General features: G+C 41.6%; 1 protein-coding gene, 1 long non-coding RNA gene, 1 other non-coding gene and 1 pseudogene across 5 annotated transcripts in view; 1 reads left to right on the plus strand and 3 right to left on the minus strand.

Moving 5' to 3' along the window:
- The first annotated feature begins 5923 nt into the window (after positions 1-5923).
- REPS2 (RALBP1 associated Eps domain containing 2) lies at positions 5924-227660 on the plus strand. 3 transcript variants are annotated; one of them, XM_030304954.1, is made up of 19 exons: positions 5924-6178; positions 62491-62614; positions 74300-74448; positions 76879-77005; positions 83574-83671; positions 107450-107588; positions 114351-114414; positions 117305-117447; positions 122753-122847; positions 129342-129411; positions 130784-130837; positions 135990-136035; positions 140114-140250; positions 165379-165440; positions 167151-167243; positions 190211-190294; positions 191511-191656; positions 202209-202314; positions 222129-227660. In XM_030304954.1, the coding sequence occupies exons 1-19, from the start codon at positions 5939-5941 to the stop codon at positions 222195-222197; spliced, it is 2046 nt and encodes a 681-aa protein (XP_030160814.1). In that variant the 5' UTR covers positions 5924-5938; the 3' UTR covers positions 222198-227660. The 3 variants fall into 3 exon arrangements, with proteins under 3 accessions (XP_030160814.1, XP_030160815.1, XP_030160816.1); XM_030304955.1 differs by lacking the exon at positions 167151-167243; XM_030304956.1 differs by lacking the exon at positions 167151-167243 and having other exon boundaries at positions 76882-77005.
- LOC115506969 lies at positions 86036-86319 on the minus strand (annotated as a pseudogene).
- TRNAK-CUU lies at positions 145811-145883 on the minus strand. Its single transcript has one exon. It is a non-coding gene; the product is annotated as a tRNA-Lys (tRNA).
- A 40742-nt stretch (positions 227661-268402) lies between the features above and the next one.
- LOC115507635 overlaps positions 268403-288358 on the minus strand; it is a 55840-nt gene continuing 35884 nt past the window's right edge. The window contains exons 2-3 of the long non-coding RNA XR_004343241.1: positions 271283-271354; positions 268403-268535 (exon numbers count right to left, since the gene is read on the minus strand). This is a non-coding gene — a long non-coding RNA (uncharacterized LOC115507635). The remainder of the gene's footprint in view (positions 268536-271282; positions 271355-288358) is intronic.

Below are 288358 nucleotides of genomic sequence, written 5' to 3' on the forward strand. Positions count from 1 at the left end.
ACAGCTTGCTATTGTTAACAAGTAGTCAGAACTGTTGGCTGCAGTTTGTCTGACATAATTATTGGACTTGCTCAGCGCACAGCAAGCTTTTTAATGTTTCTGTTCAGCCATTCTCAGGGCTACCATGGAGAGAGGCAGACTGCTTACCTAAGAGGCTAACAGGGCTACTAAGAACAGGCTGTTTGTTGCTTGAGGACATCCACCTTCTCAATTTGTCAAGCTTTTCTTCAGAGGATCGAGTTGGTATAGGAAGGAAGAGGGCACATTTCAACCCCCCTGCCCCCCGCCACATACACAATAAGGGTGGATATCGGATATAATTTCATCAATGTTCAAAACTGGTTTGTGGGAGACAATAAGTTGCAAGATTTCATTGTCATTAGTAGATGGCAAAGCATACAGGGGGCTGAGTACCCCCAACTGCTCTCTTTTTCTAGGAGTGTAGAATGAATTGGGTGAGGTCCATGTGGCCCACATCAGCTTTACTGTTGCTGGAATTGGATTGGAAATTCAGACTGTTTTGTGGTGACAATCAGGCTTCTTACTTGCCCTGTCTCCATCCTTCTCCACCTTTGAGAGAGTCTACAAAACAGACCTATACCTGGGAAGCCGCAAGGACACTGCTGTCTTAAGCCCATCAGGTCCTGCAGGTGGGAAAAGAGAGTGGCCCCAAAATAGGGGCCATGTGAAATCAGGGGTAGAGTGGAGTCCTCTCTGAGGGCCACAGAATTCAAGGGTGTTGGTGGAGGGGAGAGAGGTTGAAAGAGAGAGAGGGGGTGGGGGAAGAGAGAAACAGAGAGATAGAGGGAGATAAAGACAGAGAGACAGGAACAGAGAGAGACATTGTTACAAATCAGGAATGATCAATTTCTTCTCCCTTCCATCACTTCTTCCTTAGAGAAGAGTAAATGAGAGGAGCTGGGAAAAGCGCCAAGGTTACTTCATCATACTCCCTCCTGGGGAGTAGAGAGGAAACTTTCTCAGGAAAAAATGCGGCCAGGGGAATAGGATTCCCTCTCACACTGTCAAAGACCTTTCTTCACTTCCAGCGGGGGGGGGGGGGGAATCCAAGTGATTATTTAGAGTTTACATTGGTCATTCTCTCACTAAGCAATTTTTAAAGCTCACAATCTTTGAAATACAATCTCAAGAAGCTCAGTATCATTCATGAAAGTTCTGAAGTTCAGAGAAGCCAATTAGAAGTCTATATTCTCCCCTGCAACCTGTAAATTGGCTGTAGGTATAAGAAAATATCAGGTCTCAAAAATCAAAAAACAAAGGAAAAGAGAAGAAAATATTACATTTCCATATTTTAAAACAGGAATCAGCAATTTTTTCCTGTAAAGGTCCGGAGACCTTAGGCAATGACTCAACTCTGCCATTTTAGTTTGAAAACAGCCATAGACAACACGTAAATGAATGGGCCTGGCTGTGTTCCAGTAAAACTTTGCTTATGAATACCGAAATGTGAACTTCATATAATTTTCACATGTCCTGAAATATTCAGTATACAGAAAGCACTATTTTTCTTTTTCTTTTTTTTTCAATATATGAAATTTATTGTCAAATTGGTTTCCATACAACACCCAGTGCTCATCCCAAAAGGTGCCCTCTTCAATACCCATCACCCACCCTCGCCTCCCTCCCACCCCCCCATCAACCCTCAGTTTGTTCTCAGTTTTTAACAGTCTCCTATGAAAGCACTATTTTTCAACCATTAAAAAATGTACAACATGGGGTTCCTGGCTGGCTCAGTCGGTAGAGCAGGCAACTCTTTTTTTTTTTTTTGTAATTTTTTTAATGTTTATTTATTTTTGAGAGACAGCACACGAGTTGGGGAGGGGCAGAGAGAGAGAGGGAGACACAGAATCCGAAGCAGTCCTCAGGCTCCTAGCTGTCAGCACAGAGCCCGACTCGGGGCTTGAACTCACAGACCGTGAGATCATGACCTGAGCCAAAGTCAGACGTTTAACTGACTGAGCCACCCAGGCGCCCAGAGCAAGCAACTCTTGATCATGGGGTCGTGGGTTCGAGCCCCATGTGTAGCATAGAGTTTACTTAAGATAAAAAAAAAAAAAAAAGTACAACCCATTCTTAGCTTGTGAAACATCCAAAACCAAGTAACTGGTCCTAGTTTTCCAACCCCTGCTTTAGAAAACTCTTCCCTACAGTGGTACCTGGCTGGCTCAGTCAGTAAATCATGTGACTCACCATCTCAGGGTCCTGGGTTCAAGCCCCAGGTTGGGCTGGAGCCTACTTAAAAACACACACACAAACCTCTTCCCTACAGGTAACCAGTACCTCGTTCTGAGTTTGTTCAGTTGCCATCTACATGCATGGCACCGATGCTGGATTTAAAAGGAAAAAACCAAAACTTAAAGACTATCTCTTGGCTATTCCTGAATATAGAGTTGACCCCTTGAACAACACAGGTTTGAACTGCAAGGGTCCACTTGTATGTGGATTTTTTTCCCCATAAATACAGTGCAGTATTGTAAATGTATTCTCATCATTTTCTTAATAACACTTTCTTTTCTCTAGGTTATTGTAAGAATATGGTATGTAATTCATATACATATGTGAAATATACATATACATGTATACAAATATACAATACATATACGTATAGGAAATATATGTTTATCAACTGTGTTTGCTCTCAGTCAGGCTTCTGGTCCACGGTAGGTTATTAGTTAAGTTTCTGGAGAGTCAAAAGTTATACATGGATTTTCAACAGCGCAGGGGTGGCCACCCCTAGCGCCTGCCTTTTTTAAGGGTCAACTATATTATCACTCTGGCTTTTCTAGCCGGGATGGACCCCAAACAAGTAAGTTTAGAACTGAACAAACTGTAAAGAAATTCTCTTCTAAAACGTCCTTGTTTACAGTCGGCCTTTAAGGGATATGAGTGTTTCTTATCTGTGTTTACTCTGAAGTTTGATAACTATTTCTTTTATTCAAAAATCTGTTGCAGATATAAAGTACAGTACTTGGCATTCCTTAGATATTAAAACATTTAAAAAATGCCATTTCCCCCCCCTCCCGCGTCCTGGGTTTAAACGTTACTGCTGTCGGGTCACTTCTGGCTGTGCCTCTGGTCCTCTGTGGAGCAGCTTTCCGCGGGCATCCCGGAGCCCCAGAGCGGCTGCCCCCCGCTGGCCGACCCAGCCGTGGGCCCAGACACCCGTCCCTTTCCGGGCGCCAATCCTCTGGGGCTCCTCCCTCTCCTGCGAGCCTCCCTCTTGGTCCGTCGTTTCGCCTTCCCCAGTCCCACCGATTCGTCAACATCCCTCTGGGCGCCCTCTTCATCAAACCTTCCTTGGCTGGGCTCTGGCTCCTCTATTTTCTCTCTTCTGTAAACTCTCACGGCACTTAGCACGGGGTGCACGATTTAGCACTTAATTATATATTGTCTTTTATTGTTTTTATTTGTTGTGTTAGTTTTCTCTTTTCCAGGGAAGCAGCAGACTCCTTGAAAGGAACACATGTTGTATTTTTTTTTTTTAATCACTCACAATACTCCAGCAGGGATACAGTTAATACTTCCTGTTTTACCAGTAAGTGTTGTTTGATGGATAGGCACAGATGTAAGACTTTCCAGGCATTTCTGCAGGATCTGTGGTGCTGATGAATATCTGTCAAATTTATTCAACTGAGTTGAGTAATGAAGAGCAGCTCTGAATCTAGTATTCAGTGGTAAATCACACCATCTCTGTATCCATTTTCTCACCTGCAAAATGAAGATGAAAATGTTTTCCCAACCTACCTCAGAGAGTTACCGTGAGGCTTAAAGGAGATAATGTAGCTTTGCACTATATGAATGTCAGGTATTATTATACCTCACATTACGGTTGTGGAAAATATAGTGGTGGTGAGATTTTGAAATGGAAATTCCCCATGTAAATTATTAGTCTTTGCTGCTTCTTACTTACCTACCCTTTCTATACCCTTGTCCACAAGTTTGCTGCTCTCTTAATTATCTCCCGGCAGGTCTAAAGCAAAATGTGGTATAAGGAAATCTTAGTGAAGAGATAAGAACTTCCTCCTTTTGGAGTGGATCCTCTTCTCTATTTCATTTCTTTAGATTCCAAAAGGGAAATCTTACTTTGGCAATCACTTATGAATTGATGTAATTTTTCTTCTCATTTAAAAAACCCATTTATTTAAGTAAGCTCTACTCCCAACGTGGGGCTTGGACTCATGACACCAAGATCAACAAAAGTTCTGTTCTACCAACTGAGCCAGCCAGGTGCCCCCCATGATTTTTCTTATGTATTCTCCCCCCTTTGCCATCTGCTGATTTTTTCCCATCTTCCTGTCCTTTCTCCTTATGTTAGTTGACCAAAATATCAAAGTATATTTGTTATCATGAGTACTATTTCTTGAGATCGGTATTTTTTAAAGTTTATTTATTTATTTTGAGAGAGAGAGAGAAAGAGAGAGAGAGAGAAAATCAGCTAGGGGAGGGGCAGAGAGAAGAGTGGGGGACAGAGGATCCAAAGTGGGCTCTGTGCTGACAGCAGAGGGCCCAGTGCGGCTTGAACTCGGACCGGTGAGATCATTACCTGAGTGGAAGTCAGAGGCTTAACTGACGGAGTCACTCAGGCACCCCTCTTGAGATCGTTTTTTGTTTTGTTTTGTTTTGTTTTTTAACGTTTATTTATTTTTGAGACAGAGAGAGACAGAGCACTAACGGGGGAGGGGCAGAGAGAGAGGGAGACGCAGAATCTGAAACAGGCTCCAGGCTCTGAGCGGTCAGCACAGAGCCTGACGCGGGGCTTGAACTCACAGACCGCGAGATCATGACCTGAGCCGAAGTCGGACGCTTAACCCACTGAGCCACCCAGGCGCCCCTCGTTTTTTGTTTTTAATTAAAATTATTTGGGGTGAAAGTTTTATATACCTCTTTAGTAAATTCTAAAATATATTTTTTATTAGTGCTTAACCCTGGACTCATTTTTTTTCTTTGGGTTAGTGTTTCCCAGTGTGGCTTTATATGTGTATATATATATACACACACACACACACACACACACATATACATATATATGTCTCCATATGTATAAAAAAATATATGCATATAGTATATGCATATTATGTATATGTATATATATACATTTGTGTGTGTATATATATATATATACATATATACAATTCTTCCCAAGACCCTTTTTACTCTTATTGCTCTAGTATTTAACACTAACTGATGCTATTCCTTTTTAAGACTCAACTCCAGGTTTGAGCCATGCCTGAGAAAGTGGCCTAACCTCATCACCGTGAACACCATGGGGAGTCACTGGGATCCAGTTCGGATGGAGATCTCTGTCCTCCAGCTTTTCAGGACTCAAGCACCGCTGCTATGAAAAAAGGGAAGCTTAATTTCTAATGCCTTCTCCCTTTTCTGCGAAGGGCGCCGCACCTGCTCCAGCATTCTAGGGAGAAATCACAGTTTTCTCCGCCCCCTGACAAGCGCCATACTCCAGGTGGGTCTAGATGTCTCCCTTCCCAGCCGGGGCGGAGAGCCAAAGGCACCTCTCCCAGGCTGGGTGGGCGCGCCAGGGACTGGCCCCCGCCCTCCGGGCCTGGGGAGTGCGGGCTGGGCAGGTGACCCGCCGCGAGCAGGGCGGCCCGCGGAGTTAGTTACCTGGCGGGGCGCGGGGCGGGGCGGACGGCGGGGGCGGGGCCGGGGTGCGATCCCAGGCTACGATTGGTCCGTCCCGCGCCTGTCTCCATGTGCCGCGCGGCGGAGGCACAACATTCAAGTCCGGGGGCGGGGCCGGCGCGCGCCGGGAGGAAACGGCAGCGCGGCAGCTGCGGGGCGTGGGGGCGGTGGCGGCGGCGGCTGCGGCCAAGGCCGAGACCGAGGCGGCGGAGACTGAGGCGAAGGCGGCGGTTGCCTAGCCGGTGACGGTGCTCCCCCGGACCCCCTTCCAGGCCCCATGGAGGCGGCGGCGGGCGGGGGCTGCGGCTCTGGGCCGCCTCTGCTGCTGAGCGAGGGCGAGCAGCAGTGCTACTCCGAGCTCTTCGCGCGTTGCGCCGCCGCCGGCGCCGCAGGCGGGGGCCCCGGGTCCGGGCCCCCCGAGGCCGCCAGAGCCGTCCCCAGCGCGGCCACCGCAGCCGCGGGCCCTGTGGCCGACCTGTTCCGGGCGTCACAGCTGCCCGCCGAGACGTTGCACCAGGTAAGTCCCCGCTCCTCTTGCCACTCACGGTCTGTGGGGACCATTTCTGTGGGGACAAGGGGGCGGGGTGGGGCGATGGGGCTGCCCAGGGACCTGGACGCCTCGGCCAGGTCGAAGTCGGGCATGGTGGCGACGCCCTTGTCCCCCGGGGAACACACCAGCCTCCTCCTCAGCTCAGGAGTGCTGGGTGCGCTCCCCGTCTTCTCCTGAGACAGACTGACACTCCTTCCCCTCCCCCGGCCATTGCTGGGGCTCGGCAGCCGCCCAGACCCAAAGTTTGCCTTGTTCTGGAAGTGGTGTTTGTTTTGGCTGGTGTTTGGTTTAACCTCTGCTCGCTGCTCCTGCTTTTCCCTCTGCTGGGTGAGTGGAAAGGGGTAGGCGCCCGGGGTGCCTTGCTGGGATTTGAACTTGAAGTGTGTGTGTGTGTGTGTGTATGTATGTATGTATGTATGTATGTACGTAGAGCAGGGGGCCCAGAACTGAATGTTGTTCGCCCTCTATACATGTAAACGTATACCCATCTATATGTATTTGCTTACTAACGTATTTCTGAGTTTTGGTATTAAACTGGAAAGCCTTAATAAGTTGCAGAGCAGGGACAAAGGGCTGCAAGAGGACGTTTGTCAAGGCAAAGCCAAGCTTACTGTTTAGGGCTAGAGATGGACCCCAGATGTTCACCATGGGGGACAGCTGTAGTTTCCCATCTTACTACTTGGACTTGAAATAGAACTGGAAAGTAATGTGTATCATAGCTACCTCCTTTTGACTGCTCTATACCTGGAAAAGGAGGAGGGGATAGTCCACAGCAGATGCTTTATTTTGTGCTTTGCTTGGAGAAGGACTACTTGGTAAGCATTATCTTTTGATGTCACCAGGTTTTCACAGTAAGATTCTTAATATCAAGCCTCAAACGTGAATTGAAGCTTTTCAAAATTATTTTTTTAAAGTTTTTAATTCCAGTAGTTAACATACAGCGTTAAATTAGTTTCATGTGTACAATATAGTAATTCAACACTTCCATACATCACCCTGTGCTCATCAGGACAAGTGCACTCCTTAATCCCCGTCACCTATTTCACCCCATCCCCCAACCCCCTCCCCTCTGTTTGTTTTCTATAATTTAGAGTCTGTTTCTTGATTTCTCTCTCCTTTTCCCCTTTGCTCATTTGTTTTGTTTCTTAAATTCCACATATGAGTGAAATCATATGGCATTTTTCTTTCACTTATTTCACTTAGCATTATACTCTCAAATGGAAAGATTTCATTCCTTTTTATGACAGTACGTTATATCTGTATCTCACATCTTCTTTATCCATTCATCAATTGAGGGACACTTGGGCTGCTTCCATATCTTGGCTGTTGTAAAGAATGCTGCTATAAACATTAGGGTGCATGGAAACGAAGCTTTTCTTAAAAGCAGTAGTTAGTATGAAAGTTAACATCGATTGAATATTTAGAGTGGGGAGTGGTATTTTAGAATCTAGTTCCACAGGATTAGTGAGGGTTTTATGGTTCACTTGCAATATCACTGTGTTTGTAAGGTTTGTTTTGTGCTTTATACTACTGGAGCATACATATGCCTATATGTTTGTGAGCATAACTTTAGCCATTCTGTAATCTTTGACCTTTTAGAGGGGATTTCTGAAAATGTAATTAGAATTCATAGAACTTAGCATGGCTGTTTATGCCTTAAAGAAGTTCTTGATTAGGGGCACCTGGGTGGTTCAGTTGGTTAAGTATTGGACCCTTGGTTTCGGCTCAGGTCATGATCTTACTGTCAGTTCGAGCCTCGTGTCAGGCTCCGGACTGACAGCATGGAGTCTGCTTTGGATTCTCTCTCTCCCTCTCTCTGTCTCAAAAAAACAAACCAAAAAACCTTAAAAAAAGTCATTGATATGCAGAAAGTTTTGCAGTTACCATTCCATGGTTGAGCTGAACTAGGTAGACAAAAAGTGTATTAAAACACAAACCATGGCCATTACTTGTGGCCCTCAGAATATTCCCAAGCATATAAATATATTAAATGCTGTTACAGCTTCTTAACTGAAAAAGGAATAAGTGATTGAGTCCATACAGCAAATAAATGACAGCAGGGCATCTGTTAAGGCTTATTTTGTAGTCAGTAATACATGGAATGTGGTAAAAGAAGGTGGGCATGTTAAATGTGAATGCGTTGGTTTACCGCTCCTAAGGAATTGGGGAGGAGGATTTCCTGGTGTTAGAATCCATGTTCCCTTGAGGTATATATGATTTAGAAAGAACCCAAGGCACAGTGCATTTGCATGAACGAGGTTATATTCTTTTTTTAAAAAAAAATTTTAATGTTTATTTATTCTTGAGAGAGAGATCTAATGAATGCCAAACGGGCAAGGGACAGAGAGAGAGAGAGAGGGAGGGAGGCGCAGAATCCCAAGCAGTCTCCAGGCTCTGAAGTGTCAGCACAGAGCCCGATGCGGGGCTTGAACCCACGAACCGTGAGATCATGACCCGAGCTGAAGTCAGATATTTATCTGACTGAGCCACCCAGGCGCCCCATGAGGTTATATTCTTGATGTCTTCTGCTTGCAGAAGACTGTTTCAGATATTGGCAAAGGGGGAGAGGCCTAGAAGTTTTCTTGCAGTAAATTTCTCAGAGCTTTAAGCTCTCTTATTCAGCTCAGCAAAACAAAATACATCTTCCCCATTTACCTAACAATTGCAATTATCCAGTATTCTTCATACAGGTGAAAATTAACATCAAAGGCATCCTGGACAGGGAAATGTAATCAGAGAGATTCAAACAAAGCTAGCAGCCAGTAGCCACCTAATTTTTACCAACCATTTTGGTGGGGTGGGGTGTGGTGTGGCATGGCATGTCATATCTTGATGTGTGTGTGTGCGCGTGTGTGCTCCATTTAACTCAATTTGCATTTCCCCATGAGTGTATTAGCCATTCTTTAAAACAAATGTGGACGTTTTTAGCCTTTCCCTTAAACAGGAACTTGTAAGTTCAGAATTAAGTGGACCAACAGGTATAACTGCTCAAATCATGGCGCTACCATCCCTGGTAGTTTCTATGGTAACAGCCAGATTATTATTTTTTTAATAAGCATACAATTAAGATTACCATAATGAGGGGCGCCTGGGTGGCTCAGTTGGATAAGCGGTTAAGCATCTGACTCTTGATTTCATCTCAGGTCATGATCTCATGGGTTCCTGAGTTCAAGCCCCATGTCAGTTTCTGCACTGATGGCTCGAAGCCTGCTTGGGATTCTGTCTCTCCCTCTCTGTGCCCCTCCCTGCCTAGTGTTTTTTTTTTTTTTCCTTCTTTCTCTCAAAATAAATAAACTTAAAAAAATTGCCATAATGTTTCAGGCAGGGCGTAAGTCTTACCCGGAGTAAGTGTTTTTCAGAAATACTTAATTTTTTACTGGGCGCCTGGGTGGCTTAGTCGGTTAATTGTCCAACTTCAGCTCAGGTCACGATCTCACAGTTCATGAGTTTGAGCCCCACGTTGGGCTCTGTGCTGATAGCTCAGAGCCTGGAGCCTGTTTCCTATTCTGTGTCTCCCCCTCTCTTTGCCCCTCCCATGCTCACACTCTGTCTCTCTCTGTGTCTCAAAAATAAGTGTTAAATTTTTTTTTAAATACTTAATTTTGTAAAGTAAAAATAAACTATACCTGTTACTTGTCATGGAAGTGAGTTATCTTAGGGATTTTTTTTCTGTTGAAATATATATATATATATATATATATATATATATATATATATAAATTAATTTTTTTCAGAGCAGTTTTAGGTTCACAGCAAAATTGTGGGGAAGGCACAGAGAATTCCCATGTATCACCTTCTAGCACACGTGCACAGCCTCCCCCATTATCAACATCCCTCACCAGGTTGGTATGTTTGTTACAATTGACATTGAGATACCATTATTGCCCAAAGTCCATCGTTTGCATTAAGGTTTGCTCTGGGTGTTGTACATTCTGTGTTAAAAAAAAAATATATATATATATATATTTATTGGGGTGCCTGGGTGACTCAGTCGGTTGAGCATCTGACTTCAGCTCAGGTCATGATCTCATGGTTTGCAGGTTCGAGCCCCATGTTGGATTTTGTGCTGGCAGCATGGGGGCCTGCTTTGGATTCTCTGTCTTCCTCTCTCTCTGCCCCTACCCCACTTGTATTCTCTATCTCTCAAAAATAAATAAACATAAAAAAATTACTAAAAATATATATTTATTAAGACTTAATTTTTTAGAACAGTTTTAGTTTCATAGCAAAATTGAGGGAAAGGTACATAGTGTTTCCATATACACCCTGGCCACACACACATACTGCCTCCCCCATTAGGAATACTCCCCTCCAGAGTAGTACATTTGTTACAGTTGGTGAGCCTACATTGACATATCAATAATCAACTAGAGTCCATAGTTTACATTATGGTTCACTCGTGGTGTTGAACATAGTATGGGTTTGGACAAATGTATAATGACATGAGTGTGTACAGAATAGTTTCACTGCCCTAAAAATCCTCTTTGCTCTGCCTAGTCATCCCTTCCTTTTATGCCCAACCCCAGGCAGCCACTGGTACTTTTACTGTCTCCATAGTTTTACATTTTTCAGAATGTCATATAGTTGGAAAAACACAGTATGTAATTTTTTCAGATTGGACTCTTTCATTAATAATATGCATTTAAGATTCCTCCATGTCTTTTCATAGCTTGATGGCTCATTTCTTTTTAGTACTGAATAAATACTCCATTGTCTGGATGTACCACAGTTTATCCATTCATCAACTGGAAGATGTCTTAGTTGCTTTCAAGTTTTGGCAGTTATGGATCAACTTGCTATAAATATTTGTGTGCAGGTTTTTGTGTGGACTTCAAGTTTTGAATTCCTTTGGGTAATTACCAAGGAGTGTGATTGCTGGATCATACAGTAAGAGTATCTTTAGTTTTTTGGGAACCTGCCAAACCATCTTCTGAAATGGCTGTACCATTTTGCAATTCCTCCCAGCAATGAATGAGAGTTCATGTTGCTCCACATTCTCACCAGCATTTAATGATATCAATGGTTTTGATTTTGACCGTAGGAATGCCGTGATATCTCATTGTTGTTTTAATTTGCAATTCCCTAATGACCTGATGTTGAGCATCATGTCATATGCTTATTTGCCATCTTGAATTATATTTTAATGCATTATAGTAGCCTATTTTAAAAAAGGCCTTTTGGTCTTTACTTTTAGAGTATTATTAAATTTTTAAAAAATGTTTATTTATTTTTGAAGGAGAGACAAAGACCGAGCATGAGTGGGGGAGGGGCAGAGAGAGATACACAGAATCTGAAGCAGGCTCCAGGCTCTGAGCTGTCAGCACAGAGCCCGATGCAGGGCTCCAACTCACAAATGGCGAGATCATGACCTGAGATGAAGTCGGATGCTTAACCGACTGAGCCACCCAGGTGCCCTTAGAGTATTTGTATTCATGTGCTGATTTATTTTAGAAGCCAGATTCCAGTACTAGTTGAAAAATGTTAGAACAAAACCCTTTAAAATTAGAAAAAGAAAATATGGCTATCTGAGTTTTTAAGACAAAGAACTACAAATGTTAGAGTGATTGGTTTCTCACTTGGGAAGTATTTTATTGGTATTCAAAGGCCAGCATTTTACTAGAAGGTATAGGGTAGTGTGGTGGGAATCAGGTTTAGGTTTGACATGTATTTGAGTATTGATTGCACATAACTTCACAGTTCTCGGTTCTGAGGTTACAGCAATGAATCAAACACAAATCCCTGTCTTCATGGAATTTACATTCCAACGTAAATGTTTTTTATTCTTCAGTTTATTTGATTATGAGACATTTTAAAATATAACCTTTAGAGGGCACTTGGCTGGCTCAGTTGGTAGAGCATGTGACTTGATCTAGGGGTGATGAGTTCAAGCCCCACTTTGGGTGTAGAGTTGACCTAAAAAAAAAAAAAGAGGGGCATCCGGGTGGTTTAGTCAGTTAAGTGTCCATCTCTTGATTTCAGCTCAGGTTGTGATCTTGGGGTCCTGAGATCAAGCCCTGCCTTGGGCTCTGTGCATTGGACTCTGCACTGGGCATGGAGCCTGCTTGTGATTCTCTCTCCCCCTGTTCTTCTGCCCCTCTCCTCCACTCGTACATGTTCTCTCTTTCAAAAAAAAAAAAAAAAAGAAAGAAAAAAGGAAATATAACCTCTAGAAATAAAATATCTACCTTAACTAGCAAGTATTGTATTTGATGAATTTAAACTATATAGACTTATATAAACTATATAGACTTACATAAACTTATATAAACTATATATAGACTTCAATAAACTATACAGACTTATTTATAACAATTTTTAAATGTTTACTGTATTTTTGAGAGGGGGAGAGACAGAGACAGAGTATGAGCAGGGGAGGGGCAGAGAGGGAGACACAGAACCCAAAGCAGGGTCCAGGCTCTGAGCTGTCAACACAGAGCCTGATGAGGGGCTTGAACCCATGAACCGTGAGATCATGACCTGGGCTGGAAGTCAGACACTCAACTGACTGAGCCACCCAGGCACCCCTATATAGGCTTATATCTTTCTGTTAGTATAATGTGTTAGTCTCAGGGAATGCTATGCATATTTGAAGTAGTCATAATTTGTTTTCATTTTAATGATAGTTAACTCTTTTGTTTTGAAATAGTCTGTTTTTTAAATTGGGATATAATGAACATGTAACATTATATATTAAATATCTATTATATAAAAATGCAAGTTTCAGGTATACAATATGATTCGATATTTTTATATTTTGTGAAATGATCACCACAGTAAATCTAGATCTGTCACCACACATAGTTATAAATTTTTTTTCGTGTGATCAGAATTTTTATGACATGCTCTCTTAGCAACTTTCAAATATACAATATCATATTATTTATAGTCACCATTTTGTACATTACATCCCTATGACTTATTTTATAACTGGAAGTTTGTACCTTTTGATCACTTTCACCACCCCCTCCCCCCATCTTCTGTATTTATGAATTCAGGTTTGTTTGCTTGGTTTTAGATTCCACATGTAAATGAGATTATATGGTATTTATCTTTCTCTGACTTGATAGTTAACTCTTAGACATAAAACACTGCTGATTCTGTAATACCAGGGGAAATCATTGCATTGGAAAAAAAAGCCAATAAATAATGTCTGGTTATTTAAGCAGCTTTGATTGAGGTAAAGAAGTAAAACAAAGCTGTTAGAGGTAGGGGATTTTTAAAAAATTCCTGGGCATGGACTCAGCTTTGGGAAGAAGTCGTATTTAAAGGTTGTCTTGTAATTCATTGAAGCAACTGTTTAATCATTAAGGAAAACTGTAGGGTAAAAGACAAATTCTTGTGAACTTTTCCCCATTGTTAGACTATTAGCTAGAACTATTTTTTAAAAATGCTAATAAAGCAGTTTTCTATTTTTGCATCTTTATATCATATCCCTTTGTAACATACACTGGAAGGGGATAGAGGCCAGAATACTAAAACAGTAACTAAGAATGTATGCTGTTTGAGATAGTAATTCTTTTTTTGTAAAAAAGAAAGAATGCCAGCAGATATAGGAAGTTCCAGAGCCAAACCATTGTTTCGTTAAAAGAGGGACATTTGCATTATAGTTGCTTGTTGACTCTTTTCTAAAAAAATACTTGAAGAGTGCAAAATTTAGAGGATTACCCAACAAATCAGTAAAACCGTTCATTTAGTGTGAAGGTTTCCTGTGACCTCCTTCTCTGGTCCCATCCTCCTCCCTCCCAGCCCCAGAGGTTACTGTTGTCCTGAATTTGGTGTGCATGAATTGAAAAAAATGTTAATACTTTTATTATATGTGTATATATCGTGTGTGTGTATAGTGTGTGTGTATGTATGTCACTAAAACAATATATTGTTTTGTATGGCTTTTCAACGTAAAATTAGGAGCATCGTACTCTGTAACCTTCTGCAACTCGCTTTTCCTCTCATTGTTAGGTTTTTGGAATTCATCTTTGTTGACACATATAGCTCTAGTTCGTTTATGTGTCCTTTTTAAAAATCTTCATTACTTATTCTTGCAATGACTCATCATTATGGTGCTGTAGAGGCCTTTATGCCTAAGGAAAATAGGTGGCATTTTTATTTCTATAGAATGGCACATGACTTGGGGACTGTACTAAATGCATACAAATATTAAAAGCTTCTTTATAGGCAGTGAAATACACACTGATATTCTTTTTAAAAAAATTTTTAAAAATGTTTTTATTTATTTTTGAGACAGAGACAGAGCATGAGCAGGGGAGGGGCAGAGAGAGAGGGAGACACAGAATCTGAAGCAGGATTCAGGCTCTGAGCTGTCAGCACAGAGCCCAATGAGGGGCTTGAACTCACAGACTGTGAGATCATGACCTGAGCTGAAGTTGGACGCTTAACCGACTGAGCCACCCAGGTCCCAATACACACTGATATTCTTAAATTTTTTAATGTTTGTTTGTTTTTGAGAGAGACAGAGCGTGACTGGGGGAGGGACAGAGAGAGAAAGGGAGACACAGAATCCGAAGCAGGCTCCAGGCTCTGAGCTGTCAGCACAGAACCGGACGCGGGGCTTGAACTCAGGAGCCATGAGATCATGACCTGAGCCAAAGTCAGACGCTTAACCGACTGAGCCACCCAGGCTCCATTGTTTTTAATGTTTATTTTTGAGAGAGAGAGAGAATGCGAGCGAGTAGGGAAGGGACCAAGAGAGAGGGAGACACAGAATCTGAAGCGGGCTCCAGGGTGTGAGCTGTCAGCACAGGGCCAGACGTGGGCCTCGAACTCATGAACGGTGAGATCATGATCTGAGCTGAGTTGGTCACCCAACTGACTGAGCCATCTAGGCACCCAGGTGCCTCATTTTTTATTTTATTTTTAAAAAAGTTTGTTTATTTTGAGTGTGTGCGTGCGCGTGCGTGAGTGGGGGAGGGGCAGAGAGAGAGAGAGAGAGAGAGAGAGAGAGAGAATCCCAAGCAGGCTCTGTGCTGTTTGCACAGAGCCTGACTCGGGGCTTGAACTCATAAACTGTGAGATCATGACCTGAGCTGAAATCAAGATTTGGACGGATGTTCAGCCAACTGAGCCACCCAGGTACCCCTCATAGTGTTTATCTTTAAAGTAGGAACCTGGGAGTGGTCAGGCGAAGGGAACATGGAGAGGTTTAATATGGGCAGAAAAGGTATATGTGGTCTTTGGTCAAATGGCAAGACTGAATAATGGTTCCATACAATCGAGCTAGTGGCAGAGAACGTGTTTGAGACTGATTTAGAATAATTGGACAAACCAACAGGGAGATTGGAAAGGCAGCAAAGTGAAGACTAGAAATACAAGATGGGGGTGCCTGGGCTGGTTCTGTTGGTGGAGCGTGAGATTCTTGATGGTGAGGTTGTGAGTTCAAGCCCCGCATTGGGTTAGAGATTACTTAAAAAATAATGTAAGATGGATTTGAATATTGGCCTAGTTTCACATGCATAACTGGGGACTGTCCTACTTTAAGGGTATAGAAAATTGGTTGTCAGGAAATGTTGAGTTGTTTCGTTAACTGTTAGTAACTTTTTAAAGAGGGTTTGGCTCCTTTCCAGATTATTTTCAAAATTTCTCATTGTTTTGTAAAGGCAAGTATCTAGGGTTTTATATTTATATCATTCTGTTCTTTTTTTCCTTTTTTTTCAAGATTTGATTTTAAGTTTTTTTTTAAATGTTTGTTTATTTTTGAGAGAGAAAGAGAGCACTAGCTGGGAAGGGGCAGAGAGGGGGTGGGGGCGGAAAATCTGAAGCAGGCTCTGTGCTGACAGCAGAGAGCCCAATCCAGGGCTCTAACTCATGAACTGATCATGACCTGAGCTGAAGTTGGACGCTTAACCAACTGAGCCCCCCAGGGGCCCCTACATCATTCTCTTCTTGAGTACATGGTCTTTTGGTGGACAACTAAGTCCATTTAGGCTGCTATAACAAGTATCACACAAACTATAGAACTATGAAAAATCTGTAACTGAAGATGGAATTGCTTACATAGCATGATCCAAGACCTTGTTCACTTAAAGCTCTGTTACCAGTTGATCAGTTTTGTTTTCTCTGCCTGCTATATAACAAAACTGCTAGAAGGGAAATAACATCTAACATGTATGATTGCAATATGTCATGCACTATTATAATAAATATGACTTTATCTTAAAAAAGCAAAAAACAAAACAAATACTACGGATTGGGTGGTTTATAAACCACAGAAATTTGTTGCCCAAAGTTCTGGAGGCTGGTAGTCCAAGATCAAGGTGCCAGCATGTTTGCTTTCTGGTGAGGGGTCCCTTTCCTGGTTCATGGCTGGCACCTTCTTGCAGTGTCCTCGCATGGTGGAAAGGGGTAGGGATCTCTCTGGAGCCTCTTTCACAAGTCATTAAATCCTATTCATGAGGGCTCTACCCTTATGAGCTAAGCACCTCCCAAAGGCCCTACCTCCTAATACCATCACAGTGGGCATTAGGATTTCAATATATGTATTTTGTGGGGGACACACATTCAGATCGTAGCAGCAACTAACCAGCTTGGGTTGCTCAGGACTGAAGGGTTTCCTGGGGCATGGGACTCTCTGTTTTCAAAGCTGGACTGTCGCAGCCAAATTGGGATGGTTGGTCATCCTCTCTATTGGTTACTGCATTAATTATCTATTGCTCTATAATGACTTTGCATAAATTTAAATTGCACCTTAAAACAACACATATTTATTATCTCATTGTTTCTTTTGGTCAGGAGTCCTGACATGGCTTAATTGGGTCCTCAGCTCAGGATTTCACATGCTGAAATGAAGGCATTGACTGGGTGGCATTCCTTTGTGGAGCTCGGGGACATCTTCCAAGCTCATGTAGTTGTTAGTAGAATTCAGTTCCTTGTGATTTTAGGACTGAAGCTTTCAACTACCAGAGGCCGCCTGCAGTTCCCTGCCACATGACTCTTTCCACAGGCAATTCATAATATGGCTGTTGGCTTCTTTAAGGAGAGTCTCTTTCTCCGGTTGGCTTAGAGGAGTGTGATCCCTCATCGCCTTTTGGTGGACAACTTTTGTTTCTTGTTTAGAAGCAAGTCACAGGTTTTGTCTACACTGAAGGGGAGAGGATAATTCAAAAGCATAGATACCAGGAAGTGAGAATTATTGGGGGTATGTGTCACCTTAGGAATTTTGTACCTCACTTGCCTTCCAGAGTTTTCTGAAGCAGAAAATTACTCTGTTCAGCTTTTGGGGGCCTGAAAATATGGATGTTTTTGCCCAACCAGTCATTTAAAATTTCTTTATCTTTTTAAAAAACATGCATAATTCATTTTCTTATGCCAAGTAGAACGGGCAAATATATTACCTTGTCATGTATTGTCAGTTTTAGTCTTTAGGCAATTTGTTTTTCCTCTAAACTAGTAGGAGGCAGGAAAAAAAGCCGAAAAGCACATATGAATGCCCTGCATGCCCACTCCTTCCTGTAATACACGAAAGCAGGACTGGGCCCATTTCAGGGGTCTTTGGATTTAGATGTGGAAAGGTATACATTTTTATTTGTACCAACCCCTAACTGAAACCAGGCATTTCCTTCTATTGTGTGCGCAGGCAACAAACCACAGTCGTAGCCGTACCTGTGATTTCATCACCTGTAGAAATAGGCTTTTTTTTTTTTTTATCATACTACAGTTATCACAGGTAGTAATGCATATCTAAACCCATGCATTACTACCACAAGCTTGCTTTTTAATATTTTGATAGCTAAATTTCGGGATATTTCTTTTATATCCTATCTATTTTAAGTGTTTAATTTTATGCATTTAAAAACATTCTGAGAAGAGGTCCATGCAGACCACCCAAGGGTAGGGGCATAAAAAACGATTAAGAAGCCTTGCTCAGAAGAGTTGCGAGGTGTCTGCACTAGGAATTTCAGTTCTTCATAGTTCATTGTTTCCAGAGTCAGAATGGCAGCAGCACTGCTGGCAAGTTTGGGTCTGGAATGAGATTCCATAAGGCTGCGGTGGTCCCTCCCCCTCCAGGCAGCCCTGCCAGGGGGAAGGAAGCCCAGAGAGAATGAATGCTCAGCTGCTTCCTCTAGGACCTCACCCCGCAGTCCCTGCTCCGCTCTCTCTGCTCCTGACCTTTCTATCTGGCCCACTCAACTCCACTTCATTCCAGGGAGCCCCTGTGAAGCACATGGCAGCTGGCTTTTGGGTCTGTGTTATTTACCACTATTACCTCTACTTCAGAGACTGGCTAGAACATGAACCTGAGAGGAAAAGTGATTTTAACAGACTGGAGAAACTCGGCTTTCCTCATAATTTAATTCGGGACCAGGAGAGGCTGTTAATATTAGGTTAGTAGTAAACATTTGCTTTGACTTAATTCATTTGTAACACTTTGCTCTTGGTTTACAGAAAAATAACTTTGTTCAGCCTCCGGGGGGGGGGGGGTAATTAAATGTTTCACCTGTGTTAATTTCTTGACTAATTGAAGAAAATCCCATAAATGCCAGCAATTAAGAATTGTTTTTTTTTTTAAAGCAGGCTTTCTTTAAATGTGTAATGTTTGCCCTGATGCCTTCAGAAGAACATATGTAATGCAAAAATTTCTTTTTTTTATCCCTTAGTTCAAGGTCAGCCTTATGAAAAATAGATGATGTTGTACATGAACAGGTTTTTGCCCCTGCAGATGTTTGGTGTGCTTGCTTTTTGAGTTTTTTTGTTTTGTTTTGTTTTTGTTTTTGTTTTTTTTTTTTTTTTTTTAGGATTCCTTTAGAATTGTCTTAAAATGTTTTAATTCTTTTCCTTTGCTATGCACTGTGGTAAATTCAGAGTCCTATTACTGAGAGATGACACTGGAAGCAAAATGCATGAAATTTAACATGTGGATGTCTTAGATTCTTTTACTTTATTCTTTGTTCTATATCAAGGTTTCTCCACTTTGGCACTGTTGACACTTTGGGCCAGATTATTCTTTGCTGTGGGGGCTGTCCTGTGCATTATAGAATGTCCAGCAACATCCCTGGTCTCTACCCAGTAGATGCCAGTATCTGCCCTTCCCCTAGTTGTTACAACCAAACATGTTCCCAGATAGTGACAAATGTCCCTTGGGGCAAAATTTACTCTGGTTGTAGATACGTGATAATAATTATAGTAGGCACTACCATTTATTTACTGATTACCATGTAATTCACTTTGTTCTATAACTTGTAGAATGCTCATCTTGTTTCTCACAAGCAAGCCACAAGATAGGTATTATCAGCCCCCAGTTTGAAGAAAACAAAATAGAGGCGCAGAGATTCAGTAACTTGCCCATGATCACAAAGATAAGTGACTTCTGGTAATACTTTTCATAATTATTTGTGTTGAAATTCAGTCTTTATTGAAGAGACAAACTAAAAAAGAAAGGGAGGGGGGCCTGGGTGGCTCAGTCGCTTAAGCGTCCGACTCTTGATTTCAGCTCAGGTCATGATCTCATGGTTTGAGAAATTGAGTCGGGCTCTGTGCTGACAGTGAGGAGCCTGCTTAGGATTTTCTCTCTCCCTCTCTCTCTGTTCCTCCCCCATGTGCATGCACGTTCTCTCTAAAGAAACATTAAAGAAGGGAGGTTTCCTGATGATGTCTCAATGGAGAGGCTATGGCTTTCACAGCAATTCTGTGTAAATGTTGGAATTCTTGTTTAAAGGGGTGAGTCTATGGATGTGAATAGGGGATTTGGACTTACTTCTAAGGAGCTTCAGTATTGTAAAGCAGAGCATGGCACAGTCTAGGGTCAAGTCCGATTAAACTTTGAAGCCAAGGAAGCCAACAGAAATTGGGGTAAGGCTATGTATTGTTCAGGGCCCTGAAGGAAATGGGATGCTCAGAGGGTTTTACTGAATATAGGAACGTGGAGGCATGGAGAGGTTAGCAGCAGCAGGAACCATGGCTGTCTCTAGATCAGAAGGGGCCAAGGAATGGAATGTTGTTGCTGGAGCTGTGAAAGGTGTGGTTCCTCTAAAGGAACAGTAGTCCAGAAGAATGCAACCATTGCCAGAACTATGGCCCCGGGCGGGAGGGGGCGTGCAGCTGGTGGGCTGAGGGACAAGTAACTAACTCTGTCTCCAGCTGTCTGATGTGCTACAGTGCCCAAGTGGGAGCCAGAGGCAGGGAAGCCTTGGTGTTGAAGCTTATAGAGACCAGCCTCCTGGTCTGGTGGATGAAGAAGGGTTGTGGCTCTGGGGGATAAATGGAGGAAAAGCCGGCACGGGCTACAAGCTGGACTGGGAATGACTGCCCTAGATCCTAGGGAGAATGGGGCATGGCTGGTGTGGGGGAGGTGAGGGAAGTCCATTTGTGCCAAGCTGGGCTTGGTTGTGCATACTTCCAGCGGGGACAAGAGGGGACTGGACAGGAGCGACCGGTCCGTCTGAGCTGCTGCTTTCCACTTCTTTAGGGAAGCCTTGAAGACTGTAGGGTTGTCTCTTTGCATTTGGATATCGGATGTGGGCATGTGTGTGCTTTTTTGATCAGAGTGAGACATTTCCATGGGTTGCTGTGTTTGTTCTTGTTCAGGGCACCGGGAAAAAATACAGAAACAGAGTGACCCTCTTGGAGATTCTGCTAAGAGGTAGCTGCACATGGTGGGAAAGGTTGCCCTAGGACCAGAGATGAATTCAGGGAAGTAGAAAGTATATTACAACATTTGGAGATGTGACCTGGCATTAGTTTGGCATTTTTCTTTCCCTGAAGGATAAGATTCCTGTAGGGATTTAGCTATGTGTGTATATGTGTCCACTCAGAATTTCTTTGTACATTGCTCAGACTTACTAAGGCCCTATTGAGCAAACCAAGGCCTTAAAAAAAAACTTAGAATCTTCCTCATATATGCAAAGTAAAGGCAAGTGCAAAGAAATAGCTTTGTTCTCTTTTGCATTCTTCATGGGCTAGCATATCTTCTGGAAAACTTGTTGCCATGGCAATGGGATATTATCTATCTCTGTAGTGTACTACATAAAAATAGCCCTTTGTATTTCAGGGTGATGTTGGTGACAGGTGGTTGTGTGAATGTATAGCAGGGTGCTTTGTCAGCATTCCATTGTTTAAGGTTGTGAAATCAAAATGAGTATCGATTTGCTTTTCTGTCTCAAAATGCAGTTTTATCTGGAAAAGGCAGGTAGTGGTGCTCTGTTTGTGACTTAGAAGCTTTCCTTTGCAGGTCAGGTAAATACAGTGTTTGCAGGTACTTCTCATGGTAATCAGTAAATGGCTTCTCTTTCTGTTGGTGCTGCAGGGTGTGTGACAGAGGATTGGGTTGGGGGCAAGTAGTAGAATTCTCCAGTTCCTGAACACATGGTTCTGCTAAAGTGCCTTGTACTTAGAAACTGAGAAGTAGCAAGTGGTCAGGTGCAATAGATGAGCCCTGAGCTGTTTATCGAATACTGACTTTTTTTGTGGGTTCTAAGATGGAACATATCCTTGGTAAAGGTCATTTCATGGTGCTGGCTTTAGCATTGGCCTCACACGTGTAGCCAAGGATGGAATCTTGACCCTAGTCTTAATTTTTCCTTTGAGGAATCCTTTGGTTAATTTTTTTTTGAAATTTTTTAATGTTTATTTGTTTCTGAGAGAGAGAGAGAGAGCAAGCGAGCATGAGCGGGGAGGGGCAGAGAGAGAGAGGGAGACACAGAATCCGAAGCAGGCTCTGGTCTCCGAGCTGTCAGCACAGAGCCCGACGTTGGGCTCAAACTCGTGAACTGTGAGATCATGACCTGAGCCAAAGTTGGATGTTCAGCCGACTGAGCCACCCAGGCGCCCCTTCTTTGGGTAGTTTTTTAGAGCAGTAAGTCTCAAATATTTTGTCGTTCTCACTTCTCTTCTAGAAACTTGTCATATGTAAATAACAGCTTCCTGGTGCTGAAATAAAATTCAGTCTTAAGAATTTTTGATTTTCTTGAGAAAATACCATGGCAGGGAATTTTAGACCTAAATGTAATCACTGTTAATTCTGGTCTGTGTTGTACTACTGCAGAAATGGAATCATTGCCTTTGTCTTCTCTCTCTGAGTCAGCATGAGTATCTTTTTGCTAATAATATTGGAAATAGTTTTTGAGTGCTTTCTGGGCATCCAATGCTATATTCTTAGAAATTTTTGTGTGTAATTAACTTAATTACCATAGATATTCTTAATGGTTTTTGTCACTCTTTTCCAGATGAGGCATACTTATTAGTGTGCCTTTTTGTTTCTGGTAGGTATTGTTGTGCAGTGTAAGACTTGGTTGCTCCTTTTTTGTCAGTTTGTTGTACAATGTTTCTGATACTGAAAAGCATTCTTCTATCAGGGGATGGCAAAATAGTCTGTGGGCCAAATCTGTCCTGTCATCTATTTTTTTTTTTTCATTTTGTTTTTTGGTATGGCCAATGAGCTAAGAATGGTTTTTACATTTTTAAATGGTTTGGACAAAAATAAAAAATATTTCATGACATGTGAAAATTATTTGAAACTCAAATTTCAGCTTCCATAAACAAAGTTTTATTGGCACACAGCCACACTTGTGTGTTTCTGTATTATATTGGGGTGCTTTTGCTCTAGAGTGGCCAAGGTGAATAGCTGAAACGGAGACTGTTTATAGCCCATAGAACCTAAAGTGTTTACAAAGTTTGCCAACCCCTACTGTATATTATTCTACATCTAGAATGGGAGATTGTACTGAGTAATAAAAGCAGATTGAATTTATGTATTTGAATTCTCTTTGGGTATTATAGTTTCCTCCTTTCTACTAAATGTTACAGTGTTTACAAGCCGAGTTTCATGTACTATAGAATATCTCACATATGTTCGATTTCAGCTCTTTTTATACCCATATTGGTTTTTTATTATAACAAATACTCCTAACCCTTCCCAAATGAGATTAATGGATTTTATCACTTTACTAGTTCATGTGTTTTCTTTGCTAGGTCAGTAATTATAGTCCCCCATTTCTATTTACTTTTAACTATATTGCTTTCTACTATTGGGCTTTTCAGCCACCATATAAACATTGATACATTAATAATCCTAACTAAGCCACCTGAACTGATTGCACTAGTTTAATAAATCCTACATACGATAAAGATTTCATTTTCTACATACATCCTGTTGGATTTTGATATACTTAACATAATCAGCTTTGGAACACTCATGCAGTTATATTTTTTAAAATTTGTTTTCTCTTTTGTCTCTTGTTTTCTCACTTTTAAAATTAATGGCTTTATTGAGATATAATTCACATACTATACAACTTACCAGTTAACGTATACAATTCAGTTTTTAGTGTATTCACTGTAAATTTCCAGAATATTTTCATCACCCCAAAAAGAAACCCCAGACAGGGTACCCAATAGTAGTCAGCTACAGTCCTCCTATCCCTAGGCAACCACAACTCCACTTTCTATCTGTATGGTTTTGTCTGTTCTGAACATTTCACATAAATGGAATGGTACAATATGTGGTCATCTGTGACTAGCTTTTTTTTTTTTAATTTTTTTTAACATTTATTTATTTTTGAGACAGAGAGAGACAGAGCATGAATGGGGGAGGGTCAGAGAGAGGGAGACACAGAATCCGAAACAGGCTCACAGGTTTTGGGCTGTCAGCACAGAGCCCGACGCGGGGCTCGAACTCACGGACCGTGAAATCATGACCTGAGCCGAAGTCGGCCGCTTAACCGACTGAGCCACCCAGGCGCCCCCTGTGACTAGCTTTTTTAGCATAATGTTTTCAGTGTTCATGTTGTAGCATGTATCAGTACTTTTAATGGCTCAATAATATTTGGTTGTGTGTATATACCACATTTCATTAATCCATTCATTAGTTGGTGGACATATGGGTTGTTTCTACATTTTGTTTATTACGAATAATGCTGCTGTGAACATTTGTGTACAAGTTTTTATGTGGATGTATGCTTTTATTTCTCTTGGTTCCTTTGAGGAACTACCAGACTCTTCCAAAGCTACTTCATCGTTCTACATTCCCACCAGCAATATATGAGAATTCCAATTTCTCCACATCCTCACCAACATTTGTTAGTGTCTGTCTTTTTGATTATAGCCATCCTAGTGGGTAAGAAATGGTATCTTATGGTGGTTTTAATTTGTATTCCCCTGGTGACTAATGATGTTGATGCTATCATGTACTTATTTGCCCTTTATAATTCTTTAGGGAAATGTCGATTTAGATCCTTTGCCCATTTTTAAATTAGGTTATTTGGCTTTATAAAATATTGAATTGTAGTAGTTCTTTCTATACAAGTCCCCTATCACATAAATGACTTTGCAAAATTTTTCTCTCATTCTGTGGGTTGTCTTTTCACTTTCTTGATGGTGTCCTTTGAAGCATAGATTTTTTTTTTGTTTGTTTTGATGAGGTAATCTATTTACTTTTTGCTTTCATCATTTATGTTTTTGGGGTCATATTTAAGAAACCATTGCCTAATCTAAGATCACAAAGATTTACTCCTATGTTCTAAGAGTTTTATAGTTAACCTTTTATATTTAGGTCTTTGATCCACTTTGAGTTAATTCTTGTATTTGGTGTGAGGTAGGGGTTCAGCTCCATTCTTTTGTATATGGATATCCAGTTGTCTTTGTATCATTTGTTGCAAAGTTGTTGTAACATCATTTCCCCCCCCCCCATTGAATGGTTTTGGAACCCTTGTCCAAAATCAGTTGAACATAAATATAAGGGATTGTGTTTGGACTACTCATTCTATTCCATTGATCTGCATTTCTGTCATTGTGTTAGTACAACACTGTCTTGATTTGTTTTATTTATTTTTGAGGCACATATTCCCCCCTCCTGTACTTAGGACATCTCACAATTAATGGTGTCTTACATTGCATCAAAGCTGTCAGACTGGGTGTTAGTGGCTAGGGAAAAAATACCGGAGTGCAGAGTGACACACTCTTAACTCTTCGGATCCAAATGGATGGAAGGTGGAGGTCGTGAGAGAGTTGGTAATTGGATGCTCCCTCAGTGTTTAGCAGCAAATTGAAAATAGTAGTCAAAAATAGTCTAGCTTTACAAAATTCAAAGCTGAGTACTAATGGTTCCAGTTTCTTTTTGTGTATTTTTTAAAAGAAATGCTCCATCACCAAATGGCGTTGATAGCACAGAGGACAGCATTATGGAAGAATATGGACAGTGACCACTCTTAGTCAAAATGATTGACAGAAGTTCAATTCTGAATATGAAGTTTTAGGAAAACCTTGAACAACTAGTTTTGCTTATTTACCTTTCTATGTATATGTGAGTGATAAATGAAAATCTAAGTGTAAAAGAGCTCTAAGATAAACACTAAGTGGTAATACTATTGTGTCCTATCTTATTTGGCTGTGTTTTCTTAGTACTACCTAAATAATGGTGTCTTAGGTTTGAAATGCTGTTATCTTCCTGCTTCTAGCTTTATTTACATCTCAGAGGGAGTTGGGTCCTTTCCCAGAGTCTGTTGTATGAAATGACCTCCTTTGTTTCCACTTCCTTCTATCACTATATGTCCATCTGTTTTCTAGCCACTGTAATTTTGTTTTTTCCCTTTCTCTCATTTTTGTAGGTTTAAGACTTAAAAAACAACAACCCCGTATTATTGTTCTAGTGGAATTTTGAGTAGGAATGGAATTTAACATGTATGTTCAATCTAGTAGGAATATTCATTCAATCACTCAAGAGATAAGCTTACAGAAAATGACTTTTAGAAAGTTGCAAAAATAGAAGAGTTCCCTTATATTCCTTACCTTGCTACCTAAATGTTAACATCTTACATAATCAGTACAATGATCAAGAGCAGGAAATTAACATCGTTACATTATTATTAACTGCACTACAGACCTTATTGAAATTTCATCATTTTTCCACTGGTCTATTTCTGTTCTAGGACACTATTCAGTATCCTATATTGCATTTAATTATTTCTCCTTAGCCTTGTCTAATCTTTTTAATCTTTCATGACACTTTTGAAGAGTATTGATCAGCTATTTTGTAGAATAGTTTTTAATTTGGGTTTGTTTGATGTTTTCTTGTGATTGGAATAAAGTTGTGCATTTTTGGCAGGATTGCTAGAAAAACAATAATTCATCCTTTTCATTGCATTCTATCATGGAGTTCATAATGTTGATAGATCTTTTTTTATTATTTTTTAAAACTTACATCCAAGTTAGTTAGCATATAGTGCAACAATGATTTCAGGAGTAGATTCCTTAATGCCCCTTACCCGTTTAGCCCATCCCCCCTCCCACAACCCTTCCAGAAACCCTCTGTTTGTTCTCTATATTTAAGAGTCTTTTATGTTTTGTCCCCGTCCCTGTTTTTACATTATTTTTGCTTCTCTTCCCTTGTGTTCATCTGTTCTATTTCTTAAAGTCCTCATGTGAGTGAAGTCATATGATATTTGTCTTTCTCTGACTAATTTTGCTTAACATAATACCCTTTAGTTCCATCCACGTAGTTGCAAATGGCAAGATTTCATTCCTTTTGATTGCTTAGTAATACTGCATCATATATATACACACACACACACACACACACATATATATATACATACATATATATACTACATCTTCTTTATCCATTCATCCATTGATGGACCTTTGGGCTCTTTCCATCCTTTGGTTATTGTTGATAGTGCTGCTATAAACATTGGGGTGCATGTGCCCCTTCGAAACAGCACACCTGTATCCCTTGGATAAATACCTAGTAATGCAATTGCTGGGTCATACGGTAGTTCTATTTTTAATTTTTTGAGGAACCTCCATACTGTTTTTTTATTTTGTTTTTTTTTTAATTTTTTTAAACATTTTATTTATTTTTGAGACAGGGAGAGACAGAACATGAACAGGGAGGGTCAGAGAGAGGGAGACACAGAATCTGAAACAGGCTCCAGGCTCTGAGCTGTCAGCACAGAGCCCGACGCGGGGCTTGAACTCACGGACTGAGAGATCATGACCCGAGCCGAAGTCGGCCACTTAACCGACTGAGCCACCCAGGTGCCCCATCCATACTGTTTTCTAGAGTGGCTCACCAGTTTGCCTTCCCACCAGCAGTGCAAAAGAGATCCTCTTTCTTTGCATCTTTGCCAACATCTGTTGTTGCCTGAGTTGTTAATGTTAGCCATTCTGACAGGTATGAGGTGGTATCTCATTGTGGTTTTGATTTGTATTTCCCTGATGATGAGTGATGTTGAGCCTTTTTTCATGTGTCGGTTGGCCATCTGGATGTCTTCTTTGGAGAAGTGTCTATTCATGTCTTTTGCCTATTTCTTCACTGGATTATTTGTTTTTTGGGTGTTGAGTTTGATAAATTCTTTATAGATTTTGGATATTAACCCTTTATCTGATATGTTGTTTGCAAATATCTTCTCCCATTCCGTCAGTTGCCTTTTAGTTTTGCTGATGGTTTCCTTCGTTGTGCAGAAGCTTTTTATTTTGATGAGGTCCCAGTAGTTCATTTTTGCTTTTGTTTCCCTTGCCTCCAGAGACGTGTTGAGTTAAGAAGTTGCTGTGGCCACGATTAAAGAGGTTTTTGTCTGCTTTCTCCTAGAGGATTTTGATGGCTTCCTGTCTTACATTTAGGTCTTTCAAACATTTTGAGTTTATTTTTGTGTATGGTGTAAGAAAGTGGTCCAGGTTCATTCTTCTGCATGTCGCTGTTCAGTTTTCCCAGCACCACTTGCTGAAGTGACTGTCTTTATTCCATTGGATATTCTTTCCTGCTTTGTCAAAGATTAGTTGCCATTCATTTGTGGGTCCATTTCTGCGTTCTCTATTCTGTTCCATTGATCTGAGTGTCTGTTTTTGTGCCAGATAGGTCTTATTAATAATGGTGATATTTACTTTGGTCCCTTATGTTACTGTCTGCCAGGTATCCCTCATAGCTAAAGTATCTTGGGGGAGATGGTTTGAGACTATATGAATATCCTATTTCTCCTCAAATTTTTGCCTGTTAATTTTTAGTATTCATTGGTGGATCCATATCCATTTCATATCATTTCCTAGAATATTTGTGATAAACATTTGATTAAGTAAAATATAGCTGAGCCCTCAAAGAAACAAAGATCAGTTAACATTAAAGCCCTGTTGTATTAGTGTAACACCAGCAGTTGTGTACCCCAACTTTCAGAGGCTTAACACAACAGAAGTTTTCCTTCCCAGTGTGGGCATTTCTGGTTGTGTAGGTGGTTTTCTGTCATGTAATAATTCAAGGACCCACGTTAAACTTTTTATTTTGAAGTAATTTCAAACTGATAGACAAGTTGTGAGACTAGTACCAAGAAATCCTATAAAACCTTTACCTGGATTTACTTAACATTTGCCACATTTGCCTTATTTTCTTTCTCTCCCTCCATGTATGTTTATGTATTTTATATCCATCCATTCATGCATTTATTTATCATCTACCTGTATAAAGTCATTTGAGATGAAGTTTCATATATCATGCTCTTATATGCTTTCATAGTTTAAACTTGAATATTTACCTGTTTAATTCTAGTATACATATAAAGTAGTTGCAGAATTGCTATCTCATACTCCTGTGAGAAACACTTTCGGTAACTAGATTACAGCATTTATGAACAGTTCTCTCTTTTTAGACTTACAGTATCTAGTGAAGATAATGTTACTAATAGTTTTCCACTGATGTGTCAAATTTATTTATTAAAATTTTTTTGTAGCATTTATTTTTGAGAGAGAGAAAAAGTGAGCAGGTGAGGGGCAGAGAGAGGGAGACAAAGAATCCGAAGCAGGCTCCAGGCTCTGAGCTGTCAGCACAGAGCCCAACGTGGGGCTCGAACTCACGAACTGTGAGACCACAACCTGAGTGAAGTGGGCACTTAACTGACTGAGCCACCCAGGTGCCCCATCCACTGGTGTATAAAATTTAAAAACTGAACATAAGCACATACAATTTTTCAAATTCAGTAAGTTTAATATCAGTATAGCACTTTATTCTGCAGTCTGTATTCCAATGTCCTCACTTGTCCCCAGTAAGTTCTTCATGGAATCTTTTTGTCTTTTCCTGAATCAGGATCCCCCCCAGTATCATGTATTGAATTTATTTGTCATGACTCTTTGGTCTCCTTTGATCTGGAATAGTTCCTGCAAGCCTTTTCTTTGTCTTCTGTGACGTTCACATTTTGTAAAATGACATTTCATGACACTATTTTGTAGAATGCACCAAATTTGGGTTTAGCTGGTAGCCACTAACCAACTCATGTTTAGATTAAGGTTATGTATATTTGTTGGGATCCTGCATAAACAGTGGGTCCTTCTCAGGTAATGAAGGCATTAGGAGGCATGTGATGTCTCATTGTCCCTCATTGGTAATTTAAATTTTTATCATTTGGTTAAGTATTGTCTAAGTTTGAAGTGTTTTTTAGATATGAAATACCAGAGTGATCAATACCAGGAAGCCTCTTACAACAGTGTTTAGATTGAAATGTTATGACTGAAAAGGCTTTCGAAACCATTCAGATTGATGTGTACATAACATGAAACCAAGTTTTTAACTTCTTTTTCTTGAGTCATCTTCTACCATTGAAATGTTAATGCATGATTTACCCATTCATGACTGTTTAGTCTCCTTTGATCCAGAATAGTTCCTCATGCAGGCAATTTTTTTTCCTTAAAATTTTTTTTATTGTAGTGAAACACATAAAATTTACCATTTTAACCATTTAAAAAATTTTTTTAAATTTTTAATTTTTTATTTTTTTAACGTTTATTTATTTTTGAGACAGAGAGAGACAGAGCATGAATGGAGAAGGGTCAGAGAGAGGGAGTCACAGAATCTGAAACAGGCTCCAGGCTCTGAGCTGTCAGCACAGAGCCCGATGCGGGGCTCGAACTCACGGACTGCGAGATCATGACCTGAGCCAAAGTCGGCCGCTTAACCGACTGAGCCACCCAGGCGCCCCCCATTTTAACCATTTTTAAATGTACTATTCATTGGCATTAAGTACATTTGCAATGTTGTACAACCATCACCACTCTCCATTTCCAGAACTTTTTCATCATCCCAAACAGAAACTCTGTATCTGCTAAACAATAATTATCCATTTCCACCCTCCCTTAGCTCCTGGTAACCTCATTTTATATGTCATCACAATATTTAGTATAAACAGCAGCTTTCTGTTATATCTGGAATAAGATCACTCAACTTTTGCTCCCATATCAAGACTATGATAAAAATATTATTTGCCATGTAATATAGGGCAATTTCTGTGTTTTGGCATGAGTTAATATATAGTAACTCTAAATCCTGATAAGGGGAGCAGTTTTATTCTGAAAGTTGACAAATAATTATTTGTTTGGTAATTTTTACCTCCGGGGTTGAAGTATTTTGGATTGGATAAGGGCAAGGAGAGGTGAGATTATTTCTGTAGTATAGCAGACCAGAGTTTAAATCGCATCCTATGTTTTCTATCTTGGCCATCTACCGGTTGATCATCTATGCTTTTGTACATGGTTTGATAGGTATAGATCCATAGAGTTTGGGATACATTCTAGCAGTGTTAGAGGCCCAGGGTTCATAAAGGCACTTTTTCTCACTGCAGTCTTCATGCGTCTTTTTTTCTGGTCTGTAAAGTGAACATAAAAAAACTAACTTCACTCCAAAGGCTGCTTTGGGACGAAACTGTAAAATGCTTTGCAGAATAAAGGGGGCTCCTTATTCTTAGTAACATTCGTCAGTGTTCTTTGAGGAGTCATTCTCAGTCATTATTCTGTGTTGGGAATATTTATTATCACTAACTAAAAAAATTTTGTTTAATGTTTATTTTTGAGAGAGACAGAGCATGAGTGGGGGAGGGGCAGAGAGAAGGAGACACAAAATCTGAATCAGGCTCCGGGCACTGAGCTGTCAGCACAGAGCCCGATGTGGGGCTTGAACCCATGAACTGTGAGATCATGACCTGAGCTGAAGTCAGACACTTAACCGACTGAGCCACCCAGGCACCCCTATAACTAATTTTTTTTTAGTGTTTGTTTATTTTTGAGAGAGACAGAGACACAGACATGGGGCAGAGCATGAGTGGGGGAGGGGCAGAGAGAGAGGGATACAGAGAACCTGAAGTGGACTCCAAGCTCTGGGCTGGTAGCACAGAGCCGGACATGGGACTTGAACTCACCATCTGTGAGATCATGACCTGAGCCAAAGTCAGACACTTAACCAACTGAGCCACCCAGGCTCCCCTTATTATAACTAATTTTAATAGCACTGTAGAATATAGATAGCATGGCCACATGTCCTAGTTTGCTGGAACTGAAGAAACAGCTATAGATTTAAAAATACTCATTTAATAATATTGCCCAAATGACCCACCTATTCTTTTGCTGTATGGTGTTGGGTGTCTGTTTCATTTCCTTGACAAATTTGACAAGGCCTTGAGACTGTTAGATTCCTGGGATTGTGTGGGCTGTAGATGTAAGAGAGACTCCAGGACTAGCCTGTGTCTTGATCTTGAGAGATTAGCATATTGATAAATTCCATAACTCATTATTAGGTACCTGCAAACGTTTACTGGATTTCTCTGTGGTTCACACAGTTGGGGAGGATTCCTAGAGGCAAGTGGTCATTTTTCTGAAGAGTCAGCACTTCCTCTAGAGTCCTGCCTCAGCTTCCTGCTCATGGGAGATCTTAAATTGAATGAGGTATCCCCTCACCATTAGAGCCCCTATGGCCTTAATGATTCCTATTGGGATGAATTGGGCAGAAGTCAGGCAGTCCCATTCTTGCTGTAGATGACTTTTTTTTTAAGTTTATTTATTTTGAGAGAGAGATAAGGGGAGGGGTAGAGAGAGGGAGAGAGAAAATCCCAATCAGGCTCTGCACTGTCAACGCAGAATCTGATGCAGGGCTCATTCTCACAAACCCATGAGATTATGACCTGAGCTGAGATCAGGAGTCAGACGCTTAGTGGACTGTGCCACCCAGGCGCCCCTCTTGGTGTAGATAACTTAAAAAAAATTTTTTTTAAAGTTTATTTATTTATTTTGAGAGAGAGACAGTGTGAATAAGGGAGGGGCAGAGGGTGGTGGAGAGAATCCCAGGCAGGCTCCGCACCATCAGCGCACAGCCTGATGTGGGCCTAGAACCCATGAAACCACGAGATCATGACCTGAGCCGAAACGGAGAGTCGGGCGCTTAACCAACTGAGCCACCCAGGTGCCCTGCTGTAGATACTTCTGCCTGAGGATTAAGGATGAGTGCCTCTGAGGTCTGCGCCAGCTGGAAGGACCGTCACTCATTTTCTACTCCTGTGTGAAGAATGGTCAGGCCACCTCACTGTTACTTGTCTGGCAGTACCAAAGCTCATTCCAAGAGGGGATTGATGGACTGTCTGGTTCTATATTGCTGCCTGAAAACCAACCCCAGAACTTGGTGGCTTACAGAAACCATTCTCAGAGTTTTGTTGGTCAGGGATTTCAGAAGGTCTCAACTGGGCTGTAGATGCCATTGGTTGGGTGGCTGGTACTGCAGGTTTCACTTCCAAGATTGCCTCTTTACTCCTCGGAAAGGTTCCTCCATGTCTGTGGCCCTATCTCTCCATGTGGTATCTCATCCTCCAGGCCCTCTCCACATGATTTAGGCTTCTCACATCATGGTGGTCTCTGGGTAGTTGCACTTCTTACAGGCTGGTGATAAAATGAAAGCCTCTGTTTTATTTTATGTAAAAAATTTTTTTAAATGTTTGTTTATTTTTGAGACGATGCAAGAGACAGAGTGCAGGCAGTGGAGTGGCAGACAGAGGGAGACACAGAATCCGAAGCGGGGCCCAGACTCTGAGCTGTCAGCCCAGAGCCCGACGCGGGGCTTGAACCCACGAACCGTGAGATCATGACCTGAGCCAAAGTCGGAGGCTTAACCGACTGAGCCACCCAGGCGCCCCGAAAGCCTCCGTTTTAAATTCAGTTAGATATTGGCAAACATGGGGCACCTGGGTGGCTCTTGATTGAGCTCAGGTCGTGATCTCACAGTTCATGAGATTGAGCCCTGCCCGAGTTGGGCTCTGTGCTGACAACATGGAGCCTGCTTGGGATTTTCTGTCTCCCCCTCTCTCTGTGCCTCCCCTGCTTGCATTTGTGCGCGCGCGCTCTCTCTCTCTCAATAAATAAATACACTTAAAGAGAAAAAAAAAGATACTGGCAAACATACTTGGGATTGTGATATTATTTTATTTTGTCATATTTATAACCCAATCAAGGTAGAAACTTGAATGAAAGAAGGAACACTTTATTTCCTCTGCTCTTTGTGTGGATGTTGGATTGTCCAAATAGCAGGAGGTTCAACTTTTGGCTTGTTTTGGATTACTGAGCACATCCTTTGGAAATGATTTCCTAACATTCTCCTGGCCATCTGGTGTGAGCACAGAAGACCTTTTACTCCATAAAAGTAAGCTGATAATAATAACAAGTTGAAACATCTTGATAATAAATATATTTGTACAGCTTTTCTAATCCCAGGTTATTGAAACTCTGTCAGCCTTGGCTGGTATCCATGCTTTCTCTGTGCCTTTGTGTTTTCTTTTTTTTCTTGAGCCACTCATGCTGAGTGAGCACCAGAGCATTAGAAGGAGCAGTGTCACTGGGATGTAGAATTGGTGAGGGTAAGTAAGGCTTGCGTTCAATTGCAGGAATCCTCCTAAGCTTTTGGTACAAGAGGGGCACGACCTCCTCACCTCCATTTTACACATAAGGAGGAAGAGGTATGAAAAGATAAAATAGCTTTTCTTAATGGCAGCATTGGATTCTCTACCCTCTTTACCCTAGTACTGATTTTAACACAAAACAGATGTGCCTTGGGCAAGAGCATAATCGAGCTGGATCTTTTTATGATCCTGTACTACTTATTTGTAGCACTGGACCTTTAAAATAGGAAAAACGATGTTGATTCTAACTCGAAATTGTGGGCCACTTAGTAAGATGTGAGACTGAATTATGAGGAAAGGTGAGAATCCAAGTGGCCTCCCAGCTTCTACCACTTTATCTTCTATTGCTTAAGTTAATAAAAGGTCAGTTTTTTGGGGTACCTGGGTGGCTCAGTTGGTTAAGCATCTGACTCTCAATTTTGTCTCAGGTCATGATCGCACAGTTTGTGGGTTCCAGCCCCACATCGGGCTCTGCACTGACGGTGTGGAGCCTGCTTGGAATTCTATCTCCCTTTCTCTCTGCCACTGCCCTGCTTGCTTGCTCGCTGTCTCTTAAAGTAAATTAAAAAAAAAAAAAGTTCAGTTTTTTCTTCAGTAATCTCTACACCCAACGTGGGGCTTAAACTCATGACCTGGAGATCAGGAGTTGGTGCTCTACCAACTGAGCCAGCTGGGCGCCCCTAAATGATCAGTTTTTAAAGCGATAAAAAAGGAAATTTCTGATAATCTTTGCCTAACTTCAGAGTGCTGTTTATATTACAGACAAAATGCTAAATTTGCTAATACAAACACATCCTAGTCAGAGTTTTGAGTGCCCCTAAGCAAGTCCCTAGAATTATTTTGTATGCTCAGATTACAGGTTTCCCCCCTTATCATACGTGTATTACCTAGCACTGTAAGACTCTTTATGGGGTGTCAAATATGTGGGAGGATTTAAATTCTCTTAAATGCTTCATGGGATGAGATGATCCAATGGGAACTGAATGTTTTCAATTAGGACGTTTCCATGGATACCATTAAGCGTGCCAAAATTCATAGCCACAGGAGATTTTACTTGCTTCAATATTGATTAAGAAATCTGAGAACAGTCTCAAAAAGTGTAGGAGGTAGGCGGAGGATAAATCTGAGGGAAGTATAAAATTTGCTTTCTCTCTCATGGTGAAGGGCTAGTCCAAGTAAAATTCTAGGCAGTCAGCCAAGTCTAACAACAGGATTTCTGTCAAGAGAATGTCCAGGATAAAAGTGAACATGGGTTACTTCTTTTATTCCAGATGTAGATGTTATTTATCTATTAATATTTGCTTTTTATGTGCTGCGTACAAGGTATTGGCAGCATAAAAAAATCACAAAAATTACAACCCTTTGTGTCTATGTAGTTCATAAAGAAAACATTCTAAATGGTGTCTGCATACATCTTAAAATTTGCTTCCCTCTGGGAATGATTCACATCTTAGGTTATTACTCATTTTTAAACACGGATTCTTAGATCTCCGAGGGAACTGTGAATAGAATTCAAAGGGACCTTGACCTTGAATGAAGAAAAGTGCATCTTTATTTTGACTAATATATAATGGATATTTAGCATTTTCATCAATTAATGTGGGCAACAAATCATGGTGCTATCAGGCCCATCTGTGACTGTGTCGTCAGTCAGCCTCATGATGCATCACAGCTGTTGCAAATACCTTGCAATATCATTTATGCTAATCACTCCTTCAAAATTTTGCCAGTTACTAGAATTTCGGCTCATTCTTGATACTTAATGCCATAATAAAGGAGCATATGTATTTTTATATCACAAATTAGTGCAGTATTTTAATAACTACTTCAATATAATTGGCTTCCCTTGTAATCCTGTGTTTTTTGCATTTAAAATATCATTCCTAAAAGGGATCCATAAGGCTTCACCAGTCTGCCAAAGAGTCCGTGGCATAAAAAATACAGAACCTCTTTGCTAATAGAGTGCAGATTAGAAGAGTTATCATACCTTAATATTCTGACCACAATTTGATAAAGTAGTTTCCTAGTTAAGTTCTTCGAAAATCTTTAAAAAAAAAAAATTAAAGGTCAAAAGGGAATTCTTTTCTGTTGGCTCTTGTTTGTGTCCTGCAAAGTACTTTGCAGGCGACTTTGACTTTTATTTGAGAATTTGTCTTCAGGGGATAAGATATTACCATGACAAAAGTTTAAGAAGAAAAGGTTTTCCGGTCTATGATGGGCTGCATTCAGTAGATAGTCGTGGTTAAATCCCTGGGATTTGACCCAGATACTTATGCCTGCAGAGCCCTGTCCCTTACACAATCCTATACCACCTCTGTAGCATTGGTTTCGATGGAAAGAAAGGCAATGCCTGATAACAATTTGTGTCGTATGAGCTTTCTATTGCTGTGTAATAAATCACCTACAAATTTAGCACTTTAAAACAACAAACATTTATTATCTCAGTTTGTGAGATTCAGGAATCCGGAAGTTAAGCTGGTGATTCTGGCTCATGATCCACTTCTGAGGTTGCAGTCAAGTTGTCATCCAGACCTCCATCATCCGAAGGCCTGATTAGAGATGGAAGATCTTCTGTGATGGCTATTGGCAGAGGGCCTCAGTTTCTCACCTGTGCCTCTCCTTGGGGCTGCTTGAGTGTCTTCATGACCTAGAAGATGGCCTCCCCAGAGTGAGGAATTGGAGAGAAACAGCAAGACAGAAATCGCAGTATCTTTTTTATTTTTATTTTTTTTTTTAAGTAAGCTCTATGCCCAACGTGGGACTTGAACTTACAATTCTCAGATCAGGAGTCACATGCTCTACTGATGGAGCCAGCCAGGTGCCCTGCCACCGCCTTTGTTTTAAGAAGTCACGGTATCTTTTTTGTCCTTGACTCAGAGGTCCCATATCATCACTTCCGCCACATTCAGTGGCATCTGTCTGTCACACAGAGAGGCCTGAAATAATGTGGGAGAGGGCTACACAAGGGAATCATGAATACTAGGGCATGGTGGTCACTGGAAGGCCATCTGGGAGGCTGGTTACTACATGTGTAGGATCCTTATTTCCCATAGTCTCAAAATTATGAGTTGTATTTCCTTTTCGTATTTTAAAATTCCAAACCAGAATTTCAAACTTTAAAAGACCCAAATTAAGTGGAGATATAAATTTTACTTTTATAAATATTTAGTGAATGGGCAAAATCAAATATTTACTATAAAAGCTATGCTGCAAATACTTCATTTGTGGAATTTTTTAAAGTTTTTATTGTAATTCCAGTTAACATATGGTGTACAGTTAGTTTCAGGTGTACAGGATAGTGATTCAGCAATTCTATACATCACTTGGTGCTCATCATGACAAGTGCACTCCTCTGGGGGATTCTTTTTTTAATGGGCTAAACTAGCAGTGGCCTCTTGAGTCCTGAGATGTTCAGACTGCTGGTGCTTTCTTTTTTCCCTGGAAAATCTCCCTGTACCAAACACTGAATTCTTCATTTCCAAAGCCTTTCCAACTTCCTTATGTTTTTATTGCTGATTTGGTGTGCTTGAATGACAGCCAAAATATCAGCTAGACTGTAGATGCAAGGACTGGGTGGTTTCCATGGAGACTTCTCACAGGAACCTTTCCTCCTTCATGTATCTAACCCCTTCCAGTTAACGTTTGGTGTCCATCAATTCTAGTAGCTCTTGGAAAGGGGATTTGTTGAAAAAAGTTCAGAACTGAGTTTTTCTATCATCTCTAAGGTTGAAATAGGTTTTCCTGAAACTTGAGGATATTAATGAGTCCTCAAGCAGTTTAACTATTGTTTATTTCATTTGGTTTGAGCTTTGGGGAATAAAAGATCAGCTTTGACTGGGAGCAGAGGTATATGGATTTACTGTGTCTAATCGTGCAACCATGAAATCAAAAACGTTTCCACCTCAGGAATCAGCCCATCACTTTTAACCACTGTTGATTGCATTGGTTTAGAGCTTTTCGCTTCCTTTAAGTATTTTCCTTTTTCTTTCGAAATTGTGTTCAGTTGGATGTGACCAATTCTGCACGGAGGCTGGCTCGCTCCCTTTTGATCTTGATGCCTACTGTCCCGATGTCATGCTTCATTTACACAGCGATAGCTTTCCTCGACTTTATCTATTGACTTGACATCCTATGTGTCACATTTTCTTTCTTAGACATAGGAAGATTGAAAAAAATTAAGGATTTGAAGAAAATTTGCAAAAGTGAAGAGCACTGTGAAAGGCAGCTTTAATTTTAATTTTCACTGTAACCAGAATAGGTGGTCACCTGATGGGCAGAACTGCCATCTTGTGTTACACTGCCCAGTGCAGGTAGGTGCTCAGGTCAATCAAGGTCAAGCTGGTCACCAGCACTACTCTTGGTTCTAAGTGTAGCTGTGTAGGGGAGATCTTCCCATTACTTATACAGGTTATAATAGAAATGAGGCATCGCGTCAAGTCTGCATGTGTACTGCATGCAGGTGGAGTTGTCTAATATTTGAAAGGTGGGAAGCTAGAGGTTTTTGTAATTTTAAGATACCTATTATCAATTTAAAAAATTTTTTGATTATCATAAATGCATGGCTGGTGCTGTTTTTCGATCCTGAAATTTTGTGGGCAATCATTTTGGAAAGCGGCCAAGATGAGAATAAAAACTAATTATGGAAATTCAGGGACACCCGGGTGGCTCAGTCAGTTCAGCATCCGACCTCTGCTCAGGTCATGATCTCACGGTTTGGTTTGTAAGTTTGAGCCCCTCATCAGGCTCTCCGTTAACAGTGCAGAGCCTGCTTGGGATCCTCTCTCTTCCTCTCTCTCTGGTCCTCCCCTGCTTGCGCATATGCGCGTCCCCCCAAAAATAAACATTAAAAAACCCCAAGTAATTATGAAAATTCATTTGAAAGACTATGTTACGGTTCATCAGAAGATTTTATGCAACTTCTATAGTGTGTGTTTTTACCTTTGGGATTCGCATCTTAAGAGCTGACTTCTACTTTGGACTTTGTGATGTGTGTTAGCTGTGTCAGCTCATGAGCATATTTTCATCTGTGCATCATGTTATAGTGGGACTTGGAAGGAATGTAAATCTTTTATTGGCCTAAATCTGAGTCTAATCCTCTGCATGGCTTTGGTAGAAAATCGATTTCCTCTGCTGTGTCAAGATTTTTCAGGTCAGTGCTCTTTGGAAGTTTCCCAATTCTCTTAGATTAAAATAGATTTTGTTTCTCTGCTGCATACTGGTATTCTTTAGTAGGACACTGGGGTCTAGAAAGTGAGAAAACAGAAACAGAACCTGATAAAATATCCATGAGTTCTGTTTCAGCTAACTTCTTGATATGCTGTACCTTTGAGGAGCCAAGGAGTTTATGTGCTTTCAAAAACCTCATCTGAAGAGCATTTAAAAGATGGCATCTGTAGGTGAGCCTGTGTGCTTGATTTTAATGAGTTTCACTTGGTGACCTGTTCGCTAAAAGTGAATGGAAAAGAGAAGAGCTACTCATGCCCCACTCAGTCCGTTTCATGAGTATGGGCCATTGGAGCTGGAAGTAGGGTGACCGGCCTGGACTTTCTCAGTTTTAGCACTGGAAGTCCCACATCCTGGGAACCCCCTCAGCCTGAGGCACACCAGGATGGTTGTCATCCTGGCAGTGAAAGCATGGAGATGGATGGTTTGGCACTGGCGAGTACTCTTAGAGATATTTTAAGGAGGGATTTATTATAGACATGTAGCATCTTGCTGCCCAGTGATACTAGTGGGTAAGTGATTTTACTTTGATTTGATTGAAAAGCAATGAAATGAAGGGAGATGGAGGTTTTTCTACTTCCTCAGTCTGAGAGGAGGTGCTTAGGGGATGCTTTGATAAAAATTACCATTAATCTTTATCTTTCTTCTGGACAATGGAAGGACCTTTAACTCCACTCATCCCTTTTCTCATCATACGTGTGTGTGTGTGTACACACACACATACACACACAAAATGGATCACAAACTTAAGTATAAAGCATAAAAGTATAAATAAAAACCCATAGAAAGTGTTCAAGACGTAGGGCTAGACAAAGAGTTTTTAGACTTGACACCAAAGGTATGATCCATGAAAGGAAAAAAATGATGAATTAGATTTCATCAAAATTAACAATTTTTACTATGCGAAAGACTTTGTTAAGAGACAAGCTACAGAGTGGAGAAAATATTTGCATATCACATATCTGACAAAGGACTATCTATAATATATAAAGAACTCTCAAAACTCAAACAGTAAGAAACCAAACAGTCCAGTTAGAAAATGGGCAGAAGACATGAAGGGACATTTCACTGAAAAGGATAGATATACAGATGACAAACACATGAAAAGATGTTCAAGGGGCGCCTGGGTGGCGCAGTCGGTTAAGCGTCCGACTTCAGCCAGGTCACGATCTCACGGTCCGTGAGTTCGAGCCCTGCGTCAGGCTCTGGGCTGATGGCTCAGAGCCTGGAGCCTGTTTCCGATTCTGTGTCTCCCTCTCTCTCTGCCCCTCCCCCGTTCATGCTCTGTCTCTCTCTGTCCCAAAAATAAAAATAAACGTTGAAAAAAAAAAAAAGAAAAGAAAAGATGTTCAACATCATTAGCTGTTAAGGAAATGCAAATGAAAGCCACTATAAGCTATCACTGCATACCTAGCAAAATGGCTAAAATAAAAAATAGTGACATCACCAAATGCTGATGAGGCTGTTGAGAAACGAGATCATTCATAGCTTGCTGATGAGAATGTACAGTGATATAGCCCCTCTGGAAAACAGTTTGGCAGTTTCTTAAAAACACTCTACCAGATGACCCAGTAATTGCATTCGTGGGCATTTATCCCAGAGAAATGAAGATTTATGTTTACCCCAAAAGCTGTTCACAAATGTTTATAGCAGCTTTATTCTTAATAGCCCATAACTGGAAATGACACAGGTGTCCTTCAATGAGGAAATGGTTAAACATACTGCTACACCCATACTGTGGAATACTGAGCAATAAAAGAGAATGAACTGTGCATGCAACAACTTGGATGTCTAGAGAATTAGGCTGAGTGAAAAAAAGCCAATTCCAAATGGCTACATACTATGCGATTCTATTTATTTTTTATTTTTATCTTTTAAGTTTATTTATTTAGAGAGACTGCGAGCAGGGAAGGGGCAGAGAGAGAGAGGATCCCAAGCAGGCTCCATGCTGTCAGCACAGAGACTGATACGGGGCTCGAACCCGCGAACCGGGAGATCATCACCTGAGCTGGAGTCAGATGCTTAACGGACTGAGCCACCCAGGCACCCCTCTCTGTATCATTTCTTACAACTGCGTGTGAATCTACAATTATCTCAAAATAGTTTAATTTTTAAAAAAGCATTGAAGAAAAAAATACAGTAGGATCTACAAAGATCAGAGTCAGAAGAATCAGAAATAATAAATAATGTAGCACTTTTGTATTTGGTGGTGTTCTACAGTTCTGACCCAATTTTGTTCTGAAATAGGTCCATGTGAGTCCCTGTATGTAGGTGTATGATTGACTTTTCTCCTCAAGTGCTTCTAATTTAGGAATCTATTTTCTGTATGCCCTTTGTGTGCCTTTTGTCTCTGGTTTTCTTTTAGACACATACTAGTTTCTCCATTTCAGTTTCAAGGTCATTTCCAAGCACCGTTAACTTTTATGATCTCATTTTTGCAGTGTGTTCTTACCTAAGGGCCAGAATATCTGGACACTAGATTAGTTTTTCCTGAATGATTTTTTTTTGCTCTTTCTCTATGTGATGGAGAGTTCTGTTTGTCCACTGATAGTCATTCCCTTCTTCTCTTCTGCAGTAGAAACTCCAGTTTTGAGCTGGGCACATGACTGTTCAGAGTAAAGGTTGCGTTTGCTCAGATTTCAGTAGCTAGGTGCGGCAGTGTGACCAAGTATGAACCATCTATTTTGATTGAGCCATAAATTAAATGGAACTGTTAGTTTGCTTTAACAAGCACTTGTTAATAAAATCAAATACTTTATACAAAAGCTATATGTTATGGGTTGATTTGTGTCCCTGCAAAAAGATAGGTTGAGGTCCTAACCCCCCGTACCTTGGAATGTGGCCTTATTTGGAAATAGGTCTTTGCAGATGCAGTCAAGTTAAGACGAAATCATACTGGAACAGGGTGGGCTCCTAAGCCACACAAGGAGAACGCCATGGGAAGATGAAGACTGGAGTGATGCATTTACAGGCCAAGGAACTCTTGGGGCTACCAGGTGTTAGGAGAGAGGCACGGAACGGATCTTCCCTTAGAGCTCTCCGAAGGAAGTAACCTTGTCGATACCTTAATTTTGGACTTCTGGCCCCCAGAACTGTGAGATGATGACTTTTTGTTGTTTTAAGCTATGTAGCTTGTGGTACTGTGTCACGGCAGCCCTAGGGAAACCAGTACACTGTGTTTCAAAACTTCTTAGAGTATTTAAAAAAATGGGTTGGGCATGCAGAGGCTTCTTAATCTGAGTCCTGAGACATTTGGACTGATGCTTTCATTTTCCTGGAAAATCTCACTGTACCAAACATAGGCAGTCTTCATTGCTCCAGGCCCTTCCAACTTCCTTACGTTTTTATTGCTAATTTGATGTGCTTGAATGCCAGCCAAAGAATAAGGTAAATGGTAGATGCAAGGACTGGGTGGTTTCCATGGAGACTTCTCATAGGAGCCTTTCCTGTCTCAGTTCAACAGTTGTCAGGGAGACATCGAGTTTCCATTTGTGGGGTCTGCCAATTTAAGTGGCTCTTGCCAACTTAAGAGGATATGGTTAAACCTCTTCAAAATCCTAATAAATTCAGAGCAGAGCTTTTTTAGATTCTCTTGAAGTTACAGTAAGTTTTTCTGTAATATAGGGGTATTTTAACTCATCTGCTTGAAGTGATCAAACTACCCATTTGTTCATACGCAGAAAATGCTAATTTTGAGCTTTGGGGGAGGAAAGCCAGGTTCGTAGAAGGAAAGGTCCAAAGCCAGAGAGCTGGTGTCTGATGCCACAGGACTTCAGTTCATGATCTTAAGCATGCCCTACAGTATGAGAGACCCAAGAGGACTGCCCTCTACACAACTGTTTACAGGCTGTGGAGTTGGCAGACTCAGCACTATGTGTTTATTGCTTCTAGTTAGCTATTGTTGGTTCAGTGGCTGGCATTGGTGGTGGGTTGATGGAAATGGTAGTGAGAGCACAGATTCTGGATATAAGCAGTTGTAATAAATGGAAACCCCTAGAGTTATCACTGTTGTGACAGCTTCCCCATTGTGCTGTTTATCAGTCAGGTATGGTAGATTGTAAAGTCCCCCAGGACTGTGCATTTTTTTAAAAATCAAGATGTGGAGTCTGTGTCTCCATCCTTAGAGTCTTGGTTGGCCTTGTGACTTGCTTTAACCATAGAATGCAGAAGGGACCTTGTGCAAATTTGGAGCCTTGCTCTGAAGAAGCATTTCACCTTCAGTTCTTGCTGCTTGGGAGTTCTTTCTGCCACCTTGTGGAAGAGCCCAGGCATACCTGCTGGAGGATGAGAGGCTCTGGGGAGGAGAGCGGAGGCACCCACTCAACCTGATAGCTGACTGTGGAAGCCTGAGTGAGCCCCACCTGACATCAGCAGAGTCTGGTCCACATCAATATAATTGCCTAGCTGAGCTCAGCCCAAATTGTTGGCCCCCAAATTATGAACTTAGAAATAAATGTTTTAAGGACTAAAATTTTGGGGTGGTTTGTTATGCAGATATAGATAATAGATAGAGCTGAGTTCGGGTGCTCTGGGCCAATCAAGGCTCACCTTTGATCTGTTCTCTATGACACCCAGGACTCGTAGTAACATACTCGTGTTAGTAACAGAAATTACCTGTGGGTAACTTACACATTAAAGGGTTTATTAGGTAGCTTAGTATTTTCCTAAGAAAAGATGGGGGAAAGGCTTGAAAAGCGCACAGGGGGCAGCACTGGCAGAACTACAGCCGCATCATGCCACAGATTTGGTCTGGTGAAGATGCTGGAACTGTAGCTACTGAGTATTGGATGCCTCCAGGTACACTTCACATTGCCTGGACTGGACCCGAGGTGTGGAGCTTGCCACCTCTGTCGCCCCTGGAAACTGGCGTTGCTGCTGTTTTCAGAAAACAAGTGATCTACTCTTTCTGCCCCTCTGCATACTCGTTACTGATTCAAATGCCCTGTGGTGTGTCTAGCCAAGCTTAGGTCTTGTGCCCATTCCCTGATTGAGAAGAAATCAGGAAAGTGAGTATCTGACATTTTTAACTTATTTAGCTGAAGGCAGGTAGAAAATTTTATAAACGTTGGCAAGGTGTTGTGATGTTGGGCAGCGGAAAGAAAAATGGCAAAATGTGCATTGGTTTCTATTCTGTCCTCTGGTTAACTCAATTATAGCCCAGTTATGATGAAATCAGCTTTGTGATCTGTTCCTTTGTGGAAAACAGGTTTTGTGGAAAACAATAATCTGAGCCTTTACCCTTTACACCTGGTCCCTTTCTCACAGATGTGTGCCCATGGCCATTTGGAAGGCCACAAGATAAGTGGGCCCTAATTTGCATGTATCTCTGGTTGTCAAGGTACAGTGTGTGTCTTTCAGTTGGTAGGCCCAGAGAGACTGCATTGACTGCCACAGAGTGCCACCTAACAGGATGAATGAATGAACGGTATCTTAGTGGTATCTTAGTGAACATAAAGGGGTTGCCTGTTTGTGCAGTGAATTCAATTATGTGACATTTGTAATATGAGTTGTTGGGCAGCAAGATCTTTCAATTTGGGTTATTTCTCATTTTTCAGAATTTCTCTAATAACCATTGTGAATCTTGAAGTGCCTATCTGCAAAACCATTTATGTAGGATTAGTTTAAGTATTAAAAATAATACGTAGAAAAATGTCATGCTTGGAGACTATGTAGTAGGTGCTTGAGAAATGTGGATCCTTTTTTTCAAACTTCTTGTATACACACACCCCAATCAGATCATATCTTAGCTCAGGCTGCTGTAACAAAATACCATAAACTGAGTGGCTTATAAATGACAGAAATTTATTTCTGGCAGTTTTAAAGGCTGGAAGTCCAATATCAGGGTGCCAGCATGGTCAGGTTCTGGTGAAGGCCCTCTTCTGGGTTGCAGTCAGCTGGCTTCTTACTGTGTCCTCACATGGCAGAGAGTGAAGCAAGCTGTCTTGTGATTCTATAAGGGTACAAATCCCATTCGTGGGGTCTCCACCCTCATGATTTCATCTAATCCTAATAACCCCCCAAAGGCCCTATCTCCTAATACCATCCCTTTGATGGGTAGGGTTTCACCTTGGGAGGGGGCACAAACTTTCAGTCCATAACAGAGTATAAACCTTTTGAGTGTAGGGACTGTTCTGTGTCAGATATGTCTAAGTTGTCAGATCTCTAGGCATGGCTTGTGAGAGTGAACTGTTCTTGGGGTAGATTGTCTTGGAAGAAATCAGGACCTAGACCTCAGCTCATCTGTTGTGCTGGGGGTGCCAGTTTAGGGGGGATGGTGGTTTGTATAAGATCAGGCAATGCAAAGTCTATTCGGGCTGATGGAACAGTGTCTACAGGTGATTCAAGGTACAAGATAGGAGATACACCTGGGTCCTAGGGATGTCCCTCCTGGGGGGCACAGCTCAGTGACCAAAGACCTAAAATCAGGGAAAGTTTGGGGATTTGGGTATCAGGGAACTGTCAGGGGGTACCTGAGCGTAAGGTGCAGGACAAGGACAGACAGTTGAGAGCAAGGCCAGCCCTTAAATGATGGGTGTTTGCTAAGCTAGAGGGGAAAGAGGATGGATGTTTATTGCTGGGGCAAAAAAAGGGATTTGGTCATGGAAAGAGGTTAGTCTCGTCAATATAATGTGTCCATTAGGTCACGGTAGGACCAGTAGCAGAGTGGATTTGGGGCTGGGTTCTGACTCGTTGGGCCGAAGAATCCACTTGCATTTGCTGTGATGAAGCTGTGGGACTTAGTGTGCTGGTTGTCATGAGGCCTTGCTCTGGGGAGAACGGTCATGAACAGGGAGGACGCCAGCCTCAGTTTCAGTGCCCTGTAGTATAGGCTGATTTGAGAGGGGCCGGCTTTCTCACAGGGAGGCTGCCAGAATGTCAGGGAGGGGAGAGGAGCATTTGTTGTGCTGTTGGATAGGGTCTTTACTAGGAGTTTGACAAAGAAACCCAACTAATGAAGTCAGATTGATTACCCCATCAAAAAGTGCTATTTCTTTCTTATTTTCTTTTTTTTTAAGTAGGCTCTATGCCCAGCATGGAGCCCAACGTGGGGCTTGTACTCATGATCCTGAGATTAAGACCTGAGCTGAGATCAAGAGTCAGATGCTTAACTGACTGAGGCACCCAGGTGCCCCCAGAAAGTGCTATTTCTGGTATGAGTTTAACTCTGTGCTGGAGGGTTCCGACCTGTCTGGGTTTAGGTTGGAGAGCAAGAACTCTAATGTGATCTGAGACTGAACTTCCATTCGTTCATTCCCTCCCAAAGCATTTCAAGGATTTGTGTATAATACACGGATGCTCCACTTACATGAGGTGTCCTGGCTTGCTCTGTTTCTCTCATTAAGGCACTAGTTTCTTTGGAAAGGAAATGTGTGTATGAGTGAGTATATGTGTGCCTGTGCATGCATGAGTGGTATAAAATAAAAGATCTATCGAATGAACTAAAATGAACAAACTTACAAAAATACCAGCTAACCCCAACCTGTAATTTTATGTTTGAAAAGCACTAAAAATGTCAATAAACAAATTGAAAAGCGAATCCTTTGGCTGCTGAGGTAAGTCAGAATTGCCAGAACCAGTAAAAGCTTTATATAATCTTGGCGTTGCATGTGTGTTCACCTGAGATTTTGCTGCCCGTAGCTGTACAAAATTCTGTGATATGCAGAGCCTAGAAACTGGGGCCAGAATCCTAAAATGAATTTTCTTTTCTTTTTTTAAATTTTTTTTTTTCCAACGTTTATTTATTTTTGGGACAGAGAGAGACAGAGCATGAACGGGGGAGGGGCAGAGAGAGGGAGACACAGAATCGGAAACAGGCTCCAGGCTCTGAGCCATCAGCCCAGAGCCTGACGCGGGGCTCGAACTCCCGGACCGCGAGATCGTGACCTGGCTGAAGTCGGACGCTTAACCGACTGCGCCACCCAGGCGCCCCTGAATTTTCTTTTCTAATGTGAGCCACTTTTTCGTTTTAGTTTGGTTCTAATGTCAAGAGCACGCGTGCACGCGTGTTTCCTTCATTTCATTGATTCCTGGCATTTAAGTCAATGCCTGGCACACAGTCAGCCCTCAGTAAGTGTTCTTACTGTCGATTCTATCGTTCTTTTTCCCTATACTTTTCTCCTACATCCTAGTGACTGTCTTCTTGGGGTTGACAGGATGCTTCCTTTGTACCTGGGTGGTTCACTCTCCTGGTGCTCCTCCCTTCTGCTTCCCTTGAAGTGTTAGATCCCATTTTGTCCCCGGGCAGGTGTCAACCCTGAGGAATTCCTGACCCTGAGATATGTGCCTGCACATGTGCAGCCAGTTGGACAGCTTGAAAAGCTGTGGCACTGGCTTGCCAAAGAAGGCCTTGTTTACAAAAGTCATGATAAATCATTGTCATCAAATGTCATCACTACCTATAATCTTTGCTCATTCCAAAAGACAGTCTCAGTGCCTGATAAAATCTGTTGAATCACTTTGTTCAACTGATAAATGCCAATCCATTGTGCAAAAGCCAAAGCAGGTAGCTTGAGTGTAGAATTTCTTTAGTTCTTGTCTTTACGAACCATTTTAGTTTCATGTGTGACTCAACATAGTTTTTCGTTTTAATTCAAAAGTGATCCCTTTTCTGCAAAAACAAACAAGAAACTGAGTAAATGCAAAGTTCTGGGAGGATATGTTGTATCTATTTCTCTTTGGCTTTGTTTGCTTGGAATCAGGTGATTACACAATGATTTACCTGAACTCGCCTGAGGTGCTTGCTATCTTGGGATCAGGTGATATATGTGGTCCTTTAAATCTGAAAAAAAAATCTGAATAGGTTGATGTATTCATATAAGGCACAAGTCAGTGGTACAAAACAACATTTGTAGGGGATCTCTCAGTGCAGTGAAGAGTTAAAACTCAGTAGATGTATTTAATTTATTCCATAAGCCTTCTTAGTGGGAAATCAATGGGATGGATGCTGTGGGGAATGCAAGGATGATTTTAAACATTCTGGACTTACCCTTAAGAGACTTGGGCATTGTAGGGGGGATGTAGCAGGTATACTGAGAACTGTAATACAAAGTACAAGTGGTAAACACCAGGGGGGAAGGTTCTAACTATAGTTTTAGCTTTTACCCATAGAGTTCCTTTTTAAAAAAATTTTTTTAAATGTTTATTTATTTTTGAGAGAGACAGAGCCCGAGTAGCTAAGGGGCAGAGAGAGATGGAGACAGAATCTGAAGCAGGCTCCAGGCCCGACGTGGGCCTTGAACTCATGAACCGCGAGATCATGACCTGAGCCGAAGTCAGGCGCTTAACCGACTAAGCCACCCAGGCACCCCTAGAGTTCCTTTTTATAGAATTTTTGCGTCTAGAAAAAGCCTTGTGTCCTATGTAGTCAACTGCTTCATTCCAGTAGATGAGACTTGAGACCATGGGAGGTCAGGTGCCTTCCCCTGCGTCACCCTGTTAGAGCTCCCTTTGGCAAAGATAACTCGTTTCTGTAAAGCAAGCCGCTGCATTGTTCTATATTGGCAACTTAGAGGAGAGAGTACTGTTTTTGGGTGTTAAATCTGGGCTCAGTGAGTGAGGACCATTGCTGCTTTGTCTGGCTGGGTACTTTGGTTTGGAATTACATTTAGAGCAGGTGGGAGGGGAATGGTTTTGGGGTATGTCTATAATCTGCTGACATAGGGTTAGGCTTTGTCTCTTACTCCTCACGACTTTTCTAAATTCATTTTAAGTGGATAATGTACATGATTCAAAATTCAAAAAGTATAATAGGAAATACAGCAAACTCTTCCCTGTCTCTGTGCCTTGGCCAACCCATTCTCTTCCCTTCCCTTGAGGGCAGCTGGCAGCCAAGTTTGTTAGCTTCAACTTCCAGAGGTAGTGTATAAATATGTAAGTAAATGCATCCACAGTCAACCCCTTAAAAAATAATCTACTATACCCACTATTGTGCACCTTGCTTTTTTTGTTTCAACAGTTTAACCTGATGATCTTTCCATGTCAGTATATAAGGAGCTTCCTCATTCTTTTTTTAGTTCGTGTTTTGTGTGTGTGTGGTGGGGGGAGGGGTGGGGGTGGCAGACAGCTGAATCCACTCTAGATAGTTAAGCCAAAGAGGGATTAGGATTTTAGGTAATTTAGAATTGTTTGGAGGGCTGGAGGAACAGGCCAGCATCTGACTTTCCAGAAACAGCCCCAAGACACGCATCTCACTAGTATTAAGTGGAAGCTGCCCGGGCTCCTGCCTGCGAAGCAGCAGAGAGCAGGGACTTGAGTCCACTGCAAGTGCTTCCATTGTTGTCCTGAGCCAGGAACCAGCTTTGCCTTTACCGCACCTCCCCACCTGCAGGGCGGGTGCTCTGAGCAGCCTCTCTTCCCTTACATCTCTCACTTCTAAAGTGTAGTCATGTGTGCATATGTCTGATCAGTGGAGACTTGGTCACATGTTTGCAATCCTCAGCTTTCAAGTTGGGAGGTGAGACTTGTAATAGGAGAAATTTCTCCAAATAGAGAAAAGTTTTCAAAGGATGATGGGTAATCACAGATATGACAGATATCTATTAGAGTTGCCTAGAATTCTATTGTGTGGTTGAACCATAGTTGGTTAATATTTTATTTTTAATTTTTTAAAATGTTTTATTAATTTTTTGAGAGTGAGAGACAGAGTGTGAATGGGGGAGGGGCAGAGTGAGAGGGAGACACAGAATTCGAAGCAGGCTCCAGGCTCTGAGCTGTCAGCACAGAGCCTGATGTGGGGCTCGAACCCACAAACTGTGAGATCATGACCCGAGCTGAAGTTGGACGCTTAGCCGACGAGCCACCCTGGTGTCCCTGATTAATATTTTAGATGAGGGACCTCTAGGTGTGTGTTTTCCAATCTGTATCTTAGACAATATGTATTGAATGACCTTGTACATAAGTCATTTTGCTTGTGTAAAATGGAATATAAATTCAGAAGTAGAATTCCTAGGTGAAAAAGTTGATTATAATTCTTATGCATGTTGCCAAATGGTCTCTGGATGTTATACGAGCCTGTGTTTCCACAAGCAATGTACAAGTTCCTGATTTTTTTGCCCAGAGTCTTTTCCCTGTGCAGATTTCATCTGAGAGTGGCAGGTTGGGTCTTCCCCACTACTGGGGTGAATTTGGGGCCTTGGGCCAAGAATGCTGGCACACCAGGCCTGGGCCATCACCTCTGCCAGTATAGCCTGTTTTTAGCATCTGGGCTGGATTCAGTGTACAGTTTATTATAGATTCTCTAGCCCTAAATCAAATGACATCTTGGGGAATCTGAACAATGATGTAGCTTCCAAAATTGATTTGCAACTTGGGAGGAGCTTCCATGTTAGAGGACTTGGATCATTATGTGTTCACAAATGCAGAAGGACAGTTTTTTAAATGTTTCTTTATTTTTTAGAGAGAGAGTGTGAATGGGGGAGGGGCAGAGAGAGAATCCCAAGCAGGCCCTGTACTGTCAGTGTGGACCCTGGCATGGAGCTTCAACCCACAGACCATGAGATCATGATCTGAGCTGAAGCCGGATGCTCAACCAACCGAGCCACCCAGGTGTCCCTGCATAAAGGACATTTTTAAAGAATGGTTATTAAGATTTATAATACCTTTACCCTTTAAAAATAAAAAGCAAAGAAATGAAATAATCCAGACAGAGAGAGACAAATACTACATGGTATCACTTAAATGTGGAAGCTGGAGTGGGGGGGCGGTGGGGGATGTTGAACTCCTAGAAACAGAATAGAATGGTGGTTGTCAGGGCCTGGGGCAGGTAAGGGGGAGAGGGTGGTAAAATGGTAAACATTTTCAGTTATAAGATGAATGAGGTCTGAGGATCTGATGTAAAACATGGTGACGATAGTTCATAATGCTGTATGGTATAATGGAAATTTGCTGAGAGAGTAGAACATAAGTGTTCTCACGCATAAAAGTAAACACGTGATGAGTGTGTTAATGATCTCTGGGGGAATCTTTGCACAGTGTGTATGTATATTGAAGAATCACATTGTACACTTTAAATATATGACTCTTTTGTTGGTTTTACCTCAAAGCTGAAAAAAAGGGCAGACTCTTAACTTTGGGGTGTTAGTTATTGCATAGGTTTTGTTATAACTGAAAGCTGGTGTCCAGGTGCTCCAGTCAGTTGCTGTGGAAGTATTTAGTGATGTAGGAAGCCCTTATTTAAAAGCTCCTGAAAATTTTAAACAAATGTATATAAATGGGTAGAAAATGGGGTGTAATACATGTGTGTTCTTTTGTAATGGAAGTGTTCAATCTTTAAACTGGCATTTACTTAGTGTAGCTGGTTATTTAAAGAAAATGCCCTTTTTCTGCATGGCTATTGAGGGTTTCTGCAAGGATATAAAGTATGGCTCAGGGAGGCAGTGTGTTGATATGCAGGGGTTGGTAACCCTACTGTAAAGGGCCTAGTAGGAAATATTTTAGGCTTTGTAGGCCAAGGGACAAAATTGAGGACATTATTTAGGTACTTATTTATATAACAAGAGACAAAACAAACTTCCACAAACTTTTTATTGACAAAATTAAAAATACAATAACCCACCACAAAATTTCTTTGGTAATACAGGTCTCCTAGTAAGAGGCATGGGATTCTTGTTTTGGGGATAACCTTTTACCTGATGAGATTCAAAGTTAGTGTTTCCTTTTTTTTTTTTTAATGTTTGTTTATTTTTGAGAGAGAGCAAGCAGGGGAGGGGCAGAGAGGGAGGCAGAGTATCCGAAGCGGGCTCTGCGCCGACAGCAGAAAGCCTGATGCAGGGCTTGAACTCAAACTGTGAGATCATGGCCTGAGCTGAACATCCAACTGAGCAACCCAGGCACCCCCAAAGTTAGTGTTTTCTGATCATCAAATTGATTGCAAATGTTCATCTGTAAAAACCATTCTCAGCTCATGAGCCATACAAAACCAGGCAATGGTCCAGATTTGGCTTGTGCACATTAGTTTTCCAACCCCTGATGTAATGGGAAGACCATGAGCTTTGGATGCATGTATGTGTAGGTTTGAGTATTGGCTCTGAACTTGTGACCTTGAACATCTCACTTAAGTTGTGGTGTTTATTTGTGCATAAACTGGAGGTAATGACACAAACCACATGGACTACATATCCTCCCCATGTTGTGTTGGGATTTTGAATTAGGATTCCAGTTCTGTAGACGTTGATGTAAGTTAGCTAGACTTACTTAGACTTAGTATTTAATGGATTCAGAAGCGTTTGTCAAGGGATAGAATATTCACTTATTCTGAAAGTATTATGTGAAAGCATGTTTTTGCAATGGAGAGATCTGGTTGTCACCACCTTAACCAAATGGCCAAGCTTGGCCATCATTGGTGGGATGTTCTGACATGACGTGCTCCTCACTGATGTGTACCTCTTACTGTATCACAGTATCACCTATGTGGTGGTCTTGCCAGGAATGTTTGATGTGAATATTATCACAAGGAAACAGACAAATATACAATGTGGAACGTTCTGCAGGAACATTGTGAACTCTTGAAAGGATTCAGTATCATGAGTAACCAAGGGGGATTGTGCTAGATTAGGGAAAGATTAAGGAGAGATAATATAAAAACGTGATGCAAGAACAGTAAGTCTTGGCTATAAAAGAGAAAGTTCAGTTCTATAGGCCATTTATAGGACAGCTGAGGGAATGTGAGTACGGTCCACATGCTGTGGGATAATGTTGATTTCCTGAGGTATGGTGATGATGGTGGGATGGTGTAGGAGAATATCTCTGTTTTGGGGAGGTGAATAATAAAGTAGGGGTGGGGGAGGGAGGGAATGAGAGAGAGAGAGAAAAGAATAAGTTATTTTTGTTCAGTGCTGCTTGCTTCCTAGCATGGCACTGAGCACAGTGCTTTTAATGGGGAGATGCCCAGGACATTTTAAACTATTAGCTACTTTCAGGTATTAGTGCGCTCTTCTGTCTGAAATTATGCCTAAGCACTGAATGTCCTCTCTTTAACAGTGTGGTAGTTTGCCTTAGCATGTACTATGGTACCGATGTTGAGTAATTAAATATGGGGGTTCATATTTTCTTGGGCAGCTCACCCAGGTCCCTCTGCACTGAAAGTCCCTCTTGATTTTTCCAATGTGTAAATGGACAGGAAAGGAAAACTCAGGATAATTGACCTGCCTCTTCAGCTGGAACAACTTGAAAGCATGTCCTTCAAATAGTCCTCTATATTTCTTTAAAAATGTTTATTTTTTTATTTTGAGAGAGGGAGGGAGAGAGAGAGAAAGCACACGCATGCAAACGGGGAAGGATCCGAGACAGAGGGAGAGAGAATCCCAAACAGGCTCCCCACTGTCAGCACAGAGCCCGATGAGGGCTCGATCGCATGAGCCATGAGATCATGACCTGAGCTGAAATTAAGAGTGGAGGCCTAACCAACTGAGCCACCCAGGCACCCCTAGTTGTCAGTATTTCTGTTTTTGAGGGTGACATGGGGGCTGACATCCCCTGGGCACATGCTGAGTAGCAGGAGGCTTGGAGGAAGAAGCCTGCAGTGTGGTTCAATGGAGCACCTAGTGGCTGGAACATTACTGACATGTTCTGGGCTCTGAGGGCCAGGATAAAGCCTGGTGGAGGCCTTTCCTTGTGCTTTAATCCTAACCAGTCCTTCCTACCTGAGCACAGACAAGTTAATATCCTCTTATATTCCTGCAGGAACTCTTATGGCTATATGGTGTGAGATGACTAAAGCCAATTTAGCAGCCACTTGTAAAAGTAATTATGAGATGAGAAAAAGAAGAGCAATTCTGCTACTATAGGCTGTGAAAATGAATGAATTTAGCAAACATTCATTGAGCAAGTGAGAAATAGCAAGCATTGTAAAGTATGAGTCTGGGGGTACAAATGATAAAGATACACTGTTGCCTTGTGTTGGGCAGTTGGGAGGCAGGGGAAGGAATTGGGGTACAGTGGACACAGTGACCAAAATACAGATTTTGGTATATTGCAAGACTAGTGATGTGGTAGAAGCTAGTGAAAAGGGTTATGGGAATGCAGAAAACATGCCATATGGAATTAAGGTTGCAAACATACGGTTGGTCCTGAGGTGCTCTGAAGAATGAGCCTTGTGGGTAATGAAGTGGGGGAGACCTCCAGCGTCCAGGCAGGGGGCACAGCAGGTGCCCAGAGGCCTGAATGGCTCTTATGTGTTGAGAGACTGGTTGGTGTCTGGAGTGGCTGAAGCTTTAGATGCAGGGTGGGGAGGAGAAAGACATGGGGTTGTTGGAAAGGTAGTTTGGGTCAGATGGGAAGGCCTCAAAAGCCATGCTCAGCAGTATGGTTTTACAGGAAAAGAAGCGGGGAACCCTGGAAGTCCCTTTGAGAAGGGGGGTGATCTTGTTTTGATAAGATGATAGAGGGAGTGTGGAGGATGGTGTGTGAAATTGCACTAGTCTAGGGGAAGGACTTGAAGCAGTTGATGTGTGAGCAAAGAATTTGAACTTGGCAGCTACAGCAGAGAAAGAATAGAAAATAAGGGTCCACTGGTACTTTTGCAGAATTCTTTCAACCCCTCCCAACAAGGCTTTTTACAATTCTAAATCTTTCTAAGGTTTTTAAGTCTTTAAAAATACTTGAAAGAGAGAAGCTTATTCCAACCTTTGAACAGTTCTGAAAATTTATTACATTTCAACTAGGAAAGAAAGTATTATTTCAGGCAAACTGGAACATGTGTGGACTGATTACTCAGCACAGTCACTTAATCTTTCAGAATTAGGTAGGAGGTAAGCTATTTTAGTGGCCTTCAATCTTCTTCCAGAACTTTGTCCAGGTTCCTCCCAAATGGTGTATTTCTCTGATTCGTATCCAGCACCCCCACAGTTTAGTGTACATCTGTAAGCTGTAAGGAAGTTGATTTCATCCGTTCCTTCCCCCCCTCCCCCCCCCATCTTTGGCCTTCCACCTGAGAAAACAAATACTAGTCCATAGGTTCTTGTTCTGTGTCACAAACTTGCACAACGTGTAAACTGAGATGGATCCAGCTGAGAGTGTTACGGATTTGGAGTTTAGACTTGAAAAGAAGAGTGGAATCTTTGTATTTTTTCTTTATTTTGAGAAGTGCTTGGCAACTTGGACTGTTTGGAGGAGCAATTATATAAAATATCTCCTGCTAATTGAGTATCAGGGATAAAGCACCGCCTTATTTCCTTCAGTTTGTGTTAAAATGTTTCTACCCACAATTTAGAGCTTTCACGGAGAATTTAATTTAGACTGAGAACATCTTGAACCTTGACAAACAAAACTTACAAAATTAACCTCCTTTTTGAATTGAGAGGTCTCAGGCTTACAAGGGTCTATACATAAGTTTCAAAGGCTTATAATTACTTTATCTTCTTGTGGCTTGAATATTTTAGAAAGTTCTTGACATGAGGGTTGGTGTACAAAGAGCAAGAAAAGTGACCTCGATGGGCTTACCTCACTTATGTCTGTATATTCCACGTTTGTTACAAAGCAGTGATTATAATGGTACATGAGACCAAAGGACACTTTCCAAGGCAAATAAAGCAGTTGACTAATGTCAGATTTTGGGTGTTGGTCTCAAAGGACCATATGGAGGTTTACCAGCAGTTTTATTTACCTTTAGTTAAGAGCTTTTCAATTCTGTGTATTAGTTATGGCAAAGGAATAACTGAAGGTTAACTTGATAATAAATTAATGCTGACAGAAATAGTAGTTGTTAAATTGTTCACCTGTCAGGAATTATAATTTCTTAGGGATTATACTGCAAGGTAGTTATATTGATGCTGGAACCTACATTGATGATGTTGGTGTTTTTTCCCATGTGTAGACAAGCCTGTACCTGAAGATGTGTAATTTATTTATTCACAGTAAGAGATGTACAACTCAGTTACTTTTTATTTGTGACGTTTGGTTCATTCACTTGATTGAGAAATTTTTGACCGAACTTGGATGCCTATCCTTGTGCTAGGAGCTGAATGGAAGTTACCCCTTGCCTTTGGAGAGAAGACATTTTAATGGGAGGCAGAGAGAAACAGATAATTATAATATGATAAGTGCTGAAATGGACATGAAAAAGCTTGAATGTGGAGGATTTCAAACATACACATTAAGTACCGAGTAGGAGAATGAACCCCCATGAACCCATCACCCAACTTCAACAGCTGTCAACTTTGGGGCTTTCTTGTTACACCCATATGCTCTACTTACTCCAATCCCCCCTTTTATTTGGAAGCAAATCCAAGACAGTATATCATGTGATGGGCATTTATAGATGAAGAGTCAGAATACGCAGAGAAAATAAACTATACCTGGGGATTTGGGAAGGAGCTACAGAGAAGTGGCATTTAAGAATGGAGGCAGTGCAGTGGCTGGATGGCTCAGCCAGATAAGTGCTCTTTTTTTTTTTTTTAATTTTTTTAATGTTATTTTTGAGAGAGAGGGAGGCAGGGAGGGCTAGAGCAAGTGAGCTGGGAAGGAGCAGAGAGAGAGGGAGACACAGAATCCTACTCTGAGCTCTCAGCACAGAGCCCAATGCGGGGCGGGGCTCACACTCACAGAGCGTGAGATCATGACCTGAGCCAAAGTCAGATGCTTAACCGACTGAGCCACCCAGGTGCCCAAGGGCTGACTCTTGATTTTGGCTCAGGTCCCCATCTCACGGTTTGTGGGTTTGAACCCTGCATTGGACTCCCTGCGCACTCTCTCTCTTGCTCACGCTCTCACTCGCACGCGCGTGCTCTCTCTCTGAAAAATAAACATTAAAAAAAGTTCCTGTTTCATGTAAAAGGGATGGGACCCAACAGTTATTGAATATGGTTAAGCATTGTATTAGGTTCATTTAGTACACTATTTCATTTTTTTCTTCACAATAGTCCTATGAGGGAGGCAATATCTCTGTTTTACATATGAGGAAATTAGGTTTCAGGATTTTGCCCAAAGTCATAAAACTAATTAGTTTTCTGTGTTGGAAGCCAACTTTGGCTTTAAGGCTGTTTAGTTTACCACCTTCTGCACCGTGTGCATAGATACTGAGACGTAAAAGTACAAGATCTGTCAGTGACAGTGGGAGGAATGGAATGCAGCTACAGAGTGTGTGTGTGTGCGCGTGTGCATGCGCATCCATCCATCCATCCATTCGTTGTGTTCAGAGAGGAAACTAGAGATATGGCTCAGGGCCAGGTTGTGAAGGGACTTTAATGCCCCTGAGGAGATAGAATATTATCCTGACGAGGGTGGAATTCCAGGCTGATGGGTCCTACAGCATGAGAACAGTATTGTCAGCTGGCAGAAGGGGGAATATGCACACACTGTGGAAGACTCGGCAGAATTGGAAGATGAACTGAGGGGGGTATGGGTCAGAAAACTTATTTATTCCACTTCTATTTATTAAGCATAGACAATATGGCAGAGAATGAACTGACGAACAAGACACACATCTTCCTGTTTCATTGATGTTAGTAGAGAGTCACATGCACAGGGCTTGTTGTAATGTTGTGATTTACAGTAACAAATATATATTTGGTGTTCAACCCAGTTCCAGGCAGAGCTCCTAAAACCCTTGGAATTTCCTGTGATTGGAATAGTAAACGTGTCTTTTGATATGTTAATGAGGTGACTTTGGGGAAAGCCCTTAGGCAACCAAGATGGGGGTGGACGCCTAGGGAGCCAGCTTTGTGATTAGAGGTTTGGAACTTTTGATACCTGCCCCCAACAAACCTCCAGGTGGGGAGGGGGCTGGAGGTTGAATCCATCTGCAGTGGTCAGTGATTTAATCACCCATGCTTATATAATGAAGCCTTCATAAAAACTGGAAAAGGACAGGCTTCGGAGACTTTCTGGGTTGGTGAGCACAGGGGGATTTGGGGAAAGTGGAGTGCTCCAAGGGATCATAGGAACTCTGCACCCTCCGCATGCCTTGCCCTATTCATTTCTTCTGTTTGGCTGTTTCTGGGTTATATCCTTTTTATAATAAACTGTTAATCTACTGAGTAAAATGTTTCTTTGAGTTCGGTGAACTGCTTCAGCAAATTAACTGAATCTGAGGAGGGGGTCATGGGAATCTGATTAATAGCCAGTTGGTAACAACCTGGGCTTTTGACTCAGTGTCTGAAGTGGGTGGCGGGGGCGGGGGGGGGGGGGTGGGGAGCAAGGGGTAGTCTTATAGGACTGAGCCCTTAATCTGTGGAATCTGATGCTGACTCTGGGTAATCGTGTCAGAGTTGAGTTGAATTGTAGGACACCCAGGGGGTGTCTGGAGAATTCCTTGGTGCTGTGTGGGATACCTCCCCCTCCACATTTTGAAATTGGTATCTGAACCATAATACCTATGATCCCACAAAAAGGTGATAATAAACTTCCTAGTTCTCAGAAAAAATGCAAAGTAAAACTACAACGAGATACTACTACACTCCCATTAGAATGGTGAAAATGAAAAAGCCTAAAAAGACCACGTGTTGGCTAGGACGTGAAGCAGTGTGGCCATACCTGCTAATGCTGAACATAACACATATCTGGTAAGCCAGCAATTACCACTCTTAGAAACCTATAGAGAAATGTATTTCACAGCAATGTATTCCAGTCTACATGTCTTGACAAGATATGTGCAAGAATATTATAGCAGCACGATTCAGAATACACCCAAAGTGGAAGCCATCCAGATGTCCAGTGGCAGAAGGATCAATAATTTGTGATATAGCCACACAAGTGTTGAATAGCAACTAAAATGACTGAACCGTAATTTCACTCAACCACTTGGAAGACTGTCACAAACAACATTGAACAAAGAAGCCAGACACGAGGGTACATACTCTTTGACTGTTTAGTCTTGCCTTTTTCTGAACTTTATATAATCTGTGGATTTAGAAGTTAGGAAAATGGCATGTGTGTGGCAGTTGAAAGGAGCCGCAAAGGGGGCCTTCTACAAGGCTTGTGATGTTTTATTTCTTGATTCTGGGTGCTAGTTACATAGTTGTGTTCCATTTGTGAAAGCTGCTCTCCCCATACACTATACACTTAGGATTGGTATGCTTTTCTGTGTGTCTGTTATGCTTTTCTATATGAATATTATATTTCAGTAAAAAGCTAAATATACAAAGTAGTACAAAAAAGTTTAAGTTTCAAAGAGCAATATTTCTACAAACAAATTCTGATAATTAGTAATGATGTCTACTTGTTCACTTGAGGAAAACTCAACTTTTTCCTGAAAGTCACACTCAGGTTCTTCACCTCTCTCCGTATTAGTGCCTGCTCCTTTTGTTGCGAGAACACCAACTAATGGGATAAATTTAGAAAAAAGTTAAATCTGTCCCTGTATGGTTAAGTCTGTGAATTCTATTTAAAAAAAATCTGTCACGAGAGCCAGATGGGACACTGGGAAGGGTTAAGGCTGTGGCAGAGGAGAAGATAGCGTTGGTTAGGGACATGGGTTGGTGGTAGGGTCAACTGGATATGGTTACCACTGAATAGAAGTTTCTGAATTAGGATTTGGAATAGCTGACGTCAGCAACTGAGGTGAGGGCTGCCAGAAGATTAGTTAGCAGATGCCAGGATAAGTGGAGAGGGGCAAAGGAGCGCGGCTTATTTATGGTATGTCTGAGATGGCATTGGGTATCCGTGTTAGGGTTTTGGAAAGTGCGAGGGGTGTTAGGTTTGGAGAACGTGATTTGGTGATCGTTTGGATGGTAACTGAAGCGTGGAGAGAGAATGAGAGCACTCAAAGAGCTGTGATTCTCAAACTTGGCTGCACATTAGAATTACCTTGAGAGCTTTGCAAAAATACCCATGCCTGGGCCACACCAATGACCAGGTAAAGCAGAATCTTTGGGGGGCTAGGGCCTAGCTGTCTGTATTTTTCAAAAGCTCCTCAGGTTATTCTAATATGCAGCCGGACTGGGAACAAAATACGACAAGTAGATGCATAAATCAGACAGTTGTGATTGATTGGACACTATTGTCAGCACTGCCAATTTAGTTCTCATGAGGTAAGCACATTATTTCTCTTTACACTTACTACACTTATGGGGATATCGAGGCGTGAGAGTTAAGTAGTTTGCTTTAGGTTATGCAAACAGCTAATTAGGTCCCCGGGCCAGGATTCACAACCAACTCATTTACTCCAAGGGCTGTTCTCCTTACCATAACATCCTATTGCTTTAACATTTAAGAATGAGTGGGGGTGGGGTTGGGGGGGGGATTGAGACTTTTGGAATGGCAGCTGGAGAAGCACAGCAGACCCTCTCTCTAGTGGAACAACCTTTTAGCTGGTAACAAAAAAAATAAAAAAAAAATCATTTGAAGTCTTTGGAAATGGATCTGAGGACATACAGCAAATGGAGAAACATTGAAGAAAATTTGCTAAATCTTGGTAAGAACAGTGAATCTGCAGTATTTGAGCCACGACCCGCTTCCCACCTCTCCTCCGAAAGCTCTGTTCCTGGTGGGTCCAGCCAAGAAGATAGGATTCTGTTCCCCCAACCCCAGTTCCTTAGTCTAGGGCTAGGAGAGGTAGACCACCTGCTGTGAGAAATACTAGAAGTATCAGAAGGAGGGAAGACCAAGAGAGAGAAAGAAAAACACTAATCTGTACCTTCAAGAAGCCCAGCCCTGTCCTGCCCCCTGCTGTGGCTGCTAGGCTGTCTTGCTGTGACTCCAGGCTTGGGATGCCTGCAACCACAGTGCAAATGCCCGCAGTTGGGGCGGGGGCATGGGTGTAAGGCCAGTTAAATACCACAACGCCAGTGTTCTTCCTGAAATCCAGCAGCTTTTCTTGAATAAATGCTCCCTGGCTAACTGCAAGCCTTTGGTTAATTTCCAGAGTTCTGTCCATTTTCTTCGTCGGTTTTCTCACTGCTTTGATGGAAGAAAGAATTTTTGGAAGCCCTCATAACCCCCATTTTTTGCTGACATCCGAGTTGAATTTTCATAGGAATTTTCTTAAGATTAATTAGTGGCTGTTTATAGTTTGGAAATCTAAAAGCTCATCCATAAGGACTAACTAAAAAGAGAAACCACGGTGTATATTTATAGCAGAATATCATGTAGTTGTTAAAAGAAGGATGTGATTTTAACTGTGCTGATAGAAAAGATTTTCAAGGGATAATGCTAAATGAAAAACAAGTTGCTAATAGTATGTGGTATTCTGTTTGTATCAAGTATTGGATACACAAGAGGAAAACACGGGTGTGTGCTATATATACAAACATTTATATACATATGTACATATATATACATACGTATATACACGTATATATGTATACATACGTATATACACGTATATATGTATACATACGTATATACACGTATATATGTATACATACGTATATACACGTATATATGTATACATACGTATATACACGTATATATGTATACATACGTATATACACGTATATATGTATACATACGTATATACACGTATATATGTATACATACGTATATACACGTATATATGTATACATACGTATATACACGTATATATGTATACATACGTATATACACGTATATATGTATACATACGTATATACACGTATATATGTATACATACGTATATACACGTATATATGTATACATACGTATATACACGTATATATGTATACATACGTATATACACGTATATATGTATACATACGTATATACACGTATACGTACATGTATACATATATATATGTACATATGTATACATACATATACATATATGCATAGAACATTTCCAAAAGAGTATAATGGTTTCCTCTGGACCATAGGAAGTGGGGGGTGCTTTTTAGATCTTCACCCCACTTACTATTATTTGAGTTTTTGAGTATCTATTACTTTGAAATAACTTTAAAAAGTTACTGAATATTTGTTATCTTTAAACTACCAAATAGGGTATGTGTTAGTTTAAGGTCTGCAAATTAAAGATTGCAGGATCTTGAAGATATTTGTGCTCATAGCCCCCTCTCTTTTGTTTCTCTGAGCACTCTTGATTGTAATTTTAATGCTTAGGAAATCCTGTTGCCTGAAAACTTTAAGAATAATTAATTCACTTTTAGTTTTGATCAGCTGGGATAATCCACAAGTAGTGGTAATGACTAACGTGTTCTCTTTTCACCCCAGTGCTCTTCTAGACTTTGGACATTAGTACCTGCCCCTGGAAACAAGTCACTCTCTTTTGTAAGAACAGTAACAGCCATCCTTTGTTACCTTTCTTTTTCTCTTTGAAAGAGGAGGAATAATCACTGAGTCCTGAAATATCATGAGTAGGTAGAATTTAATGATCCGAACTGAAAATCTTCCTGTGAACTATAGGAACCCCCCCACCCCCAGCCAGTGTGTACACATAGGTTCTCCAGGGAGTTTTTGGTTAGCTATGCTGTGAAATCCTTGGGATTTCATAATATATCTTGTCTCATTTTCCTGTTATGAAATGGGGTTTTCAGCCTGGTTTTTCTTGTCTGTTTTCAGATCACAGAACTGTGTGGTGCAAAGCGGGTTGGTTATTTTGGTCCAACACAGTTTTACATTGCCTTAAAATTGATTGCTGCAGCACAGTCTGGCCTTCCTGTACGGATAGAGAGTATTAAATGTGGTAAGTATCTCCCATTTTTACGTTTGATTGTCCACAACAGGTGTCTTGTTTATGAGAACCATTTTTAGTGGGCTTAAGGCCTGTTGTATAAGCATTTATGGAATTTCTCCTTGCTTCTAATAAGGTGTCTGTTAAATGAAGTAAGAAAATGTAGTGGGTGTCTTACTTTCTTTTTGTTTCTTTAGGAAAAAAATAAGAGAGTGACCTGAGATTCATTCCTTTTAACTGAATTAAAGCTGAAATAGATTTTGTTCTTTAGCAGAAAGAGATCAGGACAGGAATTCTAGAGCCTGTGGCAAAATAGTAACATTTAGTTTAATTTTCCTCTTGAGGAATATGCAGTGTCATTTGAAGTTCTTTTAGGGACAAGGGCACAAATACCTGGGAGAGTATGAATGGAACTGTCCCTTTTTTCTTTCCTGTCCCTGCCAGTCATATCGTATATGATCATCCTTTAAAAAAATTTTTTTTTAAATGTTTGTTTATTTTTGAGAGCGACAGAGCATGAGCAGGAGAGGGGCAGAGAGAGAGGGAGACACAGAATCCAAAGCAGGCTCCAGTTTCCGAGCTGTCAGCACAGAGCCTGACACAGGGCTGAAACCCATGAACCACAAGATCGTGACCTGAACCGAAGTCAGACGCCCAACAGATTGAGCCGCCTAGGCGCCCCATACATCATCATCCTTTAATCCCCCAATTCCTAAATAACCGTTCTAATCATTATTAAGTACTATGGAGCTACCAAAATTTTGGCAGAATGAACTTAGCTTCTCAAAGTTTTGGTTTAAAATTTTCTTATCTTGCCATCCTTGCCCCCAAACCACTGAGTGTTTGAGTACTCTCCACAACTTAAACAAAAAGCAAAGCCCCAGACTCTTAGCATCATTTATACTGTCTCATTATTGGGTTTACAAGTACCTATGAAGAAGGTGATTATTCCAGGGTTATGCTGATGTCCTCTGATACAAGTTACTTCCATATGCTCACATAGCCATGCAGGAACTTTTGCCTTTTCCTCATTTTCAGATAAAAACCACTCCACTGTCCACATGTGTCCTGTGAAGCCTTGTAAACGTAAAAGTGAGTTCAGGAACCTTGTAGAACAATTCTGAGAAGATTCTGATGGCTTGACTATGGGAAACAAAGTCCTTTTGCGCTAACCATCAGAGAGTCACAATCATCCTGCTAATCTTTCTTAAAGGTTTAGTGCGTTCCAGGTACCATCTCATTTAGTCCTCCCAGCATCCCACTAAATTAGGTGTTTGTGTTAGTTTACATTCTGTACGAGAAACTGTGAAACCAATTCCGCTGGAATCCCCGTGCCTTAACAAAATGAAGGTTCGCTTCCTGCTTTGCAGTGGGTCATGGTGACCCTCTAGGGCAGCTGCCCTCCATGTGGTGCCTCTGTGATCCTGGCTGCTTGATCTTGTGCCCCCGCCCCCGTAAGCAACAGAGAAATAGTTTCTCACCCTAGCAATTAAATGCTTTGTCCTGGATGTGACTCATGTTACTGCTGCTCACAGTGCATTGGCCAGAACTTGTCACGTGGATCCACTGAACTGCAGGGTAGACTGGGGGGGGGGGGGGGGGGGGGGATGCAGTTGTCCCCTGTACCCGCAAGGAGAGAACTTTCTGTGGATGAACACTGGAAGTCTCTACTGCGGCACTCTTTTTACCCTCATCTTACAGATGATTACTGAAGTTGAAGTTTAGGGGGCCTTGAGTAATTTGCCTAAAGACTTCAGGTTAGTAGAGTTTGGAGCCAGAATCTCAGTCTCCAGTTGCCGTGCTCTTCATTACTGTGCATAGTAGCCTCTTCTTGATTATTCTCTTTATTAAGGTGCTGATTATAATCTGGAATCACAGAGTATTTTCTGAGTGGGGAAAAAATCTGACCCCAAAAGGCATCCCTTGGTATTACATAATTTGGTTTCTTAAAATAGATTTAAAAAATTGTTTTATTTATTCATTACTCATTTATTTTTTTTGAGAGAGTGGGGAGAGGGGCAGAGGGAATCTTTAGCAGGCTCTACACAGCATGGAGCCCAGCTTGGACCTCGATCCTACAACCCTGGGATCATGACCTGAGCTGAAATCAAGAGCCACCCAGGCACCCCAAAATAGGTTTTTTGATGGAGTGTTATTTCAGTGGCAAGTTTGGTATTTATGACTACAGGACTGAGCAGTCACTGCTATAAGTCACTTGCTATGATTAGAGCCACATCACATTGTATTTGGACTTGTGTAGACACTGAAAATTTCCATTCCACTGTAAATGGTCATTAAGCTTTATTGTTGTGTCTTCCAACTTTTATCTGCTGGAAAAGCTAAAGCTGCTTTTTGTATACAAGAATAAATTTCTGACACTTTTGTTGTTTAAGTTAGACTGGTCTTTTATGGGATTTGTGCCTACATCTACAGCTTAATTTCCTAGGAGGAGAGAGGGGGAAGGAGTGTCTAAATGATCACATGTGTCAAGGATTAACGCTTTTTCTTAAGTGTAAGGCTTTCTCAGTTGTACCTTATAAATCCTGATGCTGCCTTTTGCCTCTGACAGTTTATACTCAGTTAATTTTGAATTTTCTTCCTTCACTTAAAGATTTATTAAATAAATGTTATTTACAGCCAGCATATGTTAAGTAAGAATGAGGGCAAGATTAGGCCAAACTTTGAGCTGCCACTTAGAATTTTCCAAGTTGTTGCTTGAAATCCATTCGCTTAATGTTTGATGACACAAACCTTGAAGGCCAAAGAGGATGCTCTGTGAGAACCTGATCGGAAAGGCTGTAGTAGCCTCATGACACTCAGGGAGTTGTGAGTCCATTCTTACTTCATGAATTACATGAGTCTGTGTGTATGTGTGTGTTAACCTCTAACCCGTAGCCTTGCCCATTTTGGTCAATGCCACCACCATCTACAGTTGCTCAAGCCAGGAGCCTAGAAGTCATCCTTGATTCCACCCTTTGCCTCGGTCCACAGTGTAATCTGTCAGCAGTCCTGGCAGTGTGGCTCCAGTCTTATTGCCTTCTCCCTCCATCTCTCTATCCTACTAGACTGGGCCACCTTCAGCCACTCACCTGGATACCACAGTGGTTTTGTCATTGATTTCTTGGCCTCCTCTCTTCTCTATTCCAGCCTCTTTGCCTATATGGCAGTAGGCAGTATCACAATATCCATCAGATCGTTTTGTCCTCCTCCTTGAAATCCTCCCCTGGTTGGCTTATTGTACGTACTAAATTCAGTCACTACACTGATCTGTAGGGCCCTGAGTGATCTGGTCTCTGCCTCCTTCTCCGTCCTCATCTTAAACCTGCCCCGCCTTGTGTTCTCCATCTTGCCCCCAGCCTCACTGGCCTTCTAGCCATTTCTGGGCCATCTCTTTCCCGTTGCAAGAAAGACCATGTTATCTCGAGGTTTTGGATTCCCCACAGTCTGTTTCTTTCCCCCTCTCTTTTCCATGGCTCGCTCTTCCTCTTCATCCTTCGGGATTTGTGCACTGTCCCCACCATCCTGTCTAGAGTAGGTTCTGTCAAATTAATTCATTAATGAAGGAACCAGCATAGAGTAAAACTGGCTCAGGAAAATACAGGAGAGTCAGAAGTATTTATAGTCCTGGAAGGAAAGAATGCTGGAATAAGATTGCTAAATTACATATAAAATTGATGAATGCCCTATAGAGCAATAAAACTGTGACTTGGCTATTAGACTCTCTTCTGGGATGAAATTCACCTGCATTGCTATTAGACAAGGTTAGTTAGCTAACAGTTTTCTATGAGTTAATATCGATCCTTTCAGTGTTGTAAGATGCCTAATGAAGAGTAAACAGTAAGTCAAAACAAAAGTACATGTCCCTAGGGAGTTAGGTAATCCTTGGATGGGTTAATCCTGTTAGATGATGCTTCTGTGTGACTGTCCCCTCCCTACTTTACTTTCAGCATCTGCTCCTTTATGGCACTTTCATCAGTTTGTAAATACTCCTTTATAGGTTTGTCTAATTTCTGTCTTCCTCACTAGTCTGCAAGCTTACCTAAAGGGAAGGGAGGAGGATCTGGTAGCCCCTGCTCTGTGTACCACTGTGGACACTCAAGGCATGTTTGTTGAATGAGTGAAGAGATGAATGCTGATGAATGAGGACCGAGTGTTAATCATCTGTCACTTTTTAATCTCAAACATTTGGATTTCAGGTTCACCCAGAACTCCTAAGGGATTTCTTTTTTTAAATTTTTTTTTTAACGTTTATTTATTTTTGAGACAGAGAGAGACAGAGCATGAACGGGGGGAGGGGCAGAGAGAGAGGGAGACACAGAATCAGAAACAGGCTCCAGGCTCTGAGCCATCAGCCCAGAGCCTGACTCGGGGCTCGAACTCACGGACCGCGAGATCGTGACCTGGCTGAAGTCGGACGCTTAACCGACTGCGCCACCCAGGCGCCCCAAGAACTCCTAAGGGATTTCTAAAGAAGTCCTCTTTCTCAGGCCGTGGTTCCCAGCCTTGTTTGCACTTGAGAATTGCTGGAGAGCTTTAAGTGCAAACTAAAAAATACAGGTGCCTGGGGCCACTTCCAGAAATTCTCATTTAATTAGCCCCGGAGTGCAGCCTGAACGTGAGGATTTTTAAGAGCTCCCCCATGTGATTCTTATGTGGAGCTGGGGTTGAGAGCACGTTCTAATGAAAACCGAGTAGAGCATTTTCAAGAGCTTTGCTTAAACTGTGTTTATGGTTTTGGTTATATGGGACCTGAGTTGGAGTGAGGCCAGGGGCACCCAGGGCACATAACTTTAAGGGGAAAGTCACACTCTGGGCCATACAAGTGCTGATTCTGCATTTACATGACCCTGAGAGTGAGCACCTCCTTAAATGTTGGCACTAGGCATCTCTGTAGCCTCACCCTATTTTGCCGGTTAAACAAGTGGTGAAACCTTAGGATAATTTAGGAGGAGAGAAGCAGGGGGTGAAATTGAGGACCATTGGAGAATTCCTGATGAGGAAACCACATGGTGGACACTTGCCCTGGGACTGTCCCTTCCTTCTTTCTGAGGACTGGCCGTGGGGGGTGTGAGGACTGAGAGAAGGTATAGGTAGGGCTTTTTAGAGGAGGTTTTGTAACCTCTTTTGTGTCATGGGCTCCTTTGGCAGCCTGACATTCCTTCTTGGAATAATGTTCTAAATACATACAAAGACGTAGGAGTCCAAAGGAAACCAATTATATTGAAATTAAAACTAAGATACTTAAGAATGTTATATAGCAATATCCATACTACTTCATTAATGTATTAAATAAGAGACCTAAGAGTGACCTAAATAACTACCATACTTTCAAAGTTGTGAGCGGCATAAACAGTACTTGAAGATGTCTACAACAAGTGTAATGTGATATATAAATACCTGATTTCGGTGGGTGGCAAAGTTACAGGTGCTGCTAATGATACTACAGCGCTTTGTTGCCTACATTCATACTTGAAAGAAATGCAAATTTTCGGTTAGGGTAGGGAGAATAAAGATGGAATTTTTTTTCTTAACCAAGATGACAGACCCCGTGATTTCTTTCTACAGCCCCTCTGGGAGTCTCCGAATGCTAATAGTGCAATAATGTGGCTCACATAGCCTCTAGGCTGTGTTCCCCAGACTGGTTATTGATCTAGTGGCAGTCTGGCACAGTCTGTAGGGAAAGGAGAAAGAATTAGGACAAAAGAGTGAGTTACTTATAAAATGAAATGTACTCAATTCTCAACGTTTTTATTTATTTTTGGGACAGAGAGAGACAGAGCATGAATGGGGTAGGGGCAGAGAGAGAGGGAGACACAGAATCGGAAACAGCCTCCAGGCTCTGAGCCATCAGCCCAGAGCCCGACACGGGGCTCGAACTCCCGGACCGCGAGATCGTGACCTGGCTGAAGTCGGACGCTTAACCGACTGCGCCACCCAGGCGCCCCAGAAATGTACTCAATTCTACGATGGTTGTTTTGATTAAATGCCCTTTGATGACATTGATAATGAGTAAATGTAATTGATTCGCCATGACCCCTCCAAAAATTACAAGAGGAGGGAGCCCCTGCAGGCAGGAGTGTTATGCTCATGGTCCTGTCACCATATTGCTGCATGTCTGAGACGTTCCTGGGCTTAGTTCTCCACCTGTGAGATGTGGATTTTCCAGCAGGTTTTCTCTAGACCATTTTCCAGCTCCGAAATGGTGCAGTTTTATGTTGAGTGTTCAAACCTGCAATAGAAAGAACGTTTTGATTTTTAGCATGACAGTAGAGCCTAGTGGCTGAGTGTGGGTCACAGCAATAGACTGCTGGATTTTGAATGGTTGGACCATCACTTTTTCTTTTTGTGCCCTCATACAAAGTGGTGCCCTCCTAACCTCTTTGAGCTTCACGTGGCTCACCTGGGGAAGGGGTGTCCCAATAGTACCTGCCTTACAGGGTTGTTGCGAGCATAAAATCAGGTAATGTTAAAATTTTGGAAAAGCGTCGAAACTGTGTTAATATAGTACTTGTTAGCCACATTTGGCTGGCTGTTGAGGACTTGAAATCTGGTTAGTGTTGACTGAGAAATTAAAATTTTAATTTAAGAGAAATTATTTAAAATTTAAATATGCAAGCAGTGTAAAGTATTTTTCCATTAAATGAAACTTTATTGTTTTAGTAAGACTACATTTTACTTTAACTGTAGGCATTGTGTAAGACTAGGATCAAACTTCTCCTGTAAAGGGCTAGGTGGTGGATATTTTAGACTCTGTGAATCATATGGCCTTTGCTGCAACTTGATTATCTTGATTATATTCACTACAGACTCTGCCCTTGAACTACGAAAGCGGATATGGACACTATGTAAACAAACAAGAATGGCTGTGTTCCTATAAATCTTTATTTATGGACACAAATTTGAATTTCATATAATTTTCACATCACAAGCTATTTTTATTTTCTTTTTTTTTTTTAAGTTTATTTATCTTGAGAGGGAGAGAGAGCACACACACAGAAGGGACACAGACAGGGAGAGGGAGAGAATACCAAGCAGGCTCTGCACCATCAACAGTGAGCCTGATGTAGGGTTTGAACTCACAAACTGTGACATCGTGACCTGAGCCGAAGTTGGACGCTTAACCGACTGCGCCACCCAGGCACCCTATTTTTCTTTTGATGTTTTTCATTAAAAAATGTAAAACCCATTCTTAACTCATGGAATATACAACTCATAGGTTTATCCCCAAGATAAATGAATTCATGTTCATCAAAAGCCATTTATAAGAATGTAACATTTATATTCATAATGGCCCGAAACTGGAAACAGCCTAGATGGATTTTAAAAATTTCAATATGTTCATAAAAATGGATTACTCCATAGCAATGAAAAAGAATAAGCTCTGTCTACATACATTACATTGGATGATTCTTACAAAATGTTGTGAAGGAATCTAAGTCTCAAGGATTATTACTGAATGATTCCATTATGTGGAGTTCTGTAATGGCGAAGGTAGTCTGTGGATTTAGAGATTAGAACAGGGGTTGCAGAGTGGGACAAGGAGAGGGGATTAACTAGAAATGGATGGGAAGGAAAATTCTGTATGATGGAAATGTCCTATCTTAATTTGGGTGTTATGTGCTTAATGTATGTGTTTGTCAGAACTCTTCAAATAGTACACTTAAGATTTATAAAAATTATCCCTCCATACAAATACTCCTTACATAATTTAAAAAGAAATGAATTGGTTGTGTTAACATTTAACATTGCGTGGTATTTCTTAGTAAAATCCAGGTTTCTGGCCACATTCCTTCATGTCACCTGTCAACTGGAACTGAGCTGTTCCAGTAGCATTGCCAGTAGCCACACTAGTGTGGCTTCTGAGCACTTGAAATGTGGTGCGTCTGAATCAAGGTGTGCAGTGCAGGTAAAATACACCTGGGAGTTTGAAAAAAAACTTAGTCTGAAAAAAAAGAATGTAAACTATTTCAGCGATTAGACAACAAAAAGAAAAGGCATACAAATTGGCAAGGAAGAAGTCATTAATATTTTTTATCTTGATTATATATTGTAATGATAATATTGGGTTCAAATAATTATTAAAATTAATTTTACCCATTTCCTTTTTTATTTGAAAAAGTTTTGAAAAATTTTGATAACATATACATGACATAAAGTTTACCATAAAGTTTATTTTTATCTTAACTAGTATTTATTTTTAAAAATTTGTTTAACATTTTTATTTATTTTTGAGAGACAGAGAGAGACAGAGTGCGAGCGGAGGAGGGGCAGAGAGCGAGGAAGACACATAATCCCAAGCAGGCTCCAGGCTCTGAGCTGTCAGCACAGAGCCCTATGCGGGGCTCGAACCCATCAACTGTGAGATCATGACCTGAGCTGAAATCTGACGCTTAACCAATTTAGCCACCCAGGTGCCCCTTAACTATTCTTTTAAAGTAATCTCTGTGCCCATTGTGGGGCTCTCTAACTCCTGGCCCTGAGATCACGAGTTGCGTGTTTTACTGACGGAACCAGCCAAGTGCCATGCCTTAACCATTTTTTAATTGTACGGTTCAGTACATTCATATTATTGTGCAACCATCTCCACCATCCATCTCCAGAACTCTTTTCATTTTAGAAGTATGAAACTCCATGGGGTGCCTGGGTGACCCAGTCAGTTAAACGTCAGACTCTTGATTTTGGCTCAGGTCATGATCTCAAGGTTCGTAAGATTGAGCCCTGCATTGGGCTCTGTGCTGACAGTGCAGAGCCTGCTTGGGATTCTCTCTCTTGGTCTCTTTCTGCCCCTCCCCTGTGTGCTCTTGGTCTAAATAAATAAATACATAAATACATAAACAAACAAAATAATAGAAATATGAAACTTCATACCTGTTAAACAGCTCTGCATTCCCCCTCTCCCCAGTCACAGGCAACCCCCATTCTACTTTCTGTCTCTATACATTTGTCTGCCGATCCCTCAAATAAGTGAAATCATACAGTATTTGTGACTGGTTTCTTCACTTAAAAAATTTTTAGTTACTATACAATTTACAATGATGTGGCTGGCGTTATATCTAGTGGATGGTATTGAAGGAGAGTAAACAGCCGCCACCATTTTAGACAGGACAGAGTTCTATGCTCAGTCCCACCTCTCCCCAGTGCCATTTACCATTTGGTATTGGATTTATGTTTTCTTTTTTATGTTCACATTTCTTCTAATTGAGGAAATGGAAGTATTTCTTACATTCCTGTCTCCATCAGACATGGAAAATGAAAGGATTTTCCCCTACTTTTTAGAGGGTCATATCTTTAGAAGCATAGTTATCTTTGTGGAAGGGAAAGATAGTCATTTAATATACAAAGTGTTTCTGTGTTCAAAGACTACAACCTAAGGTAGCATTATGAAACAAATTACTGCCTTGGATGGCTGCACTCATTGTCTCCTTGGCCCCTATAAACCTTTAATTTGAACTCTTTATTTATTTCCTTGTGTTAATTGAATTCCATTTGGGAGAAAAGATTCTAACCAACTACTACTACAAACGGCTCTTCTCTTGTGATTACTTGACATAAATCACTGGATAGCAGGTACTTTATTGATTAGCTTTCAAATAAAGTTTCACTATTAAATATGGTGTCCATATGACTAGAAAGCATTTAGACTGAATATTTATTTATAGACTACAGTTTTACTTTGCAGTTTTTGAAAGCTTGGAGCAGTGTAAGGGAGATAGCACCTTCATTAAGATTTTCAGTGATATGATGATTATTATGTATGGTGACAATCTGTTAAGTGAGTGTTGTTTAAAACCACATAAGCGAAGAAAGTACAGGAGAAATTCAGCTGTATTTTGTGTTTTGCTGTTTGGTGGCTGTTTGGAGGAGAGAGGATCTTTGCCAGGTGGATAGTTCTGGAGAAATGCCATAGCCAGGGAAGGAGGACAGTGTGTGAAGTGACAGGGTCCTAAAGGGTATCTGGGAGTCCTTGTATAATAGTTGATACTCATCATCTTGTGTTTGTATTCTCTCGTTCCTGGAATTATCTGTTGAACACCAGTGAAACACTGGTCGGGGGATTTACACATGTGGGCTTTTCCTTCTCTTCTCCCTCAAGTAGTGTTTGGAAGTAATTCCTCCTTTCATGGGCAATCAGGGTGCAGATTATTTTATGTGAGCTTGTTCCTTCTTTTTAGATCCCTTTTGCAGACCGAACTGAAAGAAATCCCTTTCTGAGAAGAGAACCATGGGATTAGCTTATATTTGACTTACGTTTTCTCTGCTTTTGCCTTTTTTCTTTTAAAGTCCATTCCTGCCTTGAGTACTGGAGAGCTGCCGAGGTTGGGAAACGTTAAAATGTTAAAAATGGTGGCCATTCTCTTTTTAGAGGAGAGTCCTGGTTTAATTTTCCAGATTGCTTATTCTATTTATGTCTCTTGGGCCTTTTGGCTGATTGATCTTGCAGGGATTTGTCATATTGCCTACTTCTTTGAATCAAATGTGGACATAGCAACTAAAAATAAACACAATGTGGATATTAGAGAACCAGGGGCCTTCTTTGCCTGGGGAGCTGGGATACTTGGTTGTGTTGCTAAGATGTTTTCTGGCTTTAGGATGGCATCAGTCATTGGAAGTGCAGCTGTGTTTGGAATGGAGCGCTGATGGAAGTGCGGAGGCACAGTGATGAGTATTATCCTGAACAATGGATACAGATGCAAATCATTATGCATAATCCATAATATTATCCCCATTTTTGGAGTCCTTTGTGTTGTGTGATTGTGTGTGATTTGCCGCACTGAGAACTAGAAGTGTGCCAAAGCATCATTTCTGTTTCAGAATAGTTTTATCAGATATTTGAAAGATAAGTAAATATTCCAGACTGTTGGGTTTGAACTCTTTGTAGCATTGTGAGTGTGGCTAATGGTTTTGACAGTAGAATCTGGCTGAACGGACTGATCGCTGTAACTTAAAGTATTTTCCTTATTCCATTATGAAAAGACAATTGAAGATCGAGCGTGAAAATTCCTTAAGGAATTACATAGGGTGAAAAACTGTCAGCCAGGGGGTGCCTCAGTGGCTCAGTCAGTTAAGTGTCTGACTTCGGCTCAGGTCATGATCTTGTGGTCCGTGAGTTCGAGCACCGTGTCAGGCTTTGCGCTGACAGCTCAGAGCCTGGAGTCTGCTTCAGATTCTGTGTCTCCCTCTCTCTCTGCCCTGTCCTCATGCACGCTCTGACTCTCTCTTAAAAATAAGCAAACATTAAAAAATTAAAAAAAATAAAAGGAAGGCTAATGATAGTCTTGACTTGTGAGGATTGAATGACGTAATATTTGCAGATGTTAATATAGTATCTGGCATATAATGTGTGTTATATGGGTTTTGCCTGTTTCATTTGCCACATATCGTGTTCATACAGTATCAGAGCCTTTTAGCTGGTGCCGGACTAAAGGCTGAGGTAGGAGATCAGTCCAAAACCTGAATATGTTCCGTGATGATTTGACAGCATTTAAAAACGTTAAGCCAGAATTGCTTGGTAAAACTGAAGCATTTTTCTATCATGACATTATTATAGGAGTCTTCACTGTGTCAAAATAAAAATTTAATCTATATTTAGTGCTCTGGAATTTTTCCTCAAAAGTGATTCATCTTTTGGCCATTGAGTTCCGCTTTTCACAGTTTTAAAAAAGTCTCACTTGAGCTTCTCTGATTCTGGTCCTAAAGAACTGCCGCTGCCTCGCTTTCTGATGTCAAAGACCGATGCTGAGATCCGATTTGGGAACCCGACTGAACTGCATGGAACTAAGGTTCAGATTCCATATTTAATCACAGAAAAAAATACCTTCAAAAGAATGGACGATGAGGATAAACAGGTAAACAGTCTGATCAGGGGTGTCCATTTGATTCTGACAGTGAAACCTCACATAGCCGTGCTTCATATCTACTGTCAGGCTTCTAGCAAATCTCACCATCTGGGATACAATTATAGACTTGGAAGGGAGCCAGTGAAGTTTCCTTGTAGCAAGAAAAAGCTGAAGTATAGCCACCCATTCGCCCTTTAGAGCTTACTTGAATGTAGATTGTGTCCAGAGTGAGGCTACTGATTTTTATTTTTTATTTTTAAGTGTTTGTTTATTTTTGAGAGAGTCAGAGTGTGAGTGGGGGAAGGGCAGAGAGAGAGGGAGACACAGAATCCGAAGCAGGCTCCAGGCTCTGAGCTGTCAGCACAGCCCAGTACGGGGCTCGAACTCTTGAACTGTGAGATCATGACCTGAGCCGAAGTCAGAGGCTTAACTGACTGAGCCACCTGGGTGCCTCAAGGGTATGATTTAATACACTTATTTGATTTCTCTAATCAGTATTTCTAAATGGGTTCTTTGAAATGGAACTTCTAGGATTTTTTTTTTTTTAAAGTAAAGTCTAAGTCCAACGTGGTGGGACTTTAACTCAAGACCCTCAGATCAAGTCACATGCTCTAGTGACTGAGCCAGCCAGGCACCCCTAGGACTTTTTAATAGATCCTCTCTTCACAAAAAAAGTTTGGAGGAAAGGTTTCTGTGGTTAAATATATTTGGAGAGTGCTGCTTCATATCCTTGGGTGAAAGACTACATTCTGAGGCTTGGAGACTCATAAGTGCTCATTAGCAAATTCAAGGCCCTGACAAGTCCCGCTGTGAAGAGACATGGAGATTTGTGTTTACTAAACTTGTTTCACCAGAGAATCCTTCCTTGTGGGGCTTGTTTGGGATGCCAACTTGGGGAATGCTGCCATTTCACATTTAGCAGGTTAGGGGCAAGAGTAGGGAGGAGAGGCTTTAAAAATTAGAGCACTAATTGCAATAGTTAGGTGGTGATTGGTAGAGATGAAAGTATAAAATTTCAGAAAAGTATGCCTATCAAGAAAGAGGTAAATAGTCTTATTTATGCATTAGTGAACCCTGGGGGCACCAAGGTACAGCTCATACTTCTAATAAAGATACTGAATCATGCAGAAAAGTCAAATTACATTGAATATAGTATCTTCTATAAGACCAAGAAATTTGTCATATTTTAGGAAGATGAGTCAAAACGTTTTTTTAAATGCATTGTGTAACAAAGGATTAAGTTGAAAAACTGTATGGCTCACCATGATAATGCTGGATATATGAGGTGTTGCTGCAGAAGTTTTATATTTATAGCCAAGTGAGGTATAGCATGTCTTGTTAAATAACTCAGTGTAATGTTGATGTCATAATTCTGATACATTTTAAATGAGTTCTTTAGGGATATATATGTAAAGGGGTATAGGAAGCTTCAGTCAGTACTCTGGCATGTTTTCCTACCAGCATTTGGAGAGGAATGAGGGTCTGCTGTCCCAAGATGGTTGATACTCTGGGGACTTTCTAGGCCCATCCCTGGCTGCATGATTGAGGACACATCCTTTCACCTGAGGGTAGGTTTGTACTCTGCCCATCCCATCTGTTGGTGTGAGGTCACACTTCAAATATTCTTTTCTTTTTCTTGAAGAAGAGTATTTGATCAGTAACTCAGATTGCCTTTTTTTTAGACTAAGAGTACCTATATAGTCTGCATGTTGATTAAAAGTACTGTTTCCTTGTTACTTGGGTACTCCAAAGTTACCAGTTTATTGGTAGCATTGAAAAGGAGGAAACCCAGTAGCAGAGTAAGGTTGTTTGCTTTGCCAGACTCTTACATAAAATTCACATTTTAACTGAGATTTGAACTGTAGCTTATTAAGCCTCCATCCTCCTGTTTAGGAGTGGTTTGCCCATGATGAATTGTTTCATTATCCCCTAGTGTGAAAAAGAAAAAGCTGGCATTTTACTCTGGTACAGTAAGCCCCAGCAACATTTAGCATTAAGCATTTTAAGTGTGTATTTTTAATACCCACATTTGCTGGAAGACTTGGTAAGTGTAAATCCAGGAAATAGGAGCCTTTATTATAAACACATGAAAATTGAATTTATCCACGAAGAGATCACATTTGGGGAGTGTGAATGCTATTTCATGTGATCATTGTCTTCCATTTTCCAAAGGAAAATACTAGTGGAATAACGGAAAGCATTTCATGCTAGTTTTAGTAATTTAGGCAACTGAGTGCTGGCGAGACTTTGTTCTCTGGGAGACTTGAATCCTCAGACACTGCGTTTTAACCAAGCCGTGTTTTTGAGAAAACATTTCCTCCCGTTTGTGAAATCAGCCGTCTCACCGGCGGTAGAGTTGCATTATACTTCGTAACTGCTGTTCAAAGCACCAGGCTTCTCAAGTGACTGCCTCTGAACTCTGCTCTGGTTCCTTTGAAGCAGGAAACACAGTCTCCCACGATGTCACCCCTCGCCTCCCCTCCTTCTTCCCCGCCTCATTACCAGAGGGTGCCCTTGAGCCATGCCTACGGCAAACTGCGGAGCAACACGGAGCAGATGCATCCAGGTAAGAGGCGATCTTGTCCAGCTGTCCCAGGCAGTGTCCTAGAGACTCCTTAATCTCTCAGGCAGCAACGCCACCAGCTGCTGAATCTCCTGACTTAATTACCTCTGTCTTTGGAAACATGGCTCAATTTAATTTTGTACTCTCAAGCAAGGCTTTTTAAAAAAATAAAATGAAATGTATCCTAGTGGTGCCTTGTGTCCTATCCGAAACAAACCAGTTTCGACTTGTAATTGATTTAGATGATTTAATCCTTCGTATATAGATTTCATTACCTGGGAACATCGCATGTCGAAGGTTTATATTGTCTTGGAATTGTTCCTTTCAGTAGACATTCCAAACATGTTTATATAACAACGGCTTTTCTGAAACTACTTAAAAATATAACTCTGCAAAAGCAAAAGAGTTGATTCAACCTTTAAAGACAGATCACATAAATGAAAATATCTCGCTCTTGCGTTTGAGAAGAATAAGGGAAATGGTAGGGGAAGCATTTTGCTGAGAGCATGTGGCATGCCCAGTTGTGGGGTCGCCTGCTTGCTCACACTTAACGCCGTGCTGGCCGCATTAGCGGTAAGGTACGTTAGTTGTTCCGAGTTGGCTGCCTAGCCTGCAGTGCTTAAGGCTGCGTGCACTCACGGCAGTGCCTTGTCCTCCTGGGGCTCTGGCTCGTACTTTAAGATAGGACCAATTAAAGGTATTCTAGAATCGGTTATTCATCACCCTCCTCTTGTATTTTGTGGGCTGTGTTTGAAAATGACCCAGCTTCTGCAGGGTTTTGCTGTGTTGAAAATAGTGGTGAGTTCTAGAGGGACACAGATAAAAATGTGTGCTAGGCTATAGAGAGGCTGTAATATTGTAGAGAGGAGCCGGTGTGGCATAATGAAAAAATTTTTTGATGGGAATCAGAAGGTGTGTGTTTATGTGACTAGCTATGTGACCTTGGGCAAGACGCTGAACTGCTCTGAACCGTGATTTCTTCTCCTCTTTTATTTTTTTTTTTATTTTATTTTTTTTTATTTTTAAACGTTTATTTATTTTTGAGAGAGAGACAGAACATGAGGGGCAGAGAGAGAAGGAGACACAGAATCTGAAGCAGGCTCCAGGCTCTGAGCCGTCAGCACAGAGCCCGATGCGGGGCTTGAACTCACGGACCGCAAGATCATGACCTGAGCTGAAGTCAGACGCTTGACCCACTGAGCCACCCAGGCGCCCCTCTTCTCCTCTTTTAAAGTGGGGTAACACTATTCTATTGGGGTGTTGTGAGGATTAGCAGAAACACGAAGTCTGATTGGAAATTAAGTCCTATGCAAATGCAAGATGATGCTGTTAAGGGATAGTAACAAAAAATCACTCTCCTTAAACTCAAATGTCCCATTGGAGTCTGAAACAAAATAGGGTTGAGAATTCTTCACTTTGCTTTTAGCCTCTCCTGCCTGATTTCCCTAGTTTTAGAAGCGGAGCTCTTTTTTTGATTCTTAATGTTATTTGGGCTTGGACATTGGAGTTTTATGCCCAGCGTGGTGCCTGTTTTTTGGTTTTTAATTCACACGTGAGTCATTTTTTGTTCTACTGAGTCAGCCTATTACCAGGTTCTTCGCTATATCTATATCTATAATCTATATCTATCTATCTATATATATCTATTTGGCTATTCCTTTAAAAACTTGTCTGTATTCACTGTCTCTACTTCTTGCCCCATTCTTTCCTCATTCCAATTGGGCTTCCATTCCCCCCATTGGCAAGGAAACAACCTGCTTCTCTCCGTCTTCCTTGACTCTTAGCAGCCTATGTCAAGGTTGTCCATGCCTTCATTCTTACGTATTTTTTCTAAATGATAAAATGCACATATTTAAAAATCTCCCAAGTTGAGTTTTGACAAATGGATGCATCCATGTAGCCACCACTTTGATCAAGAATAGAACATTTCCGGGGCGCCTGGGTGGCTCAGTCAGTTGAGCGTCCCGATTCTTGATTTTGGCTCAGGTCATGATCCCAGGGTCTTGGGACTGAGCCCCACATTGGGTCCTGTGCTGAGTGTGGAGGCTGCTTAAGATTTTCTGTCTCCCTCTGACCCTCTCCCTGACTTCTGTGTGCACTTTCTCTAAAAAACAAACAAACAAACAAACAAACAAACATACATTTCAATCACCCTACAGATGCCCCTTTCCAGTCACTCCCTGGCCTCCAATGTGAGGACTGTTTTGATTTTTATCACCTTAGATTAGTTTTGCCTCTTTTAGAACTTAATATAAATGGAATCATATTGAACAACTCCTCTTATGTGTCTGCTGTCTTTCCCTTGGCATTGTGGTTGAGGTTCATCCTTATTGTTGTGTGTCTCAGTAGTTTGCTTCTTTTTATTACTCAGTTGTGTTTCATTGTGTGAATGTACCACAATTTGATGATCCATTCTCCTGTTGATGGACATTTGGTTTGTTTCCAGTGTTTGGCTGTCATGAGTAAGGATCCAGCGAACATTTGTTTGTGAATCTTTTTGTGACATATATTGTCATTTCCCTGGCACCTAGGAGTAGAATTTCTGTACCTTAGGGAAGGGGTGTAAGAAACTGCCAAAGAGTTTTACAGAGTGGCTGTATATACCCACTGGCGATGTATGAGAGTTCAGTGTTCCTTGCCAGCATTTGGTACTCTCAGTGGTTTCCTTTTCTTCAGTGTTTTTTAACTGTAGACATTATATCAGATATGAAGACATTTCCTTGTGGTCACTCTTTTATTCTTGGAACATTGTTTTCTAAGTTACCCCTTGCTGGTTTTTCTCCTATATCATGAACCTTAAACTTGACGAGCTACCATTTCAGAGGGTTCTTCTTTGCACAGCACACCCATAGAGAGGAGTCTGAGTGAACAGTCAGTTGCCTGTTTCTCAAAGAGTTTGAGTTTTTTGGCTCTAGCCATCGATTAGGAGTCTGTTAGGTCCCTGTAGTTGTGAACAAGGTCATTCAGAAATAAAACATTTACAGGTACTACCATTTAGACTTCTCCATCTGTCTAAGTCAAAGGAAGGGAGAGTTTTTCTATCTGCAACTTGGTTCAATCTTGTGATTTTTGCTTCTAATTGATAGTATTCACTTCACAGCTTGTTCACTCCTATTTGTATAATGTCTGTAGATTCTCCCCCAGAGGATTTTCTTGGCCTGTTTGCTTCCTTTTCTGTCCTATATCCTCAGGTCAGGAAGTAAGAGAATCCCACATGTCTTCATTCTCTTTCTTCCCATGTTTTCAGAACTCAGTTTTTCTTAAGGCCTTCATGCTCTTTTCCATGTGTTTTTTTTAACTCTCTGTTGTCTTCACCATGTCATCAACCCATCTGACAAACCCAGGATTCCCTTTTCTGTTTCTGTACTCTGTTTTCCTTTTGTTTTTTTTTATTTTTTTTTATTTTTTTTTTTAAATTTTTTTTTTTCAACGTTTATTTATTTTTGGGACAGAGAGAGGCAGAGCATGAACGGGGGAGGGGCAGAGAGAGAGGGAGACACAGAATCGGAAACAGGCTCCAGGCTCTGAGCCATCAGCCCAGAGCCCGACGCGGGGCTCGAACTCACGGACCGCGAGATCGCGACCTGGCTGAAGTCGGACGCTTAACCGACTGCGCCACCCAGGCGCCCCCTGTTTTCCTTTTGATCTACACAGTGGCATATCTAAAACCTGTTAAATCGCAGTGACTCTGGTGCTCAGCATTCTAGAATTATTCTTAATTTATGCCTTTTCAGAAAGGAGTTTTGCCGGTGGAGTAATTTTCTAGGAATACATTTTTCTGGGGTCATTTCCCTGTCTAAGATTCTGCCATGATTCCTGGCTAGTGGGGAATGTTTGTGAGTGTGTTTTAAATCAGACTGAGTGTCTCCAGACCAGTCTGATTCAGAGCCCCTCTTCAACTTCTCTCCTGGCTCCTGCTATTCTAACCTCTGCTGGATGTAGCTGTAGCTCATGTCCCGTGGGTGAGACTTGTGTGCCAGGTATCGTGCAGAGATCTTGATGTGTGTTATTTTCTTCTTAGCACAACCCTTGGAGGCAGATACTGCTACCCATATTTAAAAACCGTTGAAATCACAGTAATACAACCATATAGTTAAAAAATATTTAAATGCCTGTAGTGAAAACAACTTTTCTCCTTCCCACTCAACTTATTTCTGATCTCCAGAGGCAACTACTGCAAATCTTACCTGTTTCTTCTGATACCTAATGTCTTATCTCTGTATCAAGATATCCGTTCTGCTTTTTCTTACACATCTTATTCTGATGTATCGATTCTAGGAATGTACTCTCTGAAGAGCATGGGCTGTGATGTCCGTCTCCTGGGTCTAAAGGTAGACTTGGTGGGCCTGCATTTCTAGCCCGTGTGACTATGGGTATTTCGCTTTAATGAGTTTCGGTTTTTCTTATCTGTAAAGTGGAAGAACGTCTGCCTCAGAGGTTTGCCCTGTGGATCAAATGAGGAATGTTATATAAACCTCTGTGCCTAACACGGGTCCTGGCACATTGTAGGTGCTCAACTGTTGCCTAGTATTTTCTTTGTATTTTTAGGATCTGGTACCTGTTTGGTTTTTGACGCCCTTAAGTGTTCTTGAAATTCACCTTCTGGATATCATTCATTGGGTTGATGGCAGATGTAGAGTCTTTGCTGTGCATTTGCTAGTGATCCCCGTTCTGGTTTGACACTGAATCTCAGAGTGATGAAATCTTTGGGGTTCTTCCCTTTGGAGAAAGATGATAACTTCTAGTTCCTTATGAAACCTCTTGTAAGGGGATCTGAGAATTATTTCTTTTGCACTGAGTTGCATTTGCCAGGTTTTATTTGGGAGGAAGGAGAGTAGAGGCAGTAAGTAACTCTTTCTGAGTTGAGATCCACCTGAGGATGGGACCAGAGTCAGACTGATGATGGTCTGATGATCAGTTCTGATACTGACAGAGCTGATCGAAGCACATGTTTTAGATTTGTGACCACATGGGCTTCGTACACTCACCTCTCCAGTCACGGGCAGGCACGGCCATCCTAGTCTTCCCATAGGAGTAGGAAGAGAAGATCTGCCGTTGAGGCCAGGCCTTTCCAAAAATGATGCCCCATGTGGCTGAGTCTTTGTTCAAGCCTTACTGATGAGATATGTCCATCTCTTCCAAGGGAAGGCCCTTGTAGGTGAGGGGCTGGAGCCATGGGCCAGGTGTCCTCCTCGCATATGTGCTCCTCCTGTGTAGTAGAAGCTCCCTTCCTCTGAGGGGAGCCAGAGGCACGGAGGGTCAGCTGCCCAGGGGAAGCTCATGACCGCTAGTACCCCAACCATGGTGCAGTTTACTGTGTTCAAACCTTCTGGCATTAATAGTTATATTCAGTGTTCTGTCAAAATGGAGTGATCTTAAAAATCCTTCTTCAAAGGACACCTGCCTACCGGCTGAGACTTCTTTTTTAACATTTGGATTATGTATTCCTGGGTTTGTGTCTTTTGCAGTTTTTTTATATTCTTACTTATTCTTAGCAGGGTCTGAAAATCTACTTAATACTTTGCCAGGTAATGATTTTTGATGTTTTAATGTATTTTAACTGTGTTATAATGTTGTGTTCCAGTCCCTTGGAGGAAATATAAAAAGCAGATGTGAGCCCAAGAGTGGTTTGCTGTTCCTGATGTACTGTTCTTACACCTCCTTTATTTTCAGGAGATCAGAGTCTGCCCTGGGTGGTGCTGTGACAGGCTGCCCCGCACCCTCTACCGGACCTTATTTATAAGGAAGCTAGAGGAAGCGAGCATTTTACTTCTTGATATACTTCCAAAAACTCAAATTGTCAACCAGAAATGTTAATCAAAAATGGCTTCATCTTGGGTGATGAGTTCTCTTTTCTGTTGGAGCTGAATACTACCTGGTTATGTTTAACTGTTTTCCTACCATATTGGCAAAGTCATTATAAAATATTTGGGAAATAAAGTGAAAAAAGGCTTTTGTTTTTGTGGCTTAAAAACTTTTCTTAAAGTCACCAAAATTATTTTTAGTTTGGTTATTGAAAGATAAAATAATAAATATAAAATACATTTATTCCTTTTTGTATTTTTCTCTACTTGATTTTACATCCTTTCCAATAAGGAAAAGAAGACTGTGCCATTTATTTTTGAAAAATAAATAGTAACATTGATTCTTAGTGTTCAAAATGCATACTTATTTTCTTGTTTCTTTGGAAGATGGGTGACGAATGCAAGACTTTTAAACCGGCAGGTATATATAGAATTTACCCGATACTTAGAATTTGAGCATTTATAATATGGCACTTCTCTGACTATTGTTATTGCTTTCTATTCCAATTTATGTTCTTACCATTACACCCTTCAGATTTATTCCTAATCTCAACATGATGCAAATCTTTTCCTGTCTTTTTATGAATCAGTTAAATGGCTTTCGATTGCACCCAGGTTTGTTTGTACAAGGTGGCCCTATGTACATAAACTCTAATTCCTTTGCTGATTCTTCCCTGAAGAACAGACAGTCTCAGTTTGAGTGTGACATCATAATTTTTGGGTGGAATCTTTTTGTGCTGTTCTCACTTTTCCTCCTGCTTTTTCAGCTCCTTATGAAGCTAGACAGCCCCTTGTCCAGCCTGAAGGACCCTCATCGGGGGCCCCAGGAACCAAACCCCCTCGCCATCAGGCTTCCCTTATTCGGGTAAGTGATGTGGGGTTGTGCCAGTGGCAGACTTTGGGGACATGGCTTTTTGATGGGCTGCCTTTTTTTTTTTTTCTACAAGGAAGATATAAAACTGCCCCCTTGGGCAAATATTGGACTTCTTGTTCTGTTGCTTGTGTATTTTCGTTAATCTTTTTTTTTTTAAAGTAAGCTCTACCCGCAACGTGGGGCTTGAGCTCACAACTCCAAGATCAAGAGTCACCTGCTTTACTGACCAGGCCAGCCAGGCACCCCTATTTTCCTAGATCTTTTTTGTAACGTGTGTTTCTACACTTTCTCGGTGTCTCTAGACGAATCCAAGCTGGTTCTTGGTCTTTTGTATGTCAAAATGCCCTTCCACCTGTATCTACTTAGTCTTTAGGCACCTCCCTCAGGAGTGCATTTTTCCCCCCCAAAACAGCCTTTCTTATTTTTGCCTTATTCTTTATTATTATTCATTTGGTGCATACTTAGCTGTTGCCCTTTGTTTTGTGCCTCCAATTACATTGCAGGCTTTTGGAAGGCAGGGGTAGTTCTTAGGCATTCTCTCTCAGTGCCTAGTCCATGCCTTTTGGAGAACAGTTATTTTATGTGTGGCAGCAACTACTGTTTCTTATATGTAATAGATAGCAGTATTCTGACAGAAACACAAGTGATGTCTCAGTTTCTCCTGGCTTAGAAAATTTCAGCTTCCCTTTCTCCAGTGTTTTCTTTTGGATAAAGAACTCATTTGTTTTTTTGTATCTGCAACTGTTATCTTGTGCAGTATCTCTGAGTCCTGTGCTGGGTAGGTCCTTTTCTCAAAAAAAGGGTGTGTGCATGTTGGTGTATGTGTCTGCATGAGAGGAATTACGAAAAAACTGGGTTTACTTTTGGGTGGTTTGTCAGTGTTCAACTTAGGAAGAAGGATTACTAAGGACCTTCGAAGGAAGATCATGGTGTTCACTGAATACCCTCTGGGAATGGGTACTCTGTTAGGCCTAGAACTGTGTTATGGACAAAACTTTATCTTCTAAGGTGGTAGTCTTTGTACAAAGAACTTTCCTAAGGATAATAATTTAGCCATATGCTGTGTATTTATATTTAATGCTTCCTACAACTATAAGATCTAGGTACTGTTATATCTATTAGTGTGGGTGAGTTAACTGTGCCTGAGAGAGGTTAGGTAATGGGTCTAAAGTTTTATTCATAGCCAGTAAGTGGAAGAACCAGAATTTGAAACCAGGCCTTGACCCAATGTCAAAATCTACGCTTAAAATACTTTACATTAGAGTTCCATACTATAGGGAGGCTATGTTCCGAACTTGCTACATAAATAAGCATTGGGTGTAGTAAGAACTATCCTTGAAAATCCCTTACTGGTACCATGTTGGAGGGCTAACATGCCATTCTCTCCTATGTCCAGAAGACCTCACTTTTACCTCCAAGCTGGAACAAAGAGCTGTTTCTTTAGCTGAGCCCAGATGCAGTAGTTGGTTGTGTTTAGAGGTCCTGTGGTACAACAATATGTGTCTTTAAATATAAGAATCACATCTGCTGCGGAATGATGGTTTACAATAAGAAAGGCATTGGAGGGACTGGGATTCATCTAAAAGGTTCTACAGGATGTGCTGTGCATGTCTGTGTGGAGTTTATCCTAGTGCTGTGGAGTCCTAATCCTGAACTGTTAGAATGATGCTCACACAAGCAGGAAATCATGGCCTTTGCAGTGGTTAGATAGGGATCACGAGTTCCTTTCTACCTAGTCGCCTGGCAGGGGGGATGCCATGTGTTCTTATTTGGATTGGTGTCCTGTGACTTCTAATCTCGGGGTCCACGTTTCCTGCTAATAGACATGCTTCTTCGTTCAACTGATGTTTACTATATACCTATGGAGGTGGAACAGTCCCAGTCCCTGCCCTCATAGAGCTTCTAGGCAGTTGGAGGAGGTGGCCAATAATCAAACCATTGCAAAGTAAATAAGTCATTATAATATGTGTTGTGAATGGAAATTACACTGCTTTGAGGCTGAAAAACAGTGTGGGGGTGCAGTTATGTCCTACCCTTAGCAGGTAGGGGGCAATCAAGGAAGGCTTTTAGTGGGAAGCCACATTTGAGTTGAAATGGGAAGGATTTGTAGGTGTTAACCAGGTCAGGGGATGAGAATGGGGGAGTAGGCAAGAATATAGAGGGAACTGCGTGTACAACATTCTTTGCTAGTGCTTAGCATTTTATCCACATCCCCTTCAGTGCTCACAGCTGCCTTATGAGGTGATTCCTGTTATCCCATTTTTTTCCCATGTACCAGTCCTCTTTAATTCTCAATTAGAGTATGAAAGGACTCAAGGGTACCAGGCAAAGGCCATGGTCAGGAATGCAGAATGTGCCTCGACACTGGGCCCTCTTCAGTGGTACTTGCCTAGCTGCTCATGTTGGAGTTCCTTGTAACAGTGACAGTAGTTGAAAAGCACATAAGCTGCCAGCACCATAGGAATCCCAGCGATGGCCCCTTTCTTCACATTGACATACTTGTAACACTGGTAGTAATCTCTTGAAACGCTCCAGCAGTGCCTTCAGGGGGTGAAATCCTGCATCAGTATCCAGCTTGGCAGCTCTCCTAAGTTGACATCCATGAGCTGCTTCTCCTTCACTGGTATGGATGACGCCATCCTGGAGTCCTGGGTGTCTGCTATGTCATCCCATGTTTCCGATGCTAAAACCTGAGATTTAAAGACCTTATGTAATCTGCCCAAAGTCACAGTTAGGAAGTGATAGGGTTGGAGTTCAAACACAGGACGTGATTTCTTAGTCTGGCTCAGGAACCAGATGGATAGTAATATCATCTGGTAAGCTAAGAAGCCCTGGATGAAAAACTGGCCTTGAGAGTTCTGGGGAAAGATCATGAGCTTAGTGTTAGATGCTGGGATTTGAGCTTTTAAGAGAGTCAAGAGGAGGTGTCAAAGAGATGGTAGGAGATAATGGCTCTGGAGCTTTGGGGAGAGCCAGGGCTGAACATCAGTATTTGCCAGTAGTTGGCCATTAGAAGGACTTAAGGTATCGTCTGGAAGAAACCAGATGGGTTCTTGTGCAGGACCGGCCAAACTCTGTGTGACTTTGGGTAAGTTCCTTCTCTTTTCTATAACATGAATGACTTGGAATGGATTTAACAGTCCATTGTAATAATCTGCGACAGTCTGACTCTCTTAATGTTTGTTTGGCATCAGTGGAAGCCCCGCCCCTGCCCCATCCCCTCCTGTTTGAAGCACTGCCTTCTGTTTAAGATGAGAACAAGGGGCCTTCCTCCAGACAGCACAGTTTGTGGTTTTCATGGCTGATGTGTTTTTGTTGCTTTTGTTCCTAGGTTTCTTCCTCATGGCTGTCAACTTAGTTTGGCTAGACTCTACGTCCCAGAAAGAAAATTGCCAACCTGAGTTAGTCTTGTTGATGAGGGGATCTGAAGAGAAGGGTTTTGGTGGTAGGGGATTAATATGGATTGGGCCTGGTGCCAGCTGAGACTGGGATAACTCATTCCCCTCACATTGCCATGTTAATGTGCTGATGGCAACCTTGCTTTCTTCTAGCTTCCTCTGTCGCCTTGTATTCGAATCCTTCCTCATGATAGGATGGGAGGTGGCCTATGGGTACTGGGGGAGGTTTTTAGGGACTCTGGGCCAGTGCTGTTGCAGCTCATGAGCTTGGCATTTTAGAGATGCTTATGCCAAATTCAGCACCCAAATAATGGAATGAATAGTTTTTTTGCTTAGTACTTTATGAATTCGTTTTTTTTTTTTTCTTTTTGTTCAGGGTGAGATGTTTTTCCCCTTGAAATTTCAGACTGAGCTTATTCTATATCTGTGGAGGGTTGACAGCGATTTGTAAAGAAATACTAAGTCTTCTTTCCTGATTCATCTATTATGTGTTTATAGGTCATTTTGTGGTTTACTTTTCACAAAGTTTCCTAAGCAGCTAGACTGTAGTCATTTGTAATTTGCTGGTGTAGGATTTAGAATTGCCACTTTTGCTCCCACTGTACTCCACTGCGTCTGTTTTTGCCGTGGTTGCCAGAAACTGCTTTGGGTTATGTTCTTGCTCCATTGACCCCTTGGCAGCTTTTGACATTAACCACTGTCTTGATATGCTCTCATCGTTTGGTGTCCATGATGCCATCTTCTCCTGGTTTTCTTCCTGCTTCTGTGACTACCTCTTACTAATCTTCTTTTTCCATTCTTCTTCTTCCACCAGCACCTCACATGTTGGTGATGCCTGGGTGCGCTTCTTACTCTGTTCCTCTTTAGCCGTATGGAAGCTTATGACCACATATCTCCATCTGCCAGATGTCTTCACTCAGATGTCCCACTGTCTTTCCCACAGAACCAGCTTTCACCCTTCCATTCCTGTCTCCATCCATCTGTCAGCACAGGCCAGAATGCTGGTCGCTGTCTTTGACTCACTCTTGCCCTCCTGCCCACTTAGTTACCAGGTCCTGGCCATTTCACTTTCTAAATGCCTCTCTTACCTGTCCATTTCCCTGCACCTCCTTGGTTCAGGCCGTCCTCCTCTGTCACTGAATCTGTTCTGTCAGCCTGTAACTCTTTTTCCTTGCTTCCACTCTTGCCTCTTCAAATCCATTATGCTTACTGCATATAAAAATAGTCTTAAAAATACATATCTGATCACCCTACTCCCTTGGTTGAGACCTGCCCACTGCTCTCTGCATACCACCTACTTCCGAACATGGCCCTCAGGGCCCTGCTGTTCACACCTGCTTGTTACCTTTTCAGCCACAGTAGTTCACTTCTCTCCCTCCACACCCTGGCCACAAGGGAGCTACTGTTGTTTCCCTAATAGCCAGTGTCCTTTGTGTGGGAACCTTACTCTTCGTCTTGTCTTTTGTCTTCTTTGTTTTCTCCTTTGCCTTCATTCATGTATACTTTTTTTTTCCATTGATAACATTAAGTTTGAGAATTTTCTAATATTTCTTGTACATGTGAAGTTTCCATTTTTTCATTCTTAAAAAATAGCTCATTACTCATCTCCTTTATCTGTGAAGCTCAGCCAGAGGGATGGGCCTTCAGTCTTTGTTGGTTTCACATTCCAGAGGCAGCTTTTCTTTTGTGTCATTCCAGGAATATTTTATTTTATTTTATTTTATTTTTTTTATTTTTATTTTTTTTTTTATGAAATTTATTGACAAATTGGTTTCCATACAACACCCAGTGCTCATCCCAAAAGGTGCCCTCCTCAATACCCATCACCCACCCTCCCCTCCCTCCCACCCCCCATCAACCCTCAGTTTGTTCTCAGTTTTTAACAGTCTCTTGTGCTTTGGCTCTCTCCCACTCTAACCTCTTTTTTTTTTTTTTTTTCCTTCCCCTCCCCCATGGGTTCCTGTTAAGTTTCTCAGGATCCACATAAGAGTGAAACCATATGGTATCTGTCTTTCTCTGTATGGCTTATTTCACTTAGCATTACACTCTCCAGTTCCATCCACGTTGCTACAAAAGGCCATATTTCATTTTTTCTCATTGCCACATAGTACTCCATTGTGTATATATACCACAATTTCTTTATCCATTCATCAGTTGATGGACATTTAGGCTCTTTCCATAATTTGGCTATTGTTGAGAGTGCTGCTATGAACATTGGGGTACAAGTGCCCCTATGCATCAGTACTCCTGTATCCCTTGGATAAATTCCTAGCAGTGCTATTGCTGGGTCATAGGGTAGGTCTATTTTTAATTTTCTGAGGAACCTCCACACTGCTTTCCAGAGCGGCTGCACCAATTTGCATTCCCACCAACAGTGCAAGAGGGTTCCCGTTTCTCCACATCCTCTCCAGCATCTATAGTCTCCTGATTTGTTCATTTTGGCCACTCTGACTGGCGTGAGGTGATACCTGAGTGTGGTTTTGATTTGTATTTCCCTGATAAGGAGCGACGCTGAACATCTTTTCATGTGCCTGTTGGCCATCTGGATGTCTTCTTTAGAGAAGTGTCTATTCATGTTTTCTGCCCATTTCTTCACTGGGTTATTTGTTTTTTGGGTGTGGAGTTTGGTGAGCTCTTTATAGATTTTAGATACTAGCCCTTTGTCCGATATGTCATTTGCAAATATCTTTTCCCATTCCGTTGGTTGCCTTTTAGTTTTGTTGGTTGTTTCCTTTGCTGTGCAGAAGCTTTTTATCTTCATAAGGTCCCAGTAATTCACTTTTGCTTTTAATTCCCTTGCCTTTGGGGATGTGTCGAGTAAGAGATTGCTACGGCTGAGGTCAGAGAGGTCTTTTCCTGCTTTCTCCTCTAAGGTTCTGATGGTTTCCTGTCTCACATTTAGGTCCTTTATCCATTTTGAGTTTATTTTTGTAAATGGTGTGAGAAAGTGGTCTAGTTTCAACCTTCTGCATGTTGCTGTCCAGTTCTCCCAGCACCATTTGTTAAAGAGGCTGTCTTTTTTCCATTGGATGTTCTTTCCTGCTTTGTCAAAGATGAGTTGGCCATACGTTTGTGGGTCTAGTTCTGGGGTTTCTATTCTATTCCATTGGTCTGTGTGTCTGTTTTTGTGCCAATACCATGCTGTCTTGATGATGACAGCTTTGTAGTAGAGGCTAAAGTCTGGGATTGTGATGCCTCCTGCTTTGGTCTTCTTCTTCAAAATTCCTTTGGCTATTCGGGGCCTTTTGTGGTTCCATATGAATTTTAGGATTGCTTGTTCTAATTTCGAGAAGAATGCTGGTGCAATTTTGATTGGGATTGCATTGAATGTGTAGATAGCTTTGGGTAGTATTGACATTTTGACAATATTTATTTTTCCAATCCATGAGCAGGGAATGTCTTTCCATTTCTTTAAGTCTTCTTCAATTACCTTCATAAGCTTTCTGTAGTTTTCAGCATACAGATCCTTTACATCTTTGGTTAGATTTATTCCTAGGTATTTTATGCTTCTTGGTGCAATTGTGAATGGGATCATTTTCTTTATTTGTCTTTCTGTTGCTTCATTGTTAGTGTATAAGAATGCAACTGATTTCTGGACATTGATTTTGTATCCTGCAACTTTGCTGAATTCATGTATCAGTTCTAGCAGACTTTTGGTGGAGTCTATCGGATTTTCCATGTATAATATCATGTCATCTGCAAAAAGCGAAAGCTTGACTTCATCTTTGCCAATTTTGATGCCTTTGATTTCCTTTTGTTGTCTGATTGCTGATGCTAGAACTTCCAGCACTATGTTAAACAACAGCGGTGAGAGTGGGCATCCCTGTCGTGTTCCTGATCTCAGGGAAAAAGCTCTCAGTTTTTCCCCATTGAGGATGATGTTAGCTGTGGGCTTTTCATAAATGGCTTTTATGATCTTTAAGTATGTTCCTTCTATCCCGACTTTCTCAAGGGTTTTTATTAAGAAAGGGTGCTGGATTTTGTCAAAGGCCTTTTCTGCATCGATTGACAGGATCATATGGTTCTTCTCTTTTTTTTTGTTAATGTGATGTATCACGTTGATTGATTTGCGAATGTTGAACCAGCCCTGCATCCCAGGAATGAATCCCACTTGATCATGGTGAATAATTCTTTTTATATGCTGTTGAATTCGATTTGCTAGTATCTTATTGAGAATTTTTGCATCCATATTCATCAGGGATATTGGCCTGTAGTTCTCTTTTTTCACTGGGTCTCTGTCTGGTTTAGGAATCAAAGTAATACTGGCTTCATAGAAGGAGTCTGGAAGTTTTCCTTCCCTTTCTATTTCTTGGAATAGCTTGAGAAGGATAGGTATTATCTCTGCTTTAAATGTCTGGTAGAACTCCCCTGGGAAGCCATCTGGTTCCAGGAATATTTTAGGCACACATAAATAAATATAGGTATTCATGTATATGTGTATTTGTATGTGTATATATTTACATATATATTAAATATATGCAATATATTTTTACCTGACTTTGGGAATACAGGTTTGGTAGATCAAATATACTTCCAGGCAGATCTCACTAGAAAAAATTTTATCTTTTATTTTAAATCAAAACATATTCACTTTTTGCACCTAAATATGCATGCTGTAATATTTTATTCTCTTTTTGAAGGGGTGAATGTAACAGTCTTCTGGGGTAAATTCTCAATGCTCACTTGTCTTTATTACTTCAAAGACAAAATAGTGATAGAATTTAGAGAACTTTATCACCCTGCCATTTCACTTAGAGGTTTTGGCTTTATTTGTGGTGGAAGTTTTCTAATGAGTAGGCAGACATTGTCAGACCTTGCTAAGCAGCCATCGTTTTAATCTAAAAGTCTGTGAGTTGAAAAACGTTTATTGAACTTAGTTGTCTCCTTTACCCCCCTCATTCTCGCTCAATTTCAGTTTCTTGCCATGCCCTCCCCATCCTGCTATGGACTTAATTGTAGGTACTTATGTCCAGGAGCAGATTCTCTCTGCTCCTCGCATCTATTCGGAATGGTTGTAAGTGAAAAAGAAGTGTGTAAAGGATGCTGAAAGAAATGAACACCCCGAGGCTCTGTTGGAGCAGTGTTGGCAGAAGTCAGAAGACAATTGGTAGCCACTGCGAGTGAGTTGTTCACTGTAGGAGTTTGGATGAGAACAGGCAGAGCTAGACTTTCTGGGAGACTGTCCCTGCAGTGGGAGGACTTTCTGTGGTGTCAAGGGTATTTTATGGGTGGTTGGGACTAGGATGCTGGGGGTGGGGGTGACGAGGAGTAGAGGCTGTGGCTGCAAGATTGGGATGGGATTGAATGAGGTGGCGTAGAGGCAAGTCACGAGCACGTCGGTGCTCTGAGTGTGAGAAGAAAGAAGCAGGTCAGCAAGTGGGCCTCACGCAGTACTGTCTCAGCCGCTCTGGTTTTCTTACCTAGTGCTTGTCCCGGGGAAGTGGCCTACGTGACAGGTCGGGCCGTGGGGGGCTCTTTCAGGGTCACTTGGCCTGGTGGGGCGTTGGTTTTTATGTTGTTTTGCTTTGTTTTAGTGGAGCCTGGGCCATTTTTTTTCCTTCCTTAATTTGGAATCTTCCCCCTCTCCCCTTATCTGAGAGCTGTGACTCTGTCCCCTGCAAAGTGCCCCTGTGCGCGTACTTCAGCATAATGCCACTCCACGTTTAGTTCTTGCCGTTTTTTCTTCTCCACATCTTGCGGTCAAACCAGTGGGCTGACGAGCCACTGAAGAGAGCCACGCGGCTGTTCTCCCAGGTGGCTAGAGCTGAGCAGCCACCGACGATGCCCTCTTCCCTGGGCTGCGGCGAAAGCACGCTACGGTGCTACTTGCTTGTTGCAGGTTATACGGCAAACACCACACTGGTTTTGGTTTTGTTTTGGATCGTGGGTTGTGAGCTTTCAAATACCCTTGTTCTTCAGGGCAATTAAAAGTTAAAAAAAATATATCAAAAATTAAAAAGATACAAAAGGGTGTAGAGTGAAAAGTGTCCCTCCCGTCCCCTCCACTGGCCATCCAGTTCCCTATCCCAGAGGCAGCGAATATGACAAGTTTCTTTTGTATCATTCTAGGATGATTTTATGCATATGCAAGTGAATATAGGTGTTCTTATGTAATTATATATAACAGGTACAAAACATGGAGTTGCACCTTCTTACATGTATGGTAGCATACAATATACATCTGTTATGCACTTGCATGTTTTACTTAGCGATGAGCTTTAGTAGCATTCTATAGCAGTACATAAAGTACTCCTTTTTGGGTTTTTTAAATGCATAGTATTGTATAGTGTGCGTCTTCCATAAATCATTTATGGATCAGCTCCTTATTTTTTTTTTAATTAAAAAAAAATTTTATTCTTGAGAGAGAGAGAGAGTCAGAGCACGAGTGGGGTAGGAGCAGATAGAGAGGGAGACACAGAATCTGAAGCAGGCTCCAGGCTCCGAGCTGTCAGCACAGAGCACGATGTGGTGCTTGAACTCACAAACCATGAGATCATGACTGGAGCCAAAGGTGGACGCTTAACTGACTGAGCCACGATCAGCTCCTTCTGATCAACATCTGGAACTTGCAGTCAGACTTGCAATACATGTTTGCAATACATAGGGCCAGTTCTTAGAAATGGAATAATTGAGTGAAATGTCTACACATTTTTATTTTTTATAGAGATTTTCAAATTGGAGACTACCAATTCACACATTTACCACCAATATACAAAAATGTTTATTTTCCCATACCCATGCTAACACAATGTGCTAAAAATCTGATGCATCTTTGCCAGTCTGGTGAAAAATGGGTGAAAAATGAGATCTCACTGTACTTGTAATTAACATTTCTCTTTATTAGTGAAGTGGAGTATCTTACGTTTATGAGTCATTTGTGTTTCCTTTTCAGTGAATTGCTTCATATCGTATGCCCCTTTTTTGAGTTATCGGTGTGTTCTTTACTGGTTTGTCATTCCTACCAGTCTGAAACCAGAAGCTGGTGTCTTCCTTTGGGCGAGTGAGAGGCTGCAGTGTATGTGGAAAATTGCTTCTTGCGTGGTTGAGGGGAGGTCTGGGCACCGAAGTCCCTCGTAGGAGGTTGGGGACCCCAGCTTCTCTTGGTTCTGGAGCACCTTAGGCCCTCCAGCAACAGGAGTTTCTTGTTTATAATCTTTAGGGCAGAAAGTAGAATTACTTAGTTTATGGGTAAACATTAGGCTAGGAAAATCTTCTGTTGTTCGGGATGTTGAATGGTAATATATTGTGCGTGTGTTGACCTCTTGCCATTGCTAAATTGGCTAAATTCTCTTCCTCTGGCTGAAGTAGAAGGGCTTGAGGGAAGAGAGGGAGGAGGAGGAAGAGGGTGGGAAAGAGTGTATGTGTGTTCGCCTTTCTGTATAACAGGAAGAACTGGTTTGATAAATTTTATAGGAATGTAAGTGCCTTATTCTTGACATCTTGTTTTATCAGACACATTCCACATTTGATTTCAAACCCTAGCTGGAGATTTGCCATGTCCCAAGGGGTGAAAAAGTTTGATGTGTTCTACTTCACTGAGTCTCCCTAGGACCCCCTAGATACCCGATTAGTCACTATTATCACAAAGAGGTCCTGTTTTTCATCTCATCAAGCCTCCTTCTTTCTTATTTCCTTCACCCACTTCTAATTCTTTTTCAGATTTTCTAGGCCTTATTTTTTAAACCTTTAATTTCAATTGATACTGAAATTTACTTTTTTTAGCCTAAATTTTTTTTTAGCTGTCTCTTATTATATCCTTTAGGTGCTCGCCATCTACCTATGCTTCTTAACAATTAAAGTGATAGTAGTTGCTCGGTTTCTTTGCTGGGAGGCACTTCTACATGAAAAATGTTTTGTGTTACAAGATGAGAATAGTAAAGAGATACTGGATCATTGAAAGAGGTGATTCCAGGATATGAGAACAGGGCATGTGACATTGAAACTGAAGGATGTTTATGGGAAAAGGAAAATTCAGTAAATACTAGGATTCATTGGGGTGCTGCCTTAAGGCCTTGCAGAAGCCGTGCTTGGAGACAGGGTGGACAGAGGGTAAAAATGATAGACCTGGTACCCATGAGAATTTTAGCTTCCATATAGTGCTCAACAGGTCAGCTAGACTAGATGAAAGTAAATGAGCACATTTTATTTGTGGGGTCAGCATTGCTTTTCCCCGCAGATATGGGCATCATGGTATCCAGAACTATCCTGGTAGTAGCTAGGGCCCACATTGATTTGGTAGACAGGAGCACCTCTGATTTACCCTCTCAGATATAAACACCCAATTGAACTCCTGGTCCCAGATAGTAGCTTTTAAAGCTGGAAAGGAGAGGGGTGTTTGTTTCTGGCATATTCTCCAGGACCCCTTCATCTCAGTTAGTATATACTAGGGTGTAAATACGGAAGGCTCATTTACAGTGGCACCATTTCCGCCCCTGGGCCCTTTGCTATTCCCCCAATCTCAGGTGAGCAGCTGGTGTCGTCCCCCTAGTTGCCTATCCCAATGAGTGTCTCTACCAAACCGAGTGTTTATTTGGTCCTGAAGACGTGCTGGCCCCTTCCCTTGTGTGTGTCATTCCAGTTCTCCCAACAGTCTTGCAAGGTAGACTACTTGCAAGATTATGTCCTGTACTCGTCCACTCAGTAATACTAAGTGGCTTATGTGGGTCAGGCACCATGCCAGGGGTACCCCGCAGACTACAAACATGGTCCCTGCTCTCAGGGGACTTGCAGTCAAGCAGGGCAGATGGATGTGAATCAAATGGTCCTGCCACTGCAGGTATAATGGGCATTGCCTAGAGGCAAGGGAGGACTTGCTGGCATGTGACGGAGAAATCCCACCTAGGGCTAGGAAGTGAGGGAAGGCTTCCCCAAAGAAGTGCTGCTTGAGCTGAGCTGTGAAGGGTGACAAGGAGGTAACCAGGCTAAGGGAGGATGGTGCCGGGAGGTGTGGAGAGGGGCTCCTGGCTGAGTGGGAAGCCTCTAGGCTAAGGTCGTGCGTTTCTTCCTTGTGGACAGCAGAGTCTACTCTGGCTAGCTTAGGCAAATCGGGGTTTCTAATAAGGGAGTGGAAAGCCTACCAGATCTTTGGAAGGGCTGAAGATTCCGACTCTGTTCTGAGCATGCAGGAACAATTCCTCAAACTGCACAGCAGGACTGGATGGCTGGACGGCTGAGGGAGCTTTGCCTTTCTCACCGTCAGGAAGCTGCAGACCTGGGCAGTTGCTGCCATAGCTTTTAGCTGCAGCTCCACGCTGAGTCTGACCCAGGCCCGCCAAGTGAATGCTTTGTTCCCTGCCTGTTTGACCACGTGACTTGTTTTGAATTAGCCTTCCATGGGCATGTTTAGTGGAACCTAAGTCCCATCTGTAATTCTAACAGCAAAGGTATTTGGATAATGTACTTTTACCTAGCCAGCATCTGCAGTGCATAGCTTTGCTAAGAGGAGATGGTGTGGGCATTGAGTGAGCCAGTCCACCATGTATACAGCCCACCGAGGAGACACAGTCCAAGACCTGGAAGAAAGAAGGCCAGTGTGGCCAGAGCCTGGAGTGGGAGGGAGATGAGGCTGGTGGGTAGGCGGAGCCCTGTGAGCCATGCCACTATCTTTTAGGTGGGGAGCTGATGGTTCAGAAATTAAGTGGCCCACGTCTCATGGTGAGTAAGTGACCATCCCAGATTTGAGCCCAAGTCTTTCTTCCTCCAGAATCTGCACTCTTTTTGCACCTCCAATCTGTAGCCTCATTGTCTAAAGCAGTCCTTGAATTGAGCCCTAGATCTTGGGACATCTGTTTCCCATCTGACCTCAGACTGCCTTGAGTATTAAGGGAGGACATAGTGGAGGAGGTAGGTGTCCTTGACCCAACTGGCAAGGATTGGGCTGGGCACGTTAATGCACTGGTACTGAAGTCCGCAGCCTTGTCAAAGTGTCCTCCTACTGCTGATTTTTTACTTTGTGCTGACCTTCTCCAGAGAGCAAAATCCCAAGGAAAAATGGCCTTCTGGAACAGCAGATCTTGGCTCCTGATGGAAGAATTGGAGACCGTGATTATTCATAAGCATTTCTTAGGTTAATCAAAAATAGTGTTAGTGCCACATACTAAAATCACAGTGAAATAAATGATTGAATACCTGTATTGTATGGCTATCTACAGGATTCTTTCCTGATGTGAAAACATGCCAGATGCTTATAGGCATGTCAGAAATAAGACGGTGCTCTCTCTGTATAATTAATAGCTTATGGGCCAAAATCTACAACTAAACTAGATAATGGGAGGGACATGTAAGTATAGGATATTTATATCCCATGCTCAGATCCTCAGTCTGCAGAATTGCTGCATTGATTTTTGGCATTGCAGTGAGCGTGTTCCTTTATTTTATTTTTTTCCTCATGGTGAGTATACTCTTTAATTCCCATCACCTATTTCACTCACACCTATACCCACCTTCTCTCTGGTAACCATCAGTTAGTTCTCTATAGTTAAGACTCTGTTTCTTGGTTTGTCTTTATTTTTGTTTTCCTTTGCTTGTTTGTTTTGTTTCTTAAATTCCACATGTGAGCACGCCTGGGTGGCTCTGTTGGTCAAGTGTACAACTCTTGGTTTTAGCTCAGGTCATGATCTCACAGTTCATGGGTTCGAGACCTGCATCGGGCTCTACGCTGTGTGGAGCCTGCTTGGGATTCTCTCTGTCCCTCCCCCGCTTGCACTCTCTTAAAATAAATAAACGTTAAAAAAAATCTAGAAATTCCACATATGAGTGAGATTACATGGTATTTGTTTTTCTCTGACTGACTTAATTTGTTTTTCATTATACTCTTCAGCTCTATCCATGTTGTTGTAAATGGCAAGATTTCATTCCTTTAAAAAATTTTTTTTACGTTTATTCATTTTTGAGAGAGTGCAAGCAGGAGAGGGGCAGAGAGAGAGGAAGACAGAGAATCTGAAGCAGGCTCCAGGCTCTCAGCTGTCAGCACAGAGCCCCATGCAGGGCTTGAACCCACGAACCATGAGATCATGACCTGAGCCGAAGTTGGATGCTTAACTGACTGAGCCGCACAGGTGCCCCTCATTCCTTTTTATGGCTGAGCAGTATTCCATTGTTTGCATACAGACATATGTACACACACACACACACACACACACACACACACACACACAAAACACGTCTTTTCCCATTCACGTATCGACGGACACTCAGGCTGCTTTGATAATTTGGCTATTATCAGTAACACTGTGATAAACATAGGGATGCATGTATCATTTTGAATTAGTGTTTTTGTATTTTGGGGGGTAAATACCCAGTAGTGTGATTTCTTGGTTGTAGGGTAGTTCTATTTTTAATTTTTTTGAGGAACCTCCATACTGTTTTCCACAGTGACTGTGCTAGTTTGCATTCTCACCAACAGTGCAGGAGGGTTCCTTTTTTCTCCACATCCTCTCCAACTCTTGTTTTTTGTCTTCTTGATTTTAGTCATTCTGACAGGTGTGAGGTGATATCTCATTGTGGTTTTGATTTGTATTTCCCAGATGATGAGTGATGTTGAGCATCTTATCATGTGTCTGTTGGCCATCTGGATGTCTTCTTTGGAGAAATGTCTTTTCTATTCATGTCTTCTGCCCATTTTTTAATTGGGTTATTTGTTTTTTGGGTTTTGAGTTGTAGAAGTTCTTTATATATTTTGAACATTAACCCCTCATTGGCTATATCATTTGCAAATATCTTCTCCCATTCTGTAGGTTGCCTTTTGGTTTTGTTGATGGTTTCCTTTGCTGTGCAGAAACTTTTTATTTTGATGTAGTCATGGTAGTTTACTTTTGCTTTTATTTCCCTTGCCTCAGGAGACCTGTCTAGAAAAATACTGTGGCTGCTGTCAGAGAAGTTACTGCCTGTGTTCTGTTGTAGGATTTTTGTGGTTTCAGGTCTCACGTTTTAAGTCTTGAATCCATTTTGAGTTTGTTTTTGTGTATGGTGAAAGAAAATGGTTGACTTTCATTCTTTTCCATGTAGCTGTCCGGTTTTTTCAACACCATTTGTTGAGGAGACTGTCTTTTTCCCATTGTATATTCTTTCCTCCTTTGTAAAAGACTAATTGACCATCTAATTATGGGTTTATTTCTGGATTTTCTATTCTATTCCATTGATCATTTGTCTATGTTTATGTTATTACCATACTGTTTTACTTATTCCTGCTTTGTAATATAACTTGAAGTCTGGAATTATGATACCTCCAGTTTTCTTTTTCAAGATTGCTTTGACTAGTCAGGGTCTTTGTGGCTCCATACAAATTTTAGGATTTTTTTTTGTAGCTCTGCAGAAAATGCTGTTGGCATTTCGATAGGGATTGCATTAAATCTGTAGGTTGCTTTGGGTAGTATAGACATTTTAGCAGTATTTGTTCTTCCCATGAGCATGGAATATTTTTCCATTTCTTTGCATCATCTTGAATTTCTTTTGTCAGTGTTTTATAGTTTTCAGAGTAGTGAGGTTGATTTTTAAAATGTTTATTATTTTTGAGAGATAGTGAGTACTAGTGGGGGAGGGGCAGAGAGAGAGGGAGACAGGATCTGAAGCAGGCTCCACACTGACAGCAGGGAGCCCGATGTGGGGCTTGAACTCAGGAACTGTGAGATCTTGACCTGAACTGAGGTTGGATGCTCAACCGACCGAGCCACCCAGCGCCCCCCATAAGGGTGTTTCTTAAAAGGAAATGGTAATGTTACAGGATAGATGGATAAGACAGGGAGAGCCATAGGGCTTGCTGATTAAGAAAGAGTACAGACAACTCTGCTCATGTTCTGGCTTTACCATTTTAATATATATGTGTGATCTTGGTAAGTCACTTCCCTTCCCTAATCCTCAGTTTCCTGTTCTGCAATATGGAAATAACAGAATCCACTTCACAGGGTTTTGTGAAGATGAAAACAGGTCACATGTATTGGATGCTTATAATGCCTGGCACCTAATTAGCAAAGCACTATGTCTATGGTGATTACTTTTAAAATTTACTTTATCTTAATAAGCAGCAACTCTGTGTTGCTCATTAGATTCAGATTCCTACACTTTAGCAATCAACCTCCTAAGCTGTTGAAATTAGATCCCTGAGCGAGTTTTGCATCTTTATGGATTTATTTCCATGAAGAAACTGATAAGGTTAAATTGCTCTGTTAGGATTTAATTTTAACTAACGTCTCTATAGGCAGAACCAGAAGTTATTTATTGCAACTTCCTGTGAATCTATAACTATCTCAAAAGAAAAAGAAAAAAAGAGAATTTTTTCCTTCTCATTTCATAGGTCAGGAAGAGGGCCCAGCCTTTACACTGTTAGGCGACATTGTTTGGTAAATGCATATAAAGTTCGGCTCTCGTCATCATAGGAGAGAGAGCTCAGGTTAACCTTTCTGTCTCTGGATTGGAATTGACCATTTGTCCAGTTACTTGTTCACTCATTGAATAGACATTTATTGAGCATAGGTACTTTTCTAGGTGCTGGCGATATAGCAGTGATCAGAATAGACCAATTTTCCCACCCTCATCGACCTTTTATTATAGTGAGAGCGGGGTGGGAGACAGAATATAAATAGGATTGTAGGGTATCATACAGGGGAACCGGTTGAATGTTCGAAACAAAATTGTTGAGTTCCATCTCCTTTACTTTGTTCCTCATTTAATAGTTTTCCCACAGCTTTACCCTACCTCTCTCTTCTTTTTACTCTGTACATCGTCCCTGGGAGCCTCCTTCAAACCCACAAAAGATAAATTCCTATTAACCAGACATAGAAAGATGGCTGCATCCACACTCTTGCTGTCCCAATAGGTCATCTGCGGGGACAAGTTATAAAGTTGTGTGGGCTCAGAATTGTCTCCTGTCTTTAGGTGGTCAGATTACAAAACAAAGCCTCATCCTTCCATTGTCACTGCAGGAATGGCTGTGCCACTGAGATGGGGCAGGCCTGCCTTTTCTCTGGGCCTTGCTTGAAGGATAGTTCGACTAACAGCTGCTATGCAAATATGCCCCACATTTTAATGATTTCAGTGCGTCGGTGTATTTCTCACTCCTCTAACAGATTGGTAGGCAGCTTTCTTCCCCATGGTGATTCAGGCAGCGGTGCTCCTTCTGTCCTTTTGCTGTGCCATCCCCCATGCAGCGGCCCTTGTGGACTAGCATAGAGTGCCACAGGGTGCTAACCGTATGTGGAAATGGCGCAGGTCACTGGTGCTCACATTGCATTGGCTAGAACTCAGTCATGTGGCTGCAGCTCACTGCAGGGGGTGTGGTAGAACATGTCATTGTGGGGTGGGCAACCACAGCCACTCACTGATACTTCTGCACCAGGCCCCGTGTGGTGTCAATGATCGGAGGACAGCTGCCATGATCCCACCTATCAGCGTGGCTGTCATTTGCCTCTATGACTCTTCTTTTGCCTCAGCCCCGTGGCTGATCAGTGGCCGTGATCTTTCCTTAGGCAGATCAGTATTCACTCGGGCTATCGTCTGGTCTCACCAGCCTGTTAGCCATTGTTTCTCGTTAGGGGTGATTGAGTGATTGAGTCTTCTCACATCTTTGCTCATGAAATCGTGTTTTGATCAGTGGTTGCACTATGGCCATCTTCTTTCCAAAATATTGTCAGTAGGTGAGGTGTTCTCACATATTCACTGTGGGCTTTGTATGAGCTTTTGCTACTCCAGATGGTTTGTTTACCGAGGTACCAGAAGGACACTGGCATGAGATCATTGCATCCTCAGGTGAAAAATGGCTGGACTCTTGGGCAGCACTTACAGGATGCCTCCAGGGTGAGATTATATTCTAAACAGAAATGTTCTGTGGTTGAAACAATATACACGCCCTTTGTAAATTCTCCCTGTAATGCCTCCTTGCAATTCATGTTATTCAACTGTGCTTGATTTTTAAGATACTTCAGGGGTAAATGTCACCTTTTGGGATTTTATTAATAGTATTACTTTTTAATGAGTCTTTTGAAGTCTCTTTCATTATAAACAGCCTGTTTTCCCCGGAGATAATAACTTGTAGTGCCAAATATTTGCATTTCACTTGAAACGAAACTAAGGGTTTGAATGTTTTAAATACAAGCAAATCTAATTCTCCTGTGTCTAGAGAAACTGCATAATGGACCATATGTATGTGGCTTAAGCAGACAGATGTGGAAGGTTTCTCTCTCCTTTTATTTTTTCTTAAAAATGCTGGCAGAGCTCAAAATTGGCACCAACTCGCAAATATCTCCACCCAGCCAACAGAACCGCTGGAGTTGAACTGGGAGAGGCCTCCTACGGTGCGTGCATGAGTGGAGCTTTGCCTGGTTCTGGCTTCTGCTTGGGAGCCCGAGGCTCCTTAGCTTATCCACCCCCATTTCTCCATTCTTCCAGCCTTTGCAGTTCGACATTCTCTCTTAGGTGGCTGACTTCTCAGACCTTTGTCAAGTTGTGCCCATTGTTTCACTTGACTTGTGGGTTCATTTGGAGATGTTGCGTGCAGATATCTGGGTCCTGCAGCAAGATGGCCCTCGAGCCGCTGACAGAGGGGTCCTTAGATGCCATCTCACTGCTGGAGTGGGCCTTCCTCTGGTCATGGCCAAATGGCTTTTTCCTCCCTGACTCCTCTCATCCTCTCCCTAACTCTGGCCCATCTTGACCTCTGGCCAGGGTTGCTCATGTGGCCTTAACTTGTCTTCCTGCCTTTAGTGTTTCCCCTTCCATTCTCCTCACTGAAGTGATCTTTCTGTAACTGACATCTGATTATTTCATTGTCCTGTTTAATACTTACCTGTGGCTTCCTATTGCCTTCTAGATACAGTCTGTACCTCTCAACCTGGGCCTTCATGATCTGGGCCTTGCTTGCTGTCTGGAGCACCTTGAGGCAACTCCACTAACATCCGCTTTGTACCAGCAATCTTTTCTCTCTACATGTAGCCCACTGAGCTAACTTCAGAAGATGGCCATCTTCTCTCATTTTTTGGAGTTTTGACAAATGCTGTTCCTTTTGTTTGTCTTGCCCTGCTTGTTCTATGGCCTGGCTTCTCAAACTTGAGTGTGCTTCATATCATCTAGAGGGCTTGTTACACCACAGATTCCTGGGTCCTACTCTGGAACTTTATGATTCACCAGATGTAGGGTAGAGCCCAAGGTTCTCTGTTTCTAGTAAGTCCTCAGGTGATGTTGATGTGGGTGGTCTGGAGACTGTACTTTGAGTAGAAAAGTTCTAGACTACCCTTCACTGTTTTTGAGATTGCCTGTTTGTCTTTCTCCCTGGTTAAACTCTAGCCTTCCTTGAAAAAAAAGAATCTGTTGGCCCAACAGGGTAGCCAGAATCTCTAGTGTCTGAAATATACTTAATGATCAGCAGGTATCTGTTGAATGAATGAATGAGTAGATCACCTCCTGCAGCAAAGTTCAAATCATTTTGCTTCTTGTAGATCAGCTTTCTTTTAGACTGTTTCAGCCTAAGAATATGTGGAATGTCATCTACCCCTTCCATATACCTTCACCTGTCCCTGAAACACTCACTTAATGGATATGGAACGTGAGAACTCCCCGTAGAGATCAGAGACCACGGACGAACTACAGGAAGATAGACATGGACTTCTTTTGATAGATCTGAAACTTTAAGTATGAAATAGACTCCTAGGTTTTCTTTCATTAAGCACAGCACAGAGTAGTATTTCTGCACCTCTTTTAATATAAGACATACACCTGAGCTTACTAGAGTGCATCAGTCAGTGGATCTCACACTGCTCTTTGGTATCTATGATGTACCTGCTAATGACTGTACATAGAATAAAGGAGTACATGATACGGTTGTGGTCCTCCAGGTTGAAACCCGAGTGATGATATTCAAGAGCACTTGAAATGTTCACACTGTGTGGCACTTACAAGAATTCATATTTTTAAAGATGGCTAATTACTTGGTTTATTAAATCAGTTAAAACCATGCAGTGGGAAGCAAGGGGAAAGAGAATGGGGGTAGGTGAACACATTTAGTGCAAGCCAGGAGGAGGGCCACACTGTGTTCTGCACGGGTTATACAGTGTTCATATGCCCTCTCTCTTTGTTGTGAGGCCTTCTTGGTTTGAGGGAGCAGGAACTCTCCTTGCCAGCTTAAGTTTTCTTGAAATGGAGGAGGGTTGGAGTTCTCACGAATCTAAGAAATGAGGGACAGGGAGTGGCCCACTGGTCCAGAGGAGTGGGAGTTCTTGGTTATTTGTGCTTGTTTTGCCATTAACAGGACTTGCCCTAGTCTCCTTGAGTTTTCTTCACTATCCGCTTATCTTTTGGCTGCCAACCGCCATCCTCCCCTCCTTTTCTTTTTCGTACTTCTCTATCTCACGGGTTCTGCTTCTGCTGGTTCTGGCTGTCACTGTGCCTCATGGCCTATCTGTATCTGCTCAGGGCCTGCTTTCTGTGCTTGTTGATCTTCATATTTCTTATCCACACCCCCAGTAATGAGCATACGGATGAAGTTTTCCTTGCTAGAGTAGAGCTTTCTATGCAACGGCATCCCAGAGGCCAGAAACTGTGTGCCCACCCCTGCTTCCTTGGACTCAGTTGGGCAAGAGCAGGTGTGAGCTGGGTGTCATGGTACACACATAACCGCCAGGCCCGCCTTTGTGTCAGAGCTGGGGGATGGGCAGTGCCGTCTGCAGTAGCTGTGGGCCTGGCAGGTACATTGGCGGGCCCTTGGGGGCACTGGGACTTGAGTAATAGGCTCAGAGGCTGGGGATAATAGGCTGAGATCAGAGAAAGGATGGGCTGGGAAGAAGGTACACATCTGACCTACGAAGAGTGAGCAGATGCCTGCTGAGAGTGAGCAAGGAGGAGGAGGAATTGTAAGGACCCTGAAGGCTGCGTGGAGGAGGTACATTTTTTAAATTAGGCAACAAGTCGTCTCTGTATGCTTTTGAGCAGAGGAATCATCACTTCTCCTGTCTGTTCCTGCTTCCTGCTGGCAGAATAGACTTGACACCTGCTAAGAGGCTACTGATGCCAGTCAGGAGTGAGATAATGTGGGAGAGGAAATAGAGTGAGCAGGTGGTCCTGGGATTGGAGAAAGAACAAACGTGGGCTCACATAACAACAACTGGATACGGCAGCTTCAGTTCCAGGCGGAAAGGAGTGTATGGTAGGGAAATAGTAGCTTCTGTGTCAGAATCAAGGAATGCAGCGGCCAACACGCAGCACAGAGATTTCTGTGCCTTCCTTTGCAGGGTGGCAGTGGGTAGAGCTCTCCAACCGTGTCCTGCCGGGTTCGTGAACCATCTCTGTCCGCTTAATTGTTCACTCGTAAACATCTGTTCTTGTGTCCGGTCCGTGCCCAGCTTTTTAGATAGATACCTTTACTCCAGCTGTTTCTTTCAGTGCTACCCAGAAGGGCAGCATTCCCGGGAGCTCTACACATTGTAATTTGGCCAGGAACCCAATCCGTTGCATGCCAACGCCCTCTACCTTGGGTTTTGCCCCTGGAACCTGGTCATATGGGCATGTTCAGAAAGTGCTAGTGTGGAGCACTTGAATTTGGTGGGAGTGTTTTGGAAAATTGTGTGGTCCACTGGGTGCTTAGACTGAATTGTGGCCTTTCTTGCTTTATTTGTATTATTACCGGGATGTTAGGGGTTTCTGAAAACAATTTGGAAGCAGCCCAATTTAGAAAAGTCCTGATACGGAGTAGGCTGATTTTGAACAATAGATAAAGTGGAGGGCAGTTACTTGCTGACTGCAGTAATGCATTGATGCTGATGGAAAATAATGAAGGATATGCGCTCATCCCTTGAGTTCTTTGAGTCTTCATTCCTTCATCTGGCAAAAGGATAATAATACCTGCTATGTCTGCCTTTCAGAGGTTTTGAGATGCTCAGATGAGATAGGTGTGTATAGTCCTTGGTAAATTCGAAAGCATTCTATGAATTTAAGGTATTAACTAATGATCAGTGGCTTCGGGGGGCATTTAAAAATGGTTTGATTTACATTTAGTGGAAATTCACCTGTTAAATGAAAACTTTAAAGATGACATCTCAAGGTTATATCACAGCTCAACATTTTATAATCTCATTTCCTCTCTCAGAGGCCCCAGAGGAGAGGAGAGCTGGGTGTCCCTGGGAAGAATTACTTGCTGGGGTGGGGGGTGTGTGTGTTGGGGTGGGAGGAAGGGTGCAGAGATGGTTGGATGTCTTTTCTAGGGATAGTGAGTAGAATGCTCTCCTAATGATTAATTTCTTGATAGTGTGTTCAGAAGCAGGCGGCTTTATTAGCAGTAATATCTCTTCTTTCCTAGTCTGCTTTTGTCCTTAAGGCTCACGTTCCTTGTGTTCACCTCTTGGTTCCATGGAGGTGGCCCTTGGCAAGTAGCTCCTTAGCCTTAGGGTGGATGGGAGGGATGGAACCACTTGTGCTTCTTGCCTCATTGCCTCTTATAGTCTTGTGTTCTCCTGAACTACTTTTCCGGTTGTCTGTATCCTTAAATCCTCAAATTTGCCTTGCATGCCCCCTAGTGGCAGGTCGGATGCACCCCTGGTTGTGTCATCCTGTTTGCTGTGGTCAGGAGCGGTTGTTCTCTACCTAGTTCCGTTTCGGAGCATTATTCCCAGTTCACAAATGCAGAACGAGAGGTTCTGTGATCCTCACTTGCCACTCGAGTAGGACCTGCGGAGGTGGCATTGGAATTGGAACTTTGGATTCCCAGATTTATACACCGGGAATGCCTCAGAAAAAAGATGACGTGGTTATAGCTTTTGTAGATTTTTAAAAATGGTTTAAAAGGAATCTAGATTATTTTGCTGTCTACTCAGCTAATCTGAAAGGGTAAAAATGTGGTGAATATTTGAAGGTAAGAATGGTCATCCTTTTGGGGCACCTGGGTGGCTCGTCGGTTAAGCGTCAGACTTCATTCGGCTCAGGTCATGATCTCACAGCTCGTGGGTTCGAGCCCCACATTGGGCTCTGTGCTGACAGCTCAGAGCCTGGAGCCTGCTTCAGATCCTGTGTCTCCCTCTCTCTCTGGCCCTCCCCCACTCACACTCTGTCTCTCGCTGTCAAAAAATAAATAAAACATTAAAAAAAATTGAAAAGAAAAGAATGATCGTCCTTTTTTACTCTCTCTTCATCACATTGGAAAAACTTTTGTCCCTCACCAAGTACTCAGTATTTCATGCTCAGTCCTGTTAACAACTTTGAGGTATACAAAGAAACGTATAAAGCATGCTGTCTGCCCCTCAGAAGTTTATGTTCTCATTACGTCCTAGTTACAAGGTGTTTATTCTCTTGAGGAAAAAATAAGTATAATGCGTAACTTTTACTGACGTTTAATATTTCTACATCTCGCTAAAGACAAATTCTCTGAGCATTTGCATATTTATTTTTTATAAAGTCCTTTTCCGTGGAGAGAGAACCGCAGGATAACAACAGTAATTACCCAGATGAACCCTGGAGGATAACAGAAGAACAGCGCGAGTACTATGTCAATCAGTTCCGATCCCTTCAGCCTGACCCGAGCTCCTTCATTTCAGGTAATGGAGTCTGATGGGTGAAGACCTGGGTCCCAGATCATTGTCTCACACACATAACAGTACACATCTTGAGAAAGAGTCCACACAAAACGAATGTGACAGCCTTTTGTGATTCCAGTTTGTTTTCCTCTAAGATTGAATTTCTTATCAACTATAAGCCATGCAGAAAAATACTTGGCAATGACATTTAGAAAATTACATTTCTGTTTCGAAGAGGTTAAATGGAATTTGGGGGAACCTGGTCTAGACCTGTGCCTTATTAGCTGGGGCACTTCTTGAAATGATAGACTGTGGCACCAAGGTGACACCTTTAATTGCTTCTTCATATTAGAGCCAAGATGTAGCATGGCCTTCTAAAGAGTTAGCGTCACAAGTCTCTTTATGTCATGTACGCTTTAGAAGTCCAAATTCATGCTTGTTTCCTTTGGCTCAAGTCTTTTTCCTCGGGATTTTCTGAGAGAAATTAAAATACAGGAGGGAAATTGGCCAGCAGTTTTATGTCCACATGTCTGTTCTTCTGGGTTGTCTTCAAAATATGTATTCCCATTGATTTCTCCTGTAAAATTCAAACTGAGACAAATTGGTTTAATTCCTGTGTGCCTATGTTTTACTGGGCTGAAGACTAAACAAACAGTGAAATAGTAGAGCCTGGAAGAAAAATTCATAAAACTTTTTTTTTATAGTTCAATTTTGAAGAATAACAGTATGCCCTCCATAATTGTAACCTGACATACTGAATGTGGACTAAGACTAATTTTCTCTCGAGAAATAAGGTGTGTAATTGAAATATACTTGTACAAATTCAGACATCATTTCTGATTGGTTGGTAAAAGCTTTATTGAAAGCACAATATTGTAGGTAGAGCAAATTAATGTTGACAACATGGCTTAAAAAAAAAATAAGCAGAAACCCACATTGACCATTTGCTGACCTTACCCGCTGCTTAAGTGACTTTCTTCACAATGTATGCAAATCATTAGACAAATACAGATGGTAGCTCTTAGGAGTGTTTTTATTTTCTTTTAACCTTTTTATTTTGCAGAATTTCAAGTACGGATACAGCTAGAGTGGCTAGTATAATGAATCCCTATGTACCTATTACACAGCACCAGTGATTTTGTTTTTGTCTATATATACTCTGTCAGCGCAGATGAGTTTGAAGCCATTACCAGATCGTTTCATTTGAAAATGTTTCAGGATGTATCTTGAATGATAAGAAAGACCTCTTTTAAAAACATAACTGCAATTCATGGGCACACATTAAAAAAAATGCGAAACATGTTTCCTTAATGTCCCCAAGTCTTTGTTTCCCTGGTTGTCTCACCAGTGCCTTAAAAATAGTTGAATTTGTTCGAGGTCAGAGGGGTTCATATATTGCAGCTAGGTGATGCCTCTTTTAAAAATCAACTTTATTGAGATTAGCATACCATAAAATTCACTCCTGTAAAGTGTACAGTTCAGTGGTTTTAGTGTTTACAGAATATATTCACAATCTAAATTTAGAACGCTTTCATTACCTCCCAACAAACCACCTGCTTATTAGCAATTATTCCCCACTCCTTCTCTCCCTCCCAGCCCTCCACAATGACTAAACTACTTTTTCTCTCTATAGTTTTGCCTATTTTGGGCTTTTCCTATAAATGAAATCGTATAATGTGTGGTCTTTTGTGTGTGACTTCTTTCACTTAGCGTAATATTTTTAAGGTTTATCCGGGTTGTACTGTGTGCTAGAACGTCATTGAACTTCACTGCTGTTTATGGCTGAATAATTTCCACTGTGTAGATATACTACATTTTATTTATTCATCAGTTGACGGGCATTTGATTTGGGTTGTTTCCACTTCTTGGCAATTAAGAATAATGCTGCTGTGAACAATCGTGTGCACTTTTTTGGTGTGTGCATGTATGTTTTGATTTCTCTTAAATGTATAGCCCGGGGTGGAATTGCTGGACCATATGGTAACTCTGTGTTTAATCATCGGAAGACCAGTCAGACTGTGTTGCATGGTGCCTGCATCGTTTTGCGTTGCCACCAGCAGCATGTGAGGGTTCCGGTTACTCCACATCCTCACAGACACTTGTTTGTCTTTTGATTACAGCCATCCTAGTCATGCCAGATGGGCTGAGACTCCAAGAGGGAGGGCCTCAGGCCCCTTGCCATGAGGGTCTCTTGGCTTTGGGCGAGAAAGAGTTCAGGAGCGGGCTGTTTAGAGAAAGAGACACAAATTTATTAAGTATAGAAGTAAGAAAGGAGCTACTTCACAGACAAAATAGCTGTCTCTTCTCTCAGGTGAGGAAGAGGACCCCCCCCCCCCGCCTTTGCATCTAAGAAAGTGTTTTATGTGTTTTTAAATTAGTTGACTATATAAGAAGGGGCTTACTCTTTAGCTTTGGGTTTATCATTTACACTGAGTGGTTAGTTTTTCCATTGTCTTACGGTTGTGAAATTACCCACAGGGAGCAATTTTAGGAATGTCTGGCCTTTGTGGCTTTTACTGCCAGAGGGAGTAGGGTCTTACGGTCTCCCACCAGTCAGATCTTGTGACTCTCTTTATTACCTGCTGACTTTTAGGTTAAGGGTCAGCCGAAAACCACAATGGCTTTGCTTTGGTCAACTTGTCTTCCTCCCTCCTGTCTCACTAGTGGATGTGAAGTAGTATCTCTTTGTGGTTATGATTAGTATTTCCCAGATGAATAGTGACATTGAACATCTTTTCATGTTCTTATTGGCCCTTTGTAGATCTTGTTTGGGGGAAATGTCTATTCATATCCTTTGCCATTTTAAATAAATACTGAACGGTAAGAGTTCCTCCGTATAGTATACCTCGGAAATATTGAGGGTTTGGTTCCAGACCACTGCCGTAAAGTGGATATTGCAATAAAGCAAGTCAAATAAATTTTTTGGTTTCCCAGTGCATATAAAAGTTATATTTACGCTATACTGTAGTCTGTTAAGTGTGCAATAGCATGTTATCTAAAAAAAAACCAACATACATATTTTAATTAAAAATAATTTATTGCTGTAATATGCTAACCATCTTGTGAGCTTTCTGTGAGTTGTAATCACTGATCACGGATCACTATAACAAATATAGTAATGCAAAAATTTGAAATATTGCAAGAATTACCAAAATGTGATAGAGACCCGAAGCGAGCAAAGGCTTTTGGAAAAATGGTACCAATAGACTTGCTCAACACAAGGATGCCACAAACCTTCAATTTGTAAAAAATGCAGTATTTGCCAAGTGCAGTAAAATGAAGCATAATAAAATGGGTATGCCTGTATTCTTGATACATGTTCCTTATCAGACTTGATTTGGAAATATTTTTTCCCAATCAATGGCTTGGCTTTTTATTTTCCTAGTGGTGTCTTTTGAAGCACATACGTTTTTAATTCTGTTGATGTCCAGCTTATCTATTTTTTGTTGTTGTTGATTGTGCTTTTGGTGCCATAACTAAGAGATCGTTGCCTAATACCAAGGTCATGAAAATTTATATTTCTTCTAAGAAGGTGTATTGTTAGAGTTTTATCTCATATTAGAGAGTTTATATATCTCTGTTATATTAGAGTTTTATCTCTTATCTTTAGGTCTTTGATCCATTTTGAGTTAGTTTTTGTGTTTTTGTGTATGATATGAGGTAGGTATTCAAATTTCAATTCAATTCAAATTCTTTTGCATGTTGATATCCAGTTGTCCCGGCACCATTTTTTTTGGGGGGGGGGGTTGGAAGATTCTTTCCATGATTTAATTATTTTAGAATCCTAGTCAAAATTTAGTTTACCATGAATGTGAGGGTTTGTTTCTGGATGTTAATATTTTTCCACTGATTTCCACTGTCTAGTCTAAAGCCAATACCACACTGTCTTGAGTATTGTAGTAGGTTTGGAAATTAGGAAGTGGGAGTTCTCCAACTTTGTTCTTTTCAGTTTTAATTGTTAAAAAAATGCTTTTTAATGTTTATTTTTGAGAGAGAGAGAGAGAGAGAGAGAGAGAGCAAGCAGGGGAGGGGCAGAGAGAGAGGGAGACACAGAATCTGAAACAGGCTCCAGGCTCTGAGCTGTCAGCACAGAGCCCGCCACGGGGCTCCAACTCAGGAGCCACGAGATCATGACCTGAGCTGAAGTTGGATGCTTAACCAACTGAGCCACCCAGATGCCCCCAGTTTTAATTGTTTTGATTTCAGTTTTTAGGGATTGTGCTTTTTGAAATTTAGTTTTATACTTACATAAAATTTTTACACAGTTCTGAATTTGAATCTACAAAAATGATGAACAAAGTCTAGCTTCTGTTCGTATCCCCTCTCTTCCTTTCTTGCTCCCTTTTTAATGGTTTATCTGTTTTTAAGAGTAAAAGCAAATTCATATATGTATGTGTATGTGTATATTCTTATCTCTCATCTTTTGTTAGATAAATGATAGCATAGTATTTGTACTTCTCTCCACCTTGCTTGTTCCACTTAACCCTATGTCCTGCTGATTATTCCATAGTTGCATGTAGAGATATTTCCCATCCCCTTTTATAGTCGTGTACTATTAGATTGTGTGATATGCAATCATTTATTTAACTGGTCCTCTTTTGGGATTATTTGTAGTCTTTTGCTATGATACATATTTCCATTGTGAATAGCCCTCTGCACATGTCTTTCTTCATTTTTGTTATTTTTGTCAGTGTATCTTTGGGTAGTGTGATTTTACTAGACATTGGAAAACACTCCTTCATTAGGCTTGTGCCATGTTGTCATTGCACCAGCATCGTAAAAGATGCTCGTTTTCCCACAGTCTTGTTATCACAACATGTTTACCTACTTTTGTATTTTCCCTCCATTTGATAGACAAGAAATCCTGTGTTTGGTTCAAATTTATAGAACTCTTATGAAGAATATTGAATTTTTAAAAATATGGTTAAGAGCCAATTGGGATGCTTGGCTGGCTTAGTTGGTAGAGTGTGTGACTTGATCTTGGGGCCATGAGTTCAAGCCCCATCTTGGGGTAGAGTTTACTTTAAAAAAAAAAAAGGCCAATTAGATTCTATTTCTGTGAACTGTCATAGCTCTACCTGTTTTTACATTGTGTTATTGGTCTTTATTTTTTAAAGGTCTATATCTATTCAGTATGTTAACATTTTATCACTGATATATCAATGCTATATATAGCTGTGTGTGTGTGTGTGTGTGTGTGTGTGTGTGTGTGTGTGTGTGTTTTAACTGGGCTTAGAGACTCCTTGCAGTAAAAAGTCTGAATCCACATTTTGATGTTTGGTTGCTGACAGCTTCTTAAAGACTCACCTCTCTCTCTTTTGCGCCATATCAGGCTTCACAGCAGGTCTGAAAATGGCTGGAAAGGGCAAGGAAAGGAAGCTGGCTTGGGGTTTCTAAGTTGGCTGGGAGTGGGGCTGGGGTGAGGGTTCTGGTTCACTGATGGAACTTCTCTTAGCACCAAAAGAAGGGAGCACGTGGGCTCTCATCAGTTTCCTCCTCTGGCAGGCGGCAGCCAGGGTACAACTGAACTTGTTAGCTGTCAGCTTCCCGGTGGGCCCTACCTAATCTCTTCGGGACACCATGGCAGAACACCCTCTGTACTGTCTGAAGACCAGGCCAAGTCTCTTGTTTGGGTTTGGACCTAGTGTGATTTGAAGAAAGGATATTAAGGGGGAAAAAGAAGAATGAGTTGAGGGGAGAATGTCTTTATATCTATAAAATAGCTGGTAAATAGGCTTTCAAGACATTTCTTGCAAATGTTTGACACAAGGTGGCTACGTCGATGGCCAACAATCCTATGTCAGCATTATTTCCAGGATGCTTTTGGGGAGAAAGCTCATTGGTTAGTAGGGCACTTTGCCTTTGATCCATAATAATCTATCAAAGGAAAATAAGTCTGCTTTAGGATACATTATAATCCATTGTTTTAAGGCCAATTAGAAGCCTTGAGATTGCCAAGGACTTTTGACTTTATCGGCTTAGAGCTTGAGGCTTTGATTTAACTGTTCTTTGTGTTAGAATTGAGGCCTTTGAATTTTGAAACTGGTCTGAGAGCTGAAACCATAAAAATTTCTGTCTCAATAAGGGTGGGTCTAGCCATAAAAATTTCTGTCTCAATAAGGATGCGTCTAACATTAAGTGCAGTTGGGACCTGGAGCAGTGTAACATGTAAAATGGAATTACCCGATTTCAACTGATACTGGTAAATTTGTGATGAATAAAGAAAGTAGCAAGAGGTTCCTGGAAGTTTCTCAAAGAGCCACCAAGAGATCTTAAATCTCACCAAAGTCTTTACCAAAATGCCTGTTTAATCTTTGTGTGATGAGATTAATGGTGTTAATTTTCTTCTTTTTGCTCTGTTTTATTTTTTTTAAATTTATTTATTTTGAGAGGGAGGGTGGAGGGGGGAGAGAGAGAAGAGGAGAGGAGAGGAGAGAAAGAGAGAGAGGAAGTATCCCAAGCAGGCTTTGCGCTGTCAGTGCAGAGACCGACACAGGGCTCCATCTCATGAACTGTGAGATTCTGACCTGAGCTGAAATCGAGAGCCGGACACTTAACAAACTGAGCGACCAGGGCGCCCCTAATTTATATGTTCTTTTAAAAGCTGTTAATATGTTGTTTTTAGTCATATGATTTATAGTTGCTTTGATGAATAAGTGTTATGTTTGTTGTTATATGGTAGGAATTGCTGAATGAAACAATGGTGATTCATTTACATGTAACTATAAAAGCTGCTCTAGATGAGTAATTAATGATTTATTTAAACAGTGGCTTTCTTGGCAGGTTCTGTGGCCAAGAACTTCTTCACCAAATCAAAGCTTTCCATTCCAGAACTCTCCTACATATGGTAAGTACAATTAATGCCATATAGTATCATACTGTCATTACATACCCATCCCTTAGTTTCTACTTTTGCATTTGGAAAGTCTTATCTTTTGAATGTTTTTTATTTTTTATTTTTATGTATTTATTTTTTAAATGAATTCATTTTATTTAAAAAAATTTTTTTTAACCTTTATTTATTTTTGAGACAGAGAGAGACAGAGCATGAACGGGGGAGGGGCAGAGAGAGAGGGAGACACAGAATCCGAAGCAGGCTCCAGGCTCCAGGCTCCGAGCTGTCAGCCCAGAGCTCGACGCGGGGCTCGAACTCACGGACCGCGAGATCATGACCTGAGCCGAAGTCGGACGCTCAACCGACTGAGCCACCCAGGCGCCCCTAAATGAATTTATTTTAAAGAGCATCTTCCCTTGGGGTGTTTCTCCAATTCCCATTCCTATTTATTTACTTACTTACTTACTTACTTACTTATTTATTTATTTATTTATTTATTTATTTATTTATTTATTTATTTAAATTTACATCCAAGTTAGTTAGCACATAGTGCAGTAATAATTTCAGGAGTAGAACCCAGTGATTCATCCCCTATGCATAACACCCACTGCTCATCCCAACAGGTACCCTCCCTAATGCATCTTGCCCATTTAGCCCATCCCCCCATCCAGAACCCTTCCAGCAACCCTCAGTTCTCTGTATTTTAGAGTCTCTTCTGTTTTGTCCCCCTCCCTGCTTTTATATTATTTTTGCTTCCTTTTCCTTATGTGCATCTGTTTTGTAACTTAAATTCCACATATGAGTGAAGTCATAGGATATTTGTCTTTCTCTGACTAGTTTCGCTTAGCATAACACACTCTAATTCCATCCACGTTGTTGCAAATGGCAAGATTTCATTCTTTTTGATTGCCGAGTAATATTCCATCACTTATATACCACGTCTTCTTTATCCTTGCATGTTTTTTTTCAACAGACTTAGAGAGTGAATGGAACTTAAGATTTTTGTTGCTGTGAAGATTAACTTGTATGAGAAGCATAATGATCAGTGTCTGGCACATAGTCTGCATTGTAACTATTAGCTGTTATTTAAAAATGAATTTCCCAATTATTATCCTCCTCTAGATGCCTTTCCTGTCTAAACAATTGTGTGGGCCCATGAGCATTTCCGTCTCGTGAATTGTATTTCTGAATGTTTCTGTTCAATATGATGCAAGTAACCAGAGGATCTCGAAAAGCTATTCTTAATGATATCTTATGAGGCCAGGTGAACAGAAGGCCCACAAATGTTTTGGAATTAAGTCAAATTTGGCTCTTCTAGCTGCCTCCGAGCTTCACAAATTTGGCTGGTGTGTATCAGCTGGGCCCCCATTCAGATGTGCGGCTGTGGTGTGCCCTGCACCTTGCTGCCACGCAGGCCGCGGCCGGGCTCCAGAAGGGCCGTGTGGGGACGGTCCAGATGGCCGGTTTGCGTGGACGAAAATGCTTGCTGCCTGTCTAAACTCCCAGCTGTGTGTGGGCTCTTCTTCCTCAAGCCTGGGTGGGAGACCGTGCTGCTGTAGATATATAATTAAAACACTGGAATATTTACGTAAGACTTTTTTCATGAGGATTTATAGAAATCGTGGTAGGGCTTAAAATTGCCTGTCGTGTTTTGTGCGTTTTATTGGAAAACTATTGCAATAACATTTGTGAATGCCAACGTATCTGGGATCCTGAGCTGGATTTAGGTTCTTCAGCGGTATATTCTAGCATAATTTTTCTTTTTTACGACAAGCCTTATATTAGATTTTAAAGCTAGGGGAAAAAAAGAAATTATCATTTTGAAAAGAATACACTCTGTTTGGCAGAATTCCCAGTTTTAACATTATTGGCATGAGGCCTCCTATCTTTTTGTTGAGACATATCTGCAAAAGCTGAATGGTATTCTCTCCACCCAGCGTTTGAAACAGTTCCCTGACTTCTCACCCGGGGTGGGGGGGGGGTGGGGGACTGCTCCTTCAGGGCTGGCTCATTCTAAATATTTGAGGGGAGGAGGCTGTGAATGGTCCAAAGGAAAGTTAGGGAGCTTACCTTCTGTACTTCTTTGGAATAGTGACACCTTGCCAGCGCAGGTTTATATCCTATCTCTTTACTTGTCCCAGCACAAATATGGCATCTCTGTACATCTATGAGACTAGTTGAGCTTATGGTGTCTTACTTTGGCAAATGGGTTTGTTTTGGGCTGAGTAAATAGGTCTGTGCCTTTCAGTGGGAAACAATGAAGCAAAGATAAGCCTTTTCAAGACTCTTCCTTTCTGCCTTGCTGTCTTATCTGCTTCCAGCCTTCCCAAGTTGCTAGTTTTATCTGAAAACCTAATTTAACCAGTGTTTATTGAACTTACTTGTATTTTCCCAGGAGGGAATTCTCAAGCAAATTTTTTGGTACAACATTTATGTGACTTAAAAACTTTAAGGTTTTTCCTTAAAGCTGGAAACCCAAGTGCTTATTTGTGGGCCCGGGTACGTGTATAACGTCTGGGACAACGACACAGGCCAAGGTCAGCCCTTCCTTCGACTACTGTGGGCACCGGGTCTGGAGCTCTTCATGCCGCCCGGTTATCGAACGACTCTCAACCAACTGGCCTTATTTTCCTTTTCGTGTTCTAGTGTCTTGTCTCATGTGCTCGGTGTTGTAAAACAGACCTCCCGCAGAACCCAAGGAGTGTAAAGTGTTTACAAAGGGCCACTGGTGCCAGCGCTCTTGATCAGCATTTGTCTTCCAAGTGCCCCCTGAGATTTCATAGGAGTTTGGGGACTTTGCAGGGCCACCCCCAGCGACCGTGGGAGTTGTGTTTGCATGTACGAGGCTGAGTAACTTTTCCTCTAAGCCCCGTGTTAGGTACTTGTGACATGTTGTATTTAGGGAACTGAGTGATGCTGACTGTGATGGAGCCCTGACCCTGCCTGAGTTCTGTGCTGCATTTCATCTCATCGTGGCCCGGAAAAACGGCTACCCGCTGCCAGAGGGCCTGCCTCCGACTCTGCAGACAGAGTACCTGCAAGCAGGTAAGGCCTCATCATAAATCCTAAACCTTGGGCATTTTCCATCCAGACGTTATAAGAACCTTTTGTGCCTTAAGGTGGTATCCAGGTACTTTGCAGAGTCCTTTGTATCTAAAGTAACTGTCCTTTAACTGATATTAGACTCTCACAACTTATGAGTAATAGGGATGATGTGGGTAAAGTGTGAGTTATCTGTTACTCCTATTCTCGTGCTCTCTGGATGGATTTGAATCAGTCCCTTACCCTTTTGTGAAAATTACCGAGTAGGCAAGTACTAAACCTCTCAGCTGATACAAAATGAACAGGAACATCTTCCTGTAGAGCCAAGTTCTGATTTGGCATCTTTAGGTACACCCCAGTGTCCCCAAGTGGCTTGGGGCAATGGAATAGAACTCTTATACCTAATGAAGAAGTTAAAAATTACATGCCATGAAATGTGCCGAGTGCCGTAATCTCAATGTACTCTTGATGAAGTTTTACATCTGCATATACCCATGTAGCTGCAATCAGATAAAGATAGAAAATCCCAGCACACCACAAGGTTGGAATAGAGCTCTTTGTCTTTCTCCTTAATAAAGCTATTACCCCCAAACCCTTTTGATAAGAAAGAGTCATGGTGAGTCTAACATTTTTATCCATTCTTTTGGAAGACTGGAAAATTAAGTGTCTCTTGCCCTTTTCAAAGGCAGTGGGTAATGATACAATTTCTGTTACTCAGAGAAGTATAGCTTCCATTGAAAGGGTCCAGAAACAACTGGTACTGTCAGTAACCTTTCTTTAGGGAAGGTCTCTTAAAAACATGAGAGCTAGTCATGGATGATTATTGGCAGGAAGGAGCAATGTCTAAAGAAACTGTGATTAGTCATTAATAGAGTGTAAATTTTGTGGTTAGATCTAGTAAAGGCCCTAGATTATCATGTCTTGTCCCCTCATAACAACACTATATTCAAAGTGGCCAATGACTAATCTAAGTCAGTCTTGGGTTCTCTGACTTTTAAATAAAAAGTTTGTCATTTTCTGTATTTGGTAGTGAGGGGGCCAAGGCCCAACCAAACGGAAGAGAGCAAGTATGTGGCTGGTGCCAATGGCAGGTAAACGTGGGGGAAGAGTGACCCATTATTCTGGGATCTTTCCCAAATGCCTCATAAAATGTATGCACGGGAGCGTTCAAAGAGTAGAGACTACTATTCATTTAAGAGCTTAGACTTTGCTAATAGCAGCTGCTTTCTGACCGCAGCAGGCCGTATACCCTTCCTTCCAGGCTGGGGGAAACCCTCATGGGTCCCCAGGAACTGGTTTGCAGTTGGGCACCGTGACACGCTGCTCCATTTCCTCTTCGGTGTCTCTCTCTCTCTCTTTTCCTTTTTCTCTTTGTTTCTTTTGGATTGAGGCAAAGAAGCACTAACAATCTTGGCAACTGCACAGGTTTCATAACCAAGTCAGTACAGGGTCATCCAGGAGCCCCTTCTCCTGGGAGCAGGGCCACATGGGACTTTGTCTCTCTCTAATGTGAACAGCTAACCAGAGGGCCAAGGTCTGCTCCAGGGCTATTTAGTTATATTTAATACATCACTGTTGCCTATTGTCAGCCCTGGGGAGAGTCCTGGGTAGCTTTATCTCCCATGCCCACACTTAGCTTTCTGTTTTTGGGTCTTGATTAATGCTGTTGTATTGTTGTGATGCCCTCTGGCCATGGAACCTATGCCAAGTGTCGGGACTCCTTGTTTGACAAGTCACTTTGTAGATATCCAAGTATTTCACAGACTGTTTCAAAAGTCACTAATAAAAAATTTTTTTTTACCTCGCCCCCCTACCCCCCAGGTACAAAAATATTTTATTTTATTTTATTTTATTTTATTTTATTTTATTTTATTTTATTTTATTTTATTGTTTGGCCCACCTTTAATTAATTAATTAATTAATTAATTGTCAAGTTGGGTAACATACAGTGTATTCAGTGTGCTCTTGGTTTCAGGGGTAGATTCCCGTGACTCATCGCTTACATACCACAGCCAGTGCTCATCCCAACAAGTGCCCTCCTCCATGCCCATCTCCCATTTGCCCCTCTCCCCCGAGTGGCTAAAATTAACAAGTCAGCAAACAACAGGTGCTGGTGAGGATGTGAAAAAACGGGAACCCTCCTGCCCTGTTGGTGGGAATCACTAATAAAAATTAAAAAAATCTGAAAGCCCTGAGCAAAAAGTGTGTTAATGGAAGTCAAGTAGCATTTTGATTCCTTTATTGCTGCAAATGACTGCTTTTGTCTTGCTTATGGAGTGGGGGGGGGGTGGAGTCTGTAAAATAGAGTGCCAGTCAAGAGGCACCTTCCTTTCGTTTGGAATGAAGCCCCTTGTTTGTTCCTGGTCTTTGGTGGAGGCTGTCAACACGTATTTATACAGCAACAACCGAGGAACCCATGACATACCCTTTAATTAAACAAAGACTTCACATCATTTCCAGGGCTTGTGGGATTAATCATAAATAATAATTATATAGTTCTAACAAAAAACCTGAGAGATCTCTTAAAGCCTCATCAGGCTCAGTGATGGTATATTTTAGGCAAACCCTGAGCGTTTTAGCAGTTAACTTTTTAATGCTTTATCACTCATGCTTATCTTTATATACAGCTCAAGAAAGTGGCCAGAACTGTCTAGGTTTTCTCTGTGCTTTTAGACTTTGCAAAATATGAGGGATTCTGTTCATTTTGGGGGTTCATTTTTATGGTATCCCACCTGTTTCTTTTTAATGTTTATTATTTTTGAGAGAGAGAGAGAGAGAGAGAGAGAGAGACAGACAGACAGACAGACAGCAAGCAGGGAAGGGGCAGAGAGAGAGGGAGACACAGAATCTGAAGTAAGCTCCAGGCTCTGAGCTGTCAACACAGAGCTCGACGTGGGGCTCGAACTCACAGACCGCAAGATCATGACCTGAGCTGTAGCTGGCCGCCCAACCGACTGAGCCACCCAGGGGCCCCATCCCACCTGGCTTTTTTAAAAGCTTAGTTCCTGTTCCAACTTTTTTTCTGATTAGCCTACATTCAGTCTTTTACAAAAATGTAATCCAGTTTTCAACAAGGTTGGTGAAGAGTATAAATTTGGTTGATACCATCATGCATTTACAATTACACAAGCTTGTTTTCAGTAAAATAATGAAACAAACTGTTGTGTCTGAGTTTTTCCCTAACAGTGAAAATGAAAGGGCACCGTTGGAAGGAAAAGTTGGTTATTTGATAGCTTACCCGTGGGCCTTTTGATATTTTCCTGTCTGGGTGACTGGGTGGATTCTGGTATAGATTTTTACTATAGAGTTTGTTAAAAATAATTATGTGAGAGGCACTGTGTTATTCTTTGTGGTCAGAATGCTGCGTTCAGAAGAGTGTTTCTACTGTCATGGAACTTGCCGGCAGTTAGAGGATCGATGTTAAATAAACTCACATACTTGTAAATTGGAGGCAGTGGTAGGTGCTGTGAAGGGGAAGTTCAGCTGCAGCAAGAGGGTGCGTCACCTCAGGGAAGGCTCCCTTAAATATTTGAGCTGACATGTGAAGGGTGAGCTAAGGGCTGTGTAGGTGAAGGAGGGGGAAGGGTAGGCTGTGGGCAGAGGGGACAGCAGATCTACTGCAGAGGCCCTGAGAGGCGGCTTGGAGCGTCGGAGGCATGGAGACTTGAGGCCACAGTGGCTGGAGTGCAAGGAGCCGGGCCTGGAGGGGCTGAGGATGAGGGGCTGAAGGGGCAGGTAGGGAACAAATCACTGGCAATGACGTTGATAGGTTTTAAGCAGGGAAGTGCCCCAATCAGATTTGCTGTTGGAAATGATCGTGCTGGTTGCTGACTGGAGAGCAGGTTTTGAGGAGCAAGGGTGCAAACTGAAAGACCAGGTTACTGGAGCAGTCCAGTCAGGACCCCAGGGCCTGTCACTAGGGAGGTGACAAGTGGAGCTGGACAGGCTAGAAAGAGATTTAGTAGTTAATGATGGCATTTGTAGTTTTTGAAAGCGTTACCTTTTTACTTAGCAAGACCCGCTCATGATAAAGCTTTAGTCGTGTAATTCTACTCAGATCACTGATCGGTAAACTAGAAACAGAAATCTCATCTTGGTTAAACCTGCTCTTGTGGCCAGATAGCAGAATGGTACTTGGAAAGTTGTTTTGCTGAGTTTTTACCAAGGAAATAAGACCCCCTAGTTTAGTCAGACAAATCGCCAGGGCCCACGGTTTGCCCTACCTGATATCAGTGAAATTCAAACCAGAGTAAGAAAATGAACGATTTAAGGTGCTTGTACTCAACTGTACAAGTTGAGTAGCTGTTAGTCATGGCCAGTACTTTACTGCAGAGGGAAGTTGGCATTTCAGACGCTGGTGGAGGTGGGAGGGTGAGAAAGGATTAAAAACAATGTCAATCCATTTTGATGTTTGATTCAAAAAATTTTTTAAACACAGCATTAAAATTTTGATTTCTTAACAGCTGGTCTTGACAAATTTGTAGCTTCTGGCCATTGTCTGCCATGATCTTCTTTTCCTCCTTGGGATATTGACCAATTTTCTGGTTGAGACATTTCCTTCCTAATTACTTGGTGACAAAGTGGTGAAACAGAATCTGCTTCCCAGAATTGGTGTGTTAAGTATCAGTTTACCAAGTAGCACGATCCACTCAGCTCTCCAGCTAACCTAACAGCCTCTGTCACTGTTCTGTGTTCGAAGAAGCCCATAATGTGATTCTTCTTTCCTTGTAACTCAGCAAGAACTTGTGCTCTTATTTTTGTTATTCTGCTAAACAAAAGAAATGGATATTCTAGAAAGTCTTCTGGGGCACCTGTCATTGCAAGATCTTGTCTATTTCCAACAACTAGCTAAAATGAAGTATTTCCATAGTTAATGTTTATAGCATTAAGACTCTCCCCATAGTTGGTGCCATTTAAAAATTGTGCTGGTAGCATAGTTAAAACTTCAGTATTGTGATAGCGAGGGTCACTACTATGTTACAACGTAAATGCTAAAAGCATGTACCTTCCAGCAGGACTGCCGGCAGTTCAAGTTCCTGCTCTTCCATTTACCAGCTCTATGACCTCGAGTAAGTTGCTTAGCTTCCCTGCTCCTCAGATGCATCACATGTAAAATGGGGAGGCAGAAATAGTATGTTGTATATGTAAGGAACTTAAAATACTACCTCCTCGTGATTAGTGCCATAACTAGTATGTCAGTGCTGGCTGATTTATTGTAATATTTAACAGGCACGGAAAAGCTGATAAGAAACAATGCCTGCTATGAATATAGTATATGTTCTTATGTATTCTTTTTGTTTTTTCTTAGCTTTTCCTAAGCCCAAGCGGGAGTGTGCATTATTTGATTCTTATTCTGAGTCAATGCCTGCAAACCAACAACCCCGTGACTTGAATCGGATGGAGGTAAAAGGTCCTCATATGTTAATAAATAAGGGTGTGTGTGGAATTAAATCCATAAGCGTATATTCTTTATAAACTCCTGAAAATCCACTTTCATAACATTTTCTCATCATGCTGTGTACTTACGTTGAGGCTCAACCTTTCAAATCTAGACACCAGATATAGCTTATAATTATTTGTTTTCTTTTCTCCCTAGAACTAGATTTAGTGAAATAAGCAAAGTAATCTCTTGACCTTCTAGGGATGAAATTTAGGTATAGAAAAACTAAGCCAGAAGAATGCGAGCCAAGTTGTTTATTTTAACCAAGCTTTAATTTTAATGTTTATTTATTTTTGAGAAAGAGAGCGTGAGTGAGTGGGGGAGGAGCAGAGACAGAGGGAGACACAGAATCCAAAGCAGGGTCCAGGCTCTGAGCTGTCAGCACAGAGCCCGACATGGGGCTCGAACCCACGAACCATGAAATCATGACCTGAGCTGAAGTCGGACGCTTAACTGACTGAGTCACCCAGGCGCCCCCCCCCCCCAAGCTTTAATTTTGAAGTAAACATTGTAAAGTTGTATTTTTAATAGTTGAGTATGAACAAGATCTAACGGACCAGAACAGTTTTGAGAGGAAGTTTGAGAACTGTGTAAAAGGACCCCAAGTCACATTTAAAGCTACCTTCTCCCTCAGAGTTTTTAGCGTTTAGACCAAATGAAGACTGGTTTGGATTATCTCAAGAGAAACCTGTAGAATTCCTACAATGTTGGGCCTTGATGTTGTTGGGGCCTAGCTACATGCATAGTGGTCCTTAGGTATGCATCAATAAGTAGGAGTCATCGTAGTTATTGTTAATATCAGCACAGTCTTCATCATCATCATCGCCATTATGATTGCTGTGATGACAGCTTATGACATCTGTTCCCATCCTAAAAAAAAAAAAACAACTCTGGAAATGTGTAATAAATGGAGGTTTATTCATAGGCTGCTATCGTCCTCAGACCCCGGTTAAAACTGTTGCAAGATGATGGAAGTCAGAGGCAGGATGCAGGACCATTTGTTTAATTTCTTGCAACTGTGTGTGATTATTTCTTCCTTTCCGTGGGGCTCTCAGGCATATAGTCTGTGCTGCATTGGCATCCTCTGCTCCTCTGTGAGGGAACTGGCCTGCTTCTGCAGTGCTTCCTCTGATAACACCTCTCTTGGCCTCTCTGCTACTCTTTATTCAAGTCATGGCCTCTGTTACTTTCCTCAACAGATCTCTACTTGAGGGAAAAAGGTATAAAGTGGTATCAGGAGTGATAGACGTGCATTTGAAGAGTTTTAGCTTTTTACATTTCTTATTTTGCAGAATGCATATGACGGAGAAGCAAGTAGACTAGTTAGCCACTTTTCACGGCCTCTGTGAACTCGGGGGCTGCTGGCAGTGTCCGGAGGCTTGTGTAGTTGCCTTGCTTTTGTTTGTTGGCTATGGGTCCCCCTGCTTGTGTAAACTTATGAGGTCGTTAGGTGTTTTATTAAAAAATGTCATAAGCTCTTATTATTTCTAGAATGCACTCAGGTGGTCTCTGCCCTTCCAACAGAAATAATGCTGTGTTTTAGAGAAATTAATTACTGGCTCGTGTTGCTTTCCCCCACGTAGTCATTTATCATCTTTCTAAAAGGAAAGGAGCAAATATACAGTTAGCTGTGAAGTCTATAAATGCAGATGCTTTCAAACACACACTCTGATGTCCTTGATGACATTTTTGATGTTCAACTTTATGGACGTGATGTGCAGCTAGTTTTATGTTACATACTTTTCTATACTTTAACTGGCTCTTTTGGTGGGGGTGGGGGTGATTAAAAAGTTTTTGCTTTGCCCTGTCCAAACGAGAGCAAAACAACAACAAAAACTCTTTCCCAACAAAATGGTTATATTCCAGAGTGGAGTGCTTTTAGATAATGATGTAATATACAGAATTCATGGCTAAAGTAATGAGGTTAATGGATGCTTTGGCCATTCAAGAAGTATACGTCAAATTTAAGTAGCTAATGATTAAATATTCCAGTTTCTTCTATTTCATTCATTGTTCTTTCTACCAGTTTTTTTTTTAATCTCTCATGAATGCATGCGTGGGATTTAAATAGCTCGTGGGACTAGCCCTGTGAGGAATGGGTCCATACAGGTGTTGGTGCCATGGAGAAAGCTGTAACTGATTCGGGTCGTGAGAAGTTTGTTAGTAGTACAGATCAGATCTCCAGACAGCAGAGCTGTAACCATGTACTCGTTTCCTTCAGGAATTAAAGATAAATTTCAGATAAAGTCCTCTTTAGCATGCTTCTTAAAGTTTTATTTTATTATTATTAATTTTTTTTTATTTTTGAGAGAGAGAAAAAGTGTGAGGGGGAGGGGCAGAGAGAGAGAGAGAGGGAGAGGCAGAATCTCAAGCAGCCTCCAGACTGTCAGCACGGAGCCCGACGTGGGCTTCGAACCCATGGACTGCAAGATGATGACCTGAGTGAAAGTTGGACGCTTAATCGACTGAGCCACCCAGGCACCCCATAGCAGTGCTTCTTAGATTACTGGATTTTTCTCTTCTAAGCAGCTTTACTAAAATACAATTCACATAATGTACTTATCTAAACTGTACAATCCGATGGTTTTTACTGTATTAACAGAGTTGTGCAGCCATCAGTACAGTCTAATTTTAGAACATTTTTCATCACCTCAGAAAAGAAAGCCCATACTCATTAGCAGTCACTCACTATTCCCTCCTCCCCCCAGCCTTTGGTAATGAGTAATCTCTTTTCTGTCTCTGAGTTTGCCTGTTGTGGACATTTCATATAGAGTCATACAATATCTGGTTTTTCTGGGACTGCCTTCTTTCCTGTAGTATGTTTTATTTTTTTATTATTTTTTTTTAAGTTTTTTAAATTTATTTTTGAGACAGAGAGAGAGCATGAACAGGGGAGGGGCAGAGAGAGAGGGAGACACAGAATCTGAAACAGGCTCCAGGCTCTAAGCTGTCAGCACAGAGCCCGACGCGGGGCTCGAACTCACAGACTGTGAGATCATGACCTGAACCGAAGTCGGACGCTTAACCGACCAAGCCACCCAGGCGCCCCTCCTGTAGTATGCTTTAAAGTTCATGTCGTAGCGTGTGTCAGCGCTTCATTCCTTTTCATTGCTGAGTAGTAGTCCATCGTGTGGATCTGCCACGTTTGTCCATTCTTCAGCTCATGGACGTTTGGCTTGTTTCCACCTTGGGGCTGTGAGGAAAAAATGCTACTGTGAACATTCATGGACCGATTTTTGTGTGAACGTGATGTTTGGAGTTCCCTTGGGTGCTTACCTAGGAGTGAAACTGTGTGTCATATTGTAACTTGTGTTCAACTTTTTGAGATACTGCCAAAATGCTTTCCCAAGCACCTACGGCATTTTACATTCATCTACCAGTAATGTGTGAGGCGTCCTATTGCTCTGTGTCCCTGCTAACGCTTTTTATTGCCTTTTTAATTTTTGCCACCTTAGTGGGAGTGAAGTGGTATTGATTTTTCGTGCTTTTGATTTAAATTTCCTGATGACTACTGATGCTGAGCATCTTTTCTTGTGCTTATTAGTTATTTGTATATCTTCCTTGGTGAAATGTCTATTCAGATCCTTTGTCCATTTATAAATTTGGTTATTATTGAGTTGTGTTTGTACATTCTGAATGTAGGTCCCTTATTAGATACATAATTGGCAAGTATTTTCTGTCTTTGGTTGTTCTTTCTTTCTTTTTTTTTTAAATTCAAGTTAGTTAACATATAGTGTAGTATTGGTTTCAGGAGTAGAACCCAGTGATTCATCTCTTACCTACGACACCCAGTGCTCTCATCCCAACAGTGCCTTCATTCATTTAACACACCCCCACCCCTCCAGCAACCTTTAGTTTGTTCTCTGTATTTTAGAGTCTTTTATGGTTTGCCTCTCTCTCTGTTTTTATCTTATTTTTCCTTCCCTTCCCCTATGGTCATCTATTTTGTTTCTCAAATTCCACAGATGAGTGAAGTCCTATGATACTTGTTTTTCTCTGCCTGACTTATTTCACTTAGCATAATACCCTCTAGTTCCATCCACGTTGTTGCAAATGGCAAGATTTCATTCTTTTTCATTGCTGAGTAGTATTCCATTGTATATATAAACCACATCTTCTTTATCCATTCATCTGTCAATGGACATTTGGGCTCTTTCCATACTTTGGCTGTTGAAAGCGCTGCTTTAAACATTGGGGTGCATGTGCCCCTTCGAATCAGCATTTTTGTATCCTTTGGATAAATACTTAGTAGTGCAATTGATGGGTGGTAGGGTAGTTCTATTTATAATTTTTTGAGGAACCTTCATCCTGTTTTCCAGAGTGGTTACACCTACCCGTGTGTCTTCCCACCAGCAGTGCAAAAGGGTTTGCCTTTTTCTGCGTCCTCGCCAACATCGGTTGTTTTCCTGAGTTGTTAATGTTAGCTATTCTGACAGGTGTGAGGTAGTATTTCTTTGTTTTTTTTCCTTTCTTGAGAGTGTCCTCTGCAACACAAGTGTTTTTTATTTTAATGAGGTCCAGTTTGTTTGTTTTTTTCTTTTGTTGCTTGTGCTTTTGGTGTCCTAGCTAAGAAACCACTGCCTAGCAGAAGCTCACAAAGACTTAGTCCTATATGTGGCCTTCCAGGAGTTGTATAGTTCTAGGTCTCACATTCAGGTTCGTGATCCAGTCCGAGTTCGTTATTGCATATGCCGTGAGGAAGAGGTCCACCTTCATTCTTTTGTATATTCTTTTCACATCACTTATTAAAAAGACAACTCCCCCGCCCCCAATTGTTTTGTACCTTTGTTGAAAATCAGTTGACAAATGTGAGGGTTTATTTATGGATTCTCAGTTCTGTTCCATTGATCTACATGGATGTCGTAATGCTAGTACCACACTGTCTTGATGACTGTAACTTTGTGTTAAGTTTGGAAATTGAGAAGTCTCAGTCTTTCAGTTTTCTTCTTTTGTTGTTCTTCCTTTTAAAGAATATTTTTGCTCTTTTGGGTCCCTTGCATTTCTGTATGAAATTTAGGACAAGCTGTTCAAATTCTGCAAAAAAGCGAAGAAGGATTGATGAATTTGGGGAGTATTGCCATCTTAACAATATCGAGTCTTCTGACCTGTGAGCATGGGATGTCTTTCCACTTCTTTAGGCTTTAAAAATTTCTTTCAAAGGTGGTTGTTTTGGAGAACTTTTTATATGTTCTACTCCTAAATCATTTTCTTCTACCTAGGTATCTAGTTTATAATCCAGGTGGGAGAAGAAAATGAAAGAAAGGCACTGTTAAGATACATTCTCTGTTCTGTTGGAGACAGTAGACTTTGAATAGGAAATTCTATCTGGAGGCTTCATGGTAATGCCAAGAATGACCTGCCTGAGGATTGTTAAATCCTAGATCAGGTTACCGCCAAGCAGCACTGAACTGCATTCTTTAAAGCAGTTGAAAAACACAAGTATTGCTTATCTCACTGGGGTTGTTCAGATTCTGAAAGGCAAACAAGTGAACCTTCTGGAGCACCAGATTGCTCCAAGATTTACTCTGCTTCCTATAAGTTTTATTTGATTTTTCTGAATATGTTTAAAATAAAAAGAATATCAAAAGGCAGATAGTGACAAGTCTTCCTCCCATTCTGTTCCCCATCTACTGAGTCACCTTTTGATTTTTATGTATCTTTCCAGAATTTGTTTATATATAGTAAATACTAATAAATATTATTCTGTAATCTTATCTAAGGTCACAGAGTGCATATTTAGACTTTGTAAGAAATAAATTCATACCAAGTAGATTTTAAACAAAAATTTAAAGGAATCAGTACTTGATCAATTTGGGTATTCTATCTCATTAGTATTACTGAAGACTTCCCCTAAGTGAGTTAGGAGAAAATTTTGTTCTGGTCATCAATAAAATTGCCTTATTCCTTGACAAGGAGGCTGTTTGAATCAGGCTATTGAACACTCTCTGCATAACAGATTTTGGCAGATACCCACATTATAGGGCTACTTGTCAGAACTCTGCTTGTGAAACAGTACAGAAAGTGCAGGTTTGTTTTTGGACAGAATGGGCAAATGCTACATAGTTCTCTGGCTGAATCCCAAACCGGGTTCAGATTTAATGTGCAGTCTATACATCTGCCTAAATCTGAATAATTTTTTTCCTCTGCACATGTAAATTTCTTTAAAAAATTAAAAAAAAATCTCTTCACCCAGGGTGGGGCTCAAACTCAAAACCCTGAGATCAAGAGTCATGGGCTCTACTGACTGAGCCAGCCAGGCGCCCCACATGTAAACCTTCAATACAAATTAACTTATACCTCCCTAGGAACCCCCCAAAATAAAAAAGTATTAAATGTCAGGGTTTAATGAAGCCAAAATATTGGCAAGATATGTAGCTTTTAAAGCAATTTCATCATATGTACACATAATGTAATTTCCATTTCAACTTGTATAATGTATTTACTTTTCTTTTCCAAGAAGCTATCTGTTAAAGACATGGCTGACTTTCCTGTCCCAACTCAAGATGTGACTAGTGATGACAAACAAGGTATGAAAAGAATGAGTTTTCTTCCTTCAGGGACATTCTACCTGTGTTTCTTCATCCACTTCTCTTGGAATGGCTGACTTCGGGAGCATGTGGTAACAGGAACTTCCAAAGCCCCTCAACTCATTGGCCCCTTACTCACCTGTCCTGACCCTTTACTTGGAATTTGGTCATACTGATTAGGAAATGACTGGAAGCTGAAATAATTGAGAGCATAACATCTTGGGTTGGCAGAGGTGATCCCAGAACATCAGTACAAATGCACATTTGTATACAGGTCTAATCCTTGAGGAAGTTATCTTTCTGGAGAGAGCTTCTGTCCTTTGGATTTATCTTCTGTTACTTTGTGGATGTGAAGCTGTGTCGGGAAGCCAGCGGTAATTTGTCTGTCTTACCGGGCGAGTGAGAAGCAGCGTGGCTCAGTTTTCCATGTTAGCGCTACCGTTAAGCACAGAGATGAGTTGGCCTGGGAATATTTAGAACAGGAGGACCTCTCCCCACTCCCACCACTCCATATAATGCTTTATAATCTACCAGGTCCTTCCTCATTTACTGCCTTACTCAGTTCTCACAAAGCCGAACAGAGGCTAGTATGTTTTATCACCTAAAATTTAGAGATGAGTAAACCGAAATTCAGGCAGTAGGAGTCATTTGCTTAATAATAAAAAGAGTGGAGGTAAGAATAAAGATTTTCTGAGTCTCAGGCTAGTATTCCTTTTATTAGCTGATACTGATTTACTACCCATGAATGAGAGGCTTATCAGAAGGGACTAAAAATCAGTGAAGCTATTTCAAGTTTTGTTGTCGAGACCTGCCACCGATGCAACCTTGTACAGGAGTCAAACATGAAAAGTAAGTTTTCCATTAGGAAGCAATGATCACTTGCTCTCTATTTAAATCTTTGCTCAGGAGAGGCAGGCAGAACTAGACATTTTTTGGAGCAGTGTGTACTCTGATCACGTTCTTTCCTAGCGGGTCTTAGCCTTGATTGTGCGTTGGAATGACGGGTCTGAAAGTACTAAAGCCTGCATCTCACTCCCGGAGAGATTCTGATGTCATTGGTCTGGATGTCAAGAATGAAAGGAGGAGATTTCTGGCACTTCCTGGTAATACTCCTCCTAGCCACTAGAGGCGCGCTCGGTTGAAAGTTGGTAATTCGGCTATGTTCTTTGTGGGATGAGAACCTATATCCCTACTTCAAGGGGTCTCTATTGTTTGGGTGCTGTAGCAACTTACAGAGGTTTGTTACACCATTTTCATAAGTGATGACTAGGGATTCTTTGCTTTAATATAATGTGCCTAAGAAATAAAATTTTACAGTTTTGTTTTCTTTTCTCCTCCTTTCTCTTGTTCCTTAAAAACAAAACACGTCTAGGTTTGAAAAGTACTGCGGATGAAGCCTTAGCAAAGGACGTGTCTGAGGATCCAGGTAGGAGAAAACAATTTTAATACATTTTTGTGTAATTATTTTCTAATTTAAAAAACCTAACAGTGTCAGTGAGTAGAAAATTGATGGTTGTGTATGTTTCTCTCTAAATATTTGCCTTGGGTTTTATTGTAATGAAACCTTTGGTTGCTTTTTATACCTGAAAAGAGGGTGGTTTTTTATTTTTAAGTTCTGAATTTAGGTTTCACCAATAGGAGCACTCAGTTTGAAGTTAGAGTCTCATTGTTACTTTTACTGTAAAATTGGAAAGACTTGGAGTTGAGAAGATTTCAGTAAGCCATTGTGGTTTCTGTGGAGTAAGGAGCTAATGGGGTAGATCAAGTGGAGGCCCACAGTTGAACTTCTCCATTTCCAAAGCAGAAATCTCCAATGTTTTCATGAAAATTCACCACCAGGAAGGCAAGTAAGTAAATGTGCTTCTACATGGAGGAGATTCCAGGGAGAAAAAGAAAAGGTGTGTTTGCCCACGTTCTTGGAGAGTCAGCACTGTGTCTGTGAACCAGGGAGATGGCCAGGCCTGTGTCCTCAGCTCTCTTGATGGGAGCCATCACTGAACTAAGATGAACCTAGTTAAAAACAAACTGGCTAGGGAGGGCGTTACTATTTGGAGCTCTGGTTACGAGGACATGAAAGAGGTTGCTGCATTCTTATTGTTCTCTCTCATAATATTTAATAAGTAAATCATGTTTGTTTGGGTTAGTTAGCTATCATCCCAAGCTTATTTGTTTAAAGTTGGAACAAAGGAGTCGATAGAACATTGAGGCTTATGCTATAGTACAGTTTTCCCCAGACACCAAGTTCATTTGAGGTTTAAAAGAGAGAGGGATAGGGGCGCCTGGGTGGCTCAGTTGGTTGGGTGTCCAACTTCAGCTCAGGTCATGATCTCACAGTTTGTGAGTTTGAGCCCCACATTGGGCTTTGTGCTGACAGCTCAGAGCCTGGAGCCTGCTTCGGATTCTTTGTCTCCCTCTCTCTCTGCCTCTCCCCCACTTGTACTCTGTCTCTCTCTCAAAAATAATAAATATTTAACAAATTAATAAAAAGAGGAATGGAGGGAGAGAAGGGAGTAGAGGGAGAGAGGAGGAGGAGGGGAGAGAGTGAGAATGAATACAAATGAGAATATATGATTGATTTTAGTGAAGAGGTCTAAGAATCTGTGTTTTTAGATCGTCTGCCAGGCAGTTCCGGTGTGTAGCCTATTTTTGGAACCTTTGCCTCTAGAAGATGATATTAAGAAATAGAAAATTGTTGGGGCGCCTGGGTGGCTAAGTCAGTTAAGCATCTGACTTTGGCTCACGTCATGATCTCACGGTTTGTGGGTTCAAGCCCTGCATCGGGCTCTGTGCTGACAGCTCAGAGCCTGGAGCCTGCTCCGGATTCTGTGTCTCCCTTGCTCTCTGCCCCCCCTCCCACTCACATTCTGTCTCTCTCTCAAAAATAAAATAAAACATCAAAAAAACAAAAAAAAAAAAGAAAAAAAACAAAACAAAAAAAAAAACAAAACAAAAAAAAATAAATAAAACATCAAAAAAAAAAAAAAAGAAATAGAAAACTGAGTTTATAGATCAACCATAACTCCCAAAGTGGTAGGAATTCTCAAGCCTAGTTTGGGCTTTTGAAACTGATTTGGGTTCTTTCATCAGAAAGAGAAATGCTCAGTATGTGTAAAGACAAATGGATGGCTGGCCTGTTAGAGAATTAAACTTTACGCTTGCCCTCTAAACCCATTTTAGGACAAATGCATGAGGTAGGTTCTTTCCAGCTTTAATTTCTGGAGCCAGAGTGGATGTACCTCAGGTTTTGTAAACTTCGTGTTGACGGTATTAATAAAAGCTATTTGATTTTGGAGAGTTAAATTGGTGCTTTTCCAACAGTCTTTGAGGCTCATAACTTCCTATTTTTTCCATGAGCATCATGTGTTCTCTGGAGCCTGAGCTGTAGATGTCATTTTTAAGATTTCTTTATTGAATGGGGCACGGAGTCACCAGACAAATCCTATCAGGGTGTGCGACAGTGCGTGAAGTACATCTGAATTTGTTTCACATTCTGCCTAGGAACATGCTATGTGGTTTCTGATTCATTTTTCCCACTGCTGCCCTATCTGGAGTGGATATGAGGGAATCCCTCATCTGAAACGTATTTAATACCCCCTTTCCTGGGGAATGTTTGAATTTCCAGTGCGAGACGCTGTAGAATTTCAAGGTGGTGGTTGTCCATGCCACACGGGCAGTTCACCTCAGTTGAGTTGCTGCTTTTTAGAGAATTAAACTTTAGGCTTGCCTTTTTATCCTCTTTCAATCTTCTGGAACCATGACATGCCTGCAATGTTCTGGGAAGTTGTCCTTCTTCCCTCTTCCTAGCTAAATGAGAAGCTATGACCTACCTGCTGGCTTTGGCCTGGATTCCAGTACAACACGACCTTGCCATTTTTGCAGATGCTCACATGCCCCAAATGCTCAGTCTGACTTTCAGGAGCTTGGAAGCTGATGGACGACTGAACCGGAATAGTGTTCTCTAGCTTTTTGTGATCTGAAACCTGTGGGGACTCACCAAGCCCTGCCTGTGGTATATTGTTGCAGGTGGCAGGAGAAGTCTCTCCCTGCCCTGTTCTTCCACAGTGGCTGGTAGTGTTGATAATAATGATAATAGTAATGGTGAGGAGGAGGATGTTGTGGTAGGACTGCTGTCAGGGAAGGGGGGGGGGGTATTCCTTGTCACGTGGTTTTTTAATATGCCCTTATCCTTTTCATTGCTGAAAGTAGATTTCTTAGCTAACATACTGCAGCCTCATTCCTCGGAGCAAGCTGCACAATGGTGATCTTTTTCTTGATGTCTCTAGGCTATGCTGAGCGGATTAGGCCTGTTTGTCCCCACACTGTAGTCTTCAGACAGCTGTTAGTGATTCTAGCAGCTTCCCCGTTTACTAGCTCTCACCCCATGGCCTTATGGGGTAGAGCAATTTTCTCCTTTCATTACCTGTTCCCACCTGCACCTCCTTTGCTGTCCTAGAGGGAACTACATTTAGAATCCAGATTTCTCAGCTTGAAAAATTAGCACTCTACAACAGTAATATTTTACAGTTCAAAAATAGATTGTTTTCCAAGTACCTTTGCCTTCTCTATCCCCAGGAGAAAGGGGCTACATTTTTATTTTCTTCATTCTGTAGGTGAGGAGACTGAGGTTCAGAGACGCAACAGTTGGTATTGTGCCCAGGAGGAACACGTAGGCCTTAGGACTCCTGTCCTCGTCCCCACTGCTTATCCATACCCCTCACCCCATCTGTCTGTGTGTCTATCTCTCACCAGCAGGGTTCACTCTTCCACACCCATTCTTACCTAGGAGAAAGAGATAATGGCACTTGACAAAGGAATTTAACGGTCACTACAGTCTGGTTTGGGGAACCAGACTTTTATTTTAAAATGACTAAGACTTTCCCAACCCACGTATTTCTCTTTTTTTAATGTTTATTTGTTTATTTTTGAGAGAGAGAGCTAGCAGACGAGGGGAAGAGAGAGAGGGAGAGAGAGAATCCCGAGCAGGCTCTGCATTGACAGCAGGGCTTGATCATGACCTAGGGTTAAATCAGGAGTCAGATGCTTAAGCGACTGAGCTGCCCAGGTGTCCCCAGGCCCACACTATTTCTGGAAAGTAGTGTAGCCTGAGGGAGAAGAGGGGTCAGAGCCAGCTGTGGGCAGCCTGCCCGGAGGACGGCCCCCGGGTTTGTGGTGAGTCCGGTCGCATTGTCCACTCAGCCCCAAGGCGGCCTGCTTGGCTGCAGGAGCAGCTCCCCTTAGGCCACTTTCCTCTGCTGCCTGGAGTTTGTGGGGTGGGAAGAGGTAGTTTTCCACGTACATGTGGGTGGGGGTGCGTGATAATGGGCAAGACAGGGCTCAGACTCCTCGGGCGTCCAGTGCTTTCCAGAGCTCCGAGAGCATTTTGATGGGTTGAAGTTGAAACATGCCTGTGTTCTCGCTACAACAAGCCACAATGCTTGTTTTGAGAGAAATGTGTCTTTTCTACAGCTGACCATATCTAAGGGAATACATATTGCTTCTTTGCTTTGTGCCTTGTTAACATTTTTAACTCCTCTTTCTCTCCTGCTTATCTAACTCATAGATTTTAACGACCATCATAAATCTAGGCTCCTTCATACCAAGGAGGGTTTTTATCTTTAGAGCAATGTAAAAAAAGGTGGGATGATGCATTGAGACATTTTCTCTCTGGAAGAACTTCTGCAAACAATACACAAATGATATTCTCCTTGTTCCTAGTTAGTAACACTTTTTCTATGAATTTTTATGAGATTTTATGATGAAAGATTTGCAGTGTTTGCAAAACCTTAGCATAACTGGTGGTTTCTAAAGTTGTCTTCCATAGGGTACTGAAAATATAAAAAAGGATCAATGTTTTTGTAAATGTTTCTAATTATTCCCAACAACTTGTGATGGGAAAGTTAGGGTCCATGGGTGTTGATAGTGAGCAAGTTGTTAACGATTTAAATTTGATAAGGAAAAGTCTCATATGGTTGGTAAAATATCTTAATGATTTCATTCCGTACTATCGTCTGTGTGATTTGGTCACAGGGACATAGGACACAAGAATATTTTCTTGTAGGAAAAGCTGTGTTGCTCGTTTCAACTTAGCTTGTGGGAGCTTTGATTTCTTGTGGTCATGCTACTCTGGTAGTGTATCTTAAGAAATTCTTAAAATATGTAACCTGATAGAGTTCTTCCTAGCCTTCAGGGGAGCCTGGTTCAAAATCAGTTACTAAGCTATCATGATAGACCAAGGAAACCACACGTCAGAACCCCTCATATAAGTAGGTAACCCCATGAGAGGGTTGTCTTTTTAGATTGGAATTTATTCATCAGCGTAGATTTGAGAATAGCTCCTTAGTGCTCTGACAGAAGGAAGAAAAATGTTGGATTTTCTTTCCTTTGAACTGTGCCTTTAGCTTTAGAAATGAAATGAGAAAATAATGAAGATGTGGAGGCAGTTAAGTTCTCCACAGGGATGCCTGCACCTCATATTTACCTGTTGAGATATATGTTCTCTACTAGCCCAGGTATTGCTTATAAACCTGTTCAACCGCAGAAATGAAAGCCAAGTAAACAACAACCGGTCTTTGTTTCAGCTACTTCTAAGGATTCCAACAGCCTCAAAGCAAGACCAAGATCCAGGTAGTGTTTGTTTAATTTCTGCTTTAATGCCCTTCGTACCCTTTCTTTGACTAGAAATAAAGTCCCACAACCCAAAGCCCAACCCACGATCTCCTTTTCCTTTAGATTGGCAGCTTAGACAATGGGTGAGTTCCTTTGTCACGAGGGGCCTGATCGGAGCTTGCAGTGCTGCTGGGAGACTCTTAATTTCTGTGTCTCTTAGTGGTAGAAGGTGGTGGCTGCTGCTGGCTGGTCGACTGACAAGAAGTGGCTTGTGTGCCGTGGCCCCCTTGTTGCAGGATGATAAGGAATAGAGGGCAGTGGCTTTGCAGAGAAGGAAAAGTGGTTAAGAGGTGACTAACCCTGAAATTTACTGTCGTGACAAGGTCGACACCAAACAGACACCTGAGGGATAAAATCTAGAGTAGGAAAAACAAATGCTCACAGTCATTTTAAAATGAGGCTTGAAGCTTCGGGTAAGCGGTGCTTATGGTCTGTTTTATCCTATCATAGAACCTCTTTTTGGAGTCACAGTTTTTAGATTGGTAGAAGAGGGAGAGCCAGGAAGGCAGAGTTGCGGTTGGCATTGGACATCAGAATGGCAGATGGAGGAGAAATACATGAACATGAATAGAACATCAGAGAGGGGAGATGGTATTGGGAGCACTTTTCAGTGGTAGGAATACAGTGGAAGATAGAACAGTACGTTTGTGGCTTCCAATGTTTGCTTTGGCTCTTAGTGACTTTTTTCTTCCTTTGGCTACTTAGACACGTCCCTGAAAAAGTGAAATTAAATCTGATAATACTTTATATGCTTGAAATACCGACATTTAAGGAAATCTCGTCTTTGTGTAAATCTGAGAGTTACCCCTTAGTCTAACTTGTATATCTGGATTTTCTATATTGGGGATTTGTTTTCTTGTTTATAGAAGGTACAGATACCTATAGTCATGTTTTTTGAAACAATAGATACAGGAATTCTTTTTGGCCAGAAGAAAAGATACAGTCACCGTTTTTCTCTATGGCTGCCACATTTACTCATCCTTTGTTGTTGTTGTTGTTGTTTTAAGGATGAATGGCTCTTTTGCAAATTAGTCTGTACTGACTTTAGGATGTAGGAATAGTAACATTTATCTGACCTCATAGTAGGAAAAATCTTTGACTTGCAGGAAGCTGCTTAGGTGTGCTATATTAACTATAATTTGAGCCTCACATTTTTCTTCTGTTGACTTCCTCTTTTTCTCAAAGCGAGTGAAAGTACAAAACTTCATAGTCACATATTCTATTATTAATATCTCTGCCAAATTTTATTTTATTTTATTTTATTTTATTTTATTTTATTTTATTTTATTTTTTAATGTTTATCTATTTTCGAGAGAGAGAGAGAGAGAGACAGAGTGAGTGGGGGAGGGCAGAGAGAGAGGGAGACACAGAATCCGAAGCAGGCTCCAGGCTCTGAGCTGTCAGCACAGAGCCCGACACTGGGATTGAACCCACCAACTGTGAGATCATGACCTGAGCCGAAGTCGGATGCTCAACCGACTGAGCCACCCAGGCACCCCTCTATGGCCAAATTTTATATGTTCTTTTAAGGATTGGTCTCCTGATCTAATTTGGACCTTTTTATTTTCACTACAACCCACTGGGTCTTTACTGAGACCGAGAGAGTCAAATTATTTTTATTTTCCTTTTTAGAATAATAAAACTTTGTAGAAATGTGAGGGGAAGAGGGAAAATCCCCATTCTGACATTACTTATATTCATTATTGTGTTGATTCCCTGCACATTTATATTGAAATTGGTTGTGGTCCTAGTTTTCCAGTATCACTTATTTGATACTCAGTTAACTTTCCATATGGAAATACAAGTATATAGGTTACATATGGGAATAAAATGGAATGAGGTATGTGGGACGGGATGGTGTGCCTAACTATATATATGTGTTAGTGTACACACGCACACATATTATTTTTTCTTTCTTGACTGAAAAATGTCACTAAAGCTCTGTCTGGCGTAGAAAGTTCTTTTTTTTTTCTTTAATTTTTTTTTTAATGTTTATTTTTGAAGGAGAAAGACAGAACGTGAGCGGGAGAGGGGCAGAGAGAGAGGGAGACACAGAATCTGATGCAGACTCCAGGCTCTGAGCTGTTAACACAGAGCCGGACATGGGGCTCAAACTCACAATCTGTGAGATAACGACCTGAGTGAAGTCAGTCGCCCAATCGACTGAGCCATCCAGGCGCCCCTAAATCTTTTTATTTTATTTTTTTAACATTTATTCATTTTTTGAGAGACACAGAGTATGAGCAGGGGTGGGGCAGAGAGAGAGGGAGACACAAAAACCGAAGCAGGCTCCAGGCTGTAAGCTATCCGCACAGAGCCTGATGCGGGGCTTGAACTCAAGAACTGTGAGATCATGACCTGAGCCGAAGTCAAATGCTTGAAAGTTCTTTTAATTTCTAGCAGGAGTCTCCCATTTCCTTTTCAAATCAAGAGTTCCCATTTGAAAATGTTCTTTCTTATCAATTTCCTCTGACTCTGGTTGAAAGTACTAGAGCGTTCTTTGTGCTGGTTCCTACATGCCTTTGCCTTGCCCGTCATGCCACTTATTTTACAGGGACCACCCCAGAGCATGTCACATGCCATTATGGTGGCTTTATTAAAGATTGCAATCTTGCTTGACAAACAAAACTCTTCAGCCACCACAAGGAAACCCTTGAGGGAATGATTCAGGAAGGTAAAATCTTGCTATGCCCAAACCAGCTTTACCAAGAATTGAAATTGCTTAATAGTAATAGATAGATCCTGATTTTATAAATGCCTCTCTAGTAGCTAAATACTGATAGCAGTTTCCTGAGGTTAATTTGTCCCTAGAACCTATCTCTGACTCAAAGGTCATTTTCTTCTTTGACATGAACTTAGCCGAGAAGCTGAGCAGAACGGATATACACATCCGCTTTTTAGAAAATCATATTGGGAACTCATCCACAAAGCTATTTCTAAGCAATAGACTGAGTTGAATTAATTTAGAAAATAATTACGTCTCTAAGTAGTTTAGCCACTGCTACCAAAAGATTTCTTTCCTGGCTCATAGGCAGTATCAGAATATTTTAAAAATGGAATTTATTTTTAAAAAAAAAATTTTTTTTTTCAACGTTTATTTATTTTTGGGACAGAGAGAGACAGAGCATGAACGGGCGAGGGGCAGAGAGAGAGGGAGACACAGAATCAGAAACAGGCTCCAGGCTCTGAGCCATCAGCCCAGAGCCCGACGCGGGGCTCGAACTCACAGACCACGAGATCGTGACCTGGCTGAAGTCAGACGCTTAACCGACTGCGCCACCCAGGCGCCCCTAAAAATGGAATTTAGAAAGAGATTGGAGTTTGAATCGAACCTATGTAACTTTCTAGCTATGTGACCTTTGGCAAGTTATTTATTTCCTATTTCTTTAAATGTCATTATTGGAGTTACAGTCTCAGAAGTTGCCTAGTTAGTTAGCTACTGACTTGTTACCGAGGGAGGGAGAAGGTTAAGAGGATGCTTTTGCTTTGAAAATTTTACCCCCAAACTGGTCTTTCTCATGGTGAGACAGCCTCGACCCCTCCATCTGACTGATGTGTGTTTTCCTTTCCTGAATTTCACTTGTGGCATATTCCCCTGAGCATCGGATACTTACTCTCAGGTTATCTGTCCCACTTCCATATGTGCCTGTCATCACGTTTGCATGTAAACAGGAGGAAACTTCTGCAGTCTGTTAACCCATGAAGCCCTTCTGTTACAATATGGAAGTACCTAAGCAGAAGGTTTACATGTTATTCTTATTAACAGTACCAGTAGAAACTGGTTTGAATTTAGCTTTTCCTTTGGGTAAATTTAGGTCTAAGATATAATATGAACAAAGAGGTTAAAAAAGTTTCTGATTCACGGGTTGGGTGTGGGCAGTTACTGCAGATACTGGCACCCAAGGGACAGTAGAATTCATTGTTGCTTCGAGATGGGAACTGGTCAGTCCTTTGTAGTGGGTGTTTCCATTCCAACCCTACTTCAGAGACTAAAGCTTTGCTGTCTCCCTTCCGACCTCTCCTTATTTTGCTGCAGATCTTACTCTAGCACCTCCATAGAAGAGGCCATGAAAAGGGGCGAGGACCCTCCCACCCCTCCACCGCGGCCACAGAAAACCCACTCCAGAGCCTCCTCCTTGGATCTGAATAAAGTCTTCCAGCCCAATGTGCCAGGTGAAGTGCCCCTCTGCACCCCAGTGTTTCCTTTTCCTGTGGGAGTCCGTGGATGTGTGTCTGCCACAGAGGTCTTTGTGAGTTCACGGGACGAGCAGACCTGGCCGTTTCCCATCCTGGGAAGGTCTTCGAGTTGCTATGGTATTCCTGGGAGGGAAAGCAGTTCTAGGCAGATAGATCTCCCATGTGTCTGGAGCCTTGCCCACACTTGCTATGGACCAGGAATTAAGAAATTCTGTACCAAGAGGATTAAAATACTTTAACCCCACATAGCCCACTGAGTGTGCATGGCTGGGGTCTTGTTCTCTGCTGCATTGTGGTAATTTATATATGGGATTACTGTCTGTTATTTCCCCAACGCTTACGCGGTTCTTTTGTGAAAGATCTTGGTGATCAACACCCGGCCAGAATCTTCTCCTGTGTCTTACCCGTGTGGTGAAGATCCTGTGTCCTGGAGGGTTTAATGCAAAGGGGGCTCTGCTTTCTAAATCTGACTGATGGTTAGCTGGTTGTTGGAGGGGATTAAGGCCAGGGCTCCTCTAGGTAGCCTGCTGGGGGCCTTCTGGGGCTGGGACTTCCTTGAGGCAGCCACTGTACAGCTGGGCGGGTGGTGAGGGAGGTTGGAGGGCCCTGTCTGCTTGCCTGGCTCCCTGGGAAGGGGGAGAGGTCCTCCTAGGGAACTTACAGAGCAGCAGATGAGAACCATGCCTTGGCTTTAGTGAAGGTGCTAGGATGCAGCGCCTTCCCAAGTGTTATTTTGGGAGCAGCGAGGGCCGTTCCGCTGACTAATGTAGGCAAGCTATAAATACAGTGATTTCCTGGAACTTTTTCTATATCTGTGTGCATTTTAAATCAAGCCAGCCTCAGATGCTAGTGATTTGCAGATTATTATATTTTCTACTAAAGCAAGAAAAGACTCTCTTTGGCTCACACATTAGCATGACCCCTGTGTCCCAGCAGAGCTCAGCATGTTTTAGTTGTTCTAATAAAGTAGTCTCCTCACAGTAAAGTTACAGATTGTTTTTTAATATACTAGAGTCTGGAACTCTCTATGAAATTTGATTCTCTGCCATGAGTTCATCAGATAAAAATTTGCCTTGCATTTTCCCCCATACTTTGATCCAAATTCTGGCATAATTTCATAGTAACTGGTATTTGAGGTGGGAGTAGCCACGGATGATGATGCTATAAAAATTTCACATGGCTGGTGGATTATGACCTAGAAGGTTTTCCTATGCATGCAAGAAGATTAAAACAATCTGGGCAGCTATCTTAATACGTTTTCCTTGGGAGGAGAGGCTGGAAGCGTGCAAACATCTCTCTGGCTGTGCAAGCCCACGAGTGCCGACCGTGCTGGGGAATGGATGTGCTGTGGCTCTTCCGACATTGCATCATAGAATGGAAGAGACGAGGCTGGCTTTGGAGTCCAGCTCAGCTGCTTATTAACTGTTTAATTTTCAGCAAGTGGCTTAATCTTTCTGCATTTCAGATTTTTAATCTGTAAAATAGGGCCAATTGTCCGCGGAGTTGTAGGGTTTTGGTGAGATGATAAACATGATCCTAATAGCAGCATGTTTGATCCATACGCACTCATTTGCACAGAAGATCATTGAGGAAAGGGAGTCTGAGGATAAAGTCCTCTGACTCCCTTGATCTCCCGTGGGATAGTTCCTTGGTGGGCTCACAGAGGGACCAAGCCCCAGTTGCCTGCTGTGGTAGAAACACAGGATTGTGAAAAACAGGGGAAGTGAGGCTAGGTTGCTGAGTCAGAGTGGCCTACGGTGGACTGACTGTGTGGAGAAGAAACAGGATGGAGAGATGATGCCAAGAAGCAGGAATGAAAGAGGGAAGTGAAGAAAGTGATGAGGTGGTTGTTACATAGGAGGGCTGATGTTTATATAAAGGGAGGAGAAGGATATAGAATAAAAGACTGTAGCTACCAAAGGGAGGAGAGCCCACAGACTCGGTGTCGGATTTGGGTGGGATTTAAGGGAAGAGCGTAGAAAAGGGTGGCATTAATGCCTTCACATTTATGCAGATAGGTAACATGATATGGGGAAGGATAACAAAGGGCTGATTTGAATATTTTATTTTTTTAAAGTAATCTCTACACCCAACATCGGGTTCGCACTCACAACCTGGAGATCAAGAGTCGCATGCTCTACCGACTGAGCCAGCCAGGTGCCCCGCAAAGGGCTGGTATAGAATGTAAATCTATAAAAATGAACGAGGCCACTTGGCAGTCAGGGGCAATTGGCTTTACTTTGATACCTGTGAAACAGTCTAAACTTATATTCACAGGAGTCTAGATTCTCCCAGGGCTCTAGATAGGTAGGTGCTGGTATTAGACCTAAAGGTGTATGCTTTCATAGGCAGGCATTGGTATGACACGAATGCCGTGTGTAAAAGAGAGATCAGATCACCTTTGTAATAGCTGATCCAGGTTGCGGAGCCATCCTCTCAAGGCTTGAACAGCTGCTGTGTTTGAGAGAAAATAAAAACGTGTAAGAAAGTCTCTGTGGTGATGCAAGTGTACAAAACCTAGATGTAGTCAAACCTGGGACTTGCTCAGTGATGTTTAGATTTTATAGTTCTATGCTTATAGCCACAAAACATTTTATTACTGAAATTCCTGTAAGAAAAACCACACTGCGAAGGTAGTACTTTTTAGAACCTAACCTCCTGTTCCTCATCGAAACAGTTGTTTTCATAAAGCAAATATTTTTCATAACAGGGGTATCTTTTGTTCCACTACCCTCATTCCACTCTCAACAGTGACCTGCTCCAAAGCCATGCCTAAAGCTTGCAACCAGAGGACGGTGCTGGTGAACCCCCTTCAGGCCACGGAGAGCCCTCTTCCAGTCATTGGGCGTCAGTCAGCCTGGCAGGAGGGGCAGGGACTGTGTGGAGGAAACACAGCCATCCCTTTAAAGCTGCAGACCAGAAACCTTCATCACTTCCACTCAACTTCTAACTGGGGAAAGCTAGTCCCGTGGAGATAGCTGGCTGCAGGCAGCTGGGCAGTGTAGCTCCTGGTAGGGTAGCCATTTCCCGTTGACATCCCTCTTACTATAAAAGAGGAGAGTGGATGTTGGTGGACAGCTCTTTCCACCACATCCCGTATGGTCAAATACATTGAGATCCACGTGTTCAAACCATTGTGATGGCTGAACAAAACACATCCATGGGTCGATACTACCCATGGGTTGCTAATGTTTTATCTCTGCTTTAGACATCCTGATAATAAGAATCCATTCCGGGGCTAGGAAGTTATAGTACATCCATATTATGAATACTTACGAAGCAGTTAAAAAGAATAAGGTATGTGTACTAAGTGGAGACCTATCTAAGTGAAGAAGGCACAGTGCAGAATATGTATGTTCTTTTTAAATGTGTAGACAGTTTCCGGAAGGATACTTAGAAAAGTGGTACCAGTGGTTGCCTCTGGGGAAGAGAATAGGATGACTGGGAACAGAAGTGAGAGAGAAACTCACTTTTCATTGAATACCCACTTGTATCTTGGTTTTTAAGTGAGAGAGAGAGAGAGAGAGAGAGAGAGAGCAAGCGAGAAGAAGTGGGGGAGGGGCAGAAGGAAGGAGAGACAGAATCCCAACCAGGCTTCATGATATCAGCACAGAGCCTGATGTGGGGCTTGAACTCAAGAACTGTGAGATCGTGACCTGAGCCAAGATCAAGAGTTGGATGCTTAACTGACTGAGCCGCCTACGTGCCCCTCTGCACTTGTGTCTTTTAAATTTTGCCTCATATATAGATATTATTATTTTTAATGTTTTATTTATTTTTGAGAGAGCGTTATGAGTGGAGGAGGCACAGAGAGAGAGGGGGATAGAGGATCCAAAGCAGGCTCTGCACTGACAGCAGCAAGCCCCGATGCAGGGCTTAAACTCATGAACTGAACCGTAAGATCATGATCTGAGCTGAAGTTGGACGCTCAACTAACTGAGCCACCTAGGCACCCCGATATTTTAAAAATTTTACTTTTCACTCCGTAGTCGCAATGACCAGATGGTACCTGAGAGCACCAGAAATGTCCTTCCTGGCTGAGTTTACCTGTCTCAAACTTGCCTACTATTCTCTATCCAGGGTGTTTTTATGACCAATCTGTTGCCACTTCCTAGAATGCACCTGAAATAACAGAAGCATTTTAGGACATTCTTTAAGGTTCTGATAGGTTCTTCAGATTCCTTTTGAGTGCCTTTCCAATAGTGAGGAACAGTTTTAGAGGACTTCCTCTAGCCTCCATTGTGAGATCTACGGATGGGCAAAGTGTGATAACGGCTCTCTCTTACCTTGGAATGGGGGTGTATTTTTTAGTTGGCAATCTGAGAAGAGTCTATCTGGGGTTTCCTACAAACAAATATGTTTTTCTGCAACTTGAGAAATAGGTAAACACCTTGGGAAGAAGAGATACAATATGTCTTACCAACTTAACCGTTCAAGTTCTCCAAAGGATGAATTTGCTCACACAGATGGCTTTGACCTTATAGATTTCCTTATTGTATCATTCATGTGAGTGCTACTTGGTTCTCTTTTAAAATCTAGTAGGATTATGGGATTCCTGCCCCACCCCCAAACTTTTGGGTCTGCAGTACACATCCAGCTTAATGGTTCAGTTTGGCAGTCTGGACAATTTTTTTTAATCAAAGCTTTATTGAGGTAAAATCCACACACTATAAAATTCGCCTTTTTAAAAAAGTTTTTTTTTAATATTTTTTATTTTGAGAGAGAGGCAGAGACAGCGCGTGAGCAGGGGAGGGGCAGAGAAAGAGGAAGACACAGAATCCAAAGCAGGCTCCAGGCTCTGGGCTGTCAGCACAGAGCCCGATGCAGGGCTCAAATTCACGAACAGTGAGATCATGACCTGAGCCAAAGTCCAGTGCTTAACCGACTGAGCCACCCAGGCACCCCTAAGATTCTCCCTTTTTAAAGTATACAATTCAGTGGCTTGTAGTAGATTTACACTGTTGTGCAACCACCAGCATTATCCAGTTTTAGAACATTTTCCTCACTCTGAAAAGAAACCCCATGCTCACTAGCAGCCCCTTTTCATTCCCCTTTCCTCTTCCCCCAGCTTTTGGCATCCTCTAACATACTTTCCGTTTGTATGAATTTGCCTGTTCTGGACATTCCATATTAGTGGCATCACACAATATATGGTCTTTTGTAACTGGCTTCTTTCATTTAATATAATGGTTGCGAGGTTCATCCATGTTGTAGCATGTAGGAGAACTTCATTCCTTTTATGGATGAATAATATTATATTCTATGAATATGGCACATTTTATTCATTTATCAGTTCATGGATATCCATGGGAGTGAACTTTCTGGGTTGTACGGTAACTGTAAGTTGGACATCTCAAGGAACTACCGAAGTAGTTGCACCAGTTTACCATCTCACTAGCAATCTGTGAGGACCGCAGTTTATTCTTGAAGCTCTTGTTATTGCCTGTCGTTTTTATTTTAGCCATCATGAAGTTTTATCTTATCATGGTTTTGATTTCCATTTTTTTTTACTATTATTATTTTAAAGTAATCTCTATACCCAACATGGGGCTTGAACCCATGATCACAAGATCAAGAGTCAGATGCTCTACCGACTGAGCCAGCCAGGCACCCCTTTATTTGCATTTTTCTAATGACTAATGATGAACATCGTTTCATGTGCTTGTTGGCCATATTTGCGCCATTTTTAGGGAAATGTCTCTTCAAAATCTTTGCGCATTTTTAAATTGGGCTGTTTGTCTTCTTATTGTTGAGTTTGTAAGGGTTCTTTATATATTCTGGATACAAGTCCCTTTTCAGATATATGATTTACAAATATTTTCTCAGTTTGTGGGTTGTCCTTTCAACCTTTTGATGGTATCCTTTGAAGTGCAGAAACTTTTAATTTTGATGAAGTCCAGTTTATTTTTTCTTTTGTCATTTGTGCTTTTGGTATCATATCTTAGAAATCATTGCTCAATTCAAGGTCACAAATACTCTTTTCTTCTAAGAGTTTGATATTTTTCACTTTTACATTTAGGTCTCTGATCAATTTTGAGTTGATTTTTTGTATGTGGTGTGAGGCAGGGGTTCAAATTTTGTTTTTTGTTTTTTGTTTTTTTGCATGTGGCTACCCAGTTGTTCCAGTACCATTTGTTGAGAAAACTATTAATTACCTGTTTAATTTTCCTGGCACCCTTGTTGAAAAATCAACTGATCATGACCATAAAGGTTTATTTCTGGATTCTCAATTCTATTCCATTAAGCTAGCACCATACTGTCTTGATTGTTGCAGAATTGTAGTAAGTTTTGCAATTGGGACATGTGAATCTGCCCGCTTTATTCTTTTTCAAGATTGTTTTGGTTATTCTGGGTTCCTTGCATTTCCATATGAAATTTATGATCAGGTTGTCAATTTATATTAAAGGCAGCTGGGCATCTGGTAGGGATTGCATTGACTCTGTAGATCAGTTTGGTTAGTATTGCTGTCTCAACAATATTTTCCCCCAACTTTATAATGAGAGTAATTGACAAAAATTGTACACATTTATGGTCTACAACATGATGTTTTCCATCTTAACGGTATTAAGTCTTACAGTTCATGAGCACAGGATATATTTCCATTTATGTAAGTCTTTAATTTCTTTCAACAGTATTTTGTAGTTTTCACATATAAGTTTCACACTTAAAAAATTTATTGTTAAGTATTTTGTTTATTTTGATGTTAGTTTAAAGGGAATTGTTTTCTTAATTTCATTTTTTCAGTCTTCATTGCTGGTGTATAGAAATATAATTTTTTAAAGTTTATTTATTTTGAGAGAGAGAGAGCATGGTGCAGGTGGTGAAGGGACAGGGAGAGAACAGGAGAGAGTGAGAATCCCAAGCAGACTCCATACTGTCAGCGTGAAGCCCAGTGTGGAGCTCAGTGTGGGGCTTGAACTTACAAACCGTGAGATCATGACCTGAGCCTAAGTCGGATGCTTAACTGACCGAGCCACTTACGTGCCCCAAAATATAATGGGTTTTTATATATTGATCTATCTTGTAACCTTGTTAACTGGTCTCTTAGTTGTCTGGACACATCCTTGACTTAGATGATGAGTTTGGCAGCATACTCATTATTGGACTTTTAACTGCTTAAGCAATCCTGCAGCTACCACAAATCATGGAGAAAATCCCTTTTAGTGTTTGGAAAACATTTAAAGAATCATTAACTGGCTGCTTGCATACAATTGTACTTTTTCTCTGACTGGCTCAGTCAGTGAAGCATCTGACTTTGGCTCAGGTCATTATCTCATGGTCCATGGGTTCGAGCCCCGCGTCAGGCTCTGTGCTGACAGTGCAGAGCCTGGAGCCTGCTTTGTATTCTGTTGCTTCCTCTCTCTCTGCCTCTCCCCCTCCTCCACTCGTGGGTCTCTCTCTCTCTCTCTCTCTCTCTTCTTTCAAAAATGAATAAAACATTAAAAAAAATTAGAAGTAACACTCAGAGTTTGTAGTGACAGGGGCACCTGGGTGGCTCATTTGGTTAAGCATCCAACTCTTGATTTTGGTTCAGGTCATGATCTCCTGGTTCGTGAGTTTGAGCTCTCATGGTTCATGAGTTCGAGCCCTCCATTGGGCTCTGTGCTGGTGGCATGGAGCCTGCTTGGGATTCTCTCCCTGTCTTTCTCTTGCCCCCCCCCCCCCAAATAAGTAAACTTAAAAAGAAAGAATTTGTAGTGACAGCATTAAGGTTTCCTTTTGCACTTCTCAGTAGTTGATAGGTAAAAGGTGTTGGCTGCAGTATAGTGTCACTTGGTCCTTCTTTTTCCTGTTTCCTGTTCCTTCCGCTATGTATAGGTTTTTTTTTTTCTTTTCCAATAGTTATGTGAAAGTTTCTCTACTAGCATAGTGCTGTGATTTGTGCCTGTAGAGGGTTTACAAAGGCTTGCCAAGGTGAGGGGGCCGCTAGTGCTGCAATTAGGCAGGATGCATTCTCTTTTCTATCGACCCTCTGGTTTTACAGCTTTCCCTGGCTGGCTGAGTGCTTGAACAAGGGACTGTGGGAAAGAACAGGACTAGAATACCTGGAGGATGCAGATAAAGGTATGACCTTTATTTTTAAAATGCTTATTGAGGCGCCTGTGTGGCTCAGTCAGTTAAGTGTCCGGCTTCAGCTCAGGTCATGATTTCGTGGTCTGTGGGTTCAAGCTCCACATCGGGCTCTGGGCTGACAGTTCAGAGCCTGGAGCCTGCTTCAGATTTTGTGTCTTCCTCGCTCTCTGCCCCTCCCCTGCCTGCCGTCTGTCTCTCAAAAATAAATATACGTTAAAATGCTAATAAAACTCATTTGAGTAATAGACAAATTTTTTGTTCTGTGTACAGTGCAGACAGATCTGTTCCTTAACCTCATCTCCACCAAGCCCGCTATCCCTCTGACATTTTCTAGTCCACTCATAATATCAATTTAATGTTTTTTGTCATTAAAATAATTGGTATCACATTGTACATGTTTCCCCAACGCTTTTAGGCAAGTCATTATTTCTTGGCGATATATCCCTGTCAGTACTGGTAATTTTGTCATTCTTTTGTATATATTCTGTATACTGGTTACTCTGTTAAAAACTGTATTAAGGAAAACTTCAAATTTATGTAAAAGTAGAAAATCCCCATCCCCAGATCAAGTGCCAGATATTGTATACTTTCATATATACATTATATGTATCTCTAATGGATAAGGCCTTTTTCAAAAAAAATCACTAAATCTTTATCATGTAACAAAATTAACAATAACCCCTTAATATCTAATATCTAGCCAATGTTCAGATTTTCTGAATTGTCTCAAGTATGTGTTTTTGTAGTGACTTGTAAATTAGTATTCAAACAAGGGCTACAATGCACACTGTGTTTGTTTTGACTATTAATCGATAGGAACTTCCTACAATCTGTTCCTCCCCCCCCCCCCCCCGCCAGTTGGTATTTATTCATCCGTAAGAAAATCATCTACCCTGTAGACATTCCACATTCTATATTTGGCTTGTTGTCCTTCTGTCTTTTGTATTTCTTACAAACTGGTAGGTAGATCTAGGCTTGATTAGAATCACATTCTAGTTTTGGCAAGAATCATTACTGGTGATGCTGTGTATTTTCTACTGCATCACAGTAGGAGGCCTCTGATGTCTAATGCCTAGGTTTTTGTGATGTTTGGTTTATCAGTGGGTTCATGAAGTTTTAGCCTGGTTCATCCATTATCATCGAGATCCCCCACAGCCTTTCGTATAATCGTTTTATCAGGTATTGAGCTTCATTGCCTTTATCCAGTGGTGCATTGGTCAATGTTTAACTGGCTGTCTGCCAATTTTTATGGTATAAACACTCCTGCCACAGCCAGTTTCATTCTTGCTGATGTGTCACTAAATGTGGGGTTGGAACAGGTGTACTGAGTTGGCTCTCAGAAGCTGGTATGAGCTGTTTCCAGCAAACTACTGTTTAGATCCATTATTTCTTTGGTAGTTGCAAAATGGTGATACTCTATTTCTTTTACCTTTATTAATTTGGGCCGTATTTACCCATGTACCTGTTGATAGACCTTTTGCTTATGACTGTTACGAAACTTTTGAACTGAAGAATACCATAAACCAACACAGTTCTCAGCGTATCACTAAATTCCTTATATGCATTTTGGTTTCAAGAGTTATATGAAAGCTGAAATAGATTGCAGTAAGGGTGACCAGCAAAAATGTCTTCTCATTTAACCAATGTTCACTGAACACTTACTGTGTACTAGGTACTCTGGAGAATTCTAAGAAGGATATGGAGATGGCCCTACATTCTGCCAATCACTATTAGAGTTGTATGTGAGAAGGGCATTGAGTCTGGGCAGTTTTTTTTTATTTCATTTTTAAAATTTATTCAGTTTTGAGAGAGACAGAGCACGAGTAGGGGAGGGGCAGAGAGAGGGAGACATAGAATCTGAAGCAGGCTCCAGGCTCAGAGCTGCCAGCGCAGAGCCCAACGCGGGGCTCGAACTCATGAAACTGCAAGATCATGACCTGAGCCGAAACAGAGAGCAGGATGCTTTTAACTGACTGAGCCACCCAGGCGCCCCAAGGGTTAATTTTCTTATGCTCAACTCTCTTGTCACCTCCCTGCTCAAAACTTTTCATGTCTTTCTATGTAAACACCAAATTCCTTTGTCTTAACAGCTGGACCTAAAGCCATGACAATACATGAATTCAGTAAGGGTCAAGCACCTTGGCTGGGAATGCTTGGGGGGGAGGGTATTTTAGGAGTAAGTGGAGAACGGAAGTCTAACATTTGCTGACTGACCAGAAAGAATGGAAACTAGGGGAGGAGTTAACCAACTGTGTTTTTAGAAAGTCTTAAAACAGTTCATTGCAGTGGTAGGATTAATCCAGGTTGCAAAAGGTGGAGTGATTGAGAAACTTTGAATAGTTGTCATCACAAACTCATTTTGAAATGTTTCAGACTTAAATGTCATATTTTTTTTTTAAATTTTTTTTTTTCTACGTTTATTTATTTTTGGGACAGAGAGAGACAGAGCATGAACGGGGGAGGGGCAGAGAGAGAGGGAGACACAGAATCGGAAACAGGCTCCAGGCTCTGAGCCATCAGCCCAGAGCCTGACGCGGGGCTCGAACTCACGGACCGCGAGATCGTGACCTGGCTGAAGTCGGACGCTTAACCGACTGCGCCACCCAGGCGCCCCTTAAATGTCATATTTTCAAAAAATTCTTGGTGGAGGGGTGCCTGGGTGGCGCAGTCGGTTAAGCGTCCGACTTCAGCCAGGTCACGGCCTTGCGGTCTGTGAGTTCGAGCCCCGCGTCGGGCTCTGGGCTGATGGCTCAGAGCCTGGAACCTGTTTCCGATTCTGTGTCTCCCTCTCTCTCTCTGCCCCTCCCCCGTTCATGCTCTGTCTCTCTCTGTCCCAAAAATAAATAAACGTTGAAAAAAAAATTAAAAAAAAAAATTCTTGGTGGAAAAGAGACTGTACCAAGGTAATAGAACCTTTTCCTAGGTTGCCTGCCTTCCTTCCAACACAAACATACACATGCACAGCTAGTGTTTTGAACCAACCTAAGGAGTTTCATAGTAACATGATTAGGAGAAACGCATTTATGTAAATGTAGTACAAGAAATGAAACTTGAACTTTACCGCTTAGTTAATTCTCATGCGTTTTTGTTGCGTAACTCTGCCTGTGTTTTCATCTGGGACCTAGTTAACCTGTATCACATATCCCATGGTGTAAGAAGGAGTTACTGGAAAAAACTGGCAAGTAAATTCTGGAATCAGAAAGTGTCAATGCTCAAAGAGAACTTAAATGTTATCTTGGCCAACTCTGACATACTATAGGCAGTGATGCTGAGATCCAGAAATGTAATTGCTTTGTTCTTCATCAGAATTCTCTCTGTTCAGGTCTTTGTTGTAACAGATTTGGTGTCAGAGAAAGCAGTCTATATTAATTTAATTTCGGTAGCACACCTTATTATTTTTCTATAGGTAATAATACACCTAAAGTTAAGAGATACATTGAAGAATAGATATGGTGCCCACTATATGCCAAGAAACTAATAGTATTTTCCTGTGTTTTCTTTTATGTGATTTACAGTGTTGGGCCAATTTCCTGAGGTTCTTTAGCTAGACAGGAAAGAAAAGTTTTGCCCTCATAAATACTTGGAGATCTTATATCTCATATATAGTATCAACAACTTTATTTTTTAAAATTTATTTGAGAGAGAGAGCGTGTGTGTGGTGGTGGGGGTGGGGGTGAAGGGCAGAGAGGGAGAGAGAGAATCCCAAGCAGGCTCTGCACTCTCAGCACAGAATCCAACATGGGGCCCAATGTCACATGATTTCTCAGATCATGACCTAAGCTGAAAGCAAGAGTCTGACCTTAACCAACAGAACCACCCAGGCATCCTAACAACTTTAAATATATATAAAAAAAGAAAGGAAGGGGCGCCTGGGTGGCTCAGTCGGTTAAGTGCCTGACTTCAGCTCAGGTCACGATCTCGTGGTCCATGAGTTCGAGCCCTGCGTCGGGCTCTGGGCTGATGACTCAGAGCCTGGAGCCTGCTTCTGATTCTGTGTCTCCCTCTCTCTCTGCCCCTCCCCCGTTCATGCTCTGTCTCTCTCTGTCTCAAAAATAAATAAAACGTTAAAAAAATTTTTTAAAAAGGAAAGGAATAGTGTACTGAATCCCTGGCCTCAACAGTGGTCAACTATGGCCCATTTTGTTTATGTTCTCTCTCCCATGTAATTAATTATACTTTTTTTCCCCCACCTTTAGCTTTAAAAGAACTATTGAGATGTAATTTTCAGACCATAAAGTTCATCTGTTTTACAGTGTACAGCTCCATGATTTCCAGTAAATTTATCAAATTGTGATGTTACTATACTCCAGTTTTAGAATCTTTTCAGCACCCCAGTAATATTCGTCATGCATGTTTACAGTCAATACCCATGCCCAGCCCCAGATAACCAGTAATCTACCTCCAGTTTCCATAGACTTGCCTTTTCTGGACATTTCATATAAATAAAATCATAACACTATGGGGTCTTTTGTGTCTAGCTTTCTGTATTTTGTATGATGTTTTTGAGGTTCATCGAAGTTGTAGCATGTATCAGTATTTCATTTTTTTTATTGTGGAACAGTTTTCCGTTGTATGGATATACCACATTTTGTCTATCCATTCTTCAGTTTGATGGACATTTGAGTTTATACTTTTTACCTTTTATGAATAAGGCTGCCATGAACACTTGCATGCAAGTCTTTGTGGGAACATATGTTTTCATTTATCTTGGCATAGTACCTACAAGTGGAATTACTTGGTGTATGGTGAAGTTAAGAAACTGCTAAACTATTTTTTTTTAATTTTTTTTTCAACGTTTATTTATTTTTGGGAGAGAGAGAGACAGAGCGTGAACGGGGGAGGGGCAGAGAGAGAGGGAGACACAGAATCGGAAACAGGCTCCAGGCTCTGAGCCATCAGCCCAGAGCCCGACGCGGGGCTCGAACTCCCGGACCGTGAGATCGTGACCTGGCTGAAGTCGGACGCTTAACCGACTGCGCCACCCAGGCGCCCCAAGAAACTGCTAAACTATTTTTTAAAGTGGCCATACCATTTTACATTTCCACCAGCTGGTGTACGAGAGTTATTGTTTCTTCACATTTTCACCAATACCTTACTATTTTTTAAAATTATAGCTATCTCAGTAGATGGGAAGTGGTATTTCATTTTGTGGTTTTGATTTCTTGATTTCTTTTTCCCTGATGACTAATGATGTTGAGCATCTTTCCATGTGCTTACTAATGATTCCTATATCTTGTTTGGTGAAATGTCTGCTAAAATCATTTATCCATTTTTAAATTGGGTGTTTGTCTTCTTCTTGTTGAATTCTGTATTCTGGAGTTCTTTGTATATTCTGCATACAAGCCATTTATTAGATACGTGATTTGCAAATACATTTTCTCATTTTGTGACTTGTCTTTGCATTTTCTTAATGGTATATTTTGAAGCAAAAATGTTGTACATTTCAGTAAAGTGCAGTTTATCAATTTTGTCCTGTTTAGATTATGCTTTTGGTGTCCTATATCTAAGGAATCTTTGCCTCACCTCAGGTCTTGAAGCATTTCTACTCATCCTTCCTAAAAATGTTACAGTGTTAGCGCTTCTATCTCTGATTCATTTTGATTTAATTTTTGTATGTAATATGAGGTAAGGGTAGAAGTTCATTTGTTCGTACGTGGATATCCAGCACTATTTGCTGAAAATCTCTCCCTATTGAATTGCCTTGGCTTGTTTGTTTAAAATCATTTGACTGTAAATATAAGGGTTTGTTTGTGGACTCTGCATTCTCTTTATTGATCTGTATGTCCTTATGACAATACTCCACTGAATATTTTTTATTTTAGAGCATGTGCGTGCATGTGAAAGTGGGGGAAGGGCAAAAGGAGAGGGAGAGAGCATCTCAAGCAGGCTCCAAGCTCAGCCCAGAGCCCAGTGTGGGGATCGATCCCACTAACCGTGCGTTACGACCCGAGCTGAAATCCTGAGTCAGACACTCTACCGACTCACCCACCCAGGTGCCCCTGAATATTTTTTAAAGCAAGGGAGTCATATGTAGTCTTGTGTAGAGGTAATCACATGACTCAGGAGGCTAAATATTTGCTACAGTGACACATTTTTAGATCGTGTCTAACATTTATCTGAGTTTGTGGTATATTGCATATTCAGAAGCATCCTTTTAGTTCCTTGAAGTTGCGGTACTTTTCTTTACAACTTTCTGATGTGCTTATTCCCTGGATATACAGTAACACTTGTCCAGCTGTTTATTCCCTATCCCAGTGACCTTTGTGCTCTTTACCATTACCTATCCTATGGGTTCAAAATGTGATACTGATTACTGCATCATAGTAGCCTTCATGATGTCCTTTTACTTCTCTGTCCTTAATTTTCTCATCTGCAAAGTGGAAGAATTGAATTTGACCTCATTACTTTTTAGCCAACTCAGTCATTAATATTTTCCCTGTTGAACAGTTCCAAGTCATGTGTAAATTCCTGTCTTTGAATTGGTGAAAGATAATTGTGTTGAATAGAGAATTTAATAAGCTTGTGTGTTTAGGGGGAAATGGGGCCTCGTCAGTGGATCGAGGCAGCTATTTTGTTGGAAGAGTACTCCTGGCAAATATTTGGTCATACTCATAGGTGTGTGTGACCTACGAACCCATCACTGTGTGTAACTGGGTGATTAGGAGATAGGCATAGACTCACACGTGCTTTTATGATTAGAAAGGAAAGGAAGTACATTGTCTATTACAAAGAAATAGCCATTTTAATGGATTCCAAGAAGAGGAATGGTCCTTCCTGATGAAATCCTTGAAGCTTTGCTTATGGCTAACTCTACTTGATTGATACTTAAAAGTGTTGGTCCCACTGGTAGACTCCTTTCAACATTTTCCATCCTTTAAGTGTTTTCTTTTCCTTTGGCATTTGAATGCTTTTATTTTCTTCATGAACTATTCCTAGTTTGGGGGGATGGGAGGCCTTTTCACAGCTGAAGTTATTCCAAGTTTCACTCCCCTGAAGAATTGACTTTCTGTTCCTTGCAGCTATCCAACGCCACATCTGCTTTATTTCCACTTAGTAATTTGGAACACGTTTTCATTAAGTCATTGATTTGGGGCTTTGTAAAAATCTGAAGGAAATTAGTATATAGATAGTAACATATATGAATAATATTTTGTCTGGAAATTTCTTTTTCTTTTTTTCTTTTTAAGAGAGAGACACGGAGCGTGAGCAGGGGAGGGCAGAGAGAGAGGGAGACACAGAATCCGAAGCAGGCTCCAGGCTCTGAGCCATCAGCGCAGAGTGCTAAGTGGGTCTCGAACTCACGAACCGCAAGATTGTGACCTGAGCCAAAGTCAGACACTTAACCACCTGAGCCACTCAGGTGCCCCTGTCTGGAAATTTCTTAGCATAATAAAAGGATGAATTTTAGAGGTTAGAGTTTGGGATGAAGACACTAGAAACCTGAGATTCAGCAGATCAGTGTTAGAAAATGCACATCTTTCAATAAATTAATAAACACCAGAAATTATTACTGTGTTTTTTGAGTTTAGGATTAAATAGCAGTTTCTTTTATGAACTTTTAAATCTTGTTTTCAGGATTTGGGTATCATTTCTTTTTCTGATTACACATGCAAAAATTATTTTTTGGGGGGAGATGGAGAGAGCACGCACAAGCTGGAGAGGGGCAGAGGGAGAAGGAGAGAGAAAATCTTAAGCAGGCTCCATGCCCAGTGCAGAGCCTGGTGTGGGTCTCAATCCCACGACTGTGAGATCATGACCAGAGTCCAAATCAAGAGTTGGACGCTTAACCGACGGAGCCACCCAGGCACCCCCCAACTTATAAAAAATTTTTGATTTGACAGAGCCTTGCTGATATCTGGTGTTCGACCTGTTAACTGTGAGATTTTAGGAATAAACCTGCAGTTGCTTCACGAGGATGGTAGCTTTTAATGTATGCATCAAAAGTGTTCTCCTCCCCTCTTCTTTCCTTCTCTTCTCTTCCGGGCAAGCAGGTGTTACTCTTAACAGGTACGTTGTCATCTTTTGCATGTGTATGCTAGATTACTCAGCCAAAGTATTTTTTCAGTTTCACTTTGCATGAAGGTATACGTTTTCACTCTTTAAAATTGATTAGGGCATGCTGGATAAAATACTTGAATCCAATTTAAGGTCATGAATGGACTGAAACTATTATAAGAGGAGATTATTTTACTAAATTCAATTTCAGTTATTCATGCACCATGTGAATACTTACTATGCACAAGGCAGTGTGTTTAGGTGCTGTGGGAGATAAAAAGATGAACTGGATTTAAGATTGGTAGAATGAACCTAGATTAATATCACTTATTGTTAAAGGAAATGAACACGGTCATAAACACGAAGAAGAGATTTTTCAGCAGGAACCAAATAGGCAAAGATGCAGGAGCTCATGCCTTTTTTTTTTTTTTTTTTTTTTTGAAAGAGTGGCAGCTAAGGGGAAACCCGAGGCTTTGGGCGCACTCTTGACTCTGCCTGCCTCCTTCTAGAAGTTGTGTGTGCAAGTAGGCAAATCTTGAGATTTCTTATTGATACTCCAAATCTGGAGTGAAGTAAAGTGAGTGGGTGCTCTTAGTTTCACCTTCTCTTGACCGAGGGTCAGTGGACATGACTTCTGGAAAGAGAGGGAAAAAGCTGGAAAAGTGAATAATCTCAGCTGGTATCCAGATATGGTGGAAGGGAAGGCCCAGGGCTCCGTGCTGAATTGAGGGGACACACTGAAGTCTGGGAAGTACCTCCAAGGCTATTGATGAACCTCAAGACTTGAGAGAATATACTCTGCTACAGTTTTTTATATTCTTTTGGTATTCACACTGCAAAATAACATATTTGTATAACCTCTTGTTGACTTTTCAGTTTTAGTCATCATCTACTGCGTTCCCTTTCTAGCATCTTTCTCCTCTTTCACCCTCCCAGTACAGTTATATTAGAATTTTGGTTAGATCAGTAGTATTTAGGGTAGTATTATGGCTATGTAAGCCATATAGTAAATTGCTGACTTTTCTTACTTGGACAGATTTTTGTTGGCTTTGGAGTGAATAATCAACTTGTTTCTTTTCAATGTACTTGGCCCTGAATCAACTGCAGACTCTCTCAATTTTCTAAAGTTCCTTTTATGAAATTCTGACACAGGTATTAGTTTCATCTGTTTGAAGAAATGTAGAGTGATTGTCTTCTGTGCCTCGTACTTAGTTTTCATCATGGCATCCCCCATCTGTGTCATCCAAGGATTTTCTTCTTTCTCCCATGTTGGATCTCTTTTATCCTGTTCTCATCTTTTGCTCTTTCTTGGTTTACTCTCTTGCTTTGGTAGAACACATCCTTGAGTAGTTTCTTGGAAAGGGTGCATGGAGCTCAATATGAGACCCTGAATGTCTAAAAATAACTTTACTTGAACCATCATGCAGGCTGCTCTTTTGGGGAAAGCCATCAGTTGGAAATCAGTTTTCTTCAGAATTTTCATGGCATTGTTCCAATGAATTCTAGCTTCCAGTGGTATCTTAAAAGTCTAAAACCTTTCGGACTCTTGATCCTTTGGATGCGGCCTCCCCTCCTCTTCCACCCCCTGCAGGAAACTTATAGAATCTTTTATTTTGAAATTTCATATCGATGTGCCTTGCCCTGGGTCTGTTTTCTTCCGTTGTCCTGGGCACTCTGGGCTCTTTTAATTTAGAAACTCGTATTCTTCATTTCTGGGAAGTTTTCTTGGACTAGGTGATTTTTTCCCTGCTATTTACTCTCTCTCTCTCTCTCTCTCTTTTAATTTTATTTTTTAAATTTACATCCAAATTAGTTAGCATATAGTGCAACAATGATTTCAGGAGTAGATTCCTTAATGCCCCTTACCCGTTTAGCCCATCCCCTTTCCTATAACCCCCCCAGTAATCCTCTGTTTATTCTCCATATTTGTCTCTTATATTTTGTCCCCCTCACTGTTTTTATATTATTTTTGCTTCCCTTCCCTTATGTTCATCTGTTCTGTGTCTTAAAGTTCTCATATGAGTGAAGTCATATGATACTTGTCTTTGACTAATTTTGTTTCGCATAATGCCCTCTAGTTCCATCCACATAGTTGCAAATGGCAAGGTTTCATTCCTTTTGATTGCCAAGTAATACTCCATTGTGTATATATATGTATATATATATACCACAACTTCTTTATCTGTTCATCCATCAATGGACATTTGAGCTCTTTCCATACTTTGGCTATTGTTGATAGTACTGCTATAAACATGAGGGTGCATGTGTCCCTTTGAAACAGCACACCTGTATCCCTTGGACAAATACCTAGTAGTGCAATTCCTGGGTCGTAGGGTAGTTCTATTTTTAATTTTTTGAGGAACCTCCATACTGTTCTCCAGAGTGGCTACACCAGTTTGCATTCCCACCAGCAATGCAAAAGAGATTCTCTTCTCCTCATCCTTGCCAACATCTGATGTTGCCTGAGTTGTTAATGTTAGCCATTCTGACAGGTGTAAGGTGGTATCTCAATGTGGTTTTGATTTGTATTTCCCTGATGATGAGTGATGTTGAGCCTTTTTTCCTGTGTTGGTTGGCCATCTGGATGTCTTCTTTGGAGAAGTGTCTATTCATGTCTTTTGCCCATTTCTTCACTGGATTATTTGTTTTTTGGGTGTTGAGTTTGATAAGTTCTTTGTAGATTTTGGATACTAACCCTTTATCTGGTATGTCATTTGCAAATATCTTCTCCCATTCTGTCAGTTGCCTTTTAGTTTTGCTGATGGTTTCCTTCACTGTGCAGAAGCTTTTTATTTTGATGAGGTCCCAGTAGTTCATTTTTGCTTTTGTTTCCCTTGCCTCCAGAGACGTCTTGAGTAAGAAGTTGCTGCGGCCAAGATCAAAGAGGATTTTGCCTGCTTTCTCCTTGAGAATTTTGATGGCTTCCTGTCTTACCTTTAGGTCTTTCATCCATTTTGAGTTTATTTTTGTGTATGGTGTAAGAAAGTGGTCCAGGTTCATTTTTCTGCATGTCGCTGTCCAGTTTTCCCAGCACCACTTGCTGAAGAGACTGTCTTTATTCCATTGGATATTCTTTCCTGCTTTGTCAAAGATTAGTTGGCCATATGTTTGTGGGTCCATTTCTGGGTTCTCTATTCTGTTCCATTGATCTGAGTGTCTCTTTTTGTGCCAGCTATTTACTCTCTTTTTGTGGAACTTTTATTTGGATGTTATCCTACTTTCTTTAAGATATCCTTATATTATCTTTGAACCTTTCTATTAAGCTTTCCATTTCTGCTCTCACGTTTTTAATTTCCAGGTGCTCTTTTTAATTATTTGACTGTTTTTTTTCAATAGCATCTGAGTATTTCGTCTTTGCAAATAATCTCTCTTACCTTTTACTGAGGATTTCCCTAATGACTCCTAGAAATTTCATTCCTTACTTCCACCCCATTATCTGTCTTCTCAGTAGAATAAAGATTCATGAGGGTAGGCCTTTTTTCCTGTTTTTTTTCCACTGATGTTTTCCCAGCACTCTGAACAATGCCTGACACATAGTAAATGTTTAAATATTTCTGGAATAAACTGAATGATTGTTATGATGATACTAATATACATTATATTTTTTCTCCTAATATAGATCTACTCTGTCTCTTTAGATTAGCTTTTTCTATTCTTACTGCTCTTAGATTAGAAATTTTCTGCAGCTATCTGATAATACTTCATCATCTGTTTCTATTTAAGAAAAGGGGTAGGGGTGTCTGGGTGGCTCACTTGGTTAAGTGTCTGACACTTGGTTTTGGCCCAGGTCATGATCTCACGATTTGTGGGATCGAACCCCACATCGGGCTCTGCACTGCCAGTGTGGAGCCTGCTTGGGATTCTCTCTTTCTCCCTCTCTCTCAAAATAAATAAACTTAAAGACAAAATAAAGGTGGTAAAAAAGCTCATTGGACTATACGGGTAAATGGATAGGACTTGCCACCTTTGGGTTTCATGGTAGAATGATATGACTTGTTGGAGATCTCTGAATGTTGGTATCTAGATCTTCCTTCTTGGCTGGTCTAGTTCCCTGGAGCACTTCTTTCAGTCTCTGGATACAGAAGTTTGAGAGCAGAGAGGAATTGGGTTGGAAGTCTCAGCATCCAGAATTCATATATTTATTAGATCCCCCTGTTTTCAGTATGGCCTCATGCCTTCATCTCGGCCAGGTGTCCTCCCTGGAGAAGAAAAATATTTCTAGCCTTTTGCTGGAGTGGAAAACATGCTGCAAATATGCAGAATGTGGGAGAAATATCTTAGGATCTAACTGCTCTGATGGATCATGGTCCTGTAGTTCTTAGATTAGTTCAAATAGATATTTGTTGGATACTGACTATATTCTGAGCTATTAAGGTGAAGTAGGGGTAGGGCATGGATACTACAGGTAGAGGGGACCACAGGAGCAGGGATGCTGAAGCCAAAAGCTGCATGAAGTATAGCTGGAACCTGATCTTCAAGGGTATTGTGAAGGTATGCCCTTCTAAAGGGTAGGAAGTAGGATTCACTGTTAGTTAGTTTTGTTTATTTTTTATTGCTTTCTTCATTTTACCCCTACTTCCCGAGGAGTTTGATGTCACTGATTCTTGAGAACTGAGGGGCTTGTGTGGTACAAACTGATTAGTCTTTGCTTTCTCTACTGCTGATTTAGGTATCAGCCACTCATCTCTTTTCCTAGTTTCAAATTTAAACAAGAAAGTTTAAACAGTTCTTTTCACTGTTAATGAGGTAAGAGTGAGATTAGTTGCACATATTCAAGCTACTGTCTATACTCAAAAGTCTTACTATGGGGCATTTAATAAAATTCAGGATAGTAAAGAAACTAGGAATCTTACACAGTATCAGGCCAAGATTATAGTTTAAAGTGATCCCAAGTTGGTAAGTGTCTTCAAGTTTCTGGTTCTGGCAGACATAGTAGAGAAGGAACCCACTTTCCACACAGAGCCCAAAGTATTTCTTCAGGTAAAGTTTCAAGGGATATGCATTTAGAGTCAAAGGTTGCCAAGCACTCTAGGAAATAGACCAGTAGGAGAGATAGATAGCAGGAGCAGTAAAATAGTAGTAAATACAAGGGCCTCATATTGTGGGATTATCAGACACACACTGTTACATAAATATGTTTAATAATTTGGGGAAAAAAGGAAATGGAGAAAATGAGTACATAGCCATGAAATTATAAAAATGAAAAAAAGCCCTTTGAAAAAAGATCAAATAGAACTAGAAATGAAACAGTCATTGAAATAAACCTAAAGACAGGATTAACAGGACATTAAGCGCAGCTGAAGAGGGAATTGGTCAATGGAATATTAGAAAATTATCCAGAACACAGCACAGTTTAGACAAAGAGCTCCAGAAGGAGAGGTAGAGAAACTGGCAGAAAGACAGTATTTGAAGAATCACTCAGAGTTTCCCAGAATGTACGGGATGCCACATGGTTTAGAAATTCCAGTGAAGCTCAGTAGGTGTTGAAAGAAAAAGAAGATGAAGAACTAGGCAGACTCAGCGTCAGGTTCAGTACTGCAGAGCACCGCAAACAGAGAAGACCGACTACTTAGCAAAAAACGATTCTGTGGACACCTGACTCCTCGGCAGCAGCAATGGAGGCCAGAAGACCGCGAAATGTTATTTTTAATGTGCTGCGAGAAAGTAGCTGTCCATCTAGAATCTAGACCCAGGGAAATAATCTCTTAAGAATGAGGGTGAAATAAAGACTTTCAGTCCCACAAACAGAGTAAGCTTGCTACTAACAGACGCTCAATGAAAGAAATTCTAAAGGATGAATTTCAAACGGAAGGTACTATCATAAAAGAGATTGTAATGGAAATTAGGAAAGTTGTAAAACTGAATGAGAACATATCAAAAACTTGTGATTCTTGGAAGAAAATTTGTAACGCTAAATGCTTATGTTAGAAAAGAAGAAACACTGGAAATTGAGCTTGGCAACTGTTTTTACGCTAGAAAAAGAACAATAGGATAAGCCTAAAGAAAGAAAATGCAAGATGAACAGACATTAATGAAACAAAGGAGGCAGGAAATACAGAGGCTCAGGAAAGTTTTTATTTTTTTATTTTTTTAACGTTTATTTATTATTGAGAGACAGAGAGAGCGTGAGCGGGGGAGGGGCAGAGGGAGAGGGAGACACAGAATCTGAAGCAGGCTCCAGGCTCTGAGCTGTCAGCACAGAGCCCGACGCGGGGCTCGAACTCACAAACTGCGAGATCATGACCTGAGCCAGAGTCAGACGCTTAACCGACTGAGCCACCCAGGTGCCCCAAGTTTTTTTTTTTTTTTTTTAAAGAGTAATAAAATGGTCAAATGTCAAGTGAGCTCGGTGAAGGGAAAGTAGAGTGATGATACAAATAGTATGAGGAATCAAAAACAAAAGTTAGGTGCACGGAGATTAAGATGAGTAGAGGAGGGCATAGGAGTTCCTTTATGGCAATAAATATGAGCCTTTAGACAATAAATGTCTAGAAAAATAAAATTTCTCAAAACTGACTTAAGAATTAGAAATTCTGAATAATCCTGTAACAATTAAAGAAGTGAAATCATTAAAAATCTTGTTTCAAACAAAACTTCAGGCCCAGATAGTTCTGCTGGCAAGTTGTACCTGACATTCAACATTAGCAACAAAAACAATCTTTGATCTTACACAGACTGTTCCCGAGCACACATGGGGAACATTTTCTGGCTGAATCAGGCCTGACAGACAACTACATGAGAAAGGAGACTTACTGATCACAGTCTCATTTATGAATATGGTTGGCAAAAATCCTAAGCACAATATTAGCCAACTAAATCTAGCAGATCTAAAAACCTGACCAAGTTGGGATTATCGTAGGCTGGCAAGGGTGCTTTCACATTTAAACATGTATAGTGTAATTTATCATATTAACTAATTATCAGGGGAAAAATCATACCATCATCTCAGTGGATGGAGATGCAACTTTGGTTAAAAATCATCAACAAATTATAAAAACATCTCAACAGGTGGGAATTTTCATGATTCGTTATAGCATTTCTACAAGAAACCTACGGAAAGTACCATACTAATGGTGAAATAGTGACAGCCTTACCTTTGAGATCAAAGAAGGTAAGAATGCCCATATGATCATTACAAGTCAACTTTATAGTAGATGTTCTTGCCAGGTAAGATAAAAAACACAAAATAGGTAAAGGTACTGAAAAGAGGCAACAGAATTACTGTTCATGTTTGTAGGTGATACGATTTTATCCAAAAGTATATGCAGAAACACCCTCATACCATCTTTTATAAAGATAGGGCATTTGTTTTTTTAATTAAAAAATAGCACAAATGAAATGCACCAGACCCGAATATGATGTGTAGGTCCTGTATCCGAGTACACTAAGCGGGAACAGTGAGACCCACAACTCACCTGCTTGGTTTCCTGCCTCTCAGGGATCACTGTCTTTTGTTGCTTGGTTTCCTAGTGTCTTGAAAACTGTCGTTTTCTGTGTTTTGTTCTAGTGTTGAAAACTGTTGTTTCATATAAAAAACGTGTTTGTTTTTGGCTGTTTCAAATGGGAGGATAAATCTGGTCTTTGTTACTCCCTCTTGGCTGGAAGCAGAAGTTTAATTAAGCGGCTTATCGATTCTTAGGCCTCTTTTGTTAATAAAGGGTGATTTTTAACACACAGTTTGTTCTGGTGCAAGGCTTTTCCTTTAAAAGCACGTGTAGATTTTTCAAGTTTTGTTTTAAAAGAAACCGGTAATTTAAAGGCCCAATCCTGAGGACCTTTAGAGTTGGGACCCTGAGATGGATAATTCCTAAGGCTTTTGTTTTTCTGCTGCTACACGCTTTGTTACTGAAGACTGTCCAAGGTCTTACCACCACTGGAGTTGTGACCCGCTGATGTGTTTCATAAATTTTAATGAGAGACAGATTGAGAGAGGTCATTGATGGACCCACATGGTTGTACCATATCTCTGCCCTGGCTCAGAATGCAAATCTCTGTGAAATTACTCTTAAGTTACCTTTGTGGAAAGCCCCAACATCTTTGGGCATGTCTGGTCTAGCTAGGTCAGATCAAAAGTGATTTACAAAAACTTTTATGTTCTTGGCACATTGCTATGATTTATTTTTAAGTCACAGAAAATTGTCCAAATATTAGCACACATATTATAGAATTGCCAATAAGCTGTGTACGGTTATATAGAGCACAGTGTGCTTTTTAAAGGAGTTTGTAAAGAATATGGTTTAACTTGCCAGTGTGTGATAATAAAGTTATTTCTTGTGTGTGATTTTGGACTTGATTTATAATTCACTAGCAGATGTTTATTTTCATTGTTAAGTTATAATTCAGACATTCTTGGCTTAACTCAAATTTTCTCTAGATCTCACAAAATTAAAAAAAAAAATTAGACTGAAACTTCCCTTCATCCTTCAAATGGGGCCAGATTATTTTAGAAACAGATTTTCTTATTTCTGCTAATAAGGATCAGGGAGAGAAAAGGCAATTGAGATCTTTGAAGGGTCTGTAAACATCATTTTAGTCCGTCTCTTCCAGCGTCCCCTGCTGCTGTCAGACCTACTCGCTTACAGGGCAGTAGAGCTGCGTCACGGGAACTCTGGCTCCCTTCGTTTCTGTAGCCTCCTTGCTGAGCTAATGAGCAGTGTAATGGCCGGGAGAGAGGGAGACATGTTAGAGAAACCTAAGGGCCTAGATGATTTGAAACTAAATAATTAACATCAGAATAATGAGGGATTGACCGCCTTTCCCGTACTGGGTTCCGGTGCTTTGATCAAAAGGTGTCTTTTCCTTACTGTTTTATATGGTCTTAATCACAACAGCCTATATAAATAATTGGATTTGGAGAAGGTAGGATCCACATGAAAAAGGGATTAGAAATAGCATGTGCTTTTTTTAAAATTAAGCCTTCAGATGGATTTTAATAACTTAAACATGTTAACTGCAATTGCTATTCCTAGTTAAGAAAGTGGAGGGGTATTTGTTTTGTGTTTGGGAATTCTTAACAGTATGTGTTTTTCTTTTCAGCTACTAAGTCAGGATTGTTACCTCCGCCGCCTGCGCTCCCTCCAAGACCTTGTCCATCACAGGTAAGAGACAGAAGTTGATTTCTGTGAACTGTTCGGTACTAGGGAAGTGGTCCTATCACTGTGCTTCCTTTGCAAGGGTTGATAGCCACAGAACTGGCTGGTCACATTCCCAAGATGACATCTGGACAAAGAGAGGAGAGAGTGGTTGAATTTCTTCTTATCTAGCCAGTCCCTCAACCTCATGTAGAAAAGTGGAAGTTCCCTCAATAGGCAACCAAACAAATGTGTATTGGTTCACCTTTGGCTTTGGGGGTGGGGGACATGGTGTTTCTGTATAGTATGTACAGTCTGGGTGTGTATATTTTCATCATGTTTTAGGAGCTGTGTGAATCCTGCATAAACTAAAAATAAATGGCCGTCACCATGGTGTTAGAGCTGTGGTTTGAGCCTACAGTGCTTTCGTTAGGTTGGTATCTTCCTTTGCAATAATAAGCTGAAACATCAGGAGTTGGGAGAGTGTGTCACCAAAATCTGTTTCGCCTGTGAATTCATTCTACCTTATTTTTATGTGCTGCTATGGCCTTATTCATCAACACTGCTCGTAGAATTGGAAATGAGAAGGAAGCAGCAAATCTGCGGAATGCGGTAAAGGGCACTACGGGTCCTTCCTTTTGTTAACTGCTGCTGAAGAAACTTTGTGCCTTTAAAGGCCCTCTCTAACTTTCGGCAGAAAATGCTGCCCAGAGCATATCTTTCCGTATGCCACATCTTAGGATTCGCTGAGTCTCTGAAGCCACTTTTAACATTTGCTTGTCCTTCTTTTAGAGAATTAGATCATCTTTAGCATCCACTCAACCTTGAGGTGCAAATACAGTGAGGTCCTGCTTTCCTGCCTCAGTCTGAAGGGTAATAAAAAGCCCTGTTCTTCCTGACTCACATAGAAACGAATGAGAACCCCCTTTCCAACGCTCCAGGATTGGCTCTAAGACCTGTTGATTAATCAGCCAACAAATACTCATTTATATCTAATAGCAAGCTTTAGTTCCATTCCGAGCTTTTCCCTGCTTATAATTTCTGCTCATTTAAATTATTAGTTCTGTTTATCGAGCACCTATTGTGCTAAGTGCTTTCAGCGCATTATTTAATCTTCACAAAACTCCTATGAAGTAGGTGCTAATATGCTTTATTTTTATACAGATGAGGAAATTGAAACATACAGGGGTTAAGCAAGTCAGCTAAGGTGACATAGCTAGTGAATAGGTAGAGTCAGCTCCCCGGTCAGAGTCCATCTCCTAAACGTCCCTGTCCTCCCCATCCTTGAAGCCGATGTGTATGTATACAGTAAGACGGTGATCTGTTGCATTGGCAGGTAAGGCCTTCACCCCGTCTTCCTGTGGAGGACGTAGATGAGATCAAGCTCCTGATTGGCACCAATAGCAAACCGGGACTTTGTCAAAACAGAAGAGTGGGCATTCTGGAGGCGGTTACCCACCAGCTGCTGGTTTCAAACTGGGGCTTGGGAGCCGCCTGGATGAATGCGTGGAAGACCTGTCTGAAAGGGCTTTTGTGACCAACCGCCTTATCTTCTACCGCACATGTGACAGCAGTTATTTCCCGGTTGTGAAATGTGTTGCTGCTATCAGCGGGCCTTGTCTGACCTGCTTGAGTGGGCTTCCTGCCTGCCTTGGGGCTTAGTGACTGAGGATCTGATGGGGGGCTGGGAATTCTCAAGTCACTGTTAATGAACGAGACTGCTTCTTTGTCTACCAGATTTCCCATCTCAGGGTAAACAGTAAGCGCAGTGCTCAGCGCAGGCCTCCAACTCAGCTGCCTAACTATGGAGATTTCAGACTGCAGAAACAGGTGTGTAAGAAATGCAGGCAGAAAATCCCTTCGCTACTGACCTCCCCCTGCTCTCCCCCTGTCCTCCTCTGTAAGTGGGACACACACATTCAACAGAGGAAATCCTGGGTACTGAACACATGATTGTATTTAGTCTTTGTGCAGTGTCAAATTCCTAATGGCCCTGGGAGAGAGTCCCCTAACCACTTGGATGGGGCACCTGTATATTCTAGTCTTTCCCGAACTGCTTGTGATAAAGTAGTCTTCTGGGAGACATTCATAGGGCTCTGTGGTAAGACAGATTTGCAGGCTGTGGCCTCGGTACCCACTTAGGGAGGTTCGCGGTGCGAATGGGCTCATTGAAGGGTTTGAAATTCTACAGTAAAGAAACCTGGTCAAATTTGGTAAAGCTTGCGATTTCCTAGTGATTGTGACCATTCACCTCTTTATTTATAAAATACTTATCAATATCCTGAGGGCTTGGTTGTTAGGAACATTATACACCAGCCTTAGAGTAGTGGTAAGAACATTTCCAAACCTCTTTAATCTGTCACCTCCTCTCTATATTATGTGATTGAAGTTAAATTTTTGTACTTAGGTGAATAGTTTTTCCTAGAGGAATTGAAAATGCAAAATAAAGTTTACTACACATTAGCTTCGGGTTTCAGATTGTCGTGTTTTCACTTTGTTGTGTTTTCTTATTTGCTTTTCTGTTCCTTCTTGCTTACTCTCTCATGAGGTCATTTTTACCACTTCGCAGCAAGCTTTATTACAGCAAATCTTAAGCGCTCCGAATTCGTCTTTTGCTCTGTTGAACACATTTTTTGTGTTCCTTGTTATATATGGACAATTGGCTTGACTTTGGGAAAAATATATATATATACAGTACTTAACTACAGACTCATTTTTATGAGGCTTAAACTGTAGTACCTAGGGGAGAAAACGAAGCTTGGTTATATTTTAAATCTTTTATTTATTGGTAGCTCTGAGAAGAGATTTTATAAGATAGAAAGGTTTTGATTTAAAAATTTCTTATTATTTAACTTGATAAATGGGCAAGACTAGATTATAATAAACACGAAAACATTCTGTTCCCTAAAAAGGAACACTGTTTAAAAAACTTCGTGGCCAGTGATGCCCTTTGAGGTTTTAAGTATGTAAGAGAAAAGCGCTTGTATGTTTGCAGCTGTGCCCACAAAGGTATATATAGATCATTTCTACATACACTAAAAGTGTATCTTTTGTCAAGTGAGAGGGAGAAGGTATAGGTTTTTAGCATAAAATGCAGTTTCGCTGGCTCCTATTTCTACTAAGCACCATTATGATATGAACATGTGGATTAAGTTATACAAATGGGGCTCTGGAGTTAAGAAAAGGAATAAATTCAAAGAAACAGATCTTTTTATTTTTTGTACTATAGGTAAGATCAAGAGGGACCATGTGACTAAAGAATCAAATGGTTTGTGTTCTGTGTTTTCCTGGGGACGGGCTAGAGACAGGGCATGGTATTTTGGCTCTGCTCAGAGGAGGTGACACGTTTATTTATTAATTTTTTAAAAGACTGATTCATAACATAAATGACTAAACAGCAATTAGAGTGAACTGTTTCATATGGAGCAGCGTTAAAATGAGAGTTAAACTTGGTACCTCATGCTTTGCATAGAAACTGAATAAAATGCCATCTGCGGAGTGGCTTGTCCTGTAGGTTGCTTCTCTGCTAAGGGCCTGATCGGTACTCCAATAATTAAATCTGTTTCATAGTATTGATGCCATGCTACATTTCTTATGGCAGTAATCTTTCTAAAGAAAAGAGGTTTTTTGGTACATGGGGTAATCTTTCCAGTTTTATATTAGCACCACATTTGATGAATTGGGGCTCTTTGTAGACTAACGTGCTCACAATTTTCCTATTTATACTATGAATTTCTTACAACGGCAGGTGCTTCTCGTTGGCAATGTAATGAATACTAAAATAGCACTGCAGAATGGATGCACTGTGGAGGAAGCATTTGATCAATACTCTTAAGCTTAGACTGAGAGGGCTTCGTGGAAGGGCTGAGATGACCAGTGAAGTGAGTTTTAAATGAGAACTTTGCTTTTCTGATGGCCGAAGGATGCAGACTATTACTGTAGAGAAAAAGCAAATGCAAGGAAACACGCATGCAAGAGATCCCCATTTGTTTGAGGAACTGTCTGAAATGTAGAAAGCTAGATTTTGGGGGAGAGAGATTTAGTGTTTAGAGGTGGGAATGAGGACCAGCGGCCTGCCCACTTGAGTCCCGGTGGTACCAGAGCTGGGGGAGAAGAAGGGCCCCCTGACAAGAGAGTTCTGTTGGGGGAGCAGTCCCTGAAGGGAGAACAAAGGGTGTCAGTCCAGGGGTACTTACCCTTATGCACAGTGAAATCATCTGGGTGAGCTTTAAACCTACTGATGTCTGGGTCCCACCCCCAGGGAGGAGGCTCAGGCGTTGGGATATTTACGAAGCTCCCCACATGGTTCTGAAGTACAGCCAGGATTGAGAAACACCGAATTAAGGCAAGAGAAGGAATGTTCAAGGAAGAAGTTGAGAATCTAGGGGATTTGTTGCTGGTATGCCCTGAGTTCTTTTTTTCTTTGAAGTTTATTTATTTTGAGATAGAGAGAGAGAGAGAGCAAAATGAGAATGAGCAGGGGAGGGGCAAAGAGAGAGGGGGGGAGAGAGAGAGAGAGAGAGAGAGAGAGAGAGAGAGAGAGAGAGAGAGAGAATCCCAACCAGGCTCTGCACTGTCAGCGCGGAGCTGGATGCGGGAATCAAACTCACAAACCATGAGATCATGACCTGAACCGAAACCAAGAGTTGGACACTTAACTGACTGAGCCACCCAGGCGCCCCTCATGGCTTTTTTCTTTATCAAGTTAAAACTCAGTGGGCATGCATCAAATATCACAAGATCTTTTGCTATAATACATGCACATGATCTCATACAATGTACGTTAGTCATCGAATCACCTTAATATATTGGCTATTTAGATAAAGCATATTTGTGAGCTTTCAAAGATTACAGCATCATCATTTTTACTCATCAATATAGAAGTTTAGTATATGTCAAGAGGTATTTTTCTATGTATTCATGTATTAGAAACTTAGTAATTATTCTGAATTTACAAGCCTATCACCTAAGATGCCACTTTCACTTTCTTTCAGAGTGTTACTCTGTTCTTAGGGTGCACGCTGCAGATGAGGTGAAAATCACAGTATGTTAATGAGTATTTCTGTAATTAAGAAAAGATCTAGGGGCGCCTGGGTGGCGCAGTCGGTTAAGCGTCCGACTTCAGCCAGGTCACGATCTCGCGGTCCACGAGTTCGAGCCCCGCGTCGGGCTCTGGGCTGATGGCTCAGAGCCTGGAGCCTGTTTCCGATTCTGTGTCTCCCTCTCTCTCTGCCCCTCGCCCGTTCATGCTCTGTCTCTCTCTGTCCCAAAAATAAATAAACGTTGAAAAAAAAAAATTTAAAAAAAAAAAAAAAAAAAAAAAAAAAAAAAAAAAAGATCTAGGCCCAGGATTTCTCTTCATCTGTGATGATGGAAGGACATAGTGAAAGCTGTAGAACACTGCATGAATATGTCTGTGGTCTTATTCTTTGCCTGACTACTCTGTAGCTTGGTAGCCTTGTGGGAGTAAGCACATTCGTCTCACAGACCTACCATTGCCTCTTCTGTAAAATGTGAAGATTAAAGTAGATAGATCCTTCTCATTCTTAAGGTCTTAGATTCTGGTTGTATTCCTTTGTCCAAGAAAAATTTTGTTGCAAATATAGTCGAAACATCATAAAACGCAATTGAGGACAAGATAGTTTAGACTAATTTCTCCCTGCTTGCCCACACTGCTGAATACAATGGAAGGCCCTGGACGTAATAAACAGAGGACTTTGAAAGATGTAAACAGGAAAGTGGACTGGTTGAGGGCCTTAGGACTTGAGGAATGGCATGGTGGTGTGAGTTGCCTGAGTTAAAGAAAAAAATCTCCCATGTGTCCTGCACTGGGTACTAGAGAAGCCTGTAGCCTGGAATTGCCAACAAGTGTAGACCAAAAGAAAACAAAGCCTTGAGAAAAGTCTACTGTCTAGTCAAAGGACTGGGAAAGGGGTAGCCAAGCTAGATAGAAACCTTTTTGACAATACCTGCCCTACCCCAGCCAGACACCATGGGTGCCCCTCCCTCTGGTGTCATCAGAGACCGATCTTGGAGTTTGGTCTCTTGTCCCTCGCCAGACAGCCTGGGTTGATACTTTTCTAGCTGGCAAACGTGGTTTCAGCAGAGACCAAAGGGGTCTCCTAACCCTGATCTGATGGCATCAGGTGGCCTGGCGAGGCACTTTATAACCCCCACTCCCCAGACAATGTCATTATAGACAGACATTCCCAGATAGGCAAAAACTCAAGGAGTTTGTGACTAGTAGACCTGCCCTATAATGAATACTGAAGAGTCCTCCAGGCTGAAATGAAAGGACACTAGACAGTACCTCGAAGCCATAAAAAGAAATGAAGAATGGTGAAGGTAGCTACATTGGTGAATAGAAAACCCAGTAGTGTTGATTTGTAGCTCGTCTTTTCTCCTTAGGAGTTAAAAGTGCTTAAAACAATAATTACAGATCTATGTCAATGGGCCCCCATATATAAAGATATAATTTGTGACAATAATAATATAAGGGGCAGCAGGGCTATAAAGGAGTAGAGTGTTAGTATACTTTTGACACTAAGCTGCTATTAATTCAAACTTGATGGGTATAAAGTTAAGACATTAATCCTTAGGAAAAAAAACCTAAAACATATAAAAAAGTATGAAAGTGAGAAGGTAATAAAAATGGTATACTAGAAAAAAAATCAGTTAATCATAAAAAGAGAAGTGATGGAGGAACTGAAGGACCAAACAGGTGTAAGACATAGAAAACAAACAGCAAATGGCAAAAGTAAATCTTTCCTTATTAGTAATTACTTTAAATGGATAAAAATATCCAAATAAAAGGCAGAAGGAGATGGATTTAAAAAATAATTCATCTATATGCTGTCTACCAGAGACTTCATTTAGATCCAGTGATACACATAGGTTGAAAATGGAAGAATGGAAAAAGATACTTCATGCAAATAGTAACCAAAAGAGAGCCCGGGTGGCTGTAGTCACTTCAGATTAAATAGACTTAAAGATAAAAAACTGTTATGAGACCTAGAAGGACATTACGTATTGATAAAAAAGGGTCACTCCATTAAGATGGCAAAAAATTTAGAAGAATATACACACCTAATGACAGAGCCCCTCAAATATACAAAGCAAAATCCAACAGAATTAAAGGGAGTTACACATAGTTCTATACAATCTCACTTCTAATAATGGATAGAACAACTAGATGGAAGACCAGTAAGGAAATAGAGGACTTGAGGAGCACCTGCGTGGCACAGTCGGTTAAGCGTCTGACTTCGGCTCAGGTCATGATGTCACAGTTGGTGGGTTCAATCCCCGTGTCAGGCTCTGTGCTGACAGCTCAGAGCCTGGAGCCTGCTTCGGATTCTGTGTCTCCCTCGCTCTCTGACCCTCCCCTGCTCATGCTTTGTCTGTCTGTCTCTCTCAAAAAATAAATGTTAAAAAAAATTTAAAAAAGGAAATAGAAGATTTGAATAATGCAGTAAGTCAACTAGACCTAACAGACATCTATCTATAGAATGCTCCACCCAACAACAGCACAGTACACATTTTCCTCAAGTGCACATGGAACATTCTCCAGGATAGACCATATGTTAGGCCACAAAACAAGTCTCAATAAATTTAAGGAGAGTGAAATCATAGTAAGTGACCACGGTGGAATGAAACTAGAACTCAGTAACAGAAGTAACACTGGAAGATTCACTAACATGTAGAAATTAGGCAACATGCTCTTAAAAAACCAGTGGGTTAAAGAAGAAATTGTAAGTGAAATTAGAAAACACCTTGAGATGAATGAAAAGGAAAACCTGCCAAAACCTATGAGATGCAGGAATAATAGTACTAATAGTACTCTGGAGGAAATTTATAGCTATAACCACTTACATTAAAAAGAGGGATCGAAAATCAATAAGGTAACTTTACACTATAAGAAATGAGAAAAAGGAGAGCAAGCTAAACCCAAAGATGGCAGAAGGAAGGAAATGATGAAGAGGAGAGTTGAGATGAATGAAATAGAGAAAGGAAAACAATAGCAACATCATTGAAACTCGAAATTGGTTTTTTGTGGCCTCTAGTTAAAAATAAAAGGCTTTCTTTGAAATTAAAATCAGATTCTCATAAATTTATCTCTCGCTGTAGGTAGTGTTGTTTTGAATTTATCAAGGTTGAATATTCCCGTAGAATGACTCTGTTTTGTGTAAGGTGTTTTCTTCCCCTGTATTAACTTTGGCACAGTACATTTTGCTGTATGTTCCCTAGTTGTAGGATTGGTTTATAGATTACTCAAATTGCCAGCCAGAGCTCCAGGATGGTGTAACATGAAGACACAGTTGTGGTTTAAACCAGCCTCTGTTGATGGAATCTCGAGAGTTTTGCAGGTCCTCTTAATAGGGATTTATTAAAGGGAATTTGAAAGCTATTATCAAAACAGTTGGCATTGAATGAGAAATTAGAAAGGCAAAGGAAACTGCCATAGTGATAAGTTCAAGGAGAAGAGAAATAACGATGAAGTACTCACATTGTGATAGTGGAGGAAAGATTAAGGATAAATCCCCCTGTTTAAAAGAGCATGCATCGTTTTGCCAGCTATCAACAAATGCCATCAGCATTTATCCTGTTAACTAGTTCAAAAGAAAGGAAAAGTTCTATGATGACATTTATTTTAGTATTAATAAAAATAAAAACCAATACAGACAACATAAATGTTCAAGAAGACGCCTCTGGTTAAGGGTTATATATCTGCTTAATAGGATATTAGACATCTATTAAAATGATTACATGGAAAATACTGGGTAAGAGGGACAGCAGCTGAATACAGAAATGTTTCCTGACTGTACCACATAAAAATATTTAGTGGACCTTTGATAATAAGGTGTTCTGCCTTCTCAGGGTAAGCTGGAACACCTCTGGATCACTTTTGCCATGGTTGGATTTTGAATTCTTTTCTCAGCGTTACTGGTCCGTGTTCTCTTCCCAGTGGGCTTTTGAGGTTTTTAACTCCTCAGTGAATCTCTACTCTTATTGAGGGTCTAAAGGGGTCACTTAAGTAATTCATTTATAATTTACCTATCTCACCTTATGATAACTTGTTTATAGAAATACATTCTGTCTTTTGGGAGAGACTCTACATGAGTGGTAAATGTGTGAATTAGGGTGTCTGTGAAGGTCTCCAGACATTTCACTCTAAACCGTCAGGTATTGGGGTGCCTGGGTGGTTCAGTCAGTTGAGCGTCTGACCCTTGATTTTGGCTCAGGTCATGCATGATGTCATGGTTCGTGAGTTCGAGCCTCTGTGCTGGCAGTGCAGAGCCTGCTTGGGATTCTCTCTCGCTTGCTCGCTCGCGCGCGCGCTCTCTCTCTCTCTGCCCCCACCCCCGCTCACATGTACTCGCGTTCGCTTGCTGTCTCAAAATAAATAAACTTAAAATGTCAAGTGTTTACTGCTAAGCATGTGGAGGTAAACTGCTAAGTAATTGGTAATAGCTTAGATAGCTGTTTTTGGTGGGAAAATTATGTAGGTTTTCTTTTAAAGAGTTTCTCTTTCAATTGAGGTTTAGGAAAAAGGGAAAAACACTCTTAAAGGACAACTAGAATTTGAAGAAGTCACTCAAAGCTTTATCAGAATCAAATGACTCTTGGAAGCTACTTTTACACACCATGCTGTCAGAACTTTTAAGACATGTAATACTGCATAATCATATAGTTGTGAGCTTCAAATAAACTGCTGAAATCTAGCTTGTAGTAGTTTTTTTCTTTTTCTTTTTTCCCCCCACCTTCTAGTTTTTTTTATCCATGTTCTCTGGAGAGTATACTCTAATTGCCCTTTCTCTTAAATGATAATTTTGCATTGTGCAGAATTCCAGGTTGAAGTTCATTTTCCTTCAGTGTTTTGAATGTATTACCTCCTCCTTTTCCGGTGTTTATTGTTGCTGCTGAGAATTCTGTTAATCTATTGTTTCCTTTGGATTGACTGTTTTTTCTCTAGGATGGCTTTTAAAACTTTATTTTCAATGTTCTGTGTTAATTTCACTGTGATGTGTCTAAGCATAGATTTAAATTTATTTATTCCAGGTGACTCTTTGTGTGCATTTTCCATCTGGAAAGCCATGTATTCAAATTTGGAATATTCTTAGTCATATCTCTGCAGGTTATGATTCTATGCTTACTCTGTTTTCTTCTTGAAGTCCGGTTAGCTAGGTTTCTTTGTCTGTCAATACACCTTTTATTTCTAGTAATGGCTCTTTTATCTTTTTATGTCATGATCCCTCTAGGCCCTGGATGAAACCTTCATCTTCCAAATTAATCATTCTTTTGTGTAACTGTGTATGATTCCAAGTTTTATAGTCCATTCTTGTTTATATCAATCTGTTCTTGTTTCACTTCTCCCAATTTCTGTTTCATACTTGTCTGTTTTTTTTAAGGATGCATTTTCTACTTTTAACTGGGAGAGGATTTAAGCATAATTATTTTGAAGTTATTTTCTACTTGATTTGTTTTCTTTTTTGTCAAGAGGCAAATTCATCCCCTCCCTTTCCTCCTTCCTCTCTCTCTCTCTCTCTCTCTCTCTCTCTCTCTCTTTCGGCTCTTCTTCTTACTATTGGGTTTTTTCTTCATGCTTTTGGAAATTTGTTTAGCAGTCTTATTTTGAATTGGAGTTTAAATTTAAATTTCATTCTCAGTTCTTGGAGCTCCTCCCCGTCCAGCAGTTCATTGGCGTCCAGCAGTTCATTGGCCAACCACACCCCGTGGTCCTGCACTCGTGGGCCTCCAGTGTAAGGCCAGTTCTTATACTCGATGTTCAGCACTTGCGTCTGGTGCAGATGTCAGAGATGGTGCAGATGGCACCAGGCGGTGGCTTAGCCTGAGACCAGGCTGCGATGCTATATGTGCTTCCGCTCCCTTTCCTAAGTAGGCAGTACGGAGCACCTTCGCAGACTTCATCCTGGTTTTGCAGCTTTACAGGTAGCAAAGCGCCACCTTAGCCTCTGGCTTCAGGAAATGAACTTGGCGCCAGTCCTTTGCCTCATAGAGGACATTTAAATACCTGTGAGCTCTCAGTTGCCTCTACCTGCTTCCAAACCCTCAGCCTGGCCAACTGCTTTGTGATTTGGCCCCATAGGGATCTTGACCTTGCTTCTGAGTGTGTCTGAGTCTTTTTTTTTTAAACATTTATTTATTTTTTTTAGAGACAGAGAAAGAGCATGAGCGGGGGAGGAGCAGAGAGAGAGGGAGACACACAATCTGAAGCAGGCTCCAGGCTCTGAGAGCCTGGCACGGGGCTTGAACTCACAAACTGTGAGATCATGACCTGACCTGAAGTCGGATGCTCAACCGACTGAGCCACCCAGGCGCCCCTAAGTCTTTTTTAATTTTAACGCTTTTTATGCTCATGCACTCACATCTGTCCTTGCATATAATTTTACAGCATAAGAAGTTGAGATTCAGAAAGTGAAAGCGAGTTCCTTGGAGCCTCACAGCTAGTGAGTGACAGAGCTAGGTAGCTGTTGTGAAGAGTGGAGCTGGGAAGGGTTTCTGAGGACGTACTAGAAATTTAATGATAAATGTTTAGAGAGAGAGAAAAATCACTCATTGCACATCACAAAAATTAACTATAGATTTGCTAAGCAAAAGTTAGTGAGAGTCTCCACTCTCCATGCCCACGAATAATTTTCTTTTTTTAAGTTTTTTAAAAAATGATTTTATTTTATTTTTGAGACCGAGACAAAGCACAAGCGGGGGAGGGGCAGAGAAAGAGGGAGACACAGAATCCGAAGCAGGCTCCAGGCTCTGAGCTGTCAGCACAGAGCCTTATGTGGGGTGTGAACCCACAAACCATGAGATCATGACCTGAGCCGATGTTGGATGCTTAACCACCTGAGCCATCCAGGCACCCTCGAATAATTTTCTAAACATGAAGTATTTCCATACACTCAGTGAAAATGCTGAAGTGCCTTTATTAGTGCAGACTTACATTTATCTTGGCCAAAATAGCCTTCACACTTTGGTCAGTGGGCTATTTTTGGGGTAGCAAAAGGCCAAGTGTAGCTTATTCTGCTTTTTAAAAGGAAACAAAAAGGCAGAACTTCTGCATAATAAATAATTATATATCAGATGCTCTTTTAAGTGTTCGACAAATATTCACTCACTTAATCTTCATAACAGCCATGTGTGATGGGGTCTGTTGCTGTTCTCGTTTTGCAGATAAGTAAACCGAGGTGTGCAGAACTTGAGGATTTCCTCAAGGTATGCACAGCAAGTAGGAATTAATGCGGTGATTCTAACCCTGGCTATCTTGCCTCAGTGTACCAGTTCCTCCTACTGTGCTATACTATCCAACCGTATCTCAGAATTATTTTCTTAACCTATCTTTTCTTTTTTTGTTGTTGTTTAAAGTTTCTTTCTTTCTTTTAGTAATCTCTGCACCCAACATGGGGCTAGAACTCACAACCCCAGACCGAGAGTTGCACGCTTTTCCAACTGAACCAGTCAGGCGCCCCTTAACCTGTCTCTTCTTAACAATTAAGTTGACAGTTATCTTTATCAGGGATACACTTTATATTATGAACCCTCTTACCGAATTAGGTTTACCACACCTCTAGGAGCTTGTGTCCTTTCTTAGCCCGCCCCCCCCTTTACTGTATTGTGCTCATGGTATTGTTGTGTAAAGCTTTCTTTGCTGGCATCATTCCTCTGGAGATGCCATGAGTTCATCTAGTCAGTTTGTCAGGTGTTGATGGAATATGCTTACAGTAGGCCCATGCTTTGCCGAGTACTATGACGACACAAAAATTGCGATAGGCTTCTTATCCTGTAACTCCTTCATCTTTCCTCACCGTTTGAAGGCAGCCATGCCTAACACCATCCATTTTATGGTCTCTCCTGGTGGGTATATGTATCCATTTAAATCCATTTTCTCATGCTGTATTGTCAAGCGATAGCTGAGTGCCATATTTCCTTGAACTAACAAGCTAGCCCAGTTTTCCCCTGGGGGTCAGTTATGGTTGGTTTCTAGGTTCCTAAACAATGGAATCCTTATTTCTTTTCTCTGTCCTCCTTACCACACAGTGACAAAAACCAAGAAGCATTCCTCTGTGCTGTGTGTCAGGGAAGGAGAGGGTATGGAAGTGGGGCAGGATGGAAGGGTGTCCAGATGTGCTATGGTGTTAATGGGAAAGGACAGCGGAAGACAACTAGGAGTCAGGCCCAGGGAGCCAGTAGACAGAGTAGTTAAGAACATGGGCTCGGGTTCAAATCTTATCTCTGTGTCTTACTGGCTGTGTATCTTTGGGCAAGTTATTGAGTCTCTCTGTCTCAGTTTCATCATGTGTAAATTGGAGACAGTGGTAGTGTCTGCTTTCATAGGGTTGTTAAAACGATTAAATGAGGTCGTATCCGTGAAGCACTCAGAGTGGTGCCTGGCATATATAGTCAGGTCTCGTTGACAAGTAGCCGTTATGATTATTATCACTCCAGGCCCAGCAAAACAGAAGCAGGTTCTAGTTGGCAAACGGAGAAACAGGCTCAGGGTAACCAGAAGTTAGTGGCCAGTCCTTAGCACAGAATGAGTGCTAAACTGGCTTACAAAACCACTTATAGTAGAATGGCATTCTTGCCCACTTCTGTGACCTTTCATGGGCTGGCCCTCTGCCTAGGTCAGGGGTCAGCAGACTATACCCTGTAGGCCAAATCTAGATCATTGCCTTTTTCTGTAAATCATGGAAACATGAAGGAGAAGAATCGATGCAAAGGCAGGTCCTCATAAGCCTTTTAACCCACTATCTCCTAACTCAAGGGTCATAATGCCTATATTTATAGTTTGCAGCTTTGCCATGAGGACCTTTATCGACCAAGATGCTCCATCTTTCAGAGTTTACTAGCAAAACCTGGAGAAAATATTCTTTATTCATCTGGCAGCTTCAAAGACTTGCTATGGGTGGGCTTTCATAACTTTATGTTTCTCAGGCCTCACTAGAAGAAACCAGAGTAAGGGTGTGCCTTTAAGGTGAGAAAGAGGGAAGGAAAGAGCCTGTCCAGGAGAAACAGGAGAAAGAGTTTCTTTTTTTCCCCCATCTCTTCCTGAATACCCTGTTCTGTTCAAGTTCTGTAGGTATCACCTCCTGATGTGTTGGTAAGCCTTCTCTCTGAAAAAAAGAAAAATCTCTACTCCACAGTCTGTGTTGTAAATACTCCCACTGTGACTGATCACAGGTGGGGTTGGGAGGTGACGTGTGTCATCAGCTCGCTGGTACCAGCGCGCTGCGTAGTCGACAGTGTCACTTGCTGCTGAATCCTTGTATTAGGGATTCTCTGCGCCAGACAAGAGCTGTTTGTTTGTTTGTTTGTTTGTTTGTTTGTTTGTTTGTTTTTAGTCTAGGGCACTGTTTCAGCCCAGTCGTAAAATGTGCTGTTAGAAATGGGACAATATTTTTGAAGTCACTAGAGATGACGCTTCCCTCTTGTTTACATTTAACTTGTGCCACTAGGTGGCACTTTAAGGACATTATAGGAAATTGGCTCTACTGGATTTATTTTTTAACTTTTTTATTGAAGTATAACATGCATATTGAAAAGTGCCCATTGAGTGTGCAACTGAATGAATTTTCACAAGCTGAACACATGTGTATAATCAGCATTCAAATCAAGAAACAAAATATTACTAGGACCCCAGAAAGCCTATCTTAGGCTATTTTTCCAGTTACTATTCCTTTGTAGGGTTACCGCTATTCTGACTTCTAACAGCATAGATCAGTTTTACCTATTTTTTACCTTATATAAGTGGAACCATGCAGTATATACTCTTGTGTCAGTCTTCTTTGGGCTTAAAAGATGTGTGATTCATTCATATTGTTGTGTGTAATTTTAGATCACTGCTGTATAGTTTTCCATTATGTGTGCAAAGGTATCACTATTTTCTACTGTTGATGGACATTTGGGTAGTGTTCAGATTTTGGCACTTAGGAATAATGCTCCTGTGCACATTCACGTACAAGTTTTTGAGTGGATGTATGTTTTCATTTCTCTTGGATGTATGCCTACAGTAGAATTGCTGGGTCATAGGTTAGGCCTACGTTCAGCCTTCGTGGGTACTGCTGAACAGTTTTATAAAGTGTTTGTACTGATTTATGCTCTATCAACAGTGTGCCTGTTCCAGTTCCTACATTCTCATCAATACTGAGTTTATTTTATGACTGGCTCCTAACTCTTACATAATTTTTATAGTTCCCTCTCCCGCCAACTGTTTCTAATTGAAATTTTTAAAAGCCACCTTCTTCTGATGGACATAGCTCATGCAGGAAGAGCTATGTCAACCCAAAAGAGGACATTAATCACAATCTAACTATGAGCTATCACTAGTTAGAAGAGAAGTGGTTCACACACTCGATTACTAATACAGAACAGTGGAACTGGGAGTGGTATTCAAAATTTTAAGTGTGGTAAAATATCAAGTGAGGCTAGGGCTTTGAGGCACTTTGAAATTTTTATATGCTTTTTGTATTGTTTCCCGGACCTATTATGTCAGGGCTGGGGAACCAGCAAAAGGAATTTCTAAAGGCCTACTATCTAGACGCCTTTGAATTGTGATGGTGGTGCTGCCCATTTAAGTAAGCATCTGTTTAGTATGGCAAGAGGTATGCATATGGCATCTTTTTTCACCCTTAGTCATTGGGAAACATGAATCTCAAGAGAACCCTGTCGTGTAGATCACCTTACCTATGTGGTCTGTGTTGTCAACTCTGCAGATCGCATTGTTATATATGGCTTTAGGAGTGTGATGAATAGGGAGTGAGGCTCAGACCTGACTCAGATTTCTGTTCTATTACTAGAAATTGGAAATAGAAGACCAAAACCCCAGGCGTAGTCAAGGTATTTGTCTTTTAGACCAAAATAAAGCACCCATGGTCCTTTAGTTCTAACAATAAGTCTGTTTTATGGCGTTGTCTGTAATCCAGTGGATTCCAAAAATTCCCAAGAGACTGTGCTGTGTGACTGCTGTATCCAGGGACTGGTTGCCCATTCTAGTTACTGATTATCCACTTCTAGAGCAGTTGTCCCTGAGCTCTGTCAGTGTTCACCTGGGTGTGTCCCTGGTGTTGGGTTGGCCAGCTCTAGGGGCCACCAGAGATGTTCAGTGTAAGCTGCCCGAGATGTCTGTGCTGAAGCAGCCATGAAATCTGTAAAGGCTTTTATTTTTAAAAACGTCTTCCCTTCACTATTGGTAGCAGCAACATCCAGTGGCACAAATTTGGATTGTGGGTAGCCTGCTCTATGGGATCTGTGTATAATCTAAACCGGAGTCAGCACTTTCTCAGTGTAAGTTTTCATCTTTTGGCAAGAGAGTAAGAGTCCTTTATGTTGAATTGGCTGCTATTTGCAGGTTGCGGAATCTTTGAGTGGGAAACCAATTGTATATTTACTCTTAATTATGATAGTAGCTGCCATTACTGAGCAGTTATTATGTTACTGTGCTTAGCACTCTAGACAGCTATTTTGCTTAATCTTACAAATGCTAGGAGTTAGGTGGATTATCCCCTAGTGCAGATGAAGAAACTGTGGCTCAGAGAGGTTAAGTGCGTGCCCGGGGGGTTATATACCCAGCAAGTGCAAACCCTGGATCGATTCCAAAGCCTCTGCCCTGTAACCGATGTGCTCCATGGCTCCAGTTACTGTAGGATGAATTCTTGACTTGTCCAGTGGAACACAAAACAGTGTTGAGTTCATTACTAGCTCATTCCACACATTGATCCGAGGACCTGCTGTGTGCTGCCACTCTGCTTAGGCACTGGGAGAAGGATAGTGAAGCAAAGCACAGATCCTGCCTTCCACATGCGTATGCATCAGCCCCATTTCTGTCTCTCATAGGTGGCTGGGGTCGTGGATTTTAGTAATCATTCTTGCAGAGAAATTCAGTTTTTTGGACCCTCTCTCTGAAACTGATTGTGGAATGACGGGGTTTGCTGTGGCCAGTGTGCTCCTGGCCACTGGTTCTGCATCTTCTATTTCTGGGTGTGACCACGTGGCTTTTCTAATGTGCCCTTACCTAGCAGAGATGGAGGTCCGGTGAAAGGTAGGCACCGAATGAATACCAGTGGGATGCTGGGGATTCCCTAGAGGCCATGGCACAATCGTCTGCTTATCTGCCTAGAACTTAGCTGCTGCCTTTGTGATTCCCAGTCTTGGAAGCTGCTTGGATTCTTGGGGAATAAATGAAATTTGAGTCTTTTTCTAATCTGTCAGTAGCATGAATATTACAAAGCTTATAAAATAACTTCACCAATTACCCCCACCTTAGCGACAAGTTCTGCAATTAGACTACTTTTTAAAAAGATTTGATTTATTTTCTGAGTTTTATTGAGAAGTAATATCACTGTGTAAGTTTAAGATGTACAGCGTGATGGTTTGATAAACATATATTGTGAAAGATTACCACAATAGGTTCAGCTAACATCCATCTTCTCATATAGATAAAATAAAAACAAGAAAAGAAAGGAAGAAGTTTTCTCCTTATGATGAGAACTCTTAGGATTTACTCTTTTAATAACTTCCTATACATCGTACAGCAGCATTAGCTGTGGTCACCATGCTGTGCAACACATCCCTCTTACTTCTCTTAGAACTGGAAGTTTGTGCCTCTTGATCACCTTTCTCTAATTCCCTTTCTCCCCCTTCCCCCGATTTTGTTTTGTTGCAAATTTGACATTTATTTACGATTTTATTCTTTTAAAGTAATCTCTACACCCAACGTGGGGTTCAAACTCACAACCCTGAGATCAAGAGTTGCATGTTCCACAAAGTGAGCCAGCCAGGCACCCTGCAAATTTGCAGTAAGTAAAAATCTTATTGCTGAAGATTTTGCCCACCTTTCATTATTTATTTATGAAATCATATGGCAGACAGCCCTATTTCCTTCATGGTAAATGGACAAGAAAACACTTTAGCCTAGTTCGTTTTTGGGGCAGCACCTGTGGCCTTTTTCACACTAGGACCTTGGAGACTTATATGAAGAGTTTGGGCCATCGATGGTCCCCAGTTGGTCTGGGCTGGCTACATAAAAATTACCCAGGGAGCTTGTTAAAATAGAAGTTTCTAATGCTCCACCCCTAGGAGATTCTAATCAGGGAAGTCTGGAGTAGTATCTAAAAGTCTGTAATTTATAAAAATTCCCCAATAATTCTCCTGTGCAGCTACATTTGGGAACCACTGGGCATAGAAGGTCTAGAACAAACAGAATTGAGTTGGGAAGAAATTTCTGGTGTGTTTGAAGATTCAGGTAATACTTACGTGCCTGGAACCGGTTCCATATGGGCAAACTAATGCAGTTATGATGCAGAGGTAAATTGGAGCCGGATGATGGAGGGTCTTTTAACTGGCCGAGTGTCCCTAAGGCCTGTGGTGCTATGCCATAGGCCTTACAGACCAATTGAAAGGCTTTTAGGAAAAAGTGTTTTGATGAGAGAAGGTGTTTCACAAAATTAGTTCCTCAGTGTGTGCGGGGTACACTGGACTGAGAAAAAACTGAAGGCTAGAAAAAGACCCAGCACAGTTTTTGCAGCGGCCCAGGTAGGAGGTGGAGTCAGCACGTGCACTCAGATGGGAGCTGTAGGACCTTCGCAATGCTAGCCTGCCCGGTCCAGACAGGAATCTGGGACATGTTGTTTTAAGCTACTTTAAACAAACCGGTAATTTATCAGTGTTGTGTTCATCTGCTTTAGCTCTTATAAGGAGTGGTTTTGTTGTGTTTGTGTCCAGGAGCTTTTAAAGGAAGCCCAGTAAATTAATTCCTACAGAGAAGGAGTTGGCAGCAGCCAGAGCTGCTGTTGCGAGGAAGGCGGGAGGAAGGGAGAAATGAAGGTGGGCCTTTCTTGCCAGGCAGCAACCCCATCCTCACCCTGCCTCTCCACTCTTGGGGAAGGGAGCCTCGCAGAAACGCCCCGGAGCTAGACCTGCTGACCACAACGAAGACGACCACAGCGGGGCAGAATGCCCCTCTCAAAGGATTAGGTGTGGAATGTGGCATTTGGCCTTGAGGTCAAATGGAATAGTTTTCCTTTGTTCTCTAAAACCCAACCTGTAGGTCATTGTTTCCCAAGGTGTGTTCCACAGAACGTTAGTTCCGCTGGATGTTAATAGGAGTTACATGAGAATAAGAAGTCGAAGCCCAATAAGTTTGGGAACTGCTGGGTTAAGTAAGCCAAGGCAGTGGCTTCCTTTACCTCATGGGATCTCAGAGTGTGTGTGATGTGCAGTGTGCTCTGTGAATTTCTAGGAGGGAGAGAGACTGTGCAGTGTTCCCTAAACTTTTTTGTAGATTCTTTTTCCTCTCTGCCAGGGGCTGACAGACTGGCCGACAGGCTAAATGTATCCCACCCACGTGTTTTTGTAAAGTGTATTGGAACACGGTCCCACCCGTTCATTGTGGTGTCTTTAGCTGCTTTAGCACTGGAGAGCAGAGTTGCACATTTGCATTGGAGACACAGAGACCAAATGGCCTATACAACTGAAAATATTTATTACCTTGCTCCTTACAGAAAAACTTTTCCTATCCCCGTCTAGGCAACTGATAGAACTGGTGTTCCCTGGAACCCCTATTTGAGAGATACTGCCTTAAGACATAGGTGGGTTGTTCTAGCACTGCTTGTGATGAATCTGCTTAATTTTATTCAGCTTTTATGCTGCCATCTATCTTTTCCTCGCTTTAAACTATTTTCTCTCAACCGTTATCCACTGTTGAAGACCAAAATCTGGCTCCCATGTGTCATTGTTCTTTCCTTTGACTTATCACATTCCATCAGTCACCAAGGATGTATTCAGTCTCAAGCTAAATAGCTCTCAAATCTGCCTATCCCCACTCCCACCAGATTGCTTTAAGTGACCGTCATCTCTTGTCTTGTTTTCATTTTTGGGCTTTTAAGTGAATTGCCCCAAGATGGGTTCCTTTTAATCCATTTTACTCACTGGATTCAGAGTAATCTTTCTAAAATGCAAATCTAGTCTCATCACTTCCCTACTTAAAATCTTTCCATGCCCCCTTCCACCTATGGCTCTCTGGATAAGCTCCAAATCCTCAACATGGATGTATCAGCCAAGATCTGGTGGGGAAAACAGAAACCATTCTAGGTATGTCACCCTGGAAGAGATTTCATTTAAGGAATTAGATACTTAAAGAATTAGATTGCTAGAGGAGCAAAGATGAGGGAAGGCCACGAGTCAGGTTGGCCAGAATTTTCTGAACCTTAAGACTTTGCAAGAACTAAAGGAAACAGCTGGAGATGCTCAGGCTGCCCGCAGCATCTAAGTAACGGTTTGTGGGGAAATGCCTGAGGCCACTACAAGATCTTCCGGCGGCTGAGCCCCATGCTTTTCTTTCCACCACTGCCAGAGGAGCAGTAATACAGCTTCTTTTCTTTCACCTTCTTGGTTTAACGTGAGTGACTCTCAGAGTCAACAAGGAGCATTATTGAAAGGGGATTTTATAAATATTGTTCCCAGGCTTCTACCCCTGCAACATAGGGAAGACGACGCAAGTGGGGGAATGGTGCTCAGTAGCTACTAGACCATCTGGGACAGTGATCTCTAAGACCACGTGTGATCCACTGCACTGTTGTTCTCCAGCTTGTAGTGCTCTCCTTCTTCTCTACTGTTCACCCTTATTCCGCCCTACTAGACTCCATATTTCAGACTTAGGAGAATGGGTGTTTTTGGAGCCTAAAACAGGTGACATTTATTGTCTCATAGTTTCTGTGGGTTAGAGATTAAGGAGAAACTAATCTGGTGGTTCTGGCTTATGGGGTCTCATTAGGCTGCAGTCAAGATGTCAGCCAGGACTGCAGTTAACTGAAGGCTCGACTGGGGCTGGAAGATCTACCTCAAAGATGGCTCTCCCACATGGCTGTCGGTGGGAGGCCTTAATTCCTTGCTACATGGGCCCCTTGTTAAGACTGCTTGAGTGTTCTCACAACATGGCGGCTGACTTTTTCCAGGACAAGTGATCTGAGAGAGAAACCAAGGAGGAGCACATCAGAAGGCTTTAACTCTCCTATTCTGGGAGCAGTTTGCCTGGTGTCTCAGGTCTAGTTCCCTAGAAGTAGAACATGAGTGTTATTTGGAAAGTGATACATGATGTATACAAAATAAATATCTGTGTAATTAAATAGCTAAACAAACGCTACTTCTGGTGGACAATGCTTAGCCTTCCTGGCCCTGTGTCCATTTCTGGGGGGCCAGCTGAGCAGGGTCTATATTGTCCTATCAACCATAGGAATGGGCAAAGCCCCAGAACAGATCTCCGTGTCCTGAGTGGCAGTACCTTCCAAGTGCACGTGACTTAAACAGGCTTTTCATTGCAAGATGAGAATGAAAATATATGTCTCATTTGTGGATAGGGCAGTATCGAAATTAAAATATGAGATATATATTTTTAAAAGGAACCTAAGCTTGAGTTTCAGCGAGCTCTTGGCTAAAAGTACATTTTCCTGCCTTGCCACATCCTGGCTGGGTACGTGTTACACAGTGAACCGTGAGGGAAGGACTGCCATTTGTACTAGTAATTGTAATCCAAATACTTGTCTCTTTTACAAGATTCAGGCATTGGATTTCAGTTCAGACCTTCAAAACTTTCAGACAAGGACCTATTTTCCATATTGATAGAGTTGTTCCCTACTTTCTTCAATATGTGCAGGAAAAGGGGAGCTGCTGAGGTCCCCCTGTTTTCATGGGTTATCATTCTCTCCAAGTTGTTACCTTAGAAAAGTCTGAAGAAATAGCAACGAAATCTTCCAGGTTTGTTCTGCTTTCCAGCTGCTAAGCCTTACCCTATTTTCTTGAATGCAAGTGAAATTGTTTATTGTGAAGAGGGGCTTTTGTACCTCTAAATCCCATCTTTGTTTTTGTTTGTTTGTTTTTATCACAAAGCTTGTTTTCTTTCCTCGTCTCTTTTCCTGGGATAATTTCTGGCTCTGGCGAACCTCTGCCTTTCCAGGACTTTCTTGATCCCCGTGTTCCAGGCTCCTCACAAGATTTCACTCCCCTGAATGTTCAATAGATGGACCCATTTAGAATCAGTCATGGAGTGGTGACGGGCCCTCTTGGTGTTCCTCCCAAGGAGATTGGTGGTTAGATTGTGCCCGACGTGACACCCAGGAGTGGTTTGTTCCCTGTGGTAGAGCTAGAAGACCTAGTCTTTGTATACAATTTCAGAAGGTAAACCCGTGAATGGAAAAAATTGTCAGACGCTTAAAACTGTTCTTTCATCCTTCCCAACTCCCACAACATTCCTGTTTTTAGAGATGTTTAAGAGAGTGTGGAGGCAGTGACAGTGACATTCTACTCCTTTTGCTGTGCTCAGAATCCTTATTTTTGTTGAAAAGAGGGTTCGATTTATCATTTCCCTCAATGTTACTACAAGAGGGAGACTGCTCATCTCCCCAGGAAAGGGAGCATTAGGGCGAGCACTCCTTTGCCTGATGACGGAGGGGACCTGAGCAGTTGAAAGGTGAGGAGACTGGCCTCTGGCTCCTTCTCCCTGGAGGGATGTACCAATGCGTACCTGCGCTCCTGCAGGGGCTTGTGTGCGTACGCTTGAGGCCAGGACATTCACGTTCCAAGCAATAGATCTGCGGGTGGAGGGCAAGAAGGGACCTCAGGTCCAAGTTGTGTTCTTCTGCACAGGTCACGGGAAGCCCTGCATTTGGGAGGTTATTGGGCCCTCACTCACCCCTTAATGAAGCTGACATCGGGCCCGCGGATGTTGAAGCAGGACATTATTTGTCAGAACCCAAGGAAGGCGGGTGAACGCTTGGAATCTCCGTGCTCCCGACAAGGAATGGCTCCCGGATAGCTTCGCTCAGATGTTGCTTGGGTGTTTTAAACCCGGTATGGCTAAAAATGAGCTTACCTTACACCTGCTTCTCTCACAGTTCCTGTCTTGGGGACAGGCCTCTGGTGTTCTCGTGGCATGCTAAGCTGGTGTTCTGGGTTCCGGAGCCTCCTTTCTTACCATCCCCGTGCACTGCCCCAGTAGCTGGCAGCACCCTGAGACTCAGGTCTCACCCAAGTCTTTGTTGACCCGCAAGGCCTGGGTGTGCCTGGAGCCCCCATACTTCCTCACCATAGTCTGGAATTCCACCGAAGCATGCTTGCCCAGTCGTTTCTGTGCCTTTTCCATTAGACTTCAAGCTCCTTGTAAGAAAGGTCTGGGTATCATTTATCTTGAATACCAGCTCTAGCACAAGACTTGCTGTTCAATACATATTTCTTGAATGACTTACCAGTCAGGCCCGAGAGTACCTGAGGCCGTATTGCATAGTCGTCACATGCCCAGCGTCGGAACCTGAGGCCTGGGTTCAGACTCGGCTGTTTGTGTGATCTTGGGTGAGTTCCTCAACTTCTTGATCATCAGTTTCTTCAGTAATAAGATGGGGGGAATGACTACTTCCTAGGGCTGTGATGAGGAAATGCTTTCATCCCTGCGGAACACCCGGAGAACCGTGTGACACAGTGTTTGGTGTTTCAGATATCTATCGACAACAACAATACAGTTATCCTTGATGGAAAGGAGAAGGCTATAAGCAAAACTTGGAATGAGAAATCAGGCACCAAAAGCCTGCATAGTGGGTTTGAAAGAGGTGCAGAGGTGGTTGGGAACCGAGGTTTCTGGCTAGGGCCGTGCAATGTGGGAGCAGACGGGATTACTCTGGGAAAGAATGAATGGCAGTGGGAGGTATAGGGTGGGAGAACCAAAGACGGAGCCTTGAGAAATCCTACAGCTGAGGGATGAGAGGAATCAAAACAGGAAAGAAAGATAATGATGATCCGTAGGACTTTGCGGTTCTTCAGATGCCAGGGATGGGAGTTTTAAAAAGATAGTCAAGGGTGCTGTGTTGGGCAGAAGGCCTGTGACAAAACTGGAAGAGGCAGGAAGAATCTGATAAATGGGGAAGCATTGGTGCCCATGTCTGTTTCAGTGGACGCAGAGGAAGGAAGAAGCCATGCCAGAGGTTGCAGAAGGCTGGGTTAGGGACAGACTGGACACACTAAGGCTGATGGTTGTGCTGCAGCGTGTGTTCCTGTAATGCATTTTAATTTGTGGGTAGAGGACTGTTGTCACTATCACGAAGTCCCGTTAGTTCGTTTACATGGAGGGTTTTTCTCAGCACGTTAACACTTTGCATTGCCGACTAATAGCAGCTGAATGTAGCAAGCCTCCTGGAGATGGGGGCGCAGCAGTGGTGCCTCGTCTTCCTGTGCTCTGCTGCTTGGCTCTCTGGTACCTGCTGTGCCTTGACGGGCTTTGGGAGCATTACTTGCCAATCTTGGTACATTTATTCATTGATTCCATACCACTCCGTGGCCTCCCATCCCTACCTTTTTAAAGGTAAAGAGTCCTATCTGTTTTTCTTAGGAATTTAATATATTTAAAAAATATTTTTAAAGTGTTTTTTTATTATTATTATGGTTATTGTTTTTGTTAGTGCTTGGGTTAAAATTTTGACTCCTTTCCCAGTGCCTTTTTTTTCTGATAATCCTAATTTTTTTTGTTTGCACTTATAAGGCATTAGTGTTTTGCAATATGTATGTCCAGTTACAGACATAACCGTGACTTCTTTTCTTAAGATTGAACAATGCTGGAAGGGAGCATGGGAGGGAATGACAGGGTGTAGGGAACTTTTTCTCAAGGATCTGAAGACCTGACCATGCTTGGCTGTAAGTTGGTCTAAATCAGCTTCCACTTAGCGACTTTTTCTAAGTTTTCTTCATTATATATTTAGGTGGTTATGTTTCTGCATTTTTATCTTCTGTGTGATATTTTGCTACAGTCTGAGCAAGCGCCTGAGGCTGAAATACACCCCCAGCTGAACAGAGCCCCCTCCCAAGCTGCAGAGAGCAGTCCAGCAAAGAAGGTAAGGCCAAGGGGAAGGTGCTGCTGTCATGGCATTATGAGCCCCTCCCCTGGGCTTCTTGTCTTTGTTTGCAAATCTCTTTCATGGTTTTTGTGTCCTGAGGTGAATGTTAATGATTCGGGTTTCCTAGAATGTGGGTTCTTTGTGAAGATTAGGGTGCTGATGATTCTTGGGCCTGACCTTGATGCCACTGACAGTTTGCACTTGCCTCTTCAACACACCAGTTAAATATGGCGGCCTTGCTTTTGGCAAGTTCAGGCGGTATGGTGGGGAGGGCCAGGTGCCTTTAGCAGAACCCTGCGTGCTGCTGAGCCTCTGGGAGTGCCTCTGGGGGAGGGCAGTCTGTTCTTTGTGTGCCATGGTGCCCTCTTGAGTCCTGGTGTCTTCACTTTAGCCTCACCCCCCACCTCCATGTCTCTGAGTCCCAGGTCATTTTGCTCAGTAGGCACCACTCACTCGTTGTGTTCTCTGTTCACTTCATCCTCTTCTTACTGGTCCCATTTTTCTCAGACCCTTCTCTGGTCAGAACACTGGCCTTGGGCTCAGGAGCATGGGTGAGGAGGGGCCTCCCAGGAAGCAGGCTGGCTGTCTCCTCCCAGAAGACATTGTGGCTCTTGCTGGGGCACCTGGGTGGCTGAGTCGGTTAAGCATCGACTTCAGCTCAGGTCATGATCTCACGGTTCGCTGGTTCGAGCCCCGCGTTGGGCTCTGTGCTGAGAGCCTGGATCCTGCTTTGGATTCTGTGTCTCCCTCTAGCTCTCTGCCCCTCCCCCACTTGTGCTCTGTCTCTGTCTCTCAAAAAAATGAATAAACATTAAAAAATTTAGAAGACGACATTGTGGCCCTTGAGCTTGACTTCATGTAGGAATTGGGAATGGAAGAATGAGGAGCAGATGACTGAGACCATCACAAACTTCAAAACGTCTCACATATTCCCACAAGCCCCAAAGTGAGGCAAGAGTGAGCTTTGTCTTCAGTTAGAAAAGGCCTCGTGGTGTGAGATGCACACCGCGTTCAGAAAAGGAAGAGAGGGAGGGTGGAACCTGATGCCTGTGTCCCTCCAGTTCTTGCCAAGCCATGAATTTGCCTTTTATCCTCGGGTGTGGAGTTGGAACAGAGCACACGCCTGACCTAGAGGAACATGGGGCTTTGGCATAATGGGGGAGCATTTCGGTTTTTAACTTTTGGGTTTTATTGTTTTGTATTTAATCCGCAGGACATACCGTATTCTCAGCCTCCATCAAAGCCCATCCGAAGGAAATTCCGACCTGAAAACCCAGCTACAGAAAACCAAGACACTTCTACCGCTGTTGGTGGGCCAGCATCGGCAGCGACTGTGAAACCCCACGCGGCAGTCCAAAAGTAAGTCCATCAGATCAGTGAGGTCGGAGACTACCTTTTAAATCTTCACGCATGTGTAAATGTAAATATGTTTACATTTATATTCATGGCCATAGAAGAGTGTGATTTTACGGTTGTATTTTGTCTTAGTCATCTCTGTGGTACTATTACAGCCTGCCAGTCCCCTAGAAAGAGACCACCACCCCAAGGGGCGAGCGAGTACAAAGCTGTAGCATTTTGGTTTGATTCCTTCCTTCCCTCCTCTTTGTCTCCTTCCCACCCCTCTTCTTATGGGGGCCCACGTTTTCCGAGGAGGAAGACAGTGATAGAGATGCCAGTCTTCCCTCTTGACCTGTCTTCTGTTGCCCCAGGGCGAATGGTTAGCTTCATGACCCTTAGACCCAGCTTTCAGTAGATGTGGCTTGTGATTTCTTCTCAGTCCCCATGAAAATTGCCTGTTTTCACTCATCTCGGCACAGAATGGTTGCATGTGGAGCATCCAAAATGCCCATATGACTGGCTGTAACAGACGTTGGAGGGAGGGGGGCACACCTGTGGACATGGCCGGGAGCCGAGAGAACAGTGCTCTTGGACAAACCATTTTTCTCCAGAAGGCTTTGGCTTTAAGGAAGGCTGTCACTTGCCTCAGTTTCCCTCTAGTGAAATCGAGCGAGGTGTTGAGGGCAGAAACCTGCTGCTGTGCATGACTTTGCAAGTGAGCTCGACTGGGCACTAATGTCAGTGCTCAAGATGTGCCCTGACACTGCTCTCGAGGCCTCATAGGTCCCAGGGGCTGCTTTGGGCTTCTCCCATTTCCACTGTTGTGGAAGGAGAAGCAACAGACTCTGGGGGTGCAACTTGCCTTTGGAGCCCAAACCCCGTTCTGAATTTGTGTGGCACTATTCTTCACAGGATGGTGTCTGTGTCTGTTTTTCCAAATGGATCATTTCCTAACGGTGTCAGTGCATAAAGGAAGTGTATTTTGTCCTTACTGGCCGCTGACAGCCTCGACCATCTTCCTGTCACCCTCAGGCCTAGGGGACGGATCCCCGTCAGGGACAGAGATGGCTAAACTCACTTCCGAGTGCTCCCCCAGCTTTCCACTTGAGTCTCTGTTTCACATTACCGCCGGTCAGGGGTGGCCGCTACATCTACCAGAGCGCACAGACGGTGGCTGGTGGGGCTCACGCAGAGATCTTTTTCATTTTCTTTCCTTCGTCTGTTTTTTTAAACAGCTTTATTGAGGTGTAATTCACATAGCATACAATTCACCCTTTTCCATGTACAGTTCGGTGGTGTTCAGTATATCCACAGAGTTGTGCAGCTGTTGCCGCAATCTAATTTTAGAACATTTTCATTGCCCCCAAAAGAAATTCCATTCCCGTTAGCAGTCACTTTCCATTCCCCATCCTGCGTCCCAGGCAACCACTAATCTACTTTCTTTCTTTCTTTTTTTTTTTTTTTTTTATAAATTTGCCTGTTCTGGCCATGTCATGTAAATGGAATCATGCAACATGTGGTCTTTTGTGGCTGGCTTTTTTCCCAGTTACCATTGCGTGTCCAAGGTTTATCTGTGTTGTGGCACAAATGGGTACTTCTTTTTTTATTGCTCAGTAATGTTCCGTTATATGGATAGACCCCGTTGTATTTATCCGTTTCTCACTTGATGGACATGTGGGTTGTTGCCACTTTGAAGCTAGAGAGAACATCACTGGTACACTCTTTGTGTACAAGTTTTTTGTGTGGTCTTACGTTTTCATTTGTCTGCAGTATGTACTTAGGAGTGGAATTTCTGGGTCATATGGCAGCTCTATATTTAGTATTTTGAGGACCTGCCAAACTGTTTTCCACCGTGACTGCAGCATTTTACAGTTTGGCGGGTAACAAACGAGAGTTCCAGTTTCTCCAGTTTCTTCCAACACTTGTTATCTGTTTCTTTTTCTTTTTTTTTTAATTTTTACAGCCATCGTAGTGGGTGTGAAGGGGTATCTTATTGTGCTTTTGATTTGCATTTCCCTCTTGCCTAATGAGGTTGAACATCTTTTCATATATTTATTGGCCATTTGTGTATCTTCTTCGGTGAAATGTCTACTCGGATCCTTTGCCCTTTTTTGCTCAGATTTTTTTTTTTATTCTGAGTAATGGGTTCTTGGCCTATTCTGGATACAAGTCCCTTGTCAGATGTATGACTTGCAAGTATTCTTTCCCATTCTGTAGGTTGTCTTTTCACTTTCTTCAAGGTGTCCTTTGCAGTGCAGAAGTTTGTAATATTGATGACATCCAGTTTATCTATTTTTCTTTCTTTTGTTACTTGTGCTTTTAGTGTCATAGCTAGGAGGCATTGCCTAACCCAAGTTCATAAAGATTTTTTCCTGTGTTTGCTTCTACAGATTTTATAGTTTTAGCTCTTACATCGAAATCCATGGTTAATTTTGAGTTCATGTTTGTGTATAGTGTGAGGAAGGGCCCCAGCTTCATTCTTTTGCATGTGGATATCCTGTTGTTCCCGTACCATTTGTTGAAAGGAGATCCTTTTTTCTTTTATCTACCTGTTTAGTGACTGTCCCTCATTGTGATACTCTCTCACTAGTTAGATGACCATGTGGTGTCAGGCTGAGAGAGTCTCCTGGCCACCAGCAACACAAATAGTGCTGTAAATGGGAGGGATGAATTTCATACAGCTTGTTTTAGTTCCTAGACCAGTTTATTTTGGAGTGATAAGAAGCAACTTAGCATTCATAATTTATTTTATTTTTATTAAAAAATTGTTTTAATTTATTTATTTTGAGAGAGAGCGAGCAGAGGAGGAGCAGAGAGAGTCCCAAGCAGGTTCCACACTGTCCACGCAGAGCCCAATGCACTCATAATGCACACAGCCAATGAACTCATGAACCACAAGATCGTGACCTGAGCCGAAACCAAGAGTCTGACACTTAACCGACTGAGCCACCCAAGCACCCCAGCATTCATAATTTTTTAAGCCCCGGAGAGAGAGACAGCCAGAAACATGATGTATAGTTCTTATTCACCCATGGTTTTTTGGGGAAAGAATTAAATTCTCATGTGCTTAGACATCTCTTGTCTGTAGGAAATTAATCTCTCTCATGCATCTGGAGTGGTCTTTACTATGTATTGTTTGGGGAAAAATGAGAAAAGAGTCACAAATCATTTTCTTAATTACCTAACAGAACCCTGGTTAAGAAAGGCTAAAAAAAAAAAAAAAGACTAGTTGGAAAGTGGTCATCAGCTCTTTGGGAAATCAACATCAGCACTGACCTATTGTAAGAAACAAATTCTTCTTCAGATATCATCGTCTACTCCATTTAGGGCAAAAGAAAAATAAAATATTGTCTCCACGCAAGCTGCTGAGTCCAGGTTATAACTAATAAACACCTCTTGTATTGTGTCATCATTAATGAGCTGCTCCTAAGGACAAAAATGGGTTTTTTAAAGAAATACTTTGGTTTACTTGGTTTTGCCTCACATCTCGCCTATCTAGTAAAGATGAACTTTGGGAAAATAGAATTGTTTGAACAGTTTGGAGAGAGAGGATGTTGTGTAACAGTACTATGACTGAAACTGTGCCAGCGGCCACAGCGTCCTGGACCACCCCAGGGCATACCCAGCAGCCAGTGTGGCAGTGTCTGCTTGCCTGCATGATGCTCTCAGTGTGGCTGGGATTCTGTTTTTCTTCCTGCTTCATATTTGGCAGCACTGGAATGTCTGTGGGGCTGATGAGTGGCATCCCTAATGAAATCTACCATTTCCAAGTAGAGAGAAGGCAATACAACTTCATTTCTTAGAAGCTGTACTCATAATTCCTTGGGAGAAATCAGGGCTCAGGTTGGAGGCTAAGAAGATTTTTCTCATCAAGAGACCCTAGTTTATATGCTTTCAAATATTGATTCAGCTGTTTGATTGAAACCCAGGTAACAGCCACTCAGCTAACGTAGAAATTGCCTTCTTTCCTGTGTAAAAATCTGCGATGGTGAGTAGTCGAAGCATAGAGTAGCTCTGCCCAGGAACCCAGGTGCCTTCCTGTGTTCTTGTTCTAGATCCCCATGGGGGTTCCCTTTATCCCTGTGGTTGCAGATGGCTCACCAGCATGTTCATATTCTGGGCCCCAGAGAGGAGAAAGGAAAAATGGAGAGAAAACAGATTACTTTTTTTTTTTTTTTTTTTTTAAATTTTTTTTTTTCAACATTTTTTTATTTATTTTTGGGACAGAGAGAGACAGAGCATGAACGGGGGAGGGGCAGAGAGAGAGGGAGACACAGAATCGGAAACAGGCTCCAGGCTCTGAGCCATCAGCCCAGAGCCCGACGCGGGGCTCGAACTCACGGACCGCGAGATGGTGACCTGGCTGAAGTCGGACGCTTAACCGACTGCGCCACCCAGGCGCCCCGAAAACAGATTACTTTTAAGGACATGACTCAGAAGTGGCACACATCACTTCTCTCTGATCCCTTTGGCCCAGAGTTAGACATATAGCCTTACCTACCTGCAGTAGAGACAGGGAAATAGAGTTTTTTTGGTTGGATGGCATGTACCTCATTCAACTGCAGATGATAGGCTGGCTACTGCAAACAAGAGGGCACAGGAATAGGTTTTGGAGGATAGTCGGCCGCAAAACCTTGAGTGGACGGTGCCTCACAGTGCTGCAGTTCTTAATTGATAGATAGCATGACACACAGTAGAACCAGACAAAGTAAATGTCTGCTTAACTGTTACTCCTTCATTTTCCTCCGTGGAAACCAGGCCAGTTAGAGCCTGGCCTGGAACAGTGAGTGAAAATATTACAAGAACCTGAAGAGACAAACTGCAGAAGCAACTCTTAAGAGGATGGGTCAAGTTAAATGCTTCGCTGACCTCTTCATAGGTATTCTGGGCTTGATCCTATCTTGGTGTTATTTAGGCCTCCTTTGTAGCAAATGATAAAAAGCAACTTGAGGTAGCAAAACCATTCTCTTTATTATAAGAATATAGGGGTGACTCATAGAAATCCGCGGCAGGATTAGGAGTGGGTTGGAAGAGAAGATTGCAAACCCTTTGGGGTGCCTTCTCATTCCTCTCAATTTTCTGAGGGTGTTTTTGACATTTTTATCTGTGAAGACTCCTCAAGCACCTACAACTCCAGAGATTACTTTCTCTCTGTGCTGGGCCCAGGCTGAACTGAACTATTAGCCATAACCCAGATCCTTTGGAGGGAGAATTTGGTCAGCTCAGCATGGGCCAGCATCCACTCAAGGGTCAAAATAGAGGTGAAGGTTTTCTTAAGACAAATATGACTGCCTGCCAGGGGCCCATCCCAGTGGAGGAGGTGGGAGGAGATGGAGACAGTTCCCAAAGAAGGAGGAAACTGTTAGGAACTGAGCACACATAATGTGGTAGTTTAAAGAGGGACATCACGTTCTGATCAACATCTTTTTTTAAACTTTTTATTTTGAAATAATTACAGATTCACAAGAAATTACAAAAACTGTACAGAGCAGTCCTGTGTATCTTTTTTTTTAATGTTTTATTTTTGAGAGAGCGAGACAGAGTGAACGCACATGCAAGTAGGTGAGGGGCAGAGAGAGGGGGACAGAGGATCCGAAGTAGGCTCTGTGCTGACAGCAGCAAGCCCGATGCGGGGCTCAAACTCTCAAGCCATGAGATCATGACCTGAGCCAAGCTCAGATGCTTAACCGACTGAGTCATCCAGGTGCCCCAGTCCTGTGTTCTTTCGCCTAGTTTCTCCCAATGGATAACATTTTACCCAACTGTAGTACAATATCAAAACCAGGAAACTGGCATTGGGATAGTGTATGTGTAGTTCTGTGTCATTTAATCCCATGTGTAGAGTCTTGTAACCACCACTGTAATCAAGGTACAGAAGTCAGACCTACCCCGTCCTCCTCACCATTCCTTACCCCTGGCAACGACTGATCTGTTTCCCCTATCTATAGTTTTATCATTTTGAGAATATTATATAAATAGAATCGCACAGCATGTGACCTTGTGAGTTTGGCTTTTTTTCACTTGGCACAGTCCCTTGACATCCAAGTTATGTATCTCAGTCCACACTGCTAAGCTGTATTCTGTGGTATGGATGTACTATAGTCTGTTGAGCCATTTGCCTGTCGAGAGACGTTTTGGTTGTGTCTAGTTGTTCAGAATTGTAAATAAAGCTACTATGAGCATCTTGTGTACAGGTTCTCATGTGTACATAACTTTTGATTTCTCTGGTATAAATGTCCAAGAATGTGACTGCTGGGTTGTGTGTTGAGTATATGTTTAGTTTTTAAAGAACCTGCCACGCTGTTTTCCAAAATGGCTCTACCATTTTACATTTCCACCGGCAATGTATGGCAGGTGCAGTGTGTCCACATCCTCACCAGCATTTGGTATTGTCACTATGTTTTTTACTTTAGCTGTTCAAATAGGTGTGTAGTTCTATCCTATTGTGGTCTTAATTTGCATTTCCCTAATGGCTAGTGATGTCGAGCGTCTTTTCATGTGTGTATTTGCCATCATATATCCTCTTTGGTAACGTCTCTTGAAGTCCTTTGCCCGTTTTCTAATTGAATTGTTTTTTGTTGTTGAGATTTGAGAGTTCCTTATGTGTTTTAAATACATATAAATGGTCAGATACGTGTTTTGAATATATTTTCTCTCAGTCTGTAGCTTGTCATTTCATCCTCTTTAACAGTCTTTTGTAGTGTGAAAGCTCTTAAAATTTCGAAGAAGTCCAGCTTATTGATTTTTTTTTTTTCTTGTATGGATCGTGCTTTTTTTGTCGCATCTAAAACTCTTCACCAAGCCCTAGGTCCTAAAGATTTTCTCGTGTGTTTTCTTCTAAAAGTTTTGTAATTTTACATTTTATATTTAACTTGCTGGATCCATTAGGTCAGGGTTCTTTTCCTTTTTTTTTTTGGCTTGTGGATGTTGAACTGCTTCAGCCCTGTTGGTTGAAAAGACTATTCTTGCTCCATTGACTTACATTTGCACATCTGTCAAAACTAAGTTGTACCAATGTGAATCTGTTTCTGGGTTCTCTGTTCTGTTTGGCTGATCTATGTGTCTTTTCCTCTTGCCAATACCACACAGTACTGATTCCTGTCTTCATTACTTATTTACTTGATTACTATAGCTCTATAATAAAATGTCTATTTCTCCCACTTTATTAGGATTTTTTAGAATTGTTTTAGCTATTCTGATTCCTCTGACCTTCCATGTAAATTTTAGAGTAATTTTGTATTGATCTACAAAAATCTTGCTGAGATTTCAGTAGGAATTATGTTAACCTTTGTATCAACCCGGGGAGAGTTGATATCTTTACTATGTTGAGTCATCCAATCCATGAACATGATAAATATTTCTCTATTTATTTTGATTCTAATTTTTCATTAGTGTTGCATAGTTTTCAGCATGTAAATCTTTTTTTTTTTTTTTACCATTTTATTTATTTATCTAATTTACATCCAAGTTAGCAAATAGACCCATAATGATTTCAGGAGTATATTTCTTAATGCCCCTTACCCATTTTAGCCCATCCCCCCCCTCCCACAACCCCTCCAATAACCCTCTGTTTGTTCTCCATGTTTGGTTGGACATAAGAGTCTCTTAGGTTTTGTCCCCCTCCCTGTTTTTATATGATTTTTGCTTCCCTTCCCTTATGTTCATCTGTTTTGTATCTTGAAGTCCTCATATGAGTGAAGTCCTATGATATTTGTCTTTCTGTGACCAATTTTGCTTAGCAATAATACCCTCTAGTTCCATCCACGTAGTTGCGAATGGCAAGATCCATGCTCCTGGATAGGAAGAACAAATATTGTTAAAATGTTAATACTACCCAAAGCAATCTACATATTCAATGCAATACTTATCAAAATAACACCAGCATTCTTCACAGAGCTAGAACAAACAATCCTAAAATCTGTATGGAACCAGAAAAGACCCAGAATAGCCAAAGCAATCTTGAAAAAGAAAACCAAAGCAGGAGACATCACAATCCCGGACTTCAAGCTGTATTCCAAAGCTGTAAACATCAGGACAGTATGGTAATGGCACAAAAACAGATACTCGGATCAATGGAACAGAATAGAGAACCCAGAAATGGACCCACAAACATATGGCCAACTAGACTTTGACAAAGCAGGAAAGAATATCCAGTGGAATAAAGTCAGTATGTAAATCTTGTATCTGTTTTGATATATCTAAGAATTTCTGTTTGAATCTTTGTAAGTGATACTGTATTTTCCCCCAAGTATTCATTGTTACTGTATCAAAACTCTATTGATTTTTGTATGTTAATCTTCTGTCCTCCAAACTCACTTCTATTCTTGCTGAAATAATAGTTCTGAGAATTTTTTTTTTATAGATTCCGTGGAATTTTCTATATAGGTCATCATGTCATCGGCAGATAGTGACAGTTTCATTCTTTCCAATATGTGTGCCTTTTATTTCTTTTTCTTGAATTATTGTGCTAGCTAGGACTTCTAGCACTGTGTTGAAAATAATAATGAGAGTAGAAATCCTTGCTTTGTTCTTCATCTTAGGGGGAAAGCATTCAGTTTTTCATTATGTATGATGTTAGCTGTGGCTTTTTTTGTAGAAATTCTTCATCAAGTTGAGCAGTTTGGCCTCTACTCACAGTTTTCTGAGAGTTTTTATCATGAAATGGGTATTGAGTTTTAACCGGTGCTTTTTCTATATCGGTTGATACAATCATGTGAGTTTTTTCTTTCAACTGTCAGGATGGTGGATTATACTGATTGACTTTTGAATATTAAATCAGTCTTGCATCTCTGGAATAAAACTCTCTTGGTCATGGCGTATAGTATTTAAATATATTGAAATTCAATTTGTTAATATTTTATTAAAAGATTTTGCATCTATCTCCAGGAGAGATACTTTGTCTAATTTATGTCTTGCTAGGCTGCCCCCTTCCAAGTCATTTCACTAGAGAGAGCAGCGGTTGGGCTTGGTGGAAGGTGCTTTTTTATGTCTGCCCTTATTGGCATTTATGGATTTCTGACTTCTCCACTATCTAGTCTGGAATATATGAAGCAAAAAAGAAAACTCAGGGAATTCACTGCTATGTATTTCCCTGGGTACCAAGTTCCCTAGCTGGTTTGCCTTCTTCACTTTTTGGAGTAATCTTTTTTTTTTTTAAGTTTATTTATTTTGAGGGAGAGGGGGAGGAGAGGGGGAGGGGAGAGGGAGGAGTAGAAAGAGAGGGAGAGAGAAGGAGGAGCAGAGGGAGAGGGAGAGAGAGAGAATCCCAAGTAGGTTCTGCGTGGTCAGTGCAGAGCCCAACGTGGGGTTCAGTCTCACAACTGTGAGATCATGACCTGAGCCAAAATCAAGAGTCAGACGGTTAACTGACTGAGCCACCCAGGTGCCCCTTTTTCAAGTAATCTTATGTTTGTTTTATATATCATGTCCAGGATTTTAACTGTACTTGGTGGGTAGAGAGAAGTGTGTCTACTCTATGTTGTCCTGAAACTGGAAGGTCAATCCTTATCTTTCTAAACATAGATTTTAAAGCCTCTTCCGTGCCTATTTATGGATGGAAAAAAATTCATCTTTAAACTTGTTGGGGAAGGGAGTATGCCTTCTGCAGATTGTAGCAGAGTGGGTACCATAGTGTACATTCTCAGCAAATATTAATCAGATCTCCACAGTGGTCGCTGTCTCCACAGCCAGCAACTCTGGCTGAGTTGCTCTCACCTAGAACCCACCTCTCACTGATTACAAATATGTCTGGGTTTTTTTTTTTTCCTCTGAGAATTCAGTATTTTTTGCAGTGGGATATAGGGCTATAGGTTATGCAGTCACGTTGATTTATCATCCCAACTGTAGACAGCTTTGAAAGAGAAAGAGGGTTCTGAGAATAATTAGGGCCAGGCAAGCAGTGTAAGCAGAGACTGTAATGGGCAAAGTGGAACATGTGGTCACCCTAGTTATACCTGCTCTGTGAATTTACTATTGACTTAATTTGGGGATACTGGTATTAAAACATTTCTGTTTTCCTCAGTGCCACAGATGTGTGTTGGTGAACGCACACATGTGAGCATACTCACATACACTCAAGCGTTTATGCCTAACAATGAAGAAATGAAGGAGAGTTATACAGGCTGGCTAAGTTAATGTAGGATTTTTGCTAAAGAGAATGTTCTTCTATTCATTTCCTTCAGACTTGTCCACAGGGGCCACCTGCAGGTCTTTTAAATGCCATTAATGCTTACACAAAAAGGGCATTCTAGTTAATGTGGTTTGTCAGGAAGAAATACTTATTAAATTGTCTGGGAATAAATGGAATGCGAGGTTTGAAAAGGTCCAATTCACAGCTTTTCTTCAAGTTATAAAATGGGAATTACTTCAGGTGTAAATAATTGATCCCGACAAATTTGTTTCATTTGGTGTGCACCTGCCTGCTGTCTGTCTGTGAATGTATGATTTTATTTTTGGAGCCCTGTGACACTGGTCCCTTGTTCGTTTAGCACTTCCCATGAATCCGAGTGTTTGGACCCACAAGGGTCTGGACCTCTGGGTTCTAGTTCACTGAACTGTTTGTGCTTTTTTATAGACAGTCTTCCAAACAGAAGAAGGCTATTCAAACTGCTATCCGCAAAAATAAAGAGGCAAACGCGGTGCTGGCCCGGTTGAACAGTGAACTCCAGCAGCAGCTCAAGGTAAGGGGCTTCCCGAATGTGGATCACCAAGCTTTCTGTGTGGTGGTTTTGTTTTGCCCCTTGGCCGCGCACTGGCTTCTGTTCCTGTTGGTAAGACTTTCATCTTTGTTCTCAAACTTCTTTTGGAAGGCAGAGAATCGCTGCACTTAAGTTTCATGGGTTGATTCTCGTATGTTTAGAGGAAGACTAGTCACTTGAATGTGCAGGCTGCATATCGTGTGTTCGTTAAACGGAGAGAAAATCTATTACAAAGGCTGTCTGAAGCATTCTTCTTTGTCCAAAGCTTCTGGATAAACCCTTGATCGTTTAGATCCTCCCTGAATGATTCTATACTTCTTTAGGCCGAAGAGGGTGGCCCTGATAACTATCAAAGGCCCAACCCCTCCCCTGAGCACTTTGGAAGTGGTTCCATGGCACCTTCTCAAGGACATGATCCCTGTCCTTATCACCGCTTGCTCTTTTCCCTTCATCTCTCCTGTGTTAGTTTCCCAGCACCGTCGTAACGAAGTACTACAAACTCGGTGGCTTAAAGTCACAGAAATCGCTTCTCACAACTCTGGAGGCTCGAAGTCTGAAGTCCAGGTGTCAGCAGGGCCATGCTCTATCTGCAGGCTCTAGGGGAGAATCCTTCTTGCTTCCCAGCTTCTGGTAGTTGCTGGCAATCCTGGGCATTCCTTGGCTTCTAGATGTATCATTCCAATATCTGTTTCCACTGCCACATGGCGTTGTCTCTGGATCTGTGTCCAAATTCCTCCTCTTACTGTGTCCTCTTCTTATAGGGACACCAGTCCTTGAATTAGGGCCTTCTCTAATTTAGCATAACCTCATTTTAATTAAATCACATCCACAAAGGTCCTATAAGGTCACATTTACAGGTGCTGGGGGTTAGGACTGAAGCATATCGTTTTGGGGGACATGGTTCTACCTCCTACGTGCCCTGATTCTCTACTGCGTCGTTGCCATCCACATCCACACGCACCAGGATTGTCCTTGGTCTTCTCGCATCCTTCTCTAGCTGCAGCCCCAGCTCCCTGGTCTCCTTCCCAGCTAGGTTTCTTCTTACTCTCCTTCCTCACCAACAGCTTTCTCTCTCTCCGCTTCAGTGTGGCTTCACTCTCCTCCATTCACACCCCTCCTATGACCAAATCCAATGGGCTGTTTCAGTACTACTTGAATTTTCAGAAGAATTCTACACAATGGACTATTGCCTTCTCTGGCATTGCTTTTCTCACTGGTTTTGGGGTTTAATACTTTTCTCATGTTCTTTCTATTCCTTCCCTTCCTGGTGTTTCTTCCTTAGCATTCTCTGCTATTTCTTCCTTCTTTGATTTCTGTTGTATTATTCTTCCCTTTGCCCCAGTATTTTATTATGAACATTTTCAAGCTTACAGGAAAGTTGGAAGAATCCTATGGTAAATACTTTCATAGCCACCTCTTTTTAACATTTTAGTATACTTGTTTTATCATGTATCTATGCCTCTGTCCCTCAGTCTATCTTATGTCTAACATTTTTTAAATGTTTATTTATTTTGAGAGACAGCGAGCACGAGGAGGGGAGGGGCAGAGAAGGAGGGAGAGAGAGAGGTTCTGCATAGCCCCACATGGGGCTCAATCTCACAAACCATGAGATCATGACCTGAGCCGATCAAGAGCCGGACACTTAACTGACTGAGCCACCCAGATGCCCCTGTTTTTAACGTATTTTTAAGTACATTGCAGACATCTGTTTGCATCCCCTAGCTTGCAACATGCGTATCGTTAACTAGAATTCAGTATTTTTACAGGTTTTTCTGATGATGTAAGTTTTCCATGAAATGAATGCAGGAATCTTAAATGTGTATTTGCTCAGTTTTTTACAAATGCATATACTTACGGAACCCAAACCCCTATCGAGATTTAGAACATTATCATTACCCCAGGGGGCTGCCTCATGCTCCTTCCCAGTCAATTCCTGCCACTCACACAGTTCTTACTTTGTGATGCCATAGTGTTGCTTATTCTGTAACTTTATATAAATGGTGTCCTCCAATGTGTACTTTTGTGTAAAGCTTATTTCACTTAGTATTACATTTTTGAGATTGATTTATATTGCTTGTCCGTTCCTTTTTACTGATGGATAGTATTCCATTCAGTGATGGTGTCACAATTTGGTTATCAGTTATTAATGAGTTATCCTATTAATGGACACCTGAGCTGTTTCCAGTTTTTGGCTATTTTGAAGAAAATGACACTCTGGAGTGAGTCTTTGTGTGGAAATATATTCTCATTTCTCTCGAGGAAATCCCCAAGATTTGGATTAGTAGGTAATGTGGTACGTGTATGTGATTAGTTTTATTAGAAACTAATAGAGCTTTTCCCAAAGTGGTTTAAGTATTTTGTACTCGTCCCATGTAGAGCATGAGAGTTCCCGTTGTTCCACATCCTTGCTGACATTTGGTGGCGGTCTTTTTCTTTTTAGAGAGCGAGCGAGCACGAGTGGGGGAGGGGGCAGAGGGAGAGAGGGAGAGAATCTTAAGTAGGCTCAATACTCAGTGCTGAGCCCAATGCGGGGCTTGATCTCACAACCCTGAGATCATGACCTGAGCTCAAATCCAGAGTTGGACTCTCAACAAACTGAGCCACCCAGGTGCCCCAGTGTTGTTCTTTTAATTTTAGTTGATCCTGTGGTTATGTAGTTTTTATTTTGTGTCTCCTTGATGCATAATTTTGCCGAGCACTTTTTTATTGCAATTATATTTACCTTTCATGTATTTTATTTTATAAAGTGTCTTTTCAAAATACAGTAAAACCTTGGTTTGTGAGCATAATTCGTTCTGGAAACATGCTTGTGATCCAAAGCACTTATATATCAGAGCACATTTCCCCATAAGAAATAATGAAAACTCAGATGATTTATTCCACAACACAAAAATATTCATATAAAAATGATTGCAATACTGTAATATAATACAAAATAATAAATAAAATACAAAATATAAAGAAAAATAAAGAAGTTAACCTTCACTTACCTTTGAAAACCTTCATGGCTGGTGTGAGGGAGACCAGAGAGAGGAGGGTTATTGAGTAGGACGACTTTTACTATTACTAACAGATGTTGACTACAGTACAGTATTAATCAACTCTTGTCATAGACTGTAGTTAATGTAATTGACAGGAAGGCAGCAGAGGAAAGGGTCTGTATCTGCAGGCAGCCTGACCTAGAATGAAGCAGAGCATTCCTAAGCTTACTCTTGTCTGGAAAAGCAAAGGACTGGCCATGGGTGCTTTGAAGCGACAAAAAATACACTAGTGCCAGTTGTGGGCTCCTTCCAGCGTTCTGAAAAATCACTGATTTCTGCTGAACACTGTGGCCTAAGACAGAACATCTGAGCATCCAAGCATGGGAGATGATCATCCACAATCCACACCAAGCTAGCCAGAGAGAGAGAGAGAAGAACCATTGGCTCAGTTCTGATCATGTGACATTGGGCGTCACATACTAGTTGTATTGCAAGACATCGCTCATTTATCAAGTTAAAATTTATTAGAAATGTTTGCTCGTTTTGAGGAACACTCGCAGAACAAGTTACTTGCAACCCAAGGTTGTACTGTATTTGCCCATTTTAAAAATTGTTTTTGTGGAGTTGTAGGTAGATTTTTTTTAATGTTTATTTTTGAGAGAGAGAGAGGGAGAGAAGAAGTGGGGGAGGGGCAGAGAGAGAGGGAGACAGATGATCCGAAGCAGGCTCTGCGCCATCAGCGCAGAGCCCACTGCAGGCCTCGAACTCACAAACTGCCAGATTATGACCTGAGCCACAGTTGGACACTCAACCAGGCGCCCAGGCACCCAGGTGCCACCCAGGCGCCCCTAGGCAGATGCTTTTTATATTATCTTGGTTACTACTAGTCCTTTGTCAGATACCTGTTTTATAAATGTTTTCTTGCAGTCTTCGTTTTGCTTATTCATTTTCTTAACTGTATCTTTTCATGAACAGAAGTTTTTAATTTCCATGAAGTCGAATTTATCATTTTTTTTGGTTATTTTTTTCCTATATAAGGAAACTGCCTACATCTAAACAATGAATCTAGTCTCTTATGTTTTCTCTTAAAGGCTTTATTGTTTTAGTTTTTACTTTTAGGTCTTAAGATAATTATTTAAACTACTGAGGTATGATTGACACACCAAAAGCTGTGAATATTTAGTGTATGCAACATGATACATACAGTTTGGAGATAATTATATATCCATGGACCCATCACTACAATTTATGCCATAAAACTATCCATCACCTCTACAAGTTCCCTCCTCTCTCTCTCTTTCTCTCTTATTATTTTGTGTATATGATAAGAATGTTTAACGTAAGATCTACCCTCTTAGCAAATTTTTAATTATACACTACAGTATAATTAATTGTAGGCACTATGCTGTATAGATCTCTAGGCTTTACTCATCCTGTATGACTGAAACTTAGTGTCTCTGCATTTCCCCCAGTCCCTGACCACCACCATTCTGCACTCTCCTTTTCGGAGTCTGACTATTATAGATTGCTCATATGAATGGTGTCAGTTAGCATTTGCCCTTCTGTGTCTGGCTTATTTCCCTTACCATAATGTCCTGTGGGTTTATCTATGTTGTTGCAAACGGCTGAATTTCTTTCTTTTTTAAGGCTCAGTAATATTCCATTGTACATATATACATTTTCTTTATCCATTTGTCCATTGGTAGACATTTAGGTTCCTTCCATGTCTTGGCTACCGTGAATAATGCTACCGTGAGCATGAGAGTACAGATGTGTCTTCAAGGTACTGATTTTAACTCCTTTGGATATATACCCAGAAGCTGGATCATATGGTAGTTCTGTTTTTTTTTCAGCTTTATTGAGATATAATTGACATATACCACTGTGTAGTTTTAAGGTATACAACATGTTGATTTGATACATTGACATATTGAAATATGATTATCATGGTATCGTTAATTAATGCCTTTATCACCTCACATAATTATTAGTTCTTTTCTGCGGTGAGAACATTTAAGATTTACTCTCTTGGCAACTTTCAGGTATGTAATACAGTAGTGTTAATTGTAGTCATCATGTGTACATTAGATCCCTAGAACTTACTCATCTTACAATTGGAAGTTTGCAGCCTTGATCAACATCTCTCCATTTCCCCCAAGTCCCTGGCAACTGCCATTCTATTTTCTGTTTCTATGAATTTGGCTTTTACATTCCACACACAGGTGATATCATACAATATTTACCTTTCTCTGTCTGACTTATTTCCCCTGGTGTAGTGCCCACAGGGTCCATCTCTGTCACAAAGGGTAGGGTTTCCTTCTTTCTTATAGCTGAGTAAGACTCCACTGTATGTATGTACTGCATCTTTATCCATTCATTTGTAGACAGACCCTAATGTTCCCATATCTTGCCTATTGTAAATAACGCTGTGGTGAACATGCAGATACCCCTTAGAAATCCTGATTTTTTTTTTTTTCATTTGGATACCCAGAAGTGGGATTGCTGGATCAGATGATGGTTCTTTTAATATTGAGGAACCTCCATACTGTTTATTCCATGGTGGCCAATTTACAGTCCTACCAACAGTGCACAAGGATTCCCTTTTCTCCACATTTTTGCCAACACTTATCTCTTACCTTTTTGATAATAGTCATTTTGACAGGTGTGAGGGGATCTCCTATTGTGGTTTTGATTTACATTTCCTTGGTGATTGCTGATGTTGGGCGTCTTTTTATGTATCTGTTGGTCATTTCTTTTGGTATGTTGTATTTCCATTTTCATTTGTTTCAAGATAACTTTTGATTTCTTCTTTGACCTATTGGTTATTCAGGAGTGTCAATTTCCACATATTTATGAATTTTCCAGCTTTCTTCCTGTTAATTGATTTCTAGTTTCATAACATTGTGATCAGAAACAATACTTGGTATGCTTTCAATCTTTTTAAGTTTTCCAGGACTTGTTTTGTGACCTATCATGATCTATCCTGGAGAGTGGCACTTGAAAAGAATATGTATTCTGCTGCTGCTGCTGCTGCTGGATAGAATGTTCTTTATATGTCTGTTAGGTCCATTTGGTCTAAAGTATAGCTCAAGTTCAACATTTCCTTACTGATTTTCTGTCTGGATGATATATGCATCGATTTCTCCCTTCAGATCTGTTATTTGCTTAATATATTTAGGTGCTCTGATGTTGGGTACATATGTATTTACGATTGTTATATTTTCTTGATGAATTAACCCCTAAACATTAAATAATGACCTTCTTTGCCTCTTGTTATGGTTTTTGGTTTAAAGTCTGTTTTGTCTGATTTAAGTATAGCCACCCTGCTCTCTGGGTTTTTCATTTGCATGAATTACCCTTTCTCATCCCTTCACTTTGAGCCTTGTGTGTGACCATAAAGCTGAAGTGAGTCTCTTGTAGATAACATATAGTTGGGTTTGTTTTTTAGCCACTTTATACCTTTTTTTTTTTTTAATTTTTTTTTCAACGTTTATTTATTTTTGGGACAGAGAGAGACAGAGCATGAACGGGGGAGGGGCAGAGAGAGAGGGAGACACAGAATCGGAAACAGGCTCCAGGCTCTGAGCCATCAGCCCAGAGCCTGACGCGGGGCTCGAACCCACGGACCGCGAGATCGTGACCTGGCTGAAGTCGGACCCTTAACTGACTATGCCACCCAGGCGCCCCACACTTTATACCTTTTGATTGGAGGATTTAATTCATTTACATTAAAAGTAATTATTGATAGGTAAGGACTTACTAATGCCATCTTATTTTTTTTCTGGCTGTTTCCTAGTTCCTTTTTCCTCACTTACTGCCTTCTTTTGTGAATTGATGATTTTTCTCCATTGGTATGCTTGGATTGTCTTCTATTTATCTTTGTGAATGTACTATAAGTTTTCGCTTTGCAATGACTGTGAGGCTTATATAAAACGTCTCACAGCTGTAACAGTCTGTTTTATGCTGATAACAACTTAACTTTGCATATAAAGACTCCACCCTTTTACTCTCCCCATTTGCATTTTTGATGTCACAATTTCTTTTTATATTGTGTATCCATTAGGAAATTATTGTAGCTGTAGCATTTTTGTAAAAAAGTTTTTTTATTGCCTTAATTATAGAGATACTCTTCTTGTGGTTCCTGTTAAAAGTTACTATCTCACTTTATTTTCTTAAAGTATTAACTGGATGCTAGTCTCTCTAAAGTTGTGGCTATTAATGTCTTAGGTCCTGATTTTTGGCATTCTAAATCAGAATTTCAGAGCTTTAAGGGAGCCTGGACACCCTCCTTTGACAGATGGGCATAGAAAGGCCCTTGAAATCTGTGTGACTGGCCCCCGGTCACTTAGTTACCACAGGACAGAGCAGAGGAGGAGTAACACCAAGTCTCCAGCACCTTTGGCACTCTGCTTCCCCATAAGATACTGATTTGCTTTTTATTTTTTTTAGTTTTTTATTTTTTTTTTATGTTTATTTATTTTTGAGACAGAGAGAAAGCATGAACGGGGGAGGGTCAGAGAGAGATGGAGACACAGAATCTGAAACAGGCTCCAGGCTCTGAGCTGTCAGCACAGAGCCCGATGTGGGGCTCGAACTCACAGACTGCGAGATCATGACCTGAGCCAAAGTCGGTCGCCCAACTGACTGGGCCACCCAGGCGCCCCGCTTTTTATTTTTTTTGTTGAAGTATAACTGACATACAATGTTATATTAGTTTCAGGTGTATAGCATAGTGATTTTACAATTCTGTATATTACTCAGCACTCACCACCACAAGTGTAGTCACCATCTGGCCCCATACAGTGCTATTGTAGTATTATTGACTGTATTGCCTATGCTGTACTTTTCATCTCCATGACTTATTTATTTTATAACTGGAATTTTGTACCTCTTAACCCATTTCACCTATTTTGCCCATCCTTCTACTCACCTCCTCTCTGGCAACCACCAGTTTATTCTGTGTATTTAAGGATCTGTTTTTTCGTTTGTTCATTTGTTTTATTTTTTAGATTTCACATATAAGTAGTATCATATGGTATTTGTCATTCTCTATCTGACTTATTTCACTTAGCATTATACCCTCTAGGTCCATCCATGTTGCAAATGGCAGGATTTCATTCATTTTTTATGACTGTGTAATATTCCTGTGTGTGTGTGTGTGTGTGTGTGTGTGTGTGTGTGTGTGTGTATCTTACATCTTTATCCATTCATCTGTCAATGGACACTTGAGTTGCTTCTATATCTTGGCTATTGTAAATAATGCTGCAGTAAACTTAGGGGTGCATATATAACTTTTCAAATTAGTGTTTTTTATTTACTTTGGGTAAATATTGAATATTGGAATTACTGGATTGTATGGTAGTTCTATTTCTTATTCATTCATTTTAATTAATTAATTAATTAATGTTTATTTATTTCTGAGATAGAGACAGAGCACAAGTGGGGGAGGGGCAGAGAGAGAAGGAGACACAGAATCCGAAGCAGGCTCCAGACTCCGAGCTGTCAGCACAGAACCTGACGCGGGGCTCGAACTCAAAAACCATGAGGTCGTGACCTGAGCTGAAGTTGGTTGCTCAACCGACTGAGCCACCCAGGCACCCCTAATTCATTCATTTTAAATTCAAGTTAGTTAACATACAGTGTCATATTGGTTTCAGGAGTAGAACCCAGTGCTTCATCACTTACATACAGCCCCCAGTGCTCATCCCAACAAGTGCCCTCCTTAAGGCCCATTACCCATTTAGCTCATCCCTCCACCCATTTCCCCTCTAGCAACCTTCAGTTCTCTATATTTAAGAGTCTCTTATGGTTTGCCTTTCTGTTTTTGTCTTACTTTATTTTTCTTTCCTTCCCCTATATTCATCTATTTTATTTCTTAAATTCCACATAAGAGTAAAATCATGGGGCGCCTGGGTGGCGCAGTCGGTTAAGCGTCCGACTTCAGCCAGGTCACGATCTCGCGGTCCGTGAGTTCGAGCCCCGCGTCGGGCTCTGGGCTGACGGCTCAGATCCTGGAGCCTGTTTCGGATTCTGTGTCTCCCTCTCTCTCTGCCCCTCCCCCGTTCATGCTCTGTCTCTCTCTGTCCCAAAAATAAATAAACGTTGAAAAAAAAAAAAAGAGTAAAATCATAACTGTATTTGTCTCTCTCTGACTTACAATTTTACATTTTTTGAGGAACCTTCATGTTGTTTTGCATAGTGGCTGCACCAGTTTACATTCTCACTAACAGTGCGTGAGTGTTCCTTTTTCTTCACGTCTTCGGCAACACTTGTTTTTTCTTTTTGATTGTAGTCATTCTGACAGGTGTAAGGTGATATCTCATTGTGGTTTTGATTTGCCTTTCTCAGATGATTAGTGGTGTTGAACATCTTTTAATGTGTCTGATGGTCATTTGTATGTCTTTTTTAAAAAAAATGTCTATTTAGGTCCTCTGTCCATTTTTTTAATTGGATTGGATTTTGTTTTGTTTGGCATTGAGTTGTATAAGTTTTTTATATATTTTGAATATTAACCCCTCATCAGATAAATCATTTGCAAATATCCTCTCTTACTCAGTAGGTTGCCTTTTTGTCTTGTTGATGGTTTTCTTTGCTGTGCAAAAGCTTTTTATTTTGATATAGTCCTAATAGTTTATTTTTGCTTTTGTTTCCCTTGTCTGCAGAGATATATCCATAAATGTTGCTAAGGCTAATATCTAAGAGATTACTGCCTATGTTTTCTTTGAGGAATTTTATGGTTTCAGGTCCCACATTGAGATCTTAGTACATTTTTTATTTATTTTTGTGTATAGTGTAAGAAAGTGGTCCAGTTTCATTCTTTGGCATGTAGCTGTCCCGTTTTCCCAGCACCATTTATTGAAGAGACGTTTTCCCATTGGATATTCTTGCCTCCTTTGTCATAAATTAATTGACTGTATAAGTATGCGTTTATTTTGGGGCTCTCTATTCTGGTCATTGATCTAGGTGTCTGCTTTTGTGCCTGTACCATACTGTTTTGATTACTACAGTTTTGTAGTGTATCTTGAAATCTGGGATTGTGATACCCCCGGCTTTGTTCTTCTTTCTCAAGGTTGCTTTTGTTATTCAAGATCTTCTGTGATTCCATATGGATTTTGGATTATTTGTTCTAGTTCTTTGAAAAATGCTGTTGGGGGGGCGCCTGGGTGGCTTAGTGAGTTAAGCATCCAGCTTCAGCTCAGGTCATAATCTCACGGTTTGTGAATTTGAACCCCGCATCAGCCTGTGTACTGACAGCTCAAAGCCTGGAACCTGCTTCATATTCTATGTCTTCCTCTTTCTTTGCCCCTCCCCTGCTCACGCTGTCTCTCTCTCTCAAAAATAAATAAACGTTAAAAAAATTTTTTAATGCTGTTGGTATTTTGATAGATATTGCATTGAATCTGTAGATTGCTTTGGGTAGTTTGGACATTTTAGCAATATTTGTTCACCCAATCCATGAGCATGGAATATCCCTCCATTTATTTTTGTCATCTTCAATTTCTTTCATCAGTGTCTTATAGTTTTCAGAGTATAGGTTTTTCACCTCTTTGGCTAATTTCATTCCTAGGTATTTTATTCTTATGCAAATGTCAGTGGGGTTGTTTTCTTAATTTTTCTTTCTGCTACCTCATTGTTAATATTTAGAAATGCAAGAGATTTCTGTATATCAATTTTGTATTCTGAAACTTTGCTGAATTCATTTATTCTAACATTTTTTTGGTGTTGTCTTTAGGGTCTTCTATGTATAGTATACTTATCTGCAAATAGTGGCGGTTTTGCTTCATTTTTACCACTTTGGATGCCTTTTATTTCTTTTTGTCTGAGTGATTCAGCTAAGACTTCCAGTACTATGTTGAATAAAAGTGGCTAGAGTAGACATCCTTGTCTTGTTCCTGATCTTAGAGGTAATGCTTTCAGTTTGTCACCATTGTGTATGATGTTAGCCGTGGGTTTTTCATATATCGCCTTTATTATTTTGAGGTATGTTTCCTCTAAACCCACTTTGTTGGGAGTTTTTATCATGAATGGATGTTGTCCTTTGTCAAATCTGTTTTTTGCATCTATTGAGAAAATCATATGGTTTTTATCCTTCCTCTTGTTAATGTATGATGTATCACATTGATTTGTAAGTAGCTACAGATATTTTTAATTCTTTTGTCCTTTTACCTTGTAATAGAGTTAAGTGGTTAACCCCTTCATATTACAGCATTAGAATATTCTGAATCTTACCAGTTTTATTCTTATCTTTACCAGTATGTTTAATTTTTTTATGTTTTCACGTTGCTGATTAGCATTCTTTCGTTTCAGCTTGAAGGACTCCTTTCTACCTTTCTTGGCAACACTGGTCTAGTGTTGATGAACACATTCAGCTTTTGTTTTTCTGGGAAAGTGTTGAATTCTTCTTCATTTATGAAGGATTACTTTGCCAAATAGAGTATTCTTGGTTGGCAGTTTTTTTCCTTTCAGCACCTTTTCATCCCACTCTGGCCTGGCCTGTCTGTAAGGTGCTTGCTGAGATAGCCTTTTGTGGGTTCACTTGTAAGTTACAGACTTCTTATTTTTTGCTGCTTTTAAGATGGTCTTTCTTTGATATTTGATAGTTTTATCATAATGAGTCTTGAAGAGGATCTCTTTGAGTCTGGTGATCTATGAGCTTTGTGAACTTGGATCCATATCTCTCCCCAGTATGGGGAAGTTCTCAGCCTTTATTTATTTAAGTAAGCTTTCTGTCCCCATCTCTTTTCAACTTCTGGAAGTCTAGCAAATCATAAGTTATTTCTTTTGATGGTACCCTATAATGTTTGCTTTCTTCACTCTTGTTGATTCTTTTTTTTTTCCTCTTCTGACTGTACAATTTTAAAGTTTCTGTCTTCAGTCTCATAGATTCTTTTTTCTGTTTGATCCATTCTGATGTTTTTACTCTCTATTGCAATTTTCATTTCATTCATTCTTCAGCTCCAGAATTCCTGTTTGGTTCTTTTTTTATGATTTCTCTTTGTTAAACTTCTCCTTTTGTTTGTATAATGTAGTTTTCCTGATTTTGTCTTTTTGTGTTTCCTTGTAGCTCACTGAGTTTTCTTAAAACAGCTATTTTAAATTCTTTATCAGGTAAACCACACATCTCCATGTCTTTGGGATTGGTTACTGGAAATTGCTGCAATATTTTGGTGGTGTCAGGTTTCCTCGATTTTTCATGTTCCTTGAAATTTTGCATTGCTGTATTCATATTTGAAGTAGCAGTCCCTTCTTCCAGTCTTTATGAACTGCCTTCAGGAAAGAAATATGTTTCATCAGTCCTGCTAGGGATTCTGAGGCTTTCTTAGACCTTTATGGATGTATCTGCCTGACATTTCTTGCTCCCTCTTGTGGCAGAATTATTAAGCTTGTATGCCGTCTCCTGATCCTACAAAACACCAGGTCAAGTGCTAGCAGCCTCTCTTTTGTTTTCTCAAAGGTGGCGCTAAAGCTCAATTTTGTGGTCTCTCCCTGACCCACAGATTTGGGCCAGCACAGCCTTTCTGTATGTGCTCGCTAGCCACCTGCCAGAGTTTGCTGCCTAGGGAGTGTGAACAGGGGTCTGGCTATAGGATAGGGGTATGTGTGTCAGTAAGGCTAGAGCTGTGCTGGGAAGTACCATATGGGCAGTTGGAGGATCCCCAGAGACTCATGGGTGGGCTTCTTGATGGAGTCCCACAACACATTTTGTAGGATCCGTGTTTCCTTTAGTGCCTTTTGAGGGTCCTATCTGCCATTCTCCCAGCTACTTTCCATCTCCCAGTCATGTTGTTCACAATTCAGTACTCTGAATGGGGCAAGAGAGAATTGAGCCTCTTTGGCAGTGTTCCACATAGCTGGGGAAACTGGGTGTGTACTCACACACCTGTTTCCCCCAAGGGAGAAATCATGGGCTGAAAAGATCTCTCTTGGCCCCAAACTGTGCTGCCTTATGGAGGAGGGTGATGTGAGTAAAATCTAACAGTTCCTTCTTTCCAGTGCATCCAGACTCTTTTTTTCCTCCAGCATTGTTCTAGAACTTACCTGCTGGAAAATTAGACTTCTACAAAGGCTCTGTCGTCTGTGGGTGATGGTCTAAAACAGTTTTCCAGAGACTCCCAGACTGTGGCTAAGAGGGGTTAGAGCTGGCTCATGGGCCAGCTCAGGGTCCAGAGCTGGGACCAAGCAGACAAACATGTGTGCCTATTACCCAATGCGTGGCTGGGTGAGACTCCTCCTGGATCTCTTAGTGTACGGTGCTGGGTCCCACAGTTCCCACAAAGACACTTTGCCATGAATGAGTGCCAAATTGTTGTTGCAAGGGGGACATGTCTTTACAGCCATGATGCTGATGTCACTCCTGGTAGTTTTGGCATTTTTTGATAAACTTTCATAGTGTTTTCCCTAGCGGTTGCACCAATGTCTATTATATACCTTGAATTACGTTTTGTGTATAGTTTGAGATTAGGGTCAAGGCTTATTTTTCCCCATGTCAGTATCTAATCTAGCACCATTTGTTGAAAAGCTTTTCTTTTCCTCCGTGGATTATTTTGGTTCCCTTGTTAAAAGTCTAATGACCATATAAATATAGATTTATTTCTAGGTTCTTATTCTGTTGCATTAATCTATTTGTTGATTCTTATACTAGTACCACACAATCTTGATCACTGTTGCTTTAGAGTAAGAAAATCAGGTAGCATGTATTTTTTTAGCCTGTTCTTCTTTTTCAAGATTCCTGTGGATATTCTGGACCCTTTGTTTCATATAAGTTTTAGAATCAGCGTGTCATTTGCTACAAAATAGCCTGCTAGGATTATGATTAGACTTGTTTGAATATATAGATCAGTTTAAGGAGGATCAAAATCCAGTGTTGAGTCTGCCAATCTGCTGGTAGAGTACATCTTTCTAATTATTTACGTCTTGTAAACTTTTCTTAGCAGTTCTGAGTGTACAGGTATTATATGTGTTTTGTGAAATTTATTCCCAATATTTTGTGACACTATTGCAAACTGAATTGGTTTTTAAATTTTCATTGTCTCATTGAATTTCTTAACGTTACAGAATGCGAGGTCAGCATACACAAACCAATCATATTCTTATACATAAGCAATAAATAATTGGCAACAGAAATGTGAAAAACCCTACCATTCACAATATCTTGCCCCCCCCTCTAAAGGAAATACTTAGGTACAAATTCATCAAAAACACATAGGATCTGAATACTGAAAACTATAAAGTGCCAAGACCTAAATAAATGGAGAGACACATTTGCTTTTTGTGGATTGGAAGACTTAACAGAGTAGTGCTGTCATTTTTCTCCTAACTGATCTATAGATTCACTACAATGCCAATCAAAATGTCAGCAGGACTTTTTGTAGGTGTAGATCAGCTAATCCTATACTTTGTATGTAAGGAGCAAGAAACTGGAATAGCTGAAACAAATTTGGAAAAGAAGAGCAAAGTTGGACGAATCACTTGTTAATGTTTTTGTATTTTTGGGAGAGAGAGAGAGAGGGAGACAGAGGATCTGAAGCGGGCTCTCTGCTGTCAATGCAGAGCCCAACATAGAGCTCGATCCCACAAACCATGAGATCATGACCTGAGCTGAAGTTGGATGTTTAACTGACTGAGCCACACATATGCCCCAGGAATCACTTTAGTATCAGGCTTTGGTAATCAAGACAGTATGGCCTTGGTGGAGGGATTGATGCATAGATCAGTGGAGCAGGTTAGAGGGTCATAAAGTAGACTACATGAATATAGCCATTCAATCTTTGACAAAGGTGCAAAATCAATTCATTAAGAAAGGGGATAGTCTTTTCAACAATTGTCTTCTAACAATGGGTCCTTTCCCTTTGGGGAAAAAAACAAACCTTGATCGAAACTTCAGTTTTTCTACAAAGATGAACATGGAGTGGGTTATGGATAGAAACATAAAACATAAAGACATAAAATTTTTTGGAAAAAAACATAGAGAAAAATCTTCATGACTTGGTATTAGAAATGATGCCAAAAACATAATCTAGAACAGAAAAATATTAATAAATTGTACTTCATCAAAATTAAAAACTTGTGCTCTGCCTTAAAGACTGTCAGGAGAGTTAAGAGACAAGCTACAGACTGGGATAAAATATTTGCAACCCACATGCTTGACAAAGGAGTTGATAGTATCCAGATTATCTAAAGAACTCCAAACTCAATAACAGCTCTCAAAACTACAAAAACTCAACTTAAAAATGGGCAAAGGACTTGAACAGACACTTCACCAAAGAGGATATAAGGATAGCAGATAAACATATGAGAAGATACTCAGTGTCATTAGCTGTAGGGAAACGCTAATTGAAACCATGATCACATACCACTACACACATATTAGAATCGCTAAAACAGAAAATCATGACAATACCAAGTGCTGGCAACTGGGACTCTCATGCACTGGTGGGAATGCAAAATGGTACCCTACTCTGAAAAATCATTTGGCAGTTTCTTTTTCTTTTTTTTTTATGTTTTTTTTATTTTTGAGAGAGAGTGAGCGAACAAGTGGGGGAGGGGCAGAGAGAGAGGGAGACACAGAATTCAAAGCAAGCTCCAGACTCTGAGCTGTCAGTGCAGAGCCTGATATAGGGCTCGAGCTCACGAACCACGAACCGCGAGATCATGACCCAAGCCAAGTTAGATGCTTAACCGACTGAGCCACCCAGGCACCCTTGGAGGTTTCTTATGAAGTTATATATACACCGACCATGTGACCCAACAGTTCTACTCTTGGGTATCCACCTTAATGAACTGAAAACTTGTGTTCACTCAAAAATCTGTACACGAATGTTCGTAACAGTTTTATGTGATGGCCCAAACCTGGAAACAGCCCAGATGTGCTTCAAAGGATGAATGCATCAAGTGTGGTACATTCATACAACGAAGTAGTACTCAGCATTAAAAAGTAGTGACACACACCACAAGTTGGGTGAAGCTCAGACATTATGCTGAGACAAGCCAGTGTCAAGGTTATACACTGCTTGGTCCCTTGTATTTGACATTCTTGAAAAGACAAAACCATAGGTGCTGGGAAACAGACTGGTAGTTGCCAGGGGTTGTGCATGAAGGTGAGGGTTTATAGATAAGGGAGTAGTACCAGGGAGCTTTCTGGTTGGAACTGTAACGTACCCTGTTAGTGGTGGTAGTTACACTAATACATACATGTGTTGAAATTTATAGAACTGTACACTAAAAAAGTCACTTTTACCATGTAATAAAAAATAATTTTTTAAAATGTCAGACTTCACTCTGTTTTATGAATCTTTGTATGTGACCTTGTTTTTGTTTTGTGTTTTATTTGCTGTTTTTCTCTCCTCTTACTTTGCTTTGAAAGTGTAGATGATTTTTGTCTACTTGTTCTCTGTACTCGGTAAGCCCTTTTGATTTGGAAACCCATATTCTTCAGTTCTGGGAGTTTTCTTGGTTTTTGTTATTGTTGCACATTTCCTCCATGTGTTTTCATCCCACTCCCCTGTCCGTTTTCTCTCTTCTCGCTTGCTGGTATTTTTCAGACATTGGAACTCTTAGCTTGGTCCTCTAATTTTCTCATACTTTCTCATCTGCTTTCTTTCTGTTCTTCTTTATTTTTGTCTCTTTGTCCATTTCTGGAAACTTACTTAATTTTAAATATTCAGTCTGTTGTTCAATAACAAGAGTTCAGTTTTTGTACTCTGATTGTCTCTTTAAAGGTATCCTATTCTTGGGGCACCTGGGTGGCTCACTTGGTTAAGCGTCCGACTTTACTCTGGTTATGATCTCACAGTTCGTGGGGTTCGTGGGTTCAAGCCCTGCACCGGGCTCTGTGCCAACAGCTCAGAGCCTGGAGCCTGCTTTGGATTCTGTGTCTCCCTCTCTCTCTGCCCCTCCTCTGCTTTCACTCTGTCTCTCAAAAATAAATGTTAAAAAAAATAAAGGTATCCTATTTTCATTTCATTATTGTAATATCTTCTATTAATGGTAGTAGTTTTCTTCTTCCTGAATACTTGCTTTTCTGTTTTATTAGCTATTTCTCATTAGATGCTTTCCTTCAGTATCTGATGGTCCTTTGCTTATATTTAGGAGGAGGATGAAAATGCTCACTGGAAACACATAGCATGTTGTGAGGCTTGTCAACTTTGAGCTTCAGTCTTCAGTCTGGTTGGGCTGCATAGTTGGGGAGCCTCCTAAGGCAGTATCATTGGCTCTTTCTGTTTAATCTGATTGGAGTTTCCAGAGAAGAGACTTTTTTTGGTCTCCTACATGGAGGGAAAGACTTGGTTCATTGGAGAGAGAGGGCTCTGGGTCTCTGTATCCTGGATATTCATTCATTTATTCTCCCTAGTTCCAGTCCAGTATCTTGTCCTCAACTGGGTCTTTGTACTGCTAGTCAAGAGGCCTTATGTTGTCCCTTTTCAAGAAATAAATCTTAAGGTTGTGGCCTGGTAGCTGGAACGCTGTAGGGAGCTAACTGTTTGCGAAGCAGACTTGGAACCAGCACTTACGTAGGCGGTCCTCCTCCTCCCTTCACTTGCACCTACGCAGGAATCTGGTGCTGCCAGTTTGAGTCTTTCAGGGATTCTTCTTTGTAAAATCAGGTTGCTTCTTGTTTTGTGCCTATGCTTAGCTTGCATTTCAGTTTTCTGTACTTGATTTGTAGGAGTGGAAACGTACCAGCCCTAGTGAACAGAAATCTGAAGAACCATCAAAATGGAGCTTTAGTCCCAGCCTCTCAGTCCATTCTGGACTGACTCAGTTTACAGATGCAGAATCCCTTGAACAGAGGGGTGTTTGGGTCACCTTATGGAAGGACCCCACCATGCAGCCGTGGAATGCCCACATTTATTTTTCTTGGATTTGCTAAGTCATCTGTTGGCCTTCCAGCTTACAAATATTATTTGTATCACTTGTTCTTGTGCGTCTGTGACTTCAAAAACTTCTTTTTATTGTCTTGGTGGGGTTCCAGTAGGGAATGAGTGTGGTATGTGTGTTCAGTTGCATCTTTACCTTCAACCTGTCTGTATTCTTTTGCTAGATGGTATTATACAGTCTCAAGGCTTTGAAGATCATCCATAGGCTGGTGATCCTAAATTTATGTCTCCAGCTCTCCTTCTCTTACCTCTGGTCCCTGGACGTACTATTACAACTGCTTACTCACCATTCTCTCTTAATACATCCAGTACACATGTCAGACGCTTCCTTCCCAACCTTCCCTTTGAAATGCTGATTTCTCATCTAATCTTGTTCTCAATTAATACCACTACTAGCTACCCACTTGCTCAATCCCAAATCCCCTTCCTTCTTTCCTACATTATCAGCAAGTCCTATCAGTTCTAAATTCAAAATGTATCCAGAATTCATCCAGTTTTCCCCATCTTTATGGCTGCTACCCTGATCAAAGCCATTTCATTTCTCACCTCGGTCCATGCAGTAACCTTGCAACTACTCCCTGCCTGTGCTTTTGCCCTGCTGTCCAATCCACTATCTACACAGTAGCCGGAGTGAATATTTTGAATTCTAAGTTAAGCCACATGCATTCCCTGGTTCAAAACCCACAGTGCTATCCCCCTGTACTGTGAATGATGTCCACGCTCTTTACTCTGTCCACAAGGTCTCTGCCTAACTCTCAGACTACAGCTCCTGCCAGTGCCTTCCTTGCTCCCTCTCCTCTGGTCACACAGGCCCTTCTGTTACCAAACACAGCAAGCTTGTCCCGCCCCACTTTGGGGCCTTTATAGTTGCCATTTTGTCTCCCTAAGGATCCTTCCCCCATGTCTTCATATGGCTCACCCCTCAGTTCATTCAAGTCTCTGGTCAGATAGCGTCACCTCTGTGAAGCCTTTCCTGACCACCCACTCCACCTTTCTTCCAGATTCCTCTATTACGTCATCTTATTTCTTTCCTTTTGAAGGCATCTTGTTCTTTATTGTCTTTCTCTAGCCATTTGAGTGCAAGCCCTGTGAGGGCATTGGTCTGATCTGTCTTGTTCTTTGCTGGTACTATCATACCTAGAGCAGAATCTGGCCCATAGTAGATAGATACTCAAAGAACTGTCGGATGGCTGGGTAGGAGGGGAGGGTGAACAAACGCTTGTTGAGTTCTGTTTGGACTGTTAATATGTTGGTTCTTCTGGGGCATCTCAGAATTGAGCCTTTATACAGAGGTCTTTACCATCTCGACTGATTGTACTTAAGAATGCCTTTACGTGTCCCCCTCTCTTCCTGCCAATAAATCTGTTTTAGGGCTGAAAGTTTGAATTCCCCCTTTCTTTCTCCCTGCCATTAGCCATGCAGTCACACCTTAAGTTGTATTTTGTGCAGGATCCAAGATGAGATTTTGGCAGATAGTCAGTGCATTTGCTCATCCGTCAGACCTGTGGAGTGTGGTGCTGGATTAGGAACGAGAGATTGAAGCTAGAAATTGAGTCCTGCTGGCTTCCCTCTCAGTAGTAGCAGTCTGCTTTTGCTTTTCTGCTCTCTCCCAGTCTGTCTGTTGATTTTTAACATCATCTTCTGCCAGTCACTAATCCTATTAAAACTGCTGGTGAGATTAAGGCGGGGGTGGTGTCAGTCAATTTCACTTCCTCATCTTCAGAAGGGAGTTGAGAGATGACAAATTGTGAAGCCGCCTTGGTCTGATCACCAGCTTTAAATATGATGCCTTACAGTCTGCTTGTCCTTGAGTCATGTGGGACTTCAGTGTTTTGGGGTCCACTTATGAGTTTCTGTTTAATATCTGATGAAGTAGGGATGAACCCAGGAAATGACCCCTTTGCTTTTTGTTTTCTTCTCTCTGTTTTGTACAAATCAGGAGGTTCATCAAGAACGGATTGCATTGGAAAACCAATTGGAACAACTTCGTCCAGTCACTGTGTTGTAATCCCCAAGATTCAAGTAACAGTAGGCGACTTTTTCTGCCAAGATCTTTCCTTTGAATGTTTCAACCCAACTACTTGTCATAGATGTCCAAGACTGTGTGAAAAGCTGTGAGCGGCAGAATATAATCCATGTTTCCTTTTCTCTTGTAGTTCACTTGTACCTTTTACTCTGGTGGAAAAAATACAACCAGTTATCACACTTGAAATTGTAATTATCAGTGGAATTTATCTCACATTCTTAAATACTTCCTCAAGTTGTTAGATGTTTCTCCTTACCAAAAACCAATCTTCTAGCAAATGAAAACAAGTTAGAGCATTATTTATTTAAAGAATTTATGATTTGTATAAAACCTCATAACCTAGTACCTTCAGGATGCTTGTTTTATTTTTGTATGTATATCAAATACAGTAGGTTGGTTTCCTGAATAATTGGGATTCCAACTGGATAGTCTTTGGCATGATGATAATAAAAACAAAAACTAAAACAAGAGCATCAGATTTAGACTGGCGCTGTGCCCTCTGCCACCATATGCCAAAACTGCTTCTTAGTGCCATTTTGACATTATATCTAGCTATAAATAATACATAACTATTGTTTTCCGTTGGATGGCAGAGATTTATTGGGTCTTTGCACCTCTGTAAAGTGGAAGTTTTGTCAGTGATCTATTTAACTTGGCCCAGCCAGGCCATCAGCTCACAGAACTCGGTCCTTTCATGTAAATTTTTGTGCAAGAGCAATCTGCTTTTTTAACTGCCTCACCCGCTTAAATTGAACAAATAGTTGCCAGATCTCTACTTTTATCCTGCATGGGATAACATACCTGTAAATGCATGTATTTGGAAACCGCCCGTCAGATGCAAAAGGCTGAAGAGATTGTTTGGACTGATAAATATTTGTTGCTTGAACCCAGGTATTCAACCTGGGGAATAAGGGGAACTGGTTGTTACCAGCACTCCAACAACTCTGGGAGTTATTTCTGTCCCTGTTATTTTAACCTGAATTGTGATTGTATTGAGTACAAAGAAATAATGAAAGAAACCCCATCTTCACTCTGGGGGTACAACTGTTCGTTCTGTGTGAAGTGCACCCTGGGGAAGTGATTGGTTTATGTACAGCCCAGCGGAGCCCAGCTGACTCCAGCGTGTGTGATGTAAAACCATGAGCTCAAATTGCAGAAGCCAGCATGCTGTAGAAACTTTGATCACCTGCTCCCCCTGAAAGCTCAAGTTCAAAGTGGGAATCGGTCGACCCTCACAGGGGTCAGGGCATGCCTGCTTTAACATCACTTTGAGAGACTGATTATAAGAAATACCGTCTCTTGTGCATTTTACTAATTTACCCATTCTTAGAGTAGACGGGTGGGGTGTGCCTACGGTCCTTTCTGAAGTGCTTTAGGATGGGTTTGCCGTATGTGGGATCAAGCCTCCGGTTTCAGTAGGTTGACGGCTCTTAGAATAAGTGGGTGTTTATTTAATGCTTCCTTATTTTACTTGCCAGCTTTATCAATAGCTTAATAACAGAAGAGAAAGGCTCAAACAGATGATGTTTTCCCGAAGAAAAATAATTTGGTGGTTCTATTCTGTGTGTATTAAAGGATGATTTGGAATTGATTTGATTTTGAAAATCAAAAAACTTGAACTGTTTCTCTGTTCTCCCTTTCCTTCCCTTTTGGTTGCCTTTTCTGCCCCTCGGGGAGGGGTTTGGAGTCATTTAAAACCCTTCCTAAGATTATAAATGGGCGGTGCAAATTTTTTAGATAACCTCCTTTCCCATGTTCTGAGACCTGGGGGCTGTAAGGAATTTTATCAAGTGTCCTCGTTGCACACATTTGACAGCATGATTACCGTTTGTTATGTTCCATCCAGGAAAGACTGACACTGGCACTTCATCTCATAATCTTCCAGGACATACACACTCACTCGAGATAGCGCCGCATAGCCATTGAGCAGGCACACAAATGAAAGAATGTTAGTCACTATTCTACATTTAAGAAATATTGAGATGTTTTTCCCCAATCAGTCCATGCCGCAGTGAGACAAATTAGGATGTTCGGGTTTTGTTTACTTGGCTTGGTTTTCATTAAAGGAACAAACTCGCGTTGGACAGTTAAAGCCCCATGAGTCACATAGCGTCACCCGTATTTTAAGATGAGCGCCGCATTAAAGCCCACATCAGTAATGTCTATGCCGATCTTTCTTGACTGCATTTAACAGTGACCACAGTTTATTAGTTGCTCAGAAGTGGATTTTAAAAGAGAAAACAAGTACGCACTATTATGATTACCCGACTAGTGCTCATCTTCTGTTCCTCTGTTTTCTTACGATATGCACTTTTAATGTAGGACTATAACTCCTGTTAATGTTCCTGTGAGCCTTTAATGTGACTTGTAGGAAGGCTGAGTTGGTGAAGTCACCGTTAGCCCTCTTCTATAAAACCACTCCCAAATTAGACCTACTCATTGGGCAGAATTCAATGGACAGAAGGTCGGTGTTGCCCCCCGTCCATGCAGGTTTAATAAGCTGCTTGTTGAGTGGTCCTCCTCCATAGGGTCCTGGTGCCCCAAAGCGGGAAGCGCAGCAGGAATTGACAGCAGGCTTCCAGGTACCCTCATGTGCCTTGTATGTGGCCTACTGCTTTTGCCCCCTCCCTGTCCATTAGATATGAAGCCAAAGCAGAAGGTGGATATCTGGAATGGAAGTGCATGTTGTGATCAAGGCAGATACTTGGATTCGCTTTAGTTGGACGGATCTAACCGCTTTATAAATATTAGAGAGGTGCTTCGGGCCTGATCGGGAGAGGAGACATCTTGGCTGGAAGCCCATTTTACTCTCATTGGAGAATGGGATGTCCGAGCGGAGAGGACTTGGACCCGTCTCCTGCAGTTTGCTCTTGGGGAAGCCACACTTTCTAGCCCGAGAATCCATAGAAGGAGGTAACTAGTGGCAGAGCTGGGATGCCAGCTGATCTTAGGGATTCTAAGTCAAGTCCTCCAGCCCCTAGCAATACTAAAAATAGATTAGAAGGGTTTCTTCTATTTACCATGTTGAATTTTATTTACTTAGTAAGTTTTAAAGTATGAAAACACGTTTCAGTGAGTTTTAGATCTAGATATTCCTCTTAGATTGAAGCAAAAAATAAAATTTGAAGGGAAAGAGTATGATTGAACTATTTGTTCTTCTGAACACCTCACCTTTCATGATGCAATAAATTACTCTGAGTTTCTTGGCAGAACTTTTGACAGCTGTTGCTTTGAATGGATTCCATTCCTGTATTCCTTATGGGAGTTTGTTTTTAAAATAGACTACTGCGATTGAAATGAATTCAATATGTAGTAAGTTACAGTTTTCTTCGCTGTATCTTCAGTTATGTGGGTTGCAAATGTTCGATTTCAGCATATTTTAGGGGGAGTAGTAAAACACACGAATTGTCCTCTGATTTCCTACCAATGTCTGAACTATCATAAAGCACTCTTCATATGTGACTTGATTCTATAGTCTGTTTATAAATGATAATTTGTTTCTTAAACGATCTCACAACCATGGTAATAAGAGATGTGCACTCAGAAGATCAATAAGAAAATAACCTGGAACGGATGTTTTTCTTGCAATTAAGACAGGCATTTACAAAAGTCTTCTCCTAAGCAGTAGTTGGAAAGGTCTCAGTTACAGTATAACACCTAACAGCTAAAAACATTTGTTCAAAACAAACTTCAGTCACACCTCCTGACTAGACATCACCAAAGGAATGTGATTTTAAAAGTATGAAAAAAAAGAATTTCAAATATCAGAGCGACCAGATCTTCCCATATTATTGACAAGTAGGGCTTAGTAGGTTGTGGTTTGAACATTATGAATGTGAACAGAATGTAGTATCAGTTGAAAGGTCTTTTTCTCCTCTCGTTAAGTAGAGCAGAGGTGACTTTGGTTTCCCTTTCCAACCGGCTTACTCCCTTTTAAGTGTACTCTTTTAAAACTCCGCTTTCCAAGGATCTTTTGAATTTACACGTTAGCTATGGGTGTTTTATTATGTTCTTTTTTTGCATCATGACTTGATGTGGTTCAAGTTCCCTAGTAAGGGGTGGGGATTTGGGTTTTTGGAATTCCGAGGTGGCATCTTGTCTTTAGGCACAGGCTAAGGGCTACTGCTCGCCAGTCCCAGCGGCTCGGCCATGGGCGGCAGTGTGCATGTGAGTCTTGCTCTATGAGCCACCCTGCTTTGCTTGTTTGCAATGAGAAATGCATCTAGTTTTGCGACCCCTCCAAGAGCAAAAGAACAGACATGGGGGACCGGACTTCAAAAGCCGCGCATAGTCAGTCCGGGGGCTGCTGCCCTCCTCCAAGATCGGCCTTCAGAGGTTGCCTTACAAGTGCTCCCTGGAACAGCCAGTGTGTTACTGCGAGCAAGACATCCCAGGCACATGGCTCCTGTTAGGCTTATATAGTTATTTTCTGCCTTTGCCGACATACATGATGACGAAAGAAACTTTTCTAAAAGGCATCGCGGGGTTTCGGTTGAGAGGACTTGTTCTACTTACAGAAACCTTGCTCTGTTCTTAATAATGGGAAAGTGTTTTTGTGTTTTGTGAGTTTTCCTGTCTTGCTCTAAGCTAAGTTCACGGCTGTGGGAAGCTGGAGAAAATGGGCTCATGACTCTGGAGACCAGAGGACGGGGACTTTTAAGAGGGCTTGAATTGGAATTCGAGGGCAAGTTCGACACTAGGGAAATTCAGGGGCCAGTTCCGGCCTACTCCAGTACTCCGTTGCCTGACAGGACTGGACCCTAAAGGGCCTTCCCGGAGCTCTGGAGCTCTGCCCTCGGAATGGTGCAGCTGATGCAAGAGCCCCATCGCATGGCGATTGGATCAGCCGAGTTGTGTTGTTTTCATTTTGTTTTAAGGCAGCTTGTGTGAGGGCTTCAACTGTACCCATCTTGGGAACTGGGCGTTCCCTTTTCTTCGGCATTCTGCCATTCTGTTTGTCTTCAGCACAGATATGTTCCAGAAAGCCAGAGACAGGAAGAGCCGTGTTAGTCTTCACGACAGTGGGCCGGGAGAGAGAATGAGCTGATGGTCTATTTTAACCTCGAGAGTAAGAGTGTGTATTTTGTCACTGCAGGTACATTGAACAGTAAAATGAGTAACAGCAGAGTATATATATATTTGATGCCTTCTGTCTCCTCATGATAATGTGCTAACAAGTTGTGTTAGCAATTTACTTAGCCAGAGTTTTGTTCATTTGCTAGGCCTTGGGAACATAAAGTATATTGGTCTTAAGCATAAATAAATATAGGGTAACCTATATTTGGATTGTGACTTGTAGACTCAAACTAACCTTACTGCCTCTTTTTCACACTTGTTGGAAAGTCTGTGAAGAACATAGTAGGTTAAAAATCTCCAACTTTGGAAAATGTACATGATGTGAAACTGGGGTGCTATGTTAAAAATAAATGTACGATAACTGTTTTTATGGAGTCTTGGTGTCGATGTATTGTGGCCTGCATTTGGTTTTGTGCATTTAATGGAAGTGCTGTGGGAAAAGAGTTGGAGGTCTTCCCAATCAAGTCTGAGATTTGATTATTTTTACCTCCTGGTGATCTGAGCTAGGTCCTTAAATATCTGGACACGGTGAACACTGGGTGATCATGGGCTATCTTGCCTAACTCACAGTGCATTTTAAAGATCTCCTGCATTGAAAACTTGGCTTAATGTGGGGTCCAGGTTATTTGCTTCATCCTGTCAGTATTCTTTTTGTTCGAAAATGTTCCCAGCATCCTATCCTTAGCTAGAGTAGGGGTGAAGTGGGGGAGAGGTCAAGGAGAGTGGGCTTGAAAGCCCGACCCAGTAATCTGGCATCCCAGTTGCAGTTTCTTACCTTCAGGATTTGAATCATTTGGGGCACCTGGGTGGCTCAGTTGGTTAAGTGCCTGACTCGATTAAAGCTCAGGTCATGATCTCCCGGATTGAGAGATCAAGCCCCAAGCTGGGCTCTGCGCTGACAGCATGGTGCCTTCTGGAGATTCTCTCTCTCCCTCTCTCTCTGCCCCTCCCCTGTTTGTGTGCACGTGCACTGTCTCTCAAAATAATGAAATAAAATAAAATTTGAATAATTTTAGGAGTCTACCATTGTCCTATCAGCTGGGAGTTTTAGTCTGCTTTGTGAATGCAAATGGTGGGCTACACATGGGATATTTCTAATCTATGAGTTCTAAATACCAAAAAAACTCTGCAAAAAAATCATCCATGATTTGGCTCATAAGCTTGGACACTGGAGGTCACCTGACCCTGGCCTTTTCCAAGCACTGGTGAAAATCACTGTGTCCCTCACTTTAGAGATAAAAGACATCTGAGATCATCCAGGCAAGTGGTTCCCAAAATGTGGTCCCCGGACTGGCGATATCCTCATCTTTAGGGAACTTACACTGGAGAACAATTGAATCAGGGACTCTGGGTGTGAGCCTGGCAGTGTTTGTGTTAACAAGCCCTCCATGTGATACTGATGCTCACTAAAATTGAACTCCTGGTATAGCTAACTTCATTTTACAGCTGAAGAAAGTGGTGCAGAGAGACAACGTGGATTCATCCCGGTCTCAGTTAATTGACAGCAAAGGATCAAAATGTTCCCAGGGCAGACTTTCCTCTGTGCTACAGCATCCAGTCATGAGTTTGTTCCCTCTCCTGACCTTCTCCCCACGGATACTTGCTGGGTATCAAGGACTATGTTGGGAGCTGGAAGTGAGACCAACAGTACAGGATCCCTTCCCTCAAGGAGCTCACAGACACTGACAAAGGAATTGTAGTGCAGTGTGGGACAGTTACTAAGATGTACGAGGGTAGGCTGACTGCTATAACAACCCCAGGAGTTGAGTGGCTTGACACAATGGAAGTGTATTTCTCTCCTTACAGTGCAGAGTGGATGTTTTTAGTTGCATCCTTTTCTCTGTGGTTATGCAGGGACCCAGACTCCTTTCACATGCACTTTGGTCTTCCTATAGGGCTAGAGAGTTTTCTCCTTTTAGCCAGTGTGTGGAGAAAAAAAAGACACTGTAGAGAGGATACAATTTCTCTTCACAGAAATGGTATGCATCACTTCTCTTCATACTTCATTTCCCAGAGCTCAGATGACAACAGTTAGCTGCAATGGAGACTGGGAAATGTGGTCTAGCTGTCTGCTCAGAAGGAAGAAGTTGTGGTGAGCACATGATGCACGAGAAGACACAAGGCCAGGTTGCTCTGAGAACCCACAGTATGTTGGTGGAGGGAGGTGCATCTAATTCAGACTGTGGGGATCCAGGAGAGGGCTTCACAGAAGAGTCTTAAAAGAGGGATGGGCATTAACTAAGAAAAAGAGGGTGTTCCAGGCGGAGGGAGCAGAACTGTGTACGTTAAGGCAAGGCTGGGTAAGAATATGGTGTCTTCTGGGAACTGCCGAAGATTCTCCTCTGGATGGAGGAGCCCGTGGAGCACGGAGGGGAGGAGGAAGTGGCAAGAGTTGGCCACAGGGCTGGATGGGAAGGCCTTGCACATCATGAGAAGGCATATAGCATCCTGAAATTGCAGCCTCTTTCAAGATTTAAGCACAAATGCATGAAGTCACTTCACTAATACTTAAGGAGTGATTTGTGTTCTTCCAGTTTTTTCTACCCCCTAGAAAGGAAATGCTTCACTGGAAGATTGTAAACTAGTGTTTCTGACATGAACCAAACCTGTTAGTTTGATGTGTTACACGTCTTCTGGCAAGTGTTTGGATAAAGGGCCAAAGCCCAGAACTCTGGGGACTAAACCCTGCTAGGCAGGAGTTCTTTGCATGACACAAGACTTTTTCCATCCTCAGTTCTTTCTTTTTGGGGGAGATAACAGCCTCTGAGATGACCGAGAGGTACAGGCTCTTTTTTTTTCTTTTTCTTTTCTTTTTTTTCTTTCTTTTTTTGGCAAGAAGGCACATCAAAATGCAGAAATGGAGAGTTTGGAAATGAAGCCAAAATACCGATTCCTTTGGACATGAGTTCTCATTTGAATTTGTTTAATAATTCTGAAAATCCCTGAGTCTGGGGGAGAAATACACCGAAGTATAGCATCTCTGTGACAAATTCCAACTTCAAAGAGTACTGCCATATTGGTTTTCAAATAGGTGTTTGGGAAGTGCAGACATTGGTGTTGGAAGGTATCTAAGTGATCTTCTCATTGCATTTGTCTTTCAGTCATTGTGTGTGTGTGTGTGTGTGTGTGTGTGTGTGTGTGTGTGTATAAAACAATACTAACCACAGTAATTGTTTTGAACGTTGACCAACAGAATATTTTTTATCTTTGACTAGTGTCTAAATATTAGAATCACTGGCACATTGGTGAAAATAAAAGACTGACTTGTAGTCTATTTTATTATTGTTTTCTTTAAACTTTCTATAGAGAATGCACCCCATTTTCTTGGACCTGGGGCAGACCACTCCTGCCCGAGATACACATGGAACAGAGTGCACGCCTCCACCCTGGATTAGACTTACTCAAAGCTACAAGGCTGAAGGAAAGCCAAGGGGAAGAAAGATAATGCTTGGGGAATGGAATAAAGGAAAGCGAAGCAAATTAAATACAGATACAGAGAATTGTGATGTAGGACCTTTGAAATGTAAATTAAATTGGCCTGAACCTCAACCCATGTGTGGCAAGAACCTGCATCTCAGTCTTTTTGGAGATTTTGAGATGCAGAGGTAATGGTAGAGGAACTGATGCTTTTGTCCTAGTCACTTCTGGCCCTGATACATTTCCTAGGAATTAGTTTGATAGACGGGCCATTATTTCCCTGCAAGATATCACTTACACGAGGCATTGTGTGTATGTGTATGGAAGGTGGGGTGGAGTGGGAAAGGGGCAGAATGTATAGAGTGTAGTTTATGTCCAGGGCCTCCACAGCTCGCACTTCCAGGGGACATTGTTCACATTGTGTTCTATGTGAAAGATGCCCCTTGCGGTTTGTGAGGTGGCTGACCTGTTCACAGCCCTGTGCTGCATGGTCGCCTCTCTTAGTGTTCCCCTCTGTCTCTGTAGATGTGTTCTGCTTCTGCTAGTGGAGGGAAGGTGGGAGCTGTGGGGGTCCTGCCAGTATTTCTGTTCTAACTTGCCCAGACCCCCACTACAGATCTCTTTTCTCCCCTTCCTGTTTCTACTCGAAGTCTGATCCCGTAGGTCTCAACTGGGTGCAATTCTGCCTCTGCCCCCAGGGAACATCCGGCCGTATCTAGAAACACTTTTGGTTGTCACAACTTGGGAGGGCATCTGGTGAGAAGACAGGGATGGTGCTAACCATCCTACAATGCATAGCACGAGTCCCACCACAAAGACTGCTCTGGCCCTCAAAGTAGTGACCGTGGAGGAGCCCCTCAGGCTTCCTTCATTTTCTCCTCAATTATTGAGAGCAATGTAGCCTTCTCCCATCACTGCCAGGGACACCCCTTCAAACGGTCAGATCTACATCAACAGGCTCTGCTAAGTCAGTCCCTTAAGTTAAATCCCTCAGGTTCCGGGCAGCAGTGTAAATTAGTGAAGTGAGTTGGGAGGAAGATGAGAAGTGTGCTGGCCCATCCGTCTCAGTGGTAGGTACCAGTAGGCAGGGACTGTGACCAATTGGACCTTACCCCATCTACAAGGGCAGGTGTAGATTATTGTCAGGCTCCTGTGTTGCTAGATTACTGATTGCTTGAGAAGCCCAGTATCTCCTCTCCGTCACCCCTCAGAAGGTCTGTTTTGCATTACTTTTTCATTGAGGCATAATGTACATGCACCAATGTTAAGTGTTCGCCCCAATGAATAGTCAAGATAATCTTGAAGAAGAACAGAGTTGGAGGACTTACACTACTAGATTTCAAGACTTGCTATAAAGCCGCAGTAATTAAGAGTGTGGTATTCTTGCAAATGTTGGAGAAACGGTCCACAGTACAGAATAGGGATCCCAGAAACACATCCACACATATATAATCCCTTGATTTACAATAAATATGTTGCCATCATTTGGTGGGGGAAAAAGATGGTCTTTTCAATAAATGGTGCTAGAACAGTTAGATATCCACATGGAAAAAAATGAACCTGGCTCCCTACCATGCACAGACATTAATTCAGTATGGGTCGTAGATCTAAATGTGAAAGGTAAAACAAGAAGTCTTCTAGAATAAAGCATAGGATAATATCTTCATGAATTTCATAAAGATTTTTTTAAATGGTGCATACAGAGAACCACAAAGGAAAAGATTGATAAGTTGGATTTCATTAAAATTAGGAACTTCTGTTTGTCAAAATTCACAACTAAGAGTTTTGGCAGACTGCGGCACAGTAGAACTTACTTGCAATACATCTGTCAAAGGGTTCTTGCCTATTTTTTTAATATGTTGGCAACTATTTTCAATTTAAAACACTGAGGGGGAAAACCCCACTGTGCGGGCTAACATTATGCAGGCCAAACAAAACATGTCTGTGAGCCAGCTTGGGCCTACACACTGCCAGTTTGCAACCTCACCTTTCACAGCACAGAAGAATGATAGAAGCTTTAACATTTCTCTATTTTCTCATTTTTTTCTTGCCAGCCTCTGTGAGGGGAAGAAACAATGTAGACATAGATTTCTGAATAATAGAGATTTTTCTCTTGGATGGCAGCATGGCTGCTTATTGTGATTTTAGGTTTTAAATAGCACTTTTCTCCCTCTGGTAGACCCAGTAATTAAAATAGCTTAAAGTATAATTTAATCAAGTTTTAAAATTGACTCCCATTGTGTGTTCAGTCTGCTCTCTGACTGGAATTGCTCAGCACTTCTGGAAGTCAGCTTCAAGCTGCCATGAGGCACAAGAAATGGAGACGTAGGCTTAAACCTGTAACATTGTGAGCTCATTAATGTCCAACTTCCTTACTTTCTGTCTCCTTCCCTAACTCTGGCTTTGGTCACTTCCTTTTCTTCTTTACCCAAGCACCTCTATTTCTTAATTCCCTGATGGTCTGGTAGAGGCAGTGGGGTGGGGGTAGGGGCAGAATTTCCTCTTGTCACATCTTCTAACCCCACTGTTGGGATGAGAAAGAAGAGGCAGCAGCCTGGAGGACGGCACTCCAGCAGTATAGCATAAAAGTAGGAGATCTGGAATTTGCCTGCCTGTGTTCAGATGCTGACTCCATCCTTTAACAGCTATGTGGTCTTCAGCAAGTTACTTGCTTCTCTCTGCCTCACTTCCTCCTCCCTAACTTACCAATAATAGTGTTTGCATGTTCATATAAAGAACTTAGAACAGTGCCTAGTAAGCTAAGTGCTAGGCATGTGTTTGTTAATCTAAAAATTGATGGTTGGTTGGTGTCAGGCCTTGGCATTGTGTCCGGCATTGGGAAGCAGGAGACACAGGTGTCCCTGTCTCAGAGACCACCAGCTGATTTCAAGACAGGCAAACAACTTGACCTAATGCCCCCTCCTTCCTTGAGCTGGCTGAAATGGGAACACCAGACAGTTTGATGACCTTCTTGTGGAGCCTGCTGATGGCTAAAATCCAAAGCCACTTAGATGATTAAGATCATTCTGTGGCGTATTCTCCCTAAGTGTGAAACTAGAATTATTCGTGCAAATGAAGAAGTTTGTAACCCTGAGAAGTGAAGTAACTTTCCTAGGACATGGCAGCATGATAGAAAAGAACCTAGATTGTCTTGAATAGACTGTCAGTAGAAATATGGGTATTAAAGACTGTTGGTCAGGGCTCAGAAAGATTAAGGGCAATTCTAGAGAAATCCTAATTACCTTAAAGAAAGCTTAAATACCATAAAGAGACTTAGTAGAAAACTGAACTTGGAGGCCATGTGCAATGGATGGGGACCATGGGGGCCACCAGAGGGTGAATTGTGCTAAGCAGAATTTGGCACCCTACCATTTTCACCCTCTGGTGTTCTGGTGTTACACCTGTGGTCATATTGTGTTAGAGTGGCAAAGAGGGTTTTGCAGATGTATGGTTGCTAATCAGCTGACTCTAAAAGAGGGAGATTATTCTGGATTATCTAATAGGCCCAATGTGATCACATAAATCCTTAAAAGGAGAAGAGGAAGACAGAGATGTGAAGCATGAGAAGGACTTGCAGCCGGCCATAAAGAAAGGCTTCTAGACGACAACCAACAAGGAAACAAGGACCTCAGTGTTACTGTCACAAATAACTGAATGATGCCAACAACTTGACTGTATGTGGAAACACATACATCCCCAGAGCCTCCAGAAAGGAATACAGCTCTACCTACACCTTGATTTTATTTTAGAGAAACTCTAAGCAGAGAACTCAATTGAACCATGCTGTACCCAGACTTCTGACATACTGAAGTGTAAGGTAATAAAGTTAAGTTGTTTCAAACCACTACATGTGTGGTTATGTCTTATGGTAGCAACAGGAAACTAACATTTGAGGTCATGATCTCACGGTTCATGAGTTCGAGCTTGGCATTGGGCTCTCTGCTGTCAGCATAGAGCCTGCTTCAGATCTTTGGTCCCCATCTCTCTGCCCCACCTCCTCTTCCCTCCCTCCCTCTGTCTCTGTCTCTCTCTCTCAAAAATAAACATTAAAAAATGAAGTATTATTATGCCTTTTGACCTCATAATTGTACCTTGGAGCATATGTCATAAGCAAATAACTAAGAGAAAAAGTTGTATGGACATATTCATAGCCTAGGAAGATAAATTTTTGTAATCCTTTTTCCCCTGCCATTAATTGGTTTAGGGTAGACATATAACCAATTCTGGCCAATGGGATGTGAAGAGAGTTCTGCTAGGGAGACTAATGGAAAAAGTTACCCCACACATCAAAAATAGACACTTTTGGACGCTAGCATGTGGGAATGTGATGGTTGGAATTGCTTCAGCCACCTTGTGACCAGGAAGAGAGAAGCCTGAGGACAAACCCAACCTGCTGAGGATGGTGAGCCAAAAGATGGAAAGAATGTGGATCTTCGATGGTGTCATGGAGCCATTAGTTAACCTTTTCTTAAACCACACTACCTTTTAACTTATTATATAAGGCAGGAAATCTCCCTGCATTTAAACCAGTCTTACTCAGAGTAAGAAGCTTCCTAACTGAGACACACAGCATGAACCGCATGGCTCTTCTCTCTCTAGTTTTTCTCCGGAAATTTAAAACTTAGGATATGATAACTGGCTTTTTGATTTCCATTTAAGTTTTCACTTGTTCAAATAAGTGCCAAGATGTTGTGGCTTTGTCATGTGCCAACTTGGCTAAGCAGGTACTACAGATCCTAGAGTTCCCCTCCCTGTATGTTTCTAGTTAGAGTTAGCCCAGGAGAAATTTGCAGGATAGTTGGAAGGCGGAAGTGAAGCAGTAGCCATGTTTGCTCTCAGGAGGTCAGTGTAGGTTCGGCTGTGTTACATCTTGTGCACATTTTCATGGATCTGCTGGTGCACCTTTTTTCTGCGGCAGCAGCCAGGTTTGCAGTTTCAGTTATTATAAGATCTCTTCCTTTAGCTTCTCCAAATCCTAGTCCAGGTGTCAGTGTGGCTTCATGGCAAGAGCACCAACTTCTTCTGCAGGTCACCTAGAGCAGCAAGACCGGAAGCTTGGAGATGCGGAAAGGCCCAAGCAAATACACCTTGTTCCTCGCAGGTTCTGGTTGCCCTGTTCATGCCTACCTCACTACAGGCTCTCGACCAAATGCAGAAGAAACAACCAGGCTGAAGATGTTTTACCTGTTCCCATAATTGCTTAAGGTCAAATCCCTGTGACAAATTATTATTCTACATAATTCCTAGTGGTTCTGTTTCTCTGACTAAACCCTAATACAGAGTCACGTTTTCCTGACCCCAGGATTTACTTTTAGGTTCTACATCCAATCGGTAGAAGAGAAAGAAGAAGCAAGTAGAGGTAAGCTTTCTAATATATAGGACTCACTTATTCTTTCCAACTGAAAAGAAGACAAGAAATTGTGCTTTCACCATTCCATAGGAACACATCTCCAGACTGGATATGGATGGTGGGTCACCAGTTTGCAGTCTGTGATATAGGTGTTTTAGAATCCATCACTTACCTAGATATTCATGAGTATTCTGATGACTTGGTGAATTTATCCATTTTTATGTGATTTTGGACCCTATTGCCCCAAGAAAAGTTATACTCCTTAATCGCTCTTGATTTCTATCTAAGTTTTCCCTTGTTCCAATGAGTGCCAAGATGTTGTGGTTTTGTAATGTGTCAACTTGTATTAATGTGAAGGTTGGAATTGCTTCAGCCACCTTGTGATCAGGAAGAGAGAAGCCTGAGGACAAACCCAAATGCTAAGGATGGTGAGCAAAAGGATGGAAAGAATGTGGCTTGTAATGTGTCAAACATGTATTAATTGTTTATCTCCACCAAAATGCTATGTAACAAGCCACTGCAAAACTCAGTGGCTCAAAATATGTATAAATTTAACTAATGTGTCTGTGGGTTGGTGATAGCTCAACTGGGCAGTATATCTGGTCTTACCTGGGTTCTTCACAGTTCTGGCAATTAGCTGACTTTCAGCTGGTCCAAGATGGCCTTGGTTGAAATGAGTGAGGCAACTCGGCTCTGATCCACATGTCTCTCATCCACCAGCAGGCCATCCTGAGCATGTTCTCATGGTGATGACAGAAAGCAAGAGTGAACCAGTCCAACCATGGAAGCTCTTTTCAAACCTCTACTTGTGTCATATTCTCCTATATCCTGTTGTCTAAAAGTAAGCCACATAGATGAACCTGTAGGCATAGCACAGCACTGCAAAGTTACATGGCAGAGTGAGTGCGGATACATGGAAAAGTAAAGAGTTGGGGCAGTTTTTGCAATTCATCACAATTACCAATACTCTCTCCTCAGAGGTGATAAGTAACTATGTCAGCTGCTGCTATTTCCAATTGTGCATTGTTAACCATTGTGTTCAAGCCTTGAGATCATCACCCCCTCTCATTAGGATAAACAATTGCTTTATAAAGCTGAATCGTTGTGTCACGAGCTTGCCTTCCTCTTTCCTTCTGAGACATCTTATGAAGACAAACATCTAAGGGATAGAAAAAACAAAAACCCCAGTAGTGAAGAGTTGCTGAACAGTTGACAAATAGACAAATATATACTGTTAGCCTGGGAATAAACTAGGTGATGGTCAAGATTGTGTGAGTTATTCATTAGAAATGGTGAGAAGCATATCAACTCTAAGTCAGCTGCATACATTATTGCTTATTTTTAATTGCACTGGTTTTATAGACAGTAATTCTTTTTTTTTTTCAACGTTTATTTATTTTTGGGACAGAGAGAGACAGAGCATGAACGGGGGAGGGGCAGAGAGAGAGGGAGACACAGCATCGGAAACAGGCTCCAGGCTCTGAGCCATCAGCCCAGAGCCCGAAGCAGGACTCTAACTCACGGACCGCGAGATCGTGACCTGGCTGAAGTTGGACGCTTAACCGACTGCGCCACCCAGGCGCCCCTATAGACAGTAATTCTAAAGCATATTCATAGGCTGAAAAAAAAAGTTTTAAGTTCCTGAAATTCTCGGTAGTTTTTCTGTTCAAGGGGAGTATGTTTCCTAGTAATTTTTCTTAGAGATGCTCATGTATTCACTAAAGGTGCCCACTACATATTTGTCTTAGTTTGGGTTCCCCCAGAAGCCAACCCTGAGATAAAAGTTCAATAGCAAGTAGTTTTGTTTTTATTTGAGAGAAAGAGCAGGGGGAAAGGGGCAGAGGGAGGTCTTCTGTTAAGTTTCTCAGGATCCACATAAGAGTGAAACATATGGTATCTGTCTTTCTCTGCCTGACTTATTTCACTTAGCATAACACTCTCCAGTTCCATCCATGTTGCTACAAAAGGCCAGATTTCATTCTTTCTCATTGCCACGTAGTATTCCATTGTGTATATAAACCACATCTTATTTTTTTATTAATAATTTATTTTTTAATTTACATCCAAGTTAGTTAGCATATAGTGCAACAGTGATTTCAGGAGTAGATTCCTTAATGCCCCTTATCCATTTAGCCCATCCCCTCTCCTATAACCCCTCCAGTAACCCTCTATTTGTTCTCTATATTAAGAGTCTTTTATGTTTTGTCCCCCTTCCTGTTTTTATATTATTTTTGATTCCCCTCCCTTTTGTATCTTAAATTCCTCATATGAGTAAAGTCATATGATACTTGTCTTCCTCTGACTGGCTAATTTCGCTTAGCATAATACCCTCTAGTTCCATCCACATAGTTGTGAATGGCAAGATTTCGTTCTTTTTGATTGCTGAGTAATACTCCATTGTGTGTGTGTGTGTGTGTGTGTGTGTGTGTGTATGTGTGTGTGTGTGTGTGTGTGTATACCACATCTTCTTTATTCATTCATCCATTGATGGACATTTGGGCTCTTTCCCTACTTTGGCTATTGTCTATAGTGCTGCTATAAACATTGGAGTGCATGTGCCCCTTTGAAACAGCATACCTGTATCCCTTGGATAAATATCTAATAGTGCAATTGCTGGGTCGTAGTTCTATTTTTAATACAATTAACTATTTTATTTATTTTATTTTATTTTTTAATATAATTTATTGTCAAATTGGCTTCCATACAATACCCAGTGCTCATCCCAACAGGTTCCCTCCTCAATGCCCATCACCCACTTTCCCCTCTCCCCCACCCCCCATCAACACTCAGTTTGTTCTCAGTATTTAAGAGTCTCTTATGGTTTGCATCCTTCCCCTCCCCCCCCAGTCTTCTGTTAAGTTTCTCAGGATCCACATATGAGTGAAAATATATGGTATCTGTCTTTCTTTGCCTGACTTACTTCACTTAGCATAACACTCTCCAGTTCCATCCACATTGCTACAAAAGGCCAGATTTCATTCTTTCTCATTGTCAAGTAGTATTCCATTGTGTATATAAACCACATCTTCTTTATCCATTCATCAGTTGATGGACGTTTAGGCTCTTTCCATAATTTGGCTATTGTTGAAAGTGCTGCTATAAACATTGGGATACAAGTGCCCCTATGCATCAGTACTCCTGTATCCCTTGGGTAAATTGCTAGCAGTGCTATTGCTGGGTCATCTATTTTTAATTTTTGGAGGAACCTCCACACTGTTTTCCAGAGCGGCTGCACCAGTTTGCATCCCCACCAACAGTGCAAGAGGATTCCCATTTCTCCACATCCTTGCCAGCATCTAAAGTCTCCTGATTTGTTCATTTTAGCCACTCTGACCGGTGTGAGGTGGTATCTTAGTGTGGTTTTGATTTGTATTTCCCTAATGAGGAGTGACGTTGAGCATCTTTTCATGTGTCTGTTGGCCATCTGGATGTCTTCTTTAGAGAAGTGTCTATTCATGTCTTCTGCCCATTTCTTCACTGGATTATTTGTTTTTTGGGTGTGGAGTTTGGTGAGTTCTGTATAGATTTTGGATACTAGCCCTTTATCCGATATGTCATTTGCAAATATCTTTTCCCATTCCGTTGGTTGCCTTTTAGTTTTGTTGATTGTTTCCTTTGCAGTGCAGAAGCTTTTAATCTTGATGAGGTCCCAATAGTTCATTTTTGCTTTTAATTCCCTTGCCTATGGAGATGTGTCGAGTAAGAAATTGCTGCGGCTGAGGTCAGAGAGGTTTTTTCCTGCTTTCTCCTGTAGGGTTTTGATGGTTTCTTGTCTCACATTCAGGTCCTTCATCCATTTGAGTTTATTTTTGTGTATGGGGTAAGAAAGTGGTCTAGTTTCATTCTTCTGCATGTTGCTGTCCAGTTCTCCCAGCACCATTTATTAAAGAGACTGTCTTTTTTCCATTGGATATTCTTTCCTGCTTTGTCAAAGATTAGTTGGCCATACATTTGTGGGTCCCATTCTGGGTTCTCTATTCTCTTCCATTGGTCTATGTTTCTGTTTTTGTGCCAGTACCATACTGTCTTGATGATTACAGCTTTGTAGTAGAGGCTAAAGTCTGGGATTGTGATGCCTCCCGCTTTGGTTTTCTTCTTCAGTATTACTTTGGCTATTCAGGATCTTTTGTGGTTCCATACAAAGTTTAGGATTGCTTGTTCTAGCCTTGAGAAGAATGCTGGTGCAATTTTGATTGGGATTGCATTGAATGTGTAGATTGCTTTGGGTAGTATTGACATTTTAACAATATTTATTCTTCCAAGCCATGAGCACGGAATGTTTTTCCATTTCTTTATATCTTCTTCAATTTCCTTCATAAACTTTCTATAGTTTTCAGCATACATATCTTTTACATTTTTGGTTAGGTTTATTCCTAGGTATTTTATGATTCTTGGTGCAATTGTGAATGGGATCAGTTAATTTTGTAGTATTATTGAGGTACAATTGACATACAACAAACTGCATGTATAAAAAGTGTAAAGTTTAAAGAATTTGACATGTTCGTACACATCAGTGACTCTTACCTGTAGTAATTATTGCTGTGGTATTCTAAGGGTGATCTTCTATTTTTCTCATTCTACATGTTAATTGAAATTCTTGTATAAGGAATATTTGTTTCTTCCCCATTCAGTGATTTATATCAGTTTGAACTCATGGATATTTATTTTATTCTTTGGGCTATGATCCAGTACAATCAATATTTATTTTGTTGTTCAAATTGACTCATTTTGGCAATTTGAAGCTCTTTCAGGTTGACTCCAGTGTCCTTTTGACTTCTTTTTTCTTTTTTCTTTTTTTTAGTGTTTGTTTATTTTTGAGAGAGAGCACAAGCAGGGGATGGGCAGAGAGAGAGGGAGACACAGAATCTGAAGCAGGCTCCAGGCTCTGAGCTGTCAGCATAGAGCCTGACGTGTGGCCCAAACTCAGAGACCACGAGATCATGACCTGAGCTGAAGTCGGATGCTTAACCGACTGAGCCACCCAGGTGACCCTCCTTTTTTCTTTGTTAGTACCTCTGTTTCTTTTGAGTGTCTGATGTACAACATAACAAGTTGTGAATGTCTCTTTATTGATTAATATTAAGCTTGGCTGAATGCAAGAACAAACTCTAAGTAACAGTGTCTTAAGTGAGATCAAGTTTTATTTTTCTCTTTATATACCATGTTCATGAATCAGAAGGATCAAAATTCTTAGGTTGTCAATGCTTCTCAAATTACTGTGCTTCTCAAAGCAATCCCAGTCAAAATCCTGTAATTCTTATTTGTAGAAACTGACAGGCTGACTCTAAAATTTACGTGGAAAATTAAGGAAACCAAAATAGCCAAGACAGTTTGGAAAACAAAAAGGTCAAAGTTTGAGGACTCTCATTATCCGCTTAGAAGAAGACTTACTGCAAAGCTACAGTAATCAAGACAGCATGGCATTGGCATAAAGATAGACCTCATCAGCAGAACAAAATATAGTGTCCAGAAATAGTCCATTGTGTGTATATATGGTCAATTAATTTTTAACAATAGTACCGTGGTAATTCAATGTGGAAGGAGGATAGTCTTTCAATAAATGTTGCTAGAACAACTGGATAACCGTATGCATAAAAGTGAACTTTAACCTTTACCTTGTAACACATAAAAATAAATTTGAAATATATCACGAATTCACATTTAAGCATTACAACTATAAAAATTCTAGAAGGAAACATAAGAAAAAATCCTTGGGGGTAGGCAGTGTATTCTTAAATAGGACACAAAATGCACAAATCATAGAAGAAAAATATGCTAAATTGAACTTCATCAAAATCAAACACTTCTGTTTTTTTAAAGACACTGTTGAGAAAATGGCAAACTGCACTTTAGGAGAAAATGTTTACAAAGCCCATATCTCATGAAGGACTTCTATCTTAAATACAACTCAAAACTAAGAAGACAATTAACTAAAACATGGGCAAAAGATTTTAACATAAACTTCACAAAGAGATACAGATGACATATAAACACATGAAAAGATGCTCAACATTATTAATCACTAGAGAAATGCAAATTAAAACTGCAATGAGATACCATTGCACACCGATTAGAATGCATAAAATGAAAATTTCTGACATCATCAAGTGCTGACAAGAATGCAGAACAGTTGGAACTCCTATACATTGCTTCTGGGTAAAAATGGATTTAGCAGAATCATAATACTAAACTTATCATACCACCCATCAATACCACTCAGGAGAAATGAACTATGTCCATACAAGGACTTGTACACAAATAGTGTAGCTTTATTTATAATTACCAACACTGGAGACACTCCAAATACCCATCAGGTGGTAAATGAAGAATAAACAAATTGTAAAAACTGAGCCACAAAAAGGCATGAACTACTGACATGTGCAATGACATGGGTGAATCTCAAAAGCATTATGTTAAGTGATAAAAGCCAAACACAAGAGGCTACATATTGTATGATTCCAATTATGTGACATTCTGGATAAGGTAAATTATTTGGACAGAAATCAAATCAGTGATCACTCACGGCTAGAGATGGGGGAAGGGATTAAATGCAAAGGAACATGAGGGAACTTTTTCAGGTGGGATGGAAGTGTTCCACATCTTGAATGTGATGGTGGTTACATGACTGTATAAATTTGTCAAAACTCATTGAACTGTGCACGTGAAAAGGGTGAAGTTTATATTATACAATAAACCTGGCTTTAAGGAAATGAATTTTATTTTCCTCTCAGGTAAAAGAAGGTAATAGGCCAGGAAGTAATAGGCTAGGGCTAGCATAGTGGCTTCATGTTGTCACAGGAATCCTGGTGAAGATCATGCTGTTTTATAATTCTTAGCATGTGGCTTCCTTTTTTTAGGTCACCTTATGGTCCAATATGGTGGCTTGGATCTCCAGTCATCACATTCATATTCAGGCAGTAGGAACAATAAAGTAATTAAGGGAAATGCTGTTCTTTTAAAGAGACTTCCTATTAGCCATGCATATATCCTTTTACATTTCATTGGCCAATACTTAGTCATTTGGATATATCTGATTGCAAGAGAGGCTGTAGAAATGTAAGCTTTAAGCAAGACCATGGTTATAGTAAATAAAATTGAGATTCTGTTACTAAAAAGAAGACTATGATGGGAGTTGGGATAGGCAAACAACAGTGGCTGTCATAGGCTCATGTAAGTTGTAAATCTGCCATAGATTGCCAGTCCCCAAGCAAACAGTTGTACTTGGTTCACTCTTTCGTTCTCAAGGAAATGTGTTTCTCTTTCCTTAAAAAACTCCAATGCCTCCTTGATGTACATAAGCCCCTCTTTAAGGGAGTTACATAAATAAAACTTGTCTTAAGATTGAGGGCAGAGGCATCAGTGAACTGCTGGGATTAATGCTAATGTATGAATGTTCATACATGCACATTAAGTTACCAACTCACAGAATGCACTCTTTCCTATGATTCTTCTATACTTCATTCTTTTTTTAATGTTTATTTATTTTTGAGGGGAGGGGCAGAGAGAGAGGGAGACACAGAATCCAAAGCAGGCTGCAGGCTCTGAGTTGTCAGCACAGAGCCCGACGCGGGCCCGAACTCACAAGCCGTAAGATCATGACCTGAGCTGATGTCAGATGCTTAACTGACTGAGCCACCCAGGTGCCCCCACTTACTTCATTCTTTAACATTATTCTAATGATTAAGAAATGATCATCCATGATTAACATTATCAGTAAGCTAGAGTTTACCTATTAAAGACTAAAAATTTAACTGAGCAAGATAGAGTAGCCAACAGAAAAATTGCCAACACCTTAAAAAACACCTGTAAAGTTTACCAAGTACCTTTACACCCATTTCCCCATATATCTTCCTCATACTCTACCATTTTTCAGGGCCTAGAGGCTATAGGCAGTTGAACAAATTTTCACCAGAAAGATACTGAGGCAGAGACATTTTTTCCCCCACAAATGATGTAATCTAGTCAGAGCATGTGATCTTAAACTGCTCTGAAGAAAATGACTAGTTTTCTGGAGGACAATCCTTGGAATGAAAACTGGAGTTTCCATTACTGCTTTCCATACTGCAAACTGTTCCCCTCTGAGAGGGAAGAATTGATCATTTCTCTTTTGAAAAAAAGACCTGGTAATTTTTGACCTTGAGTTTCTGTTGTCTGATCTGCTGGCTGTTTCCCTAAAAGATAGAGGCTGTTTTGAGTGTGCATGATCTAATGTAGTTGTTGACTTTCATACCAGATATTCATTTCATAACCGACACAAATCTAAAGTAGCTCCTTAGCCCAGAGAAGGTAGAGCAAACTCTTCCACTTGTTAAGAGGGAGAGAAGGAAAGTGGTACTGGCACAAAAAACTAGTAGATATGTTTGAGGTTCAGTTCCTACAGGGGTCTGATCAAAACAACATGTATCAGCTAGCTTTTGCCACAACAGGGATATATAATAGAGTAGCTTCAAATTCACTGGCTTAAATCATTTGTTCTTGTTCACACACCTGTGGATTAGCTGACATTTGGATGATATAGACCAAGCTTGGCTGAACTTGGCTCCAAGCTCTAGGTTGAGTCCAGGTTGGCTTCCTATGTCTCTTTTGTTTCTTGGACCAGCAAACTAGCTGCACATGTTCTCATGGTGATGGCAGAGGCACAAAAAGACTGAGTGGAAACATCGACTTCTTTGTGATCTAAGCTCAGAACTGGCACCCTCATTTTTGTCCACATTCCACTTGGCCAAAGAAAGCTATATAGCTAAGCAACATCATCAGTGGATTGGAGAAATATACCAAACCTCTAGATGGAAGTGCTGCAAAGTCACAGGGCAGACTGAGTGCATGGATAGTGAGAGGGGTGGATATTGGAAACAAAATGCAGTCTTCCACAGCTATATACCTACAACAGCCATCTTTACTTTTATACCTTTAGCTACTCTATCTCACTCCTTCCTAAGATTGTAGGCACTCTTTAAAAGTGAGCTGCCTGGGTGTATGTCACTGGGGACATTGGAGCAAGGACCTCCAAAAATCCTTTCCTATGTAAAAACTGTAAGAATACTAGCAAAAATGGTCAGAATCAATTTTTTCAGAACTCTGGAAATTAGCCAAAAGCTTATGGCAATCCAGGGAGCTATATAGGAGCAAAGTTTTTATATACCGTTGAAGTTAAGTTGGTATTAATCCAAGCCAGTTTGTTATAAATTAACATTTTAATTATAATTCCCAGGGTAATCACTAAGAAAATAACTCAAAAATATAATAAAGGAATTAAAATAGTACGTTAAATATATCTATTTAACACAAAGGAAGGCAGTAATGGAGGAATATAGAAATAAAAGTGACAATTCAGATAGAAAATAAATAGCAAAATTGGAGGTGTAGATCCTATATTATTAAATATAAATGTGTTAGACAAAGGGCAGAGATTGGGATAATAGATATTTAAAAAATCCACAATGTGCTGTCTACAAGAGACATCTTAGATTCAAATACACAAATAGCTTGAAAGTAAAAGGATAGAGATACCATGCAAATGTAACCAAAAGAGTTAGAGTGGTTATGCTAATAATTTCAAAAGAAGAAATATCTCAAATCAATAATTTTCTACCTTAAGAAACCAGAAAAAGCAAGCAGAAACCCAAAGCAAGCAGCAACAAGGAAATGACAAAGATTAGAATGGAATTAATGAAATAGAACATAGAAAGACAACCGAGAAGTATGAGTGGAACCAATAGCTGGGTCTTTGAAAAGAGCAACAAAAGTGACTAACCTACAACTAGACTGAACAAGAAAAAGGAAAAGACTCAATAAGGTGAGTAATGTACATGAGGATGCTACTACTGACTTTATAGAAATGGCAGTGATTAAAAGGGAATAATATGAACAATTTTATGTCAACAAATCAGGTAACCTAGATAAGGACAAATTCACAGAAAGACACAAGTACTGAATCTGACTCAAGTAGAAACAGAAAATCTGAATATAAGTAAAGACATTGATTGAATCAGTAATCAAAAAACTTTTCACAAATCTCAGGACCAGGTGACCTCACTGGTGAATTCTACCGAACGTTTAAGGAAGAATTAACACCAAGCCATCAGAAATTCTTCCAAAAAATAGCGAGGAGGGAATACTTCTCAACTCATTCCATGTGGCCAGCATTACCCTGATACCAAAACCAGACAAAGACGTTACAGCGAAAGAAAACTACAGACCGATATCCATTATGATTATAGATGCATAAATCCTCACCAAAACACTGGCAAACCAAATCCACATATAAACAGGATTATACACTATCCCCAAGTGATGTTTATTTAATGTATACAAGATTGTTTCAATGTGTGAAAATCAATGTAATACATCATATTAATAAAGGACAAAAACCCCGTGATCACCTCAATAGACAAAGAAAAAGCGTCTGACAAAATCCAGCATCTTTTCATGATAAAAACACTCAACAAGCTAGGAACAGAAGGGAACTTCCTTAACTTAGTAAAGGGCATCTATGAAAACCCCACAGCTAATATCATACTTAGGACTGAAATCTTTCTCCCCAAGAACAGGAATAAGACAAGGATGTCTTCATTTAAACATTTAACTGGATGTTCTAGCCAGGGCAGTCAGGCAAGTAAACAAAATAAAATGTATCCAGATTGAAAAGGAAAAAGTAAAAATGAGCTCTATTTGCAGATGACATGATATTGTGTATAGATAATCCTAAACAATAGACACACACACACACACACACACTCTCTCTCTCTCTCTCTCTCTCTCTCTCTCTCTCTCTCTCTCACACACACACACACGCACATGCACACACACACACACACACACACAGTGCGGAGAAGGAAGGGGGAGGGAGGGAGAGAAAAATAGAGCTAACCAACAAGTTCAGTAAGGTTGCAAAACATGAGATCAATATTAAAAAATCAATTGTATTTCTATACACTAGAAATGAACACTTTGAAAATGAAATTATAAAACAATTCCATTTGGGGCACCTGGGTGGCTCAGTTGGTTGAGCATCTGACTTCAGCTCAGGTCATGATCTCACGGCTTATGGGTTCAAGCCCTGCATTGGGCTCTGCGCTGATAGCTCAGAGCCTGGAGCCTGCTTCAGATTCTGTGTCTCCTCTCTCTGCCCCTCCCCTTTTTGTGCTCTGCCTCTCTCTCTCTCTCTCTCCCAAAAATGAAGAAACATTAAAAAATTGTTTTAAATAAAAAACAATTCCATTGGGGCGCCTGGGTGGCGCAGTCGGTTAAGCGTCCGACTTCAGCCAGGTCACGATCTCGAGGTCCGGGAGTTCGAGCCCCGCGTCAGGCTCTGGGCTGATGGCTCGGAGCCTGGAGCCTGTTTCCGATGCTGTGTCTCCCTCTCTCTCTGCCCCTCCCCCGTTCATGCTCTGTCTCTCTCTGTCCCAAAAATAAATAAAAAACGTTGAAAAAAAAATTAAAAAAAAAAAACAATTCCATTTAGAAAAGAAACATAAAGCATAAAATGCTTAGCATTAACTGAACCAAAGATGTATAAGACTTACACCCTGAAAACTACAAAATATCATTGGAAGAAATTAAAGAAGACCTAAATAAATGGAAAGGTATCTCATGTTTATGGGTCGAAAGACTTAATACTGTTCAAGTGACAATACTCCTCATATTGATCTACAGATTCAATGCAACCCGTATAAAAATTCTGCCTTTTTTGCATAAGTTCATAAGCTTTTCCTAAAATTCAGATGGAAACTCAAAATACCCAGAATGGAGCTGAAACAATGTTGGAAAAGAAAAACAAAATTGGAAGATTCACACTTTTCAATTTCAAACTTCCCACAAAGCAATAGTAATCAAGACAATGTGGTACAGGCATGAGAATAGACATATAAATCAGTGGACTAGAACTGAGATTCCAGAAACCAAGCCTTACATTTATGGCCCATTGATTTTCTACAAGGATACCAAGACAATTCGATAAGGCATGAATAGTCTTTCCAGTAAGTGGTGCTGGAACTAGATATCCATATGCAAAAAAATGAAGTTGGACCACTACCTCACATCATAAGCAAAATTTAACTTAAAAATGGACCAAAGACATAAATGCAAAAGCTAAAAACATAAAAATCTTAGAAGAAAGCATACACATAGATCTTCATATCCTTGAATCAAGCAATGGTTTTTTTTAACTATGACAGCAAAAACACAAATGGTGAAAGAAAAAATAGATAAATTGGACTTCCTCAAACTAAAAATGTTGGTACTTCAAAGGATGCTATCAAGAAAATGAAAAGACAACTCAGAGAATTGGACAAAATATTCAAAAATCAAAAATCTGATAACTGACTAGTATCCAGAATATGTAAAGAACTCTTACAACTCAACAATAAAAATCAAATAACCGAATTTTTCAAATTGGTGAAGTCTTTGAATAGATTTTTCTTTAAAGAAGATACATCAATGGTCAACAAGCACGTGAAAAAATGCTTGACACCATCCATTAGTCATTAGGGAAATGCAAGTCGTAACCATAACATACCACTTCATATACATTAGGATGATAATATTTAAAAAAACAGAAGATAACAAGTTTTGGCAATGATGTGGAGAAATTGGGACTCTCCTACAATGCTGTTAAGATTGTAAAATGGTGCAGCTGCTTTGGAAAACAATTTGGCAGTTCCTGGAAAAGTTAAACATTGAGTTACTATGTGACCTAGCAATTCTACCCCTACCCATTTACCCAAGGGAATTGAAAATACATGTCCACACAAATATTCATAACAGCATTATTTATGAAACCAAAAAGTGGAACTACCCCAGCTATCCAGCAGCTGATTTATGGATAAATAAAATATGGTGTATCCACACATATCCAAGAAAGGAATGAAGCATTGACACATGCTACAACATGGATGAACCTTGCAACATTGTGCTAAGTAAAAGAAGTCAAGCACAAAATGCCACATGAGTCTATTTATGTGAAAAGTACTCAGTAGGGAAATGCATAGAGACAGAAAGCAGATTAACTGTTGCCAGAGGCTGGGAGGAGGGGGTGAATAGGGAGTGACTGCTAATGGGTGTGGGCTCTTTGGGGGTGGTGAATGTTCTGGAATTAGTAGTGGTGGTTGCACAACTTTTTGAACGTACTAAAAACCACTAAATCAAGTATTTTAAAATGGTGAATTTTATGGTATGTGAATTAAATCTCAAAAATTAAATAATAAAATAAAGTGCCTTCTGTTCTCCTCATACCTTTTCCTGGTCGCCATCCTGTTGGCTCGATCATGGATTTCTTGTTTGGAATGACCGTTAAGGTGGATGGCTTGGCAGATAGTACAAATTGGCCCACTGAGTTCCATTCCAACACTCTATAGCATGCCTTACTTCATGCTGGGGACTGGAAAGCTAAATTCATTTGCTAATTTCTCTGACAGCTTGGATTCTGTATGTGTCCCAGGTTTTGCCCTGAAGATACCTTCCTGAGAGACTTGCGAAGTAGAAATGAGGTGGATGTGATGCTTCTCATGGCGTATGCAGTTAGAGTTCTGTTTCTCTAGCAGCAGTTACAGTGGTCCCTGCATGAAGCTCTAACTTAATATGTGTTGAGGGGCAAATCATAGGGCTTTCATTTTTTTGGTATGGCGTAGGCTGAGGCCATATAGTACTTGAGATGGACTCAACAAACTTTTGATGTAAAAGGCCAGATAGTACATATTTTTGGCTTTGCGTGCCCTGTGGTCTGTGTTGCAAGTACTCAGCTTTGCCATTGTGGCATGAAAACAGGCATAGGTGATACATAAATCAATGAACATGGCTGCTTTCCAGTAAAACTATATTTAGAAGAATTTGGCCAATGGGCCATAGTTTGTTGACCCCCTGTCCTAGAGCAGTAATTGTGGAGGTGGCGGTTTTCTGATGGTTTATTAACTTTTTTATTGCACAAAAAGTAGGATTCCCTTTTGGGCCAGTTCTGTTGTGTGTTTTAAACAGTTGATTATCTTTTAGTAGTTGCTTTAGGAATTGCAAAATGCATCCTTAACTTTTCACAGTCTAGTTAGAATCAACATTTTCCTACTTCAATGAAAATGTAACAACCTTACTGCCATATAGATATCTTTACCCTCCCCCCTTCATGCTATAGTTGTCTTATGTCAACAGATATTGAGAACTCCATCATATGGTGTTCTGTATTGTGCTTTCAGCCTTTACACATGCTTTAAAGAACTATAATTTACCATATTTTTATCATTTCTGTCTCTAGTTAACTTGTGCTCTTTCCTCTAAGCTTCTAGAACATATGGAATAGTTATAATAACTATTTTAGTGACTTTGCCTACTAATGCAATCATTTCTGCCATTCTAGGTCAGTTTCAATTGATTGATTTTCCTGCTTCTTTGCTTTCTTGGTATTTTTTAAATTGGATTCCACACATTGTGAATTTTACCTTGTTGGGTGTTGGGTATTTTTGCATGTCTGTAAATAGTTTTCATTTTCCTGCGATGTGGTTCAATTACTTAGAAGCAGTTTGATTCTTTTGGGTCTTGCTTCTGAGACTTACTAGGCAGGACCAAGGCAGCATTTCGTTTGGGCTCATTATTTCCCGTGATTGAGGCAAAATGCTTCTGAGTACTCCACCTGATGCCCCGTGAATTACAAGGCTTTCCATGCTGGTTTGTGGGAACAGCTACTATATATCCTGCCTCACGTGAGCTCCAGGTATTATTCTCTCTCATCTTCCCTCCAGGTACTCTTTGCATTCTTGAAAATATCCTTAATTCCACGGCCTTCCTTAGCCTTTAGTTGCACTTACCTGACAAAACCCTACCTCTGGGTCACTCTAATCCTCAGACTATGTCAGTCTATACGTAGGCTCATGGGAAAAACCATCATACAATGGTACATACAAAGTTAGATTGTCCAAGTTATCTGAGGCGTCAACACTGTTATATGATCATTCTCTGTGTCCATAGCTCTGTTCCTCCCATTTTCATCTTCCTCCATTTTCTTCCATACCACCCTCTACCAACACAGACACCCACTCGCTCACTCGCTCACTCCCTCACACAACCCCTGTACCGAATTTATAGGAAATAAACTTGTAATCATTTTCATAGAGAAAGTAGAAATTATCAGATGGGGACATCTACAACTTCTGACCACCAAACTTAATAAACAGCCCTAGTTTACTTCACCAGATACATATTTGATGAGTCAGTTAGACTGTGAGAAAAGCTGTTGGCAATGACTTTTAAAAACAAACTCTGTACATTAAAGCAAGAAATGGACAAACCAGTTTGGATAAACTAAGGGAACCTGGACTTTTGCCCACTGCCACCAACCGAACCAGATTGGACCCTGGCTGTGTTGCTTGGGATAGGCTCAGCAATGAAGTGCCTATTTGTTTGCTTGTTAGAAATTGTTCTCAGCACCTGGGAATCTTGTTCTCCTCTTGGGCATTTAAAGTGAGTCTGATACTTTCATGTGATTCGCCCCACAATTCTGTTTCAAGGCACGTCACTCTCTCCATATTCCTATCTGCAGAGATTCTGGTTGTGAGCCAGTCTGTACCCTGTTTAGTTGTCTGAGGGAGGAGCAGAGTATGTTTTTGAACAGACTCTGCTTTTGAAAGTTGCTTGGAGTCTGCTTCTTGCAATGCTCTGGCCTAATCTTGAAACATCATGCTCGGGAGATTGTTATTCATCACTCATTGACTTCCACGATTGGGAGGAGGGGGTGGTAAGAAGGGAGGAGACACTGGTGGAAAGGAAGAAAGAGAACAACAGCCTGTGTGCTTGTTTGCTCATAGTGGTGAGAATGTTATGCCCTGTCCTTATTCTTGAAGAGAAATGATGCATAGCTTCACAGAAGAAACCTGATCCCTCCCCACAAAAGTGTGTTTAGATACTGAGGTATATGCGAACAAAAGAAATGCTCTTGCATTTACTGAAAGACAGCAAGCAAGCAAACAAACTGTGACTTCTTCTAATGCTCTGTTTACAAAAACTCCCTCAAGCCTTCCTGATTATTGTACATAATTGTTTGTGATATTGCACTGGGTTCCAGCACAGGAAGAAGGTTAAATAATTCCAAAGCTCTGTTCTGACACCCCTATTCTCTCACCCCTGGCATGGGTGCTGGTGGCAATGGAGGGGTTGGAAGTCGCTTCCAGAGGTGGGGGTGGGTGGGGGAGGTGTTGATTTCTTTGCCACCCACAGAGTCCCTGAATATATTTCTCCTCTGATACCAGAGGTTTTGTGTTGTCAGTTAAGCCCAGAAGAAAGATAATCATAGTGGCTAAGACACAGAGAGGTTTGAGCTTATCTGTGACTCCAGTGACCATGGGCTACTGCCCAGGAAATGCATTTGTTTTGTTGCTACTAATCCACAGCCTGCTGTAAGGGGAGAAAAGAATAAATGAACCCAGAATGTTATGTTGGGTTTTAGCTCATTGACTTAAAAGGCTGAGGTATAATTTCCCTGAGATTTTACAGTCATGAACATCTGCTTGCAGGAGCCTGCAACATCTGCAGCCCTTGTCGTCATTCTTTGCAGAGGACCATAAAGTTTATAGAAAAACGAATCCACCCAGACACAGAGGAGACCTGGCAGAACCACCTTCCTGGCTGAGAAGTTTATTTTATATTCCAGCATGGGCAACAGAACCTTGTGAGCTTATTCTTGGGGCCATGTGGAAAAAACAGAGCTGAGAGTTCTGCTCTGCCTCTCTCTGCACGCCCCAGCCACATGGACACCCCAGTCGCACTTACGGAGTCCCTGCTGCATGCTGGGTGCTTTCTCATGTATGTCATCTCCTTTAACTCTCAGGGTGGCTCTGTTGGTCACCATTACCTCTTTCCACAACAGTGTATACATACAGAGACATACAGTTTTAAGTGCACATACTGATTTGGAAAATCTTAAGCCACAAACATGTTTCTTGTGTGTATTGATAATTATATAGGAAGGAAGAAGAGGTAAATAGAGGCAGCATAATATCATGGAAATATCACTGGATTGGGATTGGGAGACCTCCATTCTGGTCTCAGCTCTGGGGGCTTCATATATCCCTTGATTTCTTTGGGCTTTCCATTTCTTGTTTATATAGTGAAGAAGTTGGTCTCAATTTTCTCTGTCTCTTCTAGCTCTCATGCTAAATAAACTAGGAATCAATATCCAGTATGACTTCAACCGTGTAACATAAATGTGTATGAAGAAGGAAAGAAGGAACTATGCCAGAGTGTTTCCAGTAGTTACATTTGGGTGGTAGAATTATGAACTCTATTCTTTGTTCTTTTTTGCATCTTCTAACTCTTTTATAATGCACATGTATCATATTTGGGATCAGTAATATATTGTAAAAATATTAACCCATTTGGTGAATGTGACACCTGCTTCTTATTGCATTATCTCCTTCTTCAGCTAGGTCTCCATTATGGCAGCCACACTAATACAACATCTCCATTGGTCTTCCTGGCATAGCCATTGTGCCCCCCAGATTACTCCCTGGCATGTCCTTAGACATACTTACTTTTTAAATCTTTGCTTGTTTATTTGTTTGTTTGTTTACAGAGAACGAGTGGGGAAGGAGCAGAAGAAGAGGGAGAGAGAAAGAATCCCAAGCAGGTTCCACGCTCACAGTGGAGCCGGGCTAAATCCCACAAATCATGAGATCATGACCTAAGCCAAAATCAAGAGTCGATGCCCAAGTGACTGAGCCACCCAGGCCCCCCCTAGATGTATTTACTTTTCTAAAAAGAGTTTTTATTGAAATTCCAGTTAACATACAGTGTAACATTAGTTTCAGGTATACAGTGTAGTGATTCAGCACTTACATACAGCACCCATGTTCATCATAAGGGCCCTCCTCAATCCTCATCACCTATTTCCCCCATTCCCCCATCCCTCCTTAGGGGTCTAAAAAGTTCTATCTGATGTGGCTGCTGTCCTCCAGTAGCTTGTAGCCCAGCAGGGGAGATTATGCACATATATAAATGTCTGCAGTTAAAAACAATGTGTAATAAGTGCTGTAGGATTGATGGAAACTTCAGAGCACAGGATCCCTGAGGAGGGGGAATGCCTCTCCAACAAGACATCAGGGAAATTATATCTAACATTTTTGGCACCTCAGAAAACATTCCCTGGTCTCTGATTTCAGACACAGCTGTAGAGGAGAATTCCAGAGGAGCTCAGGGTCATGCTGACAGCATCCCACTTCAAACCTGCACATGGATCTTTCTACCTCAGGGCTTTCCTCTGATGCGGTGAGAGCTGTCTTGGTCCATATGCAAGAGCAGCCTGAAAGTGTGGGGAAGATATTGTCCTTTGGAGTAAACTTCAACCAATAAAAAATGGGAGCTGGTGGAGAAAGGCTCCCAGCTGTTCTTCTTTGAAGAATGGTCACTTTTGAGACTCATCCCATAGCTTCTTGGGGATCCCTGTGGAATTAATCTCTTATTGCCCACAGCAGTGATCTTAGTAAAGCACCTCTATTTTGGCCTTTTCCTCTATCTCTGCTTTACTACTTTTTAAAGTTTATTTATTTAGAGAGAGTGAGAACAAGCAAGGGAGGGGCAGAGAGAGAGGAAGAGAGAGAGAGAATCCCAAGTAGGCTCCATGCTTTCAGCGCAGAGCCTGACATGGGCCTCAATCCCATGAACCATGAGATCATGACTTGAGCCAAAATCAAGAGTCAGATGCTTAACTGACTGAGCCACCCAGGTGCCCCTCTGCTTTACTCTTTTTAATTTTTCACTCAATACCTGTACCTAAGTCCTTGTCTCAGGCTCTGTTTTGGGGAGAACCTAAACTAAGGCAGAAGCCATTGTGGAATAGGATGCATTTGAACTGGAGTTGTTCACAGACAAAGACAAGGAGAAGGGAGAAGTTTTAGATAGATGGCACACTGTGAGGAGGGCATGGAGAGCACAGGACATACCTGGTGTAGTAGTTTTGAGCCTCCTCCTATCAAGGAGGTGGAATCTATTCTCTACCCCTTCAATCTGAACTGGCCTTGTGACTGGCTTTTTCTATTAAAATGTTGCAGAAGTGAGTGAGTTCTGAACTTGGGCCTCAAGTGGCTCTGCCAATTGTGCTCTCATTCTCGTAAGCCTGCCACTGCTAGGTTTACAAGCCAGGAGTAGCCCTAGTGGAGGATGAGAGACCACGTGAAGCAAAGGCAACCTGTCCTAGCTGAGGTACCCTCTAGACTCAAAGCCGCTAGCCAATTCACCAGCTCACCACAGACATGTGAGTGAGCAGAGCTGGAAGAGAAGAATCTGTCAGTTGGGCTCAGCCCAAATCGCCAGTCTGAAGAATTATGAGTGAAGTAAATGGTTATTGTTTTAAGCTGCTAACTTTTGGAATGGGTTGCTATGCAACCAAAGCTAATTGATATATCTGGGGGGAAACTGAGTCATCCTGGTTGGTTAGAAGATGTCCTTCATGACTTGAATTGGGGGGGCTAAGTTGGGATAGGTTTCGAATACCATACTAACAAGTCTGGAAGTAATTCAGTGGGTGAGGAGATTCTGTTGGAATAGATGGTTGGCTGACCACCAAATATTTGGGTTTCCCATTCTGTAGTTTAGAACTGTTGCTGGGAGCTGCCTGCCCAGCCACAGACTATGTTTTCCCAGCTCTCCTTGCACATGACTCGTTCTCTCCAATGGGATGTGAGTGGTAGGGGTTTGTGTAACCTCTAGGCTGAGATAGCTAGGTAGTAAGTATATGATCCCCATGCTCTCCCTGTGCCCCACTGGGTAGCTGGATGATACCAGCTCAGCCTTGAACACACAGGAAGGTAGAACCTCATGATTGATACCAACTAGATTCCTGACTCTCCCTTTAGAGAAGAACCATTCAGCGGAGTAGATTTTGCATGAGCAAGAAAGAAACATTTATCATGTTAAGTCATTGAGATTTTCAGGTTGTTTGTTACAGCATCTGATATTACCCACGCTGACTAAATGTAAGCAACCTTCATAGGCTTTTGAGTGGGGTATTGTACCCCTCAAAGTAGTGATTTGGGTATGCTGGCTTTAGCATCCAATTGCAGGGTAAATCTGCTCCTGCAGTTTTCTGGGTCTCAGGAGACAATGGTATGGATATGGCCTTGGCCATGAAAGCAAAAAGGAAAGCACCAAAGTAGACAGTCCCTTCAAGCTAGACATCTTCCTTCCAGGGGAGGAAACTAGTTAAATTGTAGACAGTCTAATATTTAAGTCTAAATTGCTTTCCACCTGTTTAGTTGTGAATTAGGAAACTGGTCTTGACATTTTGGGATTGGAATCTTAAAACACCAGTTACTTAAAAATAAATACGTCTGAAGGTTCTTTTAAGGGACCATAATCATAATCATATTCATAGTAAAGCCTGACCCACCAGAGAGCCACTGTCCCTTCTCTGAGTCTGGGGATACACTGCTCCTTCCTCACCTTGCACTGATGAGCTCCTAATCTAAACAAAATGGATACCATTATTTTGCTGCTTGGTGTTTGTGAGGACCTGGAGACAGGTCCTCCTGAGGAAATATGAGTTTCCTTTAGGAGTTTTCTTGGGGAAGATTTAGATGGATTTCATTTTTTACCCTGCTCATCATGGGAGGAATTCCATGCCTGTGTCTGGAAGTGTTTTGGAGCCGCATGCTTCTAAGAGAGACATTCCTTAGAATTGCTTCTTAGGACAACAAGCCATCCTTAACATCTTATAGCTGTAGCACTTCTACCAGTAGCTTGGCTCCCTTGTGCCATCGGTGGCTTGGCCTAGCCTCCACCAAATACTCTCTGCCAGACTCCCAAGGCCAGGTCTGTCCCAGGCAATGAAAAGTTTGTAGAACATCCCTGACTCCATCTGCCTGTCTGGCTGGCCATTTGCCTCCTGCCTGTGGCCACATCATCAGACACCCAGCCTACAGGTCCCCTGATGTTGGCCTCTCTCCTGCTCCAGCCTGTTTGTCAAGTCTCCTTGGCCTGGCCTGCCCCTACCAAGCCCAGATTTTGACACCATCCCAAGGGCAGCTGTAACTCTTCAGCTGTGCTTCACGGTGGCCTTGGAGTGCTTCCACCTCCCACCCAGTGCCCAGAGGCCCCTGGAATGTTGAGAGAGTTTTGACCTAGACCTGGCTCACCTCATACCATAACGAACCAGTTTATTATAGCACGTAATAAACCTCAAACCAGCTTGACTCAGATTCTTAAAGGGCCAGTTCCAACCACCTCATGTCACCCCAGCGGAAACATAGTGCTAATTATACTGAAGAACCTCTTTCTAGCATTGAAGTGGGCAAATTGTGTCTTCAGCATCCCACAGCATCCACTTTAGGTCCTTCAAGGCATGTGATATTCATTTAAATATCTGAATTAATATGCCATAATTATAATTCTTATGTTTTTCTTTTGTACTTGTTTTTTTTTTATTTTTAATGTTTATTTATTTTTGAGAGAAAGAGAGAGGGAGGTGGACAGACAGACACAGAATCCAAAGCAGGCTGTAGGTTCCATGCTGACAGCACAGAGCCCAACACGGGGCTTGAACCCACAAACCATGAGATCATGACCTGAGCCAAAGTCAGACACTCAACTGACTGAGCCAACCAGGCACCCCTCTTTAGCACTTCTTTTAATGAGCCTAAGAACAACATTGGGCCTGAAATAATGGCCACTCCTGCAACAGGAAGTTGGATGATGATGATGATGATGATGATGATAACGATAACACTAACCAACATTTATTGAGCACCTATCATATACCAGGGTCATTTAAAAATAAATTATATAAACTATCTTATTGAATCCCCATGATATCCTTACCCTCTGGGGTAGTAGTTATTATTCCATTTTTAGATGAGACTAAATAATTTGCCCAGAAAATACAATCAGGTAGCCAGACTCAGAATCCAGGTCATATGACACTAGAGTCTGTGCTATTAACTCTGTGTCATCCTGTATCTCTGTGTGGCTGACAGACCATACATGGATGGTTTTTCCCTCCTACTTAAGTCTGGGAGCAATGAAGGTGGGATTTTTCTTCTGTAATTGAAAGAATAATTGGGAGTTATTTATTTATTCTGTTTAATTACACCAGTCAGTGTCAGCTCTTCAAAGTAGAAAAATTAAAATAATTTTCTGAATTCTGGAATATAAAATTCAACCATAATTTCGCCACCCTTACAGAACCACTGTTAATACTTGAATATTTTATTCAGTATTTTTATTTCAACATTTTCTGATATTATATTAAAAATGCAACTAGTTTTGGAAGGTACAGAGAATCAAAAAGAAGAAATACAAATCATCTCAAGTTCTATATTATTAGCTTTCTAGATTGTGTGTGTGTGTGTGGGGGGGGGTGTTGGATCATATTGCTTTATATTCTGAGCTTGTAATTGAATAATATTTTGTTGATTTCTTTCATGTAAAAGAATATTCTTCCACAATACCTCTATTAGTTTCTATTTCAGTGTAACAAATTACCACATATCCAGTAACTTAAAACAACACCATTTATTTTCTCACAGTTTCCACTCATCAAGAGTCCAGGCCTGGCTTAGCTAGAGCCTTTGCTCAAGGTCTCATGAGGCTACAAACATGATGTAGGCCAGGCCGCTTTCTCAACCGGAGGCTTGACTAGGGAAGGGTCCACATTTGAGCTCATTTAGGTCATTGGTTAAATTCATTCTCTTGAAGCTGTGTGTCTAAGGGCTCGGCTTCTTCCTTGTTGTTGGCTAGAGGCTGCCCTTAGGTTTTAGAGGCCACCAGCAATCCCCTGCCATGTGACTCTCTCCATAGGCAGTTTTCAATATGGCAGCTGTTCAAAGCCAGCAAGTGAGTCTTTCTAGTGTGCACTAGCAAGATAAGTATTGTATCTATGCTGATATCTGTCTATACCTATTTATATCTACATTATAATGTAACCATGACATCTCATCACCTTTGCCATATTCCATTGGTTAGAAGCAAGTTGTGGGTCCTGCCCACACTCAAGGGGAGGGGATTATGCCAGGTGCGGACCACCCTAGGATGTTTGCCACATACCATTTATTTATTCCATTTCATTTTACACTTGTTAAAGATTTTATTTAACTCAGTAAAAATGAGGAAACCAAGCAGATGGTATATATAACCAGTTCAAAAGAAAATCCAAAGAATGGACACATTTATAGATCAAGAATGTTGAAATGAATGTGCAAATGGAGGCAAAACTAGTCTCTTCCGCAGTGGGGGAGGGCAGTCCCTTGAACTTCTACAGGACAGGGCAGGATAGGATTTGCACGTACCTAAGCAAGAGAAGAGAAACTACATTGCTGTCAGTTATACAGTTTGCAAAATTGTAAAATAGCTCCCATGGAATTAGAGTCAGATAACATGGAAGGGTGTGCCACACACCATTTAAAACCGAGCCATGCTGGTTCAGCTTTTTGCTGATTTATTTAATGAATCCCTTATATTTGAAAATTAGTGTTTCCATTTTTTGTCATTATAAAAACTGCAGCGATCACCCTTGTGGTTAAATTTTTTCATGCACCCTTAATTATTTCCTTTCATGACTTTTAAGATTTTGCTGGGTCAAAAAGTTCACACGTTTTAAAGGCAATTGCTCATGTTGTTAAATCACTCCCCAGAGCAATTCCCCCCAGTGGCGTAGGAGCGTACAGGAGGCTATTTTAGTGAACTAAGCTGAGTTAATATTGGTAAAGTGCTTGAAGGGTGCTGGGCACACTGGAAGGCCATGTGTAGATATTAAGCAAAATAAATTAAACAATAAAATTGAGTTGTTTCATCCTTACAACAACCTGTGAGGTAGGTTAATGGGATTCTCATTTTACAGAAGAGGAAGATGAGGCCAGAAGGGTTAAGGAGAGATTACTGAATTAAATACCAAAAGGCTGGGGCCACATCCTAGCTCCTTCACTTATCAAACGTAGGACTTGGGGGAACTTCTCTCTCCAATGCAGCCAACAGTCCTACATCACGGCAGCTGATGTCAGGGTGAGTGCTTGGAATCTGTAGCCCGGGGATTCTCGCCCTTGACTGCATGGTGGAATCACCTGGGGGAAGCATACAAACCCCCAGATGCCTGGGTCCCAGCCCCAGAAATTCTGATGGCGTTGGCCTGGGTCATGGCCTCGGCATCAGGAATTTTTAAGCTGCCAAGTGATTCCTGTGTGCAGCCAGATCTGAGGCCCACTGCTAGAGCCTCCCACACTTGCAAGGGATTATTTCTGTATATAGCTGAGGAAGCAGCATTCAGTTCTTGCTTTCTGCTCTGAGCTGTCAGGAAATGGCCCACTAGGGTCCGGCTGGAATCAAACCTCTGTCTTAAACTCCAGAGTCAACTCAGTCTGCTAAGTTAGCTTGGGAAGCCATCAATTACCTGCTGTTTTACCCTCCGGTGTGGGTCCCTGGGCGGTGGGGTGTCAGCATCAGCCGTGCTGGCAGGGGCTGCTTTCCAGTGGAGCCTGCTGCTGCTGTTGCTATTTTTCTAGAAGCCAAAGCAGAGCTTCACATCAGAGCTTCAGCTCCCCGCTGCCTGTCAGTCACAGCTGCATGACTGAGGCTGAGGGACCAGACGCCTGGCTGCCCGCCACTGGAGCTGGGTAGCAGATTTGCTGAGGTATCTTTGGGGCCAGGCCAGCCTTCCAGCTCACTGTGAGGGCTGGGGACGAATTTTTCTGAGCAGCCAAATGTAGCTCAAAATGAACATGATCGATCACTGGAATGAAAGCCTTGGTCAAGTTGCCCCAGTGTGACAGAGAAGGCCAGCACCAGCTCCTGTCTTTCTCCTGCACCTGATAAATTGTGAGACGTATATGTGTCTGCCATTTTTCTGAGGTCGGACACTATCCAGTGATTATGGGGGAAAAATGGCAGTGTGGAGAAGTTTCTGGAGGAAGACAAGGAAGAAAATGGAAAACTCATATTTAATGTGGGCCTGCTATGCATCAGGCATTGTGGGGACACTAGATATGTAATCTCATTGAGTCTGAACATTATGACGACCACAGAAATTGGACATGACTATCTCTATTTTATTTTTTTTAATTTTTAATGTTTATTTATTTTTGAGAGAGAAACAGAGTGTGAATGGGGGAGGGGCAAAGAGAGAGGGAGATACAGAATCTGAAGCAGGCTCCAGGCTCTGAGCTGTCAGCACAGAGCCCGACGTGGGGCTCAAACTCAAGAACTGCAAGATCATGACCTGAGCTGAAGTCGGACGCTCAACAGACTGAGCCACCCAGGTGCCCCGGCTATCTCTGTTTTAAAGGTGAGGCAATTGAGCCTTAGAGGAGAAGCTTCCTTGTGAGATCCCATGACTAGCCAGGGACAAAGCTAGAATTCACTTCTTGGCCTGTCAGCCTGCATAGCACCTGTTCTTTGTACACTGCTTCTCAAACTGGGAAAGGAAAGCTTTGATCCAGGTAACTAGTTTTTTGTTGGTTTGTTTCTCATTAGGATTATTGTCTGCAGTGTCCATTCTTGCCTCAGTTGTGAAACACTGAAGGTTGCTTTTGTCATGGTTCAGCTTCCCTGCTGAATGAATTTAGGTAATATTAGCTGCTATAACAGATGAAGCCCTAAATCTCAGGGGCTTCACACAATACACATTTACTTCTTCCACACACAAAGTCTGGCTGACCATGTGGGACTGGGGCTTTTGCTTTATGCAGTCATGTAGGGGCCCAGATTCCTTCCAACTGTGCCTCTGTTCTCCTCTAGGGCTTCAGTGTCATCCATTACATCCTCTGCTTCTGGAAGGCAGGTAGGGGAAGGGAGTGGGGGGTATCCTGTAGGAGGTTCTATGGCTCAAGTGAGGGCAAGTACACCACATTTCTGTCCGCATTCCATTAGCCAGAACTGCATCACATGCCAATGGCTAATGCAAGGGAGGCTGAGAAATGTATCTAGCTGTGTGCCAGTGAAGACAGGAAATGCATTTTAGTGAATATATAGCAGTCCTCACCACAGCTATAGACGCCCCTGAAGTCTCTTCATTCCTGAAGCCTCTCCCGCTTGATCCTACCCATGCCGTCTCCAGAACCTCATCTTGTCCTTCATGTCAAGTGTCCTCTGATTGACATGTACCTTCTATCAAATTTCTGCCCAGAGCACCTAGATCAGAGCCGTATCTGGCCATGCCTTTGTTGAAGGTCTTGATGAGGCCACCTCACGCCCAAGTGCCACAAACCATGGGCCTCTCAAAAACTATCTGGCCCACCTTCTGCCAGCCCTTCAGAGGGGGGAGCCAGTAATGAAGGGGTTGCCGGCCTTTGGCTTAACTCTTCATTTGGCTAATGATGATGAATGTCGCTGTCTCTGAATCTGAAAGCCCTGGCTGTTTTTCCTGCAGTGTCTCCTGCTTGATGTGTTTTCTTTTTCCTCAGCTCTGCTAGCTTCAGACCCCAGGGAGAAGATGAGTTTTACAGTGATGGACGGTAGGGATTTTTCACACCTGCCAATTCTGACATCCCGAGTCAGCAGGATCTGTGCTGCCAAGATACATGATTTAGAGGCGCTACATTAAGCCTAAAAATGTTCCCTTAGTATTTTCATGATCTTTTGTGGTCAAGGACAGTTAGAACAGAATTTCCTTCAGAACAAACTGGCAAGGAAAACTCAGTCAATGTCAAGTGAGAATTCTTTTGTTTTCTTCCCTTTCCAGGTGAAAGTGCTCCCATAGTCTTCCCCATTATAACCCCGGATGAGTGGTCAGGACTCAAACCTGTGTGCCTTCTTCATGACACTTTGCAGAAGTGTTAGCTTGGGCTAAACCAAGCAAAGTTTACGTAGGAAGCTACTTTCAATGGCTTGTAGGAGACCTCTTAACATTTTATCAGAGAAGTCCTTGGTCCAGAAGGTTTGGTGGGCTCCCAGTGCCTTGCCCAGATTATGGAGAAACAGGGCACTTACTGAGGTGAGACAGGTCTTGTCACACTGTGGCTTGTAGCCTAGAGAAGGGGCCCAGGTGCCTGTCACCAGGTGGTGAACAAAGATCCTAAGGCTCACCTAAGTCAAGCCAGTGGGGGAACACAACCCATCCCCTCCACCCCCCACCCCCCATCATGAGGCTGCCTTCCCTGGAAGCATATTGCCTGAGGCTTCATGGGACAGTGCTGTATTAAAGACCAGGATGGGAGTGGAAAGTGGGCTGGGGAGGGAAAGAGGCGCAGCAAAGCCCGCAGAAGGTGACTAGCTCAGCCCTGCAGTGGTGCTCTGGGATTTGTGTCTGCACAAAGGACAGGAGGGTGTTCACACCCTTTCCCTATCAGTATGTCACCAATGTGCTGTCCCTGGGCCAACTCATGGTCCATGCCCAACAACACAGCGGGCTCCAACAGCCTAGGGCAGGCCACCAACAGAGATGCAAGTGCTGGTGGTTGGGCAGGAAAGCCCACCAGACACCACATGTCACAATGGGGAATGGTTATGAAGGGGTCTGAATGGATTATTGATGGTCCCTGACTTTGCACCCAGTCGGAGTCTTCTCTTTCATTTTGGAAGAGCCCTTAATATCAACTTTATCTCAAGAGCTCAAAGTGAGTTTGGCTTGGACCCCATAACTCCAAGGGATAGCCTGGGTAGAGGAGATGCTGTGTTTTAGGTGTGGGGCTTCCAAATCTCCTCTCTATATAGGGCAGTGGCCACCACTACATAAGCTGAATGCAGAGGAGGACCATGGCTTGGAATGTGGAGCCAGGCCATTAGAAGAACTTTCAAAGAAAACTTTAACTTAATTCCCATTTTTTTTTCACTGGGAAAAGGACTGGGATTTCAGATCTGACATGTCACAGTCTGTTTTAAGCTTAGCTGGCGCCCTGGGGGTGGGAATCTGTGTGCGCGTGTGTGCGCATGTGTCATTCACATGGACGGTGTCTGAGCTGGCAACCCTCTCTGTGGCACTCCTCTCCACCCAACCCATGTGCAGAACCATTGGGCTCTTGGACCTACCATTAGCCTCTTGGACCTAAGCCTTGCAGTGTCCCTTCTTAGCACTCCTGTAATGCCTTGCGTGCAATGTTGTTGCTGGAACCACATTATTTTACAATGATTTGTTCACCTGTCTGTCTTAATCAATAGGCTGAGCTCCTTGAGGTCAGAGCCCATGTCTTATATTTGTCCAAGCTCTAGTGTTCAACTCAATGTCGGGGCATATGGTAGGTATTTAGTAAATATATGCTGAATGAGTGAATCACATGAGATATCTGAAGAGTTACCAGAGGAAGAGATCAAGGGCATGAAGCTAGAACCGTGACTGAAAAAGGGACAAAAGTCTTGCGGGAATGTTCAGTGTCTTCATTGTGCCAGGCCCTGGGGATGCAGGGTTGAGACTGAGGCTGCACCCAAGTTTGGGAAGTTTAGTCGAACAGGTAAGGCACAAGCACTCCAAAGTTACTGCATTCCTTCTGTATTGGCAGCAAGGACATGATGTAGCCCAGCGGAGGGTGCCATATCTTCCTGGAGTCAGCAGGAATTTCTTCCTTGAGGAGGTTCCACTGGAGTGGGGCTTGAAGGAGAAACCATGTGCTTGAAGAAAAAGAGCTGACATGAAAGCAAAAACAAGTGAAGCCATGGTCATGCAGAAAGAGCTAGCATGTTCTGAGACTGCTGAGTTCAGTGTGGCTCTGAGTGGGCCAGTAGAACTCACCAGGCATCTCCAAACCTCATGGTAACCTAGCAGGATTCTTCCCCTTCTCTCCACCAAGCCTTTCTTGAGCATTGCCAGAAGAGGCCAGTTTCCTCTCCTATGCCCTCTCTCTGATGACAGAGGCACTAATGAGCCCTGGAAAGTCCAAAGCCCCTGATGTGTCAGGGTGGGAGAGGAGCAGAGAGTACTGGCGGGCCCAGGTATGAGGGTGCAGCATGGAAGTGAGGGCCTTTAGCTCGGCACTCTGAGCCAAGTCCCACAAGCTGGGGCAGGGACCGGGCATGAGGGCTTGTTTTCCCTGGGGGCTGCCTCCCTGTGGTGGAGAAGGAGGGCAGTCCTCTTCTCCTTTGGGGCTGTCTCAGATTGTCCTCGGCTCTGGTGACCTCCTGCTGTATCAGATCTAAAATCATAATTCTAAAGTTAATCATTTGGCTAAGCCTCTTCATTGTACACATGGCAGAATTAAACTCACCTGCACATGGGGTGTATAAAAAATTTTTATTTAAAAAATGTTTATTTATTTTGGTGGGAGAGGGGCAGAGAGAGAGAGAGAGAGAGAGAGAGAGAGAGAGAGATCCCAAGCAGGCTCCACACTGTCAGTGCAGAGCCCAACACGGGGCTCGATCTCATGAACCGTGAGATCATGATCTGAGCCAAAATCAAGAGATGCTTAACCAACTGAGCCAAGGTGTCCCCGTTCCTCCAGATTATTTTTATTTGATCTTTAATGAGTCTACTGAGGCCCCCCCTGGTTGTTAGTGGGATAAAATTAAATGAAATGCCAATTTGGCTTCAGTGTAGTCAGTCATCTGTGATGCTATAAATGGGCCTATCAGGAGACATTCAGACACTCATTTGGTGAGAAAGCACTTTCCCTACTCCATGAGGAGAGGGACTTAGGCAGGCTCCTTAGCCTCTTCTGGACCCCAGGCTGATGTCTTCTTGCCAGTGCAACTTGGGATCTGACTATTCTTTTGGTGTGGGCAAGGCCTAGGGCCTCCCAGGATGACCAGGCTTCCCCTAGGCTCCTGCTGACTGCAGACCCCTGGGTACTTGTTGAGGCCTCTGTGCAGCCCACTGCAGGGTGAAATTGTCCTGCTACAGCGGTCTTGTGGTGGGACCTCTGGCTCTTAACCTAGGTGTTACACCCTACAGGGACCGAAGGCAGCTTGCAAAGATCAGGGACACCCGTACTTGATCCCACTGTGCCATGCAGTTGACTGTAAGGTGACTGTTTCAGGTTTGTCCGAGGCCCTCTTATCTCTCAGTGTGGCTACTGCACATTCCAGAAATGGGAGCTCAGGACACACCCCTGTGACCGCTTCCTTACCTCACACTTGTACTTTTCACAAGTTCTTTGCCTGGAAAAGGGGTGGGCTTCTTTTATTCCCCTTTGTCATATTTCCTTTTTCCTGACTCCAGTTATGCCTTCATGGCAGACAAAGATCTCCCTGCTTTCACTGCAGTAAAAACCAGAGTCTTCCATTTGCTAATTGGCTATAAGAAGAGAACAAAGGATTCTGGAAAATCCTTCCTGAAGACAATCTCTTGGCTTATAAGGCCCTTGCCTGCTGCATATTTCAGTTTTGAATCTTAAAAGCCAAATATTACTTTGGTCTTTCTGTCTTCACGCCCTCTGCAGCAAAATCTCCATCTCCTCCCCCACTGCCCCACTCCATCTTCCAGCAAATAGATGCCTTGGACTGACCATGGCAAAGTCATGTCCTTCAGGAGGCACAGGGAAAATGCACCCTAAAATTGTGAACCAATATTGTCCTTGTGGAATATGCATGAGGCTCCTGAAGGTCCTAAGATTAGATTTAGATGGCTCTGCCCTAGGTTATGTGTAGGGTCTCCATTTCCCAGCCAGTGTGAGTATGGGCTGATGACTCATAGCTGTTCCTGTCTCTGCAAGCTCTGCTCCTCCCCTGCTCACTTCCACCTCACCCTAACCCCTATAGTTCTTGATCAATCACTGACTACCATGGAGGTATAAAAGCCTTGCAGAAATTTGATTAATGTTGTGCTATTTATACTTCAGAGCCTCCCACAGGATCAAGTGGAAGCTAGTCTCCAGTAAAGATCCCATCCTTGCTTAGCTTTCTCCTCCTGCCCTATCCTGCTCCCCCAGTAAATCACTTCCACAAAATCCCTGTCTCAGGCTCTGCTTCCAGGGAACAGGATATAAGATCTGGTTAGGCTTAATCTCAACTTATTTGTTTTCTGTCCCTGCTTGAAAAGTTACCACAAACTTGGGGGCTTAAATAGTACAATTTTAGTATCTTATAGTTTTATAGGCCAGAAGTCTGACATGAGTCTCCTTACCCTGAAATCAAGGTGTTAGCAGGGCTGCATTCTTTTCTTAGTTTTTAAATATTTGTAAAGTTTATTTTGACAGAGAGAAAGAGAGAGAGAAAGCAAGCATGGGAGGGCAGAGAGAGAGGGAGAGAGATATAATCCCAAGCCGGCTCCGTACCGTCAGCACAGAGCCTGACCCAGGGCTCGAACTCATGAACCGTGAGATCATGTCCTGAACTGAAACGAAGAGTTGGCACTTCACCGATTGAGTCACCCAGGCGCCCCAGGGCTGCATTCTTTTCTGAAAGCTCTAGGAAATAATCCACTTCCTTGCCTTTTTCAGCTTCTGGAGGCCACCACATTCCTTGGCTTGTGGCCCCCTAATGTCATCCTCAGTGTTGAATCTCTCTGAGCACTCTTTTATCCTTACATATCCCTCTATAGTGGGAAAAGCTTTTCCACTTTTAAGGACTTGTGATTACATTGGGCTCACTTGGATAGTCCAGGATAATCTATCTCAAAGTCCCTTGAGTAACCTTAATCACATCTGCAAAGTCCCTTTTGCCATGTAAGGCAAGATATTGACAGGTTCCAGGGATTACTGTGTAGACATCTGTTATGGGTTGAATTGTAACTCCCCAAAAGGTTTTGAAGTCTTAACCCCCAGTGCCTGTGAATTTGACCTTATTTGGAAATAGGGTCTTCACGGATGATCAAATTAAGATGAGGTCATTCTGGTGGGCAGTAATCTGATATGACTATGTCCTTATCAAAAGGGGATATTTGGACACAGCGACATGCACACACACATGGAGAGTTCCATGCGAACATGAAGGCAGAGATCGGGGTGATGCATCTATAAGTCAAGGAACACCAAAGATTGCTGGAAAACCATCAGAAGCTGGAACAAATTTTTCTTCACAGCCCTAGAAAATGAATATAACACCTTTGGGGGAGGCATTATTCCTGTGCCACCAGGCCTGTGAATTGGGAAACAAGTAAGAGCACCCTGGGATCAAGTAGTGTCCTACCTATAGCTCATATGACTCTGAAGACTCAGGAGAAGTTGCCTGAGAGCTTGGCCATGAATGTGTCTACTGTCAGGGTCTGGTCTTAGTTCTACAGGCCTGGTCCTCCTGAATGAAGGAGGAACAGACATTTTGGAACTTCATTAAGGGGTTAACCACCAAGCTGTGTGGGTAGGGTGGGGGTAGGGTAGGAGCATGGAAGGTAGGGATGGGATTATTCTTTGGAGACAAATTATTTGTGGTTTAGTTAAACACTAAGGCCCCTCCACCCCTGCCAAAGAGTTGTAGCCACAGAGGAAGGCCATAGTTTATGTTCTGGGTAAATAAGTGAGGCATCTAAGTGGAAGAAATAAAGAAGGCCAAAGACCCAGGGACAATTTTTAAAAATAATTTAATATTCTAAAATGCACTCATGGCCTTATGTTACACAATAACACACTTACCTTGGGGGCTTTGTCTGACTATGTAACCTTGTCCATTATGTGGTAGGTAGCTTTCCTGGCCCAGTTCTTCCAGTCCCCCGCTCTAGACTGTCAAAAAAGTAAAAAGAAGACAAATATAGAACAAAAAGCAGAACTTAGTTGCTTTTACTTTTTTTTGCTGATGACAATACGAATATATTGAGGTTTAATGAGAACTCTCTTCAGGGATAGGTGGTAAATGATGAATGGGAGCAGCGGTGCTAGACTGACATCTTCTGGAAGGGGCTTTCTCCTTGCTCTTCTCCCATTCAATTCTTCCTTGTCTCAAAGTGTGCTGCCTTCCTTCCAGGCTGGATGTGGTCCTGGCTCACGGACCACATGGGACTGTTCTAGTGTGACTAGAAGTCCTAAAGACTGTTTGCTCCTGGTCCTTCCTTGCTTGCCTAGGGTGAAGCATAAGGAATCTCCAATAGAGACTTCTGTCACTATGACTCTTTTCTGTGAGAAATTGTTGTGGAGAAGTTGGTGAACAAAATTTTACATCTCATGCTGTGGTAAGGTGTAAAAATGGCCACAAATGTCCCCCTTCCCTGTGTCTACACTCTTGCAGTGTTTGTGGATCTTGTCTGGCCATGTGACTTGATTGGATCAATGGGACAACAGCAATTGTGACATGGAAGAGACTTCAAAAGTGCCTGCGTAATGGGGCTGGCTGCTGTAGGACTTTCCACTGTGTGGACAAGCCTGGGCTAGTCTGCTAGAGGATGAGGGACCATGATGGGAAGAGCAAAGGTGCTTCAGCTGATTGTCGACCAACCTCCAGCTGACCTAGCAGCTGGCTAATGATGATGCACAAGCAAGCATAGAGCAAAAAAACAAAAACAAAAACAAGTCAAAAAAACGAACTGGCCAGGTGAATGCAATTCAGATTGCCATCCCACAGAATCATGAGCTGAATGGTTGTTGATTGACAGTTGCCAATGTGTAAAAGATTCAGGGTATCATTGGTGCTCAAGAAACATGAGTTTCCTTCTTCCCCTTCCCCTTATCCCCATCGTTGCTCTCTCTCTTAACCTGATACAGGTAGGGCCATTCAGGTAAAGCTACACATTTAGCCATCTCAGGTGGACCTATGGCTTTTTGTTCCTTGTGGGTATCATCTCTTTGGCCAGCACAAGTCATGCTTTCACTGATGCTCTTTCCATCTGTGGCAGAGCATATTTCCAAAAATGACTATAATAATTCCAGTCCCACATGCTTTTCCAGAACCTTGCCACCCCACGCCCACCCCCCGTCAAGAGGTGGAGTCTATTTTGCTTCCCCCTTGGACATCAGTGGGCATTCATCCCTTTTTGACAGCCTCGACTCACAGACTACAATATTAGTTGTGACTAATGTGTGACTTCCAAGGCTAGGTCATAAGAGGAAGTACAGCTTCTGCCTGGCTCTTGCACTCTCTCTCTCTCTCTCTCTCTCTCTCTTACCCCCCCTCCCCACCCCTCCCCTCACGGGCACTGTTGGAATCCTGAGCCACTGTGTAAGAAGTCTTGTTACCCTGTGGCTGCCATGTTACAGATGCCACAGAGAGAGACCATGCAGAGACAGAGATGCCTAAGAGCCCCAGCTGTTCAGCCCCCAGCTATTTGAGCCTTCCCAGCCCAGGCACTAGGCATTTGACTGAATTAGCCTATAAGATGACCTCAACCCCCATCCCCCTCTAACTGCAAACTCATGAACAGCTTGACCATCACTTCTTTTGGAGCAGCAGGCAACTTTCCCACAACAGTGTCTGGTGTAGTTACCATGTAGTGTGCTGTTGACGTATTTTTTCTTACATACATAATCCACAGTTGATAAGGCTGGTGCTGGCCAAGGGTATAGTGAGCATGAGGACCAGCCATTAGAGGACAACATATAGTCAGAACTGATGGAGATAGAAAATTAGGAAGGAAATGCAGCATTAGTGAAAATCTGAAAGATGTTTTTGTTAACTTTTAAGTGAAATGTTATTCTGCACCTTTCAAATAGTCACACTAACAAAGATATGTAGTCCAGTGACTAGACTCCTAAAGGCATTTAATGTTAAATATTAACGCCGAGCACCTACTACGTACCAGGGTCTCTTCTAAGCACTTGCCACGTATTAAGTAATTTAATCATCAAAACATCACCGTATGGGAAGTACTATTACCACCTCATTTTTAAAAAACAAGCCAAAGATCACACAAGTAATAAATGGCAGAGTTGGAATTTGAACCTGGCATACTGGCTCCAGAGTACATGATTTTAATCACCAAACTGCACTATTTCTCAGTAATTGTTAAGCAAACAAATGTTTCCAAATTAACTTATAAGAAAAATATTTTCAGTAAATGGTTTATAAGCAAATGTTGACATCCTGGGGGACTACAAGAGGGGATTCTGATTAAAAATGTTCAAAATGATTTCTGAATAGAAAAATTTTAATCCTTTTCACAAAATTAGGAGTATACGAGTTAGGAACCAAATACTCTATTCTGTGTATGACCAGATGTTGGATTTATGTTTTATCCACCTTTTTAAGTATGAGGAAAACCTTCTGTACCTATTAATAATTAGCAATAAAAGCTGGTATAAAATATGAGTAAATTATACACTTATTAAAAACTCCTCAATAAAAATTTTGGAATAAGCATATGAAAAGCAAAGCAATATGACCTAAACTTTATTAGACATATGGATCAAATAACAAACTTTGGTTTTAAGCCAGTTTATGTGCCGTCAGGAAGCTTTCCCTCCAAAATAGTTCCAGAATATGACCCCTTGTCATGACCACTACCGATACCTCCCTAGGTTAAGCCAGCGTCTTCTCTCACCTGGGTTTTGCAGCTTCCTGCTTTCAGTCTTGGCACCTTACTATCTGTCCTCCACACTGCAGCCAGGGTGACCTTTAAAAGAGGGAAATCAGATGTTGTAACTCTTCTTTTTAAACCCCTCCAGTGGTTTCTTGAGGAACTTGGTGCACTTCTCTGACTACCTCTGGCCACATTCTCCCTCTCTCACCAGGCTCCAGCCATGCTGGTTTTCCTTACGTTTCTTGAAAACACACCTTGGAGGCTTTGAATTGCAATTTCCTGTGCTTCAGGTCTTCACTCAGCAGGTTCTTTCCCCTCATTTGAGTCTCAGCAAAAAGGTCACCTCTTGGGGCGCCTGGGTGGCGCAGTCGGTTAAGCGTCCGACTTCAGCCAGGTCACGATCTCACGGTCCCTGAGTTCGAGCCCCGCGTCAGGCTCTGGGCTGATGGCTCAGAGCCTGGAGCCTGTTTCCGATTCTGTGTCTCCCTCTCTCTCTGCCCCTCCCCCGTTCATGCTCTGTCTCTCTCTGTCCCAAAAATAAATAAACGTTGAAAAAAAAAATTTAAAAAAAAAAAAGGTCACCTCTTTAGAGAGGTCTTCCCTTGACTATCTTTTCCACATTTGTCACCCAAAGTCCTCCATTGCCTCACCGTGTTTGTTTCCTTTATTGTACATGTCATGATTTGTATTATCGTGGTCTGTTATTTGCTTTTTTCTTTACTTTCTGTCTCCCCCTATATTAGTTTCCCCCTATATCCATTTTATTATAGAAGAGACTACCCTGAAGCTCAGTGACGTAAATCATCCCTTATTTAATTACTCATGATTTTGTATGATGCCAATATGGTCTAAGCTCAGCTGGGCCATTCTTGTGCTTGGGCCAGGCTTGGCTGATTTGAGCTGGGCCTGCTCATGTATCTGCCGCCGGCTGATGGCTCAGCGGGACTGGCTGGTTCATTATGGCTTTTCTTGGGAAGGCTGGGGCACTGGGGCCTGTCTCCTCATGTTCTCTCCTCTAGAAGCTTAGCCCAGGCTTGTTCACATGGCAGTTGTGGCTTTCCAAGAGCTTCAGAGCAAAAGTGTCAAGGCCTCTCGCAGTCTAAACTAGGAATCGACACACTGTTACTTCTGTTGCATTCCACTGGCCAAACAAGCAAGTCACAATGCTAGCCCAGATTCAAGGGGTGTGGAAATAGACTCCACCTCTTGATGAGGGGAGCTGCAAAGTATGGTGGCCTTTATTGTATTGCAACACATGCCCATTGGCTTGTAGCTGGGTGGGAGTGGGACCTTGGCCCTGCTCCATGGACTGGTTTTTGGAAACTACTGCTCAAAAGCCCAGGACTTGCTACATTCTGGTCAATCCCATATTAAGTTATTCAAGATGTGGCAATTCTGCCTTTCATATTAACCCACTCTGGAATGTAACCACCAACTGAGAAACTGTCGCTTTAGAGAAAAATTACCCGAGCTGGAACGACGGGAGGGGAGGGGGTAACATGAGAAACTTCAAATTAAAGAGTGAGGCTGAAAATCTGTCAAGTTCTGTAAGATAAAAATCTTCTCGAAAGGGCACATCTGCCAAGACCGCATTTTCACAGGCAGTGCTGACTGGGAACGAGGTCAGCATGAAGCTAGTGGCCTCCCTCCCAGCCAGGCCTGGGGAGAGAGTGGAGGGCTTTTGACAAGAACTAAATTGGATCCCCCCAAAGCCAGGCTCTGTATCCCATCTTAAAGAAAAAGAACCGTGGTAAGTGGGCGAGGGATGCTGGCAAGGGCAGCCTCATCTTTGCTGTGGACTCGGCTTGGGCAATGCAGAGTTTCCTCACTGTCACCTGAGATGTTTCCAAGTGGACTCCATCGAGATATATTCTGTTTCAGAAGGAAGTCATCATATTGGCCCATCAGTAAGTATTTAGAGCTGACCTACCATATTTGCAGTGCTGTGCTGAATATTTTGGGGACGTCAGAGAAGTGGACTCCTGCCTTCAGAGAACTTACTAGGGACACACAGGCCCTGAAGTCGCTGACAGTGGCCCTGTCAGCTGACAGCAGTTCCCCACAGCTGGGGCCATGAGGTTTTCCTCAGGGGAGGACTCGGCGGGGGGAGGGAGGGCGCAGCTCTGTGTCTGTCATGAGTATAATTTAGTGAACAATTCAGATGTGTGCAGGCATTCTACTAAATGCTTTTTGCTATCCTGCAGTTGAATCTTTACAATAACCTTCTCTTGTGGTGAGTGCTATTAGTATCACCATTTTATCAGTGAAAACGAAAGCCCAAAGTCATAGGACTACTTCATGGGCAAGCCAGGATTTCTATTCATGTTTGTCTAATTCCAAGCTAGAACACTATTCTGGCCCAGTATAAGATTATTAATAGTAAACATGAATGTGAACATTTATTTTTACCACATACCACGCTTCACATATATTATTTTACTTAATCCCCATCATAACCTTAGGAAATAGTTATTGTTATTATGTCTGTTTCACAGATAGGGAAACTGAGGCACAGGGAGATTAAGTTCTTGCCCAAGGTCACAAGGCAGGTCGGGTGGCCGTGGGTTTCCTCATAATTTCATGAGCTGATGGTGACCCTCCTGTACTTTCTTGCTTTGGGTGCTGATCTGGTTCAATGGTAGGAGAACTGCCACCCACCCACAAGTACCTTCAAGGCACGTTCAATGGGAATCCTGGCTCTTTCCAAAAACCCTTCCCACTGACCCTGATGCCATTCAGGTTGGGCCTGTTACAAATTCCATTCCTCCAGCTGCCCTAGATCCCCACCCTGCTGGAACCCTTACAAGTCTTCCCTTTTGCTCCTTCACTGTTGGAGGATGGCTCTGTGGAAACCACTTCCTTCCTGCTTCCTTTGTCAAGGTCTCTCCTCTTAAGCAGGCTATGGGGCCCAGGGCACATAGCCAAGGAGAATCCAGGCTGCTGAAGGGGCCCTCCTTAAAAGCTCCTGAGAAAAGATCTGGAGCAGCTGACACAGAGGAATGTGGTCTGGATCCTGCAGCCTCCTGTCAGCTTTATTTGAGGCAAATGAAAGCTGACTAAAGAAGAGGGCCAAAGAAACCCAGCCCTATACACATCTTGGACATAACACCAGCTTCTATCTTAGAAGATTCCAGCTGGAGAGGCTCCAGGAATGACTGCAACTAACCCTCTCATTGTGCATAGGATAGGAATAAAGCTCAGGGAGGTCATGGCTAGTACAAGGTCACATAGCCCATTAGTGACAGAGCCTGGCCTGGAGCACCCATGCCCAAGTCAGTGTTCTTACAGCAGATGTTCCAGCCTTCAGTCCTTTGCACGTCGTCTTCACAATTTTTGCCACGTCCACATGCCATCTGCATTGCTCATGACTTAAGATTTTCTTTAAATGGACTAATGTTTGAAGAAAATCAAATTTCTTGAAAAGGGATGCTGCAAATTACTAGTTTGTTCTGTTTTACATTTTGCTCATAAATTTATTGTATATAAAATTACATCATTTGCACCCCACTAGCAGTATGCCTCCCACCTTTTTGCAAACAGGTTTTGCAAACAGACTTCAAGGTGACTGTGAGAAGGAGCTCTGAGTTCAAGTTTCTTCTCCATTACTTACCAGCTGCAACATCACTGGCAACTCACTGCACCTTTCTGAGCTTCCATTTTCTCATCTGCGGAGTGAGAGGACTAAACACCCCCTCTGCCCTCCCTGTAGATGGGTTGTGAGAACCAAACGTTGGGAAATACTTGAAAGAGCTTTATTCATTCAAACAAGCTAAACCAATGGACGTTTTCATTCTCACTCTCCTCAAGAGATTGATTATTTTCCCATTTACAGTAGGAATAGTTCTTTATTTGCTCATCTTCAAACAGATGTGGTCTCTTGAGTGCTGGTTCTATCCTTTTCCTGGAAGAGTGTCTCTGAGCAAATCCCTTTTTGTGGCATGTCTATCTGTCCTGTGTTGTGCTTAGTCCTCGTAGCACATCCCCAGGCAGGTGATGAGTGGAGGTTTATTTTGACATAGCTTGCTGAAAAGACTTTCCTAAACAGAGTTTAAGTCTTCAAAGTCAGAGGGGAAAATATAAGAAAGGCTCACCTAGTAGGGCTTTTGACAGGGAAGGAAAACTGCTGACCTGTAGCTAAGACATCTGATGTGAGTTTCTGGTTGTAAAGTGAAAAGAGGAGCCCCGCTCAGTGCTTCAAGGTCACACACACGGTGGCTGGATGGCTTTGTCGGTATGCAGCACTTGCTCGCTGGGATCAGGGTAAATTTCACTGCAGAAAATGAATTTTCCAATTTCTTTTCTTTTCTTATCCAGTCTTGGCATTGAAAAATCACAAGAACTTGGGGCACCTGGGTGGCTCTAGTCGGTTTAGCATCCCACTCTCAATTTTGGTTCAGGTCATGATCCCAGGGTCATGGGATCGAGCCCTGCATTGGGCTCTGTGCTGACTGTGGAGCCTGCACAGATTCTCTCTCTCTCTCTCTCTCTCTCTCTCTCTCTCTTTCTTCCCCCCTTTTCTCCTCCCCCATTTGCACGCACACTCTCTCTCTAAAAAAAAATAAAATAAAAATTTAAATTTCAAGCATTTAAAATTGGTTGAAGACAGGGATGTTGGGGGGGGGGCATGTGTGCACTTACCATTTATAACACATATGTGCCAGGCATTATTTCTATAGTTTTATGAATATTAACTCATTTAATCCTCTCAACACTTGATGAAGCAGGTACTATTAGTAGCCTCACTTTATAGATAAGGAAACTTAGACACAGAGAAGTTAAGTGGCTTGCCCAAGGTCACACAGCTAGTATTAGGCAGATCTGACTTGAACCTAGGCAATCTGGCTCCCCAACCCCTGCTCTTAACTACTACATTATGTTGTGAAATATAAATGTATTGAACTTCCAATTTCTAACATCGTTCAAAGATTGGTTTCAAATCTACAACATCTCCTATTGCCAGGAGCCTCCCCTGAACTCATACAAGAGAAACCTTCTCTTAACTCCAATTGCACCTTTCCTATGCCTCTTTAAAGGCACATACCACTTTCTAGCTTGCATTTGAATGATTTTTTTTAGGTTTATTTATCTATTTTGAGAGAGAGAATGTGAGAGTGCAAGCTGGGGAGAGGGGCAGAGAGAGAGAGGGAGAGAGAGAATCCCAAGCAGGCCCCACACTATCAATAAATAGCCTGACTTGGGGCTTGAACCCACGAACCGTGAGATCATGACCTGAGCTGAAACCAAGAGTTGGACACTTAACCAACTGAGCCACCCAGGTGCCTCACATTTGAATGATTTTTATGTCTTATCTTCCTTGTGTGTGTGTGCGTGTGTGTGTGTGTGTGCCTTAACAGTCATCAGTGCTCTTCACCAAATATTTCTGGCCCTCCACTTCCAAGCATATGGTAGAATTGCATTTCTTAGCCCCCTCCTGGTGGAGCAGTGATATGTGACTTGTTCTGTACAACGATTGTGAGCATAATGTATGTGAGTCACTGCTGGGCCGACCAATGAATCTGCTGTGAAAAATTGTCTGAATTCTTCTTTGTTCTGGCACAGTCAAAGGCAACATTTAAGACAGTGCCTGGTCTATCTGCCTGGGTTTCTGGGAGGCCACAAAGGGCAGAGTCCTTCTGTCAACCAATAATGGGCATAAACTATGAGCAAGATTTTATAACTGTGTTGTAAGAGATATTTGTTGATAAGATATTAGGATTATTTGTTACTACAGCAAAACCTAACGTGTCCTGACTGTTGTAGTTTAGTTGGTCCTGTTTTAGTTATCAGTGTGCAATATGAGAGATGGGTAACATCTTAAGAGCTTTAGGGTTTGGCTTTTTAAGGGAAAATTTTAACCAGGGATAGGATTGACCTTAAAATACATAGGTAAAAGCCTTCCAGATTGGAAAGGAAGAAATAAACTTTCTATTTACAGAAGACATCATTGTCTATGTAGAAAATCACAAAGAATCTACAAAAATAGGTTCTAGAACTCATAAGTAAGTTTAGCAAGGTCACAGGATACAAGACAGATATACAATAATTTATTCTATTTGTACATATTAACAATAAACATTTGGAATTCAAAATTTAAAAACAGTACCATTTACATCAGCACCCAAAAAAGAGAAACATTTAGGTGTAAGTCTAACAAATTAAGTGCAGGAACTGTATGCTGAAAACTACAACACACTTAAGAAACAAATCAAAGAAGATCTAAATAAATAAGGAATATCATGTTCATGGATTGGAAAACTCAATATTGTTTAGATGTGAATTCTCATGAAGTTCATCTATAGACTCAATACAATCCTACTAAAAATCCCAGCATGATTTTTGGGGGCAGATATTGATAAGCTGATACTAAAATTTACATAGAAAAACAAATGGATTGGAATAACCAAAATAATTTTGAAAAAGAACAAATTCAGTGGACTCGCACTGTGATTTCAAGATTTACTATAAAGCCACATTAATCAAGACAGTGTAGTATTGGTGAAAGGACAGAAACATAGACAGATGGAACAAAATAGAGCCCAGAAATTAACCCACTCAAATATTGATTTTCATCAAAGTTGCAAAGGCAATTCAACCAAGAAAGAATAGTCTTTTCTATAAATGGTACTAGAACAATTGGACATCCATATGCAAAAAGATGAACCTCTGCTCAACTGCACAACTTATATAAAAAATAACTCAAGATGGATCATATATATATGTATATATATATCACACATAAATAACATATATATAAGTATATATAATAACATAATATATATGCAACATATATAACATAAAAATAAAGTTATAAAGCTAGGAAAACATAGGAGGAATCTTTGTGACCCAAAGAGTTCTTAGATACGACATGAAAAGTATGATCCATAAAATAAAAAAAATCAATAAATTAGACTTTACCACAATAAAAACCTCTCCTCCTAGAAGGACACTCTTGAGAATGAAAAGACAAACCAGAGATCTCTAGAGAAGATATTTGCAGGTCACGTTTCTGACAAAGTACTTGTATCCAGAATGTATGAAGAACCCTCTAAATTCAGCAATGGGAAAGCAAACATCCCCTTTAAAAAATGGGCAAAAGACTTGAACAGGTACATCACCAAAGAAGACATGTGGATGGCAAAGTGTTCACCTTGATTAGGGAAATGCAAGTTAAAACAATGTGATACTTCTTCACATTTATTACAATGGCTAAAACTTTTTAGGAGGAAAAATACCAAATGTTGGCAAGGATGTGGAACAATTGGAACTCTTTCTTTAAAAATGTTTGTTTATTTATTTATTTTGATAGAGCAAGCCAGAGAGCATGTGTGCAAGCAGGGTAGGGGCAGAAAGAGAGGGAGAGAGAGAGACTCTCAAGCAGGTTCTGCACGACAGTGCAGATGTGGGGCTCGATCCCATGAACTGTGAGATCATGACCTGAACTGAAATCAGGAGTTGGATACTTAACTGACTGAGCCACCCTCAGTCGGAACTGAGGTGCCTCTCAGTTGGAACTCATACATTGCTAATGGAAAAGCAAAATCATACAAGCACTTTGGAAAACAATTTGTTGGTGTCTTATAAAGTTAAACCTGCACTTACTAGCAATCCCACTTATAGGTTTTTGCCCGAGAAATGAACACATATGTTCACACTAAAACCTATACATGAATGTGCTTATCAGATTTATTCGTAGTTGTCAGAAACTAGGAATAACCCAAATGCCCTTCAACTGGTGAATGGTTTAAACAAAGTGCTACATCCATCCTGTGGGATTCTACTCAGCAAGAAAATGGAATGAATGACTGATACATGCAACAACATGGAAGGTTCTCAAAGGCATCCTGCTAAGTGAAAGAAGTTAGACCCAATGGACTACATACTGTGTGATTCCACTTACGTGACATTATGGGAAGGGTAAAACTATAGGAACTATAGGGATGCAGCACAAATCGGCAGTTACCAGGGGTGAGTAGGACGAGGGGGTTGATTACCAAGGAGCACGTCACAGGAAAGTTTTGGTGTGATTGAACTATTCTGTGTCTTAATAGTAGTCGGTGGTTGCACAACTGTATGCATTTCTTTTAGGTTATACAAATGTATACCACAAAGAGGGAATTTTACTAGGTACAAATTAGAAGTCAAGTTTGGCACACCCTACTAATTTTTCTTAAGTCTCTCTCATTTTGAGTATTTAAATCCCTCTGCAATCAGTGCCTGTCAGATGTGCATGCGTGCATGTGTGTGTGTGTGTGTGTGTGTGTGTGTGTGTGTGTGTGTGTGTTTCTGTCTCCCGAAGTCAGGTTTCCAAGGGAGTGGAAATCATCCATGCTCATATAATTCCTTCATCTCTGCCCCAGCCTGAGTCACCCTTTTGTTAACAGGAGACAGGGAAACTCTCTGGAGGCATTTTAGCATGAAGCGCCAAGCCTGCCTCAGACTGCAGTGCCAGTCAGATGAGAATCTGGTTTTCCACTAATTATGCCTACTATTGTATCAGTTTGGCTCCCCAAATAATCCATTGGGTGGAGCAGTCAACCGGCTCTGTCATACATCCTGGTGTCCACAGATCCATAAATGAGGAGGAGGAGGAGGACAGGAAAGAAGAGGGGCCTGGTCCATTGTTCCATGAAGTCCATGGGGGAACAACTTTACCTTGTATTTAACTTTTATATTTTTGGTATAAGATTTATATAGTAAAGGGCATAAAGTGTACAAATCTTCATTGTTTTGCTCCATGGATGTCTACCTATGTATATACTCAAGTAACCACAAGCGAGATCAAGACATAGACCATTTCCCGCACCCTAGGTGGTTCCTCATCCCCCTTTTCAGTCAGTAACCATCTCGCATTCCCTCCAGAAGTAACCACTATCCTGACTTCTATCACCATAGCTTAATTTTGCCCATTCTTGAACTTCATATAAATAGTATCACTCAGTCTGTACTCTTGAGTTCAGCTTCTGTAAGGTTCATTCATGTATGTGTGTGTGTGTGTGTATACACATATACACACACATATACATATATGCATATATATACATATATATATACATACACACATCTGTCATTTTTTGCTGATTAGCATTCTATTGAATATTCAACAATTATTCATTGACAAACATTTGGGTTTTCACAGTTTGGGACTATCATGAATAAATCTGCTATGAACATTTTCGTACATGTCTTTTGGTGGACACAATCATTCATTTTCTTGAGTTTACGCCTAGGAATGGATTGCTGAGTGATAGGAGGTGCATATTTTAGCTTTAGTAGACATTGCCAAACAGTTTCCCAAAGTGATTTTACCATTTTGTGTTCCTATCAGCCGTGTATGAGAGCCCTTGTTGCTCAGCACCTTGTCAGCACTTGGTATTGTCAATGTTTTTAGTGTTAGCCATTGTGGTGGGTGTGTGGTGGTATCTCACTGTGGTTTCAATTTCTCTTTGAAATGTACATGTGCTCCCTTACTGTTGCTACAATTTCTGATTGAAACTGTTGCCACAGGTTTAGAGTTTTTGACTGGTTCAGGGGTGTGGAGGTAAACTGGCACCTATAGGTGAGGGGCTGGTAGGAGAAACACTTTCATTAGGAGAGGGGGCTTAGGAATTGTCCTAGCATTGAAGCCCAGAAGGGGGATAGCATCTATGTGCCTATTTTCTTGAAGGCTGTCCCCTCAGAGAGCTGGCTCAATATTGACAGGCATAGTCATTCCTTCAGGAGATTGTGCTTGAGTCATGACAGGAAGAATGTGTCCCTCCCCTGGGAAGATGGGCTGCTCTGAACCTTTTTCTGGAACTATATGATTTGGCATGGTATTTATAGTCATTTGTTTTCAGAATGACAATGTGTCAGTTTAACTACCACTTCCTTGATAGGTTTGTCAATTGGAAGAGAAAGTGGGAAAAGAGCCGAAGAAACAATTGAATGTTTATCAAGAGGGGGAGAAACCAAATCTCACCTTCACCTTTTCATTTGACCATCCTCTAAGCACAGGTACCTCTAAAAGACAAATCTTACTGCCCAGTTCCTCAGGCCAGTCCTGAGTTATGGTGGGAAAATAATGGAAAAACCTGGGCATGTGTGTAAAGAGCCCTAAGTGCTCTCTAGACCTGTTTTGGCCAACCTAGTCCCCATACCTGTGCTAGCCCAAGGGAAAACCCATTAAATTAACTAGCAAATGGCACTTATGGGCTTGGGAGTTGACAATCTCAGCATGAATGTGGACTGTGCCACTTAAGAATTGTGTGACCGTGGCATGTTAATTGGCATCATGGAACCTCAATTAAAACACAGATACTAATACTTAGCTCACAGGACTTTTTGGGTAAAGATTAGTTGGGACAATGATACAAAAGCGCCTAACATATACAGTTGGTGTGCAGTAAAATATTATTGATCTAATAGCCAAAAACTGGCAACAGCTCTGTCCTTGAACAGGTGAATGGTGAGACAAACCATGGTGCATACAGACCATGGAATACTACTCAGCAATGGAAAGGAAGGAACTACTGCTACATACAGAACTTAGATGAGTCTGCAGAGTGCTGTGCTGAGAGAAAAAATATTCTAAAAGACTACATCATTATGATTCCAGTTATATAACATTTTTGAAATGACAGCATTTTAGAAATAGCGAACAAATTAGTGGTTGCTAGGGGTTAGGGATGGCATGGAGAGGTGAGAGAAACGTGGGTGTGGTTATAACAGGGCATCATAAAGGAGTTTTGTGGTAATGAAACTGTTCAGTATCTTGACTGTGTTGGTGGATACACAAACCTACACATGAGATAAAATTTCTTAGAACTACACACACACACACACACACACACACACACACACACACAACTGGAGAAATCCAATTAAATTCTGTGGATTGTATCAATATAAATGTCCTGGTTGTGATATGTAGTATTATAGTTCTGTAAATGTTGCCATGGGGGGAAACTTGATAAAGAGTTGACAGGATATCTCTGTATTATATCTTACAACTTCATGTAAATCTACGATGATCTCAGTACAAATTTCAATTAAAAATACTACCCATCTGTAAGTATTACATTGGATTACAAGAAGCACTATTTAATAATAAGCTCAATTTAATAACTTAGGGGAAAAAAAGAAAGACACTGCCTCATTAAATCTATTTATAGATTGCAGAATAGGTCCTGACTTGAGAAATATTCCAATGTGTGTGTGTGTGTGCGTGGAGGGGGAGAAATTACAACTGAAATCAAGGAAATATGATAGTTTCTAGCAGCTTCTCTACCCTCCCCCAACTTCCATCTTCTATTTCTCTTCTTTCTGGTCTCTCTTCATATACCCAAGGCTCTCATTAAGCCTACTTCCCAAAGAAAGGAAAAACCAAGTCACACCAATGTGTTGCTGACTTGATTAGTTAATTAATTTACTGTTTCTTCTTCAACTCTGCCCACCCCACCACCCAAGTCATCTTTGAGCCATTGTATAGTGACTTGTATATAGTTATTAAATATTTGGTGAAGCTAACGAAAGGACTTTAAAAGGGAATCACTGCTTGGGGTAATTCGTAAGCTAGAACAATAACTCGGTCATGGTAAATTGTTCAGCACCTTGGCACCTGGTCGAGGAAGATAGTTAGGGATGAGACCTTTTCTGGCTCTGTTCAAATAGAGCAACAGAACTTCCTGCCCAGTCTAATCTCATCTACACACAAAGCTTGTCTTTTCCCAACTATGTGTTCCAAGTTTTAAAAAAATCAGCCTAAAATTGTAAGGGCAAGTACACGTTGGGAAATCAAATTATCATTAACACAAATGTGACTTTTGGTGGGTGTTCTAGATCCATCAGATGATGATTGATGATGAGAATTTTGTCTTCTAATTCTAAATTTATGATCTTGCTTATACTATCCTGGGAAAACATTTTTATAATGTTGTATATTGTGTATTTGAGTTAATATTTAAAAATTTCTCTCCCTAGCTTCAAAATCCCCCACGGCATAATGATAATTAGCTTGAATTCAGATTTATGCAAAATGCGATAAAAGTAACTCGATATTTTAATTATTGGCAAACCAATTTTTATTTTCTTAGAGTAGATACAATTAAAAATAGAAGCCACAACTTCTGATGACTGTTTTTCAACTTAGATATTAGGATAATGTTTTAAAATATTGTCCAAATATGTTTTCCCTCTTTTGCAGGTAGTTTTTACTAAAAAAAAGAAAAAAGAACTACTTGCTGTTCTTTTTTCATTAAGATTATGCCATAAGATTTAGGCCTGCTGTCCTGGGAGGAGGTAGATACAGCACAGGACAAATTAATCATTGCTTAGCTTTAAATTGCAACTGGATTTTTAAAAACCCTTACTGGGACACTAGTCTTCAAAGCCAGACTAACAAGGGAAAGAAAAGGATTTTTCTCCGGATTCCCAAAATTGGGCTTTTATAAGACAGAAACCAAAGCTCAGAAGGTTGACCATGGAAATGCCATAGAGAGGGAAGGATGAGGACACAGTGCAGGTGAGGGATGCTCCCTCACAGGAGAGGGAATGCTCTCCCAGTTCTAGGAGGGCAAGATGGTCACAGAAAAGAAGAAGCAAATGTCACCTTATCTCCCCATCCTTCCCACTCTCCAAATAGGGCATGGGGGCAGGAGTAAGGTCTGGTAGAAACACCCACATTGGCTTGGGAGAATCTGAAAGCACCAGGGTAAGGGGCCACCTCATCAGGAACATCCTGAATTAGTATGAACATCTCAGGGAAACCCATGGTAGCATTGTGTTTCATCCTCCTCGATAAGGGAGAAGTGAAGGAAGAGCAGCCTCATAGTCTTGTAAGAGTTCCTGGGCCCCTGACTTGGGCATGGAGGCACTGAGAGGGCAGATGCACTCGAGAAAGCCTGAGGGAAACTTGCTGAATTTGGGGACCTTGAAATGGAGGTGATGGCAAGGGCCACAATGACCAAAAGACCAGCCACTCCTCAGTAGACACCAGGGCAGGATACCAAGCAGCCCGGTGGGTCAAGCCACCCCCAGAGAACAGCAGGAGGATGAGGCCATGTTCCCTCAACCACAAAAATGTACCTAGTCACCATATTGGGGAAAAAAAGAGGAGGAATAGTCTTCCATAGGGAGGCAGAACTCTGAAAAACTGTAACTTTCTGAAAGAAGCAATTAAAGCCAGAAGAAACTGAGATGTATATAATTAGCATCCTCAATGAAGATAGGAGCTCAAGAGCAAGAAGGAAAGAAAGTTGTATTTCTGTACATCCCAGTGTGTAAGTTGTAAATATGCACCCTGGTATACTTTTTAAAAAGTATAACTTATCCAAAGAAGAATGGACAAAGGAGTTGTGGCAAAAGCTGGAATAATGAGTTGGAGATGCTGAGGAGGTGGGGCCTTCTTTTGCTCTGCTTGCCTGACACATTCATCTCCTGCTTGGCTCAAGGATGTTGACACACTGAGCCCGTTGCCTCCACAAAGCTGTAATTCACGTTCCTCAGGTAGGCTCCTCTCCACCAAAAGCCTTTCATTTCTCTCTGAAAGATGTCGTCTTTAGAGAGTATCTTCTTAGAGTGTCTATTTCAGAAGGCTTCCCCACTCCCCAGCCTGGTTGTAGTGGTCGCCCCTTGATGCATAACAAATCACCCCAAAACTTAGTGACATAAAACGACCACTTATTATGCTCACGGATTCTGTGGTTCAGGAGTTTGGACAGGGCACAGTGGAAACAGTGGGGCCTCAGAGGCTGATGGTGACTTGACAGCTGGGGCCTAGAATCATCTGCAGCCTTGTCCACTAAACATGCCTGGGACCGTAGCTGGGATTGTTGGCCAAAAGTCCCGTACATGACCTCTCTATGTAGCCTGGGCTTCCTCACAGTACGGTGGCTCAGTTTCAAGGAAGAGCATTCCAAGAAAGAGCCAGGTGGAAGATATATCGCCTTTTCTAATCTGGTCTTGGAAGTCACACATCACTTCTGCATTCTGTTCGTTGAGGCAGTTACAAAGGCCCACCCAGGTTCAAGGGGAGGGAAAATAGACTCCACCCCTCAATGGGAGAGCAGGAAGGATCTGGAAAAGCATATGGAACTAGAAATATCATTAAGGCCATTTTTGGAAAATATCATCTGCTTCACAGATCCGTTCCCTTTCTCAGTAGAAGATTAGAAGCCACTGGACACCCTTGACCCCATTTCTTCTTCACCCTGTCATTTACCAGGGTCTTATTCCACATTCTTCCCGTTTTCCAGCCTCTTCCAAAAAGAGTATTCTTTTGTGTGTCTCAGGGCCCACTCTCCCCTCCATCCCCTTGATCCACCACTCCCCATCCAACCTGCCACGGTTCTTCTCCTATAATAAAACCCACTTGCTTATGCAGGTCTCACATGGCCCTCTTCACATCCTCCTGTGAGAATTGCGGCTTGGGAAATTGATGCAAAAAATGCTGATAATCTGGCTACTATTACTGCTGTAAGAAACTGCCCTTCATCTCTGCCAGGAGTCTTGTGTCTTCTGCCAGCATCCATAAAACTGTGACAGGCTAGCTTGTTAGTTAGTAAGGATGGTAAAATCTTAGACCTTTTGCAGTTCCTGACACGTACTTTGTGCCAAGTGCTTTCACATACAATATAGCTAATCTTCACCATAACCCTGCGATGTATGTGTGAAGAGCCCCATCTTCTAGATAAGGAAACAGATTCCTAGAGGTTTAGAAACTTTCCCAACTTGGTAGGAAGGTTTGGATTTGAACTCAGGGCAGTTTGTTTTGAAAGCTGTGTTTTTCCACAGTTCTGTAGCAATCCTATGGCTATAGCCACTATGCTTCAAGGAAAGAATGAGCCTTGTTTACTTAATCACCTGCTGCACAGGACAAAATCATTCCAAAAATAGCCTTCTACTTGACTTGTGAAGTCTTTGGAGATTCAGGGCTATTTGAAACAAAAATCTGACTCCTTAATATATCTCATTTCTTTGCGGCTTTTTACATATATTTTCTCTGTTATTGCAAAGTTCCACATGGAATTTGAGAATCTGGCAGTTGGTCATTTTTCTCAAGGAAAAGAAACATTAAGACATTTGTTCTTGGAAAAATCAATCTGTGTATGTGACATGTATACCAACACATATATACAATGGAGCAATCTATTCAGGATTTATTTTTATATAGAGGAATGCTGTTATGCAAATATACATAGACTCATTCTATGGTTTAAAGACATTTTCTACATGGAGAACAAGGAATGGCAGGAAGGAGAGGGGACGGAAAGAAAGAGACAGACTTGCACGGACACACAGAACAAATCTACCTTCCCTAGGCTCTTTTAAATGTCTTTGATGATTTGAAAGCATATTTGACATTCTAACTCCACCTTTAGAAGTAGAGCTCCAAATGCTAGTGAATACCTGTTGTGGCTTTTTGCCATCCACATTACTGGAATTCCACAGTAGCATCAGAGCCCCTTTATTGAAGAAACTGAATAAAATAAGCAACAACATCTGAAGCCCCCTAAACCCCAAATCCACTTTTAAAACTATCCTAGAGGGGCGCCTGAGTGGTTCAATCGGTTAAGCACCCGACTCTTGATCTTGGCTCAGGTCACGATCTCACATCAGGCTCTGTGCTGTCAGTGCAGAACCTGCTTGGGATTCTCTCTCTCCTTTTCTCTCTGCCCCTCCCCTGCTCACGTATGCAGTCTCTCTTTCTCCTCCCCCCTCAATAAATAAACATTAAAAACATCCTGAAATTATTTCCCCCCTGGCATTGGTGATGACAGATCAGATTAATAGCGATGGTATGTCTTGCTGACTGCTACTCCACACTTTGGAGTATGGGCAGCTTCCAAGGCTCAGGTGCCAGGAAAATAAAAGGAAGGTCAGGGGTCACTTGGCCTCATACTTAAGCCCTGAACTCAAAAGCATCTGCTGAAGGCGCCACATGCTTTCCCATCCCCCTCTAGCCCATAGGCTCAAGTCTGATTTCACCATGTTCACCAGAGCCCCCTGGTTTAATTAGCATAACTGTGGCTGTGAGAGCACATGGCAAAGATTACGGTTTCCATGACCTCACTGATTCTGGAAAACACTGATATTTCAGAAAATATATGTATTCTTTCCTTCTGGGATTAAGAACAAATCTAATAACATACACAGGACGCCGCCTCTGAGTTTTCTCTTCCATCCTCCAACCCCTAAGCACTGATCCTCTTTTTCCCTTTACCACAACCAAATTCAAGAATCCATTTAAATGAATTCAGAGTTTAAAAGGCACAGACATGGGCTGCTTATCAGCACTCTACCCGATCAATGTGATCCATTGTCTCCTGCACCCCCCTTTTTGGAAATGACTATGCGGTGTCTAGCCTATAATGTGTAGGACCTACCTTTCCCCAACAACCCCAGTTGGGGTTGGTAACTTTTTCCCTATGTAATTCCCCTCTTTATGAGCTGCTGTAGTGGGAAGGAGCAAAAGGAGCTCCTCTTTAGCAGACTCTGTTGGTTTCCTGTACATATCTCTTGAACTCTACCATTTCAGAGTGTTCCCACTGACTTCCAAATGGCAGCATCTACATCTCTGTGCCTGATGGTTGTTTCTTGGACAGTGGGGCCGCTATGCTCCCATATGTGGCAGGCTTGTAGTGCCAAGGAATTAACACCCCTGAGAACAGCCTTCAACTGAAGTCTCTTGGCTGTAGGGGTATGAGTACCTCAGCTCCCTTTCCCCTCGTGTAGAGTAAATCTGAGACCTGTGTTTTACACCATTCCCCAGAGCTGCCTTATGGGATTAATTTCCAATTATCTATTGCAGATAGATGGCTTGATAATGTACTCCGTACTGGATGCCTTCCCTTCTCCGAATCACTTTTCCACTCTCCTATTCATGTTCCCCAAATCTCCCAAGTAAACTACTTGCACTGAACTCTCAGGAGAACCCAAACTCAGGTACCCTCTAAAAATTATATAATACCATTAAGGGAGCTTCCCTTAACCCATTCACTGAAAGAGCAAGGAAGCCTGGGTTAATGATTTTGATACCCTTTATAGGCTCCAACAGAGGGAAGAAACTCTGGCAGTTTCATATGAAGAAATGCATTAATTTTAGCTTTCCATTGATTACTT

The sequence above is a fragment of the Lynx canadensis genome, chromosome X (assembly GCF_007474595.2).
Source record: "Lynx canadensis isolate LIC74 chromosome X, mLynCan4.pri.v2, whole genome shotgun sequence".
NCBI classification, from domain to species: Eukaryota; Metazoa; Chordata; class Mammalia; order Carnivora; family Felidae; genus Lynx; species Lynx canadensis.

What these genes read in the sequence shown, in the direction of transcription:
- REPS2 (XM_030304954.1), top strand. Translation starts at nt 5,939, where the DNA reads ATGGAGGCGGCGGCGGGCGGGGGCTGCGGCTCTGGGCCGCCTCTGCTG. An exon ending in CCGCCGAGACGTTGCACCAG is followed by an intron (nt 6,179 to 62,490) that starts GTAAGTCCCCGC and finishes GTCTGTTTTCAG; the next exon opens with ATCACAGAACTGTGTGGTGC. An exon ending in GACTAGTGATGACAAACAAG is followed by an intron (nt 129,412 to 130,783) that starts GTATGAAAAGAA and finishes AAACACGTCTAG; the next exon opens with GTTTGAAAAGTACTGCGGAT.